Below are 288,358 nucleotides of genomic sequence, written 5' to 3' on the forward strand. Positions count from 1 at the left end.
AAGGATCCTAGGACATCTCTGAGACTTTCTGTTTTTAGGAACTGCTGGAGACTAGCAATTTATCCCGATCGGCTGATGCAGAGACTTGTGGTAAGCCAATAATTATTGTAGGATGGAAGCCGTAATTAACTAAGGATGGAGATTGATTTATGGAAAAATGATTTATTATAAGAAGATTCGGCCAACGGCAAAACCAAAAGCCACTTATTATTAGATAAGGAATTAAAACTTTGGTGATATTGCTTCAGGTTTGTTCTTTGTGTTCATCCATTAATCAGTGAATGAAATGTGATGGACAAGGAGAGTGTGATTCTGAAAAGAAAAATGAGGGGCCCCTCCTAGTAGTAGTTTCTTAATTATTATCATTTTCTCAATGACCCCCAAGCAGAACGCACTCACCTTGTGTGGTTGTGCAACGTATAGGCACAATACTATAATGGACAATGTACAGGTCAATACAGCTCACAGAGGACCATCAGTGGTGAAGTCTCGAGATGTAGGAGTGTAGGGTTTAGCTAACCTAGACTAGATGAGCAAAGAAGAGTACTTCTCCAGGAATAAACAGTATGAGGCTATGTTCACACTATGTAAAAATTTTGGCGTGGTGGAACAATGCCTTGGTTTCAATGGGATCCCGGCCGGAGCGTACATACATCATATACGCTCCAGTCGGGATCCCAATACGCCGCCGCAAATAACTGACTTGTCAGTTTTCTGCGGCTGGAATTCAGTGAATTCCGGCCGCAGAAAGACCTGTCAGTTCACACAGTGAAGCAAGCGGCTCCGGCCGCTCGCTTCACTGTGGGCTATGGGAAGCTCTGATTCGGGCGCACGCTGATGCACCCGCATCAGAGCTCTGCGGCCGGAAAGATCATCCAGCCGGTATTTAAGTACCGGCCGAGATGATCTGTCCAGAGACCGGCCGTTCCGTGACCCGGTCGGGATTCCTCACGGCGCCCCAAACAACTGACATATCAGTTTTCTGTGGCCGCTATTCATTGAATAGCGGCCGCAGAAAACCATGTCAGTGCACACTATGGAGCGAACGGATCCGGCGGCTTGCTCCATAGCAAGCAGTGTAAAGTTCTGATGCGGGCGCGCACGGAACTGCGCACACACTGCAGCCTGAAAGATCATCTGGCCGATCTCTTACGCTATGTGAACATAGCCTTAAAGAGGACTATATAGACCATATAGACAGGCTCCCGACCCCCCGCTAGAGCCCCCTATACTTACCTGATTGGGCCGGGTCCCGCTTCTTGATTCGGTCCGGTGACTGAGATTTCAGCGCCCGAAGCCCGGCGCGCGCTCCTGAGATGAAGCTGCCGCTCATAGAGAATGAATGGAGCGTTGGACTCACCATTCATTCTCTATGAGCATCAGACTTATCTCAGGAGCGCGCGCCGGGCTTCAGGCGCTGAAATCTCCGTCACCGGACCGAATCAAAAAGCGGGACCCGGCGCGATCAGGTAAGTATAGGGGGCTCTAGCAGGGGGTCGGGAGCCTGTAACCCCAGCACGGGGTGACAGGTTCCCTTTAATATGTATCTTTGTGATCTGTATGGAAACAATCTGTGCCAGAATTTAATCTTTTACCTTAGTACATGCATGGCCGAAGATTTCTTTCAAGTTATGCGCACCAGGTGCATGTATTGCCCAAGTTCTCTATGCAGATTCACACAACTAATGAAATTAGGATGACTTATGAGATCATAATAGGTGATAGGATACACTTAGGCTCAGTTCTATAACTTGCAGCTTTATTTGGCATTGGTTTTGGACATGAAGCCTACTCTGGTGCTGCTCTCATGGTGCATTGGACTTTTAGCCTACTCTGGTCAAGACTTTCAACTCATTCTAGCACATTGGCACATGTCCCGTCTGATTTGTCAGCACTGGGACCTGGGCTCTCTCCCACAACATGTCTCCTATGGAGTTCCTTCCTCAGAACACTTACTTACTGCACCTGGTTTCACAAATGGCTCTTCCCTGCTGACTCTCTTAATGGGTTGATGCTTAGGCCCCTATTACATGAAGAGGTTATCAGCCATATTTGGCCGATACCGACCATTACGGCAGGTAATCGATCTGTGTAATAGAGGACAACAATCAGCCAACATGAACAATATCAGCTTATCATTGATTTTCAATACGCTTAAAAATCAACGATCATATGCGATATGCTCCCGTCACCCTGCAAAACAGGAGCGGCAGCAGCAGATCACCGCTCTCTTCTTTGGGCTGCCCGGGCAATCAAGGGATCAAGCACCCCCACAGCTCCCTGAACCCCCTTGGCTCTTATCCACTCGTTGCTGACCTGTGTAATAGCGCCGGCAGCGAGTGGGGAATCAGGAGCAATCGAGCGCTGACAGGTCGGTGCTTACTTGCTCCCTCTCGTCTCCCCGTGTAATAGGGGCTTTACTCTGCCTTATTAGCGACTACAGTATACTCTACAGTGGGTGCCATAGAAGGAAGGCTCACGTCTGCCAAGTTTATAGCCGCCTGCTCCTACAGAGTATGTTTCCATTGTATCTTACAGGATGAGCACTCCTCTAGCATCGCTTCTGCTTCCCTCTATGATATCTTAAAAAGACATATGGGAAGGGGTTGCTTTCATGACAACCTGCTTTTAGCACATAGACTAATACATTAGTCATGGATTCTCCCTTCCTCATGCATTACACAGGGTATTAGCCTGTAATGTAATCTATGTACAACAAAAACACTGCTGTTGCAAATTTGCCTTTTTTTGTTTCCCACAGATTAATAAAGACTGATGCGGAATCTATTATATAAGTCACCCCCATTGTTCACCATGACGGTGGCAGCTCAGTGTCACGGAAGTTATTGGGCTTTTTGTTTGCTAACACTGAGTGTTATTTAACAGATTATTCAATGGCCATTTATTTATATTCCATAATCTCCTAGGAAATGTCAGATTTTACACTTCACTGGAGTACAGGAATGTTTATCCCAGGAGTCTACTTTATTCTAGGCATTAAAGAAAGCGCTTTATTTTCCTGTCCATTGTCCTGTAACTTTGGTCACCAGTCTTGGTTGTCCTTTCACATTTCTAACAGTTATTTACAGCGATGAATGTTTGTTAATTAAAATCTGTCATTATTTGCTTTTAGATAAGACACATACAGGGTGTATGGAGCCATACAACACTACCTGTAGACTTCTACCAGACCCTACTGTATTTCTATTTGCCTCTGGGTTTCATAGGGAGGGGTACAACTTTTTCTTTTAATGAAAAATGTTAAATATAAAACATAATCACAACTTACTTACTATATTAGGCTATGTTCACAAGTTGCACAGTAATCACAGCGGTTGTTGCAACGGCCGTGATTAGTGTGGAACTTACGTTGTGCTGAAGGCTGAGGGAATCCCAGCCGGAGTGTAAACACATAGTATACACTCCATCCGGGATCGCTAGCAGCGCCGTGAAAAACTGACATGTCAGTTTTCTGCAGCCGCTATTCAATGAATACAATTCAATGGCCGCAGAAAACCCTGTCAGTTCACACAATGGAGCGTGCGGCTCCGGCCATACGCTCCATTGTGTGAAGTGAAGAGTTCTTAAGCGGATGCGCATAGATGTGCCCACATCAGAACTCAGCGGCGCTAAAGATCATCCGGGATGATCTTTTCTGAGACCAGGCTTTCCGTGACCCAGCCAGGTCACAGAGCGGCCGGTCTCATACAACGTGTGAACATGGCCTAATACAGTATTGTCCCCTAAAGCATAGACTTCAGGAAAGTGTCTGAATATTGGGTTGTTGTATAGGGTATATATTAAGTCCATGTTCTAATATTGGGGTCTGATATGGAGTCTTAAAGGGGTTATCCGGTTAAGTAAAATGTATGTTCAATTGTCGCTCCTAGAGACAAACAATTTGCTCCATACTTGTTATTAATTTATCAGTCTCCTTCCTGTGTTCTGAGTGTGCTGTCTCCTGCTCAAAACACACAAAACTGTCTTTGAGCTGTTCTCTCCATCCTGCTCTGAACTCTCTTTTCCCCACTCCCTCTCAGGAACACTCGTGTAAACAGCTCCTTGGCCAGCTGTCTAGCACACTGCTAGCCGGACCCCTCTGAGGTCAAATTGCTGGCGGCCTCCTGCGCTTAACCCTCCTGGCATCACAGAGTGCAGAGACAACTACCCAGGGATTCTGTTTACATAAGTGTCCCCGAAGGAAGGAGGAAAAGGGGTGTTCAGAGCAGGACAGAGACAGCTTTCTGGGTCTTAAGTAGAGGGCAGCAGAAAACGGTTAACTGTTTACTGTTTCAACCAATCCATAGTGCAGGTACCACACACACTCTTCACCTATTACACTTCTGCCTTCTCCCATCCTTAGTATGTTCCCCACCAATGGGAGGTTAGAATAAGTCACCCCTATATAAATTAATTTGTTCCTGGTGGGAGGGTCTTTAGTCTTGAGTCGGTAGTGGAGTTGGTGTGAGACAGAGACACAGTTTTCGTCCAGAGAGACTTTTCAAACTAAGATGCACTGCTAAACCCAAAGGTGGGGTAACTGCACCTGGGTCAACCTTGCCTACGGCCGAGATCCTTCTTTACAAGTCAAAACAATCTACCAAGTCAAAGGACTGATCCTCAGTGGGACAAAGGGCCAAAGCCGAAGTATCCCACTGGTACCTGCTTGACCTCCTCAGGTAATCTTGAGGGGTTAGCTTCGCACAGTAGTTCAAGCCCGGGACTTTTGCTACCACACCTGACAGTCTCTGGACTTCTTTGACAAAAGGCGGTCTTCTTCTTCTGTTCACCTCTCTTAACTGTGAGTATGAGGATTTCTTTTGTAATGCTAAGTTACTCTTCACACCATCTCGGCAGAGTACTGCACTAATTAGGCAAAGACTCAAGACAGTCCCTAAACCTAAAGCAAGTCAAGCAACACTTTTATTTCTTCTTCTATCACCTTCCTTATCCTAACTCAAGCACTGGTACCTGTACCTGCACATAGTACGCTGTTTACTCTGTATTGCACTAAAGTAAACTTAAGTAAAAATATTTCCTGTTTAAGTGCTGTACTCTGTACTCATTTGTCCGCTGCACCTGCACCCACACAATTGTGCTACCTTTACAAAGCCCAGTGCCAGTGTGTTTGGGGGTGGGTAACCCTACTCCTGGCCACTGTGACAAGTGCCCTAAGTGAAAACTCCACTAGGGGGAATTATTGAACACGTATTTACTTAATCAGATACTGAGGTCTGATATGGGGTCCTAAAGTGAATGTACCAGCAGTACATTCACTTAAAGTTTTTCATATGGCACCGGCTTCCCTACGCCAGTGCCATTCTATCCATATGAAAAACTTAAAGCAAATATACTGCTGGTACATTTAGGACCCTATATCAGACCTCAATATTCGAATATGGACTTCATAATACATACCCTATACAAGAGCCCAATATTCAGACCTTAGCTCATATGCAAGACATCCAATCTCAGAATTGATTTTAGACGTTATTAAATTCAGTAATTTAACCTATATCTTTACTATTTTTACTTTTAGCAGGAATTGTTCAAAAATTTTCTAAAATACAATTTTTTTTTAACAATTGGAATGACAGTTTTAGAAAATATCTTAAAGTAACTAGAGGTTAGGGCTTGACTTTCAGGATTGAACTCTCCATGGGTAGTAATAGGTTACTATCTGCCTGATTTATATCTTTGGCAGCAGCAATGAAGCTTTGAGACATTTCCATTTATGGATAAAGTAAAACCTCAAAGTAACCAGAAGTGGACGAGCCGAGAACGGAACAGTTTCACTTTCTGCCTAAAATATTTCCGTCTACGATTACAAATTGTGGGAAAGAGAGAAGAACTTTCTGTTATAATATACATCATGTAAATGCATTTATAGTAAAACTCACCATTCCCAGACTTCAAAAACAACCAGTGACCTTCTTAAATGATGGAAATTCTCTTAGGAATTCCATGGGAACTGACCTGAGCTTCAGCTTATGGCTGGAATTATTGGATCCCTAAGACTGCCTGTAAGGCCATGCATTTTAATGTGGTATATCGGGATGATCAATGTGTTACTGTGACCTCATATGTGTGATAAACAGCTGAGTGCATTGAAGAAACAGAAGATATTATTAGAATGTGCTACTTCCATTACGTCTTCACTGGTAACCAAGAGCAGGAGACAGGAATAGAGCCGTAACTTACATAAGAGACAACACTGATGTCACAGAAAATAATACGGGAGGGAGGGGGTTGGTGCAGCATTGTAGGCTAAGACCTATGAAGTTATATAGCGTTTGGGATACGCCCATTAGTAAAAAGGGGAAAAGGGGGTGGGGCTTTATGTAAGACTGGCGTACAAGTATGCCAGTTTTGATAAATGTCCCCCTATGTACAGAGGGTCTAAAGCTGGTCATATACTTCCAATAGCTGCTGGTTGAAGGGTCGTTGGTCAACAGATAAAGGTCCCCATACACTTTATACTTCTTTATTGCTTGCAGTGGGTCCGGCTGTCAGTATCAAGTATGGGGCTCTCCTGAGACACCACTGACAGATAAGTGTTGGTGTGATGGAAAATCACTGCCCAACCTAGGGGCGTAGCTAGGATTCATGGGGCCCCATAGCAAAAAACTGTACAAGCCCCTATGGATCCTGTACAGGCCCCCACCATACTCACCTTTTCTGGTGCAGTCCTCTGGCATTCCTTCATTGCTCCAACTTATGCACCTGGGAGCTAGGAGAATGAAAACAAACGGCAGGTAACTGTGCCGGGCCAAGTATGTATATGTGTATGTTGTTGGTGCTTGCTGCCCAAGGGGTGGGTGGAGGGAATGCTGTCAATACTATCAGCTTTCCTTAATTAGATCAGTGTTTAGCACTGTAGCCTTGCAGCGCTGGGATCCTGGGTTCAAATCCCACCTAGGGCAACATCTGTAAAGAGTTTGTATGTTCTCTCCGTGTTTGCGTGGGTTTCCTCCGGGTACTCCGTTTTCCTCCCACACCCAAAACATACAGATAGGTGGATTTAGATTGTGAGCCCTAATAGGGACAGGGAGCAATAATTGGCGAAACTATGTAAAGTACTGCGGAATCTGTGTGCGCTATAAAAATAAAAGCATTATTATTATTATTATCCTTTTGTTCTCTGTGAAATAAGTCTGGCTGCGGCTTACCCCTCCCCAGAGAACACAGGAACAGCTGTGCTGAACGTCTATATGGAGGATGGGGGAGTTGACTGATCGTTCGGCTGACAGTTGTTGAAGGTGTATGCCGTATGCCCACTTTAACTCTCCCGTTACTCTAATACTTATGGATACTTGACATAGCCAATCTTTCATGTGTTCTCAGTGGTTAGTGTGTGTGTGGGGGGTACATCACAGCTAATCTCCTCCCTGAGAATAAAGGATTGGGCAGTTCAAATCCAACACACCCCATCCTTCCTTGCCTGGATATTATCTATTGGCGGAGTGTTGGGGGACCCCCATACTCATTAAACAGCTGGCTGATCCTGACAAGGCTGAGATATGACAGCAATGTTATGTCAGCATAGTCTTCAGACTGTTCTCAGTTCCAGCTGCTTGATAGCACATCAGTGTGGATTCACACCGCGATGGCAGCCGCAACAGACACAAGAGAACACAGCCGGCTGGCTGATACAGAAACTGATGCTGGTGGCGCACAAATATTTTTTTTACCATCTTTGTACTTTTTCTACAATGACAGGGTTTGGGCAGCAGAAGTTCTGGAACATACTGTTCACTTCACTGTATACTACATACATATTTTCATTTAAAAATATCTTTTATTCACAACTATTATTTAATTAAGTGCCGCAAACATCAGCTGTTTCCCGGCAATTACCCATCTGCTGCTCTGTAATCTACAATTAATCACATCTTCAATCTGTTCTCAGCTCCTATTAGCAGCAATAAGAAGCACTCTATGGCTTCCACAGTGTTCCTGCTAAAGGTGCAAGGGCCGGTGTGCATTTTTTATGGTTTTATGGCTTTATCTTTAGCTGTTCTGACATGATGGGAATTGTAGTTTTGCAACACCTAGAGGGCCTGAGTTTGCCACCGGCGCCATAGATGCTGTGATCAATAGTAGAGATGATCCAACAGGTCCGAGGTTCAGGTTCGTACGAACCCAAACCACCGACATTTGACTCCCGCTGCCTTCCCGTTCCGTGGGGAAGCTGGAGACAGCCCGAGTACCGCCTAGAAAATAGGGATACAGCCTAGGTAATTGGCCCTGTTCGATAATCTCTAGTCAACAGTGACAGCACAATTAGTGTAATTTGATATGTCATGGCGGCTGGGCATCATAAGCTTGGAATGGAGCTGGTACTAACCTGCTGCCCATCTAGGAGGTGTTGAAAGACTGGAGCGGTCTTAAAATAATTAAGGATTTTATTGCAGAATAAAAAACAGAGTACATGTTTCTGGAGAAGACTCCTCTCTTCCCTAGGTCCAAACATATCCGTCAGCCTGGGACCTAACAAAGAAAACCGGGGTTCTGGAACTAACTTAAAGGGGTTATCTAGCTACTTTGCTACTACTCTGAAAAGTTCCTGACATGGATAGAGGCAGCAGCAGAGAGCACTGTGTCAGACTGAAAAGAATACACCACTTCCTGCAGGACATACAGCAGCTGATAAGTACTGGAATACTTCAGATTTTTTAAATAGAAGTAATTTACAAATTTCCCCTTTAAACGTTTTTCAACCAAAACCAGGAGTGGATTGAAAACTATTGAGGCTATGTTCACACACAGTTAAAATTGAACGGATGGCTGCCATTTAATAGCAAAAAATTACTGTTATTTTATAACAACGGCCATTATTTGCCATTAAATGACGGCCAACCACTAAATTTCAGCAGTGTGTGAACATAGCCTTTCTGTGTTTTTAATCCATTCCTGGTTTTGGTTGAAAATACTGAGCAAAAATACACTGTGTGGGAACATTAGGGTGCGTTGTTCACATGTTCAGATTTTTAATTGCAATTATTGGATTAAACTTTAAAGAGACTCTGTCAGTAGGTTTCTGCCATCCTATCTAAGGGTAACATAAACTAGAGGCAAAGAAGCTGAACAGAATGATGATTCACTTACATTGTTCTATACAGCTGAGGCAGGGATTTCCTCCTGGATAACATGGATAATAAGTAGTCTTCTGCATAAAGTGCATGAGCGCAGTAGTCCTCATTATTTATGAGGAGCAGAATACTCCGCCCACCAGCTGCTGATTGGCAGTTATCTATCCATGCTGTGTATAGGTAGTCAGCTGTCAATCAGCAGCTGGAAACGGGGGGAGGGGTGTGGCAAGAATCCTATTCTCCTGTATATTGGGAGAACGGCTGAACAAAATGATGTAAGGGCCCTATTACACGGGATGATTATCGTGCGAAAAATCGCTATATCGTTAGAATTTAAATGCTAATCGTTCTGTGTAATTGCAGGCACCGATCGAAAAATCGTTCGTATGTCGTTGACCGTTGATTTAGATCTGAACCTAAAATTATCGTTTATCGTTCGCTAATCGTTTGCTGTAATTCCACATTCGTTCGCTCAAGTTCCGCATTTTTTCACTAATCGTTCAGTGTAATTGCACATTGTTCATTGTTTTGCAGGGATCAGAGGGAATAAACGATCATAGTAACGATCGAAATAACGATCGTATCTAACGGCCATCGTTCTGTGTAATATGGTGAACGATTTCAGGTTAACGATTAACAATCTCGTTTGCGATCGTTTATCGTTAGTTGTTAATCGTTAAAAATCTCTTCGTGTAATAGGATCCTAATACACCGATCTGTTCAGCATTTCTGTCACTAATTTATGCTGCCCTCATTTAAGGCGGAATAAACTTAGAACAAATCATAAATAGGAAGCTGTCTTCTTTTCATAACCACTCCTGGCTTTGTATTCAGTTATTGCAACTAAAAACCTGCAAACACAAATTCAGATTGGTGTTGTAGATGTAATATTTGTCAGCTACACTTCAGTCATTTCACTATAATTATACTGGGGATAAATATTGGTCCTATGACAGATGAGAAGAGCAGATCCCCCTCCGCCCATCAATACCTTAAAAATTAAATATTTTTAAATTCAGTGATAAATTGAACCCAGGGCTGGCGGGCCATTCCTCCCGCTCTGCCCCCTCTTCCCGTGGTTACTCTACGACATGAAAGAAATTTAAAAGCAAATAACCAGCAATTAGATAGAAATTGCTTTCCGTGTTCACTTTATTCTCCATTTCATCTGACCCTTTAGATATTTCATTACGCCCGGCTTTCTAATTAATTGAAGCACGAGATGGAATTTTACAAACAATTAATTTAGCAGGACCGGGTGGTCTCCTCCTTGGGGAATAAAGTGATTACATGACATTATGAGAACTGAATGAAGACTCTGATTGATTTTTACTTGTTTAACCAGTTCGGACCTTTGGAAGGCCATCTTTATTCTTTCCAGGGCAGCAGTACAGAAGTATAAGTCCATCTATAAAAGTATGATTTTATAATATAATTATTACTATTATATGTGTAGTCATTGCCGCTAGGAGATATTGGTTTTACTTAGCTGCCTGTAATAATGGTATTATATGTGTTCTTATGAATAGGGGATAATGATCTCCTACAGATTAGAGCCATTCGTTGCATTAAACATCTGTAGACAAGCAGTGAAAATCATCATACGTCCCATTTATTCTCTTCACAGACATCCTCCCATGACGTTAAATGATCACAGGGTTATTGCTGGTTCTTAAGACCTCGACTGTGCAGCTTCTCTAAATAAGGAATGGAGGCCATGCGAACGCTTCAGTTATGTACAATTAACCTTATCACATAGCGGGTTCTATTATATCACTGGAAGTAGGTGTCTACAGAGGAGAACAGAATGGGGAATAAGAGCATTTTAGACTCTTAATACTGCACAGATTTTTATCAGTGATAACCAGATGCTTTCTTGGCAATTTCCCTCTTGTGCTGCTTAAAGGGATTTTCCAGAATGTAAAAAAATAACAAAAACACAGATGCATTTTTACAAAAATTGCACCACCTCAGGTTGCGTGTGGTTTTACAATCCAGCCCCATTTATATCAATGGAACTGAGCTACAAAACCACACCCAAGAGTTGTGCTATTTATGGAAGAAAGCAGCCATGTTTTACAAGCCTGGATAACCCCTTTAAATGGCTATGAAATTTTTACCTATTATTTATAGTATTAAAGAAGCCATCTGTATATTTTTCATTGGACATACGATGATAACTCCCAAGCAATATTCCTGCAGTGTACTTTGCTTCATCCCAGCTGCATCCATACATATTGGGGGAGATTTATCAAACATGGAGTAAAGTGAAACTGGCTCAGTTGCCCCTAGCAACCAATCAGATTCCACCTTTCATTTTCCAAAGAGGCTGTGAAGAATGAAAAGTGGAATCTGATTGGTTGCTAGGGGCAACTGAGCCAGTTTCACTTTGTCCCACCATGTTTGATAAATCTCCCCCATTGAGTGCTCCTCATTTGTCCCAGTGCCTGTGTTTTCTTACCCTGCTATTCTCCTTGCTCTGCCCATGAGGTTCCGGCCCCCCTGCAGTGATCGGCCTTAGTGAGTGACTGAAGCGTGTTCTGAATGTCATCAGCAGAGCTGGGGCAATACATCATCAAAATAAGGGTCCTATTAGACAAATCTAGTATTAACGATAAACAATTGCGAACGATTATCATTAAATTCGAACTATATAACGTTTTTCTGCACAATAATCGTCCTGTGTAATAGGGCCCTTAGTAAGACAATAACCACCATGGCAGACTGAAGCATTAGCATTGGAGAGGGTGAGGTGAGTATTCTCTAGCTTTAAAACGCATCACTACTGTCACGATCGGCAGGTGAAGACAACACACTCGACAGTGGGCCCTAAATCTGACCCCACCCACTGTCACCTGCCTACTTGCCTCAGTCGACCCTAGGCGGTCGCGGACAACCACGAAGACAATCCCTATACTGTATACGTGCAGAACATAAAACGCAGACAGACAGACAAACAAAATGCGGAAAGTCAACTAGCCGAGTCAGGAACCAAACGAGCAACGCAGTACAAAATCAGAACCGAGCGGAGAGTCAGGGGACAGGCAAAAGGTCAGAATCCAGGCAAGACAAAATGGAGAAGGATAGGGCAGAATACAAGGGACTGGGGAGCTGGGATCAGAAACAACTAATAGCCAGCGATTAGAGGCTGACACTGCAAACACTTTATACTGGATCAGGAGCCCGGACCAAAGACTGATTGGTCCGGCCTCCTGAATCCAGACACATAGCAGCTGGTGCGCTGCAGGCTGAGTGGCAGAGCGATCCGTCACTCAGCCTGAGCTCAACAGCACTCAGCTGCTTGGCCGGGCGACGTACACTAACGCGAGACCCGCGGCTTCCCTGGTTACTAGGGACGCCGTCGGGTCTCCGTGACGTCACCCGGCTCGGCCGAGGAGGACGGCGCTGCGCTCCAGCCGGACCAGACGACGCTGGAGCGCGGTCAGGTAAGTTACTGACATTACCCCCCCCTTCAGGAGGGGCCTCCGGACCTCTACCTAAGGGACCAGGCTTAGATGGATTTTGCAGATGAAACTGTCTAACTAGACGTGAAGCATGCAAATCTCTACTAGCTACCCAAGTGCGCTCCTCTGGTCCAAATCCTTTCCAATGAACTAAATATTGTAAAGAACTCTGAACCCGACGAGAATCCAGAATTCTCTCCACCTCATATTCCAGTTCACCTTGAATGATTAACGGAGCGGGAGGAGCAGACGGAATCACTGGATTAACAAATTTTTTCAATAGAGATTTATGAAAAACATTGTGAATTCTAAGACTCCTAGGCAACCGCAGCTTAAATGAAACTGGATTTATGATTTCTACTATAGGATAAGGACCAATGTATTTTGGAGACAATTTACCAGATGGTGTCTTTAATTTCAAATTTCTAGTGGAGAGCCACACCTTGTCACCCACCCTGTACTCAGGGCCAGATATGCGTCTTTTATTAGATTGTTTTTTACAATTCTCTTGAGCTTTAACCAGGTTCTGCAGAGCCTGGGCCCAAACTGTGCACAGTTTTCTGTAAATTTTTTCGGCGGATGGATTAGTGGATTCGGACGCATGTACAGAAGAACAACGAGGATTAAACCCAAAATTACAAAAGAACGGCGACATTTTGAGAGACTGACTTTCACGATTGTTCAGGGCAAATTCAGCCAATGGTAAGTATTCTCTCCATTTCTCCTGTGAGCCTGCAACAAAACACCTTAAGAATTGCTCCAGTGACTGATTTACCCTCTCCGTTTGTCCATTGGATTGTGGATGAAAGGCTGAAGAAAATGACAAAGATATACCTAGACGACCACAAAACTCTTTCCAGAATCTAGATACAAACTGTACCCCCCGGTCCGACACAATATTCTCCGGTACCCCATGCAACCGTAAGACATGACTAATAAAAAGAGAGGCCAAAGTACGAGCATTGGGCAGTTTGCTGAGAGGAATTAAATGGCACATCTTCGAGAACCTGTCAACAACCACCCAAATCACCGTTTTACCCTTAGAGGGTGGTAAATCAGTTATAAAATCCATGGAGATGTGGGTCCAAGGTCTAGCAGGCAGGGGCAGGGGTTGAAGAAGTCCCTCCGGTAACCTGCGAGGAACCTTGGACCTGGCGCAAATCTCACAAGCTTCTACAAACAGTTTAGTATCCGTAGCCCAGGATGGCCACCAGTAATGACGAGACAGTAGGTACTTGGTACCAGCAATACCTGGATGACCTGCCAGTACTGAACAATGTGTTTCTTCCAACACTTTCAACCGAAGATTAGGGGGAACAAATAGTTTATTTTCCGGGGTGTTTCTAGGTGCCATGGACTGAGACTGAACCACCTGAGCAGCCAGATCGGGCTGCAGAATTGCCACCACCACCCCAGGAGATAAGATGGTTTCGGATTCTCTTACAGGGACCTCTTTAACACTGAAACTACGAGATAACGCATCTGCCTTTACATTCTTGGACCCTGGTCTGAAGGTGATTTCAAAATCAAACCGTGCAAAAAACAATGCCCATCTGGCTTGCCGTGGAGTAAGGCGCTTGGCTTTATCTAAATAAACGAGGTTTTTATGATCGGTAAGAACTTTAATTTTGTGTTTAGCCCCTTCTAAAAAATGTCTCCACTCATCAAATGCCCACTTAATGGCAAGGAGCTCTCTATTGCCAATATCATAGTTGCATTCGGTCTTGGAGAACTTTCTAGAGAAGTAGGCAACGGGTCGGAGGTTAGTGAGTGTTACGGGACCTTGAGAGAGGACAGCCCCTACACCCACCTCTGATGCGTCTACCTCGACAATAAAAGGTAATTCAAAGTTAGGTTGAATCAACACTGGAGCGACAGAAAAACATGTTTTGAGTTTGTCGAAGGCCAGAATGGCTTCAGGAGTCCAGTTATCCATATCGGAACCCCTTCTGGTGAGATCAGTTAAGGGTTTAGCAATTACTGAGAAGCCTTTAATAAATTTTCTGTAGTAGTTGGCGAAACCCAGAAATCTCTGAAGAGCTTTAAGATTCCTGGGGCGTTCCCACTTTTCAATGGCTGCCACCTTAAGGGGATCCATACCAAAAGAACTAGGGGTGATTTTATATCCCAGGAAAGAGACCTCCTGAACACCGAACTGGCACTTCGACAACTTCGCAAATAACTGATTGTGTCTTAACAGTTCCATAACTCTGCGAACATGATTGACATGTGAAGACCAATCTGGAGAAAAAACCAAGATATCGTCCAAGTACACCACCACAAAACGACCCAGGTACTCACGAAACACATCATTGACGAAGCGTTGGAAAACTGCAGGCGCATTACACAACCCGAAGGGCATGACTAGGTATTCAAAGTGTCCCTCGGGGGTATTGAATGCAGTTTTCCACTCGTCACCCTCCCTTATTCGAATCAAATTATAGGCCCCCCGGAGGTCGATTTTAGAAAACCACCGGGCCCCCCCAATCTGATCAAACAAATCTGGAATCAAAGGGAGCGGGTGTTGATTCTTAATGGTGATTTTATTTAGCTCCCGATAATCAATGCAGGGACGTAATCCACCATCTTTTTTACCTACGAAGAAAAATCCGGCCCCAAGGGGAGAACAGGAGGGACGGATGTGACCCTTATGTAAACTTTCCTTAATATAATCCCGCATAGCTTCCCTTTCTGGTCTAGACAAATTAAAGATACGCCCTTTCGGGTATTTAGATTCAGGAACCAAATCGATAGCACAATCGTATGGACGATGAGGGGGTAGTTCATCCACCGATTTTTCATCAAAAACATCACCAAAATCAGACAGAAACTCGGGGATCTCCCCTTCTAATGAAGAACATCCTGTTAGATTTAAAGAAATACAGTGAGCAGCACACCCGGGCCCCCATTGGACGAGCTCTCTGCTTGCCCAATCAAAAACAGGGTTATGCTGGGTCAACCAGGGCAAACCTAAAATAACATTGGAAGACAAATTGTCCATAACCAAAAAATCAAGACACTCCGAATGGATCGACCCCACTTTTACTTCTAGAGGAGGAGTGATATATTTCACTCTACCTGGAGCCAGTGGTGTAAAGTCCGCCCCAGTAATACTCAGCGGGCATTTAAGCTGAAGTGGACATACCTCCAAACTGGACCAAAACCCGGAATTAATAAAATTAGCGGATGCCCCTGAGTCCACATGGGCCATTCCCGAAATACACTTCTCACCCAAACATAGTGAGATGGGGACCATTAATTTATTCTTATCGAGTGGTACCTGTGCGCCTGAGTGACCCCCTCGATAGTCACTCAGGCGCTGGAGTTTTCCGGCGATGATCCAGGCTTGGAAGTACATTCCCGAACACGATGTCCAGCTTTGCCACAGTACAGACACAGATTATGTTGCATACGATGGGCCCGTCTAGTTTTCGCATCGGTAGCCCCGATCTGCATGGGTTCCTCCGGAGGTGGTAATGGGGAAGGAGGAGGTTTAGAAGGAGACAGAAAAGAGGTAGGGGTTTTACAGAGTTCAATGATTCCTTTCTCCCTACGTCTGTCCCGCGTACAACGGTCCACCCTGATGGCTAACGTCATGGTCTCTTCTAACGTTTCAGGGGGAGGATAAGCTACCAACCAGTCCTTTAGCTGCTCAGATAGGCCCACCCGAAACTGATAGCGCAGAGCAGAGTCGTTCCAACCGGATGGGATACACCACTGGCGGAACTCTGCGCAATAGTCCTCAACTGGCCTTTTACCTTGTTTTAAGGATGTCAACTGTCGCTCGGCCACAGCAGTCCTGTCAGGGTCGTCATACAATAACCCCAAAGCTGAAAAGAAATAATCAACCGAGGTTAACTCTATGGCGTTGGGAGGAAGAGAAAATGCCCACTCCTGTGGTGGCCCCTGCAACAGTGACATGATAATCCCCACTCTTTGAGACTCGTCCCCTGAGGAGCGGGGACGTAGTCGAAAGAACAGTCTGCACCCCTCTCTGAAGGTCCGGAAATTCCTTCTATCACCCTTAAATTTTTCTGGGAGTTGTACCGGTGGTTCAGGGGGGGAAGGGGTGGTCATAGTAACTTGTCGGGGAGCAGCCTCCTGCTCCTGAACCCGCTCAGCAAGGCTCTGTACCATAGAATTTAGGTTCTGCATTTGCTCCAACAATGCTTTTATAGGATCCATAATAGAAATCCTGGTGCACGTCACGAAACTGTACAGGCTGGCTATTCTGTCACGATCGGCAGGTGAAGACAACACACTCGACAGTGGGCCCTAAATCTGACCCCACCCACTGTCACCTGCCTACTTGCCTCAGTCGACCCTAGGCGGTCGCGGACAACCACGAAGACAATCCCTATACTGTATACGTGCAGAACATAAAACGCAGACAGACAGACAAACAAAATGCGGAAAGTCAACTAGCCGAGTCAGGAACCAAACGAGCAACGCAGTACAAAATCAGAACCGAGCGGAGAGTCAGGGGACAGGCAAAAGGTCAGAATCCAGGCAAGACAAAATGGAGAAGGATAGGGCAGAATACAAGGGACTGGGGAGCTGGGATCAGAAACAACTAATAGCCAGCGATTAGAGGCTGACACTGCAAACACTTTATACTGGATCAGGAGCCCGGACCAAAGACTGATTGGTCCGGCCTCCTGAATCCAGACACATAGCAGCTGGTGCGCTGCAGGCTGAGTGGCAGAGCGATCCGTCACTCAGCCTGAGCTCAACAGCACTCAGCTGCTTGGCCGGGCGACGTACACTAACGCGAGACCCGCGGCTTCCCTGGTTACTAGGGACGCCGTCGGGTCTCCGTGACGTCACCCGGCTCGGCCGAGGAGGACGGCGCTGCGCTCCAGCCGGACCAGACGACGCTGGAGCGCGGTCAGGTAAGTTACTGACAACTACTGCATCAATGTGAATAAATACATACATAGGCTATGTTCACACAACGTAAGTTCCGTGGGAATCACGGGCATTGTTACAACGGCCGTGATTTCCACAGAACTTACGTAGTGCTGCATTCTGAGGGAATCCCGGCCGGAGTGTATACACATAGTATACACTCCGGCTGGGATCCCTAGCGGTGCTGTAGAACACTGACATGTCAGTTTTCTGCGGCAGCTATTCAGTGAATAGTGGCCGCAGAAAACCCTGTCAGTGCACACTTTGGAGCGAGCAGCTCCAGGCGCACACTCCCTAGCGTGCTGTGGGGAGTTCTGATGCGGGCGCGCATGGGTGTGCCCGCATCAAAACTCTGCGGCACTAAGGATCATCTGGCCGGTACTGCAGTACCGGCCGGGATGATCTTTTCAGAGACCGGCCGTGCCGTGACCCAGCCGGACTCATACAAGGTCTGAACATAGCCATAAAGTGTAAAGTGCCCAATTAGTATACTGTATATACAAAAAACATACAAAACACAAAAAACAAGGTTTCTTTCATTTATTTTTATAATGAGTCTCTTTTCAGCAAATGATAATGTATTCCTCCATTTTCTAATATATATGGCCCTGGATGTAGGAAGAGGAGTCTTTGCTGAGCCCTCTGTACAGGATGTAATTTAATGGTTAACATAGAAAACACTTAAATAGAAAAGTGCTATTTCCGCACAAATTGTTACAAGTGGGAAGTAAGTCTTGGTAAAGGAGCAGCAATGATTTGCTTAAATGGGTCACACTGGTATCGCTGATCTCTTCCAGCTGTGTCACAGGATGCAGAGCTGGAGCAGCAGACCACATTTCGGATTTCTCGACCCCTCATCAGTGCGGCAGACACAATATAAAGAAAACTAATGACAAGTCCCCTGACAGGTAATTAATGTAACATCAGGCATTGCCGAAAACAAAAATAACATTTTCCCTTCCAGTCTTATTCCTCCGTTGAGACTTCTGTCTTCCAAAGAAAAGACAGCGCTTTCCCTCAAGACTCCATACAGGCACAGCGCTCTTTTAAGGAACCATCTTATGTTATGAGCTTCTTCTTTCACAAAGCTGTCTTTTATATGACAGCATTATGTAATCTAGATCAATATAATAAAGCTTAAAGGGGTACTCCGGCCCAGCAAACTTTTTTAGTATATGGCTGCCTCAGCATAATAAACATATTATTTTTACCTTACCATGCATCCCTGGTGGCTTCTCCGCGTCTCGTGCTAAATAATGCCGCCACCACTTCCGAGATGGGCTTGTCCCGGAAGTGACAGTCCACTGGTAGTCGTCTTGGGGTTGTTACCTTGGCACTTGTCACGGTAGCCTGGAGTGGTATTAGACGCAACCCGTGACTGTTGGCACCGCTACAGCGCAGAAAGAGAGAATAGCCTAAGTGTACAGAGATGTGTAGGTGAAGGGCTCAAAGAGTAGACCAGAGTCTTGTGCGTTTTGGAAAAAATAGAATACTTTACTGGATAGTAAAGTGCAAGTAGTACACATAATGCAACAGTACAAATCTTTATAAAGAACTTAGGTGCTGACAGTTGAGGTAGAACCAGTGCTTGTAGTAGTAGATGCTTTGTAGGAGAGAGAGAGGAGAGGAGTTGCCAGAGGAGCCCTGCCCAATGTAGTAAGTGTGCTGTACCGGAACACTTGAAGTAGTAGAAAGAGGTGAAAGAGAATACTCGTACTCACGGATGACTCGCTGTCTCTAACCGCATTATGCCCCCTAGTTGTGGGCTACCCGTCCTAGGTGAGTAGTACGAGCCCCAGCCATCAGTTATCTAGGTGTAGCAGACTCCCAGGATTTCCCAGTTGCCTTGCACTGCGCAGTACGATATGTAGCTTTGGCCCACTGGGGTCAGTTCCTATTTTTTCAGGTAACTGCTTGCACATTTTAGAGAGGTTCCTGGCATAGGCAACGTGTTCCCTGTTTGGTTTGTGAGAGAAGGCTAAGAACTAAGTGCCTTGTACCAGGTAACCAGCTGTCTGACAGTCCCTGATACGTGAATCTATAGTCAGTAACTAATATTTTCTCTCATTGTTGTGGTGTGACATCTCCATAGAGACCAACATCCTTCACTATGATTCTAATAATAAGTCTATTACTGTAATGAGTCACTCTTGGATATGAACCATGTAGGGATTTACAAAATCTTATTCTCTCTTATTCTTTAAGTAGGATTCAAAACTATTTGGATGTGATTGACACATTGGTATTATGTGTTTTTTTAATCTGTTCTAATAATAAATTTTATATGTTATATTATGAGATCAAACAAACATAATATATATTTGGGGCTACCCGTTTGCTTGTGCCAGGCAGTTAACACGGCTTTAGGTAGCGAGGGTCATAGTGGTTGCAAGTCTAGCACTCTGATATCCTAATATTCATTGTGTAAAGAGTAGATCCCTAAATGCAGATTTGGAGAATTACAATTGTTTGTCTAAATATAATTGTCCATATATATTGGGCTGATGAAGAAATAGATTAACTGCAGCTACATTTTAGCACATGTATTACTCTGTGGTTTACCTGAACCAAACTGGATCCTATAAAGAGTTATGTTTTAAATAGGCACTGTTGTTTTAACAAACTTTGCATAGATTAAGGCCGGGTTCACACAGCGTGAGACACTGGCCGTTCTGTGACCGGTTTCAGTGACAATTATCCCGGCCAGTACTGCTACACCGGCTGGATGAATGTCATTTATGTTGAACTGGGAAGTGGGAATTATCACAATTCACCATAGCACACAATGAAAAGTGCGTCCGGAGCCACACTTTCTATTGTGTGAACTGGCAGTTCATTGTGTAACCATGTCAGTTATCGTGCGGACTCTTGGGATCCCAGCTGAAGTGTTTACTATGAGTAAACTCCGGCTGGGATCCTATTGACTGCAGTGCAATGTAAATTTCCTATTAATCACGGCTGTTGTTGCAAATCAGCAGCAACGGCTGTGATTAATAGAAAATATACGTAGTGTGAACTTAGCCTAAAAGTACATGTAAATATAAGAAACTTTGTAATATATCTTATGAGACAAAAAGGTTTCCTTCTCCTGTTATCAAACACCGTCCCTCTCTCGCCTTTCTACTAAAGGGACGAGGGAATAGACTAAGGGCCCTATTCCACAGTAACCATAATCGGCCGGATCGGCCCCATTTGGCCCGATTCGGCCGATTATCATTCGGTGAAATAGAGAGAACGATCAGCCGATGATCGTGTCATCGGCTGATCGTTCATTTAGGGCCAGACCTAAAATCATCGTTCCCCCACCGCGCATCGCTACGGTTGAATAGCAGTGCGAGGCGGGCGACCGACGATTTGACAGCAGCAGAATACATAACCTATCCAGGCTTCTCCGCGCTGTCTTCATCCCAGGGTCTCGCGCTCTCTATCTTCTGAATGGCCGGTCAGCTGACAAAGCGCTCAGCCAATCACAGGCCGAGACCGCTACGGCCTGTGATTGGCTGAGTGTGGCCTGTCAGCTGACCGGCCATTCAGAAGATAGAGAGCGCGGGACCCTGGGATGAAGACAGCGCGGAGAAGACCTGCAGGTAATGTATTACTGCTGCTGCAAGGGCTGCAAGGACATCGGTAACGATAGTCCCAGTAAACGAGCGGCGATCTAGCAGATCGCCGCTTGTTTACATAGTTGATCGGGCCCTCCTCGGCCCGTGGAATAGGACCCTTACTCTTCTCAGGGATCAGATTACAAGTCTATAAGAGAGGAAGGGGTAGATGGGAGGAAGACTGCCTGGGAACACACACACATGCTGCAGAGAGAGAGAGAGAGAGAGTGAGAGAGAGAGAGACGGCTAAAAGAAAAATTTCAGGGCAAAAATTTACAGCAAAATGCCATATACAAGATTAATAATGGGCATATATAGTACTGTTCCTCATCTACACACAAGATGGCTTATCCTAAAAAGTAACCTAAAATGACAGATGCTCTTTAAACCATGGAGGGTGGGTATTATAGACTTAATATGGATGCTAGAAAGTGTGGCCTACAGTGTGGCCACCTTACGGCTGCCTAAATCAGGCAAATATTAGAGATTTATTGATAATCTTGTACCCTCCATAATTTAGCAAATCTGAAAAAGTAGCAAGCTAGGCATGTTCAACACATGGCACATATATATGCAAACACATTGTGATTTTTATGACGCCTCTTAGCCACAGCTCTTTGTGCAGATATTCCGGAGACAATATGATAATATGGGAAATGTTCTGCTAAAAACCCCTTGGGATTCATGTGGATGTTGCTTTGCAGTGTATGACCTCCCTTAATATTGCTTCAGACCATGTCCACCCCTTTATGGCAGTGGTATTCCCTAATGGCAGTGCCTTCATTCTTCAGGATAATGCTGGGCACACGGCAAACATTGTTTAGGAATGGTTTGAAGAACATGACAAGGAGATCAAGGTGGTGACCTGGCCTCTAAATACCCTAGATCTCAACCTGATCGAGTGTTTGTCGGATTTGCTGAAGAAACAAGTCTGTTTCATAGAAGCTTAAAGAGTACCTGCAGTCAAGCTTTAAAAAATGAGATGTTACTATAATTTTTTTCCAGTGGTCTTTTTCCAGTTTTTTATTTGCCTTTTTGCGTTCCCAAGATATTTGGGCTTATAATTTGTCTGACAATTTAGTTAATAGTCAGATGGGTGTGAACTTCATTTTGATAATGGGAGTGACTATCGGGTAATGGGCGTATGAATATTTTACATTGGATGGGGATGTATGCCAAGATTTCCAAGATTCTCAAACATTTGTCTTTTTACAGTGTAATGCGCTTTGATTTGGTTAAAACACCTAAACATTTTTTTTTTCTTGCTGGTGGCGCTGTCCAGGTTCTGGTCCATCTCGCCACTTCAGTCCTGCCCACTCTTCTGCCACACTCCTCATTGGTCCTGGGTCTAATGTTGTTTGCTGTCCTCGCCTCCTTCCGATTACTACTGCAATGCCACCTCTGTCCACTAGGGTGCATGTGCATAAGCATGTCAAGGATTTAAAGGGCCAGCATGTCCACACCTATATCTGCCCTCTACCAACCCTGTTCCACGTGCACCTATTTAAAAGCAGCTCTGTATCTACCAACCCACCCCACTAAACTGCTAGTACCGTCCATTTGATGAGAGTAAATCCTTACCGGTTGTGTCTTTTAAAATGTGTCTGGTGCCTTGGGTAGAGCAAAAAATTATTTTTTAAAATTGCAGCTCTGTGTCATACTGGCGTGGCCTAGAGTGCCTGTGCCCTAGGTCTGTGATGCCTTCTCCCTTCTTCCTCCCCACCCTCCTCATCATTAGAAACACCCCCAGGCAGGATTTCTATTCATTGCTGGTCTAAACACTGCACATGTGTCGTTATGGCTGATCAATGTATACATTGCAGTTATTATTACTAATGAGTATATTATAGACTAGTGACTTTCTATATACATTTTAATCACTGCCTTTGCAGTTGCTATTGATTTGGCAACTTCTGTGAATTAGCAACTTCTGTGAATTAGCAACTTCTGTGAATATTACTCCCTGCCCTCTATATCATGACCAATATAAATTACTGGGAATTACCAGAATTCAGGTCATATACACGTGATTCTGCTGTATAGTTCAGACTCAATTATTGCCGGCATTAGTGGTTCAGAAGCAAGACTGTATCACATTGTGAAATTGATTTTTCTTACCATTGTACGTCCTGTGTAATCTAAACAAAGCGTTATACCTGCAGGAAGGCTGTAATACAGACAGTACAGACACTTTAACCAGGCGGTAGCAGACAGGCGCTGGCAGCATTTGATCTTCATTATCTTAAATTGGGCATCATGTTCTCGCCAGGCTGCATGGTAATGACACTGGATGGCACTCTATTGTCATTGCTATTGCTGGGAGAGTCGATCTGTCTTGTAAATCGAGGCACAACAAATGTTTCAGAACTGTCATCCTAAAACCCTCGCTGTTCATGGTTGATGTCCGGAAATGTTTGAAGGTTCCATGAATGAGACTACAAGTGATAAAACGTTGTGTCCAACTTAAGTAGGCAGAGTATATTGTGTTTGTGATAAATAAGATGTTCCGCTCATCTTATAGTATTAAATTACAGGCCGCAGAATATTAATGTCCCTCATCTCGCATTAACTCCCATATTATAGATGTCCACCACATCCAGGTAGATTGAGAATTATTGACTGGAAATGAAGAACAGCCCAAGGTCAGGTTGAAGCTGTAAGCCCTTCCAATTTCCCGCTAAGGTCCACCTGTCAGTTCATAACACGTCCAAAACGCAATTAATGTCCACAGAACACTGGCCAGCCATGCATATTAAAGGGCACCAGTCACTGGAACAGGACCCTTCACATTTATTACATCTGTAAAACCTATAATGCCTATAATGCACTGAATTCAGTCATTTCCAACATTAAAAGGTGTGGAGAAACTTGACGGCTCTGCAAAATGCTCTGACCTCAACCACATTGAATAGCCTTAAAATCCAATGGAACAGTGATAAGGCGAGATTTATTCTCAAGTGACTATCCCTGTCTAAATTAAGTAAGCTGAGCGCTAGCGACGAGGACATGACACCAGGCAAAAAGACGGTATAACCTCCTCTCTCAGTTGAGTTCGGAGTGCACACTCACCCTTTATTTGGTTTCACGTGAAATATATAAACTTTCAATTCAGGCGGGGTTTCAAGTCACAAGACACATACATATCACATTCTGATAGGTCAATCCATGGATGGCCAGCAGTTTCCTGTCCGGCGCAGTCAGGCAGGTACAACGTGTTGTTTACCATATATTGTTTACTAGAAAATGTACCCGGCGCTGCCCGGGTATAAAGTGTCAGTGTGTTAATTATATTTGTTCTAAGGTGCCCAGGAGGCCAATCTAAAGGTATTGTTTCATCAGTGGAATTAGTGTATACCTGTAGTGCATAGTTGGATGCGTTCTGTATACCTACAGTGTATAGTTTTTAGGGGTCCCGCATATCTGTAGTGCATAGTTGGGTGGGGGGGCTGTATACCTATAGTGTATAGTTGGGGGAGTACTGTATACCTGTAGTGTGTAGTTGGGGGGCTGTATATCTGCAGTGTATAGTTGAGGGAGGTCCTGTATACCAGTAGTGTATAGTTGGGGGGATGTATACCTGTACTGTATAGTTTGGGAAGTCCTGTATACCTGCAGTGTATAGTTGGTGCTGTATACCTGTAATGTATAGTTGGTGGATGTTTTGTATACCTGTAGTTTATAGTTTGAGGGTCCTGGATACCTGTAGTGTATAGTTGGTGGAGGTCTTGTATACTTGTAGTATATAGTTCAGGGGTCCTGTATACCTGTAGTGTATAGTTTGAGGGTCCTGTATACCTGTAGTATGTAGTTGGTGGAGGTCCTGTATACCTGTAGTGTAAAGTTTGGGGTCCTATATACCTGTAGAATATAGTTGGTAGAGTTCCTGTATACCTGTAGTGTATAGTTTTGGGGTCCTGTATACCTGTAGTGTATAGTTTGGGGTCCTGTATACCTGTAGTATAGAGTTGGTGGGGGGTGCTGTATACCTGTATTATAGAGTTGGTGAAGGTCCTGTATACCTGTAGTGTATAGTTTTGGGTTTCTGTAAACCCGTAGTGTATAGTTTGGGGTCCTGTATACCTGTAGTAAATAGTTGGTGGAGGTCCGGTATACCTGTAGTTTAAAGTTTGGGGGTCCTGTATACCTGTATTATAGAGTTGGTGAAGGTCCGGTATACCTGTAGTGTATAGTTTTGGGTTTCTGTAAACCCGTAGTGTATAGTTTGGGGTCCTTTATAACTGTAGTGTATAGTTTGGGGTCCTATATACCTGTAGTATATAGTTGGTGGCATTCCTGTATACTTGTGGTGTATAGTTTTGGGGTCCTGTATACCTGTAGCGTATAGTTTGGGGTCCTGTATACTTGTAGTATATAGTTGGTGGAGGTCTTGCATACCTGAAGTATATAGTTGGTGGAGGTCCTGTATACCTGTAGTGTATAGTTTTGTGGTCCTGTATACCTGTAGTGTAAAGTTTGAGGTCCTGTATACCTGTAGTATATAGTTGGTGGAGGTCCCGTGCACCTGTAGTGTATAGTTTTGGGGTCCTGTATACCTGTAGTGTATAGTTGTAGTATATAGTTGGTGGAGGTCCTGCATACCTGAAGTATATAGTTGGTGGAGGTCCTGTATACCTGTAGTGTATAGTTTTGGGGTCCTGTATACCTGTAGTGTAAAGTTTGGGGTCCTGTATACCTGTAGTATATAGTTGGTGGAGGTCCCGTGCACCTGTAGTGTATAGTTTTGGGGTCCTGTATACCTGCAGGGTCGTATTTACCATTAGGCACCCATGGTCTGGTGCCTAGGGTAGCACCTTGCAGAGGGGCAGTACCGTCCCGTTCAGAAAATCTGGGTTTTTTTTCAAGGGGGGCATGGCAGTATTGGTCAGGTCTGGTATAGCGGTGTTATCCAGTTACAGTATGGCGGTATTGGTCAGGTCTGGTATGGCAGTGTTACTTAGTCACAGTGTGTTGGTATTGGTCAGGTCTGGTATAGTGGTGTTATTCAGTCACAGTATGGCGGTATTGGTCAGGTCTGGTATAGTGGTGTTATCCAGTCACAGTATGGCGGTATTAGTCAGGTCTGGTGTGGCGGTGTTATCCAGTTACAGTAAGGCGGTATTAGTCAGGTGTGGTATGACAGTGTTATCCAGTCACAGTATGGCTGTATTGGTCAGGTCTGGTATGGCAGTGTTGTCCAGTCACAGTATGGCGGTACTGGTCAGGTCTGGTGTGGCGGTGTTATCCAGTCACAGTATAGCGGTATTGGTCAGGTATGGTATGACAGTGTTATCCAGTCACAGTGTGGTGGTATTGGTCAGGCCTGGTGTGGCGGTGTTATCCAGTCATAGTAAGGTGGCATTGGTGAGGCCTGGTATGACAGTGTTATCCAGTCACAGTGTGGTAGTATTGGTCAGGCCTGGTGTGGTGGTGTTATCCATTCACAGTATGGCGGTATTGGTCAGGCCTGGTGTGGCGGTGTTAAATGTGACGTGTGGAGCTATTACCTACCAGTCCTGATGCTAATTGGTGAGTGAGGATGGAGCGTCTTCAGGTTTAGTGCTTAGGGCAGCAGCAGCTGGTAATACTGCCCTGTATACCTGTGTAGATGGAGTAGGGGGTCCTGTATACATGTACTGTATAGATGGAGTAGGGGGCCCTGTATACCTGTATAGATGGAGATGGGGGTCCTGTATACATGTACTGTATAGATGAAGTAGGAGGTCCTGTATACATGTACTGTATAGATGGAGTAGGGGGCCCTGTATACATGTACTGTATAGATGGAGTAGGGGGCCCTGTATACATTTACTATATAGATGGAGTAGGGGGTCTACCAGTTATTTCTGTGGATCTGTTGTGAGGCAGCTGCCCTAGCAACCATTCACATCCCAGCTCCCTGTGAAAGCAGTAATCCTATTGGTTGCTAAGGCTCCCAACTCCCAACTGCTGGGCAGCTGCAGCTAATTATATCACCTGTGTTTGCAGTGAGGAGATTTTCCTATTCATCTCTATGGGGCGCCTCTCTTTCCCCTCCCCCTCCCCTCCTGTACATCTGGCGGGGACGGGACCTTCGCAATAACCTTCCCGGGCACCCAATGTATCTGTGCGCCAAATTTGGGGTCAAACGGTTCAGGCGTTTGGAAGTCTATTTGGGACAGACGGACAGACAGACAGACAGACTTTGATTTTTATTATATAGATATAACAATGTCTCTTTCTTGCGTCTGTATTGTGGCTGCGATGTAGGTTCAAGGTGCTGTGCTCATTGGCGTGCTGCCAGCATTCCTTTCCTTCTTCCAGAAGCAGATACAAGGCTGAAGCCATTTTAAGGATTACAATGTTTTTTTTTATGCAAAGTGACATTACCTTTATGGCCACCTTCACCGGAGCAAGCAAGACCTTACCCTTTTACATCCCCACAGACTTCAATATACAGAGCCATGATTGAAAAACTTAGTCTAATTACATGTTAAGGATCTGCGGCTGAAATCCAAGGCAGCTCTGCCATGTGTTGTGGAACCACACTAGTATTAGCTTCATTGACATATGTCATATGCAGCTTATCCACAGCTATGATGTGAAGAATCCAGATCTGAATAATGAATATCTTGTCCTGTTAGGCCTGTTTAGTGGCATAAGAAGCAGAATCAGAGCGGATTTCAGCATGGATTCCATGTTAACACTCCTGTGAGAGCTTAGATTTTAAAGCTTATGGGCACTTTTGCAATTCATTTTTTTTAATTCTTGCCTTTGTAGTTATATTAATGCAAAAAGTACTTACTCTGGAGGTCTTCAATAAAGATTTTGCCAATATTCTCTTCTATTGCTAATACGGATGCTATGCTTTCTCTCTACACTTGTGAGCAGCCTATGTGACTTTTTCCACCAGACTGCCTTGTATCTGTTTTCCTCTCTATCTCCAGGCTAAGTAAGCTGCCCTCCAAGTATTATCATAAGGCAAGAGGACTAAACAGTTATCAGGCACCTCTGGTAATGGTTATGTCCATCATGGATTATCTCATATTCTACAAGACTGCTAATAGTAAAGAGGCCCTATCTACCTCTACCCTAAAGCAGTAACTGTGGACAAGTTAGCAGATAAACAATACGTTGGTAAATAGGTTAGGAATAGATTTTTACGTTCCTATATGGTTTGCTTGTAGTTTGTGTGTTGGAAACATCAATAGAATCCTGTAGTCAATAGTTAATGACCATCCCTGTCACTTGATGCAAGAACGGTTATCGTGATTGGTAAGTAATGCCATTCAGCCGACCTTCCCCTAAGCAAATCTCAGACACTTCTAAATAATCAGTAATTCATGGCTATGGCCAGCCCTATGATGTCAGCAAATGATGGAGGGACGTGTGGTTTATACTGTCAATAATATAACCTTTGAAAACACTTGAATAGTCACTGCACACTCAATAAACATTGCATAAATCGATAGTATAAGTAAGCATAAGATGCTTTTTAAAATACAGTATTGAAGGGAAAAGCCCATTTCTCCTCTTATAAGGCCCCTTTCCTGCTTCATCTTTCCTCCAAACATTAATTCTAAAAGTTTATAGTAAAAGAAGAGATCGACTGTCATCTCACTGAAGGATCAAGTTAATTGCTGCCCTTACAAGTCTATGGGGAATTAAATAGATTGTTGGAGAGGGACAGAAACAAAGAGACACACAGAGATAAAGTCGAAGCTCTAATAAGTGTTATCATCCCCTCCTGTGATTGAATGACAGCTTACACCGCTCATCACTGTCCTATAATATCCTCCATGCTGCTGCTTCTTAACTTATCTTATAGAGATACAGGAAAGCCGGATTCCTACTTCTTTGTGTGTGCAGTGTATGGGAGACATCATAGAGGTTAGGCTCCATACACTAGCTCAAGGACAACTGAGTAGAAGAGATGAAGGAGAAACTGATTGGCGTTACCATATACAAGTTATATAACTGCCAGAAATAGTGCTGCTCCTCATGTACACTAACTTATCCTGAGAGGTATAGTGGCCAACAAAACAAAAACAGACTAGAGTATGTCCTCCTGTGAATATATGCTAATAGGGCACATTATACAAATCCTGATACAATGCCATTTTATAAATATTTAAATAAGGGGACTCAGCGCACTGGGGCGTTACTTTATCCCGCTTAGTGGTGCACCTAGAGATACCAAAAACAATATTAGTTGAGATAAGATATATATATATATATATATATATATATATATATATATATATTTATTTATTTAAGCAATGTCTGTACTTTGTATATTGTGTATAAAAAAAATCAGTGGTAAAAGAAGTATATATTTACAGGTTTTATTTTTTTTTTTCAAAATACAAACATATTACCTTATCATTGTAGTTAAAAAAAATGATAGTAAACATTACATAGCCCGAAGGCGGCATGGCAACTAAAGCACACGTGACTTCTATGACAATGTAGAACATAAGCCGTGTATGCTAGAGAGTATTCTAAGAGATTATTGAAGATCCACTGATAAAACATCAGGATATTGCAGTGCGAGAGCAAACAAAAACTATAGTCATGTTATATAATATTGTCGGGATATGATAAAACATGTATAATAAAAGAAAACATAATGCAGTATGGGTTCTTATTGTCACCTGTGCACATAAAACCAAAGACCTTTATAAAGGGTGATTACTGGTCCAATGGATATTATACATGATATATGCAGCAAAGGAAAATTAATACTGAACGTGAAGCTCCTCTGGATTTCGGAGGACGTAGTAGTGCAGAGGAGTTTCATAAAATTAGAGAGTTAAAGAGGGAAGTCTCTAAGGTTTTCATGTTATTCCACTGACGGGAAGAAGGAGGCAATGGCTTCTACCTGATCAACAGCTGAGAAAAGCTCTGGGGAAAGTAGTATATAGAATGGCGGAAAGGGCAGCACTCCGCAGAGATGGTATCCGCAGAAAGTTGGAGATTTGTGTCACATGTTTTTTTTCCTGTTCTCTACAAATTGAAGTGAATGCACAAAAAGATTGGGCAAAATCTGCCTTACCTTTCTCGTACTTTATTAGAAAGTGAATGTATCATATCCTCTATTGTCCTGGGAATTTTCACCTGATGTAAGGGGGTATTATAGGATTTACTTCATTTGCAGAAAGTATATGTGCAAACAATTAAAGAAGCACTCCGGAAAACGTTTTTATGTGCCCCCTCGCTGTAAGCTGGCGCGTATACTCACCAGTGATGATTGGTGTCCCGCGTTGCGGCTTCGTTCCAGTCCTGTGGTGCCATTCAAATCCTGCGCAAGTTTATGTCATCTCTTTACTGACCCCTCTTCTGTTTCCAAGCCGATTGAAAGCCGGAAGTCATGCTCTCCCATAGGGATGCATTGGAGAGTGTGACTTCCAGCCTTCAATCTACATGGCGACGGAAGAGGGGTCAGAAGATTGATGATGTGAACGCCCACAGGATTTGAACTGTGCTGCAGGACCAGAACAAAGCCGTGCTGCGGGACACCAATCATCGCTGGTGAGTATATGGGCCAGCGCACTGCGGGGAGACTAAAAAAAATTCCGGAGTGCTTCTTCAATGGCATGCATATAACAGGGGCACAAATAGGTAGCAACTCTGTGGTGCTTCCACTGTATATAGTTTGCTTTGCAGGGGGTGAACACATCAGAAAGCAGCTTGTGGAAGCAGGACCCATATTTTGAAATGCCCTGTTGTCCAAACCATGTGATCTTTTTATATGGAACCTGTCATCACTTTCATGCTGCCTGAACCATGGTTGGTGGCTTCTGCTTCCTTAAGGTCCTTTTCCATCTACGGAAGCAAATGAGTGCCGATCAGCAAGATTGGCGCTTGTTTACAGTGCCTTCAGAATGCATGATCAATAGTGCTGCCAGGCAGCACGAATGATCCTTGTATCGTTCGTGCTGCCATTAAAATGTACTGGTGCCGGCCACACATCCCGTTTGTGTGGCCAAATTTGATATATTTTTAGCGCAGCACAAATGATTCAATCAGCCGACGATTGGGCGATCTCCAGCTTCTCGGCTGATCGCTGACACTTTTACATGGGCCAATTATCGGCCTAAGGAACGTTTCTAGCGATGCTTCTTGCTTATCATTTACCCATGTAAAAGGTGCCTTACTGGCTAGTGATCTTTTTATTCAGTTTGGATATAGGGTATAAAGAATATCTATCGCTGCTTGGGAGAAGTCATAAAGTAGTGGGGAGCAGAAAACTAAACCCTTCCGTAATACATCTCATTAGGAAAACTCAAAATGTTCCCCTCTAGTCTAGTGAGAAAAGATCTGGCTCTTTAAAAACTGAAAATTAAAGTTCAAGTCAGCCCCCCGACTAGTCTTGGGGGGATATTGGAGTCATGATATCATCTAATCATTGTCTAATATCCCTACACTTTGGGGTAGGCGAATGGGATTAAACAATCAGATTTGCCATGTTTCTAGTGGCTTAAAAATTATCAACACAGAAAGTTCTTGTTTGGGTTCATAATGATTGGATTCAGCAACTTCAGCTCTGTGTTCAGCACCATGGACAGCACGTCAAATGGTTGTGCATCACAGGGAACATTCCCACAACTCTTTGTTGATAACTTTAAAACCACAAAGGATATTGCTAATCTAATTATGGAAATCAATTTCTGAGATGATTCTGGTCTTCTTCGATATGCTACAGGACTACCTTCCCATAGGAAACACTTGATTCAATATGGTGACTATCAAGATGGCGACCATGTTGTGGATATAGGCCCCTCTATTTAGATATGTTATTTTATCTTTTGTTTCTGAAATATAAGGGTGTCCTGAGAATTCAGACTCACCCTATTTATACAGCATTACTTAACACTGGGTGGAAGCCAATGTTATTAGAGAAAATGTCCTAGTGGATACACAGATACGTTAACTGGTCTTAGACCATTGCGCCATTGAGTCCACCATTGTTATTATGAGTCAGCAGGAGGAAAAACATGAAATCAAGAGAGCAAAAACAAGTGAAAGAGAAAGTCCTCCAATGCATCACATTCTATGGTATCTGAATGCGCCTGCAGGCCATTTTGACAGATGTAATACTCAAAGGCTGTGATAACAGAGGCCTCTGTGCTATTCATATACATGTGCTTATCTCACTCAGAGAGACCTTGCTGCGTCCAGATCACAACTGTGGCCTATAAGTAGCATGGTCCTCAGTCCGCAGCACACTGTCCATACGCGGAAACAGACCTTTGTTTCTCATACGTTGCATTTTATCCATTTCAGGTTGCTGCCGCTGCGGAGTCAGATCACAAAGTCTTTTTAACTTGTCGGCTGTCCTGGTAGGCAAGCTCCAAAGCCAGGTGATAGAAAGCTGCTCCCCCTCTTCCGGACTTTAGGACCGCCACTAATATGGATACTGCTTTTGCTTTTTGCCAGAGAAACATGACAACCACGTGCAGATGAGCATTGCGGCAGCCGCTCCTCCGCCGGTGCAGTAATATGCCCATCCGATTCTGCACATTCCTAAAACAAAGCAAATACTGTCGTGAATATAGGAACATATGTAACATTACACAGTATAACGCATCATCTTCTCACCTCTGGACTACCTTCTCCAACCCTATTCCCTTGATGGGTCCAACCCCAGCACCCCAATAATCAGCTGATTGGAGGGGTCATGGCGAGTGAGAGTGCTGCAGTCTCTTCAATGTCTGCCCTTGCTGGTCAGTGCAATTGAACTATTAAAAGCAGTGGTCAATTGAAATCAAATGAGCGGGACAACACTTCATCTTACATTGATGCTGCCCATAATGCAATGATTGCAAGGAACAGCAGAGACAGCTATTGACTGCAGCATTCACACAAGCATAGTTGCCCCTTTAAACAACTAACTGGGGGGGCTGAGATTTGGACCTCTGCCAATCTAGTTTTGATGGTCTATCCTCAGGTGTGTAAAGCTGGAGAACCCCTTTAAGCATAAACATCTAGGAGTCCTGTATATCTGTATTTGTTCATGCCCAATAGAGCATTTCAGGCAGTAGTCATAACTAGAGATGATCGAACAGCCGAAAATCTTAGGTTCGATCGAACTCGAACCTTGCCGGACCTTCCGTATTTGATTCCTGATGCCTTCCCGGTCCGCGGGGAAGGAGGAGACAGCCCAGGTACCACCTGGAATTCTGGGATACAGCCTATTACCTAGTCTGAATCACGAAATTCCAGGCGGTACCCGGGCAGTCTCCTCCTTCCCCACGGACCGGGAAGGCATCAGGAATCAAATACGGAAGCTCCGGCTAGGTTAGAGTTCGATCAAACCTAAGATTTATGTCTGTTCAATCATCTCTAGTCATAACACATTTTTTCATTAATTCAAAAAAAGGTCATTTCCCCCCAGAAATAGCGCCACTCTCATCTACAGGCTGTCATGGGTATTGCAGCTTATCCCTATTGACATTAAGTACAGCTTTATATGAAAGATATACAATATAACATCTTGCACTCTTGAATGTCAGATTGTGATTGCCTGCTGCTCTCGGTTATGGTTTTCCAGGTAGATACACAATGAATTAGATATTCTCGTACAGTACATCCAGTGCACAAGATGCATCGGCAGTCCCGTTCTCTGTACGCTCAGCTGGGTGTGAAATGTCTGTTGATATTGAAGCTTCAATGACTCTCCAATGTTCAGAATGTCATTTTACTGTTTTATAGTTGGTTAATGTGTAAGCGGTGATGCGTCACTTCAAGTTATAGCTAAATATAGAGAACTGAAAAGCAAAAGCTCCTGAAGTATTGTGCTAGGAGAGCGGAGCAAAAAAATCTACTTCCATTATGGTTGTTATTGAACTGTAGAATGTTATTTGTCCTCCCCCCTATGTAGCATCAACACACACGCTATTAAGACTACACCTCCATGGTGACTTAGGGGTCACCATGTCAGTTGCATGATCTTAATGCTTTCCTAGGGGGGGGGGGAGAGTTATGAGTCACTTGTGATGTTTGCAGGGATGACCTTAGGTTGAAAGGTGCCCTGTGTGGTACTCAGATTTGATGCTGTGTTCAGATATTTAACTGAAATCTGCTGCAGAAAATCAGCTGCAGATCCTGTAGGTGTGAACGCACCCTTAAGGGGTATTCCCAACCGAGCATGGTATTCCTATCCAAGGAACAGGGATAACATGCTCATCGTGAGGGTTGGACCCCCCCCCCCCACCAATTCCAAAAATGGAGACAAACGTATCCTTTGTAAGAATGGTGCGCAACAGGTTTTTCGGGCTGTACTTTTTTTTTTTAATGTACTCAGCTTACCTTATCAAATATGTCAAAAGTTATTGATTGCAGCAGGTCTCACTGTTGAGATCCGCTGTAATCAGGAGGTACAGCCGGGTAGAGAGAGCACAGCAGTGTGCTCTTCTACCCGACCGGCTATAGATCTGACTCTTTATCTTCATAGACTATAGCCTATTATAAAGGAAAACATATGGATTTGATTTACAATGGGGAGAGGAGGTCATGCCACACTCTTTCCCTGGCTGTATCTCCAGGTTGCTACAGATTGCAACAGTGAGACCCCCTGCAATCAATAACTTTTGACTTCTCTGATGACATGTGAGTATTGACTTTTTTTTTTAAGTAGCCTGAGAACTCAGCAATATTTAGTTTTCTATTGAATAAATAGATCCATGGCTGCTTCTTTCTTATAAAACAGCACCACATCTATCCCCAGGTTGTACAGTGGGAAAAAAAGTATTTAGTCAGTCACCAATAGTGCAAGTTCCACCACTTAAAAAGATGAGAGGCTTCTGTAATTGACACCATATGTAGACTTCAACTATGGGAGACAAAATGAGAAAACAAATCCAGAAAATCACATTGTCTGATTTTGTATGAATTTATTTGCAAATTATGGTGAAAAATAAGTATTTGGTCAGTAACAAAATTTCATCTCAATACTTTGTTATATATCCTTTGTTGGCAATGACAGAGGTCAAACGTTTTCTGTAACTCTTTACAAGGTTGGCACACACTGTTGTTGGTATGTTGGCCCATTCCTCCATGCAGATCTCCTCTAGAGCAGTGATGTTTTGGGGCTGTCGCTTGGCAACACGGACTTTCAACTCCCTCCAAAGGTTTTCTATAGGGTTGAGATCTGGAGACTGGCTAGGCCACTCCAGGACCTTGAAATGCTTCTTACGAAGCAACTCTTTTGTTGCCCTGGCGGTGTGCTTTGGATCATTGTCATATTGTAAGACCCAGCCACGTTTCATCTTCAATGCCCTTGCTGATGGAAGGAGGTTTGCACTCAAAATCTCACGATACATGGCCCCATTCATTCTTTCATGTACCCGGATCAGTCGTCCTGGCCCATTTGCAGAGAAACAGCCCCAAAGCATGATGTTTCCACCCCCATGCTTTACAGTAGGTATGGTGTTTGATGGATGCAACTCAGTATTCTTTTTCCTCCAAACACGACAAGTTGTGTTTCTACCAAACAGTTCCACTTTGGTTTCATCAGACCATAGGACATTCTCCCAATACTCTTCTGGATCATCCAAATGCTCTCTAGTAAACTTCAGACGGGCCCGGACATGTGCTGGCTTAAGCAGTGGGACACGTCTGGCACTGCAGGATCTGAGTCCCTGGCTATGTAGTGTGTTACTGATGGTAGGCTTTGTTACATTGGATCCCAGCTCTCTGCAGTTCATTCACTAGGTCCCCCCGCGTGGTTCTGGGATTTTTGCTCACCGTTCTTGTGATCAATTTGACCCCACGGGGTGAGATTTTGCGTGGAGCCCCAGATTGAGGGAGATTATCAGTGGTCTTGTATGTCTTCCATTTTCTAATTATTGCTCCCACAGTTGATTTCTTCACTCCAAGCTGGTTGCCTATTGCAGATTCAGTCTTCCCAGCCTGGTGCAGGGCTACAATTTTGTTTCTGGTGTCCTTTGACAGCTCTTTGGTCTTCACCATAGTGGAGTTTGGAGTCTGACTGTTTGAGGGTGTGCACAGGTGTCTTTTCATACTGATAACAAGTTTAAACAGGTGCCATTACTACAGGTAATGAGTGGACGAAAGAGGAGACTCTTAAAGAAGTTGTTACAGGTCTGTGAGAGCCAGAAATCTTGATTGTTTGTAGGTGACCAAATACTTATTTTCCACCATAATTTGCAAATAAACTAAATCAGACAATGTGATTTTCGGGATTTGTTTTCTCATTTTGTCTCTCATAGTTGAGGTCTACCTATGATGTAAGTTACAGGCGCCTCTCATCTTTTTAAGTGGGAGGACTTGCACTATTGGTGACTGACTAAATACTTTTTTTCCCCACTGTATGTGTAATTGCAATTAAGCTCTATTCACTTCAATGGAGCTTAGGGTGCCTTTACACAGAGAGATCTATCTGACAGATTTGTGAAGCCAAAGTCAGAAACAGAATATAAACAGAGAACAGGTCATATATGAAACATTGAGATATATCCTGGCTTTGGCTTCAAAAATCTATCAGATACATCTCTCTGTGTAAAGGTACCCTAACCTAAGAAAAAAAAAACACACACACAACCAAACTGAGGACAAGAGTGGTGATGTTTTCGGTAGAAAGCAGCAATGTTTTTGTAAGCTTGGATAACCCCTTTAAATTTATGGTTGGGTCAGGACTGCAATAGACTAAAGTTGCATGAAGTGTTATTGTAAACGCTAAATGTGTTGATGTTCCAGAGTTTCTATTTACTGAAATAAAAGTTAGAGAAGGTCAGTAATTTCACAGACTCGAGAACACATCGAGATGCAAAATTATTGTTTCACACTCACATAAATCATTTGGAAAGATTATTAACCAGAAAATTGGTTATGCTTTTGTTATAACAAAGCTCCACATCTTGTAATAAATCCAATGCTGACACTACCGGGGAGGTCGAATGAGGCAAAAACATATATCAGCTTTATCTTCACCAGCAAAACGTTATCAGCATAACTTGTGTGGACAGGCACCCGCCATATCTCCGTGTACACAGCAGACCAAAGTTTCAAAAACTTGTTACAACCGAAAAGATTTTCTATGAGCTACACAGTAGGGTGCAGGGCGGGTGAGGGATAGTATTAAGTGATGTCCTTACATAGCTTCCCGCTCATTGCAGCAATAATCCAGATAAAAAATGATGAATACTACAATCTAATAGAAATATGACAAACATAGAATTCCTGATGTACTTAGGAGAATAGAAATGCTGGCTCCGTAAATGGAAAATATGATTTTCACCATTTTAAAGACTCTGAAGAATTTAACTTCTTGGAAAAAAAAATAGAATACAAATAAAAAAAACAACTAAATAAACATAAAAGAATATAAAAATATTGTTTAATAATGTGCAGCCTAAAAATATTTTCAATCCTTAAAATGTGGATTTAAAAAAAAAAAAAAAAAATTCTCAATACATAAAATCAGTTTTGACTATTGACTTTTTTTAAGCGAAAGGTAAAAGAAAGTTTAATTTCTATAACACCATTCTGCAAAAAACTGTTAAGTATACATTACGTACCGACTATACCAAGCTGAATATGTGTCGTTTTTCTAATTCTTTATAGAATCGTTTTTGTTCTTTAAATGATTGTATTTATACTTTTTTCATGTGATTTTTTTCTTTTTTCCTGATTATTGTTATTTTAAATGTTATTTCTTTACCCTACAATGGGGAGTTTACTTGGAAATTTCACTTTTTTATTTTATACATTAAAAAACCTATGTATTTTAATTCAATACTGCTCATGCACAGAGCACTGGCACGGGGGCCTTTTTTAGTCCCCTGGTTATCCATTTAAACCTTCCACCATGGTATCATTATTTGCAATCAGGGGGCTATTGAGTAGAAAACCCTTTAGGAAGAAAGGATTGAATAAAATCATAGCAGAAAATCTACTACTATAACCTTACTTTACCTACGACACCACCTCCAGCCCTTGCTCACTTTTCTCTGGTTTCTCAGGTTTCTGCTTCTGGTCTTATTACATTCCTGTGGTAGGGGCCCAGTGTCAGATTATAAGATCTATACTGTTGGATTCAAGATTCAAGGAATTTTGTTATCATAGGAAAAGAAGTTGGATGCAGCCCCAATAAGTCTTGGAAAAACCTGGATACAGCCTATGGCCCATCTTCTTCAGCCACCAGTAATCAATTGCTGCACGCTCGGAATTAGACGAACCCAAACAAGCTTGAGGTTCGCTCATCTCTCGTTCTCACCCAAAAGCTAAGTGCCAATATTATCCAATGAGGAAAACACCACCAAACTCCAACAACGGGGATCCATGACTCTTGAAAAAGGAACCGGTACAGTTCCGAAATGCGTTGGATCTTTTTAATAAAATGTTATAATTTTACGTTATTCATCTGGTCACCATTAGTCGGACCTGCGCCTGGATTCCCGTTGTTGGAGTTTGGTGGTGTTTTCCTTATTCCCTTGGTGGAGTTGGGGGGTGGCTGTGGCTTGCAGGCTTATACTTTTAATGCTATTCCGAGAGTTGTGCCTCCTGGTCAGTACAACTCCATCAGGTGAGGGTTACCATATTCTATCCCTTCACCCCTTTTAGTCCAGCTGATCCGCGCCATGAAGCGCTGTCCCTTGTTTTTCTTTTAATATTATCCAATGACATGGCATAAACTGCCAGTGGTATAGTTCTAGCTCATATGTTAAGTTTTATTAATGCCATGATGTTGTAGGAGCCATAAGGGCACTTAGTAATAGTACCCGCAGTGGTACTTGCTGCCACCAACGTGCAGATGTACAGAAAGCTACATATAGGTGCTACATTACCAACTTCTCCACCATGGCCCCCAGCTTAGGAAATTAAATCAGAAAACGTCATCATTTTGGAACCTTTTAAGGCATCACAGAATCTCGTATGGTAATCTAAGAACCTCACACTTTTCAAAAATGTTTTTAACAATTCTTCTATTTTAAATATCTATTTTATGTATTAGGTATATCTTAGCATCTGCTGCGTGCTGTTGGCACTTTTATCCGACCTCTTGCCTGACCTTTGACTATCCGATTGTTTGCTGACTTTGTACTGTGTTGCTCGTTTGGTTCTGACTTTGCTTGTTTACTATTCTATATTGTGTTTGTCTGCCTGTCTCATTTTGTGTTCCACATACTCAGTATAGGGAACGTCTTTGTGGTTGTCCACGGCCGCCTAGGGCCAATTGAGGCAAGTAGGTAGGGACAGTGGGTGGGTTCAGACCTAGGACCCACTGTCTTGTCCTGTCCGTACCTCCCTGTCCTGACACACATAATCTATAAAACAGAACACACAATCCGTGTCGGACTGGGGTATCTGGGACCCACCAGAGGAAATGATCCTTAGGGCCCACCAATGAAGGACCAGTGAGAAACAACATATCAGTCAGTGTATGTGCAGGTTCTAAAGCTGGGGGCCCACCAGAGGATCCTCTGTTCCTCTGGTGGGCCAGTCTGACACTGCACACAGTGCCCGTGCCCTTGTACGGCAAGTAAGGGCCAGTGGGAGGGGGATGGAACGCATTGATTTTTGTAGCTATTTGCTTGTGGTGTTTTGGGATTTTTATCTTCAGCTGTCATCTTGCTGCAAATGACACATTATCTAAATCCTAGGAGACCTTAGGGTCACTGACTTTTCTTGTGTAATTGTGTCACTTTAACAGTGAGATGTCGATTTTTTTCAAACGTGTATGGATCGGCAATTTGGTCATGGGCACGAAGCCCTAACCTGGCTAATATTCACATGTCTTATGCAAATCTTCCATATATTTTATTCTTAGGTTTGAATATTCAATTACAAGTAGCAATTACTTAAATGAACTCTTTGCTTTTTTTTTTCGCCAATGAATTCATTAATCTCCAGCTCAGGCTCCAGGGAGATCATTCAAATGGAAGACAAAAATCAAAGCAAAGTGATTAGCGAGTGTGAGGCTCAGTCAAAATAAGGAACGTATAAACAGGTACGGGAGGCAGCGAGGGCGTCGCAGACATGAGGTATTTATAGAGAACCGAGGATATCGCCTCAAGTAGAGACCAATTAAAGAAACAGGCATGAGATCATTAAGAAGAAAACATCCCAATACTCCAGCACCTGATAGACCAGAGACATATACTGAGATTTCCCAGCTGATTTTTAATAAATCAGATACATCAAAATCAATAGTGGCATAAAAACATTCCTTTTCCCTTTAATCATAGAAGGGTTCACCCCTCTCCACTAATATACCTACCTCTTACATGCTCCCAGAATGTGCACCCTGCTGTGGTAAATGCAGAAGGTATGTCACCTGTTATGTGACATGTCAATTCTTTGAGCACAGAGGTGCGAAGAGCGGAGGTGCATGAGCCCTCCCATTCAAGCAGATAGCAGGCAGGATTCAGCGCAGAGTCTACACGGAATTTCGGCGCCGATTCCATAGTGTGAATGGGAGGATGGGGGGGCTGCAATGCCCCTGGGTCCATTGCTTTTTGTTGAAACAATAACAAGAACACTGAAAAGATACCCCTATAACCATTTGGAAGTTTGTGTCTAAATGACAAAGATGCATGGTTCTGTCTAGTAATGAGAGATGCAGCATTGTCATTTGGATGTCAACCGACTAGATTTTCAGGGCATCTATAAAAAAATAATTTACCTGCAGAAATCATCATACAAATATTAAGCTTCATGTACCAGAAAAAAACATTTAAAAAGAACATTTGACCAGTATCACAGGTCATAAATAAAATGTATCACAAGGAGGCATCTTTTATATGTTATAAATGTGCCCTTCATTCTGTTCTACACATGGGTGTATTTATATTATATATGTATTTTTATTAGGTTCTGACTACAAACAGTCTCCACTGTAGTCAGGTTTTACCAGTAGAAGCCACAATTAGATCCAATGATGCACACGCTATGTTCTCTATTGATTGATCCTACACCACTGCATCTTCTCATACTGTATATTAGACAACAGTTGCAGGGACTGAAAAGAACACTTACCAACAGCAAGAAGAAAGGAAGGACTGATAAATGAGGGTACATATACAAGACAGATTTTCTGCCGTGGATTTTTGGCTTTTAAACTTTAGAAATTGGCCATGGATGTAATAGGGGAAGGGTATTCTTTTGTTTCTGAAACTTCTCCAACACAGATATGGAATGTGGATTGGAAAAATCCAAAGAGAAGAAGATTCCACATCAAAAACTCATATTTAAAATACCCCAATGTCCCCTATCAACATTAGTCAAGAATCTCTTTGTGCACCTCTGTTTGTCCTCCCTCACCTGTTCAGTGTCCAGTTTGGACTTTTATGTACTTTATACTACAATAAAGCGTGCAGAGAAGATAGGGTGAGTGCCGCAACTTCATTTATGTATTGTAAGCGATTAGTCAAGAATCGACTGAAGCCACCATTTTCTAAGAAATCGGTTAATGTGCTTAGGTTGAGGATTGGGTATTTGAATTATACCTGCCCTACCCTTATCTTCTAAAGGAGATAAGCAGAAATATTTGAGTTTTTTTTAGTATTTCACATACAAACATTGAATATTTCATGTGTTGTTACATGGGTTGTACTTACCCAGTTCAAACTGTGCCGAGACATTTCCACATGCTTGTCGGACCTCCTCACTGTTCCAACCCAGGGGATACAAAGCGCAGCCAGATCCAATCAGCAGTCCTGCAAGTAAAGGAGAACAAATTAAAGTACAAAACAGTGCAACACATCCTAGCTGTAGGCGTAGATCAGCTTCAGAGGTGATGAGAACCGAGAACAATACGTACAGATAAAATCCACACTTTTATGCTGCCGGTATATAAATACATTTCTGTTACCTAACATGAGTTTATTTACAACCCACAGAAAGTTATACATTATTAAAGTTCTTGAGTACTCAAAATGTTGTAAGGTATAAAAAACAAATCGTACGAATGTTTAACACAATTTTAACCCTTTTTAAAGGGAATCTATTGGCTAGTTTTGCATAGTGTAACTAATTACAGCCTCAGGGATTTTAGGTTTCTGAACTTCTTCTTGTAAGGGTACTATTAGACGGGGCGATAGGGGCCCGATAACACCTGTAAACTGGGCCTATTACACGGCCCAATAATCGTTACCGATGTCCTTGCAGCCCTTGCTTAAACTGTATACTTTACGTATACACGCTCCAGGGCTCCTCCTGCGCTCTGCTTCTCCCAGGGTCCCGTGCGCTCTAGCTCCAATAGCGGTGCGCGCCCGGCAACTGACGATATACATTACCTATCCATGCTCCAGGGCTGCTCCTGCGGTCCACTTCTCCCCGGGTCCTGTGCGCTCTAGCTTCAGAGCGGCCTGTCTGAGCTGACAGGCCGCTCAGCCAATCACAGGCCGGGACCGCCGCGGCCTGTGATTGGCTGAGCAGCCTGTCAGCTCAGACAGGCCGCTCTGAAACTAGAGCGGGCGGGACCCAGGGAGAAGCGGACCACAGGAGCAGCCCTGGAGCATAGATAGGTAATGTATATCGTTAGTCGGCGGCCGCGCACCGCTATTACACGTAGCGCTGCGCGGTCGGCAACGACAATTGTAGGTTCTAAACTATATCAAAGATCAGCTAATGATCGTTGTCATTGTCTGATCATTGTATATATTACACGGAACGATAATCGGCCGAATCGGCCCGATTCGGCCGACTATCGTTCCGTGTAATAGTACCCTAAGTACCCTAAGTCAGACAAATGGATACACTATGGAAACTACCCACTCACGGGCTACAAAATTGACCTGCCTCAGCCATTGATGAACTGAGTGGACATTTCCTGCAGGGTCAGCACTTTATCAGAAAAAGGAAATAAGGGCACCAGGGAACAGGAGCTGTAAGAGCGGCAGGGGGTCAGGGCGGGTTAGTATGCTCCATTTTCTTCTCACCTGGGGTTCTTTCTTTAAAAAAAAAAAAAAATGTTCCTTGACAACCTCTTTAAGTGCTCAGCATTTTTCTTTTACTGCTGTGCTGAAGGGGATGGCACTTAATCAGCCCCACCCTATGGACACTTGCTACTCATTTACATACATAAAAAAACAATAATTTCTCAGTTCACAGGCATACTTCACAAATCTAATGGTACATCTAAAAGTGCTTATAACCTGGTACCCTGTGATGTGAGCAATTTCATTTTGGACTTAAAGAGGACCCCGACCCCCTGTTAGATCCCCCTATACTGACGTGATCCCGCTTCCTGAGCCGGTCGGGTCACGGAGATATCAGCGCCAGAAGCCGGCGTGTGCTGAGAGATGAGTCCGATGCCCATATAGAATGACGGAGCATCAGACTCCCCATTCATTCTCTATGGGCATCTGACTCTGCTGTCAGCGCGCGCGCCGGGCTTTGGGCGCTGATATCTCCGTGACCCGACCGACTCAGGAAGCGGGATCACGTGAGTATAGGGGGATCTAACAGGGGGTCGGGAGCCTGTCACCCCGGCACGGGGGGGGGGGACAGGTGTCCTTTAATGATCCACAATGAAAATAGAAAACAAATAATAATAAAAGATCATACACATCTGTCAACTGCGATTCACGTTCCTCTATGCTGACACTGTTAGATAGTTATTAGGGAAAAGAGACAGCACCGGAACAAGATGTGGAAGCTGGGCTCAGCTTTCAGCTGACTGTCAATCAAGCAGAGGTAGGGATGGGAGGGGGAGCGAGGAAATTTTAGGGGGCCTGGAAATGCCTCTTTTAGTTTCAGAGAATATAACTTCTACATTAAGGAAGAACAGATCGATATATGAATGGTACCACTTGTGCATTCGGTCATGTATTGTAGTACAAGATCTATGTAAAAAAAGGTTTCTGGTGCGACTGTGCAGATCAACAGGAGGATGGGTTCCATTATCATTCAGTGGAACTAATTCTTGCCACTTTTATTCACCTTCAAATTAGTTTTTTAGTAACTATAACCTTATTTTTGCTTGAACATGCTGATAAAATAACACATGATCATTTAAAGGTGATGATCAATATGGCCGCCCTTCTTGTTGTCACAATAACTAAAATAGCTGCTGCTGCAAAAAAAAACAAAAAAAAAACATAAAAAAGGAAATATCTTGTAAAATAAAAGAAACATAATCACTAAACTCCTGATTTACTGATGAGACAATATTTTTACATTTTGGGTGTAAAATCTCCTCTAAGTCACAGAGATGTGCAATTATCCAGACACTAAAGCAACAAAGAGAATGAACTACCACAATATTTGCCTTCTTTCGTATTCACCAAGACTGCCAGGACGTTGCAAACTAACAATATCTACAGATGGTGAGAATTAAATTTACATGAGTTTGTGACTACTGACTGTAGCCAGAAACATTGGCCAGGAGGAGCGAGGAATACTAAAATCACTAATTCAGCTGAACTGAGACAGAATTCTTAAGTGGTCCAGATTATTCCTCAGAAATGTGGCACCTAAGCAGCAGCATATGTTCAGTGTCATCACCATCTAAGGAAAGCTGTGCATACTCCACAAAACAAAGAAATAACCCGGATCATTCCAGTATCTCTACCAGCGGAAGGCGGAAACATAACCCAACCACAGCAGGACTCTCTGACACGGCACTTCAATGTAACTGAAAATTAAGCAAGAACAATAGTTTCAAGACATAAAAGATTACATAAATCTATTCTATAAATGTTTTTCATAAGCATAAAGGATTATCTAACATAATTGATACTCACCTCCCCGGATGCCTTGCCAAATTTACCCAACAGTCTCTGATTCCAGTTGAGCAGGACTTCTTGTTTAAGTTTAAAACACAAGAAGCCAATTACTGTCTGTTGCAGTAGCTGAGCCAGCACATCCTGTATGTTGACAGGAAGCAGGAAGTGCTGCTCAGCCAGGACCAGGGGCAGGGGATTGGGGTGGGTGAGTATCATTTATTTGTCATTTTTATTGCAGCCTCTGTCCAGATGCCACAGTTGTGTGGTGTTAAACAATTCCTTCAACATTCCTTCTTAATCTATCTACAGAATAAACCAAACACTGATACAATAAAAAATAAAGACAACCCATAAACATAAGAGTAATATGGAAACATATGTCCATGAAAACTTGAGACTTGACAACCATTACCGCTAATAGGTCACAGCGACTACTGTCATCTAACTATAAGTCATGTGTGAAGTAAATATAATCAAGCATGAGAATTAAGAATTAAGTCCTTCAACCCAGTATATCGGTTAGCTGAATTATTGCTGTCAGTTGAGCTACACCAGGGGCCCCAACCTTGTTTAAATTTAGAGGGACACCCCTTGTGCTTGAACACTAAGGGGAACATTTAGCCAACTATTCCAGCAACACAGGGGCCTAGGATCCATCCAAAGCAATGGGATAGTCTTACAAGCCAGAAATAGGGATACATTTCAGGTTTTCTGGTTGTGATATCTTGGAGAATCTGTAAGGAATTTCAGTTTTTCCTTTTTCTTATTATTGTTCTAGTGAACACAGACATTGGGTGACTGGATGACAGTTTATGAAATACAAAATTGTATGATATTACAGAACCCTCCACCTGTTACCACCCCAGACGCCCCCCCCCCCCCCCCAGGCCATGGAACAGGTGGTAAATAAAAGAAGGTGACCATAGAGAAAACAACCCTCGAATTCCAAGACAAATGCATGCTTTCAGGTTCAATACTACAAGATTGAATTCTTGTACACTCCTGCAAAACATGGCAGTACTGTAGCTAAGTTGCCAATTGTAATTTACATTTATTCTTTACAAAATGTACCCATAACCCTGTTTAAATTACTTCATCTGTATCAATATCAGCTGGATTCACATAATGTTAAATTCTGGTTTGATACTTTCAGTTGTAAACTGTATGCGTCTTACCATATGCAGCCACCTATGTAGGAGTAGCTGCAAATCCTCTACATTTAGCAGCATCAAAATATTCCAGGAATAGAGTTTAACAGAACTTGACAAAGCCTCAAAACCACACAGTGCATTCCTGCTGTATAACAATAGAAACCACAGGCAAGGCACAAAAATGAGAATTTGTAGTTGAATTCTATAAATAATAAAAGAATGACAAAAATGGAAAGCAATTAAATTACAAATGAAACTGATGAAAATTATAGTTTCTCATATATATAAAAAAAATATGTCTGACACCTCTGTATGTCATAAAAAAAGACTTTTGTTATATTAGAGAGACACATCAAAAGTTTTTATTGGTCACGGTCAGATCCTTACTGATCAGGGTGTTGCATGCTCCTCTCCTTACTCTGTTTCTAGGACCTAGACGTCCCCATATACTTACATAGTGCGGCCGGCCCAACAAAGCAGGGAGGAGACTGCATGCGGACTTCTCCTGGCTCGTTCTCCTGGTCACATCCAGACATTTAAAACCTTTACCATGCCTCTCTCGCATTTTCAAAGTCCTTTTTTCTTTTACTGGCACTGCCCATTTAAGGCTGGTGTCATACATAGTGGTCCAGATTTATTTTTGCAAATGTGGAAAAATGTGGGCCCAAATCTAGTACAAAAGACATGAACCACATATCTTATGGACATTTTTTGATACTTTTCACCAACAAAAAGAGCAGGGTTTTTGTACAAAGAGGAGTGGTCTCAGCAAAAGGGAACATGTACCAACATTTTAGTGTGTACTTCCAGTTCGAAGTACGACTAGAAGTGTAAACTGTCTACAGATAACGCAAATTTCTCAATTAGCCTAAGGCTGGGTTCACACTATATTTTTGCAATCCGTTTTTACAAAACACGGATGAAAAAATGGATACATTTGTGTGCATTTTTCCATTGACTTCCGTTATAAAAAAAAGGATCGTCTTTCTTAACATACACAAAAAAATTGGTCGACCACGTTTTTGTGTACGTAAAAAAAAAGGAAAGCGTTTTGATTCCCCCTTTTATAATGGAAGTCAATGGGAAAACGGATCAAAATGGATGCACACAAATGCATCTGTTTTGCCATTTGTTATAAGCGGATGAAAAAAAAAAACAAACGTAATGTGAACTCATCCTGAAATGCTTTTTTATAAAAATTCTAAAATTTGGTCCCTATGAAGACTGTCGAAGTCTGCACTGTGAAAGAATGAGCCCTTCTTTTTTTTTTGAGTTTTTTTTAAAGCTTCTTTTGGCTAAAATAAAAAAACTGGGCCAAAATTTTGGTGCAGTTTGCAAAAAAAATAAAATAAAAAATATATTGCTGCACTTGTTATTAAACAAATCTTATGCAACGAATTGAAAAAAAAAAATTAGATTCACACCATGTTCTACAAGAGGTGGAGCTTATTAAAAGCAGGCGTGGCTTCTGCAAATGGGACATGGCTTTAGCCATTTATCCTTCCAATGGACCGGAGTTTGCCCACTGCTTGTGACATGCATACTGCTGCACCAGTACAGCCTGCTCCTCTCCTATGTCTTATACATACATATTTCTGATAGAAACTATAGCAGGAGGACACACTGATAACATTGGGTAGCTGAGAGGGTATTGAGAACAATTTCTCTTTAAACTCCCAGAGATCAAAATCCATTTATGGAGGATTAAAGCCATGTTCAATATTTTGCTAACATTTAATTTATGTATCTAAGATCTATTGCTGCAATAACAAGCCTATTGTAATTGATGAAACAATTAATTTTACTCCTGTCCATTTACATTATAAATACAGATACCCATTAAGCTACAGATGCCGTTCGGCTCTTTATAAAGTCGACTTCTAAACGCTTACAAAACCATAGATTTTTACTAGGGAAAAAATAAAGGTCTTAATTATACTTTTTTTTTTATAATCTTTTTTCTATTATCTACAAAAATTGACGTCTTGAAGGGGAAAAAAAAGTCCGACTTTGATACATTGACAAGGATAATTATTTAGACATTGTGTGCAGAAATGCGTTACCCTGCTGCCAAAAATAAAATCTTATCTCTTTCCAGGAGCTAAATACTGTTTCATCTCTTACAAGCAGACAATACAAATCTAGACAATCTCAGATCTCAAAGGATTTAAAGCACCTGATCCAGAGAAACATCCTTCACAGGTTTAATAAAACAAGTGTGGAGGTAACGCTGTCAGTGCTGGAGGCATTTCTACATCATCTCATCCTCACAAGTAGGATATTATCCTTTAATACACCAAAATGTATAAAAGGAGTTACATTTAAAGGGATTCCATTCATCCTGTTTCTATTTGATATGTAAGTTACCAACAAATCCATATTTTTGATCTTTATGCTAAATAAAATTGTCTGTAAAATACTTGCTTATTTGCATAATGACATGAAACAAGGAGAGTTTCAAATGATTTTCTAAAAACTTTTAGGTTCTGCTATATGCAGAGAAATGATGCTGGGCCAAGCATTAGGTATCCCTAGGTATCCATTTTATGGAGGTGTAGGCAGTCCTATGATTCCTTTATATGCGACAGTCTTCCCTGCAAGTATGAGATTACAGCCATATAGAATGGTTCTTATGGCTGCCTACAATCATATGTCGGGGTACTGAGTTCTAGAATATGGGGGAGGCTCAGGGAAAATTTGGAGGCGATTGTGTGAGGTATAAACAAGGGGAAGCACAAGCCAAGGTAATTGGAGGATCGGAGGTTGTGTGGTGGTAGCGGGATATTGAGTCAGAGATATACAGAGGGGACAGGTTGTGGATGGCCTTGTATGCCAGGGTCAAAAATTTAAAATGAATTTGTTGGGCAATAGGGAGCCAGATATAGAAAAGTTATGGTATATCATGTTCCACAATATCCAGTGTCTAAAGTTCATTGAACCCCTAAGCAAACAAAAAGATTTCGGTTCTCCTTTCATAATTGGTATCTACAGGCATCCTCACTTGTTCCTTGCCAAAGTATTGATAAAGCTCTGCAAATATTTTTTTAAAGGCTGTAGATGACTACATGCTATACAGCATGGAAACTAACATTGTAATGTATTGTATCTTATCAGATTAAGTAGGCTTTTTTTTTTTTGCTGCCCCCGTAAAATCAACATTCATGCTGAAAAATTGCTCAAGTCAGTCTGAAGATGGATCAGATTAGGGAGTGGCTGGAGAAAGAGAGTAAGACACAAATACAGCAGGAGATTGTAGTGAGTGTTATATCTCTCCACAGTTATGGATTTACAGTTTAGACTGCTTAGTACTGCCCTATAATGTCATCCATGATGCTGAGGGTATGCTAAAGACGTATAGGGAGAACAGGATATCCTCTTCTGTATGTGTGCAGTGTATGGGCAACACCATAAAGGCTAGGCTAAACCACTAGTTCAGGGAGAACTTAAAGCAACTCTGTACCCACAATCTGTCCCGCCTCCCGCCCTCTCCATCATTAGGAATGCTCCAGGCAGGATTTCACCTATTCATCTGAACACTGCACATGTGCCTTAACAATCCAACACATGTGCACCGCTTAGACAAGTGATGAATAAAAGAAATCCTGCCTGGGGTATTCCTAATGGTGAAGAGGGTGGGGAGGAGGGATGGAGAGGCGGTGAAAGCCTAGGGCATAAACACTCTAGGCCACGCCAATTTGACACAACTTAAAAGTTGTTTTTTAGGACAATTACTGCATCACCTGCCGAATGAACCCCAGGACAGATCTTGGATTAAAAGCAGCTATCTGAAGGTACAAGCGGTTTGGGGGGGGGGGGGGGGTAAGATTGTGGGTACAGAGTCGCTTTAAATTGAAAGGGGAAGCCCGAAAAGGGTGAAACTGGTGAAAAATTCCATGTAAAAATTGTATAATGGCCAGACATATTGCTAGTCCTAATGCACACCGATGGCAGATTATAACAGTTACCTGAAATGACAGGAACACTTTAAATTATATATATATATATAATTATTTATTTTATTAAGTCTATATACCAACATGTGAGTCACAGTACTCTACTGGTGTTAATAAGGAATGTATTAAACATTTAGTCCCTGGTAAAACCTTTATTCACAGAGCAGATTAAAGTTTTCTGGAAGAAAGAAGCCAAATTCTTCCCTCGGTCTGTAAGAGCCATTGAGCAGCTTGGCCTCCTGTGATACAATCCTTGACCTGCTTGAGACTGGCTTTCAGCCCAGCTGTATAACAGAAATAGTCATTCTTAGAGCTGAATCTGCCAATTCCACTTGCCCCACCATTGCACAGTCTTTGCTTCCTTTGTTCCAGGATATGTCCTTAACCCACCTCCAATACAGACTGCAGCTCATTCTCTCGGAGATTCCTTCGCACGTCTTGCTGCAATGTGCAGACAGTACAAAGAGGCCGCATATCAATGTGATTTCATGTTATAAATACTACAATGCTCGGCCACAATACAATGCAAGTCACAAATACTGTGATAGTGTCCGTGCTGTAGTCAGCATGATCAACTGAAGTATTTGATTTTTATAGGTATATGCTGGCTAGGCAAAATACTGAAGCACGTCATTCTCTCTCATACTATGGCCATCTCTTGACAAGGAGGCGCCCCTAGGCAATGACAATTATAGAACAATCTAGCATTTGTTAAGTGGTACTATGCACCTTTCCCTAAAACAATATCGCTATTGTGCAGTCACATTTTTATTATTGCTTCAAAACCTCACATATTATAAAGAGCCCAGTATTATATACACACATACCGCGTTTCCCCGAAAATAAGGCATTCTCCTAAAATAAGACACCACAGCTAGCCTATTAACTAGCCCAAAATAAGGCATCCCCTGAAAATAAGGCACCCCCTGAAAGTAAAGGTGGTATTACACGGGCCGATGGGGGCCCGATAATACCTGTAAACGAGCAGCAATCTGCTAGATCGTTGCTCGTTTACTGGGCCTATTACACTGCCCGATAATCGTTTAACAAGGGCTGCATGGACATCGTTACCGATCTCCTTGCAGCCCTTGTTTAAACTACATACATTACCTATCCACGTTACAGGGCTGCTCTTGCAGTCCGCTTCTCCACAGGTCCCGCGCGCTCTAACTTCAGAGTGGCTTGTCAGCGGCCTGTGATTGGCCAGGCGGCCTGTCAGCTGACAGGCCGCTCTTAAGCTAGAGCAGGCGGGACCCGGGGAGAAGACCGCAGGAGCAGCCCTGGAACGTGGATGGGTAATGTATATCGACAGTCGCCAGCCGTGCACCGCTATTACACGTAGCGGTGCGCAGTCGGCGCCCGACGAAAATCGGTCAGAACCTATATCAACAATCAGCCGATGATCGTTGTCATCGGCTGATCATTGTATTTATTACATGGATCGATAATCGGCCGAATCGGGCCGATTCGGCCGATTGTTGTTCCGTGTAATAGTACCCTAAGGCACCCCCCAAAAGTAAGGCTGCTAGATCAGCAGCGAAATATTCTGCACGGAAATTCCCCAGTGTGATCAGCAGCGCGGAAATCCCATTGAACTCATGGAAAATTGCTCTGCACCAATTATTCGTCCGGAATATTAAGCCCTTACGGTCATTACAGTCTGATCCAGCAGCGGGCACACTTTAAGGAATACACAAAGAACACAACTTATATAATATTAGGTCTTAAAGGCAATTTATTTATTTTTATTTTTTAATTTATTTATTTAAAAAAAAAAAAAAAAAACCTTTCAGACTAATGAAACATGATTAGTTGATCTTCAGAGATAGATGTATGCCTGAAATCTGTTCTATTGGATCCCCCTCTTGAAGTATGAATGGGCATTTATGTAATACAGGCTCGTAACATTGTTCTAATACCCAGTGAAAGTCACACTAATTAGAAATGATGAGTTCATTTTCACCCTGTCTCCTTTACTTTCCCCAGTAAATCAAAGGCTCCGCAGCCTTCAGAGCCAATGTTCTGTGCAGCTACTGATATCACAAAGACTTTTCAACTTTTCTTCCATCTGATGAGAGTTTGTGGCCTATTTAGTCACATTCTGCAAATGGTGAAAGTATTAAGAAATGTAATGTCCCATATTCATCATTGCATTGCATTAGATATAATTCAGAATTTTGGCAGTCATTGATCTAGACTTGTGAGACCGTAGCTCAGAGAGTCATCCTGGTAATGTAAAGTAATCCGACATGATAAGGTTTTGCATTATAGTCTTTAACCCCTTTAAGACCCACCAGGTAATAATATGGCACACCTGTGGAAAGAGAGAAAAAAAACATAAACTTACCTAGCCCCGGTCCCCTGCTGCCTCCTTGCAGCTCCTGTTTGGCTGTGCCTGGACCCCTAATGTTCTCTCTCTTCTTTCTACCTTTGAGACGAGGGCTCAAGTGCAGGACCTGCTACCTAAGTCAATTACTGGCCCTGAAGAGACTTTGCTGTGAGCAGTGATTGGCCAACGTGGCCGGTCCTGCTCCTAGCAGCAAGAGACTGGACTTAGCTAAGCAGGACCTGCAGGGATGCGGTAGGAAACCAGGGTAGGTAAGTTTGTTTTTTTTGTATTGGGCTTTTGGGCATTGCTCAGCTCATCACTTGGTGTTGTCTGGAAGCCCCTTAGAGAATGAATGAAGTGTCGATCATACCCCTGCCACTTCTTCTGTTTGGGGGACAAGCGTTCGCCGTTCTCAGGGCTGGTGGGGGATCACTGGCCGTGGCACTCTCTCTCGTTTCAGTCAGGCTGTTTGTTATGTTCTCCCCAAGGGCAGCAGCATATTGAAAGTTTAATTTGAGCAGAATACCCCTTTAGTTAAAGTGACTCTGTACCCACAATCTGCCCACCCCAAACTGCTTGTACCTTCAGATAGCTGCTTTTAATGCAAGGTCTGTCCAGGGGTCCGTTCGGCAGGTGATGCAGTTATTGTCCTAAAAAACAACTTTTAAACTGGCATCCCTTGGTCAAACTGGCGTGGCCTAGAGTGTCTGTGCATTAGGCTGGCACAACCCCTCCGTCCCTCCTCCCTGCCCTCTTCATCATTAGTAATGCCCCAGGCAGGTATTCTCCTATTCATCAGCTGTGTGAACACTGCACATGGGCTGGATTGTTAAGGCACCTGTGCAGAGGAATAGGAAAAATCCTGCCAGTGGCATTCCTAATGATGAAGAGGGTGGGGAGGAGGGACCGAGAGGTGGTGCAAAGTTAGGGCACAAATTCTCTAGGCCACAGCAGTTTGACACAGGGCTGCAAGTTTAAAAGTTGTTTTTTAAGACAATAACTGCATCACCTGCCGAACGGACCCCAGGACAGATCTTGAATTTAAAAGCAGCTATCTGAAGGTACAAGTGGTTGGGGGGGCGGACAGATTGTGGGTACAGAGTCGCTTAAAAAAAAAAAAAACTAGGAAAAGACTCCTTCTAGTTAAAGGAGAAGTCAAACAAAACTTTAAATAATCACCAGCAAGCAGGGAGGTGGGGGAACATAATAAAGAAAGTATACTTACCCATCCCCATGCCCTTGCAGCGCTGCTTGCCAATTTCTGACAGGCGCTGGCTTCCTGCAGCTGATGGATTACCCTCTCAAACAATTAGTGACTGGGTTGGGACACTGCTGCAGTCACTGACTGGCTGAACGGGCAATCCATCAGTGGGACAGTGACGTTTTAGTAGTAGGAGCTGGGTACGTGACATTGCCGGATGCCGCTGAAAATGACAGTGGTTGGCTGTTAGAGATTTTTAAGTTTTGTAGGTTTTCCTCTTTAAATATGTAATAAAAATTTCCATCCAAACAAACTGCCTTATGGCTTTCTGAAGTTTTAAACAGAGTAACTTACTAGTGGATGAGCATCTAACATGAGTAATGTTTAGAGGTTACAAGATTCATTCTCAAAGTTTCTCTTCTGTCAGAACTTTGGCTTTGCAGGTCTCCAGACAGAGCTGATTTACAGGTCAGGACTGTCTGGGCCACTCCGACTGCCACCAGGTCCATCATACAGGAGCACTCTCTTGCATCAATAATATAGGACCTAGCCTGTCCTCTCAGACCTAGATGTTTCTTTCTTGTATCTATATTTTCATTAAAGAGCAATTCTAAGCCAAAAATATATGTATACTCAATCACTACCTACAGTCAATAAATAAAGAATGGCTGGGTGATAGAAAAATAAAATGCTACTGTTATATCTTTAGCTGGAGGCATCTATTAATATTAATGGGAACTGTTAATAGACTCTGGACTATGGGTGTGAACCAAGTCTAAAAAGTTCTCACACCATGCTAAATGGTGACAACACCAGGTAAACCATGGGTCAACATTACATTACAGCACATGAACTAGTAAACATGATCTACTGTATGCTATATCAAAGCCCAGTAATCCAGACCAGTGGACCCACTTAGACACCAACACATACCTGTCAATACTCCTAGAATATTCTGCATTCCACTTTCCCCATGATATGCAGAATTACTTTTTAAAATTGTAGAAAATATAATTTTTTTGTAGTTTTCACAATATTATTTTGATAGTCACGCCTTATCCACAGCCCGGTCCTCTCGATGCTCCAGGCATTTTCCAAACATACAAACAACAGTATACTAAGTGTTTATCTGGCAATCTATAAAGTGACTAATCTGCATCTCATTAATCCCGCACAGTAATAGAAGGTCCATTATTTTACACTATTTAGACATCTGCTATGGTCCCCCCCCCCTCCACCTCCCCCCCAGCCTCCCGGGACCCAATTATCATCATGTTTTTCCCCTATACTGTAGAAATTGTTTCCATGTATGTGTTTCACCAATAATGGAAATTGTTATTTAGTGCTGAGTGAAGAAAAAGATATTCCCACCAGCGGGAGATTCTTATTGTAATGTGATTACACATCAAAGTGTATTTTCGCTGCACCATGTTTATGTCGCTGCTCTCGCTGTCTACAGAGATTCCGTGCGGGAAACAGGTTTTCGATGGCCAGTTTAGTACAAGCCTGTGTTACATTAAAATACTGGAAGGAACTTCCAAAATAACACAGCATTTACATAAACAAGACAGGATCCCCTATAACACAGTATCCATAAACTGCCCCCAAACTATTCATCAGTGGGAAAAAAAAGTTTCCCCCAAAATAAAACATAAAACATGATCCCTAAAAAAAAATAAAAAGACATACCAAAAAACAAGATAGCACCCCCAAAATAACACAGTGTCATAAAGGGAACCTGTCACCAGGGATGTGGGCACAGAGCCCGCCCGACCCCCTGATGCAGCCCCCGGATACTTACCCTTTCTGACGAGTCCCGTTCCTGGAACCGGTCCCGGGACGAAGATATCAGCGCCCGAAGCCGTGAGGAATGAAAAGTGAAATCTGATTGGTTGCTAGGGGCAACTGAGCTAGTTTTCCTTGAAACCATGTTTGATAAATCGCTCCGAATTTCATAACCCTATTACACATACTGTCCACCAACTTTTGGACCACCCTGTATATCTCTATCGTTAGCGATATCCGTGAAGCCCTTGCCCCAGTGTAAAATAATAAACCTTATACTTACCTTGCCCACTGCCGCCACTGGAACTTCTGAGCCGGTCTCTGAAGTGACAGGCCGCTCAGCGAATCACTGGCTGCAAATAAGGTTTTTCCCTTGTCATTACATTAACTTATAGGGCCACTTAATATGGTGCAAACAAAAAAGAGAAAGATGAGGGCACTCACCCATATAAGGCAATACGACTTCTTTATTCACATGTGCAGTTAAAAGTCCATGGAGGCATCAAGACATCAAAACATGCGGGCAGACGCCATTCACCTTACAGCGTTAACATGATGGCCATTTCGCGCGCATGCGCGCTACTCCGTAGAAGCGTGCATGCGCGCGAAATGGCCATCATGTTAACGCTGTAAGGTGAATGGCGTCTGCCCGCATGTTTTGATGTCTTGATGCCTCCATGGACTTTTAACTGCACATGTTGTGAATAAAGAAGTCGTATTGCCTTATATGGGTGAGTGCCCTCATCTTTCTCTTTTTTGTTTGAACTGTTTGCATACTAGTATATGAGGAGCACCCCATAGACGACTGTGACATAGTCCTAAGCGCATGTCAGTATTCCGCTAGTAAGTCGCCGATAGAGAGTAGTGCCGGTGATCTCTACACACGTGTTTTCACTTAATATGGTGGTTTTGGTGGTTTCCCTACAGGAGCCACCCCTTGGCTGGGTCCTTCCCGGAGGGATATAATTTAATCTGCATAAGGGACCAATATACCCACCGTATGCTAATATCAACGCCCGCCACATCTGGCCATAAGAAATGTAGTATCATATGCCAGACATTCAAATGAATGGTTTACCATAGTTAGACTATTAAAGCCTGCCAGATGAGGGCTACTCCATTTTAGTGGGTATTTTCTCTGGCTAATAGAGGGGTCCCGGGGGCAGCAACCTCTTTAATACTCAAGTAAAAGATGGCTCTCACTACCCAGCAGCTAGACCCCAATCAAGAACACTTAAAGGATACCTCCAGTGCCCAGGCCATATTCCTAGATGTAAGGCAAAGGAAGGAGATTTCAGCTCACCCTTTTGGCAGTGCGTGGTTGTAGTATCATGCAGTTCCCCAGGAGCCAGGAGCACGTAAAAAAATGTTGCGGGCCGTCACCCGTGTGAATGGTATCAAAAACCAAGGGATATTCACAGCTCCTTAAAAAGTATATTCGTTTTTATTGGTACAACTTAAAAATAGGTAGAAACATTAAAATAGCGCCATTTTGGCGCTATTTTAATGTTTCTACCTATTTTTAAGTTGTACCAATAAAAACGAATATACTTTTTAAGGAGCTGTGAATATCCCTTGGTTTTTGACATATTCCTAGATAGTCTGTTCAGTAAAGACGGACCACTATAAGCAGCAGGGGCACATTGCCTAAAGCAAAGACGTGACTGCTAGAGATAAGCAAACCTCGAGCATGCTCGAGTCCATCCGAACCCGAACTTTCGGCATTTGATTAGCGGCGGCTGCTGAAGTTGGATAAAGCCCTAAGGCTATGTGGAAATCATGGATATAGTCATTGGCTGTATCCATGTTTTCCAGACAACCTTAGAGCTTTATCCAAGTTCAGCAGCCCCCGCTAATCAAATGCCGAACGTTCGGGTTCGGATCGACTCGAACCCGAACCCGGTTCGCTCATCTCTAGTGACTGCACAAAATATACTACAAGGATGGCTAATTTTACACAGAGAGATATTTGCATATGCAGAAAACATAACTGAGAGCGCACCTAGGGACAGGCACACATATGGTAAATCATTTCATCTTTTATCAGCAATAAATTTCCCTAAATCCACATTTTTCTTCATATGGTTATACTGTGCAATTTCTAGCTCAATTAGTCCCAAAGTGTCTTTATTGCACATGGCATTGGAGGGTTCACTAAGGCCTGATTCTCCTTTCTGGGCAGGAGGTTCAGGTCCATAATAACCTTTAATTTTACAATTAGCAATTACATGGGAGCTTTCTGCATTCACAAAGGATTAAAGGAAGACAGCAGTATAGTACAAGTACAGAGCATTATAGTATATGTGGTGCAGGTACGGAAATGTACAGGTTTAGAGCAGTACAGTACATATAGTACAGGGAGGTAACAGTATAGTACATGGGTTTACAGCCCAAGTGGAGAGCAGAACAGTACATGTAGTACAGGTGATAGGTATTATACTTCATATACCATGGTTAGATATTATTCTAGTACATGTAGTAAAGATAAAGAGCAATACAGTACTTCCAGTACAAAGAATAGTACAGTATATGTATGTAGTACACGTAGATAGCAGTACAGTGCATGTGGTATATGTAGACAGCAGTAAAGACATATTAAGCAGTAAAGAAATATTAAAGGGGTAGTGCGGTGTTAAGCATTTATTCAGTAAATAACACACATTACCAAGTTATACAACTTTGTAATGTGTGTTATTTAAGTGAATGCCCCCCTTCCCCATGTTTCCCCCCACGCTAGACCCGAAAGTGTGGTGCATTATACTTACGTATTCGCTGTCGACCCCAGCTGCCATCTTGGGACAATGACATCATCTTCAGGAGGCCGGCCGGACCGCTCCAGCCCTCCCTCATGCCAGCCCCCCTCCAGCGCGTCATCAGCTGCTCAGCCGCGATTGGCTGAGCATAACTATGCGCTAGACCCGGAAGTGTGGTGCATTATATTTCCGTATTTGCTGTCGACCCTGGCCTCCATCTTAGGACAATGACGTCATCTTCAGGAGGACAGCCGGACCGCTCCAGCCCTCCCTCCATGCCGCCCTCCCCATCTAGCGCGTCATCAGCTGCTCATAACTATGCTCAGCCCAATCTCGGCTGAGCAGCTGATGACGCGCTGGAGGGGGGCCGGCATGAGGGAGGGATGGAGCAGTCCAGGCCCGCCTCCTTAGGATGATGTCATTGTCCCAAGAAGGCGGCCAGGGTCGACAGCGAATGCGTAAGTATAATGCACCACACTTCTGGGTCTAGCGTGGGTGGGAGGAAACATGGGGAAGGGGGGCATTCACTTAAATACCACACATTACAATGCTGTATAACTTTGTAATGTGTGTTATTTAGTGAATAAATGCTTAACACCGCACCAACCCTTTAAGCAGTTAATTACATGTACAGTACAGGAATAGAGCAGTACAAAACATGTAGAACAGGCAGAAAGCAGACAATACATTTAGTATAGGTAGAAAGCAGTACAGTACATGTAGCACAGATGTAGATAGAAGTACAATACTTTTAGTTTAGGTAGAATGCAATATAGAAAAAGTATCAGATGTATAGTGCAGTGCAGTACATTTACAACATGTGGAGAACAGTATACGATATGTAAAGACCAGTACAGTACACAAAGCACATGTAGAGAGCAGTGCAGTATATAAAGCACATGTAGAGAGCAGTACAGTATATAGAGAGTTGTATAGTACATAAAGTATATGTAGAAGGCAGTACAGAACATGTAGAGAGCTGTACAGTATATGTATAGAGCAGTACAGTACATGTAGAGAGCAGTTTCATATATGAATCACACATAGACAGCAGTAGAGTACATAAGGTACATGTAGAGAGCAGTACAGTACATGTAGAGAGCAGTTTCATATATGAAGCACACATAGACAGCAGTACAGTACATAAGGTACATGTGGAGAGCAGTACAGTACATGAAGTACATGTAGAGAGCTGTACAGTACATGAAGTACATGTAGAGAGCAGTTCCGTATATGAAGTACATGTAGAGAGCAGTACAGTACATGTAGAGAGCTGTACAGTACATGAAGTACATGTGGAGAGCAGTTCCGTATATGAAGTACATGTAGAGAGCAGTACAGTACATGTAGAGAGCTGTACAGTACATGAAGTACATGTGGAGAGCAGTTCTGTATATGAAGTACATGTAGAGAGCAGTACAGTACATGTAGAGAGCTGTACAGTACATGTAGAGAGCTGTACAGTACATGTAGAGAGCTGTACAGTACATGTAGAGAGCTGTACAGTACATGAAGTACATGTGGAGAGCAGTTCCGTATATGAAGTACATGTAGAGAGCAGTACAGTACATGTAGAGAGCTGTACAGTACATGAAGTACATGTAGAAAGCAGTTCCGTTTATGAAGTACATGGACATGAAGCACAGATGTCAGTCCACAATGTGATATAGAGAATAGTTCTGTCCCCATTCAGGTGCATCGATTAGCTGAATCTCTAGTAAAAATCTAATAATTTACAGATTCACGCTGCCACTATGTACTTTCTTTTTACTATGGCTGATATTATTAGGGAACTGCTCACGATACAATTATCTGAAGTGGCTCCACACGGGAGTTTCCTTTTCATGTGTCTTCTTGACAAATGTAAAAGTTCAGCCTTTTCTGGCAGCCATGATCTTTAGTCTCTAACACTCCGAACACAATTATGACAACAATCTTTATTCATTTTTTGGTGAGAGACGGCATCAAGCCGCTTGTGCTTATCACTTAACAACATCTTCTGAAGATGCCACACAGGGAATTTGACTTGTAATTTTCTGGCAGTCCACCGCTTTCAGGCATATTTTGATCCGCTTTGATAAAGAGCAAAATAGTAGGACTGTCAGACTTTAAGATGCAATGACTTCTCTGAAGTGACAGGTATAAAAAATTGATGCAATTTGCCTCAGAAGCAAAAAAAATAGAACACAAGAATACCTGAAACAGTGAAGCTTCCTACAATAGACAACGTTCTCAGAAATCGCTGAATATTGTCATTTACATAACCCTTTGCTGATCTGACTTTTTACACTTCAGTAATCGCTTACATTTCTATTGATGCATAGTTGTAGCTGTAAGGTTTTATTTCTTATTTCTTTTATGGTTCTTTTAGGGAACATCTTCACAAGACAACCCCCTTCCATATTGGAGCTAGCCTGGTGATCAGCTGATCGCTGCAGGCCTGGCTTAGTAAACCCTCTGGGAGAAGCCTCCAGATGGCCATATATTGTATAACAGTCCGTGTAATTTATGCATGGTGTGAATCTACCAGAGCAAGATCCACTGATCTCACTTAGTACCCTACTAGAAGATGCTACGAAGTGAGAGACCGCCATTTTGCATCTTTATGCTCTTTTACGGCATAGAAGATGGAAAACCCACTTTAAGGCTATGTTCACACAAAGGGCAAGATTTATCAAACTTAGTGTAAAGTGAAATTGGCTCAGTTGCCCCTAGCAACCAATCAGATTCCACCTTTCATTTTCCAAAGAGTCTGTGAGGAATGAGAGGTGGAATCTGATTGGTTGCTAGGGGCAACTGAGCCAGTTTCATTTTACACCATGTTTGATAAATCTCCCCCATTAATGTCTTTTTATACAACATAATGGCCATTATTTTACAATGAAGGCCGTCAATAATGTTTATTAACATCAAACAATGGCTATTATTTTGACTACAAAAAAGACATAGCCTAATGGTGTTGGCCCACAAAGATAAGTAGTTCTAAATGCATTATATGAAATGGAATACATCTCAATGGTACAAGCAATGTAAAAAATGTCCTGTACAAAGATATAGACTTACTAATCCTCCATGTGCCTGCATTGTTTTGATAACCTGCTGCCCTTGGTTATGAACCACCTTAGGGCATCCACCATGGTGGGTCACACATGTTCAGTTCAACGGCAATCTCCTGATCTGTCCCGTTAGTATTGGAAGCTGGTCTACAGGGTGAAGGGAGAGAGGCAGCCGGTGAGGAGAGCAGCTGGTCACAGTGTGGGGAGAGGGCAGCAGGGTTATTGTAGTCTAAGCTGAAGAGATGAGTTTACAAGTTGCTTTTAAAGGTCGCGATGGTGAGTTAGAGCTGGATATGTCTGGGAAGAGAGTGCCGGAGTTTGGTGGAAGCTCTGGAGGAATCTTGGAGAAGGATGGGTGGAGAGCCAACAAAGGGGAGCACAGTTGGGGATCTTGTGAATATCGGGGATGGCATGAGAGGCGGAATCAGGAGACCAAGTCAGAGATGTATGGAAGGAATAGGTTGTGAAAGCCAAATAATCCATGGGGAGAAGGGACTTGTCAAAAGTTTTGACTGCTTGGGGTCCCCCTGCTGAGACCCCGCCAATCAGGAGAATGGGCCTGGGGAAGTGAGTAGTAGTGAATTCCATTCCCTGGCCCGCAGTGATCTCTGTTAAGTCTATGGGGCTGCTGGATGAACAGGATTGACAGCAGGGAAGTGCAGTGCGCTACTCTCTGCTTCTCCTCCTAATTGATAGGTGTCCCGGCAATGAGACCCCCACTGATCAAGACTTTTAAAATGTCCCTTCTCATGGATCCCTATTACATGTCATAAGTTTTTCATTATCATAAGTATGCTTTTTAAGGTGTTCAGTAAAACTGCTTGAAAAAAAATACTAATATTTGATAAAGAAAAACACAAAGGGGGGCATTTATTAAGTCCGGTGTTTTTTTTTACGCCAGGCTTACAAATGTCTCTGCAGTTCTGGAGCTCTGAGGATTTATGTAGGGGCGTACTGCCTCTACATAAATCCCATGTGCTCAGAGCTGGAGTAGGTTTCACTATAATTTTTACACCTAAAAAAAATAAATGCGGCGCACACAGTGGCCGTGCCCCCTTTAAGTGCTGCCGCACCCCCTGGAACGCCCCCTCTCCTCTGGTGCAAGTGGCGCAGAGAGGCCACTTGTGAATAAATTATTTGCAAAACAAGCGTTTGCGATTAAATGTATGCGCAAGTGGGCTCTCTGCGCCAGAAAATGCCCGGTGTGCCACTTGATACATGTCCCCCAAAAACTTAAATAATAGCAGCCCTCTTGTGTTCAGTTTGAATTGAAGGACAACATAAGACTAACCTGTGATTTCATACCTATCCCCAACTTGTCTGTGCTCATTTGACTTTTAATAACTTACAATTTTCCTTGTTCACTCTGGCAGCTCTGTATTACTGATGTGCATACACTAATAGTAGCAAACATACCAAAGGTAATGTGCTGCCATCTGTATACATACTGTACCTGGGTCAGGATGAGCTGCTTCTATGAACACTGGATGAGGGTAGCTATAATTTATATTTCTGATATACTGTTTGTATTGTACAGGACCTTGAAGAAGTCCCTGTCCTGTATATAAAAGAGTGATTTACAGCTTCCAGCAACTCTTTTCAACTTGCAAGGACTTCTGTACTAGTTATCTGCTTTATTTTGAGCTGAAACTATTTCTAGTATTCCACAGACTTACAGCCATTTTACACAATCCAATATTCCGCATAAGCAAGTGCCGATCTGCTAGACTGTCACTCGCTTATTGAGCCTATTTGAGCACGGCTTGATAATCATGCAATAAGAGCTGTCTATCTATCTATCTATCTATCTATCTATCTGTCTGTCTGTCTGTCTGTCTGTCTGTCTATCTATCTATCTATCTATCTATCTATCTATCATTAGTATTGTCTTTATACATACATACATACATATTTATACATATATACCATTAAACTTTATACATACCTATCCACGATTACCGGAGTTCTTCTAGCTTCTGCTCGCTACCCGAAGCATTTGAACTTCTGAGTCAGTCTCTAAAATGACAGGCCGCTCGGCCAATCACTGGCTACGGCACTGTCCCCTCTTGGTCAGCGATTGGCTTAGTGGCTAAGTGGCCTGTTACTTCTGTAGCGGTTACGGGGAGCGTGCAGAAACTAGAAAAACACTGCAGAGCGTGGGGAGATATGTGCAAACTTTATTTTATTTTTTCATACATTCATCACTATTGACCAGCCGTTGTCTTTATTACACGTAGTGAATATCTGCCGAATTGGCCTGATTGGGCAGATTATTGCTCTGTGTAATAGATCCTTTATGGTATCAGGTTAAAACATTTTCACCTTTAAATGACCATCTCAAAATAAGTGAATACTGTAACTTCATATAATTTTAATTTGTTTGCCAGATAACCAGATAATAAATGTACAATACACACTCTTTATGCCCTTCAGCGTAGCAAACTGCAGTCATGGGTTTAAATCCAGCTGGGAAACGTATGCAAGGAGTCTGTACGTCTTGTAGAGGTTGCAAGAGCTCACGGGGGCCTAAAATGGCTCTAATCTATAGAAAAAAAACTTTTTCATAAGGCTGGGTTCACGCACGGTATATTTCAGGCAGTATTTGGTCCACATGTCAGGTCCTCATGGCAACCAAAACCAGGAGTGTATTTTTTCAATAAACAAGGCCGTTGTTGCAGATTGCAGCATTACATTAGGTTTCATGGAGTCACAGCCGTAGTTTATACACACTGTAGTCACTACGACCGTGGTTCTCTGCGGCCGCACAAAATAATTGACAGGTCTATTTTGGGCTCTAAGGCTAATTGGAGTGCGGGCACACCCGATTGTGCCCACATTCCAATTCAAATAAAGTGATGTTCATCCGGCCAATACTATAGTATCGGCCAGGTGAACATCGCACACATCGACTGTTGTTTGACCCGGCTGGGTCACACAACGGCTGATGTTCATACAGGGTGTGAACATGGCCTAAAGAGAGTGACTGGATCAGGGTCTGAGCATGCACACTGCCACTCCATTCACTTGAAGGCCAAGGAACCTCCACTCTTGTCATCGGCTGGGATTCCAATAGTTGGCTACAACCTTTTCCCTAGAATAATCCCTTTAAGTCATGCCTGTGCCTCTATGGTCTGCAAATATTTAGGTGTGCAGACCACAACACAACACAATTCTTATGAGCTTGAGCTATAATACTGTAATTGTATTGTAGCTGTATGTGGTGAAGTATACCGTGCACTTATCAATGTTACCTTACACCCTACAATACAGCGGCGGCGTCCACCAGCAGCTCATACGTCGGTAATGTTTCTGTTAGATCTGTCAAATGTTCTGCACATAGCAAAATATATAGCACTCTGGTAACAGTATATAAGGAAACATTTGCTGAAATATGAGCAGCCTGCCACAGGTCTGAATGAATCAGAAGCCAAGCAGTCAATTAAGTAGAACAGGCCTTTTGGGCCATTACCCTGTCATGCTGTGACTGCTCAGTGTGTGTGGTCTGTGTAAAAGCCTGAAATCAATGCAGAGGAAAAAATTGTGTGTGAGAGCGAATAACATAACAATTTGGGAGTAAAAGGGAAAGGAGATGGTATTTTACGCTTGTTTTTTTTTTACATTTAAAGAGATAGAGTAAAAGAGATGAAAAAATACTTCAACGATATAAGAAATACAATAAAGAAGCACGTTCAGTTTTTTCTTCACTTACTATGTCTGCAGTGTCATCTGTTTCATTCCAGCTCTATTGCATCCATACATAATGCTGTATGGATGTATATCAGCCACCATCTTGAATTTCAACTTGCATCCTTTCCTATTCAAATCAGTCCCATGATGTATCAGCACAGCATCAAATGAGGTGCTAGGGCCATTAAGGGCCAATTCATACAGAGTAAAATCGACGGAATTCCGGCTTGCCATCTGTTTCAATAGGACGGCTTGCGCGCCTCTGCTTCTGCCACTCTCCGCTCCAAGAATTGACATATCAATTGTTTGCATGGAGAGCTGTGGAAGCCGAGGTGCGCGAGCTGTCTGATTTTACTCTGTGTGAACTGGTCTTAACATGTGTGCCTGCTGGGAGGAAAGTAATAATCCTTGTATCTGTATATCTCTAAAGCTGTCATCTCATCATCAGTAACTCTAATGGAAGTTTCTGTCTCTCTCCATGAAAGTTGTGTGGAACAGTCCATCTAGAATCATTATATATTAGGTTCTGATGGCTGAAATGGTGATTTTATTAAGATGCACAGAAACACATGTAATTTCCAGGAGGTCACCATGAGATCACATGGCTCAAATAACAGAAAGGATTCCAGGAATGTTTTTTAGATAGAAAAGAATAAGTAAATGAGGTAATACTTCTATATTGGGTGACTAGCTGCATGATGAATAAAAAAAAAAAAAAAAATCAGTTTTTTTTTAGAGAAAAAATGACTCCAAGATAGAAATGACTATGAAGGCAACTGATTGATACCTTGTAGCAAAGAATCAGGGACATTTTATTTGATAATAAATACGTGTAATAAATAGCGGCTGAAAGTAAAGTGGTAATGATGATAGTCACAGTGCAGTAAAGGACTCTTGTTTTCCTCTCTTCACAGACAGGGCAGTGGAAAACATCATTATCAGCCCTGGCAGATAGCACTTGAAATGTTGCTAAGCACCAATGTAGTTCTTAAGAGCATTCCTAGATATTCTGTCCGAAACTGTAAATGCAGACGCTAGATAAGGTTCCCGGAGAGAGTGCCTGGCACTGCCAATCTGGCAGGCAGCTACACTATTCATACAAAATGCCATGGAAAACAACAGTGGTTGTACTGATACTTACACTATAGACCAGGAAAAAAACAGATAGTTCTGGGCAATAATAAGCACGGTCTGATAAGAAAGACCCTAATTATAAGAAGAAAGAACAGCTTCATCTCACACCGGATGGTAAATGCTGAAATATTTTGCAATGTCTTTGAATACCCAGACGTCCTGTAGTGCCTGACCCAGGAGAAGCCATTAGTCACACTGTAGCCCGGCATATCATTGCTGCAGAATAGAAAAGGAAGTTATGGTAGAGTATATGTAAGTTTTAGCTAGTCGCAGAATAAGGCTATGTTCAGACTGCGTAAGAGACTGGCCATTCCGTGACCTGGCCAGGTCTCTGAAAAGATCATCCCAGCCAGTACTGCAGTATCGGCCAGATGATCTTTGCAGCCGCAGAGTTCTGATGCAGGCGCATCCGTGTGCGCCCGCATCAGAACTCCCCACTGCACACTATGGAGCGTGCTTGCTCCATTGTGTGCACTGACAGGGTTTTCTGCGGCTGCTATTCACTGAATAGTGGCCGCAGAAAACTGACATGTCAGTTTTCTACAGCGCCGGGAGAGATCCCGGCCGGAGAGTATACTATGTGTATACGCTCCGGCTGGGATGCCATAGAAGACTAGGCATCGTATCTTTTTGTAAAAAGTTCGTCCGTTGTTGCCGATCGCAACAACGGCCGCACTTTTAAGAAAAGATATGTTGTGTGAACATAGCCTAAGAAGGCAGGGGAATGGAGAAGGAGTCAATGGGGTGGATTGGAGGTTCTATGTATAATGCAGTTTGGATTATTGTGGATGTATTAGAAGGCATGGATGTGTCTGGTACTAGGGCACTGTGGTTGGCATTGGTGGAACTTAGGCTACTATTTGGGTCACTGTGACTGGGTACTGTGGCAAAAATGGTAGCACTGTGAAAAATCTGCTACAGCATGCAACACATCAGCAAAATATGGCTATTTTATATTCAGAGCACAAGTTATTATAGACGCAGGTGTCATTCAAACCCATTATTAACTTGTAGGATAATATTGACAAATCAGTTTCCAAATTCTGACAGATGTCACTTAATGGTTTCCGTTAATGTTAGATAGTAGACTTTGTTTGCTGCCTGTGCTGTATGTAAATGAGGTACCTGGAATAACTGGGACGTTACTCAAGACTTTTGTCTTTTTGCATTCATCTCTCCCCCTGCTGCAAGCACGCCTCCTGCTAGATGAGTGACAGCCCTCCCTACTGTTACATCAGCACTAACTCCTCTGGAATCACAACAGGGAAAGTTGTCAATCATCATATGGGAGGCGTGCTTGCAGAAGGGGAGAAATTAATGCAGAGGAGACTTCTTTTACTCAGAACTGTCTTTCATGTAATGCTCCAATAGCTCTAGGTATAGGTATTTAAATTACACTTACAACAGGCAGTATATTAACATATAACGCCGTTAAAAATATCACACACATGTGTAGAATAGGTACTAAATGAAAAAGCTGTTGACAGGGTGTGGTAATGTTGCAGACTACAACATGCTTGCCATCAAAATTGCAGGAAAGGGATAAAATGTGTGTGAACATCGCTTAATGTATATGTGCTTGTGCTCAGTTTGGGTGGGGTTTTGCATCTCAATTCCACTGAAGTGAATGGAGCTTATCTGCAATACCTCACACAACCTGAAGACAGGGGTGGTACTGTTTGTGCAAGAAAGTAGGTGTATTTTTTTATAATTCTGGATAACCCCTTTAAGCATCAAAGTTGGATGCCAACAACAGATGAAGGTTCTGTCTAAGAAATAAAGAAAACTGAGGGACACTGGGAACAAAAGGTTAAACCTGGTGGTCCCAACACCCAAAGAAAGCTAGGTTTCCATAGACAGCCCTACTACGCAGTGATCGGACGGCCCTTAAAAGATAATATCCCTGTAATTACACCCTTGGCAGAGCGAACAACACGATGAAGAGATAATAATGGCTTGTGCTTTTCAGTCTGCACATTAATAAATACTAAAGAAGTAAGAAGTTGGAGAATAATGATAGTTTCCCATAGGAGGAGAGATTGATTTCCCATGACAATGGTAATGCACAATACATGTCACAATATAACAGTGTTTACAAGGCAGTAACGGAAATATTAATGACTCAGCGGGGATCCCATCATAGGATACTATAATAATCTCTCCCAGCAAGACATCACAGCTATTTCCTTACTTATGACTGCAATATAACAACTTTCAAGAAGTAGCTGGAGTCATTCATAAGGTATAAGGAAACGCAATATTTCCAATAGAAGTCTTGCCTACAGACAGGGGCTGACTGCTTTGGATACAATAAACACTGGGGGAATCTTATTATTGTGGGGTGCACAGGACCGTAGACCCATATAGGCCCAAAAACTAGAAAGTTTTCTTATAGTCACTAAATAGGTCAACCCTCCTGTCTGAACATGTACACTCAGTTTGTTAAGGAGCTGAATTATTATGCGCTGTATGTGATATATTGCACATAGTGATGATGTGATGAATGGAAGTGACAGGCCCATCATGAAGAATGAAGCGACAGCTTGAAGTATGACATTCACTTGATAACACCGAGCAGCTGAAAACCCAATCTTCTCACAGCCACCTTGATCAGCCACAAAGCCCGCTAAACTTTCCATAGATTAAAGGTATAGACCGTACAGCCATCCTTTCTGTATAAGCCAAGCAATAAAACCATATACTGTACAAGAGTAATCCCACTATGTATTATAAGATATGGCATCTGAAGAGTCTAGGTTCTCACTGTGTCCTTTTCTGGATGGACGTCATTTTGAGGTCAAGTAATGGTCGTAGTCTGCAAATAACAGTTATGTTCACATACTGTCCTTTTTTTCGCTGTTTCACGGCTGTCTTTTAGGGCGGCTGTCATTTCTAGGCCAAATAACAGCTGGTATTTTATGAGGGCCATTATTTTTATAATCACGGACGCCATTTTAACGGACGTTATTTGGCCTCGAAATGATAGCTGTCAAACGCCCATGAATAGATAGTGTGTGAACATAGTCCTATAATGTATCATACATACACACACACCACATAGACAGTATTATAATGTGTTATACACACACACACACAACATAGACAGTATTATAATGTATCATACACACACACCCCACATAGACAGTATTATAATGTATCATACACACACACACCACATACACAGTATTGGGCTGCATTCACACTACGTATATATTTCAGTCAGTATATTTCAGTCAGTATTGTGGTCCTCATATTGCAACCAAAACCAGGAGTGGATTAAAAACACAGAAAGGATCTGTTCACATAATGTTGAAATTGAGTGGATGGCCGCCATTTAATGGCAAATATTTGCTGTTGTTTTAGAACAACGGCTGTTATATTGAAATAATGGCCGTTATTTACTGTTATATGGCGGCCATCCACTCAATTTCACACTTTCTGTGTTTTTAATCTACTCCTGGTTTTGGTTGAAATACTGACTGAAATATACTGACTGAAATATATGTAGTGTGAACGCAGCCTTATAATTTATCATACACTAACACACACACACCACATAAGCAGTATTATAATGTGTTATACACACACACGGACACCACATAGACAGTATTATAATGTATCATACGCACACGGACAGTATTATAATGTATCATACATACACACACACACCACATAGACAGTATTATAATGTATCATACACACCACATAAGCAGTATTATAATGTGTTATACACACACGGACACCACATAGACAGTATTATAATGTATCATACATACACACACACCACATAGACAGTATTATAATGTATCATACACACCACATAAGCAGTATTATAATGTGTTATACACACACAGACACCACATAGACAGTATTATAATGTATCATACACACACACACACACACACACCACATAGGCAGTATTATAATGTATCATACACACACACACACCACATAGGCAGTATTATAATGTATCATACACACACACACACACCACATAGGCAGTATTATAATGTATCATACACACACAAACACCACATAGACAGTGTTATAATGTGCTATACACACACATAGACAGCTTCTCCAGAGGTAACATTAAAGCTTCATACAATGAATACTTTGGGGTTATCGTTGGTTCCAGTTTCTTCTCTGAAGCTTCATAAATGTATCCGGCACATAGATCACTGTAATAGGCAGCTCTCATTTGACATAAATAGCGCAGCCACTTAATCGAGTATTTCAATTCATTTACAAAGAGGAATATCAGGTCACGCAGCTTACTAAGTGATACTAAGTGACAGTGACAGGATCCACCGACTGGAAGTCCCCCGAGCGTTCTTAGAAAGCGCATCACGCAACTTCAAAGCTCTTCAAGGGACACGGACATTTTCCACATAAGACAGAGCACAATATTCTGCAAACATGAATATGGCCACCCCCCAATAAACCCTTTAACTACTATATAGGTGATGGATAGCTATTTGTATTGATTATTTTTTGTCATTTTAGGGCCTCCAGCTCAAATTTCGTTTTAAATTTAAGAAATACAGTATAACATGCAGCAATTTTTTTTGTACTGGTAAAATGACAGACATCTTGGTGGAGCTCAAAGAACCCCATTATAAGTCAATAGTGTCTGTTGGGTGATGCTGGTGTCCGCTGCGGAACAGAACCGTCAGCTTTAATTCCATTTTTCAGAAAGTCAGAGTTCATAAAGCAGATGTGAACACGGCCCAATGATTACTAATTGTGGTGAATGCACGAGGACAATGATGTAATTGTTAGTACTGGGCTCGGAGAAGGCTCGGTCACTGCTGAAATGTCATATAAACAAGGAGGAATAAACAGTCGCTTTACAATTATACTGATAGCAGCTAAGCCTTCTTCCTACAGTCTATAGTCTGTTGAGTTGTGAGAAGGCTTGCGGCTGGTGGTGGTTTGTTTTCTATATTGACTTTTCGATTACTGCTTTCTCTTATCCATTTTTTAAAAAGGCAAGGTCATGTAGTAAATGTAAGGGTATACACTTAAGCCGAGGAAACAACAACATGAAAACAACATACAGTGGTACCTTGGTTTAAGTGTAAGGGTATGTTCACACTGAGTAAATCAGGCGGAATTCCGACTGCCTCAGTGTGCCATAGCCTGTCTATGGGAGAGTGCGCGCTCCTCCGCTGCCGCTGTATGTCACTTCTTTGATCGGAGAGCGATGGCATAGAAGGAGCACGTGCTCTCCCATAGATAAGCAGTGTCACATTGAGGCAGACGGGATTCCACGACGGAGAGTTCCGCCGCAGAATTCTGCCTGATTTACTGAGTGTGAATATACCCTAACTTGGATTGAGGGCGCTTTGCAAGAAGAGCTCACAGTTTTTCAAAATTGTAACCTGCTTTAGGAGCATTGCTTTGGTGTAAGAGTTCCCTGTACTGGGTGGCAGGGTGAGTGGAGGAGGGGCATTGTCTGCATAGCGTGGTCTACAGCCCTGTACTCTGACCCAGGAAGTCTCCCTCACCTTCCAAATCATAGCAGATCCACTTCAGGCTGGGGCGTGCATTAGGGGACAGGACTGTGGAGGTAATCTCTCCATAGGTGTAACCCCTCTCTCCCCGGACAGAGTGCTGCTATACTGTGCCCACATATACCCTGCTCATTCCTTAATGCTCCCTACAGTCTCTGTCAGCTCTTGTGTTTCTCATCCTCTCTATTCCTGCTATAATCTGCCTGCACTTACACTCTTTCTGTCACTGTCCTCCTGCACAGCTCTGTGATTCTCACTTCCTGATTGGTCCATGCTGAACAACCACCCCTTCCCCACTGCTGTCATGTGACCACACAGACCTCTGACAGCAGCCCTGCCTCTCTATTCTAGCCTGTTGTACTTTGCTACTGCATTATGGGGATCTGCAGTTTTCAGGTTTATGCACTTACTGTACATTATATGCCACATGATGATTGCTATACTGTACAGTAACTTATAATGTGACTTATAAATGTTTGTTTCATTTGTTTTACATGTTAATCAGAATACAAAATCAATATTTTTGCCGTGTGGAACCAATTATCTGCATTTTAATAATTTCTTATGGGAAATGTTGCTTTGGTTTAAGAGTGGATTTGGATTACAAGCGCGGTCCCAGTGCAAATTATGCTCGTAATGCAAGGCACCACTGTGTTACCAAGTTATACATTTTGGGGTGATAGTTATATTTAAATAAGCTTATGTGATGGTAGGGTGACTCCCTATGTTGTACTTGTCGGACACGCAGTGTAGTGGAGCTCAAAGTGGGAACCCAAGAGGGAACACGTCCTCTAGCGGAAATAGAATAAAAAGCTGCTTCCAGGATGTCTGGTGAACCCATGGTGACTGCTGCAGGTAACACTGTGAAGGGTGAATTGATGCACTCTGTGAATTAAAGTAGGACTCTAGCAGGACTGAACAAAAAGAAAACGCACACTAATTTTGAACAGTATTCAGACTAATAGTCTCATATCCATCGTCTAAGTGGAATTTCTAAAGAACCTTGTCTATGACCTGACCGGGGGATTTTTGTGTTGATGGGATCAGGTGATTCACCGGCAGTCGGACTTTCCAGATAAACATTTCTACTACATACAGTAATCTGAGAAAATGACTAATGTAGTGACTATTTACATGCTCATAGTGTCTGGTGTGAATAGTTGCATTCAATAAACTGTTTCTGTTTTAACATAAAACTGTGCTTTTTCATTAATATACAGTACTGACGGGACATATACGAGAGTGCTTCCAATGGAGAGGAATATTATATGGGAAAACACCCATATCTGATAACTGATTTGTGGTGACCCTTGACCCATGTTGTGATCTTGCCTATTATCATCTACCTCTTTATCAATCATCTATCTCAACTCTCTCTTTTTCACTCTCTCTCCATTTAAACTCTAGGATTTTTATACCAATTTAAAATCTCTATAAAAACATTAAAAAAATGTCAGTTAATATAAGAAACAGTAACACAGTATTTTGCTCAATACTTGATATTTTCATGAAAAAAAAAATCAATAGCACGTGTTGCCTGTCCTTGTTCTGAACTGCGGGAAGTGTGTGATCTCGGGAAAGTGCAGCGTGTCATCCTGACCCACACATGGCTCCCCTCAGACAGTAATCATCACAGGCAGATTCTCCTCTATGGCACGAGAGCCTGTTGAGACAGGAAGAAGACCCACTAAGGGGAAATCCAGTAAGTGATTACCTGCAGGAGGCAGGGAGGGGGGCACGGCTGGTGGTCGGGAGCTGCTGCCATGTGCCGCAGGTGGTCAGGTATCAAAAGCTCCAGGAGTAGAATATATTGTATATGTATGTGACCGCATAGAGGAAGCAATTGCACTTGTTATCATCAATGTAAACGCTGCTTGACTTTTATCAAAACTGAGAACACAGAGTAGGAATGTCAGCTCCATGGCACATAGTCTGCACAGTCCCTTATAACTATAACAGATCTATATAGATGTATACAGAATATAATACCATTGATAGAAAACTATATACTACTCATTTGTTGTGAAATCTGTATAAGTTCATATACAATCTGTAAAATATGCAAGAGATTGCCGGGGGTCCAATCTTCGTACCACTGGCCAATCTCTGTATTGCCCCCCCCCCCACTTCTTTGTTATGAATACAGGCCTGGATACGGCACATGATCAGTGACTCTGTTCATGCCTAAGAGGCCGCTTGAGAGAAACGAGTAAGCCGGAAAGTGATTACTCTGCTATTTCCGGCACCTCCATCCATAGGAATGAATAGAGTCAAAGGTACAGCACTGTATTCATAACAAAGAAGCCGGGGGCCCTGATAAGAAGATCGGCTGGGGGTACGGAGGTCGGACATCTGCGATCTCTTACTTGTGCCTTATCCTATGGATAATAATAATACAGAGCGGTGACTACACCCAGGCAGGGAGCCGCCCAGATGTCTACCTGCCCGCCTCTGCCTGCCACGCGCCCGGGTAATAAAACTTCATTTTCTTCACTATAAAGCCATACATCTTTAGGCTGGGTTCACACTACATATATTTCAGTCAGTATTTGGTCCTCATGGCAATCAAAACCAGGAGTGGATTAAAAACACAGAAAGGATCTGTTCACACAATGGTGAAATGGAGTGGATGGCCGCCATATAACAGTAAATAACTGCCGTTATTTCAATATAACAGCCGTTGTTTTAAAATAACAGAAAATATTTGCCATTAAATGGCGGCCATCCACTCAGTTTCAACATTGTGTGAACAGATCCTTTCTGTGTTTTTAATCCACTCCTGGTTTTGGTTGCAATATGAGGACCACAATACTGACTGAAATATACGTAGTGTGAACCCAGCCTCAAAGTGAGACTATCCCTTTAAGGCTTAAACTAAGCTGCATCCTTATGGGATGAAAGGCTTGATGGGCCTGGCATTATATAAATTGAAGTGCCTATTAGCAGAGTCAATCACACACCAAGACAACAATTCTTGAGAATTTTCCAAGTCCCATAGAACGAAGAGAAGTCTCTTTGGGAGTTACTCCTGAGTTCTTGTTGGATTAATTCCTTCTTGATGCAATTAAGAACCAACAGGATTTCCAGGGACACACTGGGTCGGAGACTATTTTGTTGAGCATTATACCGACGTGAGAGTGAAAATATTACTTATCTGGCAGCGTTCATAGAGCCTGCGCTTTGCTGATAGGAATCTGGCCATTTCATGTTTTGATTTTATAATGGCTTTCTTGTTCCTCGGAGCCTCTTACTGTTTATTGGCCCTTCTCCAAATGAAAGATTAAGAACGTAAAGAGTGCAAAGTGCCTTCTCAGCCTCTACAATCAATAGCACTCCCAGGTTCACTGCCCCCCCCCCCCCAATATGGAGAAAAGCTGAGTACATAAAATCACTTCCTTGTGCCCGGGCCTGTTCCTGCCAAATGCATTCAATCAATAAGATTTTGGAATGAATGGGCGGATTAGAAAGGCGGCACATGTCGAAAAGTACACATATCCATCATAAATGTTCTGAGGAATCTACTGACAGCCGGGCTCGAACAATTCTAACAACTGGTGTTAAGACTTGGTGCCACACAGCCGCAGTTGGCGGCCCCAACTCTATGGCTTTTGTTAACAATGAACCAAAAGGAACACTGATTTCTATGCCAAAATCTTACAATGTTTATCGCTCTGTTTGTATAGGCTCTTGAAGAAAAACTTAAGAAAAGCAATATTTTGATTCTGTCTTCTCTATGTCTTTTACCTATAGTTTGAGGTCCCTGAGGAAGATGAGGATGGTACGTTGGACAGTAGAGTGGCAAGGCCAAAACTAACAGGACAAATGAAAAACCAAACCATCCCGCTACACTAAAAGTGGTTGGTTTATAGAATAGAAAACCCATTAAAAAATGAGAGTTTGCTTAATAAATCTGGTGCTGGCCTGTTAATGTAAAAAACCCAAAGCGATGTACCTGGTGGTACATTTGCTTTAAAAGGGAAAAGGCTAATAAAAAATATGTAGAAATGTCATTAAAGACACCCGGCCATCAGATATGTGTAAGAGCTTTCTGCTAATTCTTGGTGTGCACAAGTCCGCTCTTGAAAGGAATTCTGAGATTACCATATTTCTTGTGAGAATTTTTTTTTTTCATCTCTAAAGAATGTGATTTTTTATTTTTTATTTTTTTTTGCTGCAATAAATTATATTATGTATCTTCATTTTTTCTCCCCATAGAATATTATGTATCATAGAGAGCAGTAGAGAGCCGGTGGGTTCCTGCTAGAACATATGTTGTCCCGGCTGTGTCTTCCTATTACAATATGGTTACCTTTGGCAGTCAGATCATTGCTATACACTTTCCTCGGTATCCTTGGTAGCTTGCTGAGCATGTAGGCAACACTACAATGATAGGGCCACTAGATGCTAAAGACATGCTGATTTGGTGAATAATTTAATATTTTTATTTAGTTTTTAAACATTTTTTTTTTTAATTTAATTAATAATAACCCTTCTTCATCTGCAGATATGGAAGCATTCTAGTTGCAGCGCAGAGATAAGCATTTAGAAAAAGTTAAAATGAGTCGACCCAGTTATATGCATATCAGAGACCCTTTTCCCCCAAAGGAAAAAAAAACCCTGAAACTACAAAAGAAAAACCTATTTATTGTCAAGTTGTTAAAATTTGTAGCCATGTTGTAGTTATGTCACCTTCCACTCTGACAGTGCTCTCTGCTGCCACCTCTGTTCGTGACAGGAACTACTGTCGAGAGCACTTCTGCAGGACATACAGTAGCTGTTAAGTACTGGAAGACTTGAGATTTTTTGATAGAACATAATTACAAATCTCTCGCCTTTTCTGGCACCAGTTAATTTAAAAGAATTTTTTTTGGCTGGAGTACCCCTTTAAAGGGGCCTTCTGTAATACTTCTGAGACACATGACAAACAGACATAACAAACGTAACAAAATAAAGCATCCTCCCTTATCCGATCCAGTGAGCCAGTGAGTGAAGTACATAATCGCACACTTCTCCTGCATTGTTTTACAGCTCTGAGGGGGTCTGAACACTCAAACCCAATCGATTAAAGTCTTTGATCTGTCTCTGGGACAAGTCAAGTTTTTTTCCCCCCAAGGACAGGGACACTTTAAGTATTTAAGAAAAACCCTTCAATAGCAGTGATACATGAGCGGGGAATATATATATCGCTACTTCAGGGTATGTTCCTACAACAGATTTCTTCCATCTGAAAAATGTGTTGTGAAATCCATGGCAGGCGTCCGAGGCATGACCTGGGATTTCTGCCATGGATTTGTACCTTGTATGCAGCAGATTTGGCCGTGGTTTTGACTGCAGATTAGTCTTATTCAGTGAGGCTAATCTGCTTCCAGGCTACCTGATGTGGAATCTATGACGATTCTACATCAAAGTGGTGATAGGTTTTACATTTCTATTACGAGAAGTCCACGCTGTGTGAAGTACGATAGGAAACAAATACCCTGTGGAAACATTGAGATCCAGGGTCCCATACAAAATTCATAGAAAATGTTCCATGTGAATAATGCTTTAGTAGATAATATTCCAAAAAAAATATATATATTTTTCCTTATAACCTAATAAGTCATACAAATGTTATGGAGTAACATTTCAGGCAGACCATCAGCAGCTACTTGAAAATGTACTCTTTATAGTGTACCTGTCATTAGAACATACTTCTGACGTGTTATAGCCACATTTCAGAAGCGTGTATAAGTGGGGGTCCGGGTGCTAAGACCTCCACAGATACAACGAAGGGACAGAAGTTCTTAGCAGCGTGTACTCTGCCCCTTCATGTACGCTCGCAATGCAAATGTTACGATTGACGGAATCATAATGGAGCCTATGGAACTTCCAGTAGACGTGATTGCTGGAAGTTTTATAGACTCCATTATAATTCTAGCAATCAATGGGGGTCTTAGCACCTGGACCCCCACCGATACAAACTTCTGACATGTGGCTATAACATGTCAGAAGTTTTTTCTCATGGCAGGTACACTTTAAAGGAGAAGTCCTGAGAAAATTTTTATTTAAGTATTGTTTAGCCCCCGAAAAGTTATACAAATCCCCAATATACACTTATTATGGGAAATGCTTATGAAGTGCTTTTTTTCCCTGCACTTACTACTGCATGAAGGCTTCACTTCCTGGATAATATGGTGACTAGAGATGAGCGAACTGCTCAGACTTTTGGTCCGAAAGCAGTTCGCTCTCTCATCATGCCTTTGATCCCGGCCGCATACTTGCGCTCACGGGAATATGCGGCCAGGATTTTCCAGGGAATCCCTATTGAATTCCCTGGAATATCCTGGCCGCATATTCACGGGAGCGCAAGTATGCGGCCGAGATCAAAAGCATGATGAGAGAGCGACGAAAAGTCCGACAGTCCGCTCATCTCCAGTCACGACCCGACTCCCAGAGCTGTGCGGGCTGTGGCTGCTGGAGAGGATGATGGCAGAGGGATGCTCAGTGTCCTCCAGTGTCCTGTGTCCCTCAGTAATGCTTGTCTGTATGTTTAATGACTATCATTAAAGGGGTCCCCTGTCTGGATTTAACCTAGAAGGTAAGAGGCTTATATCTGAGGCTACTTATCTATGGAAATAGCATACCTGTTTAGTTTGGAGGGGAAAAAAAGTTTTAACGTTTTTAAATCAACTGAGTCAGAAAGTTATACAGATTTGTAAATTATTTCTATAAAAAAAACTCTTCCAGTACTTATCAGCTGCTGTATGTCCTGCAGGAAGTGAAGTATTATTTCCAGTCTGGCATGGTTCTCTCTGCTGCCATCTCTGTCTGTGACAGGAACTGTTCAGAGCTGTATCAAATAATCATAGAAAACTTCTACTGCTTTGGACAGTTCCTGTCACAGACAGAGGAGGTAGCAGAGAGCACTGTGTGAGCCTGGAAAGAATACAACCCTTCCAGCAGGACATACAGCAGCTGATAAGTACTGGAAGACTGGAGTTTTTTTTTTTTTTTTTTTTTAAATAGAAGTCATTTACAAATCTATATAACCTTTTGACACCAGTTGTTTTAAAAACTTTTCCCCTTTAAGGGAAGACAGGGGAAAACTGACTGAAATGAAGAATACTTTGGCCTTCACATATCTTATGCGTACGGTTAACTTTAAGCATTATATCCTCCTCTCTTTAGAATCCATTGCCGGGAAGGACGAGCTATAGCCTTCAAATGCGTGGCCTATTGTTTGGATATAAACACTTTATTTTCAGCAAGAAATCAATACCCAGATTCCATCTCGACTTGTTATTACCTTGAGTTGTGAGGCTTGTCATAAGTCTCAGAATATGGAAATGAAAGGTCCCAGACCTTCCTGGGTTCTTCTATAATTGATAACTTCTGTATTCCTGTTCGCTCCTAAGACTGATGGCTTTGATGTGCTAATTAGTGAGAGAAAGAGTCGGGAGGAATGTATTTTGCCGCACTTTAATCTCTTTTATTAACAACAATATCTGTCTTATCCAATATTTGCTTTGTGAGTACATGTAGATACGTCTTTGATTCCGTCCTGGAATGAGCAGTAAAAACGCGTCGGCGCTGTAATTGCTTTTGTGGCTGAAGTCGACAGGAGAGTAGTTTTTCTTTCCTTTTATTTGAGTTAAATGAAAAATACACAGTGTAACTAGTTTTCGGTTCTCCATACTGGGGACATGATACGTCTGTTTCCCTTGTAGAACACTCTATTAATAACTGATGAGGTCCGTGAATTACTGACATAGGGACTTAACTGAAAGAAACTAAATAAAGTAAAATGACATTGAATTGCCTCAGTATAGACGCTGGTGGAGGTAGTAAGTGTTAGGACCACTGGGATCTATGTCAATCACTAGAACAACGTGACACCGGATCTAATTGCCCCCATGGGCCGACTGTCTAAAGGGACTTTACACGGGCCGATTATCAGCCAGGAGTGTTGCTAGATAATTGAACCATGTAAAAGTGACAACGATCAGCTGAGGAGCCAGAAAACGCCCAATCCTTAGCTGATCACATCTTTTGCGCAGGCTTTAAGATTTATCAAAATCGGCTACACATCTTCCTGTAAAAACAGAAGATGTGTGGTCGATAGCAAAGTGAAAGTGACAGCAGAGACATGCATACTGTATATCCATGCTGTCAGTTTCCAAATTACAAGCAGTGCATACTTACCTTCTGCGCTGCTGTGTGATCCAGCATCCCGCTCTCCGGCTCTCCTGTCCCGCTCTCTGGCTGCTGCTGTATCTCCAGGCTGCTGCCTCCTTAAGAATGATTGACAGCTGAAGGAGGCAGTGATGGCCTGAAGATAAAGAAGTGGCTGGAGAGCGGGACAGGAGGAGCAGGATGCTTGATCAAAGAGAAAGCAGAAGGTAAGTATGCACTGCTTGTGATCTATGCATATCTGTGCTGTCAGCTGCCATGGCCTGGCATCTCAATTAATTGTGTCGTCTAAAGGTACTGCAAATGAGTGCCAATCTTGCTGATCGTTGCTTGTTTGCATCCTTGCATGGCCCTCCAGGATGAGGAACCTTGGCCCTTCAGCTGTGGCAAAATTACAATTCCTATCATGCCTGGCCACCCCCAGAGCTTACTGGCAGTGGCTTACCCATCTACTCTCAACAGAGAACACATGAACATCCAGCCTAGCAGAAAGTTTATATGTATGGGAAGATCGGGAAAGAAGTTTGGAAAAAAGCTGTTGACGGTGTATGGCCACCTTATGGAACCTCTGTGACTCTGCCCAACTTTTTCTGTCCAGCCACATGGAGGACTATTATTAATTATATTAGATCAACAACGTGGATGTTTTTTTAAAAGTCAAACAAATGGGTATCACTTTCCTTGTGTGACCACCTCATACTTCTAGGGTTGGGTCACAGCATTCCGAACCACGGTCTACACTCAAGACATCCTCTTCACTTCACTATGCAAGTTGGATAATATGGTATTTGTTTTTGGCACAACACTCCAAAATAAGCTGGAATTTTTGCCATATTAACTACAATCTTGACAGTTTTTTCTTCTATTGGCCCTAATGGTGACCCATTTGGGACACTATGTGCTATGGAAATTCTCACATTGCAGGATACTTTCGATACAGAACCTAAGCACAGTGGTATCTGTTTTGCATTTAGACATTGTTTCACGCCCTGAACAGTCACTATGTCCTTTATTCCTTTCAGTGTCACTCATATTATTCTATGCCTGCAGAGTACAATGACTGTTAATGTGAATATTAATGGAAGCATTGGGCTTGTTTTATGTCTGGTGAGAACATGTACAGTATATATGTAATATTAATGGATGAGATGCATTGTATTATGTAACAGTACCAGTTTTTCCAAGGATTTGTGCTATGCTATCATGCCCATATTTGCATATAAATATTTTTCCGCATTTTACTTGTCTGAGTTTTCTGTCACACATATACATCATACATATTCACCGACACAAATCTCTGATGGAAGTTCTCTGCATAGATCCCTGTATAGTCCTAGAGTGACAGACACTGTCCATCAGCCCAGGTGTTGAACAAATACATCACATTATATGTTTTCTAGCAGTGGCCTACTATATAGGAAAGTACGCCAACACAATATGTCCTGACAGAGGCAAAGGACGTTTCTTGAACCCTCCATATGTTAAAGTGGTTATCCAACTTTAGAAAAACATGACCACTTTCTTCCAGAGACAGCACCGCTCTTGTCTCCAGATTGTTTGCAGTTTTTGTAACTCAGTTCCATTGAAGTGAATGGAGCATAATTGCAAACCGCACCAAACTGAAGACAAGAGTGGTGCTGTCTCTGGAAGAAAGTGGCCATGTTTTTTTAACACTGGATAACCCCCTTAGGTATATACACTGAGGGCTTGTCCAGCACATGAGTCGAAGGCAAGCAGAAAAGAGATGTTAACATACCCTTTCATTGCTCTTCTGGCCACACAGAGTGCTCTATTTCACAGTCCAACCCTTCCCGATATGAGCAACAATCTCCTAGATTATCGCTGCTTTACTGACCTTATAGCTTGTCATAGCACTCTAGGCACTGCCCCTCGGCGGCCCTTTGAACGGGCCGGCCTAAAGGTTTAGACACCCCCCCGTCAGTCGGCCCATACCAATGGCCGACTAGGGGAGGCAGCCTATGCAGCGATGACGTTGCGAAGGAGCGGGGCCTGTGATAGCGATGTGGTTGGGATGCGGCTGTGAAGCTGTACTAAGGTAACACAATCTACAGATGATAAAAGATGACTTTTTACTGGAACAAGCACCATAATGTATAAAATAAAACAAAGGTATGAAAATGCAAAATGTACCCTTTACACCTGTGTAGAGAAGTCAGAATGCAAAAAGGGGGTGACAGGGTCTTCTGAGACATGAAGGGGGCAGATGTAGATCCCGATCCTCATGTGCGGCCTGCATACATCTAGGGGGGCATTGCATTGACCATCTGTTTCAACTTATGACATCTCTAGCCAGGAGAAGGTTTTCCATGATGGCCAGGATGCATGCTAGACATAACAACTGATAGAATAGTTAGTGGAGTGTATCTAGCTATTATGCCGATAGTTAATTGATGGAAAGTTTATAAGGAAGGATCCTGTGCCAAGTGATTTCTCTGTATTTGATGAGCTCGGGGCAGGTGCTGATACATTATTTCCAGCAATCCAAATATGTGAAAAGATTCCTCACGATTTTCAGGAAGAATAAGAAGCAAAAATAACATTTCTTTTCCCCCAGTAAAAGCCGCCTTAATAGAGTTAATATCATGTTGATTCAGCTGCAGAGAATATTGCCTTACATTTTTGTACAGTACAATGGTCTTTGTATGGCTTGCATCACCGGTATAGTAGATGGATTTGCGTTCGCTGTGTCATCAATTTATATTGTAGACTTTTCCATCAACTGTAACAATGTTTTCAAGTATGTGAAAACCGATTATACCAACAGTATATTAGCTGTTGCAGCAGCTGCCTGACATTGAATGCTGCCATTCGTTCCCATTCATCTTACTGTCACATATTGGGACTGGCACAGACACTTTGGGAACTGGTTCAATTTACACATTCATGTTGAATTATGACTTTTAATCCTAGTTTGGATTTCTATTTATTTAACTTTTTGAGTTATACATTCCCCTATGTAGGTAAGATGATGGGTGACAGTCACTAATGGCGGCCATTACAGTGCATAGTGCCTATAGCAAAGCCTGAGTGCCATACAGGGTGATGATGGTCGCCCAATTCTGGCCTCTGTATTTATAACATCATAACACATCGTAATCATGACACATGCCAGGCCCACTCAACCAGTTAGCGGCTGAGGCAGCACCTCGCTACGGCCACGGACTTGTACGTCACATCCCAGGTCCCAACCCGGACTCAGAAGTGGCTGGGATCAGAGCACCGGCACCAGTGCTGGAGCAGGAGAAGCAAGAGCATGTTACATGTTAGAGCCATGGCTCTAAAATTTTTTGATTGTGAGCATAGTGAAGAAGTGCCAAAAACCCCTGTCAATGCAACTGGCAATTGTGGGATTACAATGAGAGAAAAATAAAAAATAAAATTGCAACAGCAACCTACAGGTGCAAGTGATTACCGTATATACTCCCCCCGGTATACACACACAATAAAACCTGCTCTGTAGATATTAAAAAAATGAGGATTTTAGCAAACAATCAGAGATCTCTAAAAAAGACGACAAACTGAAACTCCTCCGTTATACCTATATATTGTACCTGCATTATATTTTTTATTACAAACTACTAAAAAATAGAATGAGCGTATTTGTATTCTCATATAACGGATATAGTTTAGGGAACCATTTATGAGTGATAATGTATTCAGCGGTTTCCCAGTACTGATCGCCAGCTGCTCAGATACTGAAGCTGAGGAAGCAGTGGACCCCGTCAGCCGACATCCCAGGATGAACCGTTGTGTGAAGATTTTCTCTTCTGTTCCCCTTGGATTTGATGTTTGACCTCAGCCAGAAGATGAAAAGCCCGTGCTCCATGCAGTCGCCATTTATATACGTTTCCGCTAACTTTTATCTATTTTAGACTTCAGAATAAATCTTATTTTCAGCCATCACAAAGTGTGAAGATAAAAGGAAGTAGGGAATTATACCGAGGCAAACTTTTATTATAGAGCGCCTGAAGCACATGGTGTTGGGTATTCCCCATTTAGATTTTTTATGGCTGTGCCATGACTCTGTAATATGTAACATTCCAAATAGAATAATGTGATATATTCTAATCAGTAAAAAATTATGACTCATTGAATCCATTATGTAAAGGAAAGTCGAGAAATTACCCATGGCAACCACTCAGCTGCATCATAAATATATATCAATGTAAGTGATTATTAGGTTATGTTTTTTTGGCTGTTTGATGGCCGTCATTGTAAGGTCAATAACGGCCATTCTTTTATAATGGTGGCCGTGATTGTGAGACCAAATAACGGCCATAATTTTATAATGATTGTTCAAAACACGGTTGTCATTATAAAATAACGCTTGTTATTTGACCTTGCAATGACGGCTGTCACACAGTCAAAAAAAAGGACGCTGTGGGAACATAGCCTTATTTGGAAAAGCTGCTGCCATTCTTACATTTACTCCACAGCCGTAATTACAGGTAATGTGGTAAGAACAATGGAAGAACAAGCTTACGTAAGACAAGGTTTTCTTAGAGCTGCTATAAGATAACAGATCACTGACAACCCGTCATTGGTTGCATATCCTTTGCCACCAAGGTCCATGCTGAGACACCTCAAAGCAATTTGGTTTAAAGGGGTTATCCAGCTCTACAAAAACATGGCCACTTTCCGCCATGTGGTTTGCAATTAAGCTCCATTTACTTCAATGGAACTGAGTTTGAAACCCCGCCCAATCTGGAGACAAGAGAGGGGAAAAGTGGCCATGTTTTTGTAGCGCTGGATAACCCCTTAAAAGTGTACCTGTCGTTATAACTTTCAAAATCTAAATCAACAGTAGATATGACATAATGCAAGTTTGCAATTTACATTCTTTACTTTTTGTTGTTGTTATCATGCTGTAAAACAAAGCTGTACTTACCAGAAATTCAGGTCCAGTCTCCAGAAGGCAGATTTCCTGACTTAAACTGGTTGAAAAAAACAGACTAAAGACAGGAATTCCGGCCAGTACAGAGAGTCCCAGCTCACTGTATCCATCAATCACATGACTGCCTTCTCTCTGTGAGCGCTCAGATGGCCTGGGATACACAGGACTTCCTGTTTTCTGACTCTGAGAGAAAAAAGAGTCAGAAAACAGGAAGTGCCGTGTTTTCCATGATAATTAAAAAAAAATAATGAATGTAAATTGCAAACTTGCTTTATATCACATCTACTGTTTTAGATTTTGAAAGTTATAACGACAGGTTTCCCCATTAGTAACTACTTAAAGGGGGTTATCCAGTGAAAATCTTTTTCTTTCAAATCAACTGGCTTCAGAAAGTTATATAGATTTGAAATTCACTTCTATTTAAAAATCTCAAGTCTTCCCATACTTATCAGCTGCTGTATGTCCTGCATGAAATGTTTTCTTTTCAGACGGACACTGTGCTCCCTGCTGCCATCTCTGTCCGAGACAGGAACTGTCCGGAGCAGGAGAGGTTTTCTAGCGGGGTTAGCTGCTGCTCTGGAAAGTTCCTGTCTCAGACAGAGGTGGCAGCAGAGAGCACTGTGTGAAGGTCCTTCTCATCGAGAAGATGAAATCAGACAAACAGGCTATTTACACAAAGCTCAACAGCACCTTAGAAATAATATAATTTCTCAGATTGATGCTCATCTTACTGGACTGGATCTGTTAGTAATACAAAAAGCAAGCAGAGACAGCATCTCAGTGCAAAATCCAACTTGTGGCTACTTTATTCACCCATCAATGCATATATACAGTAGGTTAGTGGGAGTTGTGTAGATTCTATAATCTCCATTATCGATAGGAGTTATGTTCAGATGATTTTGTCTTGTTTCGGCTTCCCAACCACCTCTAACAGCCATCTGCAAGCCTTTGGTTTCCAGTTAGGTGTGGGTGCAACTATAGAACAAAATAACCATATCATCCATCCCCCTTCCCTGCATCTATCCCCTGCTTGGTTGAACTTGATGGACATGTGTCTTTTTTCCACCATATTAACTATGTAACTATGTACTGCATATCCTTTGGATGTATTATAGTTGTGCAGATGGGAATACCCCTTTAAATTCCTTTGTTAGTAATTCACGAGCCTTGTTAATAACGCAAAGCAGAGGAGTCAGTTTTAATTGGGCTAATGTGTGTCCTGGCTACCAAATACGTTTCCCTTGCTGAATACAGGTAGAAAAAGTATGTGTCAGCATATACCCGTGATGAAGAAAATAAAGTCTGATCCCAATAGGAAGACACAACCGATGTGACTGTACTTTATATATTGATGCCTGACGCACATGTAATGTGGAGCCCCATGTAAAAAAAAAGTCATATTAGCCTAATAATAAGAAAAAAAAACATTTCATTGTGATAGTAAATGGCTGATAATAAGAAAGTATTAGGCTGAATCCACTGTACTAGATGCAAGATGACGATTCCCTCCGTAATTTTAGTTGCGTTTCTCTCTCTAGTTTGCACTTGATGGAATTGACCAAAATATTCATCCAAAATGCTGAACATATATAAGTTTATGGAAAGTATAAACAATCTCGACATCAGACGAACGCTCGGTGTTCACAGTCTACTTATTGGAGATCCAGATATATACAACATCAAAGTCTCCAAGGGCTGAAGTTGAACTTAAAGGGGGTTTTCACCCCAAAATTTTTTCTTTCAAATAAACCCATTCCAGAAAAGGCCAGAGATTTATTATTTACTATCTCTTAAAAAATCTCAGGCCTTCCAGTACTTATGAGCTGCTGTCTATCCTGCAGAAAGTGGTATTCTTTCCTAGTCTAGAGACCAAGAGAGGTTTTCTAGGGGTAATTGCTACTACTCTGGACAGTTCCTGACATGGACAGAGGTGGCAGCAGAGAGCACTGTGTCAGACTGGAGAGAATACACTACTTTCTGCAGGACATACAGCGGCTGATAAGTACTAGAAGACTTGAGATTTATTTATTTTTTTAATTTAAAGTTTTTTATTTTCAAAGACAAGAAAAGAGAGTATACAATACAAATGGGAACTCGGGACGGCAAGCCCCTCTGGGGGGAAGGGGTAAATACAAGGAATGATGGAAATGCACAGAATGCAATCGTAATCGTGAACTGTAACAAAGAACAGTAGGAATGTCAACATCCGTAACATGACTAGAAAAAACGGGATCAGTATTCCGGTCGATCTCAGCATAAGTCATTACAAAAACAATGTACTATCATATGCAAGCTGTACTGCAGAGATAGGAGAGACAGAAGCAAGAAGACGACAAACAAAACACACCGGACAGGAGAGGACAAGACAACAAGAGGATCATAAAAGAGAGGCTGTCCCTGGCGGCAAAAGAGGGGGGGGAGCACCCTTCGGGCAACTAGGGACAGAAGGACGGTTTCAGGCCGTGGCGGTTCTATAAGAATCAGAATCCAGGAATAGGAGCCATTGGCCCCAAGTGGCCGTGTACCTCTTCACTGCTGCCGGGGTAACAGCAATGAGGTCCTCCATGTGATGTGTCTGGGCTATTTCCGCAAACCATTCGTCAATAGTTGGAGGGTCGACGGATTTCCATTTCCGAGGGAGGACTGACTTGGCAGCTTGGAGCAGATGGCGTGCCAGAGATTTTTTGAAGCGCGACTGGGCTGTGGGGAACATGAAAAGCAGCGTCGCTTCAGGGGTATTAGGGATAGTGATGCCGGTAATTTCCTTAATGAGGCGCAAGACCGTGGGCCAAAATGACCGCAATTTGGGGCATCCCCACCAAATGTGTGTCATGGTGCCTCCCACGCCCCCACAGCGCCAACAAATGTCAGGAACCAAGGGGTACCAGCAATGAAGGGCAGCTGGAACCCGGTACCAACGGGACAAAATCTTAAAACTGGTCTCCTGTGTCTTACATGCCATAGTAGCTTTGTGAGATAGATAAAAAGCCTTTGACCATTGACTTGAGATTTTTTAATAGAAATAAACTACAAATCTTTGGCACTTTCTAGCACCAGTTGATTTGAAAGTAAAAAACTTTTGTTGAACAACCCCTTTAAGACTTAAGAACTTAGGCAATTCACATCTATAGCCAATATTGCCACATAAGATCTTTCTAACAAAGCCATCACTGATCTAACGCCATGGCACGTCTAATGACATAAACAGAAGCGGCGCACAAGTCATCGGCATGGGAGGGAAAATGTGTTAGGAAAATTTGAGAGATCTGGTAGATGAAGCTAAGCTGTGTCAGACATCTAATTATATCTTAAGCGCTTCGCATACGTGGCATCTCACATAAAAGCAAGTCAGAATATAAATGAAGCAGCACTGTAACAAAGCAATAGCAAGAAAATAAAGCAAAAGCAAGAAAATAAAGAAGCTGCTCGCCTTACTATATCTGACAGCTGAATATAAGCAGGTTTGCTAAGTCTCTGCCGCCATATCACCTTTAGGTTACTTGCAGAATTACCATATGTATTGTTACTCTAGAACCAGAAGTTTTCCCGAGATCTCATAAAGTTATAATTTATGGACTACGGAAAACACTATGGAGCCCAGCAGTGCTTCTAACTGGTGCCCCAGTGCTCCTAATGGTTTTACCGGTCTGTGGAGCAAACTACTAACTGCAGCAGAACAGCCCTGAGGAGGAAGGTAAGAAACATGCCTTCCTCCTCGGTGTCTTCTGTGCAATGGGGACATATCATCAGGTTAGATTCATCTAACCTTCGGATCAGTGGCGTAGCTACCATAGAGGCAGGGTGGGCAGTTGCTATGGGGCCCGTACAGGAGGGGGGCCTGGGGAGAAGGTAAGAGCGTGTGTCCTTCTGCTTAACCCCTTATGTACTGCAATGTGTAAGTGACCCAATGTTTACTAACATGATGCAACACAGAAAAAGGGTTAACAAGCAGAAGACAAAGATCTCTGCTTCACTGCACTGATAACCTCTGACCTCTCTTCTCCAGCTGGCAATCAAGTGGGAAAGGAAAATGTGCAGAGCTCCTTGCAGAGGTCAGGGGTTATCAGTGCACCAGCAGTATATATATATATATATATATATATATATATAGGGCCCTGTGAATCCTAGCTACACCCCTGCTCTGGTAAGTTCCCTTATAAGGCATTGTGCACACAGCCGTGTTACAACTACACAGAAACTACAACTATTATAGCTACACTTCTGAATGTCTCGGAATTCATATAGAAATACACATTTATTTGCTGCTCTGTTGTAGAGGTATTCTCCTATAGAAGCATTATTAATCATACTGAAGCTGTATCTGTCATTGCAGGTAACTTTTCAGGATGAGCTGTCTGGTGTGTGTACATGAGGAGCAGCACTGGAACTGGTCATTATAACACCTGTATATGTATGTTCCCACCATGGGGATGGGTCAGCATTTGATAATGACAGCTGCAAATAGTCATCATTATCATTATTTTCAGCCATCTATTAATAATACCTTTTTCCCAATAAAAAAAATCCTGTAGTGAGAACATAGCCTATGGGATTTTTTTTACACTTTTACTCTCTGTAGGCCTAAGCAATAAATTTTTTGTCACACACAACTACACACACACACACACACACACACACACACACACACACACACACACACAAGGAATCCTTCTACCCCAAACAGTATAGGAGACATTATAGAGCAGGACCCCTGAACAGTGTACACTGCGAATCAAGCCCCAGGGTGAGATTTAAAGGGGTAGTGCAGTATAAAGCATTATTTCACTAAATAACACACATTACAAGGTTATACAACATTGTAATGTGTGTTATTTAAGTGATTGGCCCCTTCCCCATGTTTCCACCCCTCCACGCTAGACCCGGAAGTGTGATACCGTATACTTACAGAATCACTGTCGACCCCGCCGCCATCTTGAGGCAATGATGTCATCTTCAGAAGGCCGGCCGGACCGCTCCAGCCCTCCCTCATGCCGGACCCCCTCCAGCACATCACCAGCTGCTCAGCCACGATTGGCTGAGCATAGTTATGCTTTACACCACTCTATCCCTTTAATACTTTTTACAATTTGCTTATATGACCTCTCTGATTTGCATTGGCATATAACGTGATCTCTCAGTAAGCTGCTAGCCTAGTCCAACCTGTAAACAGAGGATGGAGATGAGCTGTGGGGGGGGGGATGGGGTAAATGGTGGGGGAGGGATGGGGTGCAGAGGAAAGAAGTCTGATAAAAGGAGAAGGAAGGTTTCTGATACTCGCTTTTACTATTATGAACATTTTTAGAGGAATGTTTCCTCTAGTATGGGGCAAGTGGCACCTGTCTCATAGGACTTTTCACCTTCTGCTGGATCAACACTGTAGGATTACGGGTTGGATTTGTGGACTGTGCCTTTCTTTTTCCAACCATGTAAGCATGCAGCGACCTGTCTGGCATACAGAACACCTGTGCTGCTGTACAGAAGGGGTAATAATGTCCTAATGTAATGCTTTAGCAAATTGCATTGGTTCTCTTTCTTCAATTGATCTAGAAAGTAACTACAAGATTCCTATATATCTTACACAGCCTGCAAATGAGTTTTAGGTTCATAATAGCTTCAAGCGACTATCTATAGATTGCTGGCAATAGCATTAACCCTGGAGGCACCCAATGGCGTCAGTGGGCATATTAAAGGACACCCTTTTCTACAGCCCATGATAACCTACATATGATGCAACACCAAGGCCACAAGAAAGGACAATGCTGCAGTGTCCCGATATCACCGACACATAGCGTTTCTTTATATGTGGGACACACATTCATTTTCTTATGAGATCCAAACCAATGCAAAACCTGAGGCCAAAAATATCAAAGCTACAACATGGCGATGTAATGGCAAACATGGCTATCTGTGAGCAGCGCTAATAAACACTATAGACAAATGACAACGTTACTGTATAATATATATTTGGCATCATGGGGATTTCTCATTCCACATACTAAACTATCCTTCATATAGTCACTGTTTTGCTATTTAATAAGTTATAAGGTCCTCCTCAATCTTCTGTCCATGTTATCATCTACTTCCACTATACCTACCTTGTCGTGAAACATAAGAAATTCATTTACTTATTTTTTTAAACCATGAGGTGGAGAAAATACTGGTGTAATGTGACCATAATACATGAAAGGTGGCATCTTGAGGTTTTTAGGCTTAAGGGTACAAACACACACGGCATATACGCTGCGTATTTACTGCTGTGATACGCAGCAGATACGCAGCAGATTAGATCTAAATAACTGAACACAGTATCAAATCTGCTGCGTATCTGCTGCGTATACCCTTAGGGTTTTCCTAAGATTAAAATTATCCCCTGTTCACAAGATAGGTGATAACTAGCTGATTGGTAGGTCTGACAATAGTTTTTAGAACAGAGGTCAATAAGGATGAATGTGCATGCTCAACTGCTGCTTCTTTTATTGTTACGTCTAATGCTGCGTTTACACGGAGCGATAATTCGCCCGATCATACGATGAACGATTTTTTTTTTTATTACGATCAGCGTTTAGACGATATATCGTACGGAATATCGTACGGAAAAATCGTTTTGCGATCGCTTAAGCCTATCTTGCACATAGGTTAAATCGGTGAACGACTGTTTACACGGAACGATCTGCAAATTTTTTTTACGAACGACGATTTAAGAACATGTTGTAAGATCAAAATGAACCATTTCTCGCTCGTCGTTTGATCGCTCGGTGCGTTTACACGTACGATTATCGTTCGAATTCGGTCGTTATCGTGCAAATTCGAACGATAATCGTTCCGTGTAAACGCAGCATAAGGGTCCATTTACACAGAATGATTATCTGACAGATTATCTGCCAAAGATTTGAAGCCAAAGCCAGAAACAGGCTATAAACAGAGATCAGGTCATAAAGAAAAGCCTGAGATTTCTCCTCTTTTCAAATCCATTCCTGGCTTTGGCTTCAAATATTTGTCAGATAATCTTTCTGATTTAATGGACCCTAAATATTGCTAAGCACTGAGAATCTGGAAGTCCTATAGACAGTGTATAGTAAAGCTTGCATAATGTTCTTAAATTTAGTCAGTGACCACTCAAACACTGGGGGGTCTCAGCAGTCTGTCGATAGGGATAACCTTTAGGCTATGTTCACACTATGTAAAAAAAACAACCGCCGTTATTTTTGAAATGACGGCCGTTGTTTGCATAACATAGCCTTAGGCTATGTTCACACAATTAATTTTTTTTAAAAGAACAGCCGCTGTTTGAAATTAAAACAGTGGCCGTTCTTTTCAGCCTGGGCAGCATTGCACTGAAATCAATGTAATGCTGCCCGTTCCATGAGCATGCCGCACTGCCGACGGACATTGTTCCCCTTACGGCCACACCAATAACTGACGTGTCTGCGATGGTTAATTGGATTGCAGGCACACCGAAATGTGGACGCAATCCAAATAAAATAAAATAATTGTTCCTGCGACCGTTGGCGGCAGGGACATGTCAAACAGACAGTGTGTAAACATAGCCTTATCTTGGGATGAACTCCCTTTATTCTGACGTGACAATATGACATACCTTGCATGAGGTTTAGATGCCCAGTGATCAGTAGGACAATGGGGGTGCACAGTTCTTCCCAGTGCCCTACCGCTTTAGGTTCACGTGGAAGCACCTTTGTCTGCCATTGATTGTGAATGGGCCATTGGTGTCCTCCTCCACTGCTGATGATAGAATCAATGGGATGTGATGCCCAGAAATAAGCTGCAGTCTATTTTTTCCCCCAAAGATCAGGGGTCCTTGTGTCCATAAACCACATTGGTAATTCTCCTGACATCCAATATTTCCATGAAGTCTGAATTGTTGATCAGGCTTACGTAGTCATTTATACAGATTTATATGAAGATATGCCAGCTAAAGGAGAGTAAGCAATTTTCAGTAATCCCACAAAAACATTCCAGTCAGCTACTAAAGAACGGCCCAGCAAAGGACGAGAATAAAGTTTGGGATTTCTACGTTTATACATACAAGCTCTCCCTGGTCTTGCAATAAAGGTGATAGTATACATTACAGCATATGTACGGACACTTTGTCACCGGCGCCCAGATCAAAAGGACATGTACAAAGCCATGTAAAATATGAGACAAAGGCTCCGTACAGCCCCACTTGATGTGTCAGACGTAATTTGCAACCTCAAGATTCTCATATGCTATGTGCTGACCCACTTTTCATGCATATTATAAACCCCTCTGATCTATTCTTCCTCCAGGCACCGCACTTATCAGCCGGTTCACTAAGTCAGCTTTAGACCCAACCGAGACGCTCAAAAGACTATTTAACTCTTTGGTGGCTTTGATCAATGCGAGCTGCCATTGTTCTGTATAATCAATTTGTTATTTAGTTAATTGGTATGTTTCATTAAGAATTCATGACTCTTACGCTAATACTACAGCAATGCACAGGGGGGTTGGCTCACCAGCTATGAACCTTTCCTTCAAGCCGCGCTAGCACTAATTGCAGAGGCTGCCGTGCAGTTTCCACTGGAGTTTTTTTTTTTTTTTTCCATATTTGGATTTTTTTATTGTTGTTTTTTAAATAGTGTTAAATTAAAATGCTTTTAACTTCAACAACGGAAACAGTTGCTATGATATGAAGGCTCTGCACCTGTGCTTGGGTCTTAGTCATTTTCTCCAGAGCTTTGAGGTTCCTTAAACCGTGGATGATAATGTTATAGTTGTGTTTATTCAAAACCAGAGATGATACGAATATTGGGCCAAAAATTCAGCAGATTCTGCAGAAATTGTCACTTCTTATTTTAGGCATATTTGCACCACGTTTATATTATACAGAGAAGAGAGAGATGGAGAGAAGTGCTTAGTTAGGGGCTTCTCTCAGCTTGTTCTAGTTATCAGTGTGGGGGGGGGGGCAAACATTTGAACCCTTTTAGTTCTTGTTATATAAATATAATAAAGTTTTGTAAATCAGCCTTATTATCCATAGGGGCATGCAAATGGCCCTATAGTGGTTCCATATAATGGCACAGTAACAGCACTTATATAAGTCTATGAGGCCATACTGTAACTCTTTATATCTTTATGTGCATTTATATTTGATATAAAAAAAACAAAAAACAACAGCTATATACAGTTTCCTTTTAAAACTATGGACACCATGACGGAACCTAATTTGCCACTACATTGTAATTTTTGTTATAAACAGAAGCTAAGATGCAGATATAAACAGAGCCCTAGAACAGACAACTTCATTACGGAGGATAGATAATTTTTTTTGGATGAAGAAATCTCCACAAAATTATACCTTGCTTGCAAAAATGTCCAAGTACTGACTTCTTTTCTATTTTTTATATATAGGGTAGATCTGTGTCTTAAGGTCCTAATACACAAAGCAATTATTGTCCGTATTTGGACGATTATCGGCCACTATGGCCGATAAATAATCGATTGGTGAGATAGCTTCTGTTAAAAGGCAACGATCAGCTAAAAAAAAATTTGAACAATAACGACAGTCTGCTGGCCATCACCCAAAGCAACAGGAGCGGCGTCAGCAGACCACCACTATCTCACGGCGTCAGCAGACCACCGGACTTACCCACTAGCTGTCGAAGTATGTAATAGTACCGGCATCGAGCAGGGAATATGGAGCAAGCGAGAGCTGATCTGACAGATTGGCACTCTTTTGCTCCTCCTGATCGGCCGTGTAATAGGCCCGTAAGTAAGACCTGTTCATGTACTCTTGGTTTAGTTTTAAAGGGAACCTGTCAATACTTTCATGCTGTCCGAACCACAAGTCTCCCAATTAAAGGCCCCATTCCACGGAATGATTATCGGCCATAATCGGACGATATCGGCCACTACGGATAATAACCGTCCCATCAAATAGAGTGCAATGATCAGCCGACATCGCTCATGTCGGCTGATCGTTGCAGTCGCTTGTTTTTCAACATGTTGAAAAACAAGCGACTGATACAGCAACGATCTTCCGCTCGGTTGAATAGGAGCATCGGCAGCAGACGCTGCTGTATCCTATTTGCTGCCCGGACAATCAGTGATCACCCGGGCAGCCCCCCGCCGCCCCTCCCGCTCTCACCTGCTCACTGCAGCCGCACTAAATAGCGGCGGCAGCGAGCGGGGAACGAGGAGCAAACGAGCGCTAAGAGCGCTCGTTTGCTTCTCTAGACGACCCGTGGAATAGAGCCATTAGACCTTGACTGATAGATAGCTCTCTGTTTGGATATAAGGGATCAAACAGATGACTCACGGTTTAGGAAGCATGACACATTCTCTTTTCGAAGGTTACTATTGTCTGCCAGGCTCATAGTAAACACTACTCCATGTTATCCCCGAGACCCCGGTCATTATATTTGAGTATCCACCTGCACAACCTGGGTCGCTATTAGAGATGAGCGAACCAGGTTCGGGTTCGAGTCCATCCGAACCCCAACGATCGGCATTTGATTAGCGGGGGCTGATGAACTTGGATAAAGCTCTAAGGTTGTCTGGAAAACATGGATACAGCCAATGACTATATCCATGATTTCCACATAGCCTTAGGGCTTTATCCAACTTCAGCAGCCACCGCTAATCAAATGCCAAAAGTTCAGGTTCGGATGGACTCGAGCATGCTCGAGGTTCGCTCATCTCTAGTCGCTATCACTAACAGGATTGAGTATGACTCCTTAGTACGGATTGGCTTGACTATTTTCAACAGCACGAAACATATGTGTTAGAAATAGTGAGTAGCAACATAAACTGTATACTTTTCCTGCCAGATAAAAGGATATTGATGGATATTAAAAATAGAACCAAGCGATGTGGGTGTTCAGCTGCAATTACAGTTCTCTCCAGATAAGCTAAAGCAGAGACATCTTACCCCACCCTCCAATAAAGCAGAGCGCTCTCTCGCTGTGTGTTGTGATGGGGGCTCCCTGCTGCGATGGGTGGAAAGAAGAGAACGTTGAGAAATGAGCGGCAGACCCACTGTGCAGCGCACTTATTGTAGGAAGAGACTGAGCAATAAATGGTTGTCCACCAGGACGCAGCAGCGGCATCGGCAGTCTACTTGTCAGGAATGCCACATCAATCCTTTGTAGTAGGAGACAGAAAACTGCCGGGGCCCAGCATGAGAAAATATACATTTTTCTTCCATTGCTAAATGGCAAAAGGATTCAAGAATCCCAAGTATGTCCCACATTCTTCTAAGTAGAAAATGAGATCCGGAAAGCCTGTATCTTTAACCCTATCCTTGATAGTCGTATCTCCTACATACTTTCTTTGTAGGGACAAAATAAAGATACAGCGGCTCAGTAGCCGCCATAATAAGTCAGATTAAGATATTACAGTGAGCGCTGTAGAAGAATCCACAATAACTTCCCACTGGAAGACAGAAATGACAGCAGCCGGAGACCTGGGAATATTCCCTAAGTGATTCCGCTTTACTGGCTAAACAAGTGATAATAGGTTACGACATGTTCGGCCTCCTTATAGCAGATACGATGCAAGGCGTGAAGTGGAATGGGTACAGGCAATTTAATAATGGAAAACGTGACCCCATAAAAACTGGGGGGACTTCTACTCCTGCCATAGATACCTCTGCAGAGGTCTGCTGCCTATATCCTGGTTAAGGATAAAATCAATGAAGCTTGGTTAATAAAGTCTAGTTAATAAAAAAGCACACATGAGTAAACATTCAGGGATTCAGGGCCTGTTTCATGAATGAAAATCAATGGTGAACTGAGGGTGATCTGAGCCCCAGGGCAATGAAGGTTATTGTAGTGATCACTACAAACATCATAAACTCGATCTGTGTTTTCTTTTTTGTTGTTGTTTGCAAGCAGTAAAAAAGAGGATATATGCCCACCTAGATAATGGGTCCTTGAACAATGCCCTATTGCCCAACTGGGTCAGACCACCCTAAGGGTTGTATTAGATGGCCTGATGCCTCCTGTAAATGAGCCAGATTGGCGCTTGCTTACCGAGCTTATTACATGGCTTGATAATCATTTATCAGGGGCTGCACGGACATTGTTAGTGATGTCCGTGCAGCCCTTGCCCTTAAACTGTATACATTACCTCTCTGCGCTCCCCTATGTCCTTCTGCCCTGTGCTTGCTACCGCCATTGTAGCTTCAGAGCAGGTCTCTGAACTGACAGGCTGATGAGTCAGTCACTGGATGGAACCACTGCGGCCAGTGAATGGCTGAGCCAGTTCAGAGACCTGCTCTGAAACTACAGTGGCGGCTCCGGGAAACAAACAGAGAGCAGAAGAACACCAGGAGCATGGACAGGTGATGTATACAGTTTATACATTTTTTTTTAACACAATCATCTACCATCGACCGTGCATCGCTATTACACACAGCGATGATTTTAGGACCCTATTACACAGGACGATTATCGTGGGAAAAATCATTATATTGTTTGAATTTAAAAGAAAATCGTTCCGTGAGTATGCAGGCAACGGTCACGGGGAGGCGTCTCTACACCGGAACTTCAGGTGGTTATGGGGTATAAGAGGACAGGCACACTAGGGGATGTCAACCTCCTGGGAAAAGCTAGACGCGAAACGTGCATTGGAGGAGCGGCACACATCCATTCCACAGGTATTATGATTTAATTACCTTACTCCTCTGGGCGATGTGCAATTTCTCTATAGGGATGACAGCATTGGAGTTCTGTGCAATAATCATGAATATCAACTGTTGGGAATAGTATTATTTCCTTATTGCACTTTATATTAATGAGTTTACAGTTCCTGTGGTGGTGTACTACTTGTGTGTATGGCTATGTGATCAACTTTAGGGTGCGTTCACACCTACAGGATCCGCAGCAGATTTGATGGTGCAGATTTGATACTGTGTTCAGTTATTCAAATGAAATCAGCTGCGGATCCGGTAAGTGTGAACGTACCCTTAATGATTATTGTAAGATGTAAAGATTTTTAAAATCATTTTTGAATAAAGATTATGTATTGTTGAGTGAAATTTTTGTCCTGGTTTTTGGAATATATAGTTTAAGCTTTTGGACAGGCTTGTTGGGTCTTTTTTGGAGTTTATTGCCGGAAAAAGACATGATACATAACTTCTGCAAAGCCTAATGTCTGCAGATTCTTCGGTGGGCAACCTGAGCACAGATTACTCCCTCCGAATGGGCTAAACTGCGTCCAAATCTGCAGCATTAACAGTAAAAGTCTGCACCAGAAATGGGAGTTTTTGCCTCGGATTTCTCCTGTAGATTCTATGATAGGTTTTTCTACCCATTGCATGAACACGCCCTTACACAAACTACAGAGAGGAGCTAGCAGCACATTTATAGCACCAAACATGTTGGATTTGTCTTACCTTACTATGGCCATAGAGAAGTAGCTTACAAGTGGAGGAGAATGCAGATTCGAGCCACCTTCTGCAATTTTAGGCTAAAGTCAAATGTGGTGGAAATGGAGATAAAATCCATAGGGATTTAAACTAAAATGTAAGTGGATGAGATTTTACATATCTAAGAACATTCGGAATACATACAGATGTTGTTGCAGATTATGTCACAGGTCAGGGATGGGGAGCCTTCGGGCCTCCTGCTGTTGAAAAACTACAATTCCCACCATGCCTGGACACCCATAGCCAGGTTTTTGCTGTCCAGGCATGATGGGAGTTGTAGTTTTGCAACAGCTAGAAAGACGAAGGTTCCCCAACCCTGGTACAGGTGGTGAAATCAAACCCAAGGTTGCTGAGGACTACAGTCATCCTTTTCATTTGAGCTCCTATGTCTTTAGTATTAGTCTTTTTAAATAATCAATGGATAAAACTGGCACCTTCTAGCACTGGGGTTCTCGGTCTGACCCCAACTAAGGGACGAATTTACATAGGGTACCTCCACATACATGGTTTTGTCCACAAGTCAAAACCCCTAATCCGTTTCCTATGAAATGGGTACAAGTGTATGGGAGAGATAAGTTTACATTGGTGTATACCCTGGCTGTACTGTATGTAGGCAACCCATCAAAAATGGGCCAAACATAGTTAATGACTATGTTCAGGATACTTCATGCAAGTATATGTTTATTTAGAACACGGAGGGGAACTACTGGCCCTCTAGATGTTGCAAAACTACAATTCCCACCATGCCTAGACAGCCCAAACTTTGGCTGCGGAGACGGACATACTCAAGCACACTCAAGTTGCTATCATCTCTAGTTACATGTAAAGTTACAAGTCAGACAGACAAGCCTTCCCAGCCTGATCTCAGAACTAAAAGCAACGCTTGATGCACATATGTCAGCCAGTGCAGGTGTCTGCATAGAAAATATGTCACAATACATCAGAGATGGAGGCTAATTGTACGGTTACACCGAAACAGGAGCGTGGAGTGAGTGTGCACCGCTGACACGCTGTCAGACCTGGCAGACAAACAAAGCCCAGTTCTTTTAATGTTCTCCATGACTGAAATGTCCTTATATCCAAAACGCTCTGGTTCTGTTTACCGGGGACAAGACAAAAGCGATAACTCCTTGTGAAGCAGATGCACGCCGCACGATGCTATATGACCGCCATTAAGTTAATTAAAACCTGTTAGGAAGAAGCATTCATAAGGCCGTCTTTATTACGGGAGTTTTTATACCTGACTGGTCCCATCGTCAGCATTTTCCTGTAATGTAATGTTTGCCGCTGTAATTCCACCCGGGAAAGACAAGAAAATGAAACAGCATGTGGTGCGAGCTCAGAGTGTGACCAATATTCAAAGAAGTGGTCAAACTGTTCGTAATTGGACACATGTGAATCCATTGTACACAGCTATGAGCCATAAACAGCTTTCACCATTAAAGCTCATTACATTATGCAAAAGCAGGCATTAAAATACAGTCAAGCATTGCAGGGGCCGTCTGTGGGCTGCGAGCGATGCATTGTGCTCCGGTTACTTCTCTAGGTGCACCGCTGCCATTGTGACAATACACAGATTGATCTCGTACTGTTACGCAGCCCGTTGTGTCATTCACAGCATATAATTTCCACTATATTGCCTCCCAGCCACTACACAACCACACAAACCAGTCATTTACAACAATCCGAGAAGTATCATTTAGCGTCATTATACATGTATCACAATCTGGTTTCTATGTGCTTAGAAATACACAGGCACTATGGAGGGAAATTACTGTTACTATGAAATGCTTTTTTTTTTTAGGCTAAGTGTATTGATGACCTGACTTTACCTCAATGGTAACTGAGCTGTAGTAACCCAGCACAGCCACTTCACAACGTATGGCGCTGTCTGCTTCTGTCTCTGTTGTGAGCACTACAGCTGACTGAGGGAGCTGGCTGTTGGAGCCCCGCACATCTAATATAGATTACTTCTTTTCCTGTGTTGGTTCAAACCACATATCCCAATTATTTAAAACAAGCCACGTGACCCCCATGCTGGTCCTTCTATTGTGATGCCTGTAGACAGAAGAGCTGCACAGGTTCCTACCACCCACTGGGAGTTGGGATTGGAGCCAAGCTGAGTTGGGGCCCCAACAGAATCTCTTCAAAGTACAAGTTACAAAAACATTGACTTTTCTATCCCAACAAGTTTTTTTTTCTTTTATTGAAACTCAAATATTCCCATTTGTTCTTGTTCTAGTTCCTCAGGATAACAGATTGTTGATGAGATAAGTTCTGTTCAGCATTACAGCAAACAGCGAGAAGAGATGGACAAAAGAAGAGGATTACAATAGAGGCATTTCAGGAAGGAGACTGTCTATCTTGTATATTACAGCTCTGTAGGTCCCACTTCTCTTGTTGAAATCGCTGCCGATGCTATTACGCGTGTGGGGCGGGGGGGAGGGGGCGCAGGGAGCTGCAGGGGGGCTGCCCGAGTGATTGTTAGATTGTCCGGGCAGCCCATAGAAGATAGCAGCGGTCTGCTGCCGCCGCTCATATTGCACGGTGGTTTGTCTTTCAACATGCTTGAAAACAAACGACTGCAACGATCAGCCGACATCGTTCATGTCAGCTGATCGTTGTCTATTACATGAGATGATTATCGACTGTAATGGCAAATATCGGCCGATAATCGTTTCGTGTAATAGGGCCTTTAGTCTGGCGGTATACAGTGGGCAAAAAAAAGTACTTAGTCAGTCACCAATAGTGCAAGTTCTCACACTTAAAAAGATGAGAGGCGTCTGTAATTTACATCATAGGTAGACCTCAACTATGGGAGACAAAATGAGAAAACAAATCCCGAAAATCACATTGTCTAAATTATTTGCAAATTATGGTGGAAAATAAGTATTTGGTCACCTACAAACAATCAAGATTTCTGGCTCTCACAGACCTGTAACTTCTTCTTTAAGAGTCTCCTCTTTCCTCCACTCATTACCTGTAGTAATGGCACCTGTTTAAACTTATTATCAGAATAAAAAGACACCTGTGCACACCCTCAAACAGTCAGACTCCAAACTCCACTATGGTTAAGACCAAGAGCTGTCAAAGGACACCAGAAACAAAATTGTAGCCTTGCACCAGGCTGGGAAGACTGAATCTGCAATAGGCAACCAGCTTGGAGTGAAGAAATCAACTGTGGGAGCAATAATTAGAAAATGGAAGACATACAAGACCACTGATAATCTCTCTCGATCTGGAGCTCCACGCAAAATCTCACCCCGTGGGGTCAAAATGATCACAAGAACGGTGAGCAAAAATCCCAGAACCACGCGGGGGGACCTAGTGAATGAACTGCAGAGAGCTGGGACCAATGTAACAAAGCCTACAAGAGTTAGTAATAGGATTTTTATTTGAGCAATTTTCTATACATCAACCAAAAATGGAGAGACACCAATATAGTTGTGTTGGTGATATGGGGAGAGAGTCCCTATGGGTCAATATTACAGAACCATCTGCTCTCAATGTGCTATACCATATGCTGCAACCATAAGGTTCTGTATTCTTTTATGTAAGTGATGCAGGAAAATACCTCTGTAATTAGAGAAGAGTGCAACACAAGAATGCTGGAGTCCGATCGTGCGACATCTGATTACCGGTGGCTAAAGAAGATGGATGCAGCCCTAGGGAGTCCTGGAAAACATGGATACAGCCTATGGCCTACAGCTGTATCAATGTTTTCCAGGCAGTCTTAGGGCTGCATCCAACTTCTTCAGCCACTGGTAATCAAATGCCGAACGGTCGGACCCCAGTTGCATTCATCTATATCTGTAATATGACACATGATGGAGCATGGCACAATCACGGCCTAGCATAGACACAGAGTATCCATGAGAAATAAAACTTTCATGTAAAATCAGAGGCATGCATAGGTACAGTAAGGGCTTACAGAACCCTAGTGACACTGACGTATGGCTCCATACCTCATAGATCCATACGACTGCTGAGTGCATAATCCATTTCAAGGTATAATACCAGCCAAAGGTCTGGCAATGTTACATAAAATAACCTGTTTGTTTTTCCACTTGCTATGTCTTAGGAATTGGCAGAAGAATTAAGATTGTAATAGAAAAAAAATATATAGTGTGTTTCCCTTGTAACACAGGCTACAATTTAAGGAAACCTGTAGCAAGAAGCACATCTCTTGTAAGTCCTAAAGGAGTTGTCCAGAGATACCAATAATTAATACTGTATATGGATAGGGGTGGTGTAAAAGTAAAAAGCAATACTTACCTACCCTAATCCTCCACAGGTGATACTCCTGGTCCCCACTTGTCCCTTTTTCTTCCTGGTTTTAATAATGTCCTGCATAGACGGCCCACTTAGATGCAACCCCTGATTTGTGGTGTTGCACAATCCCCGCAAATAGCTGACGAATAAGCAATTGCTCATTACTCTGCTGATCGCTGGCTCTTTTACATGGGACAATAATTGGCCTTTTCAGTCAATAATAGCCCTGTATAAAAGGCCCTTTAGAAGCCTTGGTGCTCAGTAACCATACACTGTAAGGAAAAAGGAGCCTGCACAACTCACAAAAGCACAAATAAATCTAAGTTTCCTACAATATAGTAAAACTGCAGCTGCTCTCATATAAAAATATAAGAAAAGCAAAACTAGGGCTTTTACTGTTCACATCAAGCTTCTATCGGCATTCATATTTTATCTGCTTTTTTTCTTTAAAATGTGCAAGAAACTCATGGAGAGGAGGGAAAAATAAAATAAAATAAAAATAAAAAGGGACATTTATAATTTATAACATATCTTTATAATGAAAAAGTATTTTCAATACTTTATGATCTAGGATCCTAAATCATGGGAGACTTACTACACATATGGCAACCATGAAAATACATTTAGCATTCCATATGGGATAACTACCTAGCTGTGATTCTCCAGAGGGGGCAGGGTGACCCAATTATTATTTGCCAATATTGTAGTTTTATAAAAAATGTTGATTCCCCTCCATTCTGTAGCACACGAGACCAGATATAAAACAAAGACAGGGTTTAGTGTACAGTGCAGATCATCTTAGTTACAAAGACAGGCGGGTTGGTTAGTCTCTCAGTGGAGGACACTTATTTGTTGGTGGCACTTTTCGCAGTGACTTCATTAAGTGCACTGTTATTTCATGTTGGATTTCAATTGCCCCAACCCTATTAGGGCCCTATTCCATGGGGCGATTATCGTTCGCATAATCATTAACGATAAACGATTTCAAACGACCGCTATTGTGAACGACCTGAAATCGTTCACCCATTTACATGATGATGATCGTTACTTATGATCGTTCTTGCAGTCGCCTTGGCTACTGCGAACGACCGAACGACGTCTTATTTCATGCGAACGATTTGTGAACGAGCAACGATAAAAAAAGGTCCAGGTCTTATTAAGCAATCAATGATTTCTCGTTCCTCGTTTAATCGTTAAATGCTATTCAACCGAACGACTATCGCTTTGTTGTGAACGATTTAACGATTATCCGAGCGATAATCGTCCCGTGGAATAGGGCCCTTATTCTGGGAGCGATAAGCTGCCATCAGAGCTGTCCCCTCCCCCACATAGAGGACCCATGAACATTCACTGGTATTGTGTATGGGGGCTTTGGGAGAGATGGCTGTCATCTGAACGAACGTTTGGCCGACAGCTATTGAAAGCATATGGCCACGGTCAGAGGTTGTTCTTATGGGTACATGATGTGCCCATATGAAGCCCTTCTCTGTGGCTCCAGTGACCTGTGAACAATAAGGAGGGGCCAGTCCTAAATTGTGGTTGAAAGAAGTGACATGACATTGTTTTCAGATCTTTCCCCCAATTCCACTAAAGTCAACAAGAGTGAGTCTTCTGCATCCAAAACAGCATGTTTGAAGCCCACGTAAACAAACCCTTAGGCAATTTTCGGTGTAATGTAATATGGCTGCATTAGTACATCCTTATTACAGCCACAGGCTCCGGCCTAGTCAGGGATCTAATGACCTGAACTGACAGCATCATTAATCCCTATAATTCTATCAGTTCAGGTCAATAAACTGATGGTCAGGCTGGGACTGGTCAAATCTGCACAACTACAATACAACGATTGCACCTTCATGATTTGTACTCTATAGTATTTAGAGGGATAGAGGGACAGGTTGGGTTGTTCTTATGTATATGTTTGGTATAAAATGAAAAAATATGACAAAAAAAAGTACCACCATAAAAACGTAAAAGCTACACCTAAATTTTTTGTGGTAAGATTTTTTTTTTAAATATTTCTATTTAGTAATTAAAACCTTTAACAAACAAAATTCACAAGGCTCCCAGTAGATTTCCATATTACATTCAGGTTAGGCCTTGAGGTTATGTTACAATACGACATCCCCTTGAGGCACCTATTGACTCTCACAGAGCAAATGTAGTCCACTAGTGACTGTTTTTTTCCTGTTTCCTAATCTTATCTTTTTTTTTTGTCTACCTTCAAATTGTAGTAGTGCGGAGCAGCATCCCTGGGACGCCGAGCACCACATGACACGCAGAGCATGGTCTGGTTCTTCCTTGTTCCAAAAATGAAAACGTGACGTGAATAGGGCCTCACACTAAAAGGGGGATAGGTAGCTACTGCTTTATAAAATCGCTCAGAAATCTCAGCATGTAGCAAGTAAAAGGGAAAAAAAAAAAAAACATGACAGATACTCGCTTTACCAATTTTAAAGGGATTTTTAAGCTATATCCTTCTAGATGGCGATTTCAGAGCAAATAAAAAGTCTAACCTGTGAGCTAATCTCCTGGTTTATAATTACAGGTTACTTATAGTATTAAAAGCTCAAGCTACATGACCCACTGTAAGTACAAATTCAGATACAGACACTCTCAAGGTGCACAAACAGTTTGCTGACGTTGCTTAAAATAACATACCGCTATTTCATAAAAATATGTCAGAACTGCCAATAATACTCAGTGCCGCCTGCCTAAGGAGCAGTCATGTACTGCTAACATAGCATCCACCCCCATAACACACAAGCCTGCGTTCTCATCGGAGGATATGATGTAGGGAGACATGCCGACAGTAGCATCTTTGATGTATTATGGAATTAACAACAAATATATTCTAGTTTTCATATAATGAAAAAAATCCTATATGTTAAGCATGTATTCTGATGAATGACCAAAGAGAAGTCAGCCAGGAAGAAAAGAGCTGAGAACTCGCCCAAAGTGAAGAACAGATGGAGAGAAGAATGCTCTTATGTAACCATTTGCCTGCTAGAATTATAGGGAGTTAAAGAAACCTGATATGCCTTTAAAGGGATTGTCCAGCGAAAATCTTTTTCTTTCAAATCAACTGGTGCCAGAAAGTTATATAGATTTGTAATTTACTTCTATTAAAAAATCTCAAGTCTTCCCATACTTATTAGCTGCTATATGTCATGCAGGAAATGTTGTTTTCTTTTCAGTCTGACACAGTGCTCTCTGCTGTCCAGGAACTGTCCAGAGCAGGAGAGGTTTTCTATGGGGATTCATATAAAACCGAGACAGAGTTCCTGTCTCGGCCAGAGATTTTAGCAGAGAGCACTGTCAGACTGAAAATAAAACATTTCCTGCAGTACATACAGCAGCTAATAAGTATGGGAAGACTTGAGATTTTTTAATAGAAGTAAATTACAAATGTATATAACTTTCTGATATGATTTTAAAGAAAAAGATTTTCGCTGGACAACCCCTTTAACAACCTGATTCCTGCCATAATTCTTGTGATATGCAAGTGTTTCACTGGAAAATCCCAATACAGGAAAAATACAGCTCAAAGATAAGCAGTAAGAACTCAGCTCTCTCTGTGTTCCCGAATGGCCAAGGGGCCCACAACAAGCTGCATATTTACATACTATAAAAGTGCAATTGGCAATTTAGTGGGTGCAAATGTGCCTATGGCTTTATCCATGTTTTCCATTCATCCTTTCTAGCCACCAGACAGAGCACTTAGCGTTTTAAAAGACTGAACTTACTGTACGTTTGTGCATGTAAAATAGAAATATACTGTATAGAGATGATAATTATTGCACTCTCCTTCCTCCCAGCAGGCTATTTGTTTTAGCTGACCATGTAATACTCTGCAAATCAGGGCCGATTCTAGGGTTTCTGCCGCCTGAGGCAAAACTCAGACGGCCGCCCCAATCCCCCCACGCAACTAGCTAAATGCCCACCCGATCATCACTAAGCCCCCCCCCACACACATGAATAGCAGTGGCAGTGGTGCAGCTCATAATCACCCCCTCAGCATGAGTGGGGGCACGGAGGGTGATGGCAGCTGTGGGGTGATCAAGCCCAGCGGGACGTGGTGACGGCAGTGAGTGTCAGGTTAAATTTAACAAAAATGACAGCAGCAGGTAAGATTATGCCGCCCCATCCAGGACCGCAGAATCTGCCGCCTGAGGCAGAATACTCATTCCGCCTCATGGCAGAAGCGGCCCTGCTGCAAATGCATCACAGGATAAAGAGCAGATTTGAAAGGAAGAAAATGCAGTTTGAAATAGAGATGGTGGCTGATGAGAGGTCGCTTGGCCCTGTGACACTAATCAGATGTAGGAATACAGCAGAGCTGGGAAGAAACAGATGACACAGCAGGGATATGGTGGCCAGTGTGGGCAAAAATATGGGCAAAAATAAACAAACTAGGAGTGCTTCTTTAAAGCGAATGTACCACTAGGTACATCGCTTTGTGTTTTTTACATGAACAGACTGGTGCCGGCATGGGGATGCCTGTGCGGCTGTCTTTTTTTGAACTGGTGCTAAATTCCCGTGCACGGCCTATTCCCGTACCGGCCCGGCATAAAGCACTGGGGGCGGGCCTGTTGGCCCACAGTGTAACAAAACCCCCTCCCCTCGAGCAGCACTGATCTCCCTTCTGTGACGCAGCTCCATTGATTCAAATATAGCTGTGTCACAGAAGGGAGAGAAGTACTGCTCGAGTGCAACCACTGCTCTGGTGTTTCTTGTTGCAACAAAATCATGTATCATGACACATGATACCTACCAGTCCCTGTGCCTCCATAGCGCTTCTCTTGATTCCGGAAGTTGTTATCATCTGAAAACCTGGCACGCCACGTACCCAGCTCCTCCAGCTGCAACGTCAAGGCCCAGCTGTCCAAATGCCCTCTAAGCCACTCAGTGACTGGGGCGGTGTCCCATCCTAGTCACTGATTGGCTGAGCGGGCAAATGCTCAGCGAGTATATAACATTGCAGCTGGAAGATCTGCAGCTGTCAGCTGGATCCAGGAGCAGCGCTACGGGGGTAGGAGGATAGGACTTCTCCTTTAAGTTTTAGTGTAATATCGTCAGAGTTAATATTTTGTTCTTCCTTAAAAAGTTGAAATGTAATTTTTAGAAATAAACCAGATAAATCCATAACAAGGACGACATCTGGAAAAAATATTACAAGTTCTGATTAAAAATGTTGACAGAATCAAGATCTGATCTCATCTGCAGGGAATGTGCTGCTCACTTCTTGATGATTTTTTTTCTTAGACAAGATATGAATATGGAACATATTACAGAATCAGACACTTTGTGATAGCAAGTGCAATATTTTTCCTATGGGCAATAAATCACACAAGTAAGAGCTTCTACTATATGCATTTTACAGCTTTTTGGAAATTGAGATATTTCCAGATGCTATTTGTTTAAAAAAGTTACTTTAAAAAAGTTATTCAAGGAGAAGCCAGCTGCAATGCATCCAGTGCTTCTATATCCACTGACCCCTGAGGGATTGAGGCCATATGTGTGGTGGAGCATGGGAGTTTTTCCATTTTTTCCTTTCTCCATTCTGTTAGCCAGATATATATACACACACACACATACACACATATTATATATATATATATATATGTATATATATATATATATATATATATATATATATATTGCAGGTAAATGACCAAATCAGGGATCTGATCAAATCCCGAAGGGATTTAATCAAATCCAGGGAGTTGATGAAATGACCATGCCGTTACAGAATTTCCCTGAAGAAAGTCAGGGATTTGATCAAAACCCTAACCGGTGCAGGGAAATGATGAAAGAACAAGTTGCCAGAGCTCTATTTACCCTATTGGGCCTCCTGCCCTCTTTCCGCCCCGCCTGTCATGCCTGTCGGGAAGGCCGGCGCCATCTTGGGCCTTCTGCTCCCTGTCTGTCTGCCTGCCTGCTGTGCCTGCCAGGAGGGCCGGCGCCATCTTGGGCCTTCTGCTCCCCATCTGCCCGCCGTGCTATGGCGACTCCTGACTTGTTCATTTGATCATTTCCCTAAAACGGGTCAGGAATTTGATCAAATCCTTACTTTCTTCAGGGAAATGATGTAACAGCTTGATAATGTCATAATTTCCCAGAATTTGATCAAATCTCTGATTTCATAATTTCCCTGCAACATATATATATATATATATATATATATATATATATATATATTGTCTTTTTGTGGCCTTGAATTTTTATCTCAATTCACTGTCTACCATAAAGGGAATCTGTACGTTCCAATTATACTTTGCCACCCATGCCTATCTTGACTGATTAATATACAGGCTCTGTGGTGGAAGCCAAGCATGGAGTGGTGGGGGAGGAAGAAAGTGCGCATGCTGCAGCCATGACAGCTGACAACTTATCCCAAGATAAAAACGTATCTTCCATCCACAGGATAGGTGATAACTAGCTGATCCTTGGGAGTCTGACTGTTGGAACCTCCAACGATCATGAGTGGTGCTCGGTCACCACTCCATTCACTATATATGGGACTTCCAAACATTTCTGAACCCCATAGATACAATAAACTTATTGAACAATTTTTTTTTAATATAATTTCACATTTATTATTTTTAGTTGTAAGCCATGATGCCATCAACAAAAAGAATGATGGAACGATGCAATCAGTATGTAAAAGGGTAATTGCTGCCACTTTACCACATCTGGGTTTTTAGGAATAGCTACTGAGTCTGCCTGCCCAATACATGGGGATGCAGTGCTGTATCTCTTCTCCCTATGTAAATGTACGTGTGGTAGGGGGTTAAAAGAACACTAAAGGCAACATTTTTGCACTGTGTCATGTGTGAGGCAAGGCCTAAAAGGCAGTAATAACAGGAATTCATTGCCCATATCTTGTGTTATGCACTTCCTCTTTATATCTTTTACTTGGCATAACTAAATATACAGGTTCAGAACTACAGTAGTTGCCCATACATATGAGATTATTATATCGGCAGGTTTGGATGGCCATCTAAAGTGTATAAGGGCCTCCTGAGTTTCCCCTGACCCTCCAATGTCAGGGTAGAGAAGAGGGGGCATGCAGGTTTTAAAGCGACTCTGTACCCACAATCTGACCCCCCCAAACCACTTGTACCTTCAGATAGCTGCTTTTAATCCCAAAACTGTCCTGGGGTCCGTTCAGCAGGGGATGCAGTTATTGTCCTAAAAACAACTTTTAGGTTACAAACCCACTTGCCGGATCTGCAGCGAGTCTCCTTGCTGCGTTTTTGCAGCGAAACTCGCTGCAGATCCTGGCCCTATACTTTCAATAGCAGAGAAACTCGCAGCAGGGATGTACATCCCTGCTGCGATTTTGTCTGCAGCCCGCCCCATTAACCCCCCGGCCGCCGAACATTATACATTACCGGGTCCCCGTTCCTGCTTGCTTCGGGGCTCCCGGTGTCTTCACGGCCCGCCCGGCCAATCAGTGCGCTGCGGCGGGGCAGCGCACTGATTGGCCGGGCGGAACGTGCCGGGAGCCGCTGAAGCAAGCAGGAGCCGGGATCAGGTAATGTATATCGCCCCCATCCCCCGGCCGCACGATCGCCCCCAGCCCCGCAGCCCCCAACCGCACCATCGCCCGCAGCCCCCGGCCGCAGGATCGCCCCCAGCCCTGCAGCCCCCGACCTCACGATCGCCCCCAGCATTGCAGCCCCTGGCCGCACGATCGCCCCCAGCGGGCTGGGGGCTGCGGGCGATCATGCGGCGGGGGCTGCGGAGCTGCGGGCGATCGTGCGGCCGGGGGCTGGGGGGCTGCAGGCGATCGTGCGGCCGGGGGCTGCGGGCGATCGTGCGGCCGGGGGCTGCGGGGCGATAGGGGCTGCAGGGGGGTGGACAGGATATACATTACCAGGTCCCCGCTCCTGCTTGCTTCGGCGGCTCCCGGCACGTTCCGCCCGGCCAATCAGTGCGCTGCCCCGCCGCAGCGCACTGATTGGCCGGGCGGGCCGTGAAGACACCGGGAGCCCCGAAGCAAGCAGGGACGGGGACCCGGTAATGTATAATGTCCGGCGGCCGGGGGGTTAATGGGGCGGGCTGCAGACAAAATCACAGCAGGGATGTACATCCCTGCTGCAAGTTTCTCTGCTATTGAAAGTATAGGGCCAGGATCTGCAGCGAGTCTCGCTGCAAAAACGCAGCAAGGAGACTCGCTGCAGATCCGGCAAGTGGGTTTGTAACCTTAATCCTGCAGCGCTGTGTCTAACGGCCGGGGCTTACATTTGTATATGCATTAGGCTGGCACAACCTCTCTGTCCCTCCTCCCGCCCTCCTCATCATTAGGAATGCTCCAGGCAGATTGCTTCCTATTCCCCTTCTGTGTGCATAATGAACATGGGCTGGATCGTTAAGACACCTGTGCAAAGCTCAAACAGCAGTATATGTTCCTGGATCATTCCTAATGATGATGAGGGTGGGGAGGAGGGACAAAGAGGTGGTGCCAGCCTAATGCCGTTAGACACAGTGCTGCCGGATTAAAAGTTGTTTTTTAGGACAATAACTGCATCACCTGCCGAACGGACCCCAGGACAGATCTTGGATTAAAAGCAGCTATCCAAAGGTACAAGCGGTTTGGGGGGTTAGATTGTGGGTACAGAGTCGCTTTAAATATGCCCGATTCTATTTTACTCAAAAACAAATAAGTCACCACCTGGGGAGCCTGGCAGCCATTTTTCCTCTCTTTTAGTCCAAAATACATGCACACTTGGAGGATGGTGCATGTACATGAGGATTTAGAAACATCGCTATCAACCAAGCCATTATTCAACCAACAGCTACCTCCCCTGATCCCATGTACCCCAAATACTGAGGTGCAGTACCAGACACGCCCACAGCTATTTGTATGGCACTGTGCACATGTGCAACGATTAGTATTTTATTACCTCCAGACTCCTAAGCATAGACCATCAACCAATTTTTTTTTAGAATAATTATACAGCACTATGTCGTTATGTCTCCAATTGTTTCATGTTCTTTATAAACCAGCTCATCCTAAAAGATCCCTCAGTTCTCTTGGTGGTACAGGCAAATTATAGCTTTCCATACAGTAAACTACCATGTGTCAATAAGATTACTTCATCTAAATGCTAAGGAAGGCTATATCCTCCAGATTAACAGCTCATTGCAGGCCCACTGCTTTCTATCAGCCGCGCGCAGCAATGTACTGCCATGGCCGCTGCTGATAAGCCGAACATTGGGAGCAAGGGAAAATAATTTGATCTTATAAGCGTCTAAAAATGCTTCAATGACTTGGAATTTGTTAAGATGTCCCTATAAATCAAACATTTACTCAACAATGATGTTTATCAGTATGAAATAGCTTGGAAGGGTTTGGAAAAATGACAGCAATTTCCGTATAGTGCGGTCAGCAAATTGCTGGATAACCCTTCATATGTGTGAATAGCGCAAGACTGGAAATGAGTTTATGGAGTATTAAGGAGGAAGATTGCCTTTTATATGGAAGCAGACAAATACTCTACTGAATATACAAATATCCGAGCAGAAGGCCATACTGGTGCTGCTATTTATCAGTAACGCTAACAGAAGCTGCCGTCCATAAGGTTATATATTAGAGGCATCCTACATGAGAAATAATACTATGTTTCCCCGAAAATAAGACATCCTCCTAAAATAAGGCCTACCAACTAGCCTAAAATAAGGCATCCTCCTGAAAATAAGGCCCCCCTAAACTAAGGCACCCTCGAAAGTAAGGGACCTTCTGACGGTAAGGCTGCCCCCCACATGACTAACCTAATCCCCTTGTGGACCCTCCCCAGAAAATAAGACAGGGGGAGATTTATCAAACATGGTGTACAGTGAAACTGGCTCAGTTGCCCCTAGCAACCAATCAGATTCCACTTTTCATTCCTCACAGACTCTTTGGAAAATGTATCTGATTGGTTGCTAGGGGCAACTGAGCCAGTTTCACTTTACACCATGGGGGAGATTTATCAAACATGGTGTAAAGTGAAACTGTCTCAGTTGCCCCTAGCAACCAATCAGATTACACCTTTCATTTTCCAAAGAGTCTGGAATGAAAGTTGGAATCTGATTGGTTGCTAGGGGCAACTAAGCCAGTTCCACTTTACACCATGTTTGATAAATCTCCGCCATAGTGCCATAGAGCGAAAATAATATAAGGCACTGTCTTATTTTCAGAAAAACACGGTATTAACCCCTTACAGTCTGCAGTCTAAACATAGCAATTTTTCTAATCAGGCTGCAATGGTTACATCTTGAACTACTAAATGTGACTATTAAATTAGAAAACATATTCACCATTAGCATTCATTATTCACAAAAATCAGCATACACAGATGCCCGTATTGACAATGCATTTATGTACTGTATGGATCTCCATATATTAATCTGCCATGTCCATACATTCCTGGCTTAGCGGCTGAATCTCATCTAAATGTATATTACAGTGTGCTGAATCAGCTGGGACCTATTTATTGATCCAGGAGAACCCCTCTAAATAGTATGTATGTATGACCTCTCACTATCATCCCATCCCCCAAGCAAGGGCAGCGCATGTATATGGATTAAGGTGCGTTCACACATGGCAGATTCTCATACATGGTATAAATTATTGTAGACAAATTTCAGCAATTACAATATAGTTGCTTATAGTCCCATTGACTTTAATACAAGTGTCAGCAATACAGGTGAAAGAGAAAATCTGGGGGATAAGGCCAGAGCTACATAGCGATTTTGGTTGGGTCAGGTGACCAACAATCACTGCAGCTAAGGTCAGGAAATGAGGTTGTGTTGCAACCCACCTAAAAGTTGCAAGAAATCCATTGCTGCACAATGTGTCACTCTAAGACTAGGTTCACATAGCATCTTTCTTTGGCTGTTCGACAGCCGTCTTTGTGGACGTCCATCATTTTGAGGTAAAATAACGTAATAAGTAATTTAAAAATAACGGACGTTATTTAACCTCAAAATGATGGAAGTCTACAAATACGGCTGTCGAACGGCCAAAAAAGACGTGTCACGCTTGAGAAAGGCTGAGAACCAGCCAAAATGTTGCGGAAGTAGGATGTGAATAAAGAAATCCCGTTTTCATTGAGAGGTGCTGTCTCCTGCTGAATTTTTGTGGTTGTGTGAACCTAGCCTAAAGCTGCACCTGTAACAACTTTAGGCTAAGGCTACGTGAAAATCTTGGCCACCACATGGGTCGCAAGGGCAAGAATCTCTGTCGCATTGCTGTGATTGTACTCAGGTAAGTGTAGGTTTAACTTGATGGACTCTTTTTCTTTAACCTTATTAACTATGTAACGATGTAAGTGATTGCATGGCCCACAGTTGGATAGTTGTATACAGTTGCACCCACACGTGAGTACCAATGTGACCCCATTTCCCTTTTGGTTCTGTGACCCGCGTTGGCCTAGCTTTATTGATGCTTGTCAACGGCAAGAACAGCTACAAGAAGAGCAGGCTATGTAAACACTTCAAAAATGTAGGAGCTGTGGGGATGTCCCTGAGCATTAGTGGGTCTTTCTGGGCTGTCTTAGAGGTGGGACTTTAGGGCCAATGTACCACTAGGTACATCGCCTTGTGGCTTTTCACATGAATAGACCGGCACTGCCGCAGCTATCCTTTTTTTTTTAGAACTGCAGCTTGTTGCACGGTGTCGGTTTATTCCCAAGCACCGGCCCGGCATGAAGCACTAGGAGCGGGCCTGCATCACCTTTGTATGATGATGATCTCCCCTCCATGAAGCGACTCCATTGAGTCTAATGGAACCACGTCACAGAGGGGAGATTGTTACACTGGGGCCCGGACGCCCTGCTTCATGCCGGGCTGGTGCTTGGGAATAAACCAACGCTGTGTGCAGGATACGTGGTTCAAAAGAAGGGCCGCAGCACCGTCATCCCTGCACCAACGCGCTGGTCTGTTAATGTACAAAAAACAGCGATATACCTAGTGGTGCATTTACTTTAATGTTCTTACTTTCTCTTTTGAAATTTTGGTAAATATGCTTTATTCCACTCATCTAAAGGATTTATTATTGTTAATATTTATTTATTTGTTATTCATATATGTATGGAGTTGCTTATTGAAATTATACCTACTATAGGAAACCAATGTGTACGTGTAGATACTGTAACCATCAGGATGCAATGTCTTAGGGACAGTCATGATCAGTTGCGTAAACAACATGAGACTATGAGACTACTTTAGTCATGAAGGCATGACTTCACTTTTAATGTGTATCCAGGTGTGGGCCCAGCAAATAATATTTAATAATAAGTTAGAATTGATAGGTTTATTCAGAATAAGAAAAAAGGTTTACATCTTTTCCAGAAAGAGCACCACCCTTGCCAATGGGCTGCATCTGGTATTGCAGCCATTGTGAATAGGGCTGAGCTGTAATACAGACACAGCCTATTTCCGAAACCAGGCACTTTTTTTCTATTCCCAGACAACCCCTTTATCTTTGTGCATTCTATATTACCATTGACATAACTGAATCTTATAATTCACCTGCCATGGTAATGTTAGGATGTTCCTCTTCGTTCTACGATAAGAAGCGTCTTCTGTATAATAGGACTGAACACTCTTGGTCAATTTTAATCAAGTTCTACTGAGCTATCAATATTAAAAGGAGGCGTACTGTGCTACATAATAGAAGAACAATGTTCTGGAACAGATCAGAGTTTTACGAGCCCCAGGACGGGTGGTACAAAGGAAACAAATGGCCTAATGATGAAAGCACCTGTGCTCGGCCTGACGCGTCCTTGTAAGCTTCTCATGAGGAATGCTGTCTGAGACGTCTGGACTGCAACATGTTTTATGGTGACATATGGTTCTCTAGGTCTCTCCACTAGTCAAAGAAGGAAATGTATCCTGTGTATAACACATCATCCTTTTCATGGGCAGTAAACAAAAGACTGAAAACTTCCACGAAAATTTATACCTACTGGTGGAAGAGGAGACGAACAATGAAAAGCCAATGACTAGTATCATATTAACCAGATTATTAGTTTATGCTTCTCTACATATAAGGCCGGGGCTACTTGCAACTTTTTGTAGTGCTACAGTTGTACAGTTGTAGTCTACAGAATGGCATACAACTCAATGTATTGCAATGCCCTGCATCTGTAGCTTAAAGGGGTTATCCAGCGCTACAAAATCATGGCCACTTTTGCACAACTCTTGTCTGCAGTTCAGGTGTGGTTTGCAATTAAGCTCCATTTACTTCAATGGAACAAAATTTCAAACCCCACCCAATCTGGGGACGAGAGTGGTGCAAAAGTAGCCATGTTTTTGTAGCACTGGATAACCCCTTTAATGGTTGAACTCAACCTTGTAGTCACAGTGTAGCCCTGGCTTAATTGTGGAACTGGATTTGGGCAATTTGGTTCAAAGTTTTTCATAAGGGAAAACAAAGATATGTCCAATGTTACGGTACGGTAACGCATATGGTGCTACAGAACTAAGAATGCAATCACAGACAACATGTTCTTCAAATGCCCCACAAATAAAAATCAAAGCGGTCACCCTATGGGTTCATGAAGAACAATCTAAGGACTATGAGGTCCACTTTTCCCTATGTATATAAATTTGGCCTATTCACATTGCATTTGTGATCCTCTACTGGGGTGCCAGGACAAGCCATGTCATAAGCAAGTCTTGTCGCTAATGTGAACAGAGTTGAAGTAGAACATAATGTGCCCAGACATCACAAATGTTACAAAGATTTAAAAGGGGTCTGTCAGCAGTTTTGAGTCAGCTATCATTAGCTCCTGTTAGGACTATGTTCACATCTGTGTGCAAGGTTCTTGTACAGTATGTCCAAGAAACTATTCAATTAATCGAACGAAAATTAGTCAACACTACATTATTTGTCTGGTTTAAATCCAGTGAAATGGTGAATACAGCTGGAAATCTGATGGATTTGGGCTCTATTGGTGCCTATTGTTCAATGGAGAAGCTGGCTACAATTACCACTGTCCCTAACATAGCATGCAACACAGATAAAACCCAGCCTAATGTTGTTTAATGTCCTGGCAAGTGTCCAGAAGGAGGACTATTTTCCCGAAGTGTCTGAATTGAGAGCTTCCTAGGCTCCTCCTCTCAGCTGTGACTGACAGCTCTTGAGGTCCTCCTAATCACAGCTGAGAGAATAGGCCAGAGACACGTAATACAGGAAGCTCCATGTACCTATCCAGAAGAGCCTGGGCGCTTACAATGGTGGTGGTTATGAGATCAAACAACATTCTTCTAGCAAGTCACATAACAGGAATCGTTGCACTCTCCTCCGTGACCTCTGTATAAGGAGGTCAGATTTGATGGCTCAAAAATGCTGACAGATTTTCTTAAAAATTATTCTACTACCCCCTTTATATTAGTATCGTACGTGTAACAGGGAAGACCTTCTGCCCCCTCTGAAGCCGAGAGACAATTCTAGGTCCACAGTAAACATCACAAAGCACAAACGTTTCACTTTGTTTTCCCTTTAGGGGCACCGCAAGGAAAAAAGTTTTTAATTAGTTTGCTAGACATAAGATATTCTGCAAACCTACTATATAACATTATGTAACATGCCTACTGCAATCACAATACCAATTGCCTTGTGGGTAATAAAAATAATCTTAGACCAGCTCTACTTCTGAGTCACAGAAAGTTTCCTCCCTGATTTCCCTGTAAGCAGAAATCCCATGTCTAATGTGGAAAAGCCCTGAGTGGCACAAACATCTGCCACACGGGTGACTGAGTAACAGCGGGTACATTCACAGCCTGGCCCCCTAGCCATGCTTCGTGCGGACACTTGTCAAGCTGCATATTTTTCAGTCAATTGATTTACAATTAGTTTCCTAATGCCTTCAGATTCTTGGAAGAATATCAGGAAACTCAAGAGTTTGCTGGTGATCGCTAGGCATTGGATTGTAACTGTATTCGTAATTATCTCATAACCTTCCTGTTTATAGCCTTGAGAACTCATCTCTTCAAGGCTGTCTATGTCACTTTATTTCAGCCATAACTACAGGCCGGGGGCCAATACGCAACCTGACCAGGTCACACTTAAAGGGGTATTCCAGGAAATATGAACTTTTCCCCTATCCACAGGATAGGGGAAAAGTAGGAGATCACGGGGGACTCGACCTCTGTACCTCCATATCAAGCTCCCCGCCTCTGTTATGAATAGAGCCGTGGGTACGGCGCATGACCCGCAACTCTAGGAATGAATAAAGCTGCGGGTCATGCGCCGTGCCCGCAGCTCTATTCATAACAGAGCCAGCGAGGCCCTATACAGAGATTGGTGGGGGTACAGAGGTCAGACCCCCTGCAATATCTAACTTGGATAGGGGACAGTTCATTTTTCCTGGACAACCTTTTTAAAGCCTCTACTAGCCCACTTGGCAACTTCCCTCTTAGCCTACCGACTCCACAGCCCTGGGTATGAAATAACAAACTTGACCAACATGATAGCTAAAACTTTAGGGGCAAATCTACAGTTGAATACTTATTTCCTTACTTATTATTAAGTGCACAACTCTTAATATATTGTTGGCATCTTATGACTGCCCATGCACCTCAGACTGAACTCATAGAAAAAAAAGTTTTAAATCATGTCCTCCTTTCACTTCTTTTCTCCAGACTATACAGATTTAGATCCTCAGGTCTATTCTGATATGTTTTATGCCTGACACCATTTTTGCAGCCCGTTATATTTTATAAATATCTTTTTGTAGTTTCCAGAACTGGACACAGTATTCCAGATGTGGCCTCACCAGAGCTCTATACAGCGGGATCATAATCTCCCTCTTCCTACTGGTTATACCTCTAGCTATACAGCCCAGCATACAATTAGCTTTTCCTACCGCCTGCCTACACTGGTTACTGCTTTTAAGGCTGTCAGAAATCACTAACCCTAAATCCTTCTCTTCTGAAGTCTATGCTAACTAAAGTTCGTATAGGGATTCTTTCTCCCCAAATGCATTATTTTAAGTTTGGAAACATTGAACTGCAATTTCCACTGTTGTGACCACAAAAGGGCATCTTAAAAATAATAATAATAATAATAATAATAATAATAATAACAATAATAATATATATAGTAAAGCTAAATCTTTTTCCATATTAAAGGGGTTGTCCGGCGAAAAAAAATTATTCACAGAATAACACACATTACAAAGTTATACAACTTTGTAATGTATGTTATGTCTGTGAATGGCCCCCTTCCCCGTGTCCCACCACCCCCACCCGTGTACCCGGAAGTGTGGTGCGCTATACATTACCTGTCGCGTGCCGACCACGGTCTCCGATCGTCAGCAGTGACGTCTTCTTCGGGAGCTTGGCGGATCTTCCCGAGTGCCGGCCGCCCTCTGCAGCGTCATCCGAAGCTCAGCCGCGATTGGCTGAGCATAACTGTGCTCAGCCAATCGCGGCTGAGCAGCTGATGACGTGGCCGCGTCATCAGCCGCTCAGCCGCGATTGGCTGAGCACAGTTATGCTCAGCCAATCGCGGCTGAGCTTCGGATGACGCTGCAGAGGGCGGCCGGCACTCGGGAAGATCCGCCAAGCTCCCGAAGAAGACGTCACTGCTGACGATCGGAGACCGTGGACGACACGACATGCGGTGAGTATAATGCACCACACTTCCGGGTCTAGCGTGGGTGGGGGGAAACACGGGGAAGGGGGCCATTCACAGACATAACATACATTACAAAGTTGTATAACTTTGTAATGTGTGTTATTCTGTGAATAATTTTTTTTCGCCGGACAACCCCTTTAATCTCCAGGAATATGAACACTTTTGTGTCATCAGCAAACAGACAAACCTTACCTATGAAGCTCTACGCCAACCTGTCTTCAGACATGTGCTTTACTTCTACTATCGTCTTTACTATAACTATCACGTATCGCCAGCAAAATCTTATGTCTGCTCCGGTATATTTCTTATCTGGTTATTTAACCAAGTCTATACCGTGACTAAATTATCTTGAATTTGCCAGTTCGAAAACCAGCTCTAAGTGGACAGCAGAATTATTATTGCATAATAACACCGCACAAAGCACAATTGTGGAGATTATGCTGGAGTTAAATGTAGATAAAAAGGTATCCACACAGGCAATTGAAACTAACTGCTGTGAAATTTAATGAAACCTGCGGAGTGCCAAGGGCATAGAAAGCCAAATTGAATTTAAAAATGTGTCTAGCAGGGGTGCAGGCTTTCAGAATAGTCACTGATGTGGAGGAACTAAGCATGGCAACTTTCCCTAATCCCTGGCACTGCGAGAATTTATTGCCTGACAGGAAGAACTAAAATATTTATCCTGCGCTCGTAGTTAAATCTCCATCACAAATGTTCAAGACCTTAGCAAATATTCTCGATTTTTAATAGGTATCTCCTGCCGCTTTTATTACTTGCCCGCCATCCAGAAAATATAAAATGCTGCTATCTAATTAAAATAGTTTGGATTATAACACGGTACATGGACAAAAATGTATTTATTTTTTAAATTGGACTGGCATATTGAGAAATGGGACAGAAATCATTATTTTATGGAGTTTACATCTGATTCTGCCTAAGTGCATGAATCTACTTTGTGAGTTAAGGCGGCAGAGTATTATTTTAGACTCAAAATGACGGACGGTCATTTTAAACTGAGCAGAAAAAAAGCATTGTGTGAACATAGCCTAACACAGTTCTCTCTGCTGCCACCTCTGTCAGGAACTGTACAAAGCAGAAAAGGTTTTCTATAGGTATTTGCTACTGCTCTGGACAGTTCCTGTCACGGACAGAGTAGGCAGCAGAGAGCACTGTGTCAGACTGTGACAGACTGGAAGGAATACACTATTTCCTGCAGGACATACAGCAGCTGATAAGTAGCGGATGACTTGAGATTTTTAAATAGAAAGAGTTCCCCTTTAAAGAATTATTCATAAAAAGGTAACTATATGTGTTATCTGCTTTGGATCTAACACACACTCTTTCAATGGTTTATTCTTTCGGATTCACGGTCTGAGTACCAGGACTAAACTTCTAATAACTAAATAGCTCTTTCTTTGCTTGTAGAGAAGAACTCCTTCAAGCTACTCTGAAAAAAGAGAAGGGCAATCTTCACAAAGGAACACTACAAAGCTTAATTATTGTCGTGACAACTAGCTTCTTATCCTTGCGGCGAGTGTATCCATGCTGCAATTCGGAATTATTTCACACAACACTGATTATTTTTCACCTCAAAACAAGATTATGTTTATTACTTAACCAGAGGCATGCATAAATGCTAATCCAGTCGCTGAACTACAGGCACCCCTCCCCACGCTGGTATAAAGAAGAACTTTTTACTTAAGGATGTCAGTGTCTCTACTTTTCAATAAACTGCTGAATATCCTTAAAGTGATAGAGTTAAACTGCTATTAGGATAATTTTACGCACCATTTTGATTATATCGGGCACTTACTTTTGCTGCATTTGTAAATGGCATTCTTTTGTGTGACCAGATGTTACTTTAAACAGCACTTTTAAAAGTTATCTGACAACTGATTATAGTGCAGCACTGTGCACAATAATCATTTTTCTAAATTACTTTAATTTTCGAATCAGCAACTAAATGCCTGGATGAAGCGGCCATTGTCCGCACCCCCCAAACACTTAAAATTGTGCATTAGGAGCTTCCTGATTCATAGCACTTCTAGAGAAAGCTATCTCCAAATAAACAGTTATAGATTCGTCAAGAGGGTGGACAACAGCCATTTCATGCAGAGAATTAAAGGGGCACTCCTTTAAAAATGATTTCTTTCAAATCAACTGGTGCCAGAAAGAGAATTTACTTCTACTAAAAGATTTTAAGTTTTCTAGTACTTATCAGCTGCTGTATGTCCGGCAGTAAGTGGTGTATTCTTTCCAGTCTGGAGAGCAGGAAATGGGGATTTTCTGGGGTGTTTCTGACTGACACCCAATCCCCACTGCTCTTCATGCTTCCTAGGATGTGTTATCCCTACAGGAACATGCCACTGAGCCAATTTTTCAGAGGTGCCTTTCCAATGCAGCATACTCTAGGCACAACCGTACAAAATAGAGCTGCATGCCATGGTATTTTGAATATTTTGCCCATGATTTTTTTTTGGTGTTAGATATGCAATACAGATGCAAACAGAACTGAAAGTATTATTTTTGGTTCAAGAAAATCCTTAAATGGGTTTTCAAGGGAAAAAAGAAAGTTACAACAAATACCCACATAAATACTTCACCTGCCCCCTGGCACTACACCTGTAATTTTTTGTTCTGTCTACTAATGACGTCCTGCTTCACACACAGCCAGTTAGAGAGCAGAGTTGGGGAGCGGGATGTCATCGGAAGACAGAACACAGGATCGATGACCACAAGATAACACCGCTGCAGAGGAGCAGGTTAGGTAAGTATGCAGGCATCTGATGTTTTAGTGCAACCAAAGGGATACTAATTATCATCATAAAAGATGTATAAAGACTTATAGGCCAATCATGCTCTAGTGGGAATTGCAACACTGGCCATTATTTGCCCTTGTTTTACCTATTGGGGAAATAGCCTTAGGGCCCTATTACACATAATCAGCCGAATCAGGCCAGTTTGGCTGATTATTGCTCTGTGTGATAGAGACGACGATCAGCCGATGACAATGATCATTGGCTGATCGTGTCTTTAGGTCTGGACCTAAAATCATTGGCTGCCTACTGTGCATCGCTACATGTAATAGTAATGCACGGCTGACGGCTAAGCATGGAATACACTGAAATACATTACCTCTCCACGCTCCCAGTCTTCTCCTGCCCTCCGCTCGCTTCACCAGTGGCTACAGCTTCAAAACGGGGTCTGGGCCGACAGGCCGCTCAGCCAACCATGAGCAGAGGGCAGGTAATGTATAAACAGTTTAAGGCAAGGGCTGCACGGACATCGCTAACGACGTCCGTGCAGCCCTTGCTATACGATTATGAAGCCATACAATACTTACTAAACGAGAACTGATATGGCAGTTTACATTATTCATAGGGTTATCATCGACCCGTCTAACAGGACGCTAAAGGTAACAATTTATTTTTTGCTTTTACAACAGAAATTCTGTTTTTTTTTTTCTGCCTTTTCATATTTCTGAATGACATGGGAATAAAAAAGCTATTGTGGACAGAGTCTTACTCATAAGAGGTAAAAATAGTTCATCTCCTATAGAGGCTGATGCTGATGGTTCATATTCAGGCAATGCAGACAAGGAGGAATATCTCAGTCACGGGAACAGGGTACTTTATAACCAAATCCACACACCTCGGTCCTGCCACTTACAGTGGTTGGTGCTATGACCTCAAGCTAAAATATTATTTGTAAAATTTGGTGATCACAAATAATAAAAAAAAAAAAATCTGGAGTGTAACTTGCAATACAGCTCCTTGTACCTGTGCATGTAAGGCAGAATATACAGTCCATGAAATAAGTATACTGTCAGCATCCCCATAACAGCAGCTTCTACCTCCCCCACTGAAATCTAAGCCTGAAGTGAAGGATTTCTACAAGTATGCCAGCATTGTGCTTTGTGCATATGTGAGTGGGATATTCTACAGAGGAGAAGAATGTTATGAAAATAGTCGCAGGGTTTTTCTGCGCAGATCTTGTAGAACGTAAGCGCCTCGCTGTTTAGATTATGCGTTCTCTGGACAATGTCGATCTGTATCACAATAAAGAATGGAATCTGACCGGCTCTGCAGCTGATAGAGGCCACGTACAGGAAACATGACAGAACATTAACACGAGATTATATTAAATGGTTCTATAGTCATACGAAAGACAAAAATCAAGAAGTGTGAGACATTCTATTACAAAGCAAGATGGTAAAAATTGCAAGAGTCTTGTAACAAAAACTCCAATACACGCACCCTGATGTCATACCCAGACCCCCTGCTCAAGAGATTCCTATGTACATGGAAGATTAATTCATGCCTTGGGATATACACAGTGTAACAGTTTGCTGTGAACTATTGTAAGGGTTTATAGCAAAAGCTATAAGATATAAATGGGGGATGGTGGAAGCAATAGCAAGACTTAAAGGGGTTATCCAGGCTTAGAAAAACATCTTCACTTTCTTCCAGTAACAGTACAACTCTTGTCCTCCGCTTGGCTGTGGTTTTGCAGCTCAGATCCATTGAAGTAAATGGAGTGGAATTGTAATACCCCATACAACCCAAGGAGAAAAGGGTGGTGCTGTTTTCGCAAGAAAAAAGCTAGGTTTTTTCTAATCCTGGATAACTGGAATAGACCAGCGTTGTGCGCGGGAACTGAGCTACAGTTCAAAAAAGGATTGCGGCACCGGCTCTGGCGTCGGTCTGTTAATGTTAAAAGCCCATAGCGATGTACCTGGTGGTACATTTGCTTTAAGGCCATTTTACATGGGCACAATGACAAGCCCCAGTTTAGAACAGTGGCAATCCTTTAGTGAACCTTAACAATGCACCTTTGCATAAAAATAACAGAATTATTAGTGTGACACTATATCTCCAATTCCAAACCTTGTAGTGCAAAATGATGGTGAGAAGTCAGTACCCCTGTAAAATCTCCCTGGATGTCTGTCAGCATTCTCATTAGACTTCTCAGTATTCTAGCTCCGATCCCATATCCACCTCTCGCTTTCAGAAACAGGTAAGAATTAACTTGCTTACAGTAATATATGGAAATCTTAGAAAACAAATTACACTCATTGTTACGGCCTCAGTGTTTCGCTTCAGACAACGGTTCAAATGAGGATATAACAGTTAGAGTTTTAGAAAGCTCATGATGGCGCATTACCTTTACAAAGGAGGGTTTAATAGAACATTAAGAATGTATTGCAGCGGCCGCTAACACATACTCATAATGGGGATGTGAAAAAAAATCTCTACTCGAGCATAAAACCTCTTGTTAAGCAAAATCTGGAGACCAAGAAAGCTCAGTATGCAAAATCACCAAGTTACCTTATTTTGTGCAACTGGATTATATTGAAAATAAGATACAATAAGATAACAGTCTGAAGTACAAAGCATTCCGAAAAGCACATCCCCAATCAATAATTATATCTACTAACTATTCCAAACCCCACTATACTGTTAATATATTATAGCAAGGGGCCCGGACTTGTTCATTTTCCCTACAGCACCCCCATAGGAGGAATGAAGCATGACACCAAAATGAAAATTGAACTTAAGGGGTCCTCCAGAGCAAGAGATGCCACTTGTAAGCACTCTTCTATTCTGGTTATTAGATTAGAATCCAAAATTAGGGATTTGTTGGCGTTTCTCCTCCTTTAGGTCCATAGTCTAAGCAACTGGTTCTCTGCTGTGGCTCAATGAGACTTGCTTAACATATGCACTGTCTCTTTAAGGGCTAACGCATGCGAATTCACTTGTTGTTTGACCAATAACAAATTTTCCTGTTCCTGAGTAATATATTTCACCTGGTTCCTGAATTGTGCAGTTGTGTTGTCCATCTATAGGCAATGACCAGGTTCGTTTCCTGATTTTTCTTTCTGCTGCCTGTCCTGACCTTCTGCATGAATTATGTACTGACAGAATTCCAGTCCCAAGGACTTTAATTGTTTTGCAAGAATTCTACCTGCCCTGACCTTTGTTTGTTCAACTACAAACTCCATTTTCTCAGTACCTTAAGTTTCTTCATCCATTGACAATTCAGGCATAGCTAATAGACACTATATCTGGGGTAGTGACCTGGGGATGTCTATAGGAAAGTCTACCCCTCTCTTGCAACAGTAAAGCTTAAATACACAAAAAATTTAACAGCTCACTGATAATGGAAAGACATAAACCCAATACAAACATGAAAATCACTAAAATCAACCTCTACTTGGTCATGTACTCCACCCATCCCACCCTGGTGGTTATTTTTGCCAGTATTAGTTGTATCCTGCATGCCTAGAGTATAGGCTTATTATCCCAGGAGAGGCACAGCTAGTGTAGGGTCCATCCCGGGCATGAGGCCACCTTATCGTGGTGGGATGGTTTACACTATTTGTAAATTGTATGCTAAGTGCCTCATTATTTTTATGGAGATTTTTTTTTAGCAGTTGGGGGGTTGCTTTTAGTGCTTTTCTTATCTGTATTAGGTTTATGTCTTGCCATTAGTAGTGAGCTTTTGCATTTTTTGTGTTTTTGTGTTTCAGCCATAGAAACATGCTCTTGCCTAGTGTGAATGGTGCTGTAGGAGAGCTGACCAAATTAGTCAATTGTCTGCATGAATACCATGTAATCAGTTTATTTATATTTCCTTGTCACATATACAGATATTCACCTTTTACCATCTATACTTTAGTCAACTAAGCAGCCAATGTGTTTGCAGGATCCCGATAGAGCCTTCCATTGCCTTGAGGGAAATTCATTAGAGAGTGCATAAAGCCAGTTTCCCTACATAATTAGTTACAGCAAGTCAAGATTAGGGTCATCTGGAGCTGTAAAAAGTATTGTAATTACTCCAACTAATCAGTGATAATGTATTCTGCAGAAGTGACAAATGTAACCAGGAATATCGGATATCTACTGGTGGATCTCACCAACAAGATTCTAACATCTCATGTCTATGGAGCTGCAAGACCCTTCCCACTATCTGATGTTAGAATAGACCAAATAGCTTGGATTTTCTTGTTGGATTCTATTTGGGTACGATAACATTATTAGGTTATTTATTATGGATCAATGGTGTCCACTAGTAAGTGCAAACATAAACTACTGGCCAACAATCAAAGAGATTCTTCACGCACCAGTCTTATACATAGAATATTTTTATATACTATAATGATTCTATGTTACTTTGTACAACAAATACAAAATACAAAAATGATGCATAAATCTAGCTTTAAATGGGTTGTTCAAAGATAGAATCTTTGTACCTATCCACTCTACAGATGTCCCATGTCTTCATTTGAATGAAGAACCAGTTCTGTTCAAATGCGGAACAGGAGTCTATCATTCTCATGTTAAGAGGGGGATGAATCAGTGGAAGCCCTAGTGATCAGACAATTGTCACCTATCCTGTAAATAGTACATAACATGTCAATACGACAACCCCTTTAAGTGCCCCTCAATCTGATATGATAGACCTTATACATATATATATGTACATATAAAATCAATGCTGTTTTTGATCTCTTGAAAATGTGAAGCTGGTCATTATAGGAGGGATATTATGATCCATCTATTGTACTTTGCCTCAAAATTTTACAAAATTTTCAAAGGTGATAAACAACCACAGTATGTAATATCATGGAAATGTTTTTGGCCATGCAAGACCATTCTTATAATTTTAACTAATGTGCCATGTATTACCATTTCCAACGAGTAATAGCTCTCAGTGTGTCACCGATGTGATATACTGCAAAATACTATAACAAATAGATACCCGTAGCGATCTATAATTGAATAGGACTAGGGAAACAGGCTTGGCCAAATAGATGCTCATTCACTTGGTGACTAGGGAGACACAGAGCCCTGATCTGCTATTGAGAAGGTTAACTGTCTGCACTAAGTCAGAGGGTGATGGATGGGGCAGTAATTCTGCTATTTTCAGCTGTCTAGTTGTCCAGCGACACAACAATTCATGAACCGAGGACGTAACAAAACACATGGTATAGTTACTGGAAGGTAGAAACTGTGTGGACTCTTGTATAGTGATATTTTTATCCATACGAAGTTGGTTAATTTAAGGCTGCGAAAGAATGGCCAACATACTCTACAGGAAGAGTCACTGACGAGAAATCTATATAGGGAATATTCTATTTTTGGTGACAGCCAAACTGGTAACTGGACGTAAACTGGCCAACTGAACACATGAAATACAAGGCACACTGGCTATTACTATACAGAACAAGATGGGTGAAGGTTACATATCTGTTATAGGCTTTCTTCAACCAATTTTTTTTTTAATTCAACCTTCTCAAAAGGAAGATAAATCCCGATTATTTGTGCATCGGCCCATTAGAAATAGTAGTAAGCGATTGGTTCCAAAGTCAACTCCAGTAAGGAAAGTCTTCTGCTGGATCTTTGGAGCCCATTATTTTGCAAAAGTCTAGACTAATGTTGAGTGGACCTGTCAAACTGTTCGGGTTCAGAAAGGTTCTCTGAACCCAAGTGCTTGGCATTTGATTCCCCGTGGCTGCAGAAGTTGGATACCACCCTATGGCTGCCAGGAAAGCAGCCTTACAGGTCTGTTAAACACTAGTCTGGACATACCATATAATCATTTGGTACCATGATGGTCCTGTCCAACCCTTAGACTATGTACTGCATTATGGCTGGGTTTTCACTACGGTTTTCAGTAAAATCTTCATATTGCAGTCTACAATTTATTATTGGCTCAACACATTCCTCCGTATTGCAATACTGTATATGTGCTCAAGCTTCATGCCATATGGCAGCATATATGCATAGTTAGTACAGGTGATAATAGACACATGTCCATTTAGTTCAGCCAAGGAGGTGTGAAAATAGATGAAGGAAAGGGGTATGGATGGATTAAGGGGAGAGAATGTGAACAAATATAGTTTATAGTCTACCATTAGTTTAAATGGGCACTTTTACCCAAAAAGTTCTTTTGATCTCATAGACATAAAATTTTTTTTTTTTGCTCACCCCTTAATCTATGAGCAAAAAGAGTCGGGAGAAGTCCATTCTTAGTGTGTTCTCTCCCGGCTTTGTGTCATGTGACCGAATAATGTTGATAGGGGTCATCTCGCTCAAATAGATACAGGGTGGGGAGAGGAGCGAGCAGCAGCAAGCAATGTATGTGTTGGTGTTAGGATGACATAGACCCACGGTACTGATGCTAACAGTCTCACGTACTCAGCATGGTTCTGGCCCACCATTCCCTGGAGTACTCTCAATAAAGCCTATTTTTCTTGTGTTGTATGCGGTGTACATTAGGATATAAGAGACGCTTGTTACCTACTTCTTTAAGTCCTAGTTTATTACTTTTATTTTTTCCCCATCTAAGAAAGAGATAGCAATTGTACAATAGGATTTTAATCTCGGAAAATGTGTGTAGGAGGAAATCAGTCTCTTTTAAGTGAACTGAGAAGGAACAGCTTGTGATATAATGTATACAAGGAGTTCAGTTCATGTCTCATGACAGATTATGGATAACAACATGAGTGGGAGAAATCCTCTTGCTATCTAGGAAGAAACAGACTTCTAAGTGGATAGAAAAAAAAACACACTTCCGTCATTTTTTTTTTTTATTGCTAGATATACAGCTCTCGGTCTGTTCTCTAAACTTTACAGGTTTGAAGTGCTTCATCTTGGTTTATTACACAAGTCTCTTCTATAAGTTAACAGGTTAACTACCAGATAAGGGAATGTAATTTATCCCGCACTGTTTTATGTGCAAGTAAAACTTACAAGTTACGAGTTCCTATAAAAGGGAATGTCAGAACATAAAAGGGAAAAAAAAATTTTGCCCAAATTACAGCTGATCTCCAAACCCTCAGATCCAGAAATAGAGTCCTTAGACTCTTCTCTTCTGGTTTACCTCACCATTGACATCCTGAGAACTTTAGTCGCTCCTTTATGTCCTCTAAACAAACAGTCCCTGGCCTAGAAGGGCATGGCAATCTAGAACCCTCTCTGGTGCCCATTAAAAGGGTTATCAAAGCTTAAAAAAAATAAGGTGGCTTTCTTTCATAAATAGCTCTACTCTTTTTCCAAGGTTGTGTGTGGTATTACAACTTGGCACCATTCAATTCAATGTAACTGAGCTGTGAAACCACATTCTAGATAAAGAAGCCATGGTTTTCTAAGTCTGGATAACCCCTTTAAATTAAACTCCTATAATGTCTATCTATTTTGGTATGCGTTGGCTTGTTCAGACTTGAGCTCTGCAATAGTGCAATGGTGTTGCTTCTATGTCAGTAAGACAAGAGGACAAAAACAATAAATTCGAATGTGAATTTTTGGACATAAAAATAAAATACCACATTTTTAAGCACACCCAATACAATAATACTAAAATAAGGCTGTAAAGATATTGGCGTGTTTTCAATATAAATGTATGCGCACACTACGGAATCCCGGCTGATCACCTGTTGTGGATTCTACAGCTCGCTCCCGCTCGCGGGAATCTCCAGTGGTCACATAGACTTAATTTTATGGTTTGCCAGATTTTGCCATCCGCCCGAAGAATGAACTCACTCAATGTTCGGGTGGGCGGCGGAATCTGGCAAACTATAGAATGAAGCCTATGGGACCACCGGAGATGCGTGCAGCCACCAGGGCCGCGAGTGGGGGGAGCTGTGGAATCAGCGGCGGGTGATCCACCGGGATTTCGTAGTGTGGTAATACCGTAATAATGCACTCCATTGAAGTCAATGGGATATTGGCCAGCAGTGCACACATAGTACAGGGTAATAAATCATTACAACCAAAAAAATAAAGAACATGCTCATTATTTACCACCTGCTTTCACAGCTGTATTTTGGTATTATTTTACTGTGTGTGAACATAATCTTCAAGTGGAAAGAAAATTGCTATTAAAATGGTGGAGATATAACACCTAATAGATAACATAAGTCAAATCTACTTTATGCAGCCGATCTACTCCGAGATTCAGTCCGCCACATAGCCACAATATTAGTCTAAATAATCCGATCAACCCTAAATCTCAAAATTGCAAACTTGCAGAACTTGCTAGCCAGATGAAGCGGAGAACAGCATATAGATTTGTCAGCAATCTAGCATCAGTCACATGTCATGTTGTACAATCATAGATGGCAGGTCTGACTTAAAGGGCACTCAGGTACAAAGGCGGCTCCCTGGTATTTTCGATGAATACGTCCCTGTTATGTTAATGTGAAGGTCAAAGCAATTTTGACAGAAAAAAGGAACCAAAGTGTTCATTTCTTTCCTATTAGCACCCCTTCTACTTGGGATGGGGGGTTGTTGTCAAGGAGACCGATAGATGTTTCTGTAGAAATAGTCAATAGTAATTTCTACGTCTCCGAAGAAAGAAGTAAGCCATTATATAAAGGTCAATCCATCTTCAGAACACACGCCATGTACCACCGAATGCCTTATGGTATTAAGCCCCTCAGTTTGCTTATATGATATGAAAAAGATTTGTTCTAAAAAATATAAGTTTTGTAGTATTAGAAAAGCAATGGCGTATTTTATTTATTGTACGGCCGAAGAGATCCAATAGTCAGTGTCTCTTCTGTGATGTATTAGGCAGTCTATCCTGTAAAGCCAGCCATACACTATAGACATGTGTGGGCTGATCCCAACAATTTAGTGGGATTGGCTATCTAATATATGGGGGCCTACTGAAATAGAGGAGTTGGGCATGTTGGGCTTTAACTGTTCTCAGCAGGTAAGTATCTACCGGAAGTGTCTGGCATCGGCTTTCTCCCCTCTGTCCATTCGGAATACAGGCATGTTAATTTAGGATAAGCATGCATCTGTATGGGTGAATCAGAAGAGATAACTATGGGCTAAAGCCAACCCTCAATGACCTGTTAACGTGGCATCTGGACAAAAAGCCGGGATATGATGGGATACAGAAAGTTACGTCAAATAGGACAGAAATCCATTTCGTGGACATATTAGCTTTAACCCATCGCATGATTCTCCATCAGAAAGATAAAAAGGGGCTGCATGTATACATCGGTGGTATGCTATACATAGATTTTGCTATATATGCCGGCCATAAACCTGAGAAAAGTTATTCCTCTGGGCACGGCCTACAGCCAATTTTACCTTATGGCGGCATTTTTGCATTTGTGTTATGTCCTCGAATCCCCCACCTGGACTACACAAGACCGTATGTGAATCTAACATGCTGACTAATGATAACTACACATATAAAGATGACTGCCACTATTCTAAAAGACTCAGCGGGTTTGTTAATGAGAATCCCTACAAGGTCTTCATGACTGTGCTGCCCCCGACAGTAGGTTGAATCTCTTTGCAGTTTGTTTGTAGCTGTAACATCAAGCTGCCATATGTCTACATACTGTAGATGTAACAAGCTAAAGGAAAAGCAGTGGTTAAATGCAGAAGGGTTACAGCGAGATACTAGAAGTCCCAGGTGTACTCATGCAAGGAAATGACTCTTTGGCTTTCGTGTAGAGGGAGCAGCTGGGCTTAAGCATCCTGGCAGAAATGTCATTAGTAAACTAAACACACATACAATGAAATGATGCAAAGGGCAGGAGGACTGAACAGGTGCACAGGCCCCCGAATCCTCGGTTATCAATATGAGGCTGATTCAGCAGGATCTGGACTGACAAACTAAGTGGTGACAGATGCCTGATGGAGATGTGGTGTCACACAGGGCACTGCAATATAGCAATATTAAGTTTAAAGCACAAAAAGAGACTCTATTCTTTTTGTATATATTGGTTTTTGTGTCAATTTGATCCTAAAATCTTAGCACATGATAAACGGGCCCATTCACACTGGGCAATAGGTGAGGAATTAGGGTGCGTTCACACTGAGGAATCTGCATGGAGAACATCCGTGTATTCCGCCACTTGCCCCCGTACGCTCTTGCTCGCTTCTCCACCAGTGCCATAGACACCGTCTGCCTGAAGAATGGATGTCAATTTTTTGGGCAGACAGCGGAATCTGCCTAAGCTTAGAATGGAGTCTATGGCACCAACGGAGATGCGAGTGGGAGTGCACAGGGGTGAGTGGCGGAATTCGCTGGATGTTTTCCATGCAGATTCCTCAGTGTGAACGCACCCCTGAAGAGGAAAAATTTCTGCTTGAAAATTCTCGCCTATTCAGCTCTGGCAGAATAGGAGCGGAATTTAAGCAGAATCCAAGCGGAATTTTTAGCAGAACTCAATCCCCATTGACTTCTATAGGATTCCTCTAGCGGAATCCCCCAAAGAATTGACATGTCAGTTCTTTGGGTGGAAAGTGGATCTGCAGCAGAACATTCCGCATGGAAGTTCCACTGTGTGAACAGCAGAGCAGAAATCCCACTGAACTCAATAGAAAACTGCTCGGCACCAATTTTTCAGGCAGAATATTAAGTGTGAATTCAGCAAGGAAATTCCTTGCCTTTTGCTCAGTGTGAACTGGCCCATACCTTGTAAGGCTCCTGGTCTGTACTGTATAGCTGCTGGGATCCATCACAATGATGGACCTTGACAAGTAGCTTTAACCTATGAGAACTTGGGCTCTTAGTAGAAGATTTCCCAGCTCGCATTGCGGATACAAATGACTCCAGTCCCTGGTTCATGTACATTATAAAACAGCAAAGCTGAATCACAGAGTAGCAGAGCGATGATACGTATAAGAATGACTGTAATCTGACAGCTCAACCTTAAAGCAGAGCTGCTGCTCCTGGGGGGCATCTTCCTGATAATGCCACAGCTCTATTGCTTGCAAGGATTTCAGGATTTTCAGTAAGCTGAAATGTAAAAACACTCAATGAATTGGGCTTGCCAAAGAGGATACAAATCAATACGCAGAAGTGGAACCCAGCTACAAAGAGTATCTTCTACTCAAGAGGACCCAATGTGTCAGATTTTAATGGGAACTATGTAGTTCTTCATTTCCCCTGTGGTGGCGCTGCAGGGTAAATGAACACTTACTGCTTGGTTCCTCTACCAATCACTATTGCATTGGCTTCCTTACTTGGTGACCACACTGTCTATAGAGACAATAGCTATATCAGTGTTTAATAGCTGTTGTTCTGTGCCGCCCAATTTTGCCGAAGATTGAACAAAGAAGCAAAATGGTGCTGGGAGAAAAAGTGTCCACGATAAGGAAAATAGAGGTAAGATATAAAATAATGCAAATATGTGGCATAGGGCTATGTGCTTTGTACTGGTACAACCAGTCTCGGTCCCTTTTCTACACTCCCCTCATTTACACAATCCCCAAGTCATGCACTGGTTACGTTTCTTGTGTGAACTTTGCCGCTTAATTCTTTCTTTACCTTTACATTACCTTTGATTTTAAGTGGTTTGTACAGTATAATAAATGTAGCTGCCTTTACTCCATTCACATGCTTGACGCTTATGTTTTCTATGATTGATGTCACCACTGAAAAGGAAATTTGCATCACTTTCTGCCGACCTGTGATGTCATAAACATGGAATCTGCTGGTGGAGGGAGTTCTATAAGAATACTATATATTGGTAAATTGTGTGAGTGCTATATGAAGAGTCCCTCTTGGCATCTATGATCATGCAATCAGTAATGTTTTGGCTATGACTATTGATGTGTAACCTATATACAACAAAACCAGACTCCCGGGGATGTGTCTAGGTCAGAGCAAAATGAACCTAGATTAGTGGATGCTTACATGTCCATGCACCTCTGTCCCACCCCCAAAACTGGTAAAACAGGTGGTATACAAGGACAAATGCACAGGGGGTACAGTCAGATCTATGCCCGTCCTAGGTCTCAACACTCATTCTGCCACATACGGTGACACTAGTGCTATAAATGGCACTAGTTATCCAGGATTCCCTCCAAAAAAAACACCACTCTTGTCCTCAGTTTGTGTATGGTTGCAGCTCAGTTCCATTGAAGTCAATGAAGCCTATAAAAAGTTCCCACAACAACCACCTAAATCAATAGGTTGACATTGAAATGGCCACCATAATAAACCATGCTCCTACAGCACACACAATCTGTTATTATGTCAAACGTCTGCCGTGTTTCTATCAGCCATCTGATTCAATGGGCAATTTGGGTTCATTTGTACACTCAGTGGGGCAAGTAAAGAACACCCTCCCCATCAAATGTACTAGTCAGAGTAAGTGGTGATACACAGATTATCACTTCTTACCATTCACTTTTTTCTGTTTTAATATTGTGTTCAATGTATACCTGAGTGCAGTAATCCCCTGTAATTTAAAAGGGGTACTCTGGAGGGGAAAAAAGTGCTTTTAAAGGGAACCGCTGAATACAGCTCCTGCAGCAGCCTCGGCACGTACCGACCACGGCTGCAGCAGGAGCTGTATAACCGAAAAAAGCACTTTAATCCCCCGGGCGTGTGACAGGCAGAGGCGGGGAGGTAGTCATCTTGGCGGCTCCCGCCCGTGTCTAGTCTCCGCACTCTGTCTGTCAGCACACTCCGAGGGATAATTGATAGGCAGAGAGGTCCGTTACTGGCCTATCTGCCTGTCAATCATGCCTCGGAGCATGCTGATGACTACCTCCCTGCCTCTGCCTGTCACGTGCCCGGGGGATTAAAGTGCTTTTTTTTGGTTATACAGCTCCTGCTCCAGCCGTGCCTGGTATGTGCCGCAGCTGCTGCAGGAGCTGAATACAGCGGTCCAGGGAATTATATCAGCCCGATTGGGCTGATTGGTTCCCTTTAAATCAACTGGTGTCATAAAAAAGGTATACAGATTAGTAAATTAAAAATCTAAATATTTCCAGTGCTAATCAGCTGCTGTATGTCCTGCAGGAAGTGGTGTATTCTTTCTAGTATGAGAGAGAGCACCTTGTCAGACGTGAAAGAACATACCACTTCCTGCAGAGCATACAGCAGCTGATAAGTACTGATAAGGGCATATATCAGCTGATAAGTACTGGAAGACTTGAGAGTTTTAAATAGAAGTAATTTACAAATCTGTACAACACCAGTTGATGTCAACACTTTTTCCCCCCCTCCGGAGTACCCTTTTAATCCTAGACCGTGAATCATATAGGATACCAGTCTCTTTTTCTTGATTAAAAATGTCTTCAAACTAAATGTTCTATTCATACAAACCATCGAAAACGCAGAAGCCAGTGACTACCATGACGCAGCACTACAATGCCATCATGGCATCGGCATTTAGTATTTGCTGAAAAGACATGAAGTTGCAAGAAAAGCTTCTCCACATTCCGAGTCTATATAACCGAAGGTTTAGCGGCTTCCGCAGTTACAATGAAAGCACGTGCCTGCTATTTCAGAAAACCTTCCATTTCCGCTGCATTTATCAGCTAGTACTTTGTAAGCAAAAATACACTGGCTCGGAGCCAGACGTGCACATAGTGTGGCATTTCTATACCCATTTTGCCAGTCTGCTGGGTGGTTTTTAGCAACTACAAACCGCAGCTTCTAAATTATAACCTTCACTATTCCCTCTGCTATTTTATTTCTTTTCTTCACCCCCCAAAAAAGAGCAAGAAGTCCTGAACAATGCACCGTCATATAGCCTGCAAGGAGTATTTTATTGAATGAGTGCCCATGTAAAAGTCCCCTGGATGCTTTATGTTACCCCTGGACATGCTGTGCATCTCCAATGCACAACATACACTGAAATAAAATATTCAAAATGCTATAAAAAGGCAATAAACTCTTGGTATGGTTACAAATGGTTCATATTAAAACGTCATTAACTAGGCATCAAATGATGAAGCACAACCAATAATAAAGCACCTGTTCATAATGTATAGAAAGAGGAAACGGACCAAGAAGACACAAGAAGACAAAGAGTTCTTAATTTAACATTAGATTACAGAATACATTTACTATGGACAAAAGCTGTTTTTTTAAAACCTCTACCAAGACTATCCTACAGTCCACCTCTTCTGATAATATGGCAGCCATCTGGGTCTCATTGCTGGATTTACACAATTTTACTAGAAAGAAATGGGAACAAAATCGGAGATGAAGAAATGGTGCTGATTGTTTACCCGGTGTCACCTATTACATAGGGGATGTATAACAGTCAGCGAGACTGGTCACACATTCTGAAGGTACTGCAAACAATCTGTCTGATCCGCGCACCTTGCACAGCCCTATATCAGGCCGTGTAAAAGGACCCTTAAACAATCGATGGCCAAGCCATCGGGTTTGGCCGAATTTACTGTAAGTTCACTCATCTCTGCCTTGGGGCTTGACACATGTTTATTCATGTCATAGGTCTATATGTGCTTGATAAAGGCCAGCTGGGGCTAAAACATTGCTATATAAGGCTCCATTCACACGGAGTAAAACTGGCAGAATTCCGCCGCGGAATCCCGCCAGCCTCCGTATCATACTGGCCGAGTATGGGAGGCTTGCGCGCCTCCTCTCTCCGTGCGGAAGAATGGACATGTCCATTCTTCCGCATGGAAAGAGGAGACACACGAGCCTCCCATAGACCGACAGCATGACACGGAGGCTGGCGGGAATTGCGCCGCGGAATTCCATCAGTTTTACGCCGTGTGAATGGAGCCTAAGTTTTTATTTGATCTCCAATGCTTTGAACTCATCATCCTACTGGTGTCCACATGGTGTTAGGGAGGACCTTTTTAAGATTAGTGTGTAGTATACATGTGTTGCAGAAGGATTTCTACCTTGAATAGTTATGAACAAACCCTTTAAGAAGCATCCTGAAAGTCTAAATACTGTATTTTCCTGCATATAAGACTACTTTTTAACCCAGGAATATCTTCTCAAAAGTCAGGGGTCGTCTCTTAAGCCAGGTATCATCTTATAGAGCGGGTGCTGAAAAACTATAGAAACAGATTGGAGAACATGGGGCCGTATGAAGGGCAAGGTCTGGCCCGACCTGGTATCCTAACGGTATTACTGTACCTGCTTCTCTGCCTCTCAGATATCACTGCAATCTTATGGTTTTTATTTATTTTTATTTGGTGTGTGTTGGAAGAGGGGTAGTCTTATACAGCGAGTATATCCCAAACTCTATATTTTAACTGGAAAAAATATGCCGTATGTTTTATATGCCGTAAAATACCGATATACTGTATGTTCGTTAGAAGAACATAAAATCCTGTGGCTGATAATCACGAATCGCATAGGAATTAGGCCCTATTACACACACAGATTTATCTGACAGACTTTAAACAGAAAGTAGGTCATAAAGAAAAGACTGAGATTTCTCCTCTTTTCAAATCAGATAATCTGTATGTGTAAAAGGACCTTGAAGGGGTTTTCCAGCGCTACAAAAACATGGCCACTTTCCCCCTAATGTTGTCTCCAGTTTGGGTGGGGTTTAGAAACTCAGTTCCATTGAAGTAAATGGAGCTTAATTGCAAACCACACCTGAACTGGAGACAAAAGTAGGGGGAAAAGTGGCCATGTTTTTGTAGCGCTGGATAACCCAATTTACCCCAGATCATGGCTATTATTTGTATATATAAATATCTTTTTACTAGCTGGAAGCGAACATGAGCAGACCAACCGAGGCCCCCCGAGCACAGAGGAATCCTGTGAGCTGCACAGATGTATGAGAGAATCAAACATGACATAGATGGATGACTCTCATATTGCTGGTATGTATAACAGGAGTTCAGTACTTTTTAACTTCAAAAACTACAAAAGACTCTAATTTAGGGCATGAAAAACCCATAATTCCCTAAAAGGAAGATTGATGAACACCAAATAATGACGTCCAACAGAACAGTGCACTGACTGGATGACATGGCAGAAAAATATTTTCCATGGATGATTTTTCCTGTTCCCATATGACTTTATTATTAACACAAGGGAACAGATTTAACAGCTGCTTTTCCTAATATGTTCTCCAACTTGGTATATATTTGTTACAGGTTTATTCCAGTACATATAGTAAAGAAGATTCACTAATCCTGTACAATACCAGAAAGAGTAGGGCTGGCTTTGTTCTGTTATTGGAGCTGAAATTTCCTCCAGTAGATGTATGGCATATCACACACCAATGGATCCCACTGACTTTCAACGGACAAAATAGCGCAGCATGGGGTGGTTCTCTGTCTGGTATTTTGGAGTGAACTTGTGAAGGAACCTGTAACATAAGAGTCAACCCAGTCTAAATTTAAAGGAAACCTCTCATCACCATCATCAAGTCATAAGGGCGGTTAGTTGATAGATGTCTCCATGTACCCATACAGGGAGAGGATGGGGAGAAAGCACTGAAGACCTCCCTGATAATTTGTACTTAGCCAGCATGAAAGTGATGGCACTATCACTTTAAAATTTCAGTGTCTTCTTGAGGGTATCTTCACACACACCGTATCGCAGTGAATTTTCTGCTGCAGATCTGCTGCTGATCTGCTGCGCATCGGTCGTGTTTGTTAGCACCCTTAGGGTACAAACACACTGGGCGTATCCGCAGCGGATTTCTCGCTGAAAATTCTCAGCGAGATCCACTGGAGATCCCTGCCCTGTACACTCTATGGGCATCTGTACACTCTATGGACATCCTTCTGCGAGTATGTCAGCAGCCCACCCCATTAACCCCCCACCGCTTGGGGGGTTCTCGGCACTTCCCGCTCGGCCAATCAGTGTGCTACCCCACTGCAGCGCACTGTTCGGCTGAGCGGGACGTGAAGACGCCGGGAGCCCCGAAGCAAGCTGGAGTGGGGAGTAGGTGAAGTATACGCTCCGGCGGTGGGGGGTTAATGGGGCAGGCTGCTGACATACACCCAGCGAGATGTCTATCCCACTGCGAGATTGTCTGCCCATAGAGTGTACAGGGCAGGGATCTGCAGCGGATGTTGCTGTGAATTTGCAGCGATAAATCCGCTGCGGATATGCCCAGTGTGTTTGTGCCCTTATGATGATTCATCGTTGTTAAGTTGTCAATTTTTTTAAATATAACAATTATTGGTTAACTTACTTCGCACCAACCTACTAAAGTAATATTTGGATATAGCCACATGTCATAAATTTGTATTGGTGGGGGTCCGGATGCATGTCTACCGAAAATTCCATAGGCTCCATTATAATTCTGTTGGCTGCTACTTTAGCAGTGAGATCGGAGATAAAGGGGCAGGGCGTGTGCTGCTAAGTGCTTCTGCCCCTTTGTTCTAGTGATCCGCGGGGGGCTCAGCACCTGGACCCTAAGTGATACAAACTTCTGACATGTAGCTATAACATGTTAGAAGTTGGTTAAAATGATAGGTACACTTTAAAGGAATTATAAAGTATACATATAGGGGGAGATTTATCAAACTGGTGTAAAGTTGCCCCTAGCAACCAATCAGATTCCACCTTTTATTTTCTGAAGAGTCTGTGAGGAATGAAAGGTGGAATCTGATTGGTTGCTAGGGGCAACTGAGCCAGTTTCACTTTACACCAGCTTGATTAATCTCCCCCATAACGTTGGTTATAGAAGACTACAGAAAGTTCTAGTTAGGAATTAACCTTATGTAGGAAGATCAGGCTTATTAGTTTACAGAGTGTTATATCCCTGCCTACACAGACCAGATGGCATTCATATATTAGTTCTGATTTCCAGCTCCTGTTTGATGCTGTGTCTGAGCTGTCTTCTGGTGTAGACTTCTCCAAAATTAATCACAGTATTCGACTTTCCATATCTTTTTATCTCATAAGTCACATTATATGCTGTAATATTCAGCTCTCTTGTCACCGCCTCAAACAGGGGGTTTAATAGTTACGGGACGTAGCACCAAGCTGTGTGAGATACAACTTCACATATGGACGGGTTCACATGAAGTATTTTGGTCAGTGTTGCATATACATCAAACATATCCATTGGCCACCAATGAACCAGCAGAGGCCAAATAAGTGTTCTCTTGGCCTCTATCAAGTTTATATATGTTATTATACCTTTTTTGCTGTATGGCATAGTGCTATCCCTTACAGAGGCATTCAGCAATAATAGGATACATGTTTTTCTAACCCTGCAATCTACACCTAGGGGGTAGGTTTACACAATGTAAAAATGACAGACATCTTTCATAACAATGGCCAGCATTGTGCAAATAACGTCAGTTGTTTAAAAAAACAAAACAAAAAAAAACGGCGTTATTTGCACAGTGATGGCCGTTATTATGACAGACGTCCATCATGATTACATAGTCTGAACCTAACTATACAGGGACATCCATCAGAGGTAAATGTTCAAGGGGTTGGCCACTTCATAGTAAAACTGTTCCGTGTACAATTTTAGTAAGTGTACTCACTGTATATACTGACAGCAGCTCCCTGTGTACCTCATAGAGCTAAAATTAGGCTCCCCTTCTCCAGGCTATGCTGCCCTGCTCCATGGTGAGTCTGTCCATAAGATGGCTGACAGGGGAGAGCATGTGACCATGCCCCGCCCTCCCCCCCAGTGTCCACCACAGGCATATACAGGCTCAGTGTTGGACACTGGGGGGCGGGGCATGGTCACATGCTCCTTCATGTCGGCCATCTTATGGACAGACTCACCACAGAGCAGACCTGCACAGCCTGGAGGAGGGGAGTGTGATTTTAGCTCTATGAGGTACACAGGGAGCTGCTGTCAATATATGCAGTGAGTACAGTAACTAATACTGTACACTGAGAAATTTTACTATAAAGTGGCAAACTCTTTTGAGGATTTTCCCAATGGACAATGCAATTGCATTGTAAAAGCAGAATAACCATTATTCAATGATAAAGAGGAAGCCCTGCGTAAACCTGTAGAGCAGCAAAGCCTCTGTAAGATATATGTACATGAATTCTGCTGCATTGTCACATGCAGGAGATTTGCTGGATAAGATACATCTGCTGATTGGTGGTTATCATCCTGCTGAGACTTCCTGCTGTGCTAGAGGAAGAAAAAGCTGCTTCATTTATATCCTGTGCTCTAACATACTTATCTGGCTGTGTTAGATATCTATTATTCTCAATAACTGGTAATAGAAATATCCGATCAAATCATTTTGCATCCATTTTATTCATGGATAATTTGCATATTTTATACATGAAGAGGGCGGCTTTTGCATTTGAGTAGGTGTAACACTGCAGTTCTTGAGACAAAGCCAGAAGTGGATTCAAAAGAAATAGAAATAAGAAATATAAAGGACGGACTTATATATCTAATTCCTGCTGAATAATATACAGTGTGTATAAAAGTAAGTATTATAGAAAAGATAATTTTAATTCTGAAATAAATCTAAGATACGAGTACCTAAACTGTGTAGGTAAGTCCTTATAGATGAGACACCTACAGTTAAAGGGAACCAATCGCCACGATTGTGCTGATATGGTTCCTTGCAGCACAGTATAGATCAGCAGCACAGCTTGCTGAGCATATACCAGCGGCGGCTGCAGCAGTAGCTTTACATGGGGAAAAATATACTTTATTATTCTTCACAAGGCTCAGAGAAAGGCGGATAGACCCATTAGTGGCCTCGAGAAGGGCGGATAGACCCATTAGTGGCCTCTTTGCCAGTCAATAATCCCTGCACCGCTCGCTGACAGGCAGAGAGCCACGACCAGTCAAGGGCAGCTCCCTGCCCAAATGACTAGTTGCCGCCCCTCTTCCGGCCTTGTGCGGCTTAAGAAAACATCTTTTTCCCCTATGTAAAGCTACTGCTGCAGGGACGGCTGGTATGTTCCACAAGCTGCACAATAGATCTATACTAGGCTACAGGGAACCATGTCAGGCAGAGAGCCATGATCTATACTGTGCTGCAGGGAACCATATCAGGCAGACAGCCATGATCTATACTGTGCTGCAGGGAACCATGTCAGGCAGAGAGCCATGATCTATACTGTGCTGCAGGGAACCATATCAGGCAGAGAGCCATGATCTATACTGTGCTGCAGGGAACCATGTCAGGCAGAGAGCCATGATCTATACTGTGCTGCAGGGAACCATATCAGGCAGACAGCCATGATCTATACTGTGCTGCAGGGAACCATATAATGCAGACAGCCATGATCTATACTGTGCTGCAGGGAACCATGTCAGGCAGAGAGCCATGATCTATACTGTGCTGCAGGGAACCATGTCAGGCAGAGAGCCATGATCTATACTGTGCTGCAGGGAACCATGTCAGGCAGAGAGCCATGATCTATACTGTGCTGCAGGGAACCATATCAGGCAGAGAGCCATGATCTATACTGTGCTGCAGGGAACCATATAATTCAGAGAGCCATGATCTATACTATGCTGCCGGGAAACATATCAGCACAATTGTGCTGATTGGTTCCCTTGAAATGAGTTGCTCAAGATTCTTTAACAGAAACAGCACCACTCATTTCCACAGGTTGTGTCTGGTATTGCAGCTCAACTTCACAATGGTGCTGATCTACAATACTAGACAAAAAGCATGGACAAGGAGGGCGCTGAAATTTTTTTTTTCTGGTTGTCCTTCAGTTACCAGACATAAATCTTTACATACCCCCTTCTGCCAAGGAATGTCCACAGAAACAGAGGGTTCACAAACTTTTATCATAGAAATCAATGCTTTATTTTGTTCATTGTATCACATATTCTATGACCTCATACTAGACTACTGAATGCAGAACAGGTTAGCTAATGTCTAAAAATCCAGTGCATCCCCCCAATGATGAGTTCCAAGTATCTCAAATGCAGCGACATGTCAGGCAGAACTATCTGACTTGAGGAATTTCCATGGATGGCTGACGTCCGAGCCGCCGGAGCACAGAAGCAGCAGAGTATGCACAATCACTCCTTATTAAGAAGTTAATGGAACAATGCTGGCACCACTTATCTGAAGTTCAAAGGGACTTGTGCTTTGTACTGGGTCTGTTTAGTTTGGCGTGTTCAGTCCATTATTAAAAATAGAAAGCATTAGAAATGATTATCCATATTACAATCACTTAGCACAGTATAACTTCCAGCGCGACCACATCCCAGTGCAGTCAGTGGTATTCCGTCTGTTTGTCTATACTGTAGATTAAACACATGCTGTTTTCACTAATATAAAATAAATTCAGGACAATTGAAAACTAAACATAAAAAGCCAAGTAAGAATTGGCAAATAGAGCGCTGTAGGTCTATGCAGAAATGTAAGAGAAGTGACAACTTATTCTATATTACATGATCTTTCATAGGTTGACTTCCGTTCTACAGGCCCCAAAGAGTTAAGTGACCTCAGCTACACCTGCATAGAAGAACAGCGAGGATATGCAGATAATGCAGCGCTGTGCATAGCTAAGGGCTACAGAATAGCTTTAAGGAATAGCTTCAACCCACACAATGCCAAGATAAATAATCGCATAATAAGAGACTAGTTCTCTGTAAACGTTATCCATGAACTTCTAAGGTTGAATTCACAGGAGGCAAATTTGGTTTCCACAATTTTAATCAATTGCATTAATCTGAATGGGGTCAGATGAAGGCAACATAATCCTCAGCGGCTGAAACATAATCCTCAAGTGAATTTCTACTGAATTTCAGAACTACAGGACTAGAATCAGAACAGATTAAGGGTACGTTCACACTTACCAGATCCGCAGCTGATTTTCTGCTGCGGATCCGCAGCGGATTTCATTTAAATAACTGAACACAGCATCAAATCTGCACCATCAAATCTGCTGCAGATCTGCTGTGGATCCTGTAGGTGTGAACGCACCCGGGGGCTATGTTCACACTACGTTTATTTCAGTCAGTATTGTGGTCCTCATATTGCAACCAAAACCAGGAGTGGATTAAAAACACAGAAAGGATCTGTTCACACAATGGTGAAATTGAGTGGATGGCCACCATTTAATGGCAAATATTTGCTGTTATTTTAGAACAACGGCTGTTGTATTGAAATAATGGCCGTTATTTAACGTTATATGGTGGCCATCCACTCCATTTCAACATTGTGTGAACAGATCCTTTCTGTGTTTTTAATCCACTCCTGTTTTTGGTTGCAATATGAGGACCACAATACTGACTGAAATATACGTAGTGTGAACATAGCCTAAGGCTGGATTCACACTACGTATATTTCAGTCAGTATTGTGGTCCTCATATTGCAACCAAAAATGAATAAGAGCGACAATGAGAGTTTTAGCAAGGAAGGGACGGATTTTAGAGATGTTTTTTAGATGCAGGTGACAGGAACGTGAAAGGGATTGAATATGGGGAATAAAGGACAAATCAGAGTCAAACATAACCCCAAGCGTGCTTGTTGTCTAGGGGTTATGGTTGCACCACATAGAGAAATGAAGATGTATCATCCCTGTTAAAGGGGTTATCCAGGCTTAGAAAAACATGTCCAACTTCTTCCAGAAACAGCAATCTTGTCTCCAGTTTGGGTGGGTTTTGCAACTCATTTCCATTGAAGTGAATGGGGCTAAATTGTAAACCACACCTGACGTGAAGACAAGAGTGGTTCTGTTTTTGGAAGAAAGTCGTTGTGTTTATCTAATATTGGTGCTTCCATGGAAGTCAGAGATCCTGAGTAATGGTATGAGCCATCGATAAATGCTTCCAACCTAGCTGCCCTAGGGACCCACTAGAAGATAACTAGAGGTAGAAATCTCCTTTAACAAGTCTTACTACAGGAAATAGCAGAATTCCCCTTATATCATCACGACCTCTACAAAGGTTCTTAGCCAGAGGCATTTTACTTTTATGTAATAGAGGCAAGTCCTGGGTGGCGTATAACATCCCTACAATGTACAGTAAGGGACACATTATCCTATATATAATGCTATTGAGCTTCTCCAAAGTGCTGCTTAAGGAGTTGTTTAATCAATGTGATTTTGGGACGGCTGGAATAAACGTTTTACTGTAGTAGTTATCTGCCAGAAAGCAGAACCCCCTGAGTCTGTCATTGGACCGCATGCGGTACATTCCCTGAAAGTGAAGTGATTAATAAGGGGGGAATATAACAACATGTCACATCTGGAGATTTGTCATTAGATCACGGCACAAAGGAACGCATGGTATCAGACAACACTCATGAATATTTCATGCTTTCGGAGGCTTTTTTGGTGCATTGGTTATAAACTGCAGCCATTCATCATTGTCTTGTTTCCAGTCTGTAGTGTGTAACATGTATCAACATTCACTAATCTAAAGATCATCCATTATGTGGATCTAGCAATTATAAAGTCTAAACCTTCACCGTCATCCTGACTATTAATTCTCAATCCTGAAGTACAGACCAATGGGAACTGTAAGGATTTAGAATACAACATTGTATAGATGTGTCAGTGCTCACGTATTCCTTATCAACTACCGTGGAAATAATATGCATTACATCAATGAGGAAGCCGGCTGCAGAAATATTCTTACAACCTTAAGCGCACTTTCACACATGCCGCTTTGATGCAGTTTTTTAAGGAGTAGATCAAAAAGAACAAAAAGAGACGTAAACTCCCATATAACTCTTCCCTTACCATTCATGCCTTGTAATCGCTTTAAAAACTGCATCAAAAGGCAAATGTGAAAGCATCCTAACAACTAGTCATGCTATCTTCTACCAACCCTGTATGGAAGAAGATATGTTGTTCAGTAGTCTGGAAGAGGCGGGTGAGAATACCCCGTGGGATAAACAATGGAAGCCATATTGGTTTTAAGAGGTGGGGGCTAAAAAAAAGCCTGCCCCCATGCTTCACTCCTCGTCATGGCGCTCAATCAGTCGCTATAGAGACCATCTTCTGCAAGTGCTGATACGGGGACAGAAGAGCACAACTATGTGCTTCTCCCAGCTACAAGTAGTACAAGTACAAGCAGTAAGACCAATCAAAACTTTTCACATGTCTGCATGATTTCATCTTTTTTTCTTTTTTTTTTAAAGGCGTATTCCCATCTTAACTAGCATAGTTAACTTGTAGGGCTCATCAATTTAAATACTTTTGCAACTACATTCATTTAGCAAAATCATCTCCTTCTCTTGATATGCTGCTCTTTCCCTCCCATTGTTGACTGCTTGTTGCCTAGATTACTGACTACCACTCTGCTCTAAAAACAGTGGTCTGGCATATACATATATATATATATATATATATATACATAATAATTATACATATTTATGTATATATTACAGCATATATTGGCTATGTTCACATAAAGTCAAAAAAAGAGAAAAGGCAAAGTTTTTTTCTATTTTAAAAAACGTCTGTTATTGCCACGATGAAATTGACCTCAATGCAATGAAGTCAATGGAATCATGGACGTGTAATGCACAGTGTACAAAATGACGGCCGTTGTTTTGTTGACCATTATTTTCGGATGTCTTTCGCAAACAGCGGATGTTATTTTTTAGTTGTGTGAACATAGCCATTAACTTTATTCCTAGACATATACACTAATATATATATATATATATCAGTCTGACAGCTGCTTTTAGAGCAGAGTGGTGGTCTGTAACCTGTATAATGAGTTGGGTGAAGTAAATGGGAGAATAAGAGCAGTATATCAGGAGAAGGAGACAAGTTTGCTAAACGAATGTATTTGCAAAAGTATTTATCCTGACGAGTCCTACGAGATTACCTATGTTAGTTGAGATGAGACTATCCTACTAAGTGACACTTTGAAGTGATAGTTAATCAATGCCAGTGTAAAATGTGTATGACATAGAAAGTAATAATTAGGTGAGCGGATGGGCTATGGAAACTTTCATAACAAAAATGTGCCAGTAGCAAAAAGGATAGCAATTTGTTTATCCCCTAAAGATCTACACAGCTTGTACTAGCAGAAAGGACATGTAATACCTTGCACAAATCCCTGTCCTAATGTCTTCATGTCCCTGAGGGCTCTGATGATTTTTTTTTGTGTCTTTTTTTTAGATTCTTTAGCTTTCACATCCTAGTACTTGACCTCACCTGTTCTTTATGTTACAACGCTATTAGCTTTAATGCAGTCTATTAGCAAGGTCGGCTTTAATAGCATAATATAATGTAATATACTATACACAGTTATAGTCTAAGCATAAGGATATGCTATCATAATCTTTTTGTGCAAATCATCTGAATCCACTAGTCCTGATGACAACTCTTCCTCACATTCACCACCATCCATTACAATATCTTAGTAACCTGCCATCAGTAAAGATAAGGCTAGTGATAACCTATGTGTGTAGGAAGCAGTGACAACCCCATCAAGTCATCTTATCTGTAAAAGATAAAATCACAGCAACCACAAAGAAAAATGCTGTAAAAATCTCATACTAGAAAATAAACACTTTAACCTATTCGTAACTTTACATGTAAACTGCCCAACTCTGACTGCTTTGTAGTCCATTCAGGATTACTATGTGACGATGAGAGAAGTAGATGAGCTGAACAAACCCCACACATGGAGATTCAGTGCACACAGTCTAGATAGCCTAGATAGCACTTGCTCCGGCAGAGTCAAAAGCTAGATCTGCAAGTAAACATTATAGTAATTCATCTCCACCGGATCAGGACTTTCATGAACACTAGGGGCTAATCCGCACATTGTTACAAAAGTTCAAGCAAGCATATTTTGTTAAGCTACTATATAGACAGCGGGGCCTATGTGGGCATTAGGGCAGTGCCCAAGTGGCTATGGTGGGGGGGGGGGTACCAAGGTCAATAACAATATTTCTTAACTTTAGCGTCTACAAAAATAAAAAGCATAACTTACAAGTGCTCCTCAGATGCAATTATATTATTGCAATAGTGGTTAGTAAGTGGTGCATAAGTTTTAACACAAAAAGCCCAGAGCACCTTCTGTCCACCCCTGACAGAGATGCCAAAGCGTGAGAGGATCCTTTGTTTTTCATACTGCAACTAAAATATGATGCACTTTGGCTCCTAGATTGATAATTTACTTTTAAAAAGATACTAACAAACAAACACATGAAGAGGTATGGACAACACTGAAAAACATTTCTTAACTATCATAGCTTCGTACCTATTATGGTTAACAAAAAAACATGTTCTTTTTAAAATTTTGCTTAGTTTCTCTTCTACAGCCTTTAGAGCAGGCTGTATGACTTCTATTTTCTGTATATACTGTACTTGCCTATATAATTCTCCACTACAGAACACCTTGTATCTGCTCTGCCCTCTTTCTACAACCTGCGTGAGTTGCCCTCCAGGGAGTCTCTCCTCCCTATGCAGAATCTGAACTGGTGTGCCACCCTCTCCCTGCTGTTACCTCTCAGAAAATCCACCTGACAGACTTGTTATGTTGGGATATTGTTAATAAAAACTATTTAGAAACTTGTATAATTTTGTATTCAGGAAATAAATGACCCTTAAAAAAAATCAGTGCAAAGTTATCCATAGCCTTTAACTGTCTTGACAAATACTTAAAAATATTGATACTCTATGGACACAATAGACATTAAAGTAGACCTCTCGGACTTCCTGACCTGTCTCATACACAATTCTGAAGTATATATTCAGCGGATGAGAAAAAAAGAATATTGAATGTGAAACTTACCTCCAAGAAACTGTATCCCACCAGCCACTCTTCCTACAGTCCTGGAGATAAGCTCAGAGACGCAGCATCCCATGATGGCGGTCAATGCCACCAGAAGCAGAAGACCACATCCAAGTCCAGTAACCACTGTACAGATTCGCCACTCAGGGCTTGGAATGGCTTGGAAAGAAGCATAGCGACCACACTGTTCCACCATGACCGTGGTCTGCAGGCTCTCATCTCGTACAGGGTATGAACATCTCCGGAAAGTACCAAATGACACCGGCTTATCCAACTGAGAGCCCAAGAGCCAATAAGGCATGAAAAATCCCACGCAAGACGCTCCAGCACACAGGAAAGACAGCAGTGCCCAGATCACCCCGGTACATGTCAAACTGGATGCCATGATGCCCAGCCAACAAGGTAAACTTCATCAAAGGTTAAACAGAGTTAAAACAAGCAAGGTTATCCAAGGGAAAAGAATATGTTGAGCAATTCCCAAACAGAACGTAATCCTGCACGCTTCAATTTCCAGAGGCTGAAGTCAATACTGATTCCGCTGAGGGATTCCTGAGGAAGGAGGAAAACAAATATAATTATTGGTAGGAAAGCAAATAAAAGCCGACTAAGCTGATAAGAAGGAAAAATGTTCTTTTCATGTGAAGTCATGTTTATCTATGGAGAGAAAGGAAGTGCATTATGTTAATGGGTTATTTCATGTCATATAAAAAGTACAATTATCGGCTCCGGACTTCTTATTACATTGGATTTACCATAGGGTGAAAGGTAAAGAACGACTCCAATGTCCAATGTGTAAATTAAATTTGGTGACACAAATGGGTCGTGGTCTCGGGATATTCAGATGGAGCACAATACAGGACAGGCATCCCTGAAAGAAGGCCGGGGACTTCAAAAGACTCTTTGTTAGAAATTGTTCATCCAGATGACATATAATCAAAGGCAAAAAGTGTTTGGGTTTTTTTTTTCTGCCAAGCCAAAGATTGGTGAAGAGCCTTTATTAATCATTTCTAGCAGGTAAAACACACAGAAATAGCTGATTTATTAACAGAATACTATGAAAATATCCCGAGGGAAGGTGTCTGTATATAAGAACCAATCTCAGTGATCACATGGTATGGTCAGTTGTGGAGCTAGGCAGCAGGATCGATCACTGGATCGCCCGTGTAGCCTCTTCCTGCAATTAGCCTATTACACGGGGAGACGTGCGGCCAAGAGCTGATGAACAAGTATTTGCTAGTGCTATTACATGACGATACTGGCCTGTTTGGCTGATAATCACCCAGAGTAGTAGAGACCTTAGTTTAGATTTAAACGAGTATAATATAGGTAACTTAATAGACCAGTATTATGGTGCATTTACACGGAACGATTATCGTTCGAATTTTCACGATAATCATCGCATTTGAGCAATCATTGGCTTGTGTAAACACAGCGAACGATTTAGCGACGAACAATAAATCATTCATTGTGATCTTTCAATAAGTTCTCCAATCGTCGTTACTCGTTCACTGAAAATTCGCAGATCACTTCCTGTCAATAGTCTTTCACCGTTTTACCCTATGTGTGAAATAGGCTTAAGCGATCTCAAAATGATCGCAATAACAAATTTTCCAAACGGTATATCGCTCCGTATAAACGCTAATCATCATAAAAAAAACACATCGCTACTTCAAAATCGTTAATCGTTTGATTGGGCGAATTATCGCTCCGTGTAAACGCACCATTATGGCTGCAAGTTGTGGCCAACCATGTGTCTATCAACATAAACTGACAGCATCTACAACAATGTCATTGGACTCACTGTTGGGCCTGGACCTAAAGGGAAACTATCAGCAGGTTAGAAAAATCTAACCTGCTAATAGCTCCCTATTGCACAGGAGGCACCGAAGAGGAAGGTATGTGTCTTACATTCATCCTTGGCACTGTTCCCCTGCAGTTTTAATGTAGTGCTCTGTCCGGTAAGTGAGTTAGGAACATTGCCCCGCCCTTATATCATCAGTATGGCCCGCCCATGGCCAGCATGCTCCATTGGTAATTATTAGAAGGGATGGGTCGCCAGGGGCAGATTTGGGCTATGGGGGTGGGGCAGTGCACCAAACGGTCTTACCGGTCCGAGCAGTAAAAGACTAACTGCACGGGAACAGCACATAGGATGAAGGTAAGGTCTACCCTGCTGACAGTTCCACTTTAAGACAACAATATGAGTGCAAAATTGCATTTGTATTACGAGTATGTGAATACAAGTGCACATGGGCAAAAAACAGGTGTATTTCATCTCAAAAAATAAAATATTTTCACTTTAAAAACCATGGGGGAGATTTATCAAACATGGTGTAAAGTGAAACTGTCTCAGTTGCCCCTAGTAACCAATCAGATTCCACCTTTTATTTTCCAAAGAGTCTGTGAGGAATGAAAAGTGGAATCTGATTGGTTGCTAGGGGCGACTGAGCCAGTTTCACTTTACACCATGTTTGATAAATCTCCCCACATGTCACAATGATTATAAGTAGAAACTTTTTGTGAAGAAGTGATATGTGAGCTTCCTTCTGTAAGAAATGCGTTTTTTCCCCCACTGAAATCAATAGAAAAGCTCACATGCTTGTTCTGTATTTGACAAGGTTTTTGTGTGTTTTGGCATAAAACTGTGCCAGAAACCACATCATACACCTCACAAAAAACACTAAAAATATTCTATTTGTGAAATAGTTGGGGTTTTTAACCATGTAAACATGCCTTATAGTATATAATGACAACTGCTAACTATATGGATGAACATGGCCTCTGGGAAATAAGGGTAAAAGGAAGAGTGAAGAGACCCCCATTGGTGTGAATGGGGTCTTGGTAGCCATAGCCAAACAGTGGGGGAATGTTTAAAAGGGGTTATATTTTATCCCTTATCAACAGAAAAGGTGAAAAGCATCTTATCAGTAGGGGTCCAACCACTGGGAAGTATCTAACCTGCTGATATCCCCCTATAGTGCACGGCGCACTGAGGATGAAGGTAAGTTTCTTACCCTGACCCTAAGTGCTGTATGGGATATTTGTAGATTATTTTACATGCTATTTAGGCTTTTTGCATGCCTCAAAAATTACCTTCATCCTCAGCTCCCCGTACGTTAAAGGTACATATCAGCAAGTTAGATGCTTCCCTTTAAAGTGACTCTGTACTCACAATCTGACCCCCAAACCGCTTGTACCTTTGGATAGCTGCTTTTAATTCAAGATCTGTCCTGGGGTCTGTTTGGCAGGTGATGCAGTTATTGTCCTAAAAAACAACTTTTAAACTGGCAGTCCCGTGCTCAACTGGCGTGGCCTAGATTGTGTATGCATTAGGCTGGCACAACCTCTCTGTCCCTCCTCCCCATCCTCCTCATCATTAGGAATGCTCCAGGCAGATTGCCTCCTATTCCCCACCTGTGTCAGCCTGGCACACGGGCTGGATCGTTAAGGCACCTGTGCAATGTTCAGCATGGAGAAAATGTTTCAGTGGCATTCCTAATAATGAAGAGGGTGGGGAGGAGGTACGGAGGGATGGTGCAAAGTTAGGGCACAGATACTCCCGTTGGGCACTGGGCTGCAAGTTTAAAAGTTGTTTTTTAGGACAATAACTGCATCACCTGCCAAACGGACCCCGGACAGAGCTTGGATTAAAAGCAGCTATCCTAAGGTACAAGTGGTTTGGGGGGGTCAGATTGTGGATACAGAGTAGCTTTAAATCTTGGGATAACCCCTTTAATGTCACAAAAGTCCCCAGTTTCCCCCTTTTATCACTGCACAGCAACAAAACGATGTTCCCTATGTGATGGCAGGGGTGGCCTTGCGTCCTCCATAGCAAGTGAAAGGAATTTATAATATGTCACATCAAAGCGGAGATTATAAAGTGAATCAGTCACCTCTCCGCACGCAGAGCATTAAGTGCAGGGGAAACAAGGTAAACAAGAGATTGTATTTGTAGGGACTGACAAACCCTTTGACATTACTCAGAGACTGCTCTTCCTGGAAATCTCACAAACCTCACAAATCTATACTGCCACCGATCTGAACAGCCCCGTGCCTAGACTGCTTAGAAAGCAGAATCCCAGGGCTGAAACAGAAGAAGCCATCCATCATATATTATAAGAAGAAGGAGCCTTAGTCCTAACGTTTGCCAGTTTTTCCTGTGGCTTTGGCAACTTTACCGCCACGGTTATTACATTACTTTTACAATTTACATTCTTCTTCCCCCACTACAGAGCAGGCACATTGTACGCGGTGCAATGATATCCACTGACAGTATACATTGTGCTGCTCCAGTATATTCCAGCAGTGAATACAATGATTCTCAACTTCTTGTTTTTTTCACTTTTTTTTAAATGTCTTGAAACACTGTAAATAATGAGATGTATATCATGGGTAGGTAACAGAACCTCAGCAGGCCCCTCATACATTTACTATGCACCCATCATCCACACACTACACACAATCCCTTGAGACACAACTAACATACCCAAACACATAATACTGACACTGACTGACACTGACAGACTGACACAGACACTGACTGACAGTGACACACTCGGGCACAAACACACAGCACTTACAGCTCAGTCTTCTCCCTCTTCCTCTTTGGCTGCTCTCCACACTGTAAGGTTGAGGACCTTCAGGTCATGTGACCAGGTCCTTCAACCTTTTCTCTCTCCATACAGTTCTGGCTCTGTCTCCTGTGTTTTCTGATGTTCAACCCACTCAGGCTAAACATTAGAGCACCGGGCCCCTCTCCCTCTCTAGGCCCCTGGAGGTGCTGTGGGCCCTGGCACTTGCCTGGGTAAGCCCTGTGCTGATGCCAGCCCTGGGTATACAGTATAAAGGTGAGCTTCACACTATGGTAGGAAGCTTGCAGCCCTGCGCCACAAAATATGGCCGTAATTTTGAGTGAAAATAATACAATCTGTGAACACGTGGGAAAAAACTGTATATCTTGCAAAAGCAGGCTGTAAATAATGAGCATGTTTATTTTCGGATGACTGGATGAATTATGGCCATTATTCTATATGATGTGCGCCCTGCCGGCCAATTTCCCATTAAGTGCTTTGTTACGTTGAAAATACAGCTGTTTTTAACCCCTTAGTTTCGTGTTTTACCTTTATTTTATGGTGTGTCTTATGACTCATAATCTCAAAGGCCTCATTATAAGGTGTTCAGAGCTGATATACGCCACTGTCCTAGCTGCTTAGGTCTAAACTATCTCACATTTGCCCCCAAACCATCTGCTGCATAGTTGTTCCTCTTCACTTCCACTTCTGGACCCCAAAGGTTCCTAAAGCAATCACAGACTAAGAACTCAGGCTCCTTTTTCTGCTTTATCATTTGACTTTCTAAACCGCTTCCTACTGGAGTTCAAAATTATATGGGAAAAAAAAATATTTTTATATTAATAAAATAAAAACCTCTTGGAGCTTCACCTCCTGCCACCGTGAGTATTCAGCCTTCACATGTAACCAGCGGAGAGTATAAGACTATGGGGAAATGTCCCCACCTGGAGGATCAGTGCTGGTCGAGAAATTCCTATTGGACGCAAGTCATGATAGAACATTGTATAAAGGGAAGAGTATAAACAACTGCTGAGTGTGATGGTAAACAGAGCAATACATAAGAATAAACACATAACAATGAGAGGCGGATACATTGTATTATTGTATACTATGAAACTACTATATCCTATGTAACTACTGTATCCTATGTAACCACTGTATCCTATGTAACCACTGTATCCTATGTAACCACTGTATCCTATGTAACTGTTGTTTCCTATGTAACTACTGTATCCTACTGTATGTAACTACTGTATCCTATGTAACTATTTGTATCCTATGTAACCACTGTATCCTATGTAACCACTGTATCCTATGTAACTGTTGTTTCCTATGTAACTACTGTATCCTACTGTATGTAACTACTGTATCCTATGTAACTATTTGTATCCTATGTAACTACTGTATCCTATGTAACTGTTGTTTCCTATGTAACTACTGTATCCAACTACTGTATCCTACTGTATGTAACTACTATATCCTATGTAACTATTATATCCTATTAAACTATGTCCTATGTAACTGTTGTTTCCTATGTAACTACTGTATCCTATTGTATGTAACTACTATATCCTATATAACTATTTGTATCCTATGTAACTACTGTATCCTACTGTATGTAACTACTGTATCCTATGTAACTATTGTATCCTATGTAACTACCGTATCCTATGTAACTACTATGTCCTATGTAACTGTTGTTTCCTATGTAACTACTCTATCTTACTGTATGTAACTACTGTATCCTATGTAACTATTGTATCCCATGTAACTACTATGTCCTATGTAACTGTTGTTTCCTATGTAACTGCTGTATCTTACTGTATGTAACTATTGTATCCTATGTAACTACTGTATCCTATGTAACTATTGTATCCTATGTAACTACTATGTCCTATGTAACTGTTGTTTCCTATGTAACTACTGTATCCTACTGTATGTAACTACTGTATGCTATGTAACTATTTGTATCCTATGTAACTACTATATCCTATGTAACTGTTGTTTCCTATGTAACTACTGCATCTTACTGTATGTAACTATTGTATCCTATGTCACTACTATATCCTATGTAACAATTTGTAGCACTCGTATTCCTTGGAAAGCCTCCCTCCCCTGCTCCCTTCCCTCTCATCCTTGTACCTCATTGGCTCTAGGTATCTTCTTCCCACACTTGTCCAGGTGCCAGCTCCGTCATCTTGTTATGGTGATCCCGCTCTCTGATGCTTGTGCAGGTTTATAGGTAAGATCAGTCACTTGGGATATGAGCTCAGCATCACTAACAAATCCCAGCACCCGGCTGCTGCCGCTGCTGCTGTTAGTAACCCTATGCATGCTGGAAGATACCACTGATATGGTATGCATTATGTGCCATAGATCCAGGTGTTGTAAAACTACAACCCCCATCATGATGGGAGATGCAATGCGGAAACAGTTGGAGAGCCACAGGTTTGGGGGCCACGGATCTACAGTACGTAAATCTTATATACTGTATATGTATCTGCACTATGGAATTACTCTCTAAAATCACCCCCAGGTTCTTAGTATACGGGTCTGACTCTTAACACAATGTATATACATTGTAAACACTATTAGTAGTTATTCATTGTTCACTATACATTGAGCTATAACAGGGGTAGGAAACCTTGGCTCTCCAGGTGCTGCAAAACTACAACTCCCATCATGCCTGGACAGCCAAAGCTAAAGCTTTGGCTGTCCAGGCATGATGGGAGTTGTAGTTTTGCAGCAGCTGGAGAGCCAAGGTTTCCTACCCCTGAGCTATAAAAGTTTGGGGACCACAGCTGCAAATATGAAGGAGTGAACAGAACAAACCTATATATACCTATATATAGGACTGTAAAGTATATGGGAACGTTTAAGTCCCATATGAACCTCAATCCCTCCTCCCTGGACAATCCCTTTAAGAGCCTTTCACTTCTGAGACTCCAGATGTTCAGAGCCAGGAGATCCCAGCTGTAGCCCCGGCTCTATGACAAGTACCGTCCATAGTAAACTTCACACCAGGGCAGTAAGAGAGGGGCACTCACCCCAGAGATGCTGCATGTCCTCCTCCTCCTCCAGCGCTGGAGATCTACAGGATCCCACAACTCCCGGCTTCTTGGAGATCCCGTCCCCCGGGCAGAGATCGCAGCAGCCGGTGTAGTGTCCCGATCCCTCCGCTCCTCTCCCGCCGTCCTCCCTCTCAGCCCCGTACACAGGAAATCTTATTACTACATTCCGAGAGACTGGGAGCACAGGGAGGGGGCGGGGCCGCGGTGTCACACTCACAGGGGAACCGTCAATCACTGCAGGCCCCGCCCACCAGGCTGGGAGAAGAGGCTGAGAACAGGGGAAGAGGACGGGAGCTGCGATGTGTGTGTACTGTTATATACCGTATATATCCATATATATGGTATATAACAGCACACACACACAGTACACAGTGGGAATTGTGCCACTTGTCACTTTAAGCATCCCCAGAAGTTGCGGCCGCTGTGCAGCTTCTAGGGACGCACCGATCACTGCGATGTTCTGCCCTCTCTCTGTAATACAGGGTGATGAGGCTAAACATTGGAGTGAAGAGAATGGAGGAGCAGGACCTGTCAGCCTCCGGCTCCTCAATTCAGTCCCATAGGCTGCCGGCACTTCAGCCTGTAGCCTATGGGACGCCGGGACCTGATCGCTTTAGCAGGCGTGGTGATGTGACGTCATCACGCCGGCTGGAGGATCCGCCCCCGCGGCGCACAGGCTGGAGCCTGAAGATGGAGGAGAGCTGCTCACTGCATCCACACAGCCTGGATTAGGTGAGTATGATGTTTGTTTTTTTTGTGCACAGGGGGTGGGGGGGCTTAGTATTATGAGTGGCACAACATGGGGGACATTCTTACTATGTATAACAGTATGGGGAACATTATTACTATCAAGGCCTCAGCAGGAGGGGGGGGGGGGCGTTTTTACTATGGCGGACACAGCATAGGGGCATTATTGCTGAGGGGAACAGCAATGGGGGCATTATGACTATATAGGGCGCAGTAGGGGGGTACATTATTACTATGGAGGCCACAGCAGAGGGTCATTATTACTATGAGAGGCACAGTATGGGGAGCATTATTACTCTGGAGAGCATAGTAGGGGGGTACATTATTACTATGGAGGCCACAGCAGAGGGTCATTATTACTATGAGAGGCACAGTATGGGGAGCATTATTACTCTGGAGAGCATAGTAGGGGGGTACATTATTACTCTGGAGAACACAGTAGGGGGCATTATTATTATGAAGGGCACAGTAGAGGGCGTTATTACTACGGAGGGCACAACAGTGGACATTTTTATTATGAAGGGCACAACAGGGGCATTATTACTATATGGAGGGCACATTAGGGGGCATTATTACTATACGGGGGGACAGCAGGGGGCATTATTACTATATGGAGGGCACATCAGGGGAATTATTTTTATATTAAGGACATGTCAGAGGGGAATATTACTATATAAAGGGCACTCCAGGGGCATTATTCGTATATAGAGGGCATTATTTCTATATGGGGGCTCAGCAGGGGACATTATTACTATATGGGGGCTCAGCAGGAGGCATTATTGTATGGGGGTACACAGCAGCGGGCATTAGTCCTATATTAAGGGGAAAGCATTATTAGCATATGGGGGAACAGCAGCAAGTGATCTTACATAAAGGGGGCAACCTACATAACTACTGGATTTACTGCACTTAACTCCAAACAGCGCAGTTATTACCGCGTGGAAGGCTATAGGAGAGGTAAAGGACATAAAGTTGCTAGAAATGTGCAGAGCCTAAGATGTTTGGCTGGTTCTGAAGAGATGAAATATAGCTGGAAGAAATCATCCTGGTGGTCCTAAAATTTATATCCTGTATGTATATGTACTATAATAGTACAAGATACATGACCTCATGTGAGTGATGGACTGGAAAAAGAATGAGGACCTGCCCACAAGGGCTTACAATCTACTAGAGAAAGGAGAAGGAAATAGTGAGAGTAATGTAAAAGGCAGAGGACATGTCTAGAAGGAGAAGAACAGTAATGTGGAAGGCAGGGGACAAGTATAGAAGGAAGAGCACAGAGTAATGTATAAGGCAGGGGACACGTCAAGAAGGAGGAGCACAGAGTAATGGAGAAGGCAGAGGACACGTCTAGAAGGAGAAAGAGTAATGTAGAAGGCAAAGGACAGGTCTAGAAGGAGAAAGAGTAATGTAGAAGGCAAAGGACAGGTCTAGAAGGAGAAAGAGTAATGTAGAAGGCAAAGGACAGGTCTAGAAGAAGGAGGACAGAGTAATGGAGAAGGCAGAGGACAGTTCTTAAAGAAGAAGCAAATAATAATGTAGAAGGCAGGGGACAGGTCTACAAGAAGGAGCACAGAATAATGGAGAAGGCAGGGGACAGGTCCAGAAGGAGGAGCACAGAGTAATGGAGATGACAGGGGACAGGTCTAGAAGGAGGAGCACTGAGTAATGAAGATGGCAGGGGACACGTCTAAAAGGAGGAGCACAGAGTAATGGAGAAGGCAGAGGACACGTCTAGAATGAGGAGCACAGAGTAATGTATGAGGCAGAGGACAGGTCTAGAAGGAGGAGCACAGAGTAATGGAGGCAGAGTACAGGTCTAGAAGGAGGAGCACAGAGTAATGAGTTAGACAGTAGTTTATTAGTGATCGTTCAGGGCAATTTCTGTAGAGTTGTGGGGATGAAATCTCCACACTATAGATGGTGAAAAGGTGAGATGGATGAAAGGCAGGAGAACAGTTCATGTTGGATATGTTCATGGGATTTTGAGATGGGGTGATATCTGGACCAAGAGAATCGCAGTAAAATACTGCAATTTTTTATGCAGTTTTGGCAAAATCGCAGCGAGATTGCCCTGTGTTAGGACAGCCTTAGTGATAGGTTGAAGATATTGATTAGGTTAAACTCTTAGCTGTAAGGTTAGGATTGAGATGGGATTAGATGAAGTGCGCAGGTGGTGAGCTGTAAGGTGGAGAGATGATCGGGAATAGTGGAGAAACAGGTTATGGGAGAAGAGCACTCAGCATTTGTCTTGAGGGGTTGTGGGGTCTGTACATTGAAGAGTTCAGAAATGTTTTCAGTCTTGTGTGTGAAATCTGTGGGTGACAAATGTCCCCCCAGGGGTGTGAGAAGACCACCCCATGTCTAGACCAGTTCTTTTATGTCTGTATATACACCATAATATGTATTATTTTGTATTACAGTGGTGCAATATATACAAATATAATATGTATGTATGTATGTTATAAGTGTTTACCTATTAGCAGGTTAGACGTCTTACCCTGTTTTCCTCATACAGTGAGGTTTCTCTGTATATATCGGTTAATATGATGGCTCAGTCACATGATGCAACAAATCTAAGTCACCGGGGAAATGCTGTAATGGAGCCATAACTGAATTACAAGACTATACTCCAGCCATCCCCTGCTTGTATATTGTGTTTGTATGTAATGTATGTCAGAAGACCTGTACAAGATGAGAGCTGTCACATGATTCCGAGAAGACGCAGATCTACTTCGTATCATACATAATAAACTTCATTATGAACGCTCTCTTCTCCTTGCCCACTAAAACCTAACTTTTTTATGACTTCACAGATCATAGCTTCACTCTAGATGTCATTGAAACTCTTAATGTTTCACAAGGCAGACAATAAATACCATTTTCTCTTATGAGCGTAGGGTCAAGACCTGTAATTTCATGGAAGAAATGCTGCGCTGCCACCTTCCCTTCTCTTTCTCGTGCATAGCTAGTACTGGTATAGCAGGTTAATGGTGACTATGATGGAAAGGTGTCAGAACACACATAGGGCATTGCTGCTAGAGGTGTCTGGGACTGCAGAGTAGGCATAGTACCCATGCTGACCATTACCCAGACTATACTGTCTACAAGGGATGTGTAGCATCAGAGCTGGATGTGCAGGTTATATGAGGGTGCATGTATGTCACTTACCTTAGAAAGAGATGGGACCAGGATGCACAATGGAATAAAGACAAGCTGGCAGAGGTACTGCGATGCTCAGGGCCTCTAACAATGAGCAGTTCATTGGAAGTGACAGGTTCCCTTTATACATGAAGATTTGCTCTATGCATTTCCCTGTCTGTCAGATCATTTTTATTCATGTCGGCATGCCCTTGTATGTAGAATGTATTTTATCTGCAATGGCCAAATTTAGCAGTAAGCGGCAGCGTCTGTATTGGAGAAGCAGGTCCTAACCTGCACACTAAGCATGTCACACTGTTCTTCCCCAGTCTCATCAGAGAAACAGGACTTTGGAATGAAAAGAGAAAATATAGCAGCTTTACCAGAGGGGCCGAGATGTAAGAATATAGTTAAAGCACCTGTCTCCTACACCTAGTGAATACAGCTAAATTGTGACCTAAGGCTAGTTCGATGCAGGGATTATACAGTGCTGCCATGCAAGTGGGGTCATCCACCATTGCTCTTCACGGCTCTTCATCTGACTATTGGACTTCTTTTGTTAGGCTTTGTTTTTGTACCGAGCCTCAATACAGCTCTCATTCAAGTGCACAAGGCTGGAACTGAACCTGTATACGGCTCTGATTTCATACAAAGTCTTTTTTATGTGTCGGATTCTCTGAAGGTGTGGCATGCTTTGCACCATGTTGCATTGAGTAACACCGCCACCATGCACTGCCATACAGGCTCCATGCACACAGCCTTTCTATGTGCTTGGCACTTGGGACTCGCTTTGCAAGATTAGGCTATGTTCACACAACGTATATTTTCGTAAAACAACGGACGTCATTATTCCGAAAATATACGTGCCTTTTTTGCCTATGGGATCCCGGCCGGAGCCTATACACATAGTATACACTCCGGCGGGGATCTCTCGCGGCGCCGCAAACAACTGACATGTCAGTTTTCTGCGACCGCTATTCAGTGAATGGCGGACGCAGAAAACCATGTCAGTGCACACTATGGAGCGATCGGATCCGGCCGCTAGCTCCATAGCGTGCAGTGGAGAGTTCTGATGCGGGCGCTCAGGGATGTGCCCGCATCAGAACTCTGCGGGGCTAAAGATCATCCAGCCGGTACTGCAGTAGTAGCAGGGATGATCTTTCCAGAGACCGGCCGGGTCACGGAACGGCCTTATAAAGCACTACTTTGTGCATAAGCCTCACACGTATGTCAGGTTTTGTTTTTGTCAGATTTCATTGAATGAATAGCACTATGGGGGAGATTTATTAAACATAGTGTAAAGTGAAACTGGCTCAGTTGCCCCTAGCAACCAATTATATTCTACCTTTCATTCCTCACAGACTCTTTGGAAAATGAAAGGTGGAATCTGATTGGTTGCTAGGGGCAACTGAGCCAGTTTCACTTTACACCAAGTTTGATAAATCTCCCGTTATATGTTGTACTATTTTCACAATAGAGTAACAGACTCAAGGCTATGCTCATAAATAATAACAAAATATGTCCATAATTTTGATATAAAAATGCACTCCATTGAAGTCAATGGGAAATTGGCTGGCAATGCGCACACAGAATAGAATATCAGCTGATTACAACTTTCAATATAAAGATTATGCTCATTATTTATCTCCTGCGTTTCTAAAAAAAACGGCTGCTTTTTAAACCTGTTGATGCATTTTTAACCTAAAATTACAGCTGTATTTTGCTTTTACATTACTGTGTGTGAACATAGCCTAAGGCAGAACCCAATTATAAATCAGTGGTTTCCAAAGGTTGCTGGGGGTATACATGGGTGATGGATCTGGCTCTGCTTTATGGTTATCATTATCAACCAAACCATCAATGCACATGTAAACTAAGCCTAATTATGAGGTAAATTTTACATTTTATGTCCTCCCAATGTTTTCTTAGGGTTTTTCCGTTTCCTTCCATCCACCAAAAACATATAAAGTATGGGGCATGCAAGGAAATTTTCCAGTGTGGCCATGTTCACTCTATGTATAACATCTGCCTTTCTATGATACTGATGATGTTCACTATACTGAATTCGGATGCGTGCGCACCCGTGTGTGTCCACATCCGAATTCAGCACTGCACACAATGGAGCATGCGGCCGGAGTGACGCGTCCATTGTGTGAACTGACATGTCAGTTTTTTGCATGGCCGCTAGCGATCCCGGATGGAGTGTATACTATGGGGAAGATTTATCAAACATGGTGTAAAGTGAAACTAGCTCTGTTGCCCCTAGCAACCAATCAGATTCTACCTTTCATTTTCCAAAGAGTCTGTGAGGAATGAAAGGTGAAATCTGATTGGTTGCTAGGGGCAACTAAACCAGTTTTACTTTACACCATGTTTAATAAATCTCCCCCTATGTGTATACACTCCGGCTGGGATTCCATAGACGGCAGCACAATGTAAGTTTCATATTAATCACTGCCGTTGTTGCCAGTCGGAAACAACGGCCGTGATTAATATGAAACTTACGTAGTGTGAACATAGCCTGTTCACGCGTACCATGATCCTCATAGTTAAAGGGGTTGTCCAGGATTAGAAAAACATAGCTGCTTTCTTCCAGAAACTGTTGTCTCCAGTTTGGGTGGGAATTTGTAACTTGGTTCCATTGAAGTTAATGGAACTTATTTGCAGTCATGCTGTTTCTGGAAGAAAGCCACCATGTCTTTCTAATCCTGGATAACATCTTTAAAGTTCGAGTAACATTAACACGTTTTGGGCACAGATGCCTGTGTCACGATTAAGGGTACCTGTGCCTGAAATGCATTGACATTACCCTGTGTTGTATCAATATGTTGATTGGAAATTTAAGTCCGTTAATAAAGCCTTGAAGCAAGTTCACATTTGTGAGGATGCTGGATTTCCGTTATTATGAGCCTCATAGGCTATAAAAATGAATGTAAATGGAGACACTCTTTGTACAGTGATGTGGAATATGTGGTCATATGTAATCATGAATTACTTTGTGGCTAGTTTGCACCAGTCAGTAGTTTCCTCCTCCATACGGCTATAGCCACTTTTTATGTATTAGTCGAAGAAATAATGTTTTTTGCCTTGATACTGTATATGTAACAGAAACTCCATTTTCCTCAGTTCCTGTTGCTTTTATAGTAGTCTGTCATCAGGAAGAAGCAGCTGAAGAGAAGAAGGAGGAGGAGGAGGGGTGAGGAGCTGGAAAGCCCTTTGCCAAGGTCTGATTTCATTGACCCCATTCATTTCAGCCTCAGGCAGTGATGGAGTTAATGGGATCAAACAGACAAAAACAAGTCAAGGAAGAGAGTGGAAATCAGGGATGTTTCCATGTCATCTCGCAGAAATCCCACTTGATGAAGCCTTTCAAGAAAGTATTTATTCCCCTTTTAAAGCCTCACATGACACAAGGGAGAATGGAGGGCTGCGGCTAAGGACGGAGCTGCATTCCTCTGCTGGTTTTGTCATTTTCAAACACGAAAAGAAATATAGTCTGTAGGACCAGCACGGTACACTGACTATAGATACTCCATTCCCAGCTGCTTAACCTTAAAAATATATAACCTAGTGTCCTGGCAATGGTGGAATAAGCATGCACACCACTGGAGCTCCGGCCACTGGCTTATATTTAGCATAATGGATTCACATCTGTGCCTGGTTTCTTGGCTGATGACAAAACCCACCATGTAACCATGCAGAGACCTCTGCCTACTGTCATCAGCATCTGTATTTGCATTTACTACTCTCTTTCCTACGCCCCAGGCAAGGTAAGGGGTCGGACAATGGCTGCCCTACAGACGAATGGAGTCGCAGAAAATAATAAGAATGCTTAAAGCTAAACAAATTTTTACTTCTACTTTCTCTGGTCACCTGATCACTGCTCACTCTCTCACTTGTGGCACTCTAGAGGTCTGCGAAGCCCATCACAGTCGCTCAGCACATCACAGTCCCTCAGCCCCTGTTCCTGAGTTATGCGGCATCCCCTTACACACAGTCATGGCCCAAGCAGTAGAAGCCTTCTTTAGTGTTCAGATCTCCTAACTACAAAATGGCAGGAAACCAGCCGATTGTATTACCCCAAATCTCCTGCCATAAGGGTGTGTTCACACTGAGGAACCGAAGAGGAACGTTTTCTGCTTGAAATTCCCTGCCTATTCATCTCTGGCAGAATAAGAGCAGCTCCATTGACTTCTATAGAATTCCTCTAGCTGAATCCGCCCAAAGAATTGACACGTCGAGTCTTTGGGTGGAACGCGTATCCGGGACTGAATTTTCCTGATGGAAATTCCGCTGCGTGAACGATTGAGTGGAAAGCCCATTCAACACAATAGAAAAATGAAATGTTAATTTTTTACGGGTGAAATTTCGAGTGAAATTCTGCGCATATTCCATAGTGTGAACGCTACCGAAAACAGCAAACACAGCAGCTCATATCTATCATTGGTTCAGTGCTTCTTCGTCAAGATCCTGAACCACATAAACCCGCAACATGGACATCATGACCCGAGCTTCCCTGCTACAACATTATGCTGCAATGCTGCAAACTGCAATGTGCAAATCACCAACCATATTCTAACATTAATGTGAGTAACGTGAATAATAGATCAAAGTGAATAACATATATGCATAGGATAAATAGCCCATACCTGAGGGTATTGCAATAGTAAGAACCACCATTTTTCTGTTTACTACATTACTGTATCGTGACCGAACTCCAAGTGAGACATCAGGAGGTGGAAGGCTGCAGACCCACTATTCCTATGCGCCTACCTATGCGTCTAGTGTCATGCCCACAGTACGACCACACCAGGTGAGCGTGCATTGCCACATACATCTCTCTCTCTCTTTATATATATATATATATATATATATATACATATATATATATATATATATATATATATGTATCCCCCCCCCGAAACATATAGCTTTTTAAAGGTAGCGACACAATAGATAGATTTTTCCATTCATAAATGACACCACACAAGGATAGCTCATCAATAAATCTTTTGCAGTATACCCACCCCATTACCACTAATACTGCCCCTCTCATGTCCAAACCTAATGTCTGGCATAAAATCTGCTGACTGCTTCCCTAGCGATACCATTAATACTCCGCAGTCACAATAATAATGATTGTCACTATAGAGAAATGTCTAATACAGATTTCCTATAGTCAAAAAAAACCTTTTTCCCCTCTGAGTGTTGCCATAAATGATAGGTTTCAGCTTGTTCTACCAAAAATAAGTAATTTTCTGCTTTTAGTTGCTTGCTGAGCTTGTATCACGGACGCCGCACTCAGCCCTCCTGCAGCTCACTATAGTTATGTGCTACATATAGTTTTGATGTTTAAAAGTCCAAACTTGCCCTTCTTTAGTCCAAAATACACAGTAGTAGTAACGTTATACAGGAAGATGTCACCATATAAGACATGCAACAAAAACAGAAAATAACTACCTGTCCTTATGGCCTTTAACTAAACAAAAAGATATGTTATATAAATGAGCTCAGGCTGTATGCCATTGAATTGACCAGAACTTGTACTCCAGATTTATGTGGCTTTCTTGTCTCTCTGACCCAGGCATCGCTAGATGCAGACTCCATATATTCCTGTAATGAGCAGGACCCTACACAAAACATCTATTGTAAGGAGGAGGAATAGTGGTCTCACTGCAGGCCAGGAGCAACACACAGCTTCAGCATCCTGCCCCTGGCGCTGGCCATACCCTAATATTACTCATTGTGTGCAGCTGCAATAGAAGAAGGAAGAAGATTCTTTGGGTGTAGATTTTTTTTTTATGTTGGCAAGAGGGGACCTGTCTTTCCCTTTCAAGGATGACTAACTACCTATGGGGGCACCTATCTTCTTACAGGGGGATGTCTATCTGCCAAGGGGCACTATATCTTTACATGGGGGAAGGCACAGAAGTACTTTTCTACCAACATAGGGCACTCGTCTACCTACAAGGAGCACTTGCTTAGATACTAGAGGAGCTATCTCTACATTGGGCATACAAACTACCTATGGAGGGACCTACATACCTCCTAGGGCCGCCTATGTACTTACTGTGGGTACCTCCCCACCTATCACATAAACACGGTCTGCAGAGTCTGTGTACGTGCGCTGTATGGAGGTATTTTTGTATAGTGTGATCCCTTTGGTAACCGTATGGTGGAATTACTCAGGAACTATAACAGTAGTGGTCATGGTTATAGGAGTATAGTTGGCACGGACCACTATATTGTGTCTCCATATTGTACTTTATTAAAAAGGTCTAGTGCATCTTCTGAAGTCAGAAAGCAATACAACAGGCTATGTTTCATGTAGAATTAGAGGCATATACAGTATGGCCCCCAAAGCCTTATATCTTTACATGGCAGTGATACAGTTGTAGACTTTGTGTATTCAGTGGTGTCCAATTTACAATCCAGATAGCTGCACTTATCCGTCTTATAGGGCTAATCCATCGCTCAAAGCGGAATCAATACAAAGAAGAAGGACGTCAGCCATTGAGTCTTCTTTTATTGGGCTCAACAAAAGCATCTAGTGCTCAATAGCCTTCACATAAAAATGTTGTTGCCCAGAGGACTTACATGAATATACAGTATGTCTAACAATACAAAAGTAGGCACAATTATTAGCATTATAAGGATTGCGCCAAATTCTGACCTGGTCTACTGTATTTCCATCTGGGCAGTTTTCTTGCTCCCCCTACAGTCTATGGCTGGTATGACATGTTGTGTACTATGCTATTTCCAGTATACATCTGTTCCTCTGCATCTTGACCTCACTTACTAACCAGGACTTTTTCACCACAGGAATGTTAAACAGTCGATCTCTTACACTTTGCATACTGAAACACCCATGAGACTTACTATTTTTGAACGGCTCAAGCCAGTTATATTGACCCAGACTGGGACCCCGTCTAGAGACTTGACGCCACCGCCACGGCTTAAAGTCCAAAATTCGGTTCTGATTAATTTATTATTATCTCTTTATAACTGAATGAGTTTTGCTCTTCTGATATTGAGTCCCTCCATAGACAACATAAATAAAGATAACATTTTGTCTATCTACACGACTAGGGAGAGCTTATCGCATCCTGTGATAGAAAATAAAGTATAACAGTATGGAGTAGGCTCCTCTGCTCCCTCTAGAGGAAGCTGCTGGCTGCCAGTAAAGAGCGTTCCGAGGATCTGGAGCTTCATCTATTCATCTATTCATATAGAGTGCAACACTGTGTCTGACAATTATCACCCTAAATACAAAGTCACTTCCATCCTCCCTTACCTAAGGTCCTGTTACCAGGACAAATATTGACTAAAGAGGCCGATATTGCCCTGTGTAACAGGGGCAGCGATCTGCTGAAAAATTTGCAAACCCTTGATCTGATCACTCAATTCGCTTTCTTCCAGAAACAGCATCACTCTTGTCCTCTGTATGGGTTTGGGTTTTGCATATCTGTTCTATTTAACTGAATGGAGCTACATTGTAATACCACACACACCTGAACACAAGGGTGGCGATGTTTTTGCAAGAAAGCAGATGTGTTTTATTCAGCTGTTCGGCTGATTAAAGAAATAGGTTGGTACAAATGATCAAGGAATGGCTGCACAATTGCCAAGCTGTAAAATAGGAACAGTAACCGAGCACAGATCAGCAAGATTGGTGCTTATTTACTAAGCAGCCCAGGCTTTTACTCTCACAATAACAAGCCTAGTAGCCTAGGTTTTACCCTTTTAGGAGTGATCCAAAAATGGCTTTAAAGCACCACCATGTTCCTGCGCATGGTGGCGGTCAATTTTCGAGCACCGGCCCAGTATGAAGCACTGAGGGCAGGCCCGCCGGCCCCCAGTGTGATGAAAAACCCCTCCCTTCTGTGACGCTGCTCCATTAGAATCAATGGAGCTGGATCACAGAGGGGAGATTGTTACATTGGGGGCCGGCCGGCCCACCTCCAGTGCTCCAGACCGGGCCACTGCTCGAGAAAAATGCACCACAGGCATCCTCACGCCAGTGCCGGTCTGTTAATGTAAAAAAACAGAAAGCGATGTATCTGGTGGTGCATTTGCTTTAAGGACCAGAGTCTATTTTTGAAATCTGACCTGTCTCACTTTATGTGGCTATAACTCTGGGATGCTTTAACTTATTCTAGTGATTCTACTAACTTACGCTTTGACTTATTCTAATGATTCATATTGTACTTTAAGTTAGTGGTAAATTTTGGTTGATATACATACAGTTTCCTTGTAAAAATGTCACTTAAAAAATGGCAACATTTTCATTTTCTTAACTTTTCTTAATTTTCTGTGGTCACAGTGCGGGTTTATTCATGTTATAATGTTATTGACAGTGCTGTTATGCATGCAGTCATACCAAATATGTGTACTTTTTTTTTCTTTTTTGTTTTCTACATTTATTATTTGCACTGGGGATATGGGGATTATGTGTGTATTTCACTTTAAAAAAAAAAAATCTTTTAGTGTTTTTTTTATTCTATTGTCCCACCTTGGGGACTTATATGATTGCCTGATGACAGGCACATTACATTGCAGTGCTGATCTGCATTGCTTTGTATTACTGTATTCATTCCAGTGTGGAGAGCAGGAGAGGTTTTCTATGGGGATTTGCTACTGCTCTGGACAGTTCCTGATATGGACAAAGGTGGCAGCAGAGAGCACTGTGTCAGACTGGAAAAAATACACCACTTCCTGCCGGACATACAGCAGCTGATACGTACTGGAAGACTGAAGATTTTTTAATAGAAGTAAATTACAAATCTTTGCCACTTTCTGGCACCAGTTGTTTTGAAAGAAACTTTGTTTTGCTGAACTACCCCTTTTAATCTGTAATGTTCCACTCCATGCTAACTAAACTATATTGGATTGGACTTGCACAAGAAGTATCAGTAAAGTATTGAAGTTGTTTCACTGAATCCAGTTATCTCATTCTTGCACTTTCCATCACCGGAATAACAACACTAACGAATGTCAATGTAGGGTCTATGGAAGAAACATCAGGTTAGCTACACCACCCTGAAACATGACATATTTGTAGGACTACTACTCCCAGCTAGCATGTCCTGTAATTGCCCTAATGTTCTACAAATGTAATTCATTAGGCCACAGATTATCTGTATATGTGATACTACGATACTACTATACCTCACAACTTGTGGACAAGTATGGCCCTGTTCCTTGGAATCAAGCAGCCATATTTTTCTAATCTTTAACCCTTTATAATAAGACTATCCCTCGCCTTGTGCAATGCAGCATACACAATGACGGCCACCACTGTGTGTGAGCTATGCTTAGGATTAAAGATTTATTTGTGTATCTTGAGAAATTTGGCAAGGTTCATAGTCACTAGCTCCGTGTAATATTCTACCAGCATATAAAGGCAGAGAGGACGTACGGTATATATATCTCCAGTGCTCCCGGGACTGTATACACAAGCCCAGCCATCTCATTAGAAGTTAGAAATTTATGACTGCATCCAATTAATGGATTTTACAGCTGATTGTTATCCTACCATGCTAATTTTCCAGTTGCTGATTTATTATCATATGCTATTATATGGGATACTCAAATCAGCTAATGATTGCTGGAATCAACGCTGCCATGACGACGGGATGGATGTGATAGCTGGTGCATGTGGGCAATCCTGCATTCCTGATATTTAGTTTAAATATTCTATAAGTTGGGCTGGAAAAAAGTAAGTGGAGATCACTGGGCAAATATTTGGTGGGGACCTCGGAGATCTATCATGTCATCTGTGGATAAGGTACAATGGGCTTAAAGGGAAAGTGTCACATATATTATTACTGGTTAGAGATAGATATTGAAACACGTTCTTTTTTATAAGCTGTTTCTAATTACTTATTTTTGTACCTTATTATGAGGGCAGCCAACTCCCCTGACCTTCTGTTTTGTTCTCTTAACATCATTCAGAGAGATGCTTTACAGCAGCCATATGGACCGTAGGAAGCAATAGACTGGAGGAGATCATATTGACTTTTATGGGAACGTTTTCCAGGCATGTTCTGTGATCATTGTGCAGAAAGGGGTAATATGTAGCAAGAAAAATAGTGAGAGTACACCAGTGTTAAATACACCTGTACCTGCGTATGCCAAGGTTGTAGTTCCAATCGGCGCTGCGGGTCACTTACGCGATCGCGATCTCCCGCGGTGCCGTCCGGTGTCCTGGTGGTCTCCATGGTGATCCGGGGTCCTAATGAAGACCCCCGGGGTCACCATGGAGATGCCTCATGCTGACAGGGGTGGCCGTGGCTGTCAGCATGAGGCATGATACAATACATTGCAGTACATCAGGTACTGCAATGTATTGTATCAGTGATCTAAGTATTGTACACTAGTGTAAAAGTTTAAAAAAAAGTGAAAAAAGTGTGCACCAAACACAACACAGCCCCCAAATAATAAAAATGCATTACATTCCCCATACACAATAAAAGTTGACATAAAAGTGATCAAAAACACAAATCATATACATATTTGGCATCGTTACGTCCGTCCGTTACGTTACGTCCGTAATGACCCAATAATTACACCGCACCGCACCCAATAATTACACCGCACGACACACGCTGTAAAAAAAAAAAAAAAAAAAAAAACAGTACCAAAATAGCAGTATTTTATTAATCTGCTTTAGAAAATACGTTATAAAAGAGATCAAAAAGTCACATACATATAAAACTTGGTATCAATAGAAACTACAGATCTTCCCGCAAAAAATAAGCCCAAAACCAGCTCTGTCGCGCAAAATATAAGAACGCTATGGATCTTGCAATGTGGCGACAGTTTTTGTGGGTTTTTGCTAGGATGATAGTTTCTATTGCGCCAAAGCGGTAATAGTTAAAAAAAACCTACACAAATGTGGTATCGCCGTAACCGTAGCGACCCAGAGAATACATGTATTATGTTATTAGTGACCGCCGATACGAATTTTTACGGCGATCACTAATGGGCTCTATTCTGCTGCCATCAGCTCTTTATGGCGATGGCGCAGAATAGTGCAGCAGCGCCGGTAATGCCAGCAGCCCCCTCCTCTCGGCTATCGGAGGTAGCTGAGGGGTTGGGGCAGAGTGAGGCGTCAGTCCCGGCAAGTCCCCTCACCGCCAATCGCCGTTATTACCAGTATAACGGCGGCCACCGGTAACGGGCATTGCCAGCGCAGCTGAACGCTTTCATCTCTTCTCACAGTGAATCCACGGTAAGAGGAGATGAAAACATGTCCCCCCCCCTGTCCCCAGAATTAACCCTAGTGACCTGGTCACTGACCCTCCCCTCCCTGGGCAGCCATCTGATCCAAGATGGCCACCGCCATCACTGTGAACAGACTCTGTTCACAGTGATGGATTCCTAAAAATGATTAAAGCTCCATTCTCTCCACCACCGGAGGTGGCAGAGAGCATGGGGCAATGATCGGGGATCACCCGGTGTGGTCCCAGTACAAGCGATCAGCGGTATATACTATATACCGCTGATCGCTTGTTCCAAATGGTGCCGGCACTTTTTTATCCCTGTCACCAAAGTCAAAAGCTGCCCCGGATTAGCTGTAACCACTCCAGATTACCCGTAACCACCCCAGATTACCTGTAACCACCCCAGATTACCTGTAACCACCCAGATTGCCCGTAACCCCCCCAGATTGCCCATAGCCCCCCCAGATTGCCCGTAATACCCCCCCAGATTGCCCGTAACCCCCCCAGACAGCCCGCAACCATCGCAGACAGCCCGTAACCACCACAGATTGCCCGTAACCATTGCAGACAGCCCGTCGCCACCCCAGATTGCCCGTCGCCACCCCAGATTGCCGGACGCCACCCCAGATCACCAGTGAACACCACCAGATTGCCCGTCACCACCCCAAATAGCCAGTGAACACCACCAGATTGCTCGTCACCACCCCAGATAGCCAGTGAACAATCTCAGATAGCCAGCAAACACCCCCAGATAGCCAGTAAACACCCCCAGATTGCCCGTAACCACCCCAGATAGCCAGTAAACACCCCCAGATTGCCCGCACCCCCCCATATAGCCAGTAAACACCCCCAGATTGCCCGTAACCACTCCAGATTACCCGTAACCACCCCAGATTACCTGTAACCACCCCAGATTACCTGTAACCACCCCAGATTACCCGTCACCTCCCCAGATTGCCTGTAACCACCCAGATTGCCCGTAAACCCCCACAGATTGCCTGTAATCCCCCCCAGATTGCCCGTAACCCCCCCAGACAGCCCGTAACCATCGCAGACAGCCCGTAACCACCACAGATTGCCCGTAACCATCGCAGACAGCCCGTCGCCACCCCAGATTGCCCGTTGCCACCCCAGATTGCCGCCCACCACCCCAGATCACCAGTGAACACCACCAGATTGCCCGTCACCACCCCAGATAGCCAGTGAACACCACCAGATTGCTTGTCACCACCCCAGATAGCCAGTGAACACTCCCAGATAGCCAGTAAACACCCCCAGATAGCCAGTAAACACCCCCATATTGCCCGTAACCACCCCAGATAGCCAGTAAACACCCCCAGATTGCCCGTACCCCCCATATAGCCAGTAAACACCCCAAGATTGCCCGTAACCACCCCAGATTGCCCGTAACCACACCAGATTGCCTGTAACCTACCCAGATTGGCACAGACTGCTCGTAACCACCACAGATTGCCCATAACCACACCAGATTCCCTTTCGCAACCTCAGATAGCCAGTAAACACCCCGAGATTGTCCATTACCACCCCAGATAGCCAGTAAACACCCACATTTTGCCTGTAACTAAAATGACACTCCTTCCCGTCTGAGCCCTGCTGTGTGCCCATACAGTGGTTTATGCCCACGTATGGGGTACCGTTCTACTCAGGAGAACCTGCGTTACATATATTGGGGTGAGTTTTCTCCCCTGTTCCTCGTGAAATTGAGAAATTTCAAACTAAACAGACATGTTATTGGAAAAATTGAATTTTTTCATTTTTACGGTTTAGTTTTGAATACTTTCCTCCAATACCTGTGGGGTCAAAATGGTCACCACACCCCAAGATGAATTCTTTGAGGGGTGTACTTTCCTAAATGGGGTGACTTTTGGGGGGGGTTTATTCTGCTTACACTACAGGGGCTCTGCAAACGTACCTGGCGCTCAGAAACTTCTTCAGAAAAATCATGCACTGAAAATGCTAATTTTCACTCCCTTCCTTCTGAGCCCTGCTGTGTGCCCATACAGTGGTTTATGCCCACATATGGGGTACCGTTCTACTCAGGAGAACCTGTGTTACATATATTTGGGTGATTTTTCTCCCCTGTTCCTCGTGAAATTGAGAAATTTCAAACTAAACAAACATATTATTGGAAAAATTCTATTTTTTAATTTTTACTGTCTTCTTTTGAATACTTTCCTCTAATACCTATGGGGTCAAAATGGTCACCACACCCCAAGATGTATTCTTTGAGGGGTGTACTTTCCAAAATGGGGTGACTTTTGTGGGGGTTCTATTCAGCTGACACTACAGGGGAGCTGCAAACGCACCTGGCGCTCAGAAAGTTCTTCAGCAAAATCTGAACTGGAAATGCTAATTGGCGCTCCTTCCCTTCTGAGTCCGGCTGTGTGCCCATACAGTGGTTTACGCCCACATATGGGGTACCATTGTACTCAGGAGACCCTGCGTTACAAAATTTGGGGTACATTTTCTCTCATGTTGCTTATGAAAATGAGATACTTTAATCTTAACAAATATATTATTGGAAAATTTCTATTTTCCATTTTTTTCTGGCCTAATTGTGAATACTTTCCTCCAGCCCTTGTAGGGTTAAAATGCTCATTATACCCCTAGATTAATTCTTTAAGGTATATATCCTATGACGACCACCTGACCTGCCTGGGTCACTCTGCCAGGAGTCCTCTGTGAACAAGCGGTACGCGAAACGTGCGTTAGAGGTGGCAGCACACAGTTATATCAGGTACTGTCTTTCTCTCCCAGTTATTGAATTTTACTTATTTTGGAGAACTTTCTCATAACTTTTAAGGTACTTTATTCATCTGGGTTTAGTGCAATAGCAGGGGGACACTGAGTGCAATACAGAGCATCAAAGCCAACACAACTTTGTAGGGATTTCTGCTACTTTATGTAGGCATTTTTATATTAGCAGTAGATATACCATAATACTGTACATAGATATACTGCTTGGAATAATATTACCTTGTGTGTCTAGACAGTACCTCTTGTGTGCATGAATTTTACTCCATGTTGTGATTTTATTGGTACTTATATTAATAAAGAGATTTATATTGTTTAAACAGTAGAAGCCTTTTTGTTTAGGAAATTGTTAATTCTTTAAGGTGTCTAGTTTCCAAAATGGGGTCACTTATGGGGGTTTACAATATACAAGCCTCCTAAATCAACTTAAAAAAAAGAACTGGTGCCTAAAAAAAAAAAAAAATCAGTTTTGGAAATTTCATGAAAATTTCATAATTTGCTGATACATTTCTAAGCCCCATAACACCCTAAAAAAGTGAAATATGTTTACGAAATGAAGCCAGAATAAAGAGGACATATTCATAATGTGACTTACTAACTAATTTTTGTCATATGACTTTCTTTTTTTAGAAGCAAAGAATTTCAAAGTTCGTAAAGTGCAAATTTTTCAAATTTTTCATGATATTTTGAGGTCTTTCACAAAAAAAACACAAGACAGTGACCACATTTTTCCACTACCATAAAGTACCATATGTTACGAAAAAACAATCTCAGAATTGCTAGCATACGTTAAAGCATCACTGAGCTATAAGCGCTTAAAGTGAGACAGGTCAGATTTTGAAAAATGAGCCTGGTCATTAAGGCCCAAATAGGCTTGGTCCCTAAGGGGTTAACTTCCTCACAGATCCATTTCTGGATTTGGCTGAAATTTCGTTTAAAAAAACTGCAGTGGCAATTTTCCCAAAAAATAATGCTGGCTGCATAGTTTACATTCACAGGTTTGATATTTTTGTCCGTAACTGCAGATCCACAATTACTGAAAAAAATAAGGACGTATTCATTTCTATTGGGCTATTCACACGTCTGTAATTTTATGGATCTGTAAATAGCCTGTAATATATGCGATTCTATGGAAACGTTTGTAATTTCTGAACGTTGCGGAATTATCATCTATAACATCAGCAAAATATGGATCCTGGCAGCAAATAATAAAGATTGAAGCCACGTTCACACACTGTATTTTTGCAATAAACGATATCTGTGGTTGCAGGTTGCGACAACGGCCGTTGTTTATTGACAGTGTGCGATTACCTTAAAGTGTATGGAACAACGGCCGTAGTGTATATACACTGTGGCTGTTGTTCTTTGCGGCCGCAGAAAATAATTGACAGGTCTAAAATAGGCTGTGCTCCCAGTGTAAAGTATGGCTCCCAGACGAACTTAAAGGGATACTCCAGTGAAAATCTTTTTTTTTTCAAATCATCTGATTTCAGTAAGTTATATAGATTTGTAATTTACTTCTATTTAAAAATCTCCAGTCTTCTAGTACTTATCAGCTGCTGTATGTCCTGCAGAAAGTGGTGTATTCTCTCCAGTCTGACACAGTGCTCTCTGCTGCCACCTCTGTCCATGTCAGGAACTTTCTAGAACAGTAGAAAATCCCCATAGAAAACCTCTCCTGCTCTGGACAGTTCCTGTCATTGACAGATAACCCACTACAGTATCAGCCAGGTAACTATGTAAGACAGTAGCCGTTGTTTGAAACCGATGTCAAACAACGGCCACTGTTTTTACCCCGAGGGGACATGCATTATGGATACATTTTTTGCAGATTTCGGATGATGATTATACATAATATATGGTCCTGAAAAATTCAGGAACGTGTAATTGTAGCCTGAATGGGTTTTCCAGAACTGTCAAAGGGTTATCCCAATATGTGGGGGTGTGACCATTCGGACCCCCACCTGTCCTGAGAACAGAGGTCAGTTGTCCCCTGAATGAATGGAGCTGCAGCACATGTACATTACCAGTGCTCCATTCATTCTCAATGGGCATTATATACATTGCCAAGCACTGAGGTCAGCAATGTTTAGAGGTACTGTAAGAGAATGAATAAGTGCTAGCATCCTAATTTATTCAAGTCACAACTGTTCTCAGGAGGTCCCACTGATCAGCTAGTAATCCCTATCCTGTGTTTAGAGGATAACTTTTCATCTTGCAATATCACCTTTAATATTGATTACCTATCTTCAAAATAGGCCATTAATATCAGATAAGTGGCGCTGTGACTTCCAGTACCTCTATTGATCAGCTGCTTAAAGGGGCTGTGGCACGTCGCTAAGTACTCTTTACCTGGCACCGCTCTGTACCTGTACTGTATTATACCTGCTAATACAGCTCAGTCCTATTGATCTGTTTGGGACAGAGTTGCAGAGAGCACAAGATATGCCAAATGAGGATCTATTCCCCGTCTTTGCTCCATTTGCATAGATGTATACAGGTCTCACAATTTCTACATAAAAGTTATTATTTCAGAGGGGTTTTCATTAATAAAGGATACTATTTTGGTTTCCTTAGAATTATACTCAATAAAAAGGTTATATTTCATTTCAAAGGCCATGTTATATGAGTTAGTGCTATGTGTTCTGAGAAGCCGGCAGGATGACTGAATGCAGGCTTATTCTTACTTTATTTCTCCTTGTATTGATTCGGGTAGGAAGTGGAAGCCTGAGTGCAATTATATCTCAATAAGCAAAAATACTTTCCTGAGAGCCGGGAGATGACGGAAAGTTTTCGTGATCAATATCCGCCTTACATTTTATCCTTCCCGTGTGTATCACTAAGCTATTTAAACGTACTGTCTTTCTTAACCTTTTCATTCCCTGTTAGGCCGTAATAGATTGATTTCTTTATACTATAGATTCCGGAGCTCACTACACTTAGGGAGAGGGCAGTGGTGAATTATTCTTCCTACATTTCCATGTAGCCACTTATCCTGAAACAGAGCACACAAGCTACAAGTCTGTAAGCATAGACAAGGTAAAGGGGTCATTCAGGATTGGTAAAATAAATACAGCTACTTTTTTGGAAAAAATAGTGACACTCCGTCCTCAGGTTGTGTGTGGTATTACAACTCAGCTCCATTCATGTCAATGCAACTGAGCTCCAAAACCACAACCAAACCCAAGAATGCAGCCATATTTTTCTGAGCTTGGATAACCCCTTTAAAGGAGAACTAATGGCACAGTATGGCCCTATTCATATAGGCACTTTATAGCCTTTATGTATATGCACAGTTTAAAAGGCTTATCTGGCCAGGGCCCCTTTTTGCACTATGGCCAGGAAGGAGGTAAGTGTAAAAATTTTGTACACTTACCTCCCTGGCTCGTGCTCTGCTGCCCATACTCGGCCCCTCCAGTTCCCGATGTGTGGCCACTTCCAGGTTCGGGGACGTGACACAGCAGGCACGCTCAGCCATTCAGCGGCTGTAGTAGTGTCCTGCCTGCGCAGGCCTGCTATGTCACATTCCCGAACCCGGAAACATCAGCACAACACAGACCAGTGCGGTGGCGTACGGGCAGCAGTGCGGGAGCCTGGGAGCTAAGTGTACGTTTGGGAGAGGGGGGAACGGGCCAGATAGCTTATTAACACACATTACAAAGTTAGATAACTTTGTAATATGTGTTAATTAAGCTTTAAAAAAAAATCGCCAGAGTACTCCTTTAATAGAGAACCTGCATAGCATTACTGGTACAGGTAAAGCTGTTAGGCTACATTAACACGTTCAGTCGTTTTTCAGGACAGTACATAATATCTGCAATCTTTGTGTGCAATCCGTAAATAATTCATCCCTAATGCATATTTTTTGTAGACCAGCAAAAAAGAGGAAGGTGGAGGAAGTTAAAAAAGTGGGAATGGTTTAAAATGATTACGCAAAAATTACGGACATTCCTAATGACTTCAGTGCTGAAATTGTGGTCCGTCCTAGAGCTTGTCATTATCTTTGCAGAGGCAATTTTTGCAGATCCGTAAATATACAGTGTGAACAGCCCAATTTATACCTTATTTAATTGTGGGGCACTAACTGTTTTATTTTAAAATGTAAGACTTGATACAACTTACACATTGCTGCAACAATATGCTTGGTTATGATGGGATTTGTAAACTTATGTTTGTTGTTGATATCAATAAAAATGGATTATACATAATTGTGGGGGATCTTAAGAAAAGGCCCCCATAATTTTGAGAACTTGGTCTCAAGGCCCCTGTTAAGGCGAGCATACTACTGCACCATTTACTGCCTATGGGAACCACCAGAGATAGCTAAATACAGTGAATGATTGATTCCTCCCCCTCCACCCCCCATCAAATATTTATCACCTATACATAGGCTAAAATCAGCTACATCAATATGCATATAAATATGCACTTTAAAATCTGAATGATTACCTGTAACAAGCAGGAACAATACAAGATCAGGACACATTACATGAAGGTAAATGGCAGACTGGTACATGGGGGAAGAGGATCCTGCCCGCGGGAGAGACAGAAGGTAAAGTGCAGCCAGTCAAGTGTGATGCACAATTATTGTATGTTGTAGCCTAGTTTGAAGAGGTGGGTTTTCAGGTTACTTTTGAAGGACTTGATGGTGGATGAGAGCCAGATGTGTCAGGGTAGCGAGTTCCAGAGTATGGGGGAGGCTTGGGCAAAGTCTTGGAGGCAGCTGTGTGAGGTACGAACAAGGTGGGAACGCAGAGGGAGGTCAATGGAGGATTGAAGGTCGCTTAAGGGACGGTAGTGGGATATCAGGTCAGAGATGTACGGAGGGGACAGGTTGTGGATGGCCTTGTACATCATGGTCAACAATTTAAAGTGAATACGTTGGGCAATCAAACTGTGGTCCATGCTATCAAACTGTGGTCCATGATAAAATTTGGTCTTTTCTCTGTTCAAAAAAAGATAGACACATGAAGTCCCAGTCCTTTGTGTGCTCATACATGGCTTGGTATTGATTGACAACCATTCTGGAGCACATACAGAGTGGGACAAGTCTTCACTGTATATATATACAGCTGCGTGGCTACATTTAGTAGCAGAGAATCCTGGGGGAGCTAGCCTTGTATGGTCAGCTCTCCCATCACACAGCACCAAAACCTCTGTAACCACACACTGACATTATACTGACTGCATTTTTGCATAAAAAAGGGCATTGTCTCCTGGTAAACTGCAGAGCTGATAGTATAATCAACAAAAATTGATTGTCCTCAGTTGTTATATAACCTGAATAAAGAACAGGTGTCTTTCCTTGCATAAGCGCTGAAAGGACTGGAACTTCCTGTGTTTGGTCTCTTTTTTTGAACAGAGAAAAGACCAAATATTGGCACAGAGAGAGCAAGTATATTGCAAAACTGCTTGTGACCACAATCCCTGTTCATTTAAAAAAAATCATTTGGGGTTTCCAACTTTTAGTCGACTGTAAAGTGACTTTAACACTTTTTTTTATTAGGAAAAAAAACTCCATACATAACCAGAAAAAGCCTATATAGCAGCACACCATCTCTGAGTACTCTCTTACATGCTCAGCCCACATCTGCATGAGTCTTCAGGTGTTCAGCCAACAGATATCATATACAGTATTCTCAATATACAGAGGAGGAATAGGCCACTGGCAGACTCCTCTGGTGGTGACTTGTGTCTCTAAGAACACAAGGATCAGGCAGTACAGATCAAAAGGCCTGATCCTTCTCTCCTTCACATCAATTATTGGGAAAGTCAGGAGGCCCCCACATATATTAGAAAACAGTCGTCCAGTCCTGCTAAAATCAGCTAGTCTAGATTACTTTTTTTCTTTTCTTTTTTTTAACAATTCTTTATTTAACATTTTAGATTACTTATTTTCTAATCCCTACAGGAGCCTTGAGACACCACACAAAAGATTTCTTTTCACTGAAGCCCAACACCAAAGTGACATTGTGTAGTTACTAACCAGTCCAATACAATGCATTATAGTTTTAGGAATAACTAGTGTTTATTGGTAGAATTAGATTGAGCCCAGGCAGCAGCCACCTGTCCTGGCTGCAGCATATGAGGCATATCAGGAAAAACAGGAATTCCATTGCATTACTGAACTTTGCATTCGTGCCAAGACTATAGCTTATTTATAGTAGGGACTTGTTTTCTATAGATAAACCTTTTAATTACATTTGTTTATTTTTAGATTAAAGCCCCCGCTCCTCTGTAGTGTTAGCGGATTTATTCTTGCAGCCGGCGCTGAGTGAAGCAAGCAAGGAATATAGCCAAGTACTTGTTCCTGCGAGGAAAGCAGAAAGAACACTATATCAACAAACAAGCAGATTACTAGAACATCTTCTGCTATGTGACAGGACTGACAAGTCTATAGAATATCGGCAAGGTGTGGCTAAGGCCTGAGATTGACAGGTAGTGGATATCATCTGCTCCTGGCAAGAATGCGATTGGCCCATCCAGATCTACATTCGTGCACAGACTGCCACCTGTGGTCACAACTGTATTGTAATGCAGTGGCCTGTATAATGGAGTATACAGCAGTCTAAATAATAATCCTTTAGGAAAGCTATAAGAACTACCGAATATATTCTTTAAAGGAGTTATCCAGAATGATCAAATGTAGCTACTTTTTTTTTTTTTTTTTTGCAAAAAGAGCACCACTCCTGTGCTCAGGTTGTGTGTGGTATTACAATTCAGCTCTATTTACTTCAATGGGACTGAGCTACAAAACCTACATCAAAACTGAGAACAAGAGGGATGGAGAGCGGCCATGTTTTTCTAAGCCTGGATAACCCCTTTAAAGAGGTACTCTAGGCAAAGGTGAAAAATCCAGGGGGCCTGGTGACCTAATCTGTTTGCTTGTATACTTCCCGAAAGTTCAGGTCTGCACAAACCTGAACGATCAGCATTTGAATCCCCTTGCCAGGAGAAGGTGGATGCAGCCAAGGACAGCCATAGACTGTATCCATGTTTTCCAGGACTCCTTAGCGCTGCATTTAACTTCTTCAGCCACCTGTTATAAGCTGAAAAATCGGACTTTAATTTCTCTCTCTATATTTTTTCAACCCCTGTTAAGATTTTCCTCTTTATGTCAATGCAATGTCATTGCTGCAAAACAGGTTGGAATATTTGGTGTAGTGGGGTTACATATATGTGTCTCAGTCATGCTTTATGTAGCATATTGGTGCTTTGTATATAACATTACCTATAAACATGGAACTTTTGCTCCTGACCGGGGGGCATGGCAAGAAGGATGCTTGTTTTCCCAAAGAAAAATAAGTATTTCTGGCAAAACCTACCCAAAAAAGATGAGGTGTAAATGATCTGATGAAGCGCGCGGAGGCGCGTGAAACAGCTGTCATGCATGGGACTGGCACCTCCGGTTTTTAACAGCCACTTTGATGTCTTGTAAAAAAAAATAAAAGCAAGTCTATGTAATTGTGAGTGCCCACAATTTATTTCTACTACTGCGACAGTAAATGACTTTTGTGTTTGGACAGAATAATGTTGGCCATGATGAGATTTTCTAACAAAATAGTAAATGACAAAAAATACGCCACACAGAATGCAGTTGGCATTTCACATACTCAGCATACTATAGTATGTTCACTCCAATGTCTCCTTAATACTCAGCCTTATAAGCACATTTTATATGAGCAGTAAGTCTACATAGTCCACAAGTCCGCCTCCCCTGCTCCCAGCCCTTCAGATTTTAGCTCTATGAATCTTAATATAGGCTCAGGATGGGGTTTAATTAAGCTCCTTAAGATGCCAAAGAAGAGGAAGAAGACCACTTGAGCTCCCTGACATGGGGAATTACAATATAGGTACAATTAGGCTTTGCTTTTTCTGCATTTTATTACAGATAACGACATTCTGACATTAATTAAAACACGATTGGCCATAATTGCCGTCATATCTCCTGTGACTTCACACATTCTGCCGTTCTGAACATAATGTGGTTGAAGCCCGGCTGGAGCATTGAGCTAATGCTGTCTTTTATTTATCTGGAGGATGCAAATATGCTGTTCACATACTCTCATCAGCCGGACCACCAATGGCCTAATGGCTACGTAGTATACTGGATTACAGATCCCAATAAACACATGTGGTTACCATTCTGTCTGATTTACTTTTTACTCTATGGGTGTGTTCACATTGAGTAAATGTGGCGGAATTCTGCAGCAGAACACTCCTGACGCTCTCCACTCAAAGAATTGACATGTCAATTCCTTGAGCGGAGGTGGCGAGCCCTCCCATAGAGACACTCTATGACACTGAGGCAGGCGGGATTCTGCGGCGGAAAGTTCCGCTGCGTAAATCAGCCACATTTACTCAGTGTGAACATACCCTATGGGGGAGATTTATCAAACTGGTGTAAAGTGAAACTGGCTCAGTTGCCCCTAGCAACCAATCAGATTCCACTTTTCATTTTCCAAATAATCTGTGAGGCATGATAAACAGAATCTGATTGGTTGCTAGGGGCAACTAAAATAATTCTACTTTACACCAGTTTGATAAATCTCCCCTTATATCTGCATGGGAAAATATATACAAGAATATAAAAGACCAAAAAATATCAATGTTGCGAATGCCTCTGCCCACAAAGGGAACTTCTTTTTGGACAGATACCAGTGTTTTAGATCAAGGATATCGGGACCCATTACTTATCTCTTCCCATCCGTATAAGAGAAACACATGGGCCTTTATTATCCCATTTCAAATACTATGGTGAAAGAAGTGTGCACCAGTTCACAAACCTGCACAGAAGAACAATGTGACCAACAGGGGTGTAACTACCACCATAGCAGCCATAGTGACTGCTACAGGGCTCCCTGAATCAGCCCCGTGGCCTTTTTCTGCAATAAACTGGGCCCCCTAATGGTCCTTTTACACGGAACGATTTATCGTTCGTTTTTGCAAGATAAAGATCGAATTCGAATGATAATCGTACGTGTAAATGCAGCGAACGATCAAACAACGAGCGTGAAATCGTTCATTTTGATCTTTCAACATGTTCTCAAATTATCGTTGGTCGTTCACAAAAAATTCGCAGATCGTTCCGTATAAAAATTCGCAAAACGATTTTTCCGTACGATGTATCGTTCCGTCTAAACACTGATCGTTATAAAAAAAAACATCATTCATTCAAAATCATTAATCGTGCGATCGGGCAAATTATCGCTCTGTGTAAAAGTACCATAAGCCATTATGATTTGCGGCACCTAGTGGCAGAGCGGGCATTCAGGGTGCTGCAAATTTCCCTTTAACTGTAAGCACTCCTGATTAGCACTTGTAGTTAAATGTTAAAGGTTATGACTACACTTAAAGGGTTTGTGGTCAGTTGGGGCCACACCCCTGGTGATCAATTTGAGCTTGGACCCCCTCTCCACCCTCCCATCTATTTGTAGGCCTGCCCTATGTATCTGTTCTTGTGGCTATAATATAATGGCTGGATTGAGAACTAGATTTACATTTCAGACCTTCTACGATGCCTAAAGATGAATCCATGCCTGGTAGTGAGTCTCAGCAGTCCGTCAACAGCACCACAATGTATCACGCCTTCCCAGAAAAGGTTAATTGCTCCCAAGGCAGCTTTTGTGTCATTTAGTATAGTCCTGCTCCATAGTATACCAGTTACTTAGAAAGTGTGTGTGTCCCTTTATACCTCGACATTATAATAATGCAGAGTTATACAGCTGTCCAAACGTCTGGCTCCCAGATAATGTTCATAAAATGATATTTAAATGAAAAAAATATCAATGGTTGGAAAGTATGTTTGGTATTTATATGACATTTATACCATGTAGACATATGGCTTCACATAGTGTTACTGTCATTTAAAAGACTTTTTAACATGCCATACAGACATGTCAGTAATTTTAATTGGTTGGATCTGGGTGCTAGGTCCCTCACCGATTCCTAGAACAAGCAAGGAGAAGCACTGAGATGAGCACTTCTCTCTGTTTCTCTCTTTGCTGCAGGCTCCACAAACTTTTTATAGAATCCATCTACTCCTGCTGCAGCAAGGAGGGAGGCGCTGAGCCCACTTATTTTAGTGATCATGGGGGGCAACAGAACCCAGACCCCGTACGTTCAAAACTTTTAACATGTATATATGGCTAGTCAAAGGTTTTATTTAAATGACAGTGACACATTTATATAAATGTATATAACACTGCTTTATGCTTATCTGCATTAGCAGGATGTCTTAGGCCCTATTACACCAAATGATTATTGTCCGTACCTTGTTGATTGGCCGTACCTCCAGCCAATAATCGTTTGGTGTAATAGCGCATCAGCCGACATGCACAATGTTGGCTAATCGTGGTCTTTAAGGCTATGTTCATACTACGTAAAAGTACGGCCGTTGTTGCCATCGGCAATGGCAATGCCAATGGCCACCCGGATAATCTATAGATCGTCCGGGTAGCCCCTCCTATTGCTACAGCTCGCTGTCTGTGTGTGTAATAGCACAGGCAGGGAACAAGGGGAAAGCAAGCGCTGACCTGACAGGTTGCTGTGTGTAATATGGTCTTTAAAGGGGTTATCCAGCGCGACAAAAACATGGCCATTTTTCCCCCTCTCTTGTCTCCAGTTCAGGTGCAGTTTGCAATTAAGCTCCATTTACTTCAATGGTATTGAGTTCCAAACCCCACCCAATCTAAAGACAAGAGAGGGGAAAAAGTGACCATGTTTTTGTAGCGCTGGATAACCCCTTTAAAATTCTCACTTCTATCTGAATATTTCTGAGAGCTCCCACCATTATTGCATGCTTCCTCTTATGTTAGAGGCCAACTCAGGATTAGAGATGAGTGCAGCTTGAGCATGCTCGAGTTTGACTGTTCACATTTTAAAACCGGTGGCTGAAGAAGTTGGATGCAGCTCTAGGGAGTCCTGGAAAACACAAATACAGCTATAGTCTATGTTCACACAAGGTTTTTCAATGGCCGTTATTTTAAACTCAAGACATCGGTGGTTGTTTTCAGTCTAAAATAACGGCCATTATTCAGCATACTTTGGTGGCCGTCAAAGCAATGACGGCCGGTGGTTCATTATTCAGGTTCAGGTTTAATGCAAACTGCTTTTAAGACCATTTTTGTAATTAAAAATGTTACATTGAATTTAGGTAAAAAAAAAAAAAAGGTTAAAAGCCAGAAAATCAATCAATGTGTTAACAACAAAATATAATGGCTGCTGTTCAAAAAATAGAGGCCACAAATTAATGTCATGAACATTAATTTAACAGCTGCTGCGAACAGTGACCGTTATTCTATACACTGTGTGAACAGCGGCCGTTATTCTATACACTGTGTAAACAGCGGCCGTTATTTTGTGCATTGTGTGAACAGCGCCTGTTATTTTGTACACTATGTAAACAGCAGCTGTTATTCTATACATTGTGTGAACATCGGCTGTTATTCTATACACTGTGTAAACCGCGTCCGTTATTCTATACATTGTGTGAACAGCGCCTGTTATTTTGTACATCGTGTGAACAGCAGCCATTGTTCTGTACATTGTGTGAACAGCGGCCGTTATTCTGTACATTGTGTGAACAGCGGCCGTTATTCTGTACATTGTGTGAACAGCGAACATTGCTTGCATTGACCTCAATGGGAATCATAGAAGATTGTAAACAACGGCCATCATTTTAAATACATTTTGTGTCCCTTATTTTAGCAAGAAAGACAGTTTGTTAACATAGCCTTTGGCTCTCTAGTGCGTTTTAGAAACAGAAGAGCTGGAGCCTTCCCCAAGTCCCTGCTTGACATCAGCCGCAGGATCCTCTGCAAACAATGATCCCCCTTTAGGGCTTACATGTATTTTTTATTTTTACAGATTGGATCCAGGTAAGATTTTTCCTGCATTCATAATGTATGTGAATCTGCTGTCCTGTGGATAACTGTATTCCTTCTAGACCCTTAAGAAATGTTCATCTTGGACCATCTACAAAATAAGAAAGATATAGAGAGTTGGCAAAGTGAGGTAGATGGGGAAGGAGAGGAAAGTGGCTGTCTCTTGCTGGCACCCATATATACATACAGAACAAGTATACTGTACATTACAATTAACCACATCCTCGAATGTGCTAAATATTTCAACTGTAAGATGACATTGTCCTTGGATAATGTGTGTGTAAAGAGAACCACAAAGCCGCATTAATTCTGATGGCTGCGAGTCCTTCCTGGATTGCTGCTGTCACTATCCCTGCAATTACTGAAGACTTTTTTCCAGCAGAACTGACCCTCATCTCATTAGCACTCGGCAAAAGTGTTTGGGGGGGGGGGGGGGGCGCTCTCCCAAAGGTTCCTGCCTATAATGACAACAAAGGTGCCTTGTCATTATAGGAGGCAAATTATCTTAAAATAAATTAATTTTCTGTAAATCATATCATCACCGCCACTATAAGCTCAGACAGGAGCCGGAATTAGACGTCACTTTTATTGTTTTCGCTTTTATGGTCTCTGGGAGGATTAATTCTTTTTATTGGATTCTTTTCGTCGTATAGAATTGTAGTTGCTAGTAGCATAGTTCTTACACAATGGTATCTTATAGCATTAGGCTGGGTTCACACACAGTATATTTCAGTCAGTATTTGGTCAGTATTTTGCAACCCAAACCAGGAGTGGATTGAAAACACAGAAAGGCTCTGTTCACACAATGGTGAAATTGATTAGATGACCGCCATATAACGGTAAATAACGGCCATTATTTCAATACAACAGCCGTTGTTTTTAACTTACAGCAAATATTTGCCATTAAATGGCGGCCATCCACTCAATTACAACATTGTGTGAATATATTCTTTCTGTGTTTTCAATCAACTCCTGGTTTTGGTTGAAATATGAGGACCGCAAATATATACCCAGTAGTTTCTAAAAAAATATCCCCCCCCCCCCCTGCTGGATAAGTGATATCCAAGAGTTTTTGATATGCAAAATAACTAAAAGCAAAGCATGTATAGAGACATCTGAGACCTTCATATTGCAGGACCCATATAGGTTTCTTCTCTTTTGAATATTTCCCTGTCCTACCTGTAGGGATACTGGGGGTAGTTCAGCTGGTTGGACGAGTGATATGAGATCTCCTAACAATAACAACAATAAGAATAATAGGTGATGAACTGTAATGTAGACCCCTGTCCTTCACTAGTTACCTGTCTTTCTCTGGTAGGTCATAGTAGCTGCATGGTAGGGTAGATGTAAGGTAGATGGTACATGGTGAGGTACCTGCTGCTTACTGATCGAGTGATTTGAGACTGTAATAATAAAAAAGAAATAACATATATATATATATATATATATATATATATATATATATATGTTAAACAATCAATCCCCAGCTTTGGATGGAGGGGGAAAACCAACCCCTTTGTATCACTGGGTAAATATAAACTAGGCCAGGCAAAACTACACATACTACTCCAGCCCTTCTGTGCAGCCATAGGCTTAGGGCATTAACAATTCATCAGCCTAGAATTCCCTGTTAGCTTTAAGCAGGTAAAACCACTAAATCTTGAAACATCCATGTAATCCAACAGAAGTGCAAACTGTGGTACAAGTAAATAAGTAAGGGATGGTTAGTGGGTACCCTCACTACCAACTGAGCTATCATCACTATTGAATAAATATCAATAAAAACTCTCAGTACTTACCTTTATAGTCTGTGTTTTATTTATTCAGGTCATGGATAGTGTTAGTGTCAAGGAGGCGGGGACTCTACTCCTCACTGAGGTGTGCCTCCACCTCTTTGCATAATTGTCATGCACAGTGAGGTGTAGCAGTGCTAGGGCCCAGGGAACCTTAGGTGCCACCTTTTCACGCTATTTATGGACGAATAATGGCATCTTTTTATTGAAAATAAAAATCCAGACACAGACAATAAAGGTATGTTCTGAGTGTTTTACTGATACCTATCTAGAAGTGCCATCAGCTCTGCAAGTGGGCAGAGGGTGACTGATTTGCTTTAATAATGGTTGTAGAACATAGCAGCTGAATTGATCACTTGTTTTTCTTCACAACAGTGGCTTTAATGCTTGATGGTTACAGATACTCGGACTGTTGCAGTAAGCACATCTGGTGGTACAAATACCTCAGCATTGTAAAACCAGCCGCTTCAAATAGATCTGCCCTACACCTTTTATTGAATTCACACCCAACTGTGACTGTGCAAACATGCATGTCTCTTTACAAGGCTATGGTCCTAGACCACTAAGTTGTAACCACAGTCTCAGTTTCTATGTACCAGTTGCACATTCACAGTATAAAACAGATGGAAAGATTCTGCCTTACTTGGCTAATCTTCGAAAACCTAGAGACTAAGGATTCTATTTCACGGGCCGATGGGGGCCCGATCAACGATGTAAACGAGCTTGTTTACTGGGCCTGTTCCACGGCCCGATGATCGTTGAGCGAGGGCTGCAGGGACATCGTTACCAACGTCCTTGCAGCCCTTGCAGCATACATTACCTGACAGGACTTCTCCTCCGCTCTGTCTTCCACCCCGGGTCCCGCGGCGCATCAGCAGCTCCGGAGCGGCCTGACTGAGCTGTCAGACCGCTCAGCCAATCACTGGCCACAGCGGTCCTGGCCTGTGATTGGCTGAGCGGTCTGACTGCTCAGACAGGCCGCTCCAGAGTTGATGTTGCGCCGCGCGACCCGGGAAGGAATACGGAGCAGAGGAGAAATCCTGCTAGGTAATGTATGGTGCTGCTTCTCAAATCGTCGGTCGCCCGCCGCACACTGCTATTCCACCGTAGTGATGCGTAGTGGGGAACCGATGATTTTAGGTCTGGCCCTAAATAAACGATCAGCCGATGACACGATCATCGGCTGATCGTTTTCTCTATTCCACCGAGCGATAATCGCTCCCGTGCAATAGGCCCCTAATAGCTGAGCTAAACAGTCTCCCCTGGCACTACATGAGGCTTCAACCACACTCTAAGGTTACCTCCTCCAAATAGGCTACTATATTACTTCCTACAACAGAGCCATCTAGTGGTAACAACCAATACTACAGCATAAATTCATGCGCATTGTATTAGATCCAAATAACAACTAGGGAGAAGAAAAAAAACAGGCACATTGGTAACTGGTGGTAAGGTGTACCCCTCTTTCATGGACAACCGCCTGACATCAGGATCATATTCACAGTCACTTAGTTTTGCCTATAACATATTTAACATCATCTATCTACATTTTCTTCCTGCTCTTGCTTGAGCTTGATGGACATATGTATTTTCTCTACGGTAATAGCTATGTAATGTATCCGGGAAAAACATTCTTGTTCACTTGTTTTATTGCTTTTCTTTTCTTCTCTTCTTTCTCCTTGGCCACTTGGGCCCTTGCTGTTACTTAACCTGCTTTGAGTCCATTAAGTAAGAGAGTAAACCAGGGCTACGCACATGCAGTTTTCAAGGCGGAATGACTCAATCATGATAAAGAAACATATTGTTGAGTTAGTCGTCCATGTGCAAGCAGTAAACGTTATCCACATTGAAGAGAACAATGCTGTGGATTACCTGCAATAGATCTTGGGCTTTAAAAAGTCCCATAGGCAATGACATTTATTGTAGCAAGTAATTGTGTAATTAGGTGTATGGCGGCTATAGAGGACACTGTAAATGGCAAATAAACACCCTGGAAGAGTAATATTAGGGATAAAAGTTAATCCTCAGCACAATCCAGGTAAGAAATAGGAAGCAGAACCCTGCCTGGACCTCTATTCTCTGAAGCCTCCTCAATCTGCTCTTATGTCACTCCAAGGACTGCTATTTGGTTAAAATTCAATGAGATTTACCTGCTGGCTAGGAAAAAAAGAAGCATTTCTCCTAAAAAAGATTATTATTTGCAGTAGGAAAGCTGTCATGTCACTTTTGAGCAGTATCTTTTTTGCCGTGAAAGCAGTTTAAAAAGATGCCTCATTTGTATATCTGGGTCACATCGCAGCCCGCAAAGTTCCTTGGGATATGGAAAACCAAACAGCGTTTTATAGGGCGGCACAGTAAGGAAAAAGGGGGGATTAAGGTTAAAGTGGCGGTCCATTCACCTGTAAGGATATGTGTACACACAGTAATATGCCATAAAACAGCTCTAAAAGAGACACATCACAGAGAGTGATCATTAGAACAAGTGGGGTGAAGCACACAGGTGTGTGCTTCACTCCCCAGCTTGCTGGGATCTCTGTCTAGATGCACTAGATGGGCTCCACAATATTTTTTTTTATATAGCGACAACATATTCCGCAGCACTTTTTAATTCTGAGGGTAAATAACCAGACAAAAATCTACAAATATAGAATTATACACTAATTATTCCAATAGGAGGATTGAGCACCCTGCCCGCAAGAGCTTACAATCTAACTCCCTGACTGATCAAAACGTGGGAGATGGTTCTGTGACATATCAAATGTTTTACTAAATGGGACAGGGACCCTTTAAAGGGGTGCTCCAGCATGGGGGCACTTTCTGGGGGGGACCAGGGAGGAGGTGGCTGAAATAAAAGACGTCCACTCACCTCCCTGGTTCCAGCGGCGGGTCACTCATCGCAGCGCTCCGGTACCCGGTTCCCGGCCGCTTCCTGATGTCTGACGCCGCCTGAGACGCTACGTCTCAGGGCCGCTCAGCCACTCAGTGAAGGAGGCAGGATCCGAGCGGACTTCAAACGGATCCCGCCTCCTTCACTGAGTGGCTGAGCGGCCCTGAGACGTAGCGTCTCAGACACCAGGAAGCCCCTCTGTTTAGCCTCCCTTTGAGATGGCCCCCCTCTGTTTAGTCTTTCTTATAGATAACCCCCTCTGTTTAGTCTCCCTTATAGATGGCCCCCTCTGTTTAGACTCCCTTATAGATGGACCTCACAGTTTAGTGTTTCTTATAGATGACTCCCTTTGAGATTGCTTTTATGAGCAAAGCAGATAAAAAAATAAATAAAAACAACTCACCTAGTATATTATTTGATTAAACCATATTGCCTCATGTACCACATGCAGGTCTTCGATATCCGATACATGAGTTCCTACTCTAACAATGGCGCAATGTTTGTTGGGGACCACCACCACTGCAAAGCCGGTGGCACATCCGATGGCCAGCCCGACAGCTAGTTTCTTTTTAACCAATGTGAGTGGACCCTGATCACAATTCCACAGTGTCAGTGCCCACTTCACTGTTTAATCACGTACTCCTCATTTTTTCCTGTAAATATCTATCTATCTATCTATCTATACAGTATAGTGAATATCTATAGAGTCCTGTCGAGGGTCTGTATTATGTTAGATTTATACACACCTCAGACATGAGTACGTTATAAATACAGACCCCATATTTATAACATAGTCTTGTCTGAGGTGTGTATAAATCTAGAGGGTCTGGAGTCTGCATTAGTTTAGGAGTCTGGTTTGGGGCCTGTATTTATTCCGGGCTCTGTTCTTGTTTATCTGACATAATCTGGAATCTGTATTCATGTATAGTGGTTAGTATGGAGTCTGTATAAATGTAGGGCTAATCTGGAATCTGTATTCATTTATGGGGAGTAGTATGAAGTATATATTAGTATAGGGGTCTTGCCTTTAGCCTCTATTAGTTTAGGGGTCTGGTCTGGGGCCTGTATTTATTCTGCGGTCTCTTTTACCTTTGGGGTATTTAGTCTTTAATAGAGATGACCGAACCTGGAGCATGCTCGAGTAGATCCGAACCCGAACTTTCGGCATTTGATTAGCGGTGGCTGCTGAACTTGGATAAAGCCCTAAGGCTATGTGGAAAACATGGATATAGTCATTGGCTGTATCCAGGTTTTCCAGACAACCTTAGAGCTTTATCCAACTTCAGCAGCCACCACTAATCAAATGCCGAACGTTCGGGTTCGGATCAACTCGAAGCCAAACCCGGTTCACTCATCTCTAGTCTTTAACATAAATACAAGTGAAAGATGACTGTACTTACTTTTTCCACAAAAGATAATGGCATGTCTGTAAAAGTTATATTTAATGAATTATTGAAAAGTCCCATTTCATTATCTTCCTCTTTATAAACTGAAGATGGAATAATGATGTCTTACTTCTGCACATGGCTCTATATGTATGTACGAACACACTCAGATATCCAATGTTTGGTTTTAGCATCGGTATTCTGGTAATAAATCATTATTAAATAGTAATAAAAGAAAACCCTGTTTAAATAATTCAAGCATATTATTACAGATAAATCCTTTTTCTTTCTGTCTGACAATTCATTGGTTTGAAAGGGAGTTATCTGAAGAGACAAAATGATGGAGGAGGTTAATAACTATGCTGGGGAATGAATAACATGATTAGGATCTCATTTTCTTATGCGATCTGGGGAATGATAGTCACACGGAGATGAATTTTAATAAACCGCATGACACTTTTTTGAAGCATAAAACACATTAGGAATTGATGGAACATATATTGAGGTTGCCTACCCTTGACATTGCTTGTCGTCAACATATACACCGACAAAAGGAATGCTTGAATAAAAGCCAAGTGATGCTTGGTGAATATATTGTTGTTGAACCTTGCTGTGTGGAGAGTACTGCACTAGTCATATTGCCCTTTGGTTTTCTGGGTTTATCATTGGGCAACAAGAGCGTTCAAGGCAATAAGGGAAAAATAGTCACCCAACATTCAGTGTTATTCAATAGGAGAAATAAAGGAATGTGTTTGGTAATAGAACTATATAGAATGAAGTGAATAGCCACCCTTGAAAAACATTTTTTTTTCCATTTAAAAAGAAAATCTGTATGGATTAACATATTAATGTAGTTTAAAGGGGCTGTTAGATGACAGAAAATAAACAAGTAACAAAATATGTAAATTGTTCCCTTCATTTCTTTGCGCATTACTATCATTAAATATGACGCCTACACTTCCAATTTCTTTTACATCTGAGGCGCCACTTAAAGGGGTCTTCCCATCTTAGCTTGTTACATCCTAATCATAGGATAACAAAATGACCTCTGGGGGTCTGCATGTTATGACCTTGCAGCTGTTTTTCAACTTTTTCATCCAAATGCTGTAATACTCCTTTAGGCTATGTTCACACTACGTAAGTCTCCGGACGTAGCGCGTTCCGTGAATAAGCGGCCGGAGACTTACCTAGTTTGCATACAATGGAAAGTATACAATGTACGGCTGCACAGTTCACACTACGTACGAACTTACACCCGGATCGTATGCGGCGCCGTAAAAAATGAACCAGACCATTGTTTGAGGACGAAAATGCCGTAACTTACGCCCGTAGCGTTACATGCGGTCCCGTACGTAGTGGTGATTTCTTCATTTTGCAAGCTTTTTGTGCCAATCCAAAAGGTTCTGTGGGGTGTCCGGGGCTAGGCGAAGATTTCCAAGTAAAAGACCACTGTCAGATCGCTACGTAGGGCGCTTGGGAAGCGTAAGTAGACTACGGGCGTAAGTTCGCGGTCCGTACGTAGCCGGCCACAACTTGCGTAAATTCCCGGCCAGAGTTTAACACGTATATGTTCGGCCGCAAAAATATGTGGCCGGACATATACGTAGTGTGAACATAGCCTAAAAGGGAAACTATCCGCAGGTTAGAAGTATGTAACCTGCTAATATGTCCTTATAGCAAACAGGGCACTATAGGGAGATATCAGCAGGTTTGGCTCACCAGCTGTTGCAAAATTACAATTCCCAACCAAAAAGAAAGGAAAGGCCTGTCATATATAATCACTGGCACACCGAACAAATAAATAAGAAGATATATGTCTTTATTTCACATAAATCAAAGTAAAAAAAACAAAACACACTGGACATAAACAGTTAAAAACATAAAAAAACCCACACAAAATATATCAAGGGGCCCCACTTCATATAGGGAAAAGCCCCCCAGGACACTTTGACAAACAAATATGACAAGGACTATATCTAACCAATAAATCTGAAGTGATAACTGTGCCCCACTACTGTAAACAATGATGATGAGGTAGAAAAACTTCCAAAAAATGTGCAATGTGAAATTCCTCAGCGGGGGATCCCGGGGGGGGGGGGGGGGGGGGGGGGCTGCAGTATACCGGCATCAGCGCTGGGGAGTTGGGAGCATGTTACTCTCCCTGGAATTCTCCTTTCAACGGTCCTTCAAATTGCAATGCAAAATTTTATAGTCTTGTTTTAGGCATTTCAGGCATTTCCAGTGGCATTCCTTCATTGAGAAATGTTCTTAGAAGGTAAAGCTAAAAAACATTGCCCTAAGCTATTCATATCCTATTCACCTAAGAGGGGTTGTCACCAGGGGCGAATTAACTTTACCATAGGCCCCGGGCTGTTCACCAAGCCTGACCCCCCCCCCCCCACCCCACTGTAACTATGGCAGCACTTGGTGTTCATAGTACAGGATAGATAATGTCATGATGCCCTGTTTTGTGCAAATTGGTGGTAAAAAAGCAGCATTTTTTTTTTTTTTTTTTGAAAATCATGGCAACTGTAGCCAGGAGACAATACACCAATGAAAGTAAAACTCTTTTTTGGTGGCCATGGGCCCCGGGCTACCCCCCAAAACGGACCTATTATAATCTGTTACTGGTTGTCACACTAAGATAACCCATTTGTATATGGATGTCAACTTTACGCTGGTCCTAAATCAGCTTAGAAGAAAGTTTAGGAGACGATTGCTGGAGACCGTGATGAATTTGACTGTGAACATGATATTCCAGCCAGAACTTTATGCAAAAAAAGGCTGTAGAAGAGAAACTAAGCAAAATTTTTATAATGACTTATGGAGAAAATGCTTTTGTACCATAATAAGTACACAGCAGGAATAAAGAGGTGTCAAAACCCTTTAAAGAAACTATAGCTGGTAACATGATTGTGCCGTACAGTACAGTACCTAAGGGTGATGTTTCTTTGATCAGCTCATAAACTAGGGGTTTCTTGTTCGTCGACTGAATTTTGAAGTAAAACAAAATATATCAGATGTTCCAGCATGAATAAACTGCATTGAGAGCATATTGTGTCTATTAAATGCATTGTCTTCACCTCACATGTCATCACTTTCACACAGATTAATATGTGATTTATGTGTCATTCATTATCGTATTGTATGTCGGAGAAACAGAGTTGTTTCCTGGGAGCATTGTCTACATGACAGGAGAAGACAAAGATTAGAAAATCATTTCAAGAACAAGAACTGCGATACTGTTGTTAATAAATGGAAGAAACACCATCAAGACTACTTTAGCGCTTTAGAAGCCCCTGGGCAAAAATCACAGTGCGGTGCTGCACACTATGTGACAATAGAGGGGGATGATGGGGTGATTTGCAGCAGGAAAAATGCTTTTTATTCTCTAGTGTATTCTAAAACAATTTTTCACATTGTTAAGCAATATTTTTTTATACATGAAAAATTAAGGAAACGTTAAAAGAAAAAAATTAAATAAAAATAAAATATTATTTTATAATATAAAAATAAAAAAAACAAAAAAAAATATATAATTTCCTATCTTCGTTCCAGTCCAACCCTTTAAAGAACCTTAATGGGGTTGTCCAGCAAAAAGATTTTTCTTATAAATGAACTGGTGTCAGAAAGTTATATAGATTTGTAATTTACTTCTATTTAAAAATCTCAAGTCTTTCATATACTTATCAGCCGCTGTATTTCCTGCAGGAAATGTTTTATTTACATTCAGAAACAGTGCTCTTTGCTGCCACCTCTGTCCATGTCAGGAACTGTCCAGAGCAGTAGCAAATCCCCATGGAAAACCTCTGTAATATGTTCTTAAAAAAACCTAATAAAAACATTGAACCAGAAAACCTCTCCTGCTCTGGACAGTTCCTGTCTCGGCCAGAGATATCAGCAGAGAGCACTGTTTCTGAATGTAAATACAACAACACTTCCTGCAGGACATAAAGCAGCTAATAAGTATGGGGAGACTTTTAAATAGAAGTAAATTACAAATCTTTCTGACACCAGTTGATTTAAAAGAATTTTTTTTTTTCGCTGGATGACCCCTTTAAAAGCCAGAATCTCTCCCACGGTTACCTAACTGTAGATGGCTTTTTCAGAAATCTTGCCCCTTGTCAGTACAGAGAAGATTGCTCAAGTTTCTCCTTCAGAAGAGTGCCAAAAGGCCCACAAGTTTTATAGGCCAAGCAGTACTTCACTGGGAAATAAATATGCAAATTAGCTCTTCTGCAGAAGGAAGACAGCTTGGTCTTTAGGGCCATCTATTGGAGACGGTGTGCCTGAAAGTCGTCAAATAGCCCTTTAAAGGGTTTGGTCATCTTACACTAAAACTGCATGGTCACTTACTGACATATATATGTTCTTGCTGTACCGCTCTACTGCATATAAAAGCAGCCACACCTTCTTGCTGTGCTGTACTTCCTGATTCTGTTATTGGTGATCCCATCCATAATAAGGTCTGGAATGGAGGAGCATGTGACATACACATCACTTGGTGTGCCCCACTGTGCCTGTGGGTTACTCCAAGGGACATGAATGTCATTTGCTCCTCCGTACACTACCATATCATTGACAGGATGTCAATCACAGGAAAGAGGACAGCAGAGTAAAAGGACATGGTGGCTTCTATCTGCAGTACGGGGCACAGCAGGAACATATATATGTAAGTAAGTTACATAAAACTGCCATTGCAATTCAGTGAATAATTTTAGTATAAAGCCGCCAGCACCTTTAAAGAGCCTAAAAGCATGTCTGGGGATTATTAGGCAAGACAGTATCTCTCTTTACCAGACAGCACCCTACTCTGTACTGATGAGAGGCAAGAAGCCCAAAACAGCTGTCTACAGATGGGTAACATCTACTTCTGTAGGAGGCTACGACTTGGCTAAGAATCCCCAGTCAACAGTATATAAAAAATATGTTTCCATACTTTTAAGACACACTACCCAAGCTGTTATACATTTTGTGGGCTATGTTCGGTTAGCAATGAGAATCATTTATTGAATTCTATGGAAATGTTCCAGGTGATGAGATGTATTTGGCAAATTGTGCATCTAATGCATTGTGGGAGAACAAATGGAGCCCTCATTACATTACCAATTACTCTAAGTAACCAGAGGAGGAGTGAGCACTACACTGTTACCTGCCTGCTTTCCGGATAGCAATAGTGTCAGTGAAGTGCTAGAAATCCATGCTGTATTATGGAGTGAAAAGCACTTCCCATTTTCCATTACACAGATTGCGGCATGACTATAAATATGGACATTAGCGATACAATTTGGTGGCTTTATTCTGCAGTTGAAACCGTCTGTTTTATGTCATTATACGCACCCGGAATAACACAGGGCTAGTGATTTGTTACCGTCTACACAAGGAGTCAGGCTTCCAGGTCTATTTTACACTGTTTATAAATCACCGCTCTCATTTTCCACACTTCTGTCTGCAATGGCTATTTATCTCTTTTTTTCTTCTTCACTTATTGCAGCACGGTGCTATGGGTAACCTATATTCTCAGTAAAGTACATAATTACAGACCTGCATTATGGAATCTATAGAATTGCCCTATTAGGGGGACACAAATGTGCTGGACTGGACCCCATCTATGAGTCAGAATGGGGAGCTGTTACTAGTTTCTCCTTCATTTCAATGGCCACATGTAATACTACATTTCCAATGTAGTGGCCACTACACAGAAAAGGAGAGGACAGAGTTATTGGTGTTTTCCATTTGTTTTTTTGCTTTTTTAGGGTACGTTCACACTTACCGGATCCGCAGCTGATTTTCTGCTGCGGATCCGCAGCGGATCTGCAGCAGATCCGCAGCAGATTTCATTTAAATAACTGAACACAGCATCAAATCTGCACCAACAAATCTGCTGCGGATCTGCTGCAGATCTGCTGCGGATCCTGTAGGTGTGAACGCACCCTTAACCTGTGTAATAGGGCCAGTGATCGTCCGTCACTGACTCTTCGTTAGTTGGCCATGTACAATATGTCCCCATATAACAGGATGGGCAGCCAACAAATGAGAAAAGCAGAGGGGCGCTTAAGTGGTCCAGCGATGGTCAAGCCTGGTACCCATCTAGGAGATCAACATTCATTTACTGAGATAAAACTGGAATGTTGTATGTATGTTCTTAGTGCCCTAACCATCACAAGTGTGATTAATGACCTCTGTGGTAAAGAACATCACCAGTCATTACAGGGTTAATGCTTCATCTCATTGTGGGTACCTGTAGTAACCCTTTAACCAAGTCTCCACTTTCTTGAGAGGTGAACCTCAATCTGTAAGGGAGAAAAGGTACTTCCACCTAGCCTTCAATAAAGTGACAGGTATGGCAGCCACATCCAGGTATTATATTATATATATATTATAGTCTATTTTCGTTATGTTGTGATCTGTAAATGAAATAAAATCTACACATTTTTAAACTATGTTGTTACTCTTTAAGCCCTTGGGAGTGGCAAAACTGCAGCCATGGCTTCCTAGAGGTTTCCTCCACAGGGGTTTTTTCCTTGCCTGAGTGATGGAGGGTCGAGGGTCTGCCGTTTTCAGTGTCATGTGATTTTAAATTAAATTTGGTTCTTGATTACATTGCAAAGTCATAATGTGGAATGTCTGTCTGCTACAAAGTACCACCACCTGCACAATGAGCACATTTTTGCCCCCTCTCTGGTAAACAGGATGAAGCAGTGGACGGTACAACTCCTGAGTGTGGGTGTTTATCTATGGATTAAAGGGACACTAAAACCTTGCAAAAAAAAAAAAAAAAAAAAAACAAGAAGAAAAAAGAACATGTATCACAAAGTATATCTATACATGTACATACACGGTTTGCCAAAACCTTTTTTTGAGAGGGACACTCCAATCATAGCATATTATGACAACATGAACATCCTTAGGAAGATACAACAGGTGGCACCACTTTCCTTGGTCAGGCTGTAAATATGTCACTTTGGTGGTGCTGCCTATCCAGGATACGGACATAAGGAAAATTCGGAAAGGCACTCACCAAGAAAAATTCTGATTTTTATTCAAATTTTGAACGAACATAGAAGATGCACCTGTTGGGTATAGCACACAAAACAGCTGGCATCTGAACCCACCACAGCAACCTCTATGTTCTTTTGAAATTTGAAGTAAAGAAAGTCACGATTTTACTTGGTGAGTGTCTTTACCAATTTTTCTTATGCTGAAAGGAACATGAACACTGCTCTAATTATACATCATATATATGCAGCCTTCCCACACATCATGTGATATATGCATAACAGTGTATGCATAACAGTGGTGCTCCCAGGTAGTGTAGTGGACAATACAAAATGTAGATAATAAAGAAGAGGCACTCACCCGTGATGGCTGCGTTGACTAGTTTTTTATTGCAATACTACACCTGAGCAAGGCAGGAGGGTGCAGCAGGTGCCTCCTGACAACAACCTTTTCAGGTGATTACCCTTCTTCTGGTCAGGAAGTAGGGTAATCCCCCGAAAGAAGGGTAATCGGAATAAGGGTAATGACCAGAAATGGCAGTTGTCAGGAAGCGCCTGCTGCACCTTCCCTTCCTGCCAAGCTGAAGTGATGCAATAAAGGACCAGTCTATGCAGCAACAATGGGTGAGTGCCTCCTTATTATCTACATGTTGCTATACAGAAATTGTACTGTTATATCTATAGGTCCCAGGACGTAACCATGGCAACTACATTGCTGGTGGCTAACAATATGGAGGGTGTGCTGTATCCAGGTTGATGTTACATCTTTTTCCAACCAAGAGATAATTAAAAACTAATTGTAAATGTCTGTTGCCCACAGCAACCAACATAAACTTTCATTTTTAAACTGCTCCTTTTAAAGCTGCTCTTCTTATTGGTTGCTATGGGCAACAAACTGTTTTGCTATTGGTCAGTTTTTGATTATGGCGTTTTGCTTTTAATCCCTCTACAATCTCATCAGGAGAAGCGCATAGCCGTAATAACATCTGAGCATGCGCAGCCTCTCCTGTCTGACGCGTAGGCTGGTGACGTGTCGCAGTGGTTGACAACCCGGAAATCCGCGCTGGTTCTGCGTTTCACGTGCGTTCCACTCCCTTCCCACTGGATACAATCAGTTTGCCGCACACAGGGACCATGGCTGAGGTGGAGGTGAACGGCGGTAACGCATCCATGGCCGCTTCCACGCAGAGCTCCAACCCCTTGTCTAGGAAACTGAACAAAATCCTGGAGACCCGGCTGGATAATGATAAGGTGAGGAGGGGGAGCACAGAACTTCCCTGTATACTTAGGACTACGGGGGGCTAAGCGTTATATCCTGTGTGAGCAGGTGCGGGGGGCTCGGCTATCATCTGTGTGGCTGCTAGGATGTGCTGGGACTTGTAGTTCCCTGGTGCAGTAACACCCCATGACCTGATGGGGGCAGCCTCTTCCCCCTAAGCTATTGGCTCCAATGGCAGCTTCTCTATCTGCTGCCCTGCTAGTTGTGCCCATGTGGCCCAGAACCTGAGGGTGTGACTGTGTATCACACTGGTCTGGGGCCCTCCAGGTCTTGCAAAACTACAATTCCCAGCATTCCTGTACAGCTTTTAGCTACCCAGGCATGCTGGGAGTTGTAGTTTTGCAGCAGTTAGTGGGCTACATGTTATGTGTAGAGATGAGCGAACCGGGTTCGGGTCGATCTGAACCCGAACGTTCGGTATTTGATTAGCGGGGGCTGCTGAACTTGGATAAAGCTCTAAGGTTGTCTGGAAAACATGGATACAGCCAATGACTATATCCATGATTTCCACATAGCCTTAGGGCTTTATCCAACTCCAGCAGCCACCGCTAATCAAATGCTGATCGTTCGGGTTCGGATGGACTTAAAGAGGACCTGTCACCCCCCGCGCCGGGGTGACAGGCTCTCGACTCCCAGCTAGATCCCCTTATAGTTACCGCATGTCGCCGAGTCCCGCTGCCTGTCCCGGGACGGAGATATCCCGGTGAGAAGCCGACGCGCGCGCTGTGGAGATGGGTCCAGCGTCCATAGAGAATGAATAGAGCCGGACTCATCTCTGCTGCGCGCGCACGGCTCCATTCATTCTCTATGGACGCCGGACCCGTCTCCACAGCGCGCGCGCCGGCTTCTCGCCGGGATATCTCCGTCCCGGGACCGGCTCCGGCAGCAGGACTCAGCGACGTGCGGTAACTATAAGGGAATCTAGCCGGGGTCGGGAGCCTGTCACCCCGGCGTGGGGGGTGACAGGTCTCCTTTAAGCATGCTTGAGGTTCGCTCATCTCTAATTATGTGCATTTATTGTGTAGCACCACCAAATTTGTTGTGTTGTTCTCGCTCACATCAGCTGTGGTCACACTTGTAGGTATCCCTTATACAGCTCATCAGTGTTCACACGCTCCATAGTGAGGGGATGAAGCACTAGCCATGCATGCTCGCTCTGCTCTGTTCATTCCTGGGGAGGGTTTACCTGTGTTCTTCTGATCATTGCAGGTACGAGTAGTCAGACTGCAACTGATCAGATACTTATCATCTTTTTTTGGGGGATAGGAAATAACTGGGGATAGATAAATAAAAAAAAGACCAAGAGAACCCCTTTTAAAGGTACAATATCAGGGTTTGTAGGCAGGCAGGAAGGTAAGCCTTTAAAGGGAACCAATCAACCCAATCGGGCTGATATGGTTCCCTGAACCTCTGTATACAGCTCCTGCGGCACGTACCGGCCGTGGCTGCAGCGGGAGCTGTATGCCTGAAAAAAAGCACTTTAAACCCCGGGCACGTGACATCGGCGGGGTGGTAGTCATCTGGGTGGCTCCCTGCCTGTCACTAGTCAGCGCGCTCCGAGCGATGATTGACAGGCTGATAGGTCTCTGCCTGTCAATCATCCCTCGGAGCGCGCTGACAGGCATAGCGCAGTGACTAGATACGGGCGGGAAGCCGCCCAGATGACTACTTTCATGCCTCTGCCTGTCACGTGCCCGGGGGATTAAAATGCTTTTTTTTCGGGTATACAGCTCCCGCTCCAGCTGCGGCCAGTACGTGCCGCGGCTGCTGCAGGAGCTGTATACAGCAGTTCAGGGAACCATATCAGCCCAATTGCTGTTTGCTCTAACTGTTGACATGTTATCAAGCATATCAGAAGTTAGTGATTGCATTGGGTCTCACTCCTAAGATCCATTACAATCCTGACATACAGTCAGAGGGTGTGTAGCTGTATGCTCCACTCCACTGATTCGCTCCATAGACTGTAATGAAGTGAACAAGCAGACTCCTCTAGTTGTATCTCAGGATTGCAGTGGGTCTTTTGACATGAGTTTGCTGGACTGAATGTAGTCTAAGGGTATGTCCACATGTACAATATTGCAGCAGAATTTACGCTGCGAGTTTCGCAGCGAAACCCCCTGTGATACTGTGCACTGTTATGGCCTATGGCTCTACATCAGCGTTTCCCAACCGGGGTGCCGCGGCACACTGGTGTGCCGTGAGAACCCGCCAGGGGTGCCGTGGGATCCCGGTGGGAAATGCGACACTGTCCCTTTAATATCCCTGGAAGCTGCGACCGCGTAGCTTCTAGGGATATGCCGATCGGTTTGATGTTCATTCAATCGAGCAGAATGTCGGAGCAGGACCTGTCAGCGTCCTGCTCTGACATTCACTCCCATAGGCCGCGGCACTTGCCAGCAGCCTATGGGACGCCGGGACGTGACCTCTCCGGCAGGCGTGATGATGTGACGTCATCACGTCTGCCGGAAGTTCAGTCCCCGCGGCTCACAGGATGGAGCCTGAAGAGGAGGGAGAGAGGATTAGGTGAGTATGATGTTTTTGTTTTTTTTTAACTATTGGTGCATATTGGTATACTGCAGGGGGCATTATTAATATATGGGGGCATACTGCAGGGGGCATTATTATTATATGTATGAGTTTACATGGGACTGATATATGGGAATACATGGGACTGTATGTATGAGGTTACATGGGATTGTATATATGAGGGGGTTATCCTTTTTTATTTCACTTTTTTGAAATAAATAATTTATTGAAAGGACCTCTGCCAGGCATATTTCACTCTTGAGGTTTTAAAAAGCAGCTCTTGTGGTGATAAGAAGCTGATTTAAAACCCCCAAGAGTGAACTCCGTGAACTATATGTGTAATATGTACTGTTTTAGTGTAATTTTGTGCCATTTTGGTTGGTGGTGTGCCCCGGGATTTTTTAAGTATAAAAAGTGTGCCGCGGCTCAAAAAAGGTTGAAAATGACTGGTCTACATTCTTGCAGAGGATTTTCATTACTCTGCGAGAATATAGTTGCAACTTTCGGTAACTATTTCTATGCCAGGACAGTAAAAATAACAAAGACACCATGTTTACCTGCCCTTGTTTCTCTGATGTGCTCCTGTCTACTTCTTTGGGTTCCGGCTCACTGACAGTCTGCTCAGCCATTCTGAGTGGACTGGCTGTGGTGGGACAGCGCAGTGATTGGCAGAGCGGGCTGACAACTAGTAAGCATGGTATCTTTGTCACTTTTACTGGCCCAAAAGTTCAAGGTTGTAACCACATACTCTCAGTGGAATGAAAATACTCTGCACGAATGTACAGCCATAGGCCCTAACAGTATACAGTATCACAGCGGGTTTCTCTGACAAACTCCTGTGACAAATGTGCATTGTGGGAGGGTGGAGTACTGGAAAACACGGATACAGCCACAGACCGTATCCGTGTTTTCTGGCAACCGTGGGGAATCTAACCGTGTGTTCGGGTTCAGATAACATTGCAGAACTCGAACATTTTTACAGGTTCGCACAACACTACTCGGGAGCTAAGCCCAAGCTCTGGCATGATGGGAATTGTAGTTTTGCAACAGCTAGAGGGCCGCAGGTTCCCTATCTCAGCTGTACATTCTCCAATTGCCCCTCTACACTACACAATTGTAGGGTGCTGTCCCATTGGCATGGCAGCAAAGGCCTTGTGGAGGCCCCGGTAGCTGCTGAGATTGTGGTCCTAATATACCTTCTGTATACTGCAATATATTAGTATTGCAGTGAACTGTATAAGTGATCATATAGTGAAATCCCCTTAAGGTGCATGCACAGGCTCTGTAGATCACGGATGCTATGAAGCGTGAAGCTGCGGACCGGGAGTTCCCTAGCTGGCACACAACTTCACGCTCAGTATCATCCGTGATCCACGGAGTGGCTGCATGTGCCCTAGGGGGATTAAAAACGTGTAAAGTTATTTTATTAGTATTAAAAATTCATTCATCTTATCTGGGATCTTGGTTAGAGAAGATTGCAATATATATGGATACACCACCAATATCTCGGAGCCTCATCAGTAACTAAAATGAAGGGGCTGAGGTGAAATCCAACATTTTGATTGCCAATGGCTAAAGAAGCTAAATTGTGGTAAACGTGGACACAGGCTTAGGGTTCCTTCACACGTACAGTATTACAGCAAATTTCACGTTGCGTTCTCCGCAGCAAAATCTGCTGCGATGCGCTGTACTGTTAGGCTCTGCCCACTTAACCCACCGCGCTCCCGGCTGCTTCTTTGGCTCCTTGCTCCCTGATGTTTCAATCAGTCATTCGGTGGCTGCAGCAGGACAGCGCAGTGAGTAGCTGAGCTGGCAGTCGGTGAGTCGGGAGCTGGAGAAGCAGACGGGAATACGGGAAGGTAATGTATTAGCCCGGCTGCAGTGGGTTAAGCGGGCAGGAGCCAAAGGGAATGACACTACAGAGTATATTGCAGCGTGAAAAACGTACGTGTGAAGGCACCCATATGCTGTATTTCATTTTTTCCACGACACCATAGGGCTGTATCAAGCTTCTTTAGCCACCGGTAATCAAATGCCTGATGCACGGCTTTGGATGATTCTGTGCATGCTCAAGATTTAACAATAATCATCATAGGATAATGTGATATTAAGGATCTGGTAATATACAGAGAACATTTGATGGGTTAAGTATTGATTACATTAAAGAGTCACTGTCGTTGTATTTTTTTGAGAAATCAATAGTACAGGCAATTTTGATAAACTTTGTAATTGGGTTTATTAGGCAAATATGCCATTATCTGCATTTAAAAAGACTTTCCCCAGCCTCCTCTCCTTTCTGTCATCCACTGCTCATTATCAGGAAATCTCGACTCTTTTACATCAGTTAGATCCTGCCTGTTCTATGGAGAGGGGTGAGGGGAGGAAAGAGAGAGAGAACAAAGGATTACACAGCAGGGAGCCCCTGAAAGCCCCTATTCAGAGGTCAGACTGACTGTCAGAGGAGATAGCCTGGTGATGTAGCTGTAAATTAACTCTTTGTTGTCCTGTTTTGGTGCCTCATCTCCCTCCACCCCTCCCCTCTTCATAGAGAACTTTGAAGACACGGGGGGAGAGCTTCAAACTGCTTTTTCATGATAAAAATGCATTTTTCGGCAAATAAACCAAACTACAAAGTTTCTTAACGTCGCCTGTACTATTGATTTCTGCAAAAAAAAAAAAAATTAACGAAAGGGCCACTTTAAGGGCATTTTCCTATAAGGGACATGCATCATCTATCTGAAGGATTAGTGATGAGAGTCTGATTGCAGAGCTAGTGGGACATCTTGCATGTAGCCATTGGCATGCTTACATAGATGTATGTATTAATCATATCCTAGGTGCTAAGTGCATTAATACTTTTTATGTAATTTTTTCTAGGAAATGCTTGAAGCCCTTAAGGCCCTCTCGTCTTTCTTTACCGAAAACAGTTTGAGAAGTCGAAGAAACCTCCGAGGTGACATAGAGCGACGGAGCTTGTCCATAAATGAAGAATTTGTGGCCATATTTAAAAACGTTAAAGAGGTTGGTGACTTGGGTTTTTGTCCTGAAGTTTGTTCACATTTATATTTATAACATAATATAATAAAGAAGCCAGCATTTAGCCACTAGCAGTATAATTGGGTAGACAGCATTTAAAGGAGTTAGCCGCTCTTTCTTCCAGAAACAGCACCTCTCTTGTGTCTGGCTGTGGGTTTTACAGCTCTGTTCTACTGAAGTAAATGGAGCTGAATGTTATACCACACACAAGCTGTGCTTTTTCTAATCCTGGATAAGGCTGGGTTCACACTACCTTTTTTGCAAAAAAATGGATGAAAAAAACGGATGTAATTGTGTGCATCTGCTTTTCCATTTACATTCCATTGTAAAAAAAACGGACCCTTTTTTTAACGGACATAAAAATGAGGTTGACTGTGTTTTTGTTTACGTTAAAAAAAAACTGATCCGTTTTGATCCGTTTTTTTTATACAATGGAAGTCAATGGAAAAACGGATTAAAACGGATGCACACACTTGCAACTGTTTTTTTCATCCGTTTTTTGCAAAAAAAAACAGATTGCAAAAATGTAGTGTAAACCCAGCCTAACCTGATTAAATCAGTGAAATGAGTCTGTAATGCCCATGTACCCCAGGCTATTCTGGGAGGCAGTCACTCTTTACTGCAGTGGTCTACTCTCACTAATAGAGCCACACCATCCCTTTAAACTGCTTTGATAGATATTGATGATTATGCTATTGATGATTATGCTTTATGGTTTTCTGGCGATCATGTGATCTCATTTACTTACCGTTCAGGGAGAGGGAAAAGACGACCCTTGTCCCAGCCAGAGCTGCTGTCTAGCTCTAGCCTTACATCCAGTCTAAAAAATGTTCTGTGAGGTCAATACATCAAAGTCTCTGCTACAGTGTGTCAGAAAACTAAATTGCTGTTCATAGAACATATCTGTAAGAAAAGAGCCAGCCATCTGTCATAAAAAAAACAAACAAACTTTTGGCATCACTGCTGACACCCTCTTCTATCAGAAGACCAAGCGCGGAGAAACATGGGTTAGGCCTTCTCCTCTGTCAGTCATCTCCGTCCAGAGGCCCCATGGACTATAATGGAGCTGCCTAGACGAAGATTACTGCATGCTTCTCCCGACTCTCTAAAACTTTTGACATGTACCTGGCATTTAAAGGAAGGCCCTTCCTTTACACTTTGTTTCTTGTTTCAACAAGTTACAGCACTAGTAAAGTTTTTAAGAAAAGATGCCACAGAGTTTTTATTTCTTGGAGACACAAGTGTTTTTTGACCAGTCAGGAGAAGGGGACACATTATGTTTAAGAGCTTCATCCATTTTGAAGATAAGACACTTGCTTTTCAGGTCACCTGTGGAGCACCAGCTCTGGTAGAGCACCCGATATTTTGGGTTGACTTCATCGTTCCTCTCTCAGCCCAAACTATCTGCTTTTGAAACTTAGAAATAAGGGTATATGCAATTTTTGAATAAGATAGAAGTGAGAATTTCAGCCATGTATGCAAGGAATTGTGGCATATGGGTGTTGAGTAAGGGCAGCTGTGGTATAAAACACATTTATGTTTTAGTTTAATTATTTTGGAATTTTTCTTTTCTTCAGGAGCTTGAAAGTATAAATGAAGATGTCCAGGCGATGAGCAACTGCTGCCAAGACATGACCAGCCGCTTGAAGGTAATAATATCACTTGGTAGGGCTTATTATATATTCTCTATGTGCATACCTTCCAATTTATACAAAGTCTTAAAGGGGAACTATCAGCAGGTTAGAGGAATCCCTTTTGCGTAGGAGGCACAGAGAATATAAGTATGTCTCTTACCTTTGTCCTTAGCGCCATTCCCATTCACTTAGACGTTTAGGGGGAGATTTATCAAACATGGTGTAAAGTGAAATTGGCTCAGTTGCCCTTAGCAACCAATCAGATTCCACCTTTCATTTTCCAAAGAGTCTGTGAGGAAAGAAAAATGGAATCTGATTGGTTGCTAGGGGCAACTGAGCCAGTTTCACTTTATACCATGTTTGATTAATCTTCCCCTTGATCTTCCAGTCCAGTAAGACCATAAGGAGCACTGCCCCGCCCCATAACGGTGATCCAGTCCCCTCCATTAATAATCATTAGAAGCGGCGGGCCGTGGGGGATGGGGGGGGGGGTCAGTGCTCTTAACAGTGCCCCAGTGCTCCAAACGGTCCTACTGGACTGTGGAGTACACAAATTAGTGCACAGTACAGTGATTAATGGAAGTTCCATAGGGCTCCATTATAATTCTGTCGACTGCTACTTTAGCAGTGAGACAGAGATGAAGAGGCAGAGCATGCGCTACTGCGAGTGTCTGCCCTTCATTCTAGTGATCATCGGGGGTCTCAGCACCCAGACCCCGACTAATATAAACTTCTGACATGTCGCTATGACATGTAAGAAGTGTGTTTAACTGATAGTTATACTTTAAATGACAGTGATGCACAATGTTTAATATTCTATAATATCAGATCCTTGTAAGTCATCTTGCCACCTTCTAGTTACCTCTCCCTACAGAGGGGCCTCTACCCTGTCTTCTTCTCTCCATGTCTGTCTGTTAGATTCAAGACAGGTAGTATTAAACTAAAGTAAGGTAAGTGCATGAGAACCCTGGGAGCTACAACGCCAGGGCTGATGGTTCCATTCATTTCAGTAGAGGTCACAGGCTAAAATCTGCAATTCTCAAACATTTATTTCAGCGTTTTAGTAGGAAATGTTGAGGCACCTTAGAACAGGTATGAAAATACATTTGGAGCAAATAAGGAAGATCCATCTTTATCTTTGTGGCGAAGAATAAGCTGATCTCCACATTTCCATCATATTCTATGATTTTAATACTGGGTAATTATTTTGGCTGTCGAGGCATGACTCCAAGTACAGCGATGAGCTTTTGTTCTGAAAATAAAATAAAACATTGGCCGTGATGAGGGGGTTAAGAGGGGCTCGGGGAGACGTCCAAACAACAGAATCCTATTTGTGTTGGACTTGGCAGCCCGCTGAGCTATCGTATTGTCTACAGTGATGTGCTGGGCTCATATGATGCAATATGAGACTTGAATTCATGTGCCAATGTACTAATGCGACTCTTGTATTGAACAGGAGCTTTCTGAATGTCATGGTTGTACAGGAGCCTAGTGGGACTAGAAGGAAAACATACGCTCACCGCTCGGTGCTTTCTGTTTTGGCAAGTCGCTGAAGTGCTCTTAATTTCACAGGCAATTAGTCCATAATTCTCTGGAATCCCATTTAGCATTGTGTTCTCTCCGCTCTCCGTACACTGACAAGCTCGCCTAGCTCAACTAAGGTATCCTTTATTAACAGCTAAAGGAATAAACCACCTCTGCTTCACTTCTCCCAGTGATAAGGGACACAAGGTTTTTCATTAATTTGCAGTGTTCAATGAAGGGGATCCCATCTGTTCCCAGCTTGTAAAAACAGACCTGAGATTCGATCTCAACTTTGAATACTTTTTCAATTAAGACTGGGGAAAAAAACTGGGAAATGAGAAAGACAGACATAAGTTTGTAGAAGGTCTGGTCTGTTCCTGATATATCTATGATGCAGCATAAAGAGGTGTCCTGCACTAGTGACGGTCAACCTGCCATGTTGTAAGGGTCTAAGATGGCTTGAAAGAATTACTTATCCTGATAATGTAGAGACAGACAAGAGGTTACACCTATGTATGGACACATTATCAGAGACCACCTGTCTAGTAGTCCCTGGGACCTCCTTTAGCTTTTAGATCTAATGCTATACCTTGTGGTATTATTTTCTCTTGGTGTTACTCTAATTGTTGTGCAGGAATATTGGCCCATGTGGACAGGATTGATGCTCGCAGTTGAAAGTGAATGTACCATCAGTACGTTCACTTTAAGTTTTTCATATAGATAGAATGGCGTCGGTGCCACAGTCCTTTTTTTGAACAGCGAGCCGATTCCTGCGTACGGCGCTGCTGTATTCCTGCGCACCGTTTGGGGGTGAAGTACTGGAGGCGGGCCGGCCCGCCCCCAGTGGGAGAAAACTCCCATTGATTCTAATTGAGCCGCATCATAGTGGACTTAGAAGACCTCCTGATCAGTAGTTTATCTTTATTGCATTCTGCGTAGAGACTCACCTTATCCAAAAGAGAATGGTGACGCCAAGTAGTTTATTTATATGTCTCTAGTACAATAGCCAAGGAATGGCATGGTTTTGATAAAAGAATTCTCCATGTTGTTACAGGAAGACTACAAGTATTTAATAAGAACATATTCACTTGGTGTCATCCAAACTCGCAGAGTTATCCCCTATCCACAAGTTAGGGCGTAACTAACTGGTAAGTGGGGGTCCTACAGCTGGGATCCTCATAGATCCCAAGAACAGAGGTCAAATGTCCACCAAAGAAACAGCTTGGCAGTGCACTTACGTGGCCAGTACTCCATTTATTCTCTATGGTGCTTTTGAACACTATCCTCTCTGCTTGTACCCTTACCTATGGATAAGGGATACCCTTTGACGTTGGGCAACACCTACTGTGTAACAAGAGGTGCACAATTGTCAGATACCATGTGACAACAGGCAGAGATCTTAAGAAGGTGAAGGCTTCAAGCTGGCAGTATGTTTTAAAAAAAAAAAGTAGTCTATTATGTAGTGATTTAAGCTTCTATTTTTATTTTTTTTTTACATGGAAACAAGAAAAGCCCATTAAGCAGCAGTTTGCTCTTGTCTGACAATGATAAGATACTGTAGACCAGCATGTAGTCCAGCAACTTCAGTAACTGAGACCATTCAGGATCAGAAAGCTCCAGCTGTGAGCGTCGTCTTACACGTCCCCGGGGATCGCTGCTCTCTTGTAACATTGCTTATGGTTGGAATTTGGGGGCAGGTGAAATTAACATGCAAGCTAATGGGCAGCAGCAGCTGTGAGAGTAACATATGGTGAATGCATAAGTGCAGAGGATATCCATCTTCTCTTTCTAACCATTTCTGTCGGTAGTCGACTGCTCTATTATTCGAAAAAGATGTCACCTGGTTTTACAACCTTTCCCCTCATTAGTCATGTTTTAGAAATAAAATCGGCTAACAAGCCTGACAACGTAAGAAGCCAAGGTCTGCGCAGAGTCCTGGATTTGATTTGTCTGTAAGAAGAAGCAGAAATAATTACTTTAATAACTCTGTTTCCGAACACCTCAGTGTTCAAACAGAATTTCCCCCTGAAGTTTTGTTCGGTATCCAAACAAAATCCGGGGAGATAACGGTAAGCTGTACTATTGTTCGGATGACAGTTATTGAGGTGTTGGGACACCAAGGTTACAGGAGCGGGGATTCCTGTCATAATGATGGCGATCCCTGCTCTAAACCGTGCTCCTGCACAGTGACATCCTCTCTCTCCAGGCGCCTGGCGCACTCAGCTGAATAGGAGATACGCTGGCTGTCTGGGAAGGGTGGATGTCACTGTGCAGGAGCTCGGGTCACTCCCAATACACTGGCATCCGTCACAGCATCACCCCAAGTGCACCCCTAAATACACTTAATATTACCAGCAATCCAGGAGGAAAAGAAGAGCAGCCCTGGAGCTCCTGCACGGTGATGTCCTCGGGCAGCCGGCGCGCTCAGCTGCATAGGAGACACACTGAAGAGGTGGGAGGGCATCACCATGCAGGAGCTCCGGGGCTGCTCTTCTTCTCCTCCTGGACTACTGCTAGTATAAAGTGTGTTGGGGGGGATGCCAGAGTATTGGGGGTGACGCAAGCTCCTGCACAGTGACATCCTCCCCTCCCTGGTGGCTGGCATGTCTCCTATGAAGCCAAGTGCGGTTTAGAGAGGGGATTCACGATTCTCGAAATGTCTGGTATTACTGTATATTATGTGTTCAGATGGATCTCTCCTGGTATATGATTGTTATTATAAGCCACATGTGTATATATATATAACTGTATACCGTAGCATATCTGCTGTCCTAAAATGAAGATGAATCTCTTTTGCTTTTAGATTATGTAAATGCTTTCTGCTATAAGAAGGCTTTGATAATTTGCAGCGCTAAAGGTCCAACCACCAGGGCCACAGGACCACCATTGATCACTAAAACTAGGAACCCCTTTCCCCCCCATGCCTGCAGTAAGGAGAAGCTTGACTGGCTCTTGCCATCAGTCCTATGACCTTTGAATGGGGCCCCTGCAAGCAAGCAGCATCATTATAAGCCATAGTCTATACCCATGTTTTCCCGGATTCCTTAAGGCTGCATCCAACTTCTTCAGCCACTTCTTCAGTATTCAAATGCCGAATGATGGAATTCAAGCATACGCTCATGTCTTGTGGTTTCCCACTCTAGCAAGTTGTGGGGGTCCTACTATTCAGACCAGCACAAAATCGAAACGTTTTTACTAAAGTTGCAACATAATTTTTAAGCAATAAAGTGAGTGCACAAAATTTTGTGACAGTGACATAAAATTTTGTGACAGCCATACATAAATGTTTAGTAAATTACCCCCCCCCCCCCCCGTAATGTCTCTGTGTTTTTCAGGCAGCAAAAGAGCAAACCCAGGATTTGATTGTGAAGACAACAAAGCTCCAAGCGGAAAAGTAAGTGACTGGGTTGCTTGTATTCTTTGACGCAGTATCTGGAATTGAAGGGGTTGTCTTATGAAATAGAAACAAAAAAAATAAAGCTGTGGAGTAATACATGCATTTATTCCAACACTATATAAGCAAAACAGACCCTCTGTAATGTGATTTTCACCTTTTTAACCTATTTCTTCACACCTCTGCAGCTCTGGTCTCTACTTTATGGTGGCGGGTCCCATTGAGATCATGGGACCAGGAAGCTGCTGTAATTCTCAGGAGGGCATTGCCTTTTTACCCTTGGTAACGCTATAGTTACCAGAGCTGTCTTCTCCCTCCAATGGCCTGCATAGAAAGTAGTCCCTCACACATAGCTGCAGAGCGCTCACTAATACGTTATTATACAAGGTTATATTGTAATACAGTGTTAACAGTGTTAATATGATGCCGGGAGCAGGGACGTTTGAAGGGAACGTGTCATCAGAAAATGAATTATTATTTTTAGGTTAAACATATTTTTCAAGAATTTTTGGTGACATGATGTTTTACATTCATCTCAAGGGGGCAGAGTCTGTCTATTGCCGTCTATGTCCATGAGTCTTGCTGTAAAGCATGTCACTAAATTCTCTTAAAAACAGCCCAGGCAATATGCCAGCCCCCATAAGAATGTAGTGAAATAAATTAACATTAAAGTCAGAAAATAGAAACAGATTAAAATAAAAGAACAGGTTTTAGTATCTGATTCTAATCAGTAAAAGATAATTAAGGTGACACATTCCCTTTAAATCTTCACGGGACTGTAATGACACAGCCGTCCGGCCGCACAGTATATCCTCACTTACCTGTCCGTGGTTCTATTTCACGGAAACGTTAATAAGCCCTTAGTCTCATAAAGACGTCACTTGTTCATAGACCATATTAGCCATCCTTGCATTAAAAACTACTACATCTCTCCTGCAGCAGCCAGACATGGGACCCAGGACAATCAGCTGCTGCATGTCCTGCAGGAAGTGGTGTATTCTTTCCAGTCTGATACAGTTCTCTCGGCTGCCACCTTTGTCCATGTGAGGAATTGGCCAGAAAAGGAGAGATTTTCTATGGGGATTTGCTACTGCTGCTCTGGACAGTTCCTGACATGGACAGAGGTGGCAGCAGAGAGTACTGTGTCAGACTAGAAAGAATACACCACTTCCTGCAGGGCATACAGCTCCTGATCAGTACAGGAGGGCTTTAGACTTACAAATCTATATAACTTTCTGGTAGCAATTGATTTAAAACATTTTTTCTCTGGAGTACCCCTTTAGTTCTTATATGTTGCCCTTATAGGCACCCTTTATATTGTTCCTCCTTGGCTTTTAAAGAACCATGGGTCTTGTTGTAAGCCATGTCCTCAGCCCAGTGATAGGACCCTGCGTATGTCTTTCTCCAGCGCTCGAGTCCCTTCCGTTCCATCTTTCTTCTTTGTTGCCGCAGTCACTCTGCTTTATGTTGCTGGTGACATTGTAGTTTATGTGTAATTCATCTCTGGTGTAATGTGCCCTTACACAGTTGTGGCTGGAGAGCCCGGCATTGCTTATTCTTCCCGGGCATACGACAGCGTAGCCGTAATTGAGATTTAATAACAGCCCAGCTGGCCGCTGTGCGCTCTGTGATGGAGCTTTACTTTTTGTGGCCAAGTTTAACTACATTGTAGATTGTGCTAAGCAAACATTTCCTGCTGGACGCTTTATACCGCCGATGGATTATTCTTTATATGCGACAAAACACTGTTATATAATATGGCTGGCCGTTCTGTCACATACATCTCCGGAGTGGTAGCAAAGCCATTTGTCACTGCCTTCACTTAATGAAACGAAGAATTGTTCAGGGCATCTCATTAAGCTTCATTTATTCTTAATTCTTATTTAGTCATTGGAGTCACTGGATAGAATCCTCCGTGTGGCCCCAGCTTTAGGTGGTGTTCTTTTTAAAGTGACAGGCTTCCTTTTTAGCACTATGTAATTTTAATGTACAAAATTATATCTTTTTATAGTTGACTGAGCTTCATTTTTATCATATAGATATGACTATAGATTTAAAGGGAACCAGAGCTGAGCAAGCGTATATTTATTTTCCTGTGAGAAGTGCCAAATATAGCTTCATTATCCCTGTGCATGGTGCATACACACATAGCTGTCACCGAGTGCATGGTGCATACACACATAGCTGTCACCGAGTGCATGGTGCATACACACATAGCTGTCACTGAGTGCATGGTGCATACACGTAGCTGTCACTGAGTGCATGGTGCTTACAGATAGCTGTCACCGAGTGCCTACACACAGCTGTTACTGAGTGCAGGGTGCATGGTGCATACACGTAGCTGTCACTGAGTGCATGGTGCGTACACATAGCTGTCATCGATTGCATAGTGCGTACACATAGCTGTCATCGATTGCATGGTGCGTACACATAGCTGTCATTGAGTGCATGGTGCGTACACATAGCTGTCACTGAGTGCATGGTGCGTACATGTAGCTGTCACTGAGTGCATGGTGCATACACGTTGCTGTCACTTGGTTTTTCTCTGATAACTTTGATGTATTCTTAAAGCTTCTGTCATTATGGCCATTCATCTTTTGTTATGACTCAGTATAGTCATCTGATACCAATTATGTGCACTTTTCCCAGATATTTTTTTAACTTTCCCTAGCATCTTGCAAGGGTGTGGGGGTGCTGGTTAAACACTAGGGGTCTTACCCTGCACATAATACACTTCAGTACTTCTGTGTGGCAGTGCGTGCCAGTGTAAACCAGTCAGGCAGCCTGTAGACCCGTCTCTGGCCTTCTTTAGCCTTCTAGATCCCATTGCAACAAATCAACACCCCACCACATTTCAGTGGTTCTGATAGGGTGTTAGAGCTGACCCTTGACTCTGCTTATACCCAGTATTTCACTTTTAAAGGGCTTATTCAGCTACAGTAACGGAGCTCCACAGGTCAGTGGACGACATTAGTTGATGAACGACATTGCCGTCAGCTAATCCATTGGCTGAGGGAAAGCATTTCTGCCAGATGGGGAATGTTACAGTCTGTATGTAGGGGGAGGCTCCTGCTGCAGACAGACTTAATAGTGAACTAGCAAAGGGGATGCACCTGATCTAGAGGGAAGGAGAGGATTAAAGGAGATTACAACTTTCTTCTGGGCTGGGTTAATTGGTCAGTTTATAGTGACAGGAATTAGACCGCCAGCATATACTGCATACACTGTAACATGATGTGACCTAGTAGACCATGGAGGCCGGATGGGAATGGGTAAAGCAGGGCTCAGGTATAAGTCTGGATGAGTGGCGGGATGCCAGTATCTTGTTCTAGTTTTTCCTTTATTTTGCCTGAAGTTGTACAAGTTCATGTTGACAAATTACAGAGCGAGAGTTAATTAAAAAGCATTGACAACAAAGTTATCAAAGTGAAATAGCTTCTGTATATCCCTATGGTTTATATCACATGTGGACATAATGTCTCATAATTCCTGCTGTATAGCGTAACCTGGGTCATGGGCTTGTATCCCATCAGGGCACCATTATAAGGATTTTTTTTTTCCATTTGCATGTGTTTCCTACCGTTGTCATGATTGATCCCTACAACAGGTCTTACCTGCAAAAATGTAATGATATTGGGTTAATATCATGGGCCTTGTATGAAATTGGGAGTACGTTGTATTTCAAAGATTTGTCTTTTGAGAAAATGGTAGTCCAGCTCTCAACTCCCTGAAAAACAGATGATTTTGGTGGGGATAGCCTCAGTCAGCCAAGTATTTCTCCTGTAGTGGTAGTAGTAATAATATTATGTGGTGACCATTCAAAGGGAACCTCTCATCAGTTGCATGCTGGATGGACCATGAGCCTCCAAGATGGTCCCTGGTGGCTTTCCCTGCCCCACCAGCCTTTAATACAGTCTCTCCCTATACTCAAACAGCAAGAGATCTATCAATCAAAGGCGGTGGAGCAGGGAGAACTGGGGACCACGCATGGTAGTCCATGTAATAAAAGGACATCTTAAAGGGTACATGTCATGTTTCCTCACCCTGCTGCCGGAAGTTCAGATACCTATGATTATGGACACATCGGGTCAGTTCTGTGCATGAGCCCCATTATAATCCAATAGGGCCTGTGCAAGGAATTGACCTGGTGTGGTCATATCCATGGTCAGTTACCTGAACTTCCAGCGGCTGGAGCAACTGCTCACCAATTGAATGAGGACATTTTGACAGGTACCATTCATGTCCTCCTGGACAGGAGCCGCTCCCATGGATTCTCTCTCCATCCTGGTATCCCTACTAAACCTCATAAGCTACAGAAATACAGTGATTGTGGCTTTCTTAAAGTGGACCTGTCAGCAGCTTGTTACTGACTAAAGTAAAGGCAGTGTACAATGGGGCTTCTTACCCTGTATCAGGAGATGTGACTTTGATTTCAACCCATCGTTATATTTTGTTATATATAGTTTCCATTCAGCATTATATCTATTCAGGATAAAAAGCCCCTTAAGGGTGCGTTCACACAGGATCTGCATCAAATTTGATGGCGCAGATTTGAAGCTGTAGATTCAAAGCAAATCAATTCTGGGCCATCAAATCTGCTGCAGATCTTGTACGTGTGAACGCACCCTAATAATAGTTTTTCACCTTTACTAAACTCACAGTAACTGTGTCTTTTTCTGTTTCTTCCATATATCTAGCTTCTCTTCATTCAGTGGTTTTCCCCTTCATCCTGTTTTCAGTGTCTCCTGTCCTGTGTGTAGAAATCCTCCATTCTGTGTCCTCTCATCTTCCAGACGTCTTGCAGCTTTCACTTATTTATTAATAATTTTTTTCATTGCTAATTAGCAGCTAATTTAGAATCTGGAATAATTCTCATTTTGCTCCGCTATGAATATTCAGTAGTTTTACCCCCAGGGAGTATAGTTTTTTTTTTTCGGAGTAGGAAAGACTTTAATTCAGAAACTTTGGAGAGGCATAGACATGTTATCCTACTGTTGTAGTTCAGGGCAGAGATCTATGGCGATGGTAAGGGGAACAGCAATAAGTGTCATCCGTGGGCTGCAAGACAAGGACTGTGCATTTGTGAAGGAGCCTATGGGAGAGATTTATCAAACATGGTGTAAAGGGAAACTGGCTCAGTTGCCCCTAGCAACCAGTCAGATTCCACCTTTAATCTTCCAAAGAGTCTTTTAGGAATGAAAGGTGGAATATGATTGGTTGCTAGGGGCAACTGAGCCAGTTTCACTTTACACCATGTTTAATAAATCTCCCCCTATGAGACAGACTGCAATGTAGACCATAGAAGTCTATGAACAGTGGAGTTCACGGTCATGAGCATTGGCCCACAATGCAGATAGAACATGATCTGTATTCTGCAGCCGTTTGTAGTTTATTAGGAATAAATGCTAAATTTAAAACACAGTTTTTCAGGAACAAGAGGCCACTCCCAAAAACTGTACAAATGTGTATGATCAGGGCACATTGAGCTATGCGTCCTCTCTTATGGTCCATTTACACGGAGCGATTTATCATTCAAATTTCCACGATAACGATTGCATTTGAGTAATAATCAGCTTGTGTAAACACAGAAATCGCTCAATGTGGTCTTTCAACATGTTGTCAAATCGTCTTTGGTCGTGCGGCAAAAATTTTGCAGATCGCTTAGTGTAAACAGTCTTTCACAGATTCACCCTATGTGTAAGATGGGCTTAAAATGATCGCAAAAATGATTTTTCTTTAAACTACTTATCTCTTAGTCTAAACACTTATCGTTATAAAAATCTAATTGTTGCTTCAAAGTCGATAAACAATCGGTTGGGCTAATTATCGATCAGTGTAAATGGACCATCAGGCCTCTAAATCCTCTGTATGGGATCCTTTGGCCCCGTTCACACATTGCAAATCTAGCAGAATTCCGCCGCGGGATGGCGTTAGCCTCCCTCTCACAATGGGAGTCTATGGGAGGCACGTGCTGCTGCCCTCCCCGCGCTGAAGAATGAACATGTTCATTCTTAAGCTCGGAGAGACGCTGTGAGAAGAGCAGCAGGTGCGGCGCCTCCGATAGAGTGTCATTATGAGAGGGAGGCTAACGGCATTCGGAATTCCGCTAGTTTTGCTACGTGTGAACGGGGCCTTTAGATCCAGCCAGCTTATCCTAACATATTGCCCTGTCTTATTATTTCATGTATTTGTAGACTGACTTTAGATAATTTCTTTTTTCCGTTGACACTGATGTGAGTAAAACCTAAGGGAAAATATAGCTTTTTTTTCATCTAATCTTTAATTTATTTGATTGCTTGAGTCTTATTAGAAATTGTAATGAGGCAGAGGTGAGAACACAGTATAACAACTGGAAGAATTGCTTTCAGCGCCTCTGTACGTTCCGTATATGTCACCCGTTCATTTGGGAATCTAAAAGTGCTGTTAGTGTTGGGATATGATACAGATTACAGCCATCCCTTTTATGTACAAAAATAGCAGAAGTTACATTCATATAGATAGAGATGGCATACAGAATGTTTTATAATGGGGTGGAGGGGAGTGCTTTTAAAATGAAAAAAAAAAAAAAAAAGTCACCTGTCCCCATTCCCTGCAGCTGCTGTTCTGATGGCTCCCATTGCCTGCTGCTTCTATTCATGTTTAATCCCTGTAGCAAATGCCCACTCTACCTATCTTTGGTTGAGGCAGGACAACGCTGTATTGATGTTTTCCAGGCAGCCCTATCTTTTCCTGCCACAGGGAGTCAAATGCCAAGTGTTTGAAAGAAAATTTTTATTAAAGTATTGTATTGCCCCCCAAAAGTTATACAAATCACCAATATACTTACGGGAAATGCTTATAAAGTGCTTTTTTTCCCTGCACTTACTACTGTATCAAGGCTTCACTTCCTGGATAAAATGGTGAGGTCACGACCCGATTCCCAGAGCTGTGCGGGCTGTGGCTGCTGGAGAGGATGATGGCAGGGGGACACTGAGGGACACTGAGCATCCCCCTGCCATCATCTTCTCCAGCAGCCACAGCCCACACAGCTCTGGGAGTCGGGTCGTGACATTTCCTGTATTAAGTGTATATTGGTGATTTGTATAACTTTTAAGGGGCAATACAATACCTTAATAAAAATTTTCCCCAGACTTCTCCAATGGAAGTTCCATCAGATTATAGAGTGGCATCTGTCTCATGTAGACTATGATGTTAAATAGTCACTGTTGTTTCCAATACCATCCCTACCACCTATGTGATTCCTAACATTTTTGTAAATGCTTTATTTACCGACTCCTTACCCCAGAAGAAAATAGCTCTAAAGTCTTGGCCTCTAGATGTCTTTCTTCCCTGCAATTTGCTATCCACTGCCTGCCTGTTAGGGAAAATCTGTCTCCAGTTTTAGCTTCAGCAAGACAGATCACAGGAAGTGGGGCATAGTGTGCTCCCTGTGCAAAAGAAGGGGAGTGAAAAAGCTTGTGTTCCTGCAAGCTGTGAGCCTTCAGAAAATCGGCACTGGCCATACAAGTTAGAGTCACTGTCGTGATTTATTTATTTATTTTTTTGCAGAAATCAATAGTCCAGGCGATTGTAAAAAACTTTGTCATTGGGTTTATTAGCCGAAAAATGCATTTTTATCATGAAAAAGCAGTTTGAAGCTCTCCCCCCTGTCTTTGTTCTCCTATGGAGAGAGCTAAATAAAAGACCAAAACAGGACAACAAAGAGTTAATCTACAAATACATCACCCTCTATCTCCTCTGACAGTCACCACTGACCTCCCTGAGCTCTGATTACAGCTGTCACCAAGCTCTGTGCCTGTAATCCCTTTGTTCTCTGCTTTCTGCTGTCGGCTATCTCCCTCCTCCCTCTTCCCCCCCTCCCCTCTCTATAGGAACAGACAGAGTGTGACTCATGCAACAAGTCACAATTTTCAGATTTTTTGCAGTGGATGGAAAAGAGGAAGGAGGAGGAGGGGGGGGGGCTGGGAAAAGTTTGCATTTTTAAATGCAGATAATGGCATATTTGGCTAATAAACCCAATTACAGAGTTTCTTATAATCGCCTGGACTATTGTTTTCTGAAAAAAAAAAAAAAAACACACGACAGTGACTCTTTAACCCCTTAGTGAACGCCGATACGGCTTTTTACGGCGGTCACTAAGGGTCCTTATTCTGCTGCCATCAGCTTTTTACGGCGATGGCAGAGAATAAGGCTGCGGGGCCGGGACGGCCCCCACCCCATCCCCCCGGCTACCGGAGGTAGCTGAGGGATTGGGGCAGTGTGTGGGGTCCATCCCGGCCCCCCTCCTTACCGGCGATCGCCGCTATTAACGTTATAGCGGCGGCCGTCGGTAAAGGGGATTACCGGTGCTGCCGCCGCCTTTCATCTCTCCCCGCCGTGAATCTACGGCGGGGGGAGATGAAATAAGTGTCCCCCAGACCTCAGATCAGCCCCCCCTAGTAGGGCGATCACTAACCCCCCACCCCCGGCGGCCATCATTTCCAAGATGGCCGCCGCCATCGCTGTGAACCGACTAATGTCTGTTCACAGCGATGGAAAAGTTAAAATGAATGAAAGCCCCATGCTCTCCGCCACCGGAGGTAGCGGAGAGCATGGGGCAGTCATCGGGGACCCCCCTGTGGGGTCCCGGTACAAGCGATCAGCGGTATATACTATATACCGCTGATCGCGTGTACCATGTGCTCCCGGCACTTTTTATCCTCTGTCACCATGAATGATTGGTGACAGGGGATAAAAAGTGATGTCGCCCCCCACCCCCCCTGTCACCCCCGTCCCCCAGTCATCCCCCCCCTTCCCCATATACTCACCTGATCCTGGAGCTCCGTCCTCCTCGACGTCCTGGCTGGTTATGAAGTGCGCATGCGCTTCACAACCAGCCAACTCTGAAAATTTAAAGGGACAGAGACCAATTTGGTCTCTGTCACTGAACTATGATTACCGAGATAGAAAATATCACAGTAATCATAGTAATACAGTGAAAATGAATATGTAAAGTACAAAAAGTGACAAACATACAAAAAAATAAAACACACTTTTTATTATAGTAATAATTGCAGTTTACTCCCAAATTACCCCTAACCCCCCCTCCCCAGATTGCCCGTAACCACCCCACGTTGCCCGTAACCACCCCACGTTGCCCGTAACCACCTCTAGATTACCCGTAACCACCCCAGGCTGTCCGTAACCACCCCACATTACCTGTATTCTCATTTTTTTTATTTTATTTTAGTAACTGCGCTATTCTAATAACCATTGCTAGCTGCGGTTTTGCTCCTGTAAATTGGCGCTCCTTCCCTTCTGAGCCCTGCTGTGTGCCCATACAGTGGTTTATGCCCACATATGGGGTACCTTTGTACTCAGGAGAACTTTCGTTACAGATTTTGGGGTACGTTTTCTCTCCTGTTCCTCGTTAAATTGAGAAATTTTAAACTAAACCAACATATTATTGGAAAAATTCGAGTTTTTCATTTTTACTGGCCAATTTTGAATACTTTACTCTAATAACTGTGGGGTAAAAATGGTCACCATACCCCAAGATGAATTCTTTGAGGGGTGCACTTTCCTAAATGGGGTGACTTTTGGGGGGATTCTATTCTGCTGACACTACAGGAGCGCTGCAAACGCACCTGGCGCTCAGAAACTTCTTCAGAAAAATCTGCACTGAAAATGCTAATTGGCGCTCCTTCCCTTCTGAGCCCGGCTGTGTGCCCATGCAGTGGTTTATGCCCACATATGGGGTACCGTTCTACTCAGGAGAACCTGCGTTACATATATTGGGGTGACATTTCTCTCCTGTTCCTCGTGAAATTGAGAAATTTCAAACTAAACGAACATATTATTGGAAGAATTCGAGTTTTTCATTTTTACTGTCTTCTTTTGAATACTTTCCTGTAATACCTGTGGGGTCAAAATGGTCACCACACACCAAGATGAATTCTTTGAGGGGTGCACTTTCTAAAATGGGGTGACTTATGGGGGTTTTTCTCTCTGCTGACACTACAGGGCACTGCAAACGCACCTGGCGCTCAGAAACTTCTTTAGCAAAATTTGCATTGGAAAAGCTAATTGGCGCTCCCTTCCTTCTGAGCCCTGCTGTGTGCCCATACAGTGGTTTACGCCCACATATGGGGTACCGTTGTACTCAAGAGAACCTGCATTACAAATTTTGGGGTGCTTTTTCTCTCATATTCCTTTTGAAAATGAGAAACTTTAATCTAAACGAATATATTATTGGAAAATTTAAATTTTCAATTTTTTTACGGCCTAATTGTGAATACTTTCCTCCAGCCCCTGTAGGGTTAAAATGCTCATTATACCCCTAGATTAATTCTTTAAGATGTGTAGTTTCCAAAATGACCAAAAAAACAGACTTCTAAATCCATTTAAAAAAAGAACTGGTCCCTAAAAAAATCAGTTTTGGAAACTTTCACGAAAATGTGATAATTTGCTGATAAATTTCTAAGCCCCATAACACCCTAAAAAAGTAAAATATGTTTACCAAATTATGCCAGAATAAAGAAGACATATTGGTAATGTGACTTAGTAACTAATTTATGTGCTACGACGTTCTTTTTTTAGAAGCAGAGAATTTCAAAGTTCATAAAATGCAAATTTTTTTAATTTTTCATGATATTTTGATGTTTTTCACAAAAAACACACGAAGTAGTGACCAAATTTTGCCACTAACGTAAAGTGCCATATGTGACGAAAAAACAATCTCAGAATCGCTAGCATACGTTAAAGCATCACTGAGCTATAAGAGCATAAAGTGAGACAGGTCAGATTTTGAAAAATTAGCCTGGTCATTAAGGCCCAAACTAGCTGCAGCACGAAGGGGTTAAAGCTTTCCTTCTCAACTCCACAGCGATAAGGATTATTGTAAGTCTTTGCTTACTGTGCTGCTGCTGTTTGTTTATTTTCTGTTCATATAACACCGGGCAAACTCAGTACCTCATTAACCCCTTCTTCCCCTACCTGCCATCCATAGAAGTGTTCTGTATAAATCATTCCCCAGCACAGTGACAACTTTTTGAGTGCACTTTTACCAGGTCTATGTCATAGCATAGACCTGGCATAGTAATAATAGTTTAACAATAATTTAGTCGATGGAATAAAATGCCTGCGTACACTGGTAGGTATTCGCCCCAGACTTATTTACTGATGGCGTATAGTTTTGCAGCATCTTCCATGGGATAACTTCTACCAGTTCAGGAACAGTCACGCACTACTACAGGCCCTATTGGTGTTCTTATCGGGATCTTGTTTAGTTTAGTTCTTCTTGTCTTCTCTATTCTGATTATTCACAGGGTTGTGACATAATTTTAACAAGAAAAAAACAAGGAGGCAGGCGAGCAGCGGCGGCATTAGTAAGCTACAGGGCATGAATTAAAGTCACTTTGGGCTCCATTGTCTGGTCACAGAACAGGCCCCTGTTGTACTCTTAGCAACCGAGAATGGACCATCGTTCTCTGAACAGCAGGAGAGCGTTGCAGCGGAATCTGGTTGCCATGGAAACAAGTTGAGACAGGGGAACGGGGGCTTCATTAGGACCCTCCTGAGATCAGAAAGCAGGACTGTGCACCGAGACATTCCCAGGATCTGCCAGCTTTTGTCATCTTGGACTTGTCTTAAGTTTTCAATAGAACTTTTGTTCCCCCTCATTTTTATACGCATAATTATAAGCCGCCATACATTCCACCTCGCTGCAAGAAGAGGAAAACCTTATTATCACTTCATCTTCTCAGTATCATTGTTGGTAAAAGTAACACTCCTTGTTATCAGAGGTTTTTTTTTTTTTTGGAACATTTTTATGCCTTTTTCTCTTTTCTTTTTTGTTTTTGTTTTGCTGAGTTTTTTTAAGCATTTTTTAATGTTCTTTGAGTGTTTATGTAAATCAGCCTTTTGCCTGCAATTTTCAAATGTGTTACAAAAAATATGCAATAAGAGTGACATTTTTCAGGCGGGAAATGGACCAAAATTAGAAGCTGTCCACTCGTTTTTACAGCTTTTAAATAAACCACATGAAATAAATGTCAAAGTGAAGGGATTTTTTTTTTTTTTTTTTTTTTTTTAAGGGGTACTCATGCCATGTAAAACTTTTCATATGTTGCTGATCTCGTGCACAATGTAATAAACATCTTATCCTTACCTCACCACAGTCCCCCAGGGTCCTCCTGTGGCTCGTTTGTGTCCCCTTCCGCACTTGTGGGATGGACTTCTTGGCAGCAACAGCTCACTCGGCTAATCACTGGCCATGGTGCTGTCCCGCCTCGGTCAGTGATTGGCTGAGCAGGCTGTCGCTGCCAAGACAAGTCTGTCTTGAAAGTGGTGGCTTGAGCAGTTAGCAGGGCACTGGGGTTTGTGGTGAGGTCAGAATAAGGCCTTAATAAGGTTTTACATGGCCGGAATACTCTAAAAACTAAGAATGACCATAACCTACTTTGAGGCATAAAATGTCTACTTTGGGGGAGATTTATCAAACACAGTGTAAAGTGAAACTGAAATGAGAGGTGGAATCTGATTGGTTGCTAGGGGCAACTGAGCCAGTTTCACTTTACACTAGTGATGCACGATGCACCGAAATATCGATACTAATATCGATATTCGGGGCAAAAAAACGGTTCGGTACCAGGATTTCCTGGTATCGATACTTTATGTTAAGATGTGCAATAGCGCAGCTTAACATAGAGTATAGTGCAGAGAACACGGCCGGCGGCTATCTGAGCGCCGGCCGTGTTCTCTGTGTGCTCCCCACCCCCCGCACGGCTCACCAACTCCTTCTCCATGCTGCCTGGTCCCGGTGTCATCTCTCTCCCCCACGCGGCTCACCGACTTCTGCTCCATCTCCATGCTGCCCGGTCAAGCAGGTTAGTGAGCCAGCGTGCCACAGCACATGTGTCACGGCCGGGGGTTAACCCCACACTTCCCACTGGCCGACCCCTGGTCTGCAACCTGCGCGGGCCGTCCGGGTACGGCATGCCGCTGTCACTAATGGAACGGTATTTATACTGGGCTGTGCTCCTTTGTGACTCCCAGCCCCCGCACACAGGCCGCAGCCTCCTCACTACGGGGCAATCTCCAAAGCCATCGGCTGCGGCGTACGGAGCAGCTCGGATGCTGCTGAGTGCTGACACTTCACAACGGCATCTACACAGTTACACCGGCTATTTAACTGTGTAGATGCCGCTGTGTCAGCAGCATCCGAGCCACTCCGTGCGCCTCAGCCGATGGCTTTAGAGATTGTCCCGTAGTGAGGAGGCTGCGGCCTGTGTGGTGTGGGGGCTGGGAGTCACAATGAGGAGGGAGGGAGGAGTGATGCCGGGACCAGGCAGCATGGAGCAGGAGGTGAAGGTTCTGCTCCACTACAACTATTACTATCCCCAATGTACTATACTAGTGCTGGGTCAGCACTAGTATAGTATGTTGGGGATAGTAGTTGTATAGCTATGTGTCAACCATACAACTACAATCCCCAATATACTATACTAATGATATGTGTCAGCCATACTACTACTACCCCCAATATACTTTACTTGTTTTATGTGTCAGCCATACTACTACCCCCAACCTACTATATTGTGCATCTGCCATACTACTACTACCCCCATTATACTATACTGTGCATTTGCCATACTACTACTACCCCCAACCTACTATACTGTGCATTTGCCATACTACTACTACCCCCAACCTACTATACTGTGCATCTGCCATACTACTACTACCCCCAACCTACTATACTGTGCAACTGCCATACTACTACTACCCCCATCATACTATACTGTGCATTTGCCCTACTACTACCCCCAACATACTATACTGTGCATCTGCCATACTACTACTACCCCCAACCTACTATACTGTGCATCTGTCATACTACTATAACCCCCAACCTACTATACTGTGCATCTCCCATACTACTACTACCCCCAACCTACTATACTGTGCATCTGCCCTACTACTACTACCCCCAACCTACTATACTGTGAGTCAGCCATACAACTATTATTCCCAACATACTATACTGTGTCAACCATACAACTACTACCCCCAACATACTATACTGTGTGTCAGCCATACAACTACTACCCCCAACATACTATATTGTGTGTCAGCCATACAACTACTACCCCCAACATACTATACTGTGTGTCAGCCATACAACTACTACCCCCAACATACTATACTGTGTGTCAGCCATACAACTACTACCCCCAACATACTATACTGTGTGTCAGCCATACAACTACTACCCCCAACATACTATACTGTGTGTCAGCCATACAACTACTATACTGTGTGTCAGCCATACTACCTTCCCAATCTCGCACAGTATACAGTGTTTGCACCAAAAAAGTCATATATGCAAACACGGTACCAATCAAAGCTGCAAATCACTGCGCACTAAAAAAAGACTCTCAGACAGCCCTACCGGCTGAAAGATTTTAAAAGTTATGGGAATCAGAAAACAGCATTATATCGAATCAAGTATCGTAATGGTATTGAGTATCGAAATAAAAAAGTTGGTATTGGTATCGAACTCAAAATTCTGGTATCGTGACATCCCTACTTTACACCATGTTTAATAAATCCCCCCCCCCCCCCCCCATAATCTCTAAATATATCTGGTTCACACTCATTACCATTTTATTGTGATTTTAGTTTATTTATTAAAGAAAATCCCCTTTGGTAGAAAATAAGTCTGAAGTTAGAAAGTATGAGGCTGTCAAAAAGACAGCAACCCAGGCAGCAGGCACCAAAAAGTTCCCATTGAGTTAGTTAATGCTGTACTGCCACCTAGTGGCATCTTGTAAAACTGGACTCTAAATGATATTTTCTGCCATAGTGTTAGTGTGGTTCCTCATACTTTGTCTCAGGAAACTTAAGGCCGTGTTCGCATGGGCATAATTTTAGGGAAAAAAATGTCCCTGTTGATTTTATTGGGAACCACATGGAAAAAGTGGCATGTCTCCTGTCTGTGCTGTTCTACTCCCAAGCTCTCATTGAAATCAGTGGCCTTCAGGATGGGAACCCCTCCTCATGCTGACTACAGCTTAGAGAAAGCTAAGTTTATTGCCCCTGTGACCCCCTGTTCCTACATCACATGGTGTGAATGCATTGGGCAATTAATTGTAAGTCTTTGCATATCACATACATGTTGGATGTAACAGAGTGTGTGGCAGCAGAATGACTATATAGCATATAATTTATACTATTATTTCACATTGTCACGTTATATTTTATGATAATATATATATATTTTTTTCTTTCTTTGCAGCCAACGATTAGAAGTTCGAGCCCAGGTTGCAGATGCTTTCTTAGAAAAGTTTCAGCTTACATCTGAAGAAATGCATATACTTCGAGGAACTCATGAAGGACCATTAACAGAGGTAGAGAATAAATTTCCTTGACCATATACTGTAATGTTTAAAGGAGCAGTCCCATTTGTTTCATTTATGGCATATCCACAAAGTAATCCATACACGTCTGATAGTTGAGGATTCTTCCACATTGAGACTAAGGGTCCTATTCCACGGGCCGAGGAGGGCACGATCAACGATATAAACGAGCGGCGATCTGCTTTACTGGGCCTATTCCACGGCCCGATGGTCGTTGAGCGAGGGCTGCAAGGACATCGTTACCGATGTCCTTGCAGCCCTTGCAGCAGCAGTAATACATTACCTGCAGGTCTTCTCCGCACTGTCTTTATCCCAGGGTCCCGCGCGCTGTATCTTCTAAATGGCCGGTCAGCTGACAGGCCACACTCAGCCAATCACAGGCCGTGGCGGTCCCGGCCTGTGATTGGCTGAGCGCTCCGTCAAATCGTCGGTCGCCTGCCGCGCACCGCTATTCAACCGTAGCGATGCGCGGTGAGGGAACGATGATTTTAAGTCTGGCCCTAAATGAACGATCAGCCGATGACACGATCATCGGCTGATCGTTCTCTCTATTTCACCGAACGATAATCGGCCGAATCGGGCCAAATGGGGCCAATCCGGCCGATTATCATTACTGTGGAATAGGGCCCTAAGGGCCCTGTCTTCCCATCCTGGCTGGTTGTGGCAACCGAAGTGGGTTGGGAAACCTAACTGCTGATTGGGCAGTTTTACACAGTAGATTTAAAAAAGATAAAAAAAAAAAAAAAAAAAAAAAAAAGTACAGCTTTCTTGCAAAAACAGCACCACCCCTGTCCTCAGGTTGTGTGTGGTATTACAATTCAGCTCCATTTACTTCAGTGGAACATAGCTCCAGAACCCACAGCCAATCTAAGGACATGAGGGGTGCTGTATCTGGAAGGATGAATCCATGAATAATAGGTAAACAGCATATACTGTTTCTAAAATGTGGGTGTTAGGGGAACTGTGCAGCGTCCACTGGTATGATGATTGCGTAGTTTGGCCATTTTCGGCTTCCTGACCACCCCCACATGTTGCAAGCAGCTGTACCAAATCATGTGGTTTTAGTGCTGATGTCAATGAGGATTTCGCAAGTTAAACAAAAAAACATTGTATCATATAATGACATACGCAATGTTTAGTATGTAAATCTTTGTCAGCCACCTGTCACCAGACCTTGCACAAAAGATTGATGTTATGTACACAGTTTAGTCACATTATTATGACCACCAGCTAACATTCAGAGTGGGTTCGGCAGCAGCTAGGCAGGCTGGGCATCTTAGATGCAGAGGCCACCTATCTGCTTCTGAGCCGCATACATAACAGGGTATGCTGAACTCTTTTATACACGTATCTCATAGCTCCGCGGTTTATTTTGGGGGTGAGCTGCTCTACTGTAACATATCTGTCTGTCCTTGTCTGATTTACAGCCAACGTTCAACTCTCACGACAATGGCTATCATACATCTTATATACCCTCCAAGCCGGCTCACAGCATCTGGCTTCTTCCTTCCTAAGCTACACAATGCCGACATCAAAAGTACAAAGTGGTCCTGATAATGTGAATAGACTGTAGATATGTGAGATGTTGTCTATGATTTCCCTTGGCAACAAGCAGAAGCCAGAGGCATCTCTGATATTCTCTCTGAGCTATTATATGTGATGTAATTCAGGGACAGAGAAAGAGAAGAGAAGTGTGAAGTTCTGCAGAGTTGCCCTATATATTATATAAATTAGATTTACTATATAACATTGGAAAAGTACCGTGTTATCTGTGCTCAGTGCTTGGGATTTTACCAGGATGGTGGACGGAATAGCTGCTCACATTCCTGGCCATTGCTTCTTTGTGGTGGTCCCAGCACTCAGACCCCCCGATCCAATATTCATCCCCTGTCCCACCAACAAGTGATGTCTTTATTAAAATCTTATTCTGTATATTTCAGTTAGTAAATTTTTGTAACCTTCATCTTTCTTCTTTGTTTCAAGGATTTTTTTAAGGTACTGACAAAAGTCAAGCAAATTCACAACGATGTGAAGCTACTTCTACGGACAAACCAGCAAACTGCAGGGTAAGTTGTGGGATATACACACGTGGTCCTCATCTGCTGGAGCCGAGCGTCCCTCGCACAAAGATAGTTAAAGGAGGATTCCTATCACAGAATATGTCTGAGGACTGACGGGACTTCTACAATTAACCCTTTATGCAGAGCATCAGTAAAATGCAAACCTATTATGGTCCATCCCTCGGCTCTTCGTTCATAGAATGCTTCTTCTATCTGCCGGAGAGCAGGGAAATTGCATCCCCATTCTCTGGATCGGTAGGGGTCCCAGTGGTTGCACCTCTAGCGGTCAGCTTGTTTACACTCCCATTCTATGGATAGGGGATAACAAGTTGAGATGGGAAGATCCTTTTAAATGCTAAATTCTGTTTCCATGGTCATAGCACAGCAATAAGAAACATTACAAAAAAAACTTAAAAACCTTACTTTGCTTGAACTGGGTAAAGGGTATCATTATATTTATTGCTGATATTAAGTTGGGTTTTTATACTTGTACTTAATCTATAGGAGTATTAGGAAAATAGTCATGTCTACATGATGGGGAGCAACAAACACTTCATTTCTGTGTGTGACACAAGTGATTTATGATCACACAGCGTTATTATAAGTGGCATAATGGGCTCATTGAGGGTTAAAGGATTGATTTCATACGGAGCCTGATTGTATTCGTATAATTGTACGTATCGCAGGTAATGCTGTTCTGTTATTAACTTGTCAGGCTGGAAATTATGGAGCAGATGGCTTTACTCCAGGAAACGTCATATGAGCGCTTGTATCGCTGGGCACAGAGTAAGTGTTTTTTCTCCTGTATCAAAGCAATAATTAGTTATTACATAGGGGGAGAGTCCTACAATTATCAGCATGGGAAGACGTGGAAAAAGCAAGCTGTCAGCAGCACTCCACATGAAGAAATCCTACTAGGGGGTCTGGATGAATGATCACGGGTCCAAGACCTTTTTTGGATAGAAGTATTAATATAAAAAAACGTATTCTTCCATACAAAAAAAACCATAAAGCGTTAAGAGAACCAGGGAGAGAAGCGCTTAGCCAAGTGCTTCATCTGGATCCTTATAGCAATCGCTAGGGGGTCTCAGCAGTCTGCCCACCACCACATCCTTTATAGGGGATCAGATGGCTTACTATATAAGCTTATTATAAGTCTAATCTTACTGAAATAGGATTGAGCACCGTGCATTGACATCTGTTGGCAAGCATTGCTGCAGTGTAAAGTATGAGCAGTAAAAATACAGGGTTATAATAAGTGGTAGCAGAACGATCGGTCAGATTATCTAAGATATGTAGTTTCCCCTGATTATTCTGCCTGCAAACAAATCCATATTGACATGTGATATTGTCTGATCACCGGTGGAATGATCACTGTAAGGAGCACCCTTGTATTTAACTATTAACCGATACCACAGTAAAGTGTATACAGTCATGATTGTTAGTAAGTCTGTGACCACAGAGACACATAGGTCTGCATAGGCGCCTCATACACAAATTTTAAATCTTTTGGTTGCAAAACAGTAAATTCCCTTTATCAAGGGTTAGGAAAAATCAAAACCTAAGCTGTTCTTCCAATAACAGCGCCACCCCTGTTCTTAGGTTATGTTTGGTATTGCAACTCTGCTCAATCACTTTAGTTATGTTGTACTGCAATACCATATACAAACTGAGTAGGAGTGGCGCTGTTCCCGGAAGAAAGTAACTAGTTTTTTTTTGCATCCTGGTTATTGGGAACTGAGCAGCAAAACCCCACCCAAGCTGGAGACAAGAGTTGGGCTGTCTCTGGAAGAAAGTGGCCATGTTTTTGTAGCGCTGGATAACCCCTTTAACTCCTTTAGGTTCTATTTGCTCTATTTTTAATGGATCGACACAATTTACATAATGATTTTGCCACATTCAAAGTGCATTTTCCCCCTACTACATTAAAGGGGTTAATTCATTGTTAACATCTGTAAAATAAATTGACTCACTGCGGGGATAAGGGGTATTAGGGATTTCATGACCCTCCCACCACATTTATGGAGCTGCCGATCCCGCAGGGACAGCATATGCACTTGCCTTTTTGGCCTATGAATGGCTGCAGAGGTGTGCCGCCTCTGATTGGCTTAGAGGGCAACTGCACATGCTGAAACCGATCCTTGAGGTTCTGAGGTACCAGCTGCCTCATGAGAGCGGGGAGAGTGAAGAAAGTATGTACTTTTTTATTTTATTTTTATATTTTTGACCTGTATGGGCAAAGTTCTAGAAAAAAACAACCCTTTAATACCCCTTTAAGATCCACACTGCAGGTCAGTTTCCATGCAGCATGTGGAGGACATTAGTAAAATCTCATACACCTATGTGATACTGTATTCTGCCTGTGCAAATCCTCTGGTAAAATCCACTACAGTTCCATGATGTGTGCAGGTATCATCTTATTGCATGGATTTCATGTCTTTCTGGTCTTGACAGATGACTGCAGAACACTGACCCAGGAATCGTGTGACATTTCACCTATTCTCTCTCAGGCCATGGACGCTTTACAAGACAGACCCGTCCTCTACAAGTCAGTAAACTTGTCTTTTAGATTTATTGCGTATTCACAGTTCTACACATACGTAATCATTTTAATAAGTGGTTATTCCCATATGGGACATGTTGGCTAATTCACAGGGTTTGCTATGAATGTCCCATAGATGCAGGTCTCACCTCTTTGACCTGAACATTAAGGGCTTCCCCCTCCCCTCCAGTCTGAGGGCAAAAAGTTTATAGAGTTTATAAAGTTTATGGGTGGAAGCTTCTAGTTCCCTAATGAGAATGGAGGAGCTCAGGGCGAGGAACAAATTACCAGTAAGAAATTTTCCAACAGGTGGAGGGTTTGCATCTTGTTTCAATGCTCACTTGAGATGGCTAGGTAGTTGGCAGATGATGACTTGACCAGGGACATGCACTACCCTACCCACACGATAGGGGACAGGGGATTGTGTGGGTCCAACCTCCATACTGCCCACCTAGCCCCGTATTGGGCGCCCGGCCTCCTATGGAGCTGCAAAAAAAAGCTGAGTAAGTAATTTCCGGCTTACTCAGCTCTTTCTGGCGGCTCCATAGGAATAAATAGAGCTGCAGGTCATGTGCCCACAGCATATTCATAACAATAAAGCCGGGGGGCCAGTACGGAGATTAGTGGGGGTTACAAGGGGGTTGGACCCCCTCGCAATCTCTTATTGTGGATAGGGAACAAGTTAATTTTCCCTGGACAACCTCTTTAAGGGTTACCTCTTTAAGCCATTGATAATGTCTTTATGGGAAACTTTTACCCTCTCTATTTGCACCTTCCAACCCTTTCTATTACCCCTCTCCCTCACAGGGCATGTGTTTATAAGTTGTTTTCTTGTGTTCTACATGTTGTTAGCACTATGTGTTGGTTACTATATAAGATGTGTGAGATTTATGGCTCCGATGTACAGGAATGTGTCCTATAGCCAAGGACTGTTAAGATGGTTATGCTCCCTACTTGTATTCAAGTTCACAGCATGGACCCCTCCTTGACCAGAGACTAATTTTGAGGTTTGTGGCCACTAGTCAGCTATGTACTCTGTGTACCTGGGCTTCATTGTTGTGTAACCACTGTTTCAATGTTTTACTATTCATACTGTTGTATACAAACTTTTAACAAAAATATTTTGACTAGATATGAGCGAACCTCGAGCATGCTCGAGTTCATCCAAACCCGAACGATCGGCATTTGATTAGCGGTGGCTGCTGAAGCTGGATAGAGCTCTAAGGTTGTCTGGAACATGGATACAGCCAATGACTATATCCATGTTTTCCACATAGCCTTAGGGCTTTATCCAAGTTCAGTAGGCACCGCTAATCAAATGCTGAATGATCGGGTTCGGATCGACTCCAGCATGCTCCAGGTTCGCTCGTCTCTAATTTTGACCCTTAAAAGGGTTCTGCCGAATTATACACTTAAAGGGGTTGTCCAGGCTTAAAAAAAAAAACATGGCTGCTTTCTTCCAGAATCAATGCTTCTCCTGGTTTGGGTCTGGGTTTTGTTGCATAGTTCCATTGAAGTGAATAGTAATACTACACGACCTGGGGACAGGCATGGCACTGATTTTGCAAGAAAAAAAAAGCAGTGATTTTTCTAATCCTGGACAACCTTTTTTAGTACCAACCTGTCTTATCAGTGGGCGTCTAACTACTGGGATCTCCACTGATCACAAGATTGGCATCCAGTAGTTGAAACTAAGAATATGAAGGTAATATCAACTTATAGTTGCATGGTATCTTTTTATTGAAAATAATTATATATATGCCTATGTGTTTGCCATCTATTTCTGTGTAATGCTTTCCTCCACCAGATGGCGGTAGCGCTTTATTTTCTAGCATTACATAACAGTCTGTCCTTGCAGCCTGAGATTAGAGCGCGTCTGCGAAAGTGGGAATTCATGTGGTGAATCTTGTTTTCTTCTCAGATTTAAAGTAATTAACCTGTTTCTGAAATTACGAAAATATTTCACATGCATTTTGACTTTGTTTATATTGCACGAATATCACAATGGTATTAAATAGATGGAGCCGATGCTGGGGTCACTTCTCATCTTTCACAACATTTCCTGGAAATCTCATACATTTTTGCTAAGCAGACAGCTGTATATATTCATAATTATGTCTTGGATAATAGGTCCAAGGGCAATGCTTGGGAAGGTTATAATTAAAATGAATGCACTGATAGTGTCACGTGGCGAGTGTTACCCCGGCCTTGAGGAGCTTATTTTGTTAATTGTCAGGACATGTTGTAAATATTTCTTCTCCACATACGTCGCCACCTGTTGTATAAAAATAGGCATGGGAATAACCACCATTGTAAATAACCCTGAGCTGAAGCCTCGGCGTGGCGCCACTAATTTATTAAAGGGGAATTGCTAAAAAAGTTTTGTAAAAGATGCTTTTCTGTACATGAAAAATGGGAGAATGCTATATAAGTTGTACTTACAGCTAGAGGTGGAGTTTGAGTGAAGTACGTGTGGGGCTGCTCCATTTAATGTCTTGATGCTGATGTTATCAGCTAAGCACTATACTCTGTGAGTCCCATAGACTTTGAATGAAGTGGCAGCGTGCATGCTTTACCTTCACTTCATTCACAGTTGTCCTCACTAAAGTAATGCAGGAGGGGGGAACAAGCGTCTGGGACTCTACCGGTCCCACATATGGTTATGTGATTAATGTCCTTTAAAGGGTATCTGTAATATTATATGAAAAATGATTATAGTGCAGCATTGTGCACAATAACCATTTTTCGAAATTACTTTAAATTTCCAGTTGGCCTGTAAATACCTGTACGAAGCAGTTGTGGTCTGTGCTCCCAGCCTCTCAGAACTATGCATTAGAACAGTGCTTCTCAATTCCTGTCCTCAGGCCTCACCAACAGGTCATGTTTTGAGGATATCCCATACGAAGATCGTCTGATGCACTGAGTATGATTATATCACCTGTTAAATACTAAGGAAATCCTCAAAACATGACCTGTTGGTGAGGCCTGAGGACTGGAATTGAGAAGCACTGCATTAGAAGACAGAGCCTCCTGCTCCATCTCCATGGCACCTGTGGCCAGCCAGAGACCCAGTGCAATGTGATCTTACAGCACTGGGTCTTGTGCCAACTCCGTATCCTAATATACAGGTATGAATGGACAGAAGCCCGGACAGTGGCTGCCTCGTACAGGTATTTTTGCACTGATTTGAAAAAATTGTTACTGTGCACAGTGCTGCACTACAATCATTTTAGCATCAAGTCTGCCTGAGGTTTGGGGCATTATGATTTTATGGTCTGGTTTCCTTTAACCCCTTAGTGACCGCCGATACGGCTTTCTACGGCGGTCACTAATGGGCCTTATTCTGCTGCCATCAGCTTTTTACGGCGATGGCAGAGAATAAGGCTGCGGGGCCGGGACGGCCCCCACCCCATCCCCCCGGCTACCGGAGGTAGCTGAGGGGTTGGGGCAGTGTGTGAGGTCCGTCCCGGCCCCCCCCCTTACCGACGATCGCCGCTATTAACGTTATAGCGGCGGCCGTCGGTAAAGAGGATTACCGGTGCCGCCGCCACCTTTCATCTCCCCCCGCCGTGAATCTACGGCGGGGGGAGATGAAATAAGTGTATATCAGACCCCAGATCAGACCCCCCTAGTGCCCCGATAACTAACCCCCCTCCCCCGGCGGCCATCATTTCCAAGATGGCCGCCGCCATCGCTGTGAACCGACTAACGTCGGTTCACAGCGATTAAAAAGTTAAAATGAATGAAAGCCCCATGCTCTCCGCCACCGGAGGTAGCGGAGAGCATGGGGCAGTCATCGGGGACCCCCCTGTGGGGTCCCGGTACAAGCGATTAGCGGTATATACGATATACCGCTGATCGCTTGTACCATGTGCTCCCGGCACTTTTTATCCCCTGTCACCATAAATGATTGGTGACAGGGGATAAAAAGTGATGTCCCCCCACCCCCCAAGTCGCCCCCCACCCCCCCTGTCACCCCCGTCCCCGAGTCACCCTCCCTTCCCCATATACTCACCGGATCCACGGAGCTCCTTCCTCCTCGACGTCCTGGCTGGTTATGAAGTGCGCATGCGCTTCACAACCAGCCAAGCTCTGAAAATTTAAAGTGACAGAGACCAATTTGGTCTCTGTCACTGAACTATGATTACTGTGATAGAAAATATCACAGTAATCATAGTAATACAGTGAAAATGAATGTATAAAGTACAAAAAGTGACAAACATACAAAAAAATAAAACACACACTTTTTATTATAGTAATAATTGCAGTTTACTCCCAAATTACCCCTAACCCCTCCCCAGATTACCCGTAACCACCGCACGTTGCCCGTAACCACCGCACGTTGCCCGTAACCACCGCACGTTGCCTGTAACCACCGCACGTTGCCCGTAACCAACGCACGTTGCCCGTAACCACCGCACGTTGCCCGTAACCACCGCAAATTGCCAGTGACCCCCTCCAGATTGCCCGTAACCACCCCAAATTACATGTACCCACCCCAGATTACCTATAAGCACTTCAGTTTATCAGTAACAATCCCAGATTGTCTGTAACCCTTCCAGGTTGCACATAACCCCCCAGGTTCCCCGTAATCATGCCAGATTACATGTAACCCCCCCCAGATTGCACGTAACCACCGCGCGTTGCCTCTGACCACGCCACGATGCCTCTGACCACGCCACGATGCCTCTGACCACGCCACGATGCCTCTGACCACGCCACGATGCCTCTGACCACGCCACGTTGCCTCTGACCACCCCACGATGCCTCTGACCACGCCACGATGCCTCTGACCACGCCACGATGCCTCTGACCACGCCACGATGCCTCTGACCACTCCACGTCGCCTCTGACCACCGCACGTCGCCTCTGACCACCGCACGTCGCCTCTGACCACCGCACGTCGCCTCTGACCACCGCACGTCGCCTCTGACCACCGCACGTCGCCTCTGACCACCGCACGTCGCCTCTGACCACCACACGTCGCCTCTGACCACCACACGTCGCCTCTGACCACCCCAAATTGCCAATGACCCCCTCCAGATTGCGGTGCCCATGTCAGATTACAGGTACCCACCCCAGATTGCCTATAAGAACTTCAGTTTATCCATAACCACCCCACATTGCCCGTAACCACCCCACGTTGCCCGTAACCACCCCAGATTGTCTGTAAGCACAGCAGGTTGCCCGTAACCAGCCCACGTTGCCTGTAACCACCCCAGATTGTCTGTAAGCACTGCAGGTTGCCCGTAACCACCCCATGTTGCCCGTATCCACCCCAGATTGTCTGTAAGCACTGCAGGTTGCCTGTAACCACCCCACGTTTCCTGTAACCATCCCAGATTGTCTGTAAGCACAGCAGGTTGCCCGTAACCAGCCCACGTTGCCCGTTACCAGCCCACGTTGCCTGTAACCAGCCCACGTTGCCTGTAACCAGCCTACGTTGCCTGTAACCAGCCCACGTTGTCTGTAACCAGCCCACGTTGCCTGTAACCACCCCACGTTGCCTGTAACCACCCCACGTTGCCGTAACCACAGCAGGTTGCCCGTGACCACCACACGTTGCCCGTAACCACCCCGCGTTGCCTGTAACCACCCCACGTTGCCTGTAACCACAGCAGGTTGCCCGTGACCACCCCATGTTGTCCGTAACCACCCCAGATTATCTGTAACCACCTCAGGTTGCCCATAACCACCCCAGACTGTCCGTAACCACCCCACATTACCTGTAATCTCATTTTTTTTATTTTATTTTAGTAACTGCGCTATTCTAATAACCATTACTAGCTGCGGTTTTGCTCCTGTAAATTGGCGCTCCTTCCCTTCTGAGCCCTGCTGTGTGCCCATACAGTGGTTTATGCCCACATATGAGGTACCTTTTTACTCAGGAGAACCTGCGTTACAGATTTTGGGGTGAATTTTCTCTCCTGTTCCTCGTCAAATTGAGAAATTTCAAACTAAACCAACATATTATTGGAAAAATTCGAGTTTTTCATTTTTACTGGCCAATTTTGAATACTTTCCTCTAATACCTGTGGGGTAAAAATGGTCACCACACACCAAGATGAATTCTTTGAGGGGTGCTCTTTCCAAAATGTGGTGACTTTTGGGGGGAATCTATTCTGCTGACACTACAGGGGCTCTGCAAACGCACCTGGCGCTCAGAAACTTCTTCAGAAAAATCTGCACTGAAAATGCTAATTGGCGCTCCTTCCCTTCTGAGCCCGGCTGTGTGCCCATGCAGTGGTTTATGCCCACATATGGGGTACCATTCTACTCAGGAGAACCTGCTTTACATATATTGGGGTGACATTTCTCTCCTGTTCCTCGTGAAATTGAGAAATTTCAAACTAAAGGAACATATTATTGGAAAAATTCGAGTTTTTCATTTTTACTGTCTACTTTTGAATATTTTCCTCAAACACCTGTGGGGTCAAAATGCTCACCACACCCCAAAATAAATTCTTTGAGGGGTGCACTTTCCAAAATGGAGTGACTTATTGGGAGATTTTACTCTGTGGACACTACAGGGGCTCTGCAAACGCACCTGGCGCTCGGAAACTTCTGCAGCAAAATCTGCATTGAAAAAGCTAATTGGCGCTCCTTCCCTTCTGAGCCCTCCTGTGTGCCCATGCAGTGGTTTATGCCCACATATGGGGTACCATTGTACTCAGGAGAACCTGCGTTACAAATTTTGGGGTACTTTTTTCCTCTTGTTCCTCGTGAAATTGAGAAATTTCAAACTAAACGAACATATTATTGGAAGAATTCGAGTTTTTCATTTTTACTGTCTTCTTTTGAATACTTTCCTGTAATACCTGTGGGGTCAAAATGGTCACCACACACCAAGATGAATTCTTTGAGGGGTGTACTTTCCAAAATGGGGTGACTTATGGTTTTTTTTCTCTCTGCTGACACTACAGGGGCACTACAAACGCACCTGGCGCTCAGAAACTTCTTCAGCAAAATCTGCATTGGAAAAGCTAATTGGCGCTCCCTTCCTTCTGAGCCCTGCTGTGTGCCCATACAGTGGTTTACGCCCACATATGGGGTACCGTTGTACTCAAGAGAACCTGCATTACAAATTTTGGGGTGCTTTTTGTCTCATATTCCTTTTGAAAATGAGAAACTTTAATCTAAACGTATATATTATTGGAAAATTTAAATTTTCAATTTTTTTACTGCCTAATTGTGAATACTTTCCTCCAGCCCCTGTAGGGTTAAAATGCTCATTATACCCCTAGATTAATTCTTTAAGGTGTGTACTTTCCAAAATGGGGTCACTTATGGGGGTTTTCAGGATACCAGACTTCTAAATCCATTTAAAAAAAGAACTGGTCCCTAAAAAAATCAGTTTCACGAAAATGTGATAATTTGCTGATAAATTTCTAAGCCCCATAACACCCTAAAAAAGTAAAATATGTTTACCAAATTATGCCAGAATAAAGAAGACATATTGGTAATGTGACTTAGTAACTAATTTATGTGCTACGACTTTCTTTTTTTAGAAGCAGAGAATTTCAAAGTTCATAAAATGCAAATTTTTTAAATTTTTCATGATATTTTGATGTTTTTCACAAAAAACACACAAAGTAGTGACCAAATTTTGCCACTAACATAAAGTGCCATATGTCACGAAAAAACAATCTCAGAATCGCTAGCATACGTTAAAGCATCACTGAGCTATAAGAGCATAAAGTGAGACAGGTCAGATTTTGAAAAATTAGCCTGGTCATTAAGGCCCAAACTAGCTGCAGCATAAAGGGGTTAAGTAGACACCACCCTAACAAATAGCTAAGCAATGTCTAACAGCTGATTGAACGAGGAAGAGACATCAAGGTATACTTGTCCCTGGATGCTGCAAGGGAAATTTACTTTTTTATGCCAGCCATTCAAATAAGTAGTTGAACTTACAACAGGTTTCTCCTCTTTGTCGTACATATCACATGCTACTGGTACTTTGTCCTTTTATGTATTTATTTGAATGGCATGCATGTAATATTACATTTCCTGATCAGATGACCCCAGGAGGCACACAACTCTCTTTAAAAAAAACGGGCTCTTCTTAAAGAGTACCTGTCAGTAATAAAAACTTCACTCCTCTCCCCACTCTGCCTGCAACCTAGACAGACCCCATTGACTTACACTGAAGGTCATGTGACACAGCGCTGGAAGAGAATGCACTGTGGGTGGACTTATCCTGGCTTGTTCTCCTAATTGGCCGCGGCCTGAGCACTCGGACCCTGACTGATCAAAGCTTTTGACATGTCTCTGTGAAACAGTTTTTATTTTTAATAACTGTGCCCATTTAAGCCTTTTTCAGCATCTTCTGTACATTCAAAGAGTATTTACCACCACAGAAACTTATCTGTAGCTACAGGACAGGCATTACATGCCTGATCACGGTGGGTTTGGCCGCTGGGACTTATGCAATCTTGAGAACAGGCTTTACGAACATGACTCTGCACAGACCTGACTGCTGCTCCATTCATGGGACTACTGAAGATAGCAAAGTACAGTGCCTGGATTTTTTCAGCACTATCCTAGACAATGAATGCGCTTTTATATGAACGTTCATTTAGCCGACAGTTATGTCTCCCTACACATGAATGTTACATATGGACAAACATTTCTGTGCTCTCTATGAGAAGGGAAGGGGTAAGCTGCAGCAAGAACACTCTTGGCAGTGGCTTTTCTCTTTAAGAACAAAGGGGTCGGGCAGTAAAATTCCATCACACTGGGCCGCTATCCCCATTGACATCATCTGTTGGTGAAGACTTAGTGGGCCCCTCAGAATGGCCTTTAGATGGGATTGTGCCATCTCTGGCATGCTATTGGTTGCCAAATGAAGCAGTGGAGTGGTGCCAATGGCTTTTGAGGACATGTGCTGATTTTTTTGTTTGCGGTGGGGGAGTTGTTTGTACCCACTTTAGTGCTTTTTATTGGCATCTGGCTGAATACAATATTTAGGGGTACATACTACGTGTGACATTTATTGTAGATAGGGTTGTTGTTTTTTTCCCTCACAATTTTTAAAGAAGAAGTCTGGCAAATTTTTTTTATTAAAGTATTGTATTGCCCCCCAAAAGGTATACAAATCACCAATATACACTTATTACGGGAAATGCTTATAAAGTGCTTTTTTCCCTGCACTTACTACTGCATCATGGCTTCACTTCCTGGATAACATGGTGAGGTCACTTCCTGGATAACATGGTGATGTCACTTCCTGGATAACATGATGATGTCACGACCCGACTCCCAGAGCTGTGCGGGCTGTGGCTGCTGGAGAGGATAATGGCAGAGGGATGCTCATTGTAATAAGTATATTGTAATAAGTGTATATTGGTGATTTGTATAACTTTTGGGGGGCAATACAATACTTTAATAAAAAAAAAAATTGCCAGACTTCTCCTTTAAATGTAATTTGGCAAAGCATTGAAGACATTGAAAATAAAGGTTTTGGTTTATATCCTATTACTACAGAGGGAATAATGAAAACAAAAGAGAATAAGAGAACAAGGATGGAACACATGATAAAATATGGTCCAAAATTGTAGAGTACAGTGATGGCAGAACACAAGCAGAACATTGTGACCTTGGCATTTTCATGCTCTGAATGGGGTGAGACCTATACGAGCTCTTTCCTAATGGATACAATGATGCATTTGCAAGCTAGAAATAAAGCTATTTGAAAAATATTTTTTGCGCATTAAAGCTGCAAGGACAAAAACGAGGTTACAAAAAAATGTTCACGCTCAAAGTACAGTTATATGAGGGATCCCTTTCAGCAGAGTTTGTACTATTAGCAGTTAAAACCCAAATATACAGTATATATATATATATATATATGTATATATATATATATATGTGTGTGTGTGTATATATATATATATATATATATATATATATAGCTCTGAAGCCTTTGTAGTTTCATAACTGTGTACATGCAGATGTAGCAGAGCTGCATTTGTTATTGAACAGTTTTATTCATCATAATGGCTTTAGCTTTAGGTTTAACGCCAGTAACACAGTGGGGTAGAATGTTTAGACTGTCTAGTCTCCGTTTGGGGTGTTAATTCATAACAAGCTGAAAGACATGGGCGCGGACAATATTGGTTCATGGCCATTTTTGCACTTTTAACACCCACAAATAACACCCGATCACTGATATAAATAGAGTGCCCAGTGATCAGTAACATATTTGTAAATCGCCTCGTTTAACCAAGAAGACTCCCTACCCCATAAAACAGCTCTAATCTCTTGGCCACTATGGGCCTTATTCCACGGGACGATTATCGATCAGATTATCCTTAAGTCGTTCGAATCTAAGGGTCCATTTACACAGAAAGATTATCTGACAGATTATCTGCCAAAGATTTGAAGCCAAAGTCAAGAATGGATTTGAAAAGAGGAGAAATCTCAAGCTTTTCTTTATGACCTGATCTCTGTTTATAGTCTGTTCCTGGTTTTGGCTTCAAATCTTTGGCAGATAATCTGTCAGATAATTTTTCTGTGTAAATGGACCCTTAGTGATAATCGTTCGGCTGAATAGCGGTTAACGATTAACGACCAAATGAGAAATCGTTGATCGTTTAATGAGACCTGGACCTATTTTTATAGTTGCTCGTTCGCAAATCGTTCACATTGAATAAGACATTGTTCGATCGTTCGCAATAGCGACGACAAGACGACCGCAAGAACGATCATAAGTAACGATTATTGTTCCATGTAAATGTAAGTGTCTGTCTTTTCTGCAGTCTGCTATTCACTGCCTGTGTCCAGTAACAGACAGCAAGACAAAGCACAGAAAGTGAGGGCGGGGCTTATCATGTGCTATGAGCATACTCAAGTTGCGCTCATCTCTACTTCTAATCGCAGCAGTAGTTTGGTGCTTAGTGTTAGGGCATGTGCACACTAAGAATCCTGAAGGAACACCTGTCTCTGATTCCGCGGCTCGCACCTGCTCGCAGACTCTGGCGGCTGCGCTCATGTACGCTGCTCCCATAGACTTGACTCTCTGATTTGACAGATTTCACCATCCGCCCGAAGAATCAGCGGGTTCATTCTTTGGGCGGATGGCGGAATCTGTCAAATGATAGAATAAAGTCTATGCAAGCAGTGGAGATGCACACGGCCGCCAGAGTCCACGAACAGGTGCGAGCTGCGGAATCGGCTAAGGGTGTTCCGTCAGGATTCCGTAGTGTGCACGTACCCTCACTCAGTTTCTTGCTGTCCTGTGTATTTCATGTCTGCTCACGTAGTACCTTGCAGAGCCTGTTTTAGCAGTAACTTATTCCCCTCCCAATCTGCAGTATTGTGCTGTGTGAATAATCCCTTAGCACAGAGCATCCTGTTCAATCCTGTGCAGTTGCACCAGTACTATGTCATAGCATAGAAGAGAGGAGTATGTGTTGTGCTGTGATTGGCCAGAGAAGTAAGGGAGGGAGGAACTTTGTATGTACTACTGGCAAACAAACCAGCTGTGGTCCCAGAAAATAAGAGAAAGAAAAATGGCTGTGTACCATGGAGAGGACTCTCAGGGGCTCAATAACAGCAGTGAGAACGCTAAAATCAAATTTTTACCACTCTAAAGGGTTAATCCAAAAAGACCAATTTGATATTATCATTTTGGGCAAATTCAGAATTCTTCTCAATAAAATTTATTGAATTAGGTGCAGATCCCTAAGACTGTGTTTGAAATTGTGTGTTCAAAATTTGGTGAAAATGATGCCCTTATTTCTCCCATAAAGGGGTTATCCATCGAAAATCTTTTTCTTCCGAATCAACTGGTGTCAGAAAATTTATATAGCTTTGTAATTTACGTCTGTTAAAAAATATCAAGTCTTCCCATACTTATCTGCTGCTGTATGTCCTGCAGGAAATGTTGTTTTATTTTTAGTCTGACACAGTCCAGAGTAGGAGAGGTTTTCTATGGGCATGCCAATAGAAAGCCTCTCCTGCTCTGGACAGTTCCTGTCTCGACCAGGGGTGTCAGCAGAGAGCACTGTGTCAGATTGAAAATAAAACAACATTTCCTGCAGGACATACAGCAGTTAATAAGTACTGGAAGACTTGAGAATTTTTAATTGAAGTAAATTACAAAGCTATATAACTTTCTGACACTAGTTGATTTGAAAGAAAAAGATTTTCGCTGGACAACTCCTTTAAAAGCTGTGTGATTCCACTTCGTTCAGAGCGCATTCCAAACACACGTACGGAGGCACGGCATAATGCTTTATACCATAAATCTTAAACACACACAGAGAGAACATACTACGGGGGACTCATTGCTGGCCCTAAGTATGCCCATACAACGGCTGTTCTGCTTTACTGTGGGTACCAAGTAGGGGGTGGTATAATCTAAAAGCGTGTTCCATCTTTGCCTTTAAGATATATAATCAGTTTGCCGAGTGTTTTTATTTTTCTTTAATATCAACTCTGCAGATCTACAGCTCGAGGCCTTTTCTATTAAGATTGGGTAAAGAACCCTCCGTCTTGTGTTATTGTGCAGGTTCACAGGCATGTAAAACACTTCGCCCAATCGATAAGGGACGCTTAGCAAATTGCAGAGTAGAATTTGAATGAAACATTTTTAGCAATAATTCCATAGTTTTTTTTTTTTCTTTTTCAAGTACAATCATAAAATTGGCACTTTTTACGGCCACCACCAGCTATTTCACCGATCGTTAAACTCCCAGCCGGTGGCACCATTGTATTGTATCAACCTGAAAATTATTCATGGATTATGAAATCTATGCTTTGTTCCTGAGCGCTTAAGGTAACATAGTGATTTACAGCTGCTTTACTCTACTTATTTTGGTCTTTTCTGAAAGTTCTCACCCATAACAAAAGCCGCTTTTGAACCTGATACCGGGATAACAAGTACTGTACAAAGTGGGGTTCAGCCACAATTACTGCTACTAAGCGGAGGAATTACTGGGGGGGGGGGGGGGGGGATGATGCCAGTCACTTAGTCTCTTCTTGTTACGTGATAAATGCACAAATGGATTTCCTGTCTCTGCTTCTCACTTCTTCGTGATTGAAAAATATCTGTTTTTATTGTCATTTTACACCGTACATAAAGACGCTCTGAAATTTGTAAAAATTGGTTTAACTCCGTACCCGCTGACCTTTTACATTCAAAGAAATTACAGAGATTTTGTTAAAAGCTTTGCTTTTTTTTATGTTTTTTCTCAAGGCCAAATTTAATGGACCAGTAAAGACCAGTAATACATTTGTGTGGTTACCGCCATTAACGCAGTTTAATCAAAAGACCTATCTGCTCTTATTCAGTTTATATATATATATATATATATATATATTTTTTTTTTTTTTAAGTATTTTATATTTAACCTCTTAAGGACCAGGGTAATCTCGGTTTTCAGGACCAGACAATGGTTAGCTGCTTTCAGTAAATGAATGGCTATAACTTTTTTGGGGCAATATTTTATTTATTTTACATTTTTATACATAATTAAAAAAAAACAAAAAACATTATAGGCTTATTAAAGTTTTGAAGGAAAAAGTATTATTTTTTAAATTTTATTTACATTTTCTCGTAATATTATGTGGGACCAACCGAGGCAGCAACACTGCCATTGCCTCTGCCTTTTGGTCTTCTCTGTAGGGCCGCTGGCAGGCTAAGTGCCTGATATTTATTATAAATAAGCACAGATTTAGAGGGGTATCCCCTTCTGAATTAATAAAGTTATACTTGTAGGGCTTGTCAAGTTGAATATGTGGATATACATTCATTTAGGAAACCTCGCTTTTTCCCCTCTCATTGTTATATTTAGGTTAACTTGAGAGGCCTTGGTTTATCACTCCAGCAGATCACTATGGGGGACATTTATCAAGACTGGCGAGTATGCCAGTCTTAAATAAAGCCCTGTTCCTTTTCTCCAGACAGATTTACTAAGAGTCTTAGTGCAGCAGCAACTAAGACCTCCTCCACACAATGTCATGCCCCCCTTGCCTATGCCAGGGAGAAGGCAACAATCTGCGTCTTCTCCCTGGCATATGTCCCCCGTGTGTTGGCTGAGATGTCAGCACTGTGTAACTTTGCATGTCCCAATGGTTGAGAGACCAATGGCAATTTGAAACAAGAGCAAGGGGTGCCTGAAGGTGAATCTCAGCACAATTGGATCACCAGATTACTTTCAATCCATTCTGAACTGAAACATATACCTAGCCTAGAATGTTGAGCAGTGTCTACACAGGACATGTTTGCACAACGTTGGGCTATAAGGGTAAATTCACACGGGCGGATCTGCCAGGAGTCTCGCAAAAGAAATACGCAGCTAATCCGCAATACAGGTATTAATAATAATAAGAATAATATGTGTATTGCGGATTAGCCGCGGATTACTTGTGTGAGACTCCTGGCGGATCTGCCCGTGTGACTTTACCCTCAGTCTGATGTCCAGCTATAGGTGTTCCATTGACCTCACGCCACTACTGTCAAAGGCTATCAGTGTGCAGACTGAAATGGAGGTCTATCCTCTTTTGTCTCTGATATGAAAAAAAAAAAAAGTGGATTCATGTGAACACGATGTGTAAATGTGTAAATACATTGAAAAGTAGATGCTACTATTTCCTTAATCAATGGAGTGTGTCTGTTCACAATGTGACTTTTTTATACACATGTGCCTCACAATACAATGTTGAAATAGTGTATACAGGTAAGCCGAATGCCATCCGACCATATTATAGTAGGAGTTGTCTGTCTGGCACCATTTTAAATTCATGATAATCTCGGGTGGGGGATTGTCATAAGTAGATTACAAGCAAAGTTTATTTATATTTTTCCGACAGGTATACCCTGGATGAATTTGGGACAGCAAGGAGGAGTGCGGTAGTGCGTGGCTTTATTGATGCTCTAACAAGAGGAGGGCCAGGGGGTACCCCGCGTCCCATTGAGATGCACTCTCATGACCCCTTAAGGTAATGTATAAATATTTGCTAATACTTCGACATAAAAATACTGCTACATAAAAAATATTATGTAGGTTATATATGTATAAAATAGCAAAACCTTATTTCTAACAAGGAGGTTGACACATGAACTAGTTCATTCTTCTTGTAAGGCTGGATAACTCCTCTATAGGTATTTCATGCATGACTAAGAGATTGGTAAGAACTTGCTGGAAATCTAAGTGGGTTGTAGTCATCACTTTATTTATCCTGAAGGTATGTTGGGGACATGCTGGCCTGGCTGCATCAAGCTACTGCATCTGAGAAAGAGCATCTGGAGTCTCTGTTAAAGTTGGTGAACATCCAAGGTGAGTGGTAGTGGTTATTCATTGTCCTGTATGCTGATGGAGTGGGTTGTTATGATCCTCACCATAGGTGGTGTTGGCTCATTTATAACATATATTTTAGAAGTCGGCTGGAGAAGGGTAGCGTTGGATGCATCGGTATAGTTTTCTCTGTTACATTCTATTGAAGTTACTGAAAAAGCAGTGTACATTTGTGTACACTTTGGGGGAGATTTATCAAACATGGTGTAAAGTGAAACTGGCTCAGTTGCCCCTAGCAACCAGTCAGATTCCACCTTTCATTTTCCAAAGAATCTGTGAGGAAAGAAAAGTGGAATCTGATTGGTTGCTAGGGGCAACTGAGCCAGTTCTACTTTACACCTGTTTTATAAATCTCCCCCTTTATCTCTATCAAAAGTAGTAAAATTAGTTAAAAATGGACTGTGCCTGACATCATCTGTCCGCTGCTGCCAGTGACTTTAGTATAAGGTGTATGGGCACCTTTTAGACTTGTTTACAACCTATTAAAGGAGTTTAAATATAAAATATAAACATTTTCTAATTTCTTTTGCTGTGTAAATCCAATACTTCTCAGAAATCCTCTTCTAGGCCATGTACAGACAGTGTATTCGGACAAGAACGGCTGTTGTTGGCGATAAAAACAACGGCCGTTCTTGTAAAAAAAATAACTGCATAGATGCACTGCATAGAAGTCTATGTGAAAAGCGGCCGCTGTTCACACACTGTTTAGAACAATAGTTGTTGTTCGCTATGACCGCACAAATAATTGACTTTTCACACAATGTATAGCCATTCTGACAGCTGTACGTTGCATAGACTTCAATGGGGATTTGGATTGCAGGCACACCCAAATGTGCCCGCAATCCAAATAATAAAAAAAATAAAAATGATGTTCCTGTGGTCGATATGGCAGTATCGGCCACAGGAACATGTAAAAAACGGCTTTTGCTTGACACTGCCAACAACGACCGTTGTTAATACACTGTGTGAACATTGCCTAAGTCATGATGCACCACAAACTGTTTCTCTCCTCAGCCATGTGCACTCAGTTTGACTGGGCATGCATCTGTTCTTGATAGGAATAAGCTGAGGCATGCAGAGGAATAAGCTGCTGCTGACTCCTGAAAAACAAAAGTATTGGGCATTAAAATTGATGTTGGGGGCAATTCAGTACACACCACGCACATAAGATAGTTCATTGTTCTTACTGAAATCGGTGGGTTTGGCTGATTTGCCCCTTTAGGCTATGTTCACACAACGTATCTTTTCGTAAAAGTACGGCCGTTGTTGCAATCGGCAACAACAGCCATACTTTTTACGAAGAGGTACGTTACATGGTCTTCTATGGGATCCCGGACGGAGCATATACACATAGTATACGCTCCAGCTGGGATCCCTCGTGGTTCCGCAAAGAACTGACATGTCAGTTTTCTGCGGCCGCTATTCAGTGACTAGCGGCCATAGAAAACCATGTCAGTGCACACTATGAAGCGAGCGGCTGTGGCTGCAAGCTTAATAGTGTGCTGTGGGGAGTTCTGGTGTGGGCATGCACGGATGCGCCTGCATCAGATCTCTGCGGCGTGAAAGATCATCTGGCCGGTACTGCAGTACCGCCCGGGAGCATCTTTTCAGAGACCGGCCGCTCCGTGACCCGGCCGGGTTACGGAACGTCCGGTCTCTTACGCCATGTGACCATAGCCTTATGCTGTCCCCAAATAGAAGCATGACCTCCACAATGATGAATCCTGTGCCCTATCTGATATGTGGCCCTTCTAGAGAATCACACTGGACTCTGCATTGACAATCAGAAAAGCTGCACCTCTGTCTGCTTTGGTAGCACAGCCTGCCAGATAATACATCAGTCTGCTGCTGCTTCAGGGTAAAGTGTTTTTTTGCCCCTTTTTGTTGTTCACTTTAATCCACTTGGCCCATTTTATTTCCAGGAGTTGAAGACAATATCCAGGAGGTGGTAGGACACATCACAGAAGGAGTCTGCAGGCCACTGAAGGTAAATGTGTATCAGTAACCCTATTCGCCAGTTGTATTGTGCAATATGTTTTTATACTCCACTCACACATTGGGGGAAATTTATCATCTAAAAAATGAAGCTAATGCAAAAAAACAACAACCTCTGGATTTGCACAGGGAATGATAAATTTCACTGGTCATCCTTCAGGTGGGCCAGTTGTCGCAGAGGATGACCCTGTTTAATAAATGTGATGCATCTGTAGATTTCATAATCTAAGGGCCCTATTCCACCGGACAATTATCGTTCAGACTATTGTTAAATCGTTCGAATCTAAATGATAATCGTTCGTTTGAATAGCAGTTAACGACTAATGACCGAACGAGAAATCGTTGATCGTTCAATAAGACCTGGACCTATTTTTATTGTTGCTCGTTCGCATTGAATAAGACATCGTTAGATCGTTCGCAGTAGTGACGAACGCAATAGCGACGACTAGATGACCACAAGTAACTATTATCTTTCCATGTAAATGGGTGAACGATTTAAGGTCTTTTGTAATTGCGATCTTTTATTGTCTAGTCTACATTTAGACCAGTGACCCCCGGACGAAGGACACGAAACGCGCATCGGGGTGGTGGCGTCCTGGAGAGAGAGGGGATGTGATTCCCTGGTAATACGAGCGGTTCATATATGGGGTGGGAAGGGTCTTTACAATAGATATAGGGGTTGGTCCCCCATGTAACAGTTTTTTGCACTCAGCACTTTATACCCGGTCCTAGTGTTCTTTATTATGAATTGCTCCTGTATAGTTTTGTAATATGTGATATCTCTCCAGGATTGCCACCCTGTTTTTATAGTGTTGATTCATTTTTTTGCATTTCTGTATTTTAACATAATCTGAATAAAATTATTGCTACATTACTAAAAAAAAATTTTTTGTTATATAGTTTGGCTATATTGAGGTAGCATTATAGCTCAGGCCAGTGTCCACTTACTTACACCAATTTAGTGGTCTTTACATAGTAATAGTGTTAATGCTGTTTTTGGCTAATATTTAGACCAGTTGGCCTACTTTACTCCAAAGTTATATGCCACAATTCTCATGTTTCTCACAATCACATGCTCTATCCAATTAGCTAAAGTGACTCCAAGTGAAGCAGTTAAATATAGCTTTATAGGAAAAAAGTCATACAACTCCTAGTGATTTTCTCTGGTTGTGAATTCTTCCACGAGTACCATGTTAGGCTACGTTCACATTAGCGTTTATCCACACCATTCCATTATCCTTTTCCGTTTTAGAGAAAGCGAAACGGAAATTGTCGGATCCATTATAATCCCCGTAGGTCTCAATGATATTTTATTGTGCTCCGTTTGACCAAATACTGCTCCGTTAGCATGCAATCCGTTCAAGTTCCGTTTTTCTGAACGGACGAAAAAATTGTGTTTGCAGTATTTTTTTTTTCCGTTTTCAAAAACTGAACTTAAACGGATCGATGCAATCCGGTTTTTTATAATGATAGTCAATGGTGATGGATCGAAACGGAAGGTTAATCTGTTTGCGTCCGTTGTTCAAGTTTCCGTCCCATTACGTTTTCTAGCTGGAGCATGCACAGAAGGGGAGAGAAGACAGTAAGTTCTTCTGGGAAGGAAGGGGAGGAGCTGAAAAAAAAAAGTGAAAAACGTACACGAACGGAATTACAAACGGATGACAATGGAAGCAAACGGATGGCAGGCTTCCGCTAATTTTACAAAAATAAACGGACACACTAACATTTTTGGCTATCCGTTTGCATCCATTGACATCCGTTAGCAAATCTGTCTTTAGCTATCGGTTTACAAAATATGAACGGATCCGTCAGTTTCATGTAAAAATGCTAGTGTGGCCGAGCCCTTAGGGAAACCAACCCTCTGACCTAGTAACCCTCAGCTTCAGCACTGTCCTGTTCTTAGTTGTAGTGGTGCGTCTGGCACTATGTTCTCCATTTCTATTCCTTGTAAATTACTTCACCTCAGCTTGTGAACACTGGGTTTAAAAGCTACAGTAGCAGGGTGAAAAGGAGACAGGCTCCAGCTTTATGTCACATAAAACTCAATAGTGTGAGTCAGTACGTGCAGGACAATACTCCCAAAGTTGAATATCATCCGTTTGTAAACAGGGGATAAATAGTTAGTTCACACGAATGGGCACGGTTGTTTTGCACTTTGCACATTTCATCACGGACCAGAGGGGACCACAATGAGGTGTGTGTATAAGGGTACAAACCCACTTGCCGGATCCGCAGCAAGTCCTCTCGCTGCGTATTTGCAGCGAGACTCGCTGCGGATCCCGGCCCTATTTCAATGGCAGACAAAATCGCAGCAGGGATGTACATCCCTGCTGCGAGTTTGTCCCCAGCCCGCCCCGTTAACCCCCCGGCCGCCAGAGCATATACTTTACCTGATCCCGGCAAGCCGGAGCTGGGATCAAGTAAAGTATATGCTCGCTCCAGCTGCCCGCCCGCCCGCAGCCCCGGCCGCCTGATCACCCGCTAGACTCGATGCGGATTCGGCAAGTGGGTTTGTACCCTTACAGTGCAAAACGGCCTTTGTGGGCACTGACTTTATTTATCCCGTTAACAAATTGATGGGAACTTATTCAACGTTGGCAGTATTGTCCTGCATGTACTGACTTACACTATTGAGTTTTATGCGAGATAAAGCTACAGCGTGTCTCCATTTCACCCTGTACTGTAGCTCTTATATGAGAGCAGGGTCAGGCTTCATCACACAAGACATGCTACCGAATCACATCACCGCACATAACAGAGTGTGCTCAGGGGAGTGTTATAACTCTGAAGCTGAATGGGTAATAGAGAACTGCCTGTAGGGATCTGAATGGGGATAATGTATTCCTGTAACTTATAGGAAGTCGGCCACAAAGAAGAGACTGACTGTCTGTCCACACATTAGAGCATGTTGTTTTCTGGTAGTCACATGGCCCAGCTGCAGTAACTAAATATGTCTGGATGCAGCCAAGCTGGGGTGATATAGAAGACACTGCAGGAATACTGGTGGTGGGCAAAAACCTGGAATGCTTCTTTATCTCTGCCCAGCTGAGTATTATTAAACCTCTGCGCTTATTTCCCATCACATCAAAATAATGTGGTTTCACTATGAAATGTTTGTGTACCAATTCCTCGAAGATACCAGAAGGTCACATTCTGCCGTTATCATCTTTACTTCTCATCATTTCTATTGTTAAGTCCACAGAGAAAAGCAATAGCACAATCATTTACTCAAGGTTGTGTTTTCATGTGACATTTTTCTGTATGTAAATATAAATGTGGGAATCCTATTTTACATTGCGGCTTACAGAAACCATACCCTTAGGGGTCACACACTCACAGGGATCCAAAAAGGGAGCTGCTTGACAAGGTCACAAGCCTGGAAAGTTGGTTGCCACCAGTTAATTATATACCTAGAGTAGTAGTATAATAGCCTGAGTGTGGAAATCAGTCTATAGTGACTGCTGAAAACAATAGAGATACTTTTATGTTATTAGAGAAGGTAATGTTGACTGTGCTGGGTTGTAAATACTGTTCTCATTCTTATGTGATCTTTATTTTAGGTTCGTATTGAGCAAGTTATCATTGCAGAGCCTGGCGCAGTACTGTTGTATAAAATCTCCAATCTGCTAAAATTTTACCACCACACAATAAGGTGAGTGCGTCTGACACAAACACTCTGGAATATTGCATTACAGGTTATCTAGCCATACAGCATCATATTAGATGTTTTTCGATATTGTCTGTTTTTGTCAGTCCTGAAGGCCTTGTTTACATTCTGTGAGGTTATGGACCCCTTTGTGGAATGTTTTTTTTTTTTTTGTATTTTATGTAACACAAATTATTAGCAATTACATTTAATTAAAGGAGAACTCGAAAATCTAGTGCAAGCGTGGGGGTGCGGGAACAAAATTCTTACCCGCCTCTGTGCCCCTGCATCACCGCTCACGGACCCCGCCAGCCTCCTGCAGCTCTTGTTTCTGCAACATCACAACACAGCCCAGGAATGCCTGCAAAGCCAGTTAGTGACTGGGAAAGGAAACCTCTGCAGTCACTGAGTCGCTGAGTGGGCACCCCCTGCTGGGTTGTAACGACACTGTAGCCCGGAGGGTGCTGCAGGGGGGGGCGGGGGCTGGTAAGTAGGGTTGGGTGATTAATCAAATTAATTTGATTAATTTGCCCTTAATTTTTTTGGGAAACCGATTTTCAAATTCAATAAAAAAAAAACAACAAAAAACGTGCACTGCGCCCTGCCAGAAGCAGCTTGCGATCCAGCAGTCCGCTACACAGCACAACCTCCACCACCCTGGTCGAAGCTCCTTCTTTGGTATGTTCATTTTAGATTGTGGCCCAAAGCCCAGATTGGACAGGGAGAACTAGGCAGCCAAAAAGCATGTCTAGTTCCCGAGTTGCAGGGCCTCAGTGATCCCTGAATGCGGTGGACGGTGCAGTTACTTGCGGCCCCCAGCAGCCGGAGCTGAAGCTGGAAGAGCCTGGGGACGAAGAGCGTATACTGCTACTACTTACTCCCCTCCTTTACTATACCTCTACTACTACACCCCTTAACTACTATACCTACTACTACACTCTTCATTCACTATACCTCTACTACTACTGCTACACCCCTCATCTACTATACTCTGCTACTACACCCTTCATTCACTATAATTCTTCTACTACTATTACTGATACACCCCACATCTACTATACTATACTATTACACCCCTCATTTACTATACTTTACTACACTTTACTACTACACCCCTCATCCAATATACTGTGCACTACTACACCCTACCTATATTGGAGCATAGAGTGAAACATATTTGGAATAACTGCTTATATGGGGGCCCACTTACTATGTGAAGCAATATAATCACTTCCTAAAACAACATTAAGATAGTATCGGAGGCTGCAAGGAGAAAAATATTCTTTTTATTTAGCGAAAAAGAAAAGCTCGAAATTTAAATCGAGAGCCATCCATAATCTTAAAAATGTTTTGGTTTTATAGAGAGTCTACTATAGACTTTTTATGTACCCAAACCCCCCCTGCCTACCCTTTATTTTTCACCACATCAAATGTTAAAGTGCATACAATTTGGAAAAAAATGGCAAAGCAATAATAAAGTCTCGCTATGTATGTCAGGGCGGTTTACAATCCCAACATGTGATTAGTAAAGTTAATGAAGATTTTTCTTTCTATGTCTTTGCTTTTGGGGTATTGTTATGTTTACTCTTACAGAACAACGTACTTTGTGGGTAGGAGACCAGAGATACAATAGACTGACTGGTTACAATAGGCACACAGCAATTTAGTGTGTGGTTGCATAATGCAGACACGTTTACATTGATATTTGTAATAATTGCAATACTAACATATTGAGCTGCTCAGTGGAACACTGGAAGATTTCTAATAAAGACATAACAAACAGTAAGAAATAAATGATAAATAATAGATGGCAATTCTCCATGTGTTAGGTGTAAAAATATAATGGCATAAGAGGAGCTGTTTTTACAACCAAACCAAGTGCCATGACTGCTAGAAACAGACTAGACAAATAGTGTTCAATATTAGCTTTGGCATATGAGTAGTATGACGGCAGTGATCATTAGACCTGTAGTCAGATCAAGACTTGTATCTGTAATATGTATATTCCAATATATTCTCACAATTGCCGCTGGCACACTTTTTATTTTCTAGAAGGGCTTAGTTTATAGAATGTATCTTTATAGAACATTATAGAATTTAGCATCTGTTCTTTCCTTTTAGTGCTATCGTGGGCACAAGTGGGTCTGCACTACTGACTACAATAGAAGAAATGCACTTAATAAGTAAAAAGATATTCTTCAACAGTCTGACTTTACATGCAAGTAAACTGCTGGACAAGGTAGGTAACTTAGACCCTGAGACCTATATGTTAAAGGGGTTTTCCGATTTAAAAATACTTATTTCCTGCGGATAGGGAACAAGTAAAAGATCGGGAGGATCGTCCAATCTTTGTGCCCCGCAGGGATCTCTGTTTCGGCGACCTAGTTCTTTTGTTATGAATCGACTCTTACTGATGGTTCCATAGAGAATAAATGGAGCCGCGAGTCGCGCGCCGACCCCCGTCTCCACACAAATCAAAGGAGCCGGGTTAGAGAGATGGGAAGGAGGTGGGACAAGTATCAAAAGTATTTTTAAAACCCCTTTAAACATTTTTGAAGAATTTTTATTTTTTTTCACCATTACCATGTATTTTATTTTTAATTCTGGAATCCTGCAATTTGACCATGAAATTGGGGGTTGAAGCCAGGTAGCTGAATTTATTTGCCCAAAGCACAGGAATGACCCTGTTATTTTTTCATGTAATTTCTACATATACTGTGCCCCTCAGTCTGGTATAGACCGGGTCGTGAAATTGAAGCCTTACTGATCTACAAAATCAAGGGAAATAGCAGTATATGTGCATTCCCATAATTAGTGTACTTTAGAAATTTGTCTAACTTTGTTTATGAAATAACATATTAAAAATAGATTTTGGCCAGAGTTCTCCTTTAACACTGTTAACTCTGTTGGTGGCCATATTGCTTGTCAATCAGCTTTCCAAACATAGAGAAACATTTTATTATTAGTAATGCCCACATTATATACCCTTTTTGCAATAAACCTGCCGATATATAGAAATAAACATGAATGTATATGTAATAATACACAGCTACATAAGGAAGAGGAATGTGCTGTTTTTCATTTTAGTTTATTCCTATTCAGTCAGTGGCTGAGATATATCAAGATCGTACATGACACAAAGTGAGCTTCTCGCCAGATTATTATTGGTATTGATTGTGCTTTGAACAAGCTGTTCCCGGTCTCGGATTTGCCGTGTTCAGGGGTATTTTTACTTTCATTTAAACCTGAAGTAGGATGATGTTTTCACCTTGACATTGCACAATGCTCATGCTTGGTAAAGCTTCTCGCTTTCTGTTTTGCCTTTCCACTTGGCTGTATAAAAGACTGCTGTAAGTGATCAGGAATTAAAGGCCTTCATTTCATTAATGGGTATACAAATATAGACTCTCTGGCGACAGCTGTTTGTGGCCAGTACATTGGGGAGGAGGGGGAAAAATTCTCATCATAAAATGGCAAAATTAGTTTTAGTTGCTATTGGAAAAAAAAAAAAAGGTGGTAAACAATGATGACTTTAGGGTTTAATATGACTCTACAAACACCCTTAAATCTTAAAGTGTGCAGTGGCGTAACATCCAAAATCCTACTAATCAGAATAAACAATAAAAAGTGGGATCTCTTATAAGTTAAAATATATAACTTTTCATTTAAAATTATGTTCCTGTTTTGTCCCCACATTTTATAGCAGGCCATTAATTAAAGGTGTACTCCAGAGGAAAAAATGTTTTGAAATCAACTGGTGTCAGAAACTTTTATATAGATTTTTTGATTACTTCTATTAAAAAAATATCATGTCTTCCAGCTGCTGTATGCCCTGCAGGAAGTGATATATTGTTTTCAGTCTGACATAGTGCTCTCTGCTGCCACCTCTGTCGGTGACAGAAGCTGTCCAGTTCAGGAGAGGTTTAATAGAGCGGGAGGGGATTTGCGACTGCTCTGGACAGTTCCTGACACAGAGGTGGCACCAGAGAGCACTGTGTCAGAAGATTTTCGGCAGAGAAAGACTACTGAGTCCATCTAGTCTACACCACTTCCTGTAGGACATACAGCAGCTGATAAGTGCTGAAAGGCTTACTTTTTTAAACAGAATAATTTACAAATCTGTATAACTTTCTGACATCAATTGATTTAAACATTTTTAAATCAAGTGTCTACTATAACGGATATCATGGACAGACTACCAAAGTGTAACTTGTGCACAGATTTAGAGTACTAGGGAAAAGAATGCAGTAGCATATTGTAAATTTTCCAAATTTATTATATAATTCTAAGCCCTGTAATAAAAGGTAAAAGGGTCAACCCTAAACCACAGGAACCTGATCCCTTCCTAGGTAGCCCTAGAAGTAGGATATCAGTCAGAAAAAAAGTGAGTCTCCCAATTTTGTTCATCAGGGAGACTTTTACAGTGGTCAAAAGGCAACTTTTTTCTGGGATCTTTGACCTTCTATGGTGAGAAATCCCCACTTACCAGTTAGATAGTGGATAGTGGCCAATGGCTAATATTCCAGCCTATTTGTTTGTCATAGCACACAAGTCTGCCCCACACACAATTCATTATATAGGGGACTTACCACAAGGCAGTTCTTTACAGCACCGTCATTCCCCATTCCTGAATTTTATGAATTTGATCTGTGCTATGCGTGACGCCAAGAAAAATGATCATGTCCCTTTGGTGGTATTATGGTAATATGCTGAGGGATTGTGTTGCTGGGTGGTATAGTGCAACCTTAGGGCTCACCTTCTGAAACCTTCCTATCACGGTGGGGTCTGAGGGTGCTGGGGCCCTTGTTTTCTTTAGCATACACGCAGGGACATATAATTTTTAATAAAAGTCTTCACACGATAGCGGTGAAAGTATATCAAGACTTTACTTGAAGGATAACTATATACAATCCAACACAGGGGCATCTGATGATGGCAAACTGTTGGCTTGATCAGTCCTTTGCTTCAGGGGGAGGGCTACTTTGGTTAGTATAGCTTAGACTTGGTGGATAAGATTTCAAAGAGACAGACCTGTTCCAGAGACTTTATAGCTTTCCGCATTTATAAGGTACGTGTGAATAGGTACTTGAAGTTACTGAAGAGACTTGACGCTGTCGACGCTCACTATCATGTAGGAGGAAGACGCATGGACACACTGTCTTGGAAGCCAGGAAGATGTGGACGGTGAGCGGGAGACTCTCTATCACTTCACCAATCCGACAGCAGGCACTAATAAATACAGAGGATGTCCTGCTGAGACTTTGAAGACACGTATTAGTCTTTATGGCTGACTGGAAACAGGTTAGGGGGTTGAAGATGGAGTCTGACAGGATTACTGAGGTGACGTAGGGAGGTTAGATGTGACTCTGGCAATGCCAGACTACCAACTGAAAAGACTGCACAGCCTTTCTGGGTAAAAGGTGGGCGGAGCTAGCTTTCCCCTGGCCAGTCACTAGAGTGTGATAGGTTGCAGGGGAGGAGCACTGATCAAGCTCAACACTTGTATTAGCAACTAATACATAACAACATATTAAATAAATACATAGCAGAAAACAATACCACTACAAGAGAGCTAAGGAAGAGCAGCAAATACATAGGCCCTAATACAGACTGTCTAAGGTTGCCAATAGCAACAATACATTTCCAGACGCCTGACAATAAATACCGTTCTGGGCCATTACATATGGACTCCATAATAATCAGTTTCATCAGTTTGCTCAATGGCTGTTAAGCATCGACCTACCTCTATCTCCTATGTTTGAACACCTTAACCCTTTCCCACACGAGGACTTAACTGTACGTCCTCGCACGGGTGCGGGCGTTCAGAGTGGGGCCGCGCGGCGACCCCGCTCTGAACCGCGGCGGTCCCGGATGCCGATTGTAGCCCGGGACCGCCGGTATTAGCGGGCACGGTCCGATCGCCGTGCCCGCTAATACAGTAATCAGATGCAGCTGTCAAACGTGACAGCTGCATCCGATTACCGGATACAGCCTTTCCCTGGTGTCTAGTGGCGGAGATCGCTCCTCCGGGACGTTGTCCCGGAGGAGCGATCTCCCTGTCTGATGCCGGCCGGGGACTCGTCCAAGATGGCGCCGTCCCCGACTCGGCACTCGTTTGTTTCCGGCTGCAGCAGCCGAAAACAAACGAGTGCCGATCTCATTGATCTTTGCTGTATATCTATACAGCAAAGATCTCAATGAGAGATCAAAGTATATATACTAGAAGTCCCCTAGGGGTGCTTCTGGTATATGTGTAAAAAAAAAAAAAAAAGTGTTGTTATAAGTAAAAATCCCCCTCCCCTATTAAAAGTCTGAATCACCCCCCTTTTCCCAGGTTATAAATAAAAGTAAACAAATAAATAAACATGTTTGGTATCACCGTGTGCGTAATCGCCCGAACTATTAATTAATCACATTCCTGATCTCGTACGGTAAACGGCGTCAGCGCAAAAAATCCCAAAGTGCAAAATTGCGCATTTTTGGTCGCATCAAATCCAGAAAAAATGTAATAAAAAGCAATCAAAAAGTCGTATATGCGCAATCAAGGTACCGATAGAAAGTAAACATCATGGCACAAAAAATGACACCTCATACAGCCCCATAGACCAAAGGATAAAAGCGATATAAGCCTGGGAATGGAGTGATTTTAAGGAACGTATATTTGTTAACAATGGTTTGAATTTTTTACAGGCCATCAGATACAATATAAGTTATACATGTTATATCGTTTTAATCGTAACGACTTGAGGAACATGCATAACAAGTCAGTTTTACCCCAGGGCGAATGGCGTAAAAACACATTCCCCCCAAATAAAAGAAATGCGTTTTGTTTTTTTTTCAATTTCACCACACTTAGAATTTTTTTCTGGTTTTGTAGTATACTTTATGCAAAAATTCAGCCTGTCATTGCAAAGTACAATTAGTGACGCAAAAAATAAGGGCTCATGTGGGTCTGTAGGTGTAAAAATGCAAGTACTATGGCCTTTTAAGCAAAAGGAGGAAAAAACGAAAATTAGCCTGGTCCTGAAGGGGTTAAAGGGTTTGGCCCAGATTTATCAAAGTGTGTAGAAAGAAAATGGGTGTAAAGTACCCATCGTAACCAATCATAGCTTAGCTTAGAGTTGTCATTGGTTGCTGTGAGCAGTTTACACCATTTTCAGTTTTACACAATTTGATAAATCTGAGCACTTTTAATAGGCAATAAAAAAAATGGTTTACATAAAAAATATTTAATACAGTTGCCGATGACAGTTCAGGTTCCGTTGTAAATGTTCTTAGCGCATATGAGTTCTGTGCAAGAGCGTTATTGAGAGGCATAGGGCTCGTGCACAGAACTTACAGACACTTGGGATGTTTCCATGGCAACCTGAACTTCCATCAGCATCTGCAAAGCGGTTATGTAATGAAGCAAAGAAGGTAAAACCAGATGTGTACCACATTTATACACAATATGTAAAGGAGAATAAATGTGCTGTTTTTGGCAAAGTAACTTCCATCGTTGTACTGCTTTTCTCTCCCATGGATCTATTCACTTCCTGGTTTCCTATCTGAACTGTGAACCTGCTGTTGCCATGCAACAGTGTAGACTGTTCCCCTTAATCCCCTTGTTTGCTTGTGAAGTGAAAACCAACATCCAATACTAATGGGACAGATCGGGAGGCTGCAAGTGTGCTACACATGAGTGACCCAACCTAGTGGATGCCCAATGGGCCATAACCAAGGGCAACAGGTTATCAAAAGCAAGCAGCACACAAGGGATTAGTAAGTCTATAGCTTTCCACTGATACATTTTAAGAAATGCTTGCACATTAGAAATCTGTTTGTAACATAACACATCAGTATAGACCTAGTTTTCGTCATAACCCAACCCCTTTAAAGGGGTTATCCAGCGCTACAAAAACATGGCCACTTTTCCCCCTACTGTTGTCTCCAGTTCAGGTGTGGTTTGCAATTAAGCTCCATTTACTTCAGTGGAACTGAGTTTAGAAACCCCACCCAAACTGGAGACAAGAGAGTGGGAAAAGTGGCCATGTTTTTGTAGCGCTGAATAACCCCTTTAAATTTAATGTACTGAACCGTCACAGGTAAACTTTAAAGGAGAAGCCTGGCTTTTCGAAAAAAATATTCATCCGGCAGGGCAGGGGTGGGAGGATAACGTAACAAACAATCATGACTCACCTCTCCCCGTGCCATAGCATTGATGGATTGCCGCTCAGGGATCTCCTGCACAGCCAACGTCATGACCTGGTTCATGAACTGCACGCTTAGATAGTCAGTGACTGGGATGGGACATTGCTGCAGTCACTGATTGGCTGAGCATGTAATCCAGCAGCCAGGACGGGCATTTTTCCTCAAACCCTCATCAATAATCAAGGGAAAATGGTTCGATGAGTGAGGTAATGATTGTTTATGTTCTCCCCTGCCAGCTTTAAAAAGTTTTCGAATCACCAGACTTCTCCTTTAACTCTTTAAGGCTGGGTTCACACTATGTATATTTGAGGCTGTATTTGGTCCTCATGTCAGGTCCTCATAGCAACCAAAACCAGGAGTGGATTGAAAACAAAGAAAGGCTCTGTCCACACAATGTTGAAATTGAGTGGATGGCCTTCATATAACGGTAAATAACTGCCATTATTTCAATATAACAGCCGTTGTTCTAAAATAACAGCAAATATTTGCCATTAAATGACGGCCATCCACTCAATTTCAACATTGTGTGAACAGATCCTTTGTGTTTTCAATCCACTCCTTGTTTTGGTTTCTATACAGCCTCAAACATACAGCCTCAAATATACGTAGTGTGAACCCAGCCTAAAGCAGTGCTTCTCAAACTTTTTCTATTGGAGCCTCACCCAACAGACCAAGGCAATGCCTGGGCCTCACCAGACTGACCAAGAGGGTTCCTGGGCCTCACCATCTATGGTGAAAGTCCATTTAAAAGATGAAAATAATGCCGGACTACCTTTCACCCGTCTCCCAAGCTCTATATACTAATAAAGCAAGTACAAAATAAATTAATAATGTTGTTAAAATGGAGATTTCTGCAAACAGCAAAAGGATCGTGCAGATTATAGTTACTTTTGTGAAAACTGTCTCCCCAGCTGGGCCTCACCAACAACTAGGGGGTGCCTCACTGGTGAGGCCCGCCTCACAGTTTGAGGAGCACTGCTTTAACCCCTTAGCGACCCATGACGTATCTGATACGTCATGGTGCCGCAGGGGGTGTTCAGAGCGGGGTCCCGCCGGGACCCCGCTCTGAACGGCACCGATCCCGGCTGCAATCTGCAGCCGGGCAGTGCCTCTATTAGCCGGCGCGGGTCCCGTTGCCGCGCCGGCTAATTAAGCACTTCAATGCAGCTGTCAAACCTGACAGCTGCATTGAAGTGCTTTCCTCCGTGCATCCCTGGTGTCTAGTGGCACGAATCTCCCCCCCGCGATGCGATCGCGGGGGGGAGATCCGTTCTTCTGCCCGTGCCGGGCCTCAGCGTCGGAATGACGCTGGTCCCGGCTCGGCAATAGATTGCTGTGGCCTGCAGCAGGCCATAGCAATCTATGACCGATCTAATGGATCTTTGCTGTGTATATACACAGCATTGATCTCTATGAGAGATCAGTGCTATGTATATACAAGCCCCCCAGGGGGGCTTCTAGTGTATGTAAAAAAAAAAGTATAAAAGTGTTTTTATTAATAAAAAATCCCCTCCCCTAATAAAAGTCCAAATCACCCCCCTTTTCCCATTTTATAAATATAAATTAATAAATAAATTAATAAACATATTTAGTATCACCGCACACGTAATCGCCCGAACTATTAATTAATCACATTCCTGATCTCGCACGGTAAACGTCGTCAGCGCAAAAAAATCCCAAAGTGCAAAATTGCGCATTTTTGGTCGCATCAAATCCAGAAAAAATGTAATAAAAAGCGATCAAAAAGTCGTATATGCGCAATCAAGGTACCGGTAGAAAGAACGCATCATGGCGCAAAAACTGACACCTCACACAGCCCCATAGACCAAAGGATAAAAGCGCTATAAGCCTGGGAATGGAGCGATTTTAAGTGACATATATTTGTTAACAATGGTTTGAATTTTTTACAGGCCATCAGATACAATATAAGTTATACATGTTATATATCGTTGTAATCGTAACGACTTGAGGAACATGCATAACAAGTCAGTTTTACCATAGGGCGAACGGCGTAAATGCAAAACTCCCCGAAATCAAAACAAATTAGTTTTTTTTTCAATTTGACAGCGCAAATGATTTCTTTCCGGTTTCACAACATATTTTATGGAAAAATTATGCCTGTAATTGCAAAGTACAATTGGTTTCGCAAAAAATAAGCACTCATATAAGTCTCTAGGTGAAAAAATGCAAGCGCTATGGACTTTTAAACATAAAATGGAAAAAGCAAAAGCGCAAAAACGAAAATTGGCTTTGACCTTAAGGGGTTAAAGGAGAAATCCGGCCAAAATTAATTTTTGATATGTTGTTACTTATATTGAATGAATACATTTATGCAATACTTTGGGGAGCAAGTACCCTTGCTCCCCAAAGTATTCCATAGATGTATTCATTCAATAAAGCACTGTACACTACACTACACTACTTTACATAGACATCTATAGACACAATAAAGTCCCATAGACTTCTATATATAGGTGGCCCTCTGCTGGACACTCCATAGGAATTACACCCTGGGTCGTGACGTCACTGGATCTGAGAGAATTCTAACACTTCCTGATCTACTAAATTAAGGGAAATAGCCATATATGTGCATTTCCCATAATTAATGTACATTAGAAATTTGTATAACTTTTCATAAGTAACAATATATAAAAAATTTATTTTGGCCGGACTTCTCCTTTAAAGGGACTGTGTCAGTATCATAGTTATAAAATCATGTTTTCCTTCCAAGTTCAAGTGCCACAAAGGCACCATTTTCAGCATTTAAATACCGGTAACTGCTATTTGGCCTTGTCTGCATTTCTAAGCATGATATAGAGCTGAAAAATTCTTTACATTTTATCTGAACCTTGATGTGCACACACACACACACACACACACACACATATATATATATATATATATATATATATATATATATTATATATATTATATATATATATATATATATATATATATATATATATATATATATATATAATATATATTATAATATATATATATATATATATATATATATATATATATATAATATATATTATAATATATATATATATATATATATATTATATATATATATATATATATATATATATATATATATATATATATATATATATATAATACCCACCTCATTACTACATGGTGAGAAAGTGATAGATCGCTGGGATATAGCTTTGTTAATTCAGATTCTTTTGTAATTTCTCTGTTCTGGCTTGCGTAAAGCATAGTGTATCTGCCACACTTATATCTAATACACAGCTAAACAGTGCAGAGCACAGTGCTTGGAAGGTAGCACAATGCAGCAGATGTGTATAATTTGCCACAGCAGATGTATGCTCATTACACTACCAAATCATCCCATGTTGCTTCACAAGGTGGCAAATTATTCGTCCACATTTCCACACTTGTTATGTGTCACTGTAAAATGATGAGATGTTAGGTTGTACAATTATCCTATAAAATGCTGGAACACAGTCAGCTGTCACTTGTATATGCTTTGCAAGATGCGAGAGACTTTCAACGCATGAGATTTTCTATTATGTGTTATGTAAAGCAACAGAAAAATGATCCATAAATGGATTTTGCCTAGTTTAATCCTGTCAACACCTTTTGAACTAAATTGTTCATTTGCTTCCTAACTGCAAAATTATGCAATTTTCTAACTAGATTTAATAAAAAAAAAATATCTATCATCTCCCAGTAACTCCTTTACCATAGCTGGCTGTCCTGCTGCTTGTGACGTAGATCTGACAGCACACTTCTCCTGGCTGTATCTGTTCTCTTCGCTATACTTTATCAATATTAGAGAATACAGTAAGGCCCCATTCACATGTCCGTGTCAGTTTTTACTGTCAGGAAATCCTGATCAGGAGGCCTCAAATGGCATCAGGAAAGTATCAGGATTTCCTGACAGTAATCCGTTTTTACCTTCAGGAAACCATCAGGAAAAGCCGTCAGGATTTCCTGATCAGAAGAAAAAATAGGACATGATGGGAGATGTAGTTCTGCAAACTGGATGGTCACAGCTTGCATAACTACATTTCCCATCATGTCCTGCTGACAGGTCATGATGGGAGTTGTACTTCTGCAACCTGGGTGATCACAGGCTGCAGAACTACAACTCCCATCATGACCTGACAGTAGGGCATGATGGGAATTGTACTTCTGCAAACTGGATGGCCACGGGCTGCAGAAGTACAACTCCCATCATGACCTGTCAGCAGGGTATGATGGGAGTTGTACTTCTGCAACCTGGATAACTACAAGCTGCAGAAGTACAACTCCCATCATGACCTGACAGTAGGGCATGATGGGAGATGTAGTTCTGCAAACTTGATGGTCACAGCTTGCATAACTACAACTCCCATCATGCCCTGCTGACAGGTCATGATGGGAGTTGTACTTCTGCAGCTTGTGGTTATCCAGGTTGCATAAGTACAACTCCCATCATGCCCTACTGTCAGGTCATGATGGGAGATGTAGTTCTGCAAACTGGATGGTCACAGCTTGCATAACTACAACTCCCATCATGCCCTGCTGACAGGTCATGATGGGAGTTGTACTTCTGCAACCTGGATAACCACAAGCTGCAGAAGTACAACTCCCATCATGACCTGACAGTAGGGCATGATGGGAATTGTACCTCTGCAACCTGGGTGATCACAGGCTGCAGAACTACAACTCCCATCATGACCTGACTGTAGGGCATGATGGGAGTTGTAGTTATGCAAGCTGTGACCATCCAGGTTGCAGAAGTACAACTCCTATCATGCCCTACTGTCAGGTCATGATGGGAGTTGTAGTTCTGCAGCCTGTGATCATCATGACCTGACTGTAGGTGAAGGTACTGACCCGGGGAGGCGGGGTGGGGGTTATCCGCTGAAGGTCCAGGCCCGGGGGGGGGGGGGAGGGGGGGAGTTGCTGCTGAAGGTCCGGGCACGGACCAGGAAAGTGCCCGTGATTCTGGCGCTCCCATAGACTTCTATGGGGGCGTCCGGGCCGGAATTCCGGACAAAAATAGGACATGTCCTATTTTTTCCGGATCAATTTTTCGGAACGGACTCCCTTCGGGAAAAATCCGGAAGGGTGTCCGTGACCAATTAAAGTCTATGGGTCCGGAAATCCGTCCGGATTTCCTGATAGGAAATCTGGATGGTTTTTCCGGACGTGTGAAGGGGGCCTAAGGGAGGAGCAGTTCACTGCATGTATGTCCGTCTGATGAGGGGAAGAGAGAGAAAGGAGAGAACCTTCAGTGTTGGTGCCAAAGCTTTAGTTGTCCAGGCATGATGGGAATTGTAGTTTTGCAACAGCTGTAGGGCCCCGGTTTGACACCTGCGCTATAGGACATACGATATGATCTAAAGGAATTCAGCCATTGAATACAATATACAGGGATCCCGAAACTTACAATGGCCTCAAGATACAATATTTTAACATACAATGGTCGTTTCTGGACCATCGTAACTTGAGACCAGTTAGTAATCAACATTTAAGCCCCTTCCCCGAGCCATAACATAGAGACACTCTGTAAATGCAGCCTATTGTTATATACTCAAGTCTTCCATACTTTATATTCCATTCATCTTAATAGGTGCCATGTAATACTGCATCTTCATGCTGCAAGTTTAATGTTTGGCCATGTTCCCATTGGCATAATCAGCCGCCTCCTCTAGTAGGTATAAGTAGATGGACACCAGAGCTGTTGTAATTGGTTTCATTATAGCTGAGGATTTCTGTCATTATGTAATGTTATTGTCATTGTATCTGTGAGTGTGTTCTCCAGCTTGATGTAACTAGGACCCTGTTGTTTAGGTGGAGCTGCCTCCTGCGGATCTTGGTCCAAGTTCTGCATTGAATCAGACCCTCACCCTTCTGCGGGAAGTTCTCGTCTCTCATGACTCTTCTGTCGTTCCCCTAGATGCCAGACAAGCCGACTTTGTCCAGGTATGTGCATTTGTGCATATTATGGGGGAGATTTATCAAACATGGTGTAAAGTGAAACTGGCTCAGTTGCCCCTAGCATCAGATTCCACATTTCATTCCTCAAAGACTCTTGGAAAATGAAAGATGGAATCTGATTGGTTGCTAGGGACAACTGAGCCAGTTTTATCTTACACCATATTTGATAAATCTTGTGTATAATATATCTGTTACTATCAAAGACCACTGCAACCCACGTCTTATATATACGTTACACAACAGCAGCATGCATTCTTGTATTTCTTCTTTATTTCATTACTACCGCTGGTTGTTTTGCTTTGCACATTAGGGGTGACGGATTCCTGTTCTCCCAATACTTGGTAAATGGGCCAAGCTGCAGTAACAGGAACGACCACTACCAAATGTACAGAGCTGTACCTTGTAAGTGAGGAAGAGGCTGTAGAGATTGCATGAATGTCACAGCCTCGTAAATCAGGTGATCAGTGCCTCACTGCCTCCGACCTGATATTACTGACCTATTTGAATGAATGGGCCATCGGTATAAAAATCCCAGAAAACCACCTTAAATTCATGATGGACTGTTAACATTGGCATAGGGTCCCCCATTCCTTCTCATCAGCACCTCCAGGTGTGAAGCAGATGTGGCTGTTTCCATAACTCCCATAGACTTGCATAGTATGGAGTGGAAGTGGAGTATTTGTAAGGAGGAATAAGGGTTATGGTAGGTGGTCCCCATTATCACTTCTATCTCAGTTCTTTTTATGGGAAGTCCCTTTAATCAGTTGATAGGGATCAGGGGGGCAGTTACATAAGACACATCCGCTCTGATATGAGTACATTGAAGGCATCATTGATTTTAGATTTGCTGGCAGTGTTATAAAATCGTCACTTAGATCCCTCCTCAGACTGCTTTACTTGGCATTTCCTGGATTACATTGCTTGTTACATGGCTTTATATGTATTTGTTTAGACAGTTTCTGTTCCTATGAACAGGGGACAGCGTGCTCCAATGTAATTAGAAATAATTTACTCTTTCAGGAAAGCTAACCTGATGTTCTGTACTCTGTGTCCTGATCTCTCTCTCCCAGGTCCTGTCCTGCGTCCTGGATCCCCTGCTACAGATGTGCACTGTGTCTGCCAGTAATCTAGGCACAGCTGACATGGCCACATACATGGTCAATTGTCTCTATGTGATGAAGACAACCTTGGCTCTGTTTGAATTCACGGACAAGCGTCTTGAGATGCTGCAATTCCAGGAAAGTCTGCCTCCTGTGTCTAATCCTCTTCATGATATTGTACATGTGTTCCCTAAAACTATAACTTGTTAAGCCACAGTTATACATGGTTATACCTCCTTTTCCTTTTAGGAGCTTTATGGAGAGGGAATGTGTCTGTTTATATACAGTGTACTGTATGGAGGAGACACCTTCATTGACTTTTGTGCACATATTCTCACTAATACACAAGTCTACTTAGAAGGACTGTATCCCCTATTCAGCTGTGCAGTCGCTTCTCCGACTCCCCTTCTCCAGGCTGTGCTGTCCTGCTCTGTGGTGACTCTGTCCATAAGATGGCCGACATGGAGGAGCATGTGACCATGCCCCGCCCCCAAGTGTCTAACATTGAGCCTGTATATCCCTATGTTGGAGGCATGTTCACATGCTCCTCCATGTCGGCCACCTATGGACAGACTCACCACAGAGCAGGGCAGCACAGCCAGGAGGTGGGGAGGCTGATTTCAGCTCTAAGAGGTACACAGGGAACTGCTGTCAGTGAGAGCAGTGAGTACACTTACTAATACTGTGCACTGAGCAATTTTACTAGCCTTAGAGAGTGACTTGTAGCATTCAGTGTGTGAAGTCACATTTAACCCCTTGGCAACACTGTGCATACATGTATGCTCAATGTGCACAGGGATCCTCTGGAACAGGCTTCTCTGTATGTGGCAGGTGCTGGCTGCTAACAGCCGAGAGCCACAATCGGGGATTGGATTGGAAACAACCTACTAGATGCAGAAGCCAGTGACATTCCATCCTGCATCCTGATTGATCCCAGGAAAAATTTTGTTTCACATTACATTTTATTTTAAAATGAAAATGGACACATAATTGTCCCCAGAATCAGTGTTGCGCACTGCATGGGTGCGGGCACTACTGTCAGTTCTTTATGGGGGTGTCGTATACTTCCAAACTCATCGCCAATGTATGACAGCCCCATAGAGAATGAATGGAGTGCTGGCTGCACACCATTTCTTTTGGGGAAAACGTTTTCCCTGTTCTCAGTAACGGTGGGGGTCCTAGTGGTAAGATGGACCCCCAGCGATCAGGTTGCTATCCCCTAGGGTTCAAATCTGTAAAAAGTGTCTACACTGTCCCATCAACTCCAGCTCCTTATACTCCAATATAAATGGTATGTAATTGAGTTCTGCAATAGAAGAGATAGCTGTGTGTTGGTGTCTGTTTATTTTCTATCTTGGACTTTTACAGATCGATGCGCACTTGGACACTCTGATCAATGAGCAGGCCTCTTATGTGTTGACCAGAGCTGGACTCAGTCAGATATATAGTTGTCTGCAGCAGCACAAGCCAGAACAGGTACAAAATAGCTACCATTGCATCTGACATTGTATGGAGCGGTGGTCCACAAGCAGTGGCTGGTGCCATGTAGCCCACTATTAAGTCGCAGATATGACCGACTGCATGAGCAGCCTATATTATTGTAGACGTCTATCCGCCAGACTTTGTCATTTTAGATTAGATAGCACAACTAGCAGACAAATTCCATTAGCAGATGTTTGCAAATTCATCATTTATTGGCCCGATAATAAATGTAAACGAGCGCCGATCTGCTAGATCGGCGCTCGTTTAATGGGCCTATTACACGGCCCGATAATCTTTTAACAAGGGCTGCAGGGACATCGTTACCGATTTCCTTGCAGCCCTTGTTTAAACGTTATACATTACCTATCCAGGCTGCAGGCCTTCTTTTGTTCTGTGCTTCTCCCCGGGTCCACACGCTCCAGCTTCAGAGCGGCCTGTCTCAGCTGACAGGCTGCTCAGCCAATCACTGGCCGCGGCGGTCCCAGCCAGTGATTGGCTGATGGGCCTGTCAGCTGAGACAGGCCACTCTGAAGATGGAGCGTGCAGGACCCGGGGAGAAGCACAGAACAAGAGGAGCCCTGCAGCCTGGATAGGCAATGTATTCTTCTTTTCTAATCGTGACCACCGGCCGCGCACCGCTATTACACGTAGCGATGCGCGGTCAGCGCCCGACAATTACAGGTCAGAACCTATATCAGCGATCAGCCGATGACAACGATTATCGGCTTATCCTTGTCTTTATTACACAGAACGATAATCAGCCGGATAGGGCCGATTATCGTTCCGTGTAGTAGTACCCTTAGACTAGACAAGTTGCCAGATATTTTGTTCCATTGACATTCATGTATGTCCATGACTGAAATGTATTATTATTGTATTGTCTTGTAGGGGCCACTGTCAAACCTGCCCAGTATGGATGCAGTATCACTAAAAGCTGCAATGGTAAGGCAGAGTGAATATTTTGTTATGCAAGGGGAAAAGGATTGGTTTACAATGACAGCTTTTTGAACGTTATACAACTTTGTTACACACATCTTATTAAAGATTTGCAGGCTTCCTTTACTTCTGTAACCATGGGTGCCCAAAGCAGCTCTCTAGTCCACAGTGCTTTCGCTGCTGACCAGAGGTTTGGCTTTGTGCTCTGTTTGGAGCTGCACCCTCTTAGCCTGCCTCATCACTTTATATTCCTTCCACGCAATGTATTACCATCTCTCTGGCCATATCATATAAGCATGTCATTGTGTTTAATTGTACCACTTCCAGGGGCTGCAATAAAACTTAAAGGGGTACTCCGGAGATTAAAATTAGTTTTCATTGCATTGATTTAATAAAGTTAAACTTTATTTAAAAAAAAAAGTGTTTTTTTTTTATCTACATGTGCTATTCCAGTGCCTGGCAGCAGTACTGAGCGACATTGCTCCTCTGCTGCCACCAATGGTTGTGTAGGGAACTTCAAGGCTATGAGCCCTGCAGTTTCCGATCCCCTGTCCTTTTCTAGAGCAGGGTCCGGTTCTCCTCCCTGTATTGTATATTCTTATCTCTGCAGTACCCCATTTAAAGAATTGTTTCAGATAGGACACAGTGTTAAAGTCATCACACAGATTGGCACCATCAAAAAAAATCTCTGTGTTATGCACTTCCCTCTCAGATCCTGCTGAGTGTCACTTTGTCTGCATAGCAGTGACAGCTGCAGTGGCTCCACTTAACATTGACAGATACAGTGAAATACTTAGATGTACCTGAGCTGGGATGAAATAGATGACACTGAGTAAGCATTATGTGGACAAAAACCATCCATTAGTGCTTCTTTATAAAAGTTTGGCAAAAATTTTATTAAGGTATTGTATTGCCCTCTAAAAGTTATACAAATCACCAATTACACTTATTACGGGAAATGCTTGCAGAGGGACGCTCAGTGCCCTGTGTCTCTTAGTGTCCCCCTGCCATCCCCCTCTCCAGCAGCCACAGCCCGCACAGATCTGGGATTCGGGTCGTGACATCACTACATTATCCAGGAAGTGACATCACCATTTTATCCAGGAAGTGAAGCCTTGATGCAGTAGTAAGTGCAGGGAAAAAAGCACTTTATGTGCATTTTCCGTTATAAGTGTATATTGGTGATTTGTATAATTTTTGGAGGGCAATACGATACTTTAATAAAAAATTTCGCTGGACTTATCCTTGAATGGAAAAAATATAGGATAATTATTGAAATAGGGGTTAGCTTGGTGCCATTGTAGGCTTTATACAGTGCGATCATTATTTTATTTTGGAGCTTCTAGTGAGCTTTAATTGTACGAACTTTGCTTCAACTTTATATTTCTATGAGCTGTTCTACTACGAGGGCATGTGTAAATTTGGAACCCTGGTGTATTTATGCTGGGGATGTATTTTGTTTTGTAACCAACATATAATTATAAGTTTACCAGGATATAAATACTGGCATTGTTGAAGCAGCGTCATACCTGTAACATGCCCGTCAGCCATTACTTACACACGCTTCACCCCCTTGTCCCCTATTCTCATTCATCTGCCAATGTGTGATGGGTGTACAGATGTAACACTATGACTCTTTATGCTTTGTGTGTGCCTAAATAGAATTTGTCTGCAGAGCTGACATGGCTGGTGTGTGACTGGCTTTTCTTGACGTTGAAGCACATAAATACTGTCTAGACGATGGGGCTGCTACTGGTGCCAGCTCCATATGTAGCTTCTGTAGTGAAAACCACTAACTCTCTCATCTACTCTGATGCTGTATAATTATCTTACTCTCCTTCTTTCTGCCGTAACAAGCACAGGGGGCAATAAAAAAAAAAAGTTCTGAATAGGGATTGTAAACTATTTTATGCTGTATTGCTTTGTTTCGTATGACTGTTCCTACATTTTTAATTGTGTTAAAGGAAAAGTCCAGGAAAAACTGATACGTTGTGTTATGCACAGAGCATAGCATGAAGGGGCGGTGTATAACTTTTATCTTTTGGTGCTTTTTAGTGTTGTTCACTGCTCTTCAACTGCTACATAATGTAGAATATATGTTTTTTTCACACTTGTTCCTTTGCTTTTCACTTTATCTTAGATGATCAATCATGAGGTTTAAGTATAAGATCTAGGAGGCTTAGGGTCCTATTACACGGGCCAGTAGGGGCCCGATAATAACTGTAAACGACCGCTGATCTGCTAGATCGGCGCTCGTTTACTGGGCCTGTTACACGGCCCAATAATTGTTTAAGAAGGGCTGCATGGACATTGTTACCGATGTCCTTACAGCCCTTGCTTAAACTGTATACATTACCTATCCATGCTGAAGGGCTTCTCTTGCGGTCTGCTTCTCCTCGGGTCCCACGCGCTCCAGCTTCAGAGCCGCCTGTCTCAGCTGACAGGCCGCTCAGCCAGTCAGCTAAGACAGGCCGCTCTGAAGCTGCAGCACGCAGGACCCGGGAAGAAGCCTGGACCAAGGATAGGTAATGCAGTTTAAGCAATGGCTGCAAGGACATTAGTAACAATGTCCATGAAACCCTTTATAAAAGATTATGGGGCCGTGTAATAGGCCCAGTAAACGAGCAGATCGGCACTCGTTTACAGTTATTGTTAGGCCATGTAATAGTACCCTAAGCCCTTTGTTTCATTGACCATAGCGTTTGTGGGGGCTCACAGTATCCAGACCCAGTGATCAAAACTGATGACCTATCAGAAGTAGGTTCAAATGTTACTTAAATAAATAGGTGAAGCCAAGCTTGTCTCATGTACAACAGAATGTTACTGTAACTTCGGATGTGTGAGCAGGTACAGGGGGCAATTTCAGTTTGTTCTTATAAGTTTTACAAGAAAAAAAAAAAATCCTAAATTTTGACAAACTGCATGGCGGGTACAGTGTAAGTGAGCAGCAATTTACATTCACAGTATGTCTTGTCTTTAGGTTCAGTTTGATCGGTACCTGTCGGCTCCTGACAATTTGCAAATGCCACAGCTGAATTTCTTCCTAAGTGCCACAGTGAAGTAAGTCACAATTCACCTATAAAATCTCATTGATACGTTCTATGTAAGGAGATACTGCCATGGAGACCAAGCTCTGTAAATCAGGGCATTTATTACATACAGTAATGACCCTTAGCTAATGTATGATCACCCACTGAACGGACCCCTTGAGTATAGGGAGGATGTGCTGAGGCGTATGCTATGTGTAAAACAACAAATCCTTGATGATGAATTCTTCTATAAGTTGACATTTCCGGTCCATCTTAAAGAGAATGTGTCTCCTAGCTTTTCGTTACTAAAAAGAGTAATCCTACATAAGGCTCAAATAGTGCGGTCTATGCGCACCCAACACTGTCCAACACAAAACCTAAAAAAAAACAACTACGGATGCAAGACCAGTATATATAAATTTACTTTATTGTTTACATATCAAAGAGTAAAACTATTTTTTTAAAAAAAGATACATCACATGGGGGCTGGAGCTAATACAAATCCCCATACAAACGGTGGACTAACAGGGTTCTTACATATAAAGTATAACATCACAGAGCAAATAGCAAAAAAGTAATGAACCTATATATGTACTGGGCACTGGGCTGGTACAGCATGCAATAAATAAATATAACTCACAGTGAGTATACAGACATAAATAAATACCATCCGTTTATGATAGAACATTACCCATACGTGTCCTTAGTTCATATATCCACCTCACCGTACACCCGACGCACGTTTCGCTTGTTGCTTTATCGAGGGTGATCAAGCCCAAGGTGATCAATCACCCTCGATAAAGCAACAAGCGAAACGTGCGTCGGGTGTACGGTGAGGTGGATATATGAACTAAGGACACGTATGGGTAATGTTCTATCATAAACGGATGGTATTTATTTATGTCTGTATACTCACTGTGAGTTATATTTATTTATTGCATGCTGTACCAGCCCAGTGCCCAGTACATATATAGGTTCATTACTTTTTTGCTATTTGCTCTGTGATGTTATACTTTATATGTAAGAACCCTGTTAGTCCACCGTTTGTATGGGGATTTGTATTAGCTCCAGCCCCCATGTGATGTATCTTTTTTTAAAAAAATAGTTTTACTCTTTGATATGTAAACAATAAAGTAAATTTATATATACTGGTCTTGCATCCGTAGTTGTTACTAAAAAGAGCCAAATGCTGGAACATGTTTAATTTTTTTTTGTCTAGTAGGTGTTTGTTATTTTATTTTTTGTGCATTGTTATGGGGGCTGCCATCTTGTTTTTAACAGCATTTAGTGACATGCTTTACTGCAAACCTCATGGATATAGATGACAATAGACTGAGCGTGACCTTCAAAAAGTTTGTTCAGCTGCTATAACTGTTCGGCTGACAGTTATCTCTACCATCCTGTCCCCATCCTCCCCGTACACACGAATGTTCAGCGTGACCATCCCCTTGTTTTCTATTATGGGGAAAAACAAAGGGCTGGGCAGGGATTTTTTCATTTGCATTTCAAAATGCATTTTTCGGCTAATAAACCCAATTACAAAGTTTCTTAAAATCGCCTGTACTATTGATTTCTGCAAAACAAATTTAAACGACAGTGACACTTTAAGTTTTCAATTCCTCTGCCGCGCCACTATAGGGGAGAATAAAAAATTACAGTGTTTATTCAGATAAATAGGCTGTCTGAGTAATACAGGACAGGACTTTTTGTAGCTGCAGTCCGCCAAAGAAATAAGAATCTTAAAGCAGTGTCCCCATCCTAACTAATGTAGCTAACCTTTTAGTTATTGACCCCACCGGGTCTCAATGCTGAAACCCACTGAGATGCGGCAGCAGCGTGATCCACTCCCCAGCCGTCTGCTTCATCCACCTAGGTAGTCTTATGGTGCGTTTACAAAGAGAGAGATTTATCTGACAGATTTTTGAAGCCAAAGCCAGGAATGGATTTGTAAAGAGTAGAAATCTGTCTTTCCTTTATGACCTGTTCTGTGTTTAAAGTCTGTTCCTGGCTTTGGCTTCAAAAAAAAAACGCACCATAAGACTACCATTGACTGAGTCAGCCGTAACAAAGTCAAAGGCACAGCTGCCGCGCTATCATCTCCTTGATAGGGGCAACACCAGGTTTACACAAAAGCGTGAAGAGCCAACATTATCACTAAGCAGCAGCTAGAACATATATTCAGGGCTCTGATTGACAGCGCTTGGGGGGTTAATTTTCCCTTAACTCAATTATTGTTATGTTCCTTTATATTAAGGCTTCTGCCTCTTACATCTGGACTTGTCTGTGAGTAAAGCATCCAGCCCACTCTGCGGCTGCGACCTTTGAAACTCATGTACTCAGCAGAGTACCATGCTGCTTAATGGATTGAGTGGCTCAGCATGGCTTAATGGGCATCGCTAGTTGATCCAGTGGGAAATAAAGACGTATATGGTTTGAAAGCATTGTTCAAAAGATAATCGCTCATGTTTAGCAGCGTGGTTGGAGGGGAGAGTGCTCAGCATTAGAGCTGGGTAATTTAATTCTCCCTCTCCGTATAGGAGCTGACTCTCAGACTTCAGCGCTTTTATGAACACTACTGGTTCAAGTCTGAAAAATACGAGTCTGGAATTGTGTGCGGCTGGCTAAATGTGGCACTCCGGAGAACAGCCATGGTGACAAGATCATATTTTATATTGGTTTTATAATGTATTGTCACTTTACTTTATAACTGTTTCATAATACTTTCATGCTATGTTCTAGAACAAACACTTGACACCACAAATAGTTTTGCTTTTTAAGATCCGTGATCACAAAATCATCAGCTGTACGCACATGTACAAAAAGTTGTCTGTAACTTATTTGGTTTAACAAGACCCCTGATGAAATTAGAGAAGGAAACACGTTGGGTCCAAAAAAAACAATATTACCAACTAGAAGGAAAGTATCCTCAATCATTGTTCAAGTAATTTTCAGATAATTGGGGAGATTTATCAAACATGGTGTAAAGTTAAAACTGGCTCAGTTGCCCCTAGATCAGATTCCACCTTTCATTTTCCAAAGAGTCTGTGAGGAATGAAAGGTAGAATCTGATTGGTTGCTAGGGGCAACTGAGCCAGTTTCCCTTTACACCATGTTTGATAAATCTCCACCACTCTGTTTACAAAAGTACATATGCACTACGGATTACACAAAAAGCATAATTGGGACAGTGCAATAAAGCTGACAGATGATTTATAGACTGGCGCAATATATAGAACAGTGTTTACATGATGCGTTTTGTACACAAGCCAATATTCTTGAATATAGAGAATACAGTATAGTGATGGAGGTCAAGTTAGAAGAGTAAAGGCCCTATTCCACGGAACGATTATCTGCCGTATTCAGCCGATATCGGCTGTTACGGCTGATAAGTGTCCCATGAAATAGAAGGCAACGATCAGTCGACATTGTTCATGTTGGCTGATCGTTGCGTCGTTTGTCTTTCAAACATGCTGAAAGACAAACGACTCATACAGCAACGATCTGCTGCTGTCGCTCTGTGGAACAGGAGCGGCGGCAGCAGACTGCTGCTGTATGCTGTAGGCTGCCCCGACGATCAGCGATCCCCCCCGGACTCACCGGCTTGCTGTTGCCACGTCGAATAGCGGCAGCGAGCGGGGTATGAGGAGCAAACAAGCGGTAATAGCGCTCGTTTGCGCCTCTCAGTCGGCACATGGAATAGGGTCTTAAGGGTAGGTGAGTCATGCTATATTAAGGCTTATTATTTTAAAAGTTACTAATAAAATTTGACGTTTCTATGATTCAGTGATACATTACAATAGAAGAAAGCCTAATTTATTTAAATTTGTCTGCAAGGTGGTCATGTTATCACTATATCTTGTGGTTCAAAAGTTACCAACACAGAAAGTTGCTTTGTGCCCCGCTTCAGCTCTGTGTTCAGCACCGTGGACAACACATTAAACATGTCAGATAGCTGTGCATCACATCCTTGTTGTTCCCAGTTGTTGCAGATTTCTGTGTTGATAACTTTTGAATTGCACATTTGATTGCGGAAATTTTCCTTTACCACCTTTTTGTTGGAAAAAGTTGCCCTCGGCTCAAGATGGTGGTGTTTACCTGTGCTTGTCCTGATTCTAGCCCCTCTTACATTGTTTCTAATATAGTAAGACCCAGCATGATATAAGACTTCTCTTATGAACATAGTGGCAGCCTGGAAACTTGTCTACAGCTTTATTTACTCTGTATGGAACTTCCAATTGGAATCCTAATATGACCATGTTATGCTTCCGCCAATTATAGAGGTCCGAGATTAACCGATAGGGCTAAACGTAGGTGGGAGAGATAGACCAAGGGCCTATTATGATTCTCCCATAAACCTGGCACAAACCCTGCTCTTTTACTTCCTTATATTTCTTATATGTCGCAGCTCTGCTATCTGCAAGGTGTGGGAGTTGCAGTATTATCAGATACAGATGATCCATTGAATTATCTTCAGTATGCATTTACTGAACTTTATGTCTGAAACTCTTAAGCCCACAAAGCGATTTCCGAGCAGTTACACCTCTGTAGGAGACATTTTTGATACCAGCTCTCAAATTCTTTTGATTTCTCAGCCGGCGCAGTTGAAGTGAATTATTGTTATCTAATTGAGCCATTATGTTATTGACGCAATTTTACTTCTGGGAACTTTACCCATAATCCAGCTTAATACTCTTACCTTGTCCAATTCATAACCTATATTTGCTGTCTGGTGTTTTGCATTAAAACAGTGTTGGGTGTAGATATAGTGAAGTGTAAACACTTTGGGGTGTTCGCAGACACGTCAGCCTTTTTTTTTATTGTTTTATGGTTTTGAGTTGTATCCAATATTAACAGACTTGCGTTGTAATTGTTGAGTCTTCCAGAAGAGGATGAAAGGTTATTCTGACTTGAAGGACATGCAAGGAAATATTTAAGATTTACTGTAAGCATTAGAATAATACAGCGCATACTGTATGAGTTATTATAACTACATGACACATTAGAAAGGACTCATTCATTTACCTACGACGCTCGTGCCAGAGATCAGTGTGTGTTAGTAATGAACCACTGCCCCTGCACCAATGATAAGTATCTGGGATTTATTTGCCGTCTCCTCCGGTGCCAGAGAACGTGACTGTTACCTAAGTTCTTATATAAGCTCAACTTTTTCTACCTATTTCTTGTAATTAGAGTTTAAAGAAGGTTGTGTGTATTTATGTCCTTGTGAATACTAAATATACACGTAGACGAAAACAATAAAAGTATAAAAATTGTAATTTCCCATTGAAGTAATAAAACCATAAACACTTTTGCATCCGCATACACGTGTCAGTCTTGAGGTCTAGCCAAGGCTCTAAATATCAGTATCATTTTGATAACCGTGCGGGTTGTTAGATAAGATAGAGATTGCCATCTGCTATTCTGGAAAATCAGTATGCCACGTCTACTTAAGGTAGTTTTCCAGTACCTCGGCGAATCTGCTGAAAAATCCTTGTGTAACATGCAAATCTTGTGGTTTAGACTTGAGAAATTTTATTTAGTGCAAGTAAGAAGATGAACAATGGCACTCACCAACTTGGCGTTTAAAAAAATCATCCGCCTTATTTGGACATACAAGGAGCAGGGGAGGAAGGAGTCGGATTACTGCAGTTTTGCAGCAGAACGCCCAGTTTTGCTGCGAAAATGCGGTCACCCGACTCCTTCCCCTCCTGCTCCTTGTATGTCCAAATAAGCCGGATGATTTTAACTTAAAGTTAGTGAGTGCCATGTTTCATCTTCTTACTTGCACTGTTGGTACACTACTGTTTGGAATTGAGCACAGCTATCATATTTCAGACTTATGGTCTGCCGCTTACACATGCTGTGAATTTGGGACTGGAGCTGTGCCATCTACTTTGCTGCTTCTTGTTGAAAAATTTTATTAAGTCCATTTAAAATATGTTCTTAAAACATATAGCCAAGCGTTAGCTCCTTATGACATCTATGCGTTTCAAGCCCCTCCCATAATATCTTACCCTTGACCCAACAATATAGACATCATCTCTAGATCATCAATTGACCCAACGATATGGACATCATCTCTTGGATGGGATCAGGACCCCATCATTCTTGAGATTATTTGGATCCTTACTGCTGGATGGTGGCAGATTTAGGAAACCTCCTTCAGAGCTCTTGATTAAATCTGGATAACATATCATAGCCCAGACAATTCACCCTTAAAATTTATAGTTTTCACTGGCTAGACGTAGCATATAAGTACAGATCAAGTGCTCCGCATGAAAACCTAGCCATTCAGTTAAACATTTAGAAGAAAATGGGCTTTTAGGTATAAATAGCAGCCTGTAAGTTACAAATGTTCCTGCATTGTAAGTGCCATAAAATAGGGGCAATTTTAAAGTGCTTATACATATCAATACAAAAGGTGCTTCCTAAAATGACATACTGCGTTATGCAACAGTAAAAGCCTTGTAGCTCTTCAGAGAAGCAAGGAAAAATGACATAATAGATTTTACTGGGTAACTAGATACGGTACAGCTGCATGGTTCCCATCTGACAGTGCCTTATCACTGTATACCATGAGGCCTTATTAGGCTGGAGCATGGGGATAGACTAGAGACCACTCTGGCGGCTATCCTTCACATTGACGTCAGCCCTAGATTAGAATGGTAGCATTATATCATGGCAGTTGCCCCCAGCAAAGGTGGGATTTATTAGGCAGTCGTTCATGGCTGATGTGTTGGAAGCAGAAAAATGGTTAAAGGGGTTGTCCAGGCAGAAGTTTCTCAAGGTTAAGGGCTCGTTCACACAGCAAAAGCAGCTGAATTTCTGCGCTGAATCAGCGCTGAAATTTCAGCCGTTAAAATAGGTGCAGAGCTAATTTCCATTGTGTTGAAAGGAAATTCTGCTCTGCAGTTCACACTGTGGAATTTCCTCGCTGAATGTTCCCCGGCTAATCCACTTTCCGCCAGAAGAATGAACATGTTCATTCTTCCGCTAGCGGAAGCCTATATAAGACTACGTTCACACAGAGAAAAAGGGGAGGATTACGCGAGGAAATATTTCCGCCTGAAATCAACTGACGCTGAATTCTGAGCAGAATTGTAAGCAGAATCCCTGCGTATTCGGGCTCGTTCACACAGAGCAAAAGCAGCTGAATTTCTGCCATGAATCAGCGCTGAAATTTCAGCCGTTAATATAGATGCAGAGCTAATTTCCATTGTGTTGAATGGAAATTCTGCTCTGCAGTTCACACTGTGGAATTTCCGCACTGAACTAATCTGCTTTCCGCCAGAAGAATGAACATGTTCCTTCTTCCGCTAGCGGAAGCCTATACAAACCAATGGGGCTCTGATTTTCTGTTTCAGCGCGGAATACGCGCGTAATACAAGCGGAAATTACGAGCTGAATCAGCGCGGAAATGGGGAAAAAAGGGGGGAGGAGGATTCTAGTATATATTCTGGTATAGTCTAGTTTACTCGCCAAATACTCGCTGAATTTCAGCGCTGAATGCATGCGGATTCAGCGCGGATTCCTCGAGTATTCCGCGCTGAATTTGTCAAGAGCTGATTACGAGCTGAACACTTTCCTAGCGGAATACGCAGGGATTCTGCTTACATTCTGCTTATATTCTGCTCGGAATTCAGCGTCCGTTGATTTCAGGCGGAAATATTTCCTCGCGTAATCTGCCCCTTTTGCTCTGTGTGAACGTAGCCGAAGGTTGGATCTCATAGAAGATGAGCAAGGATCAAATAGTGAGGGGCTGATGATATATACCATGGCTAATACCAGCCAAAAATTGTTTAGATAAAAAGAAAATACTATATAGTAAAGTTAATGCTGACTATAATAGTAAGCTGTTGGCACACACAGTGTATCACAACTTGAAATGGATAGCTTCTGCCCAGTCATAATGCCCATGCTAACCCTTGTTCACTAAGTGCCCATGAGCATCACAACTGGACTGTGGAGCAATGGAAATATGTTGGCTGGTCTGATGAATCACCTCTTCTTTCACATCATGTGGACAACCAAGTGTGTGTCATACCTATTCAGGGGAACAATGGTACCAAGATGCAGTAAGGGAAGAAGGAAACGCAAAGGCAGTGTTCTGCTGGGAAACCTTGGGTACTGGCATTGCACTGGACATTACAGTAGTATGTCCCAGCTACCTAAATGTTTTGCAGACACTGGGGCAGTTCACACATCCGCAAAATACTGTCAGTGCACGGGCAGTATTTGGCAGATGTGTGAATGGCCCCTTAGTATACCCTTATATGCCAGAAGTATTGCCTTATGCTTAATAGGGTTGCTCAGACTGGGTAAAAAGAAGAAGAACCTTTACTTATCATCTTTGCTTCACTTCTTCTCTGAGCCCCCATCCACCTGCACAGCCCTGCATGTAATAGCCTGCTCATCCCATCAGTGGGACACCCCTTCACCCACAGCATCCCAATCTGACAGCAGCAACTGAATAGTTTTTATAGTTTTATATTCATGTCATACTCTATTAATACATTTTCATGTTAAACATGTAGCATGTTAAATATTTTTGCAAATACTTTCATTTAGCAATATCTGCTGATATGCCGCCCTTTCCCTCCCATTGCTGACAGCTCATTGTCTGTTTCCAACCAACACTCTAAAGACAGTCGTTGTCACACAATGAGGAACCATTCTTTCATCTACCTGACCCCATACAAAAACCCTGCGGGATGTAAGAAAGATGTCAAGTTCAGTTTCATCAGTCCATAAGACCATCTTCCACTCTCCAGCAGCTGCTTGGCCCTGGCAATCTTTTTATTTGCAGTCATAGCGGCTTGGCATTTTTATCAATACTCGACCTGTCAGACCTGCAGATAGAAGTCTTCTTTTTCTTGGTTTGAATGGACACGTGTTTATTTTTTGCAGCATTGAGCTGTGAAGCGTAGATCACGCAAACTAAGTCTCAAAAACGAATCATCTGATTTTCGTAGTGGTCTTTGGTCTGCCAGACCTCTTCCTGTCAGTTTCCTCCAGTTCACAATTGTCTTTTCATGATATATGATACTGACTGACTCACACCTTGGGTTTCTTGGCAGTTTCTCTGTAGGACAGATCTGCTCCTCTAGGTTATAATTGTCTGTCTGTCTTCTTTTAATTGCCTTTTTCTTGCCATTATGACAACCACATGCTCTGTCCTGAAGAGCCGAACTGTCTACATCCTTCACTAGAAGGTGTTATAATACAGTCTCTTCTCACACGGAAGAATCAGAGGGTCTTCTGTGACAATGCATCATCCTCTGATGTTACAGGACACTTGGTTGGATCTGGTCTCCCACCCACCCCCAAGTGATTTACCATCTCTTACCAGCCCCTCCAGCCTACATCACTGTCTCTCTGGGCAGGCAAGGAATTAAAGAAGCAGGTGCTGTTACTTAACTGCAATTGTGCAATTGTCTACAGTGAAATGAGATGTTCTGCAACAGCTTTGAGTTGAAAACTGGCAGGAGTGCTGGGGGAGGGGAGTAGGTAGAGTGGGAGGACTGTGATGGGAAGAAATGCATTCTGGGACGTGTAGTATTGAGCAACTGCTTAAATAGGAAGTGGTATCCCCAAATACAGAACTAAGACAGCGAAAACAAATGGTTTTGGTGGTTTCAGAACTGGGCAGTTAAACAGTGCTATATGCTTTTGCAAAACACAACAATCACTGAGCTCAGGGAGATCAGTGAAAAAATCCAATGGAGTACTCATTTAGGAGCCTCCACTGATTTTTCCACCTACAAAATTTGAATATGCAAAGAAGGGGTCAGTGGAGCCTCAGTTGCGAGTCTTAAAACACGGGAATAGCCAGATATCCCTCTCTCCAGAGAAAGAAGCCTGTTGCCAAGGGGTGCCTCCTAGTGGGGAGACACAGACACCCACAAAATAAATAGTATCCTAATAAGTCCTTCTTAGTGTGTCAGAATCATACTAATTCAGACCAGAAAAGGATTCTGGATGCTAAAACAAACATCCAGAAAGACTGTCAAATAATTTGTTGTTTTTTTTCTGTCTGTGATCTCCTCCCCCTAACTGGTCTGAAAACTTATTTAATACCTGTCACCCCAAACTAGCAGCAGGTTCATAAATCCTTGTAGGTGAAGTGTGGATGATAGTGACATTTGTATCTGGATTTGTTGCACCATTTTAGATCAGCATGTTCAGTATTAGTTGCTTTGTGCTCTGGGAGCATTCCCTGACCCCTCCGTGCTCTGGGGGCATTCCCTGACCCCTCCGTGCACTGCCCCACCTGCAGGTTGGCTTGTTCAGCATCGCCTACTCCTGCATGTGCACAGATAGTGACGTCTCCTTCCCGGCCAGATGTTGCACAACACCTGGACAACACCAGGGTAGTTTTTCTGTGCATGCGTGAGGTCTGGGCTTGGAAAGGAGACGTAATGGCAAAGCTGCTAATTTACATATTTGTTATTTTAAACTATTGCTCTACAATTGTGCTAGATACAAACATTCTCACTGGAATCCTCACCTCACAGGTACATAACAGCAAATCCTATCTACAATCCTGTGTTTAGTTTCCCTTTAATGGTGAAGTCTACATCAGTCTGTGCAGCAGTTGTTGTTGTTGTTGTTGTTGTTGTTGTTTTTGGTTGACACATATATATGTATGTATGTGTGTGTGTGTGTGTGTGTGTATATATATATATATATATATATATATATATATATATATATATATATATATAGAGAGAGAGAGAGAGACCAACAAAACACAACAATCACTGAACTCAGGGAGAACAGTGAAAAATTCCAATGGAGTACTCATTTACGAGTCTCCATTGATTGTCCCATACAAAATTTGAATATGCAAAAAAGGGGTCCATGGAACCTCAGTTACAAGTCCCGTGTTTTGAGACTCGTAACTGAGGTTCCACGGACCCCTTTTTTGCATATTATATATATATATATATATATATATATATATATATATATATATATATATATGTATGTGTATATATATATATATATATATATATATATATATATATATATATATAAAATGTGTGTGTGTATATATAATATGTGTATATATATGTGTGTGTGTGTGTGTGTGTGTTTTTTCTAATCTTCCTTATTTCAAACTAAAGGTCATAATCTTCCCCATTTTCCACTGTTACTCAAGGTTAGATAATTCATTCAAGTGCTATTCTAGACACATCTGAAAGTAAAGACTGTTACATAACTCTCGGCTTCTGAAAATGTAATGTACCTTCATTTAATGGATGCCTCAACGTAGCATTTTTGCCATTTATAACGGGAGACAAAGTTCATTTCTAGTTCTTATATAATGTGTGGTAGTACCAATTGTGACCTGCAGATGGCACTGTTGTTATGTTTGCTTCCATGCAGCAGAAATTCTGTTCAGCATCTAGTACTGTACAAAGTCATAAATAATTGTTAGGCTCAATACGCTGCTGCTGTGGTTTATTAATGGTGCAAATATTTATGAGAATTAATGAAACCACTGAATAACGATGGGAATGTGCATGTACAACTATCCGACTTGGGCTGAATTTAAACTTTTCTCTCCTTTCTTTTCCTCAGAGAACAGATCATTAAACAGTCCACGGAGCTTGTCTGCAGAGCTTACAGGGAGCTGTATGACGCTGTCATGGATCCTGCTAACAGTTATAGGGAGCCCACAACCATTCTCCATAGATCTCCACAGCAAGTGCAGACCCTTCTCTCCTGAATATCACCCCTTCCTCATCTCACCTTGTATAGTGTATGATTTTAATAAACAGATTTGTTAGTGTACTGCGTCCTATCCCTTTCACTGGTGCCATATACGAGTAGAGTTTCTACCATTGTGTAGATCCAGAGTGTATGTATCACATAGATTTTTCTTTACCATTTAGAGTCAATGTTGCCTATCTATTGTATAGCGCTCTGGAATTAAGGGCGCTTTATAAATAAATAATAATAATAATGTGCAAACCTCATTTTTATAGGGAAGGACACTAAGGGCTGTATTACACGGCCCGGAGCACTGGGGAAGCGAGCACCGACCTGTCACCTCAGCGTTCTTTTCCCCCTCATTCCCTGCTTGCTTCCTGTGCTATTACATGCACAGACAGTGGGCACCAGCGGGAAGGGTGGCCCATTGAAGTCAGTGGTGGTCTGCTGCCACCGCTCTTTTTGTATGTAGCAACACACTGCAGACCACGGCTGATTTTTCAAACAGGTTGAAAGACCACATTCAGCCGTCATGGTGCATGTTGGCTGATCGTTCCCTTTGTAACATTCGCTATTACACTGAACGATTATCTGCCTGAACAGGTGGTAATCGGCCAAGTAACGCTGATAATTGTTCATTGTAATAGGGCTCTAAAAGCAGAAAAGACAGGGACAATTTCACCCTGTTAGGGAGATGTGGTAGACTAACCTGTTCTCTCAGGGTTTATCGGGGCACTCGCCCTAAAAAGGGTGATCCCCCTACCCCTTTGTCTGCCCCTGTTGTGCCCTCTACACATCATTTCTATTGTAATAAATGGAGCTGGATTGTAATACCACACACAAACTGAGGAAAAGGGTGGTGCTGTTTTTGCAAGAAAGTATTTGTTTTTTGTTTTTTTTCCAATCCTGGATTCTTAATAATTTATTAGCAGCTATGTATAATCTGCATATCTTCAGTCATCTTGAGTTGTTTCCTTTTGGTAGTGTTTGTTCACACTTCAGCACCCTTACACAGTTGGCAGATAGAGCTGCATCCAACTTCTTCAGCCACCAGTATTCAAATGCTGAACAACTGGACACGAGCATGCTCATATAAGCACTCATCTCGAAAAGTTATCCCCTACATCTGATCACTAAACCTCTTCCTATAGCAAGATCCACAAACACTGAATATACTGTGAAGTGGAATATAGTTTTCTCAGTGACCATAAATACACAGCTATGGAGTATGTCATGTACTGCATCAGATGGAGCCACTGTTTCTTGCTTTTGTGTTGACTGTATTTCTAGCATGACTCTCTGTAACCTGTATGACTACCCCACAGTACCTACATATCATTCCAGCACTGGGTCATGTAAGGTTTACAACCATAGCCATGACTATAGCGGCTGACTAATAGGAGGCAGACAGGAGAGCAGTAACTACATGCCCTGAACATGTTAGGTCTTTAGTAGTTAAATCTATATTACTGGCCTTGTGAGAAATGACACATTATGGCTGCTTGAGATAGGTAACTAGATAGCACATCGTATAGTGCTGGTTAGTGTCTGGCACAGTCCAAACATGGTGACTAATGCTGACTGGCCTGACAAATCCTTATTTCACATCATGACCCCCAGGATAATTTGCAGGCTGAGTCACAAGTCATAAAATAAGACAATGATTGCTTCTTCTATAAGAAAACACAAGGTTGTTTGATAGATCAGAAGAATTAAAGCAACCCAATGATTATCTGCTACCTGCACATCGCACCACAACTCCCAGCACACCATGCAAGTGCCAGCGACCCTCATTCAGCATGATCTCAGGAGTTAGCAGAAAGTACTCTGATGGACCAAGAAGCTAAATGGTTGGACACTTCTGTTAAGACTATTAAGAAAATAGCTTCATTTTGGAAACTGGAAACATAAACCCAATAACAAACCGAATTGTCACACTGACGCCAGTGCCTAGCATTGGGCATCCAGAGTGTGGTATCTTAAATCTCTGCGCCTGTCCCTGTGGCTTATAGACTGCAGTCCTAGGGAAGGACAAGGTGCTCCATAGTTTGGTTTTTTTCCCCTCTATTTAGCCATATTGAGGCATTTTTACTACAGGAGACATTATAACTGTTTGGGTAATTATACATTTGGATGAATTCTGACATCGTGGGTTAAATATATATATGTAAGTAAGCATTTTAGGCAGCTTAAATTTTATAGAACTATATGATAGTACATGCCTCAGACCACAAAAGGTTGCACAGTCTTAGTTTGTCATTATTTTTACATATTTTTGTGCATCACTATAGTCTGACCCCTATAACTTTTTTTTTTTAATTTGTTTGCACCATGATCTGTAGTTTTTATTTGTAACATTTGACGGAGGAGTCCGGGGATTTATAAAATCCGGCATCTGGCAAGGGCAGGGGGGGAATTTTAAGTACTAACTTACCTTTCCACATGTTCGTGGTTAGCAGCAGGACCCCCACTGGGCTCTGGGATGTCTGGTACTGACAAGTCACGTGACTGGGGTGGGTCGCCGCTCCAGTGACTGATCAAGGATCAATAACATAAATTTGAATAATTCAGACATTTAAATAAGAATCTAACCTGCTGATATGTCCCAATTGTGCAGGGGCACTGAGGATGAAGGTATGTCCCTTACCTTCATCCTCGGCGCCGTTTCCATGCAGCTTTAGTTGAATCCACAGGCTAGTAAGGAGGTTTTTATGCACTGTGGGCCAGACTACTGCCCACTGATATTCACAAGGAGGGTGGGCCCGTTGGGGGAGGATCAGTGCACTGGGGGTGGTAGTCCTGCCCACATTGCTCCAAACCGCCTTACTAGTCCAGAAATATACCTACAAATGAAACGGAAACAGCGCCAAGGATAAAGGTAAGAAACTTACCTTCATCCTCAGTGCCCCATGCTGAATAGGGACAGATCAGCAGGTTAGATTCATCTATCCTGCTAATAGTTTCCCTTTATGCATACAGCAATACAAATTATGGCCATTTATTTTATTTAAAAAATAGGATAGCGGGAGATTTAAATTTTTCTTTACTCTTGCA

The 288,358-nt window shown here is 42.5% G+C and overlaps 2 protein-coding genes across 2 annotated transcripts; one reads left to right on the forward strand and one right to left on the reverse strand.

Moving 5' to 3' along the window:
- Positions 1-29,373: 29,373 nt before the first annotated feature.
- On the reverse strand, positions 29,374-155,876 carry LHFPL6 (LHFPL tetraspan subfamily member 6). The gene is made up of 4 exons (XM_069969952.1): positions 155,696-155,876; positions 148,078-148,626; positions 41,625-41,723; positions 29,374-32,568 (listed from the first exon to the last, which is right to left on the reverse strand). Exons 2-4 carry the CDS (start codon positions 148,460-148,462, stop codon positions 32,450-32,452), a joined length of 603 nt encoding a protein of 200 aa, XP_069826053.1. The 5' UTR covers positions 148,463-148,626; positions 155,696-155,876; the 3' UTR covers positions 29,374-32,449.
- A 43,638-nt stretch (positions 155,877-199,514) lies between these two features.
- COG6 (component of oligomeric golgi complex 6) lies at positions 199,515-285,385 on the forward strand. Its single transcript, XM_069969953.1, has 19 exons — positions 199,515-199,806; positions 205,238-205,381; positions 206,974-207,045; positions 211,890-211,948; positions 227,226-227,337; positions 229,330-229,412; positions 230,122-230,192; positions 231,861-231,954; positions 246,766-246,894; positions 247,141-247,232; positions 249,173-249,237; positions 252,806-252,897; positions 255,013-255,130; positions 266,896-267,027; positions 268,113-268,277; positions 269,508-269,618; positions 270,513-270,566; positions 273,541-273,620; positions 285,173-285,385. Exons 1-19 carry the CDS (start codon positions 199,690-199,692, stop codon positions 285,318-285,320), a joined length of 1,938 nt encoding a protein of 645 aa, XP_069826054.1. The 5' UTR covers positions 199,515-199,689; the 3' UTR covers positions 285,321-285,385.
- Positions 285,386-288,358: the final 2,973 nt, after the last annotated feature.

Source organism: Dendropsophus ebraccatus, chromosome 5 (genome assembly GCF_027789765.1).
Source record: "Dendropsophus ebraccatus isolate aDenEbr1 chromosome 5, aDenEbr1.pat, whole genome shotgun sequence".
Lineage (NCBI taxonomy): Eukaryota > Metazoa > Chordata > Amphibia > Anura > Hylidae > Dendropsophus > Dendropsophus ebraccatus.

Bases quoted from the DNA above. Each gene is read 5' to 3' on its own strand.
- LHFPL6 (XM_069969952.1), bottom strand. From the start codon at position 148,462: ATGGCATCCAGTTTGACATGTACCGGGGTGATCTGGGCACTGCTGTCT. The intron at 41,724-148,077 runs GTAAGTTTCACA...CTTTACTTGCAG, and splicing joins TGGGATACAGTTTCTTGGAG to GACTGCTGATTGGATCTGGC. The intron at 32,569-41,624 runs GTAAGTACAACC...GCTTTGTTTTAG, and splicing joins CTCGGCACAGTTTGAACTGG to GAATGTGCAGAATCGGATGG.
- COG6 (XM_069969953.1), top strand. From the start codon at position 199,690: ATGGCTGAGGTGGAGGTGAACGGCGGTAACGCATCCATGGCCGCTTCC. The intron at 246,895-247,140 runs GTAATGTATAAA...TTTATCCTGAAG, and splicing joins CACTCTCATGACCCCTTAAG to GTATGTTGGGGACATGCTGG. The intron at 268,278-269,507 runs CAGGAAAGTCTG...CTTGGACTTTTA, and splicing joins GTCTTGAGATGCTGCAATTC to CAGATCGATGCGCACTTGGA.